General features: G+C 35.7%; 1 long non-coding RNA gene across 4 annotated transcripts; it reads right to left on the bottom strand.

The window, feature by feature from the left end:
- Positions 1-51777: 51777 nt before the first annotated feature.
- Positions 51778-261145, bottom strand: LOC117009754. Of its 4 annotated transcripts, none has more exons than XR_004420524.1 (6): positions 261016-261145; positions 164513-164616; positions 113218-113299; positions 92688-92841; positions 55796-55919; positions 51778-52155 (listed from the first exon to the last, which is right to left on the bottom strand). It is a non-coding gene; the product is annotated as an uncharacterized LOC117009754 (long non-coding RNA). The 4 variants fall into 4 exon arrangements; XR_004420523.1 differs by lacking the exon at positions 261016-261145 and adding an exon at positions 165596-165684; XR_004420521.1 differs by lacking the exon at positions 164513-164616.
- Positions 261146-288358: the final 27213 nt, after the last annotated feature.

The raw sequence follows: 288358 nt of genomic DNA, 5'->3' as shown, positions 1-288358 counted from the left end.
TGAATACATCCAGAACTGATGTGTGACAGATGTTTCTTTGTGTCTAGCAGTATCTTTTGGTCTAAGTTCCAGAGAAGCTCTGCTTTTAATGACTAGTATTTTCTATTAGGAAGGCAAATAGCATTAGCCACATTGGCCATAATTGCCTAAAACTCAGAAAACACTATAAAAACAGCCCAGTTCAAAACTGTCTAAATATGTAGGTGACTAAACTTATAAGCAAGTTATCATCCTGCAGGCACAGAAGTCACCATTATAAGCCTACAGGTACCCGTACTCTACCTTCATATTTACTGAAAGTGAAGTGTATGTGGTAATACACAGTAAGTGCTGAGGGGTGATGATGACCTTTTTGTATAAAGCCAGGTACCTTGGAAACAAAACTGTAAAGATGGAGATTTCCTGTCTCAGTGTCTGTTCTCTTTTTCCTTTCAGAAGAACTTGCTCTAATTCATCAAAGCTGCTGTTTACTTGACAAACAGTTTCTGAAGTAAGATCTGTAACACTGTGAACATTTGACTAATTGCATTGTGGCATTAAAAAAGACAGAAATATTACCAAAAATTCTTCCTGACTGTGTACAGTTGCTTTTTAACTCATCCAAAAAGCTTATAGGCATGTAATATTTTAGCTGAATTTCTCAGCTGTTTTTATGTGGGTGGACTAAAAGAAAAGAAGTGGCTTGTGTCTTTCCATAAATTGGAATTTTATCTGCATTTGTCTGAACTGGCTTCAGGATAAAAGCCTTTTTTTTTTTTTTTTTTTTGTGAAGAGGATAATTTTGCCAGCAGTGTATGATATCCTGCTTATATTGGCATTCAACTCCAGTTCAGATTTCTGTTCCCAATACCTTTAATGAATCTTTGGGCCTTTCTGTTAACAACTTGCTTCTCAGTGGGCTAGGAAATGCTTGTCTGTCACAGAAGTCTATCAAGTTCTTTGCCAAACCACATGCATACTGACAATTACCATTTACTGATGAGAGATGAATACTGATGCCATAGTTGCCATGGAATAAATACTAAACACAAAACAGTATGATTCTCATCACAACGGGCACAGTGAATAGTTCAGTGCTAATGTGAACATATTTCACAGGAAGCCCTTAATTTTTGTTGTCAGGTTCCTGTCATGACCTTCCAGATAGCATAGCTGCTATAAACCTTTCTTCTTTCTTTTGTAATCCTGGTCAGTCTTTGGACTACTGCCATGTCAGAAAGCTGTCCGCCAACGGAACAGATGGATCGCACAAGAAACAGGCTCTTCTTTACTGAGTTGGGTGGTAACTGTAAAAGGTGACAGGGCTAATCAATTTACCTCACATCCCAGGTTATACACAGCATAGGTAAACATTCAGCAGAATAATATCAATGTTTGTGCAACAAGGAGTCAAGCATAGGAATTCATGAAGTGCAAAGCATGCACTTTATGAAAGATGTAAGAGGAACATAGAACTCTAATAACTTGCATTTAGATAATTTGAGATGGCTAGACTTTCTAATGCCTCCCCTTATTAAAGTCCTCCTTTACTCCTGACATTTACTTTCCCCAGTATCAAATTCACAACTCTTTTGACACTTCTGATGTATTGGATTCGATTTCCCAAAACTCATTTCTACTGTCCCTGACAGAGCCGCCTTCTTCATCTTTCTGGCTGAATATGCCGCTTCTTCAACAAAAATTCTACACTGTGACAAGACGGGAAATTTCATAATACCACAGATTTAAGGTCAAAAGGAACCATTAGATCATCTGATCTCACCTCCTACACAGCAGAGGTTATTTCATGCCAGTGTAATCTTGCTTATTTCATGCCAGTCTACTGTCATTTTGAGGATATTGGCTTAGTTTTTTAATATTCAACCTTAATTCTACATACCTCCATAATACTTTTAAAAATAAATTTTCCCCTGTAAAATGTTCAAAATTGCTATTATTTTTCACTAATACCATGAATAAAACAATAAGAGTGGAATTGTGCTCTTTTTTCTGTAGAGATTTTACAGATTCTGATAATCTGCACTGCCCTATGATACCTAAAGGAGAAAATTCTAATCGATAGAATTTATCCTTGGGTGTTAGTCATAAAGGACATATTGAGAAATAAATAGAAAGATGTCAACAATTTAAAAGTCAGGAGAAGTAAAGCAGCTAATCACTTTTTTCTTTCAGTCCACCCACACAACATCTAAAGATGGCTTAGAAATTCAGCTGTAATATTAAATGCCTGTAAGCTTTTTAGATTAGTTTCAAAACAACTGTGCACAGTAAGGAAGTTTTTTGTATACTTCTATATTTTTTAATCCTACAATGCAATTAGTCAAATATGCACATAATTGAAGTCACTTGAATGCATACTTATGGAGGAAAATGTGATTTTGAAATTCTTCATTACTTGTTTACATATTAATTTCATTCCTCAAGAGAGAGAGCTCTCATTCTTCTGCAAATTAATATGTGGTCAGAAATTGTTTCTTATTAACATTCTAAGATATAGAATTCAGTTAAAATGATGTTGATACTTTATGAACTGGTAACCAGTAAACCCCAAATTTGACTTATTTCCAACTGTGAAAATATAACATATTGAAAACATTAGCCCATAAAATGTGTATGGATTTTCTAGAATTAAATCAATATGCATCTATACTGAAATCAATACACATGTATATTATATGCGCATGAATTGAAGTTCCAAAACAATTTCATATAACAAAGACTATGGGAATAAATCTTCCATAAACACTGTTATTCTTGAAACAGGAATGGCATCTATAGTATCAGGAAAACTGTTCAATAACCTTTTATGACATGGCAGCTTTCATGAACACTATACTTAGGTATAGTAGGTATACAAAGGCTGTTTTTTAACTCTTTAATTCTCAGCTTTCTGTCCTGGTCTGGACAAAAAAAGGAGCAGACCTGTTTTGTGTCCCAATTATAAATGTTTTGAAACTCTTAATATGTGAATGGTAAAATTATGCTTATGTATAATAATTACTGGAGTAGGTCATTATTTTCTCATTTATGCCCCAGCAGTCACCAAAATGAAAAATCACACATTCCCAAGAAAGAGATTCATGTCAGTATTTCGGTTTGACTTTAGTTTTCTGGAAGAACGGGTGTCAGGGAGCAAAAAGCTCCATTTCTTTGAAACTGCATGGTCAGATAACCATAAGTATAACCATATTTGTGAGATAAGCAAAAGTCTTTCCAAGGAAGTTTAATATATTGAACAGAAATACATACATTTGATACTTTGATGTCTCCCATTATTTTGTGATTAAGGGGATAAAAAAATATGCATCCAAATTGGTCCCCTAATTCAGAAAACAGCTTTTTTCAGACAAGACACATGACCATTTTAAAGATGACTGAAGGAAATTCTAAAAGATAAAGACAAAGAAAAGAATTAGGGGAAAAAAATAACATCAAGGCAGAACACAACAAATACATAGCATCTATTCAATTTTTAAAAATATTCACATAGTTTTAATTTTCAAAATATTTCGGTATTCATAAAAAGATACTGACATCTTTTAAAAATCAGCAGAAAACACTTTGTTAGGAGAAGGCTTGTTAAACTCAACTCATTTTTCACTAGACAGCTACTCAAAAGTATGCATGGAAGCAACAAAGGAAAACCACTGCCGCAAAAGTTCCAGAAAAATACAGCCACAACAGCTTAGGTCAAGGGTTACTGGGAGGTAAGTGAAAAACAAACCGCTGCATTGCATATAGAAGGGTCCTTAGCATTACAAAGATTAAGGCATCTGTGACATTGTGTGCCAATCCACTACTTGATCTCCCCAAGGGACTCTGTTGTTCAAGACACTGGCCAAAGACACTGTTCTCTCAGCACTAAGTTTTTTAAGCTGTTCTGTCATCCAGGGCAGTCTGCCCACCTTGCAGGCTACTTCAGCGTTCAGAGATCACTTTGGACGTAATGCACACCCTCTACTCTTTGTGCTGTTACCAGTATACCACGATATGGTTGATAGCCATGGAAAGACACTGTAGCAGTTATGAACAGTGTTAAGATAGGATGTAATGCTGAACATAATAGTCCAGAAGCTGACGGCAACCACCTGACAAAGATGCAATACAGTGGAAGATGTACTTAAGGGGAGCTATGTACTTTCTATATACTGTGTTAGATGCTGTGATGTGAATAATTTCAGCATGAAGGATGCCTTTAAATGCCGTTGTGCACCATTGCTGCAATTTACTCAGCAACTTCTGTGTCACTTGACAGAAATAAGAAAGTTTTATCCTTGAGTACATGATCCTGCGTAGTTCCCACTTATCCAGCAAAGTCTCATACATTTTGATCATAATTGCTAGTGAATTCTGTTTTTCTATACCTTCAATAAGGTATCTGAGTATTACCTTTCACCAATTTACTGTCATTCCCATACTTCATGTCTGGGGCATGTTAATTTACACTTTCATCTTCCTAAGTGGGCACTGCTCATATTGGGCCACTACCATTATTTAACACACTCATGAACTGTTCTACCAGGGTTCAAATGCACATAATTAGTATGCCACAGTCCTTGGAGCCACACAAGTCCTTGAGCCTGCCTCAGGTGCCACGCCCATGGGTGACTATGATATAACCACTGCCTTGACTGGCAGTTTCACACCCTTGATGCCTGTTGAACGGCCAGAACTCTCTGCCTAGTTTCCCATTGGATGGCTTGTTCTTTTCTGCCTAACTTCCCATTGAATGTCATATTGACTTCCTGATAAATTTTATTATGTAAAAGAATATATGTAAAGAATCCAGACATAGATTCAGTTACATATTGCCTTATTTACTAATCTTTTATTTCCCATCTTTTTCTCTTCCTGGAAGTGATGACTTCAGTCCATTCTGTATAAGGTTTCTTACATTTTTTGCTTCCCTGTGCATTTTCAATGCTTCGCTTGTATTGACCTCACAGGTTTTATCTATGTTAGGCAATTAAAGTGCCTTCAGCCATGCCCTTACATCTTGAGGTGAAGATATTGAATTTATCTTATTTTTGGCAATAGTACATTATTTATTCGCTGCTTTTCTGAGGATTTTCAATGGTAATAATGAATCGTTTTTGTACTTCACAGCATATGCTTGTTTTCTCAACTCAATTCCCTTTGGAATATCCTTCAAGTTCTGATCCTTAGTGAGGATACATACTGCAGTTGTTCAAAACTGAGAACATCTTGTAGAGGAGGAGAGGCCTTGTTACATGTCAGGAATATGAGGACTGGGCTGAGAAGTATGGCCTAGCTTCAGGGTTAAGGAGGAGAGAAGGAGGGAAGGAGAGAGGGAAAAAGAAGCAGAGGTGAATGAAAGTGACCTTTGACCTTCCACATCCTGTAATTAAAGGGAATCCTTTTTTTGCCAATATCACATATAGAAAATTATGTAGTTGCAGTGATATGTCAGGACTGACCGCAGAAGTGACAGACTGAGCCATGATAAAACCACCCTGCAGTTAATTTGGAGCAAACATATTTGGGTCAAAGAATGTAGATGCAGAAAAAGGTAGTTTTTAGGAGTTGTTTTATTTTTTTTTTCCCTAGAACTCCTTGAAAGGCCTCCTTTGTTTCTCTCCAGTGGGGAGAAATGCCTATAAGTACCAGAAAGTAGGGGGCAAAGGGGATAGTGCTAGGCCATTTTCAGTGGTGATGACAGGACAAGAGGCAATAAGTGCAAAACAAAGTATGGGACTCCCTCTGATCATTGGGCAATAACTTTTCTTCTGATCAGGATTACCAAGTACATGTTGCCCACAGACACTGTGGAGTTTCTATTCTTGGAAATGGTCAAAAACCTTCTGGGCATGGTCATCAGCAACTGCCTCTAAGTGACCCTACCTGAGCAGGAGGTTTGGATGAGATGACCTCTAGGAGTCCCTTCCAACCTCGATTATACTATTTATATAGTGAAATTTAGATCCCTGTGACATGACTGCTCAATTAGAAATATAAAGATGTTTACTTTCAAATTCAAACATTTTGCAGTACCATCAGCTAGTTTGAGCTAATTGCAGTCAGTTTCTAGTGAACAGCAAAAACCCCCCAAACCACCTTCAGTGCAGAGAAGCTTATGTAAATCATGTAATAGGTATCCTTAATTTGGTATTTCATTACTAAGTCTATCATTATTTGGCATTATGCTAGACTTAAGACAGTTTTCTGAAAGCTCAGAGTTGTTTTCTCCATCATAAAATGTTCCAGTCAGTAGCTTTTATGTTTGCTTAATATTTTTATAATTCATCATTGCACTCCTAATTACAAGTAATATTAAAGCAATCAAAACAAGTGTAGTAAAGGATGAACTATGCTAGATATTCTGTCGACTGATAGATCACATAACTTTCAGATAATGAAAGTGACAAGATTCATAACACAAAGCTGTCACATACATTTTATAAGTAAGAAAATATTTAGATTGGATTCAGTTTTTTACTACTGTACAAAATAAATCTAATTTACAAATACATCAAGTTTTCAGACTGCCTGGAAAGAAGACTTTTTTTGTTTTTTAAATTAGGGTTCTGTGGTAATCAAGATAGTTGTTCTTTGCTATTGCTTAAGGCTTTAATCAGAGGCTCTTAAAAACTCTGATTACTGTTGACTAATATTCTTTTCAGAAAGCGATCTCATTTTATAGAGGGAGGAACAAAGGTCCACAGTCCTTTAGATTTTTTAAGAGTCACACAGAAAATACATGACAATACTAGGAACAAGATTTGGATTGCCTCAGTGAAGTCAATAATTGTATGTAGTAGTAAAATGAAAAAAACCTGTAAAGTGTAATTTAGCCTAAAATGTCCACATACAACTGCTAAACTTGTACTTTCACCAGGTTAATTTTCTCTGTAGAGGATTCTTTGTACTTCTAAAAGACTGTACATGTACATCACAAATTAAATTCTTAAATGATTCCCAGTTTTTGAGAAGAAGCTTGACTGACACAAATTACAAACAAAAGTGAACTATTTCTGTTACACATCTTTAGCAAGTTGAAATTATGAGATTTCTGTTTGCAAAAATTTAGGCTTTTTTGAAGTATATAATAGTGATTGTGAAATTTTACATACAATCAAATAACCTCATTTCTGCGTTGTAAGAACTCTGCTTAAGAGCAGAATACAAGTTTTTTTAAGGCACAAAACCAGAAAGAGGTAGCACATTTCAGTTTTGCAACCATAATTTGAAGTTAAATGTTTGGTATTGGGATATTGATGAGTACAAGACTGTTAAAATACCATCATATTTTTGGGAAGAAAAGCAATGTTGATATTGTAAGAGTGCTAACAATAAAATTCATGTCAGGTAAAGAGCACAATTGTAATAAAATTTATTTAGAAATAGGGATGCAAAAATATTAGTGTATAATAATTTTAAAGACCCACTTTAGGCAGCATTCAACCACAGTAAATGTCCATTGCAAGACTCTAACCAGCAACCATTTTGTGTAGATAGGTACCTTCAGGTTTTTCAGAAAACAAATCTCTTTTGTGACTCTCCTGATGAATAAAGTTTACAAATGTGATTAAAAAATCATGTTTGTTAATTAATATTTTCCCAGGTTTCCACAGAAATCTCAAATAGAAATGTAAATCAATCAATCATTGACTCCATCCATCCATCCATCCATCCATCCATCCATCCATCCATCCATCCATCCATCCATCCATCCATCCATCCATCTATCCATCCATCCATCCCTCCATCCATCCAAAAACCCCAACAAAAAACGGATAAAATAAATAGATTCTGTAGGTGAATAAAGAAAGGAGGCTAGCTCTGCTGCTCATTTTTTCTGTTATAACTTTTAAATGATACAAGATTTGGGTTTTACAATGAGGCTGGTTATTTCTGCAATAAAATGTTGATGTTATTAAAAACTGCATTGATCATCTTCTTGATTGGCTCATTTCACTATGATCTGTAAATACCTTCACTGAAAGTTGAACACATTCAGCATTAAATTTTCACTTTTCATAATAAAATATAGATCAATAGTGGTTATTATTTGATACACATGAAATTATTGTCTAAAATATTTCCAGTAAAATATATTTTTACATTATTTAACATTTTATCCCTATAGATCTTTTTTTTCTTCTTATTAAAAGATAAAATCTTGATTCTTGATAAATTAAAAGAAGATACTTTAGGAAAACAAGCTTCTCAATCTCTGTAATCTTCAAAATAAATTACATTCTAATTAAAAAAAAGAATCTCTAAATTTCCTGAAATGCTAATATGTAATTCTATTATTATACTTAGTTATACTGTCAATTAAGAAAGGGTTTTATAATAAAAAAAGTTTACCCAAGCGTTCAAACTGAAACTCTTCAGATTTTCTAGTAATGTAATCCAGAAAGTGGCATTAAAACATCAGAATTCAGGACTCAATCCTAATTTTTTTGTCTTGGAACACAAGCTTTTATTTCCAACACTAGTGAAAATGCTTGTTCCTGGAATGAAAAATCTGAAGAAGGATCTATGCTCAGAAGTAGTCAAGAATTCCAAATGGAATAATAAAAAATATATTGAAAGGACTTGGAGAATATTTCTATGCCACTACCTGTACTTGTGGTAATCTGTATTCTAATTTCTGAGAGCAGATACAGCCCCTTTCCTCTCTTTCTATAGCTGAAAAATACACATATCTGGAAAAAGTGCATGGAAGACTAAGTATGACCAGGTATTTGTAGCAAAGGTTAAATAAAATTAATTAGTAATGGAATAAACAAAAATGGACATCTTTGAAACTGTGAATGGCATGAGGTGGTTTATTGTCTCTCAACATACAAATGAATGAAACTAGCAGATGGTAGATACAGAATAAACATAAGGAGGAATCTTTTTATAAAATGAAAACTTCAGTTGTATAACTTCTGGCATTCTGAAGTGTTTAAAATGTTTGATGGATATTCAAGAGATAATGGACAACTCTGAGCAAAGGCAAACCATTAAGAGACACTAAAATTTTAGAAAACTTTGTTGGCAAGTTTCTCAGATGCAGATTGTTGATAGTTAGTAAACTTTCTGAGAGGTATCACCAAGAGTTTACCTTATCCTAATATTCTGCTTCTATTATGATCCTATTTTTCATTGCTGCGGCCCGGGGAGGGGGGGGGAAGCCGGCGCCGCCCCTACCGCGGCCTGGGGAGGGGGGGGGAAGCTGGCGCCGCCATTGCTGCGGCCCGGGGAGGGGGGGGGGAAGCCGGCGCCGCCCCTACCGTGGCCCGGGGAGGGGGGGGGAAGCCGGCGCCGCCATTGCTGCGGCCCGGGGAGGGGGGGGGGAAGCCGGCGCCGCCCCTACCGTGGCCCGGGGAGGGGGGGGGAAGCCGGCGCCGCCATTGCTGCGGCCCGGGGAGGGGGTGGGAAGCACCCGCCGCCATTGCTGCGGCTCGGGGAGCCGACAGGAGCCCCGCGCAAGCCATTGCTGCGGCCCGGGGAGCCGACGGGAGCCCCGCGCAGTCATTGCCGCGGCTCGGGGAGCCGACGGGGTGCTTTGTCCCAGCCCGCCGCCGCCCCGGCAGGAGCGGGGAAACTCCGTCCCTGCCCGCCGCCGGCGCCACGGGCGCGGGAAAGCTCCGTCCCCGCCCGCCGCCGCTGCCGTAGGAGCAGGGGAAGCTCCGTCCCTGCCTGCCACCGCGGGGCAGCGCCGACCCGGGGTGACCGAGCCCAGTGGCAGCGCCGGCCGGCCCCGAGCTGCAGCACCGTGCTGGGCCACCTGGCCCCGTCAGCGGCCCCTAGCGGGCCGAGCCTTCACAGCCTTAGCTCAGCCAGTAAACCCCGCCCTCCCGCGGTTCTGTTACTAATTGCACGTGGGTCCTCGCTGCGAACGACAGAGCGGCTTATATTCGTGTGCGGCTTATCTATGGACAAAAACCAAAATATTTGCCAACACCCAGAGATGCGGCTTATAGTCAGTGCAGCTTGTATTCGTGAATTTACTGTATTACTTGATGATTCAAATTTCAGTTTTTAATAAATATCCTTTCAATTACTTCAAGACCTCAAAACACCATTACAAAAATACTATGTTTTTCAGAAATCATTAAATCTATCCTTCAAATTAGGAAAAAAGGACAGGGAAATTTTAAATTAAAAAATGGAAAAGTCTATTTTAATTAAAATAGACAAATAACTAAATAAATAAAACACTATTTAAAAAAAAATGAAACCAACCCAAAACTTTCCCTGAAAAGTCGAAATTAGAGATTATAGAAAAATGCAATTCCCTTTACAGTGCAAATCAGATTTAATGGTGACAATATTGTCACTATTTTAAAGTACTTTTGTAGCTGTGTGTGGGAAAAGTCTGGGTGTAAAATTACATTGTAATAAAGAGAGATTGCAGTCAGTATGGCTGACTTGCTACACAAAATCTAAGGGAGACAAAACTTAGATTGCAGCTTGTTAGAATATCACTTTGAATATGTTCCTCCAGTTGTGAGAGATTGAAATGTTAAAGGTTAATGACTCAATCAATCATCCTTTTACAGACGCCCCAGGGGCTTTTCTAGGGCCAGGTTTGCACCCCTAAACTGAGGGGGAAGAGGAGAGGTTTGGAGGTGTTTTGGCAAACCCTCTGGTCTGCACAAGGACAGCCCAGGTGCAGGGGGGGTGAGCAGCACTGCTGGAGGATGACCAGCACAATCTGACCCTCGTTTAGCAGCAAGCTGGGTGAGAGCCAGGTAAGGCAGGAGCCCCTTAAGAAGCAGATCCTCCAAGGAGAGATAAAGCTTTTTTATCATGACAATGTTCTCGCTCCAGATAAGGCTCAGGTGCAAAACTCCCAACCAGAGGGGAGGCCTCAGCATTCCCACCAGAACCTGAAGCTATCTTAACCCATTGAACTTCCCCTACCCATGGACCAAGACTTTGACCAATGGGCTATTGAGGGACGATTACTTTGACCATTAGGCTTCTACGCTGCAACACACAAGTCCTGTCTCTGGATGCACGGGTGGTGATATTTTTCCCTTCTGTTTTCTACTCTTACCCTTTCATTTTCTTCCTTTTTCTTCCTTTTTCTTTCTTTTGCCTAAAGATTTTCTTATGTGATATTTTTATATTTTTATTTTATTTTATTGTTATATTTCTACACATAAAACCAAAATGGCTACATTCCTCCTTTGTAACCAAATTTTTCCAAAATAAACTTGCCACACATACACATATATATAAATACTGATCATTCAGTGTTTTTTCACTAATCTGCCCTAAGGGATCTATTAATCAGAACCTCAGTTGCCTGCCTCAGGGACAGGTTGTAATACTAGTCAGATATTGTCACTGGCAGTCCTCAAACCTTTATCTGCCACAATTTTATTAACAAAGAGTGTGACTGTAATCTGTTACTGAGAGGCCTTCAAGGGTGCTGGCAGTTGCTGGCAGTGGGTAAGAGGTTAGGGTAAAGGTGTGGAGACGTGGGAGGGAGTCTCACTTGTGGTGTGTGCCCAGGAGCAAGGCCATCAAACAGCCCTCTGATGCAGCAGGACTGCTCAGTGAAGAATGCCCATAATGGGATGTTGACAGGCTGCAAGGGCACAAATGTCTTGGCATTCCTGGGGTGCTGACAGCCTAATCAAACACAAAGAGTTGAAGGAAATATTCCGTTTTCATATGACACTGTGAAATAGGGTTTTTTTTAATTCTTAGTACTGAAAAAAAATTAAGAAAAATATATTTTGCATGGCTTTTTTTGTTTGTTTGATTGTTTTTGTGGGAGAGGTTGTCTTGTTTATGTTGGGGGTTTTGAATTAGTGTGGGTTCATGACCCAGTATAAAAAAAATTGAGTAAATAATATGAAACAAATAATTTATACCATCAGGGTATAATTTGTCTTACCTGTCTTAGTCACCTATTTTAGAATGAGATTAATTTAATTTTAGATATAAATATATCAATAGAAAACTTATGTGAAAATTTAATAATCTGCACTAGTTTTGGCTGGGATAGAGCCAGTTTTCTTTATAGAGGCTAAACAGGGGGAATGTTTTGGATTTGTGCTGAAAACAGCATTGGTAACAAAGAGATGTTTTCATGATCGCAGAACAGTGCTTACGCCTTTTCTGCTCCTCACGTCACCCCATGAGTGAGGAGTCTGGGAGTGCACAAGAAGCTGGGAGCATACCTGGGTGGGACAGCCGACCCCAAATGACCACAGGGGTATCCTATACCTGGTGGTATCATGGTCAATGTACAAAGCTGGGGGAATAACAGGGAAGGAAGAGGGTGTTAAGAGTGACATTGTTTGTCTTCCCAAGTAACCATTACTTCTCCTGGAGATGGCTGAGCACCTGCTTGCTGATGGGAAGTGCTGAATGAATTCCTTATTTTGCTTTTCTGTGCACACAGCTTTTGCTTTCCCTACTAACCTGTCTTTATCTCAACCTACAAGTTTTCTCACTTTTACTGTTCTGACTCTTTCCACCATCCTACTGTGGAGGAGTAAGTGGCTGTGTGGATTTTAGCTGCTTACCAGGGTTAATCCACAAGTTAATGTATTTTAAAAAGAGAAGAATTTCACTTCCCGTACTATAAACAGTTTCTAGATAATAATCTCAAATAAATGTGTATAACTTTATACATTAATTTTTCTAAATTCTTTCCTTCTATAAGAATGGAATGAAACTCCAACCACATTTCTAGAGAGGTAAATTTAGGATTTACTAAACCACTTTCAAGTGGACTAAATGTGACTATACTTGTTGCAAATCTAAAAAATGAAAAATGTTACAGATTTTATGATTTAAAACAAAATGTCTTGTTTGTATATATTCTGATTACACCAAAGTTACCTTCTTCCTCTAATGGACTTGTTACAGAACTCAAAACTTCTCAACCAATGACACCCACTTCCTCTGCTTCAGAGATTTAATTCCTAATGCTTTCTGATACCTTTGAAATCTGTACAATACTGCAGTGATCCAAATTCATGTTGCTCATCTAAATTTTGTCCTGGAAATTGGTGCTGCTCTCTGTATTTTGCCACTCCATTTAGTATATTCTCCTTGTATCTTTTTTTAAAAGAAAGAGATCTCACATTTTTTGACATATTGTTATCAATATTTCAGGTATTTTCATTAAGAAAAGATAATATTTTTGGAAGGAAAGGGTTTAATGCAGAAGAATAATGAGGAGGGTGTAAATTCACCAGGTGACCTTGCAACTGGGAATGACAAGGCCTGGAGAATACCAGTGTAGAAAACTGTATATTATTCCTGCTACTCTTTATCCTGTCTCTATTTTGAGAAGTAGAATTTCTGTGTAGAGATACCAGGTGTTTACAGAGGCTTGGAAGCTCTCTCCTAGGCTGCTTGAGCTCCCTCTTGGGAGAGGCATCAAAGTAAAGATCTTAAAAAGCACAAGGCAGATCACAGCATGATGGTAAGCTATGCATGCACGAGCCTTTTATAAGTGGGTGCCAACAGCAGCCCTGCCACCTGCCAGGATTGAACTGAGCCTGACGGGGCCTGTGTCCTCATTTTGTGTGTCTCACAGTCTCCTAGTGCTGCTTCGGGATTCTCCAGCCAGCAAGGCAATTAAATCAATTTACTCTTTGCATTTCAGCTGTGGGTTTTTTTTCTTTTCACCATCAAGTCACATGCGTCTGTTGATTCACACAGGGATATTAAAACCAACTGAAAAAACAGCATTCTGCTATAGACACATGGAGTACAAAATTAATCTGTTTTAAATCTAAGATAGTTTTTTGATTCCCATTTTTAGCACAATAGGAAAAATGCTTTGCATGTACCTGCACCCACATTTAACTGCAGAAAAATTCTAGGAGATCAGATAGGTAACCTGAATGACCATCCTCTTATTTTAAAATGGATAAATTTAGGGAAGAAGCTCTCCTATTTTTCCCCACAAAAACTAAACTGGAACTTAAGTAAAAACTGTAATTTCCCAACTCACAATTTAATCTCATATTTTTGCTTTAATCATCCTTCTGAAATTTCTTAAATTGGGATACAATTCAGTATTTTCAGTGGAAATTGATTTTTCATATCATATATTATTTACGAAGCGAGTACTCTAAGTGAAGCTATAACTAATCTAAAGAAACTGTTCTCTTAAAAAGGATGTCTTTTAACCCATGATGTCTTTGTAAAATACGTCAAGAAAACAACAAGAAATCTGTAGAAAAAATTCACTATATTTATCTTTCACATTGTGGTACGGGCATCATATCTCAGAAGCAGGACACAATTTACAGTATAAGACATAAACACCCTTGCCATAACATTTTCTACTACTGTAATCAGTTTGCATTTCTGTAATATTATGTGTTAAAAGCAAAATATGCATTTAAATTTGAGAAATTCTCTACTTAAAGTGGAAGAAAAAAAAAATCCTGGAGAAAGAAAGAACACTGCATATTAATTATTTATTGTAAAGCTAAATGAAGCTAAAGGTACCTGTCCTTTCCCATCCAAATATCACAAAGTCTTGAACATGTTGCAGAGATGAGCAAAGGCAGGCTCAAGGGTGACTGAACTCCTCCGAGTTTTGAGAAGACAGAAGAGGATTGAAGCTTTCCAGTGGGAGTAAAGGTGAAGATAAAAAGTGCAGAGATCCTATTAAGAAGTCTAAGAAACTCTTCTAGATAAATAGAAAAAGATCTGTAAGATAGAGCAGAGATGACATTGAAGAAAAAGCAAGATGACACAGTAAAATAAGAAAAGAAAAAGATACAGAAATGTATTTGTACATGTGAAAGAAAAAAGGTATGTGAGCGGTTCCTCCAAGAGGTATATTTATTCAACATATGAGGTTCCTATTCTTTATGTTGAATGTTAGCACTTACGAAGAAAATCAAAAGCATGAAGGCTGAACACTGACAACAAAGGGTTCTTTCACTTGAAGCATAAATCATTAGCAACAGTAGACAACCAAACAAAATAAACTGATTTAGAGAAATGAAATTTTCTCAAAATTTTTGAAAAAAACACTGTTTTAATCAGTTTATAAAATTATAGAGAGATGAACGAATTTGGCAGACATAGAACATTGTGTTCATTGCTTCTTTTTGTTCTGTGTATTCATCATCAAAATTACTAGATAACCTAAGTCTAAGAAATGATTCAGCTTTCAGATGAAGATAAATTATTATATATGCAGTAGAGAAACAGAATTAATTAAAATGCAAATAAAAGTTCCATGATGAAATATGCTAAGTTGACTTCTAACTAATTTGCTTACTATTCAGCCTTCATTCTTTGTAAGGGTGGTTTATTATTTTCTGTCCTCAAAACCTGAAGTCATAACAATGTCCAGGCATTCTGAAAGCACTTTGTTTAAACAAACTACTGTTAATCTTCTGCTTCAGTGATAATTTCAAATTATTAAAATTTAACTGTCTTATCCTAAGAATCTTCTCAATAGAGAGAAGTTAACATTAGGGGTTTTTTCCTATAACTTTGAAATTTTGTACTCACCATTTTGTAAATAAAATTAAGAAGAAAATACAAATTACATTTTCCAGCAATTTCAGGAGTTTCAGGTATCACCCTTCCTGTCTCTTTTAGAGATGGAATCTTCATCAGTCATCTGGATAAAGGAATGGAATGCAACAGCTTCAATTTTGTTGGTGATACTAAATCAAGGGGAGATGATGGTGGGTTGAGGACCAGGCTGCCATTTATGCAGACTTCAACGAAGTGTAAGAATATGCCAACAGACACCTCATTCAGTTCTGCAGCAGAAGAAAATGCAACGTCCTTCCTGAGTCAAAATAAGCCTGTGTTTCAGCACAGGCTCAGAAGTGACTGGACAGAAACTGTTTTTTTATGGAAAAGAGCCTGGAAGTCCTCATGAAGAATAAGATGACCGTGAGCCAGCAGTGTACTCTGGCAGCAAAAAGACTAACTGGGCTGTTTCAGCAGGAATATAGCCAACAGGTCAAAGAAATTATTATTCTAGTCTACTTGACCCTTGTGAGATTGCCTGGAATAATGCATCCAGTTTTCGACTCCCAGGTGCAAGGAAAATTTCAGTAAATGGGAGAGACTCCAGCCAAGAGATACCAAGGTGCTCAGGGGTCTGAAGCACAAAATGTGTGAAGAGAGTCTGACAGAGCAGGACTTGCCCAACATGAGGAAGAGAAAGCTGGGGCAGGGAGCTCACATTATTCTACAGCAAGGTAAAGATGTGCTGTGCATCTGATGGAGTCAGACACCTGTCATACACGCACAGCAAAGGCACAAGAGGCAGAGAACCCTGTAGCTGCAAAAAAGGAAAAATCCTACTGAATACAGACACTCTTCCCAGTGAGAGGTTAAGCACTGGGACAGCTTGCAGAATTTTTGTCTTTGAAGATGTTCAAAACTCACCCAGATAAGGCCTGACCTAATATTGAAGTTGCTTCTCTTTGAGAAGGATGTGTGACTAGGTGACCTTTGGAGGCCTCTTTCAATCTCCTTTTTTATGTGCTTTTATGATTCTTTCCATTTTTAGTCTACTTCACTTTTTTCATTGAAGTAACCATTTGGAAAGTCTTATCTGCAGACTCTCTATGTTTGTGTGTGAACCTATGATTTTATGTATTCATGTACATTATATGCAGAGAGATAATGTGCAACCCACTAATTTTCCAGTAAGTTAAAGTAAATCATGTGAAGATAAAAAACAAAACACGTATAAGCTGAAATTGCGTTTTTTGTTAGAGAAAACATTTAGAGACTTGGACAAGCTGTAGTTCTAAACTAAATTAATCTTTCCTCTCATATTGAGGTATAAATTAGCTCTTTATCATTTAAAACCCACAAATAGCTTACAAACATCTGAAAAGAAGCAGAGGTAAGTATATCAATTTTAAGGTATTGAACTTCTTCCTAAGATATTTAAATGGTTCTTTAGGATCCAGTTCTGATGTCACAATTCCATGAAAGTAGAGCTGTAAAGTCAAGAAAACTATAAAGAGGGTGTGAGATTCTTGTCCCTTGAAAATGAGGATAGGTGGTATTATTATTTCAATATCTTTCTGCCTGATCATTACTGGGCATTCTTTTCTTATCAGTTTGCACTCTTGCTTTCTAAAAAGTACTGTACACATATAACTGGATGCTGAGAACCTATTTGCTCCAAAATAATACAAGATCTTTGAGATTATATATGAGCCAGTCACTTGCACTTGAGGAACTTAAAGATTTGAATTAGGCTTTACCTAATTTTTTAATATTAATTTAGATATAGTTTAGCTCCATATAGATGATAAAGCGAGAGTTCAGTTAATGCAAATATTTAATGTCATATTTTATTAGGTTCTTTTTATTAGACCTTTAATTAGGCTTCTTTTATTAGGTCAAAAACTAATTTTGAAAATTTCAAAGGCTAGTATATTTAATTGCTGTCATTCAAAGTTGAACCTGTGTTAAGTATTTATGTATTCTATTTGTATCTATATCCAGCATTTCTTGGTTATCTTGCTTGTCATGACTGCTAAACTATATTAACTTATGTTTGATAAGAAAAGAAACCAAAAGTATATGTATGAGTGATTATGGAATCAGATAATTTTCAGAGATATTCAAAATACTCATCCAACCATAAATTTATATAATTGAATTATTATATGATTTTGAAGTGTTTCTGAGTATGATGTGCATACTTTCAAGAGGTTGCAAAAAGCCCCCACTGTTATCCAACAATGAAAGAGAGCGCTATTTATTTTTTAAGAATTTTTTTTAAAGTATCAGATATCACTGTCTGTTTCTTCATTTTACCACAGAACCGAAGAAAACTTATTAATTTTAACTTTGCAATTTAACAAAAAAAAAAAGAAAACATGTATGTCAAATCTTTGGTTGAAGTATTGGATGCAATTCGAAATGGTCAAATTATCAATAACCCCTGAGAACAGCAGCTTCTACCAGAAATTAAGGAAGAACCGGAGCTATAGACTTGCTGATGTCATTCTAAAATAAGAGTGGATCTAGCTCTAAGAGTAATTCTAACTGACCTCAGCTACTTAGTGCCGAAGTTGCAAGGCCAACTTGTTCCTTGTAAAATCTTTCTGACTTCCAGTGAAAAAATAATTATTCTTTAACTATTTTAGTGACTTAGCTTTTTATAGGATCATATATTTTAAGTTTGTTCAAATTCCAATAACTCTCTTAGAAAGGGAGAGAGATTTTCTCGTCATGGGTCTCAAAGCAGTAATTTTTTTGACATTTTCACCTCAAAAAGAAGTAAACAAGATGAAAATTTTCTTTATGCCTTGGCTACCCTGCTACATGTCAGTTTGATAATGTTTGTACATCTGTTTCGAAAATATACGTAGATGGGTATTAAGGTATGGATACTAAGGTACATATTTTTGCAAGTCACGGAGACTGTAACAGTAATCTAGATGAAATTATCAAATATTTTTCATGCTATTTACCTTCAGTAAACACAAAGAAGAACCTTATACCTGAAAAGCTGATTCTAAGAAAAAATATCAACTTTACTTTTTTGCCTTTGATAAAATAAGGTGATCCTAGTATTTACCATGCTTTCTGTAGTTACTTAAAGGGTTAAGTCATGTACTGTATGTCCTCTAAAGGAAATACTGAATTTCAATGTGTAGTAGCACAAGTACATTGATTTTACATGGGTGAATTCTGCTGTACTTAATGTTGTATTTATGCTGCCAAAGTGATATATAAGCTCTTTAAAAACAAGTTTGTGTGACTAATGTTCCCTTAACATTTGCACTTACAAAGTGCCTGTATCAAAATGTAGGTATGTTTAAAACTACCCAAATGCTTTTGATAGACAAAAACCTTGCTAAAATTTACCCTGTGACTCCTCAATAGTGTTCCTGAACACAAGAGCATGTCCAAACATGGAATTAGAGACATATGTTAACATATTTGAATGCAAGCACAATTTCATACACTAGCATACACATTACAGGAGACAGTGTAACAGCATTTTCAGCTGTCATTTTCCATTTCAAGAATAAGAATTTATACAGAGACATAGATTCTAATATAAGGCAGATTGCTAAAAATCCACTGATATCAATGTTAGTTTGTGAAAGAATTCTTAGAAAATTCACCTCACATCTGCATCTGAGCATAGGTGAAACAGATGATTGCCTAGGGCAGTGGATGGATGGAAGCAGCAGAAGCATCATGCAGCTGTTAAGATCTTTGCCTATTCCAGTGCCTTGGAAACCCTGTTAAACCACTGTCTTTGCTTTTAGAAAAGGGAATGAGTATATGGGTTTTGTTAGAGATAATTTTCCCTCTATTTCCTTCATTTATTTTCATACTGATCCATCCCAGAACATTCTTTTCTGAATAGCAGCCTTAGCCTCAGTTTATGATTATTGGGGCAGCAAAATTTTGTTCTGTCTGTAACACTGGGGAAATATTAACAGTGTGTGAGTACTCTGTCCTTTTTCTGTGATGACAAAGCGGCTCAAAAAAAATCCACTTGGTGTGAATTATTTCCTACTCTTCTACTAAGAAAGGTGAGGAATATACCTATTCTTCTACTTAAAAAAATTTTGTCATGAAAGTCAGTTGCTTAAAGGACTGACTCCCTCGTATCCCAGCTATTAATACCTTGTCACTAATTTCTGGAATTATATTATTATATTGCCACAACACTCATTTCAATTATCAACTTAATTCCAATTTTTCTCCTTCACAGTTCTTTTATTTTTTTTCCCAGAAGCACTCAGTTTTCAGAGGCTTCTACTTTCCTACTTTCTTTCTGTTATTTCTTAAGACTGAATCTTCTTTAGATCATGGAATTACAAACTGTGTTCTTTTATTTACATAGACCCAAATCAAATGTGCATTTAAACACACAGATAACTTTAGACACTGGTATAGTCCCACACAAACCTAAGAGATCATTCACAATGACAGATGATTGCTATAATAACAATTGCACCTTTGAGCAAGATTGTTGAAAAAAATACAGTGAAGAGTTAAACCATCCTGAGGAACTTGCAAAAATGTTCAAGTTATTTAATATCTCAAAGCCCAAATCTGTGAAACATTTTGATTTAGACTGCATGCCCCCGAGGCTGATGCTCAGTAAGTGTCAGACTTTATGCTGTCAAGGTAATTATCCACTTGTTTTACAACACTGCTCGAGTATGATTATTGTTACCTATGGACTATTTTGTTTTGCAATGACTAAACACTGTTGTAGCAAAAAATGCCAAAGGCTCTGAAAGAAGCATCTTCTAAGGAAATGTGAGGGGGGAAAAATTACATTTTTTTCTTTTTAATCACATTTCTAGGACTTGTTAGTTCAAGCTTGTCTTTACATCCAAAGGTCAGTGGCTCCGCTTTCCTTGAGTCATTCAAGGATTTCACAATGCCCTAGATACATATGGTGCTAGTGTTTTCTGGTCACATGAAAAATACCAAAAATTAACTGAGCCCATGTAATTTCTCATGCAGGTGATTTATTAATTCTGGTTCACACTCAATTAGAGGCAACAGAGTTAACAACACAAAGTTTTGTGAAAAGATTCAAAGCTTAAAAAAACCCCTCAAATAATACAAAGTAAAATGCATAGAAGTACATTGACATGAACATCGATCACATGATGTTGATCACAACTACTGGGCAGCAAATACACACAAGAAAAAAAAGTCTTTGTCCCTCCAAACGTACATGAGTCAACATCTCTGTAGAAGCTATTTGATTTTCTCAGGGTTTATACCCATTTGTATAGGATTTAGTAGACTTTTCACTGAGCTGTTTAAGAAAAAGAGGACAATGGGGCTGGAGATGAGGGCCATGACTGGCCCAGACGGTAACAAAGTCCAGGTTTGTCCACATTATATGTGTCTCAGGATTTCCCAATCTAGTACAACCATTTGGCATCCCATTTACACCAATCCCTCCTGTTTCAATGGGAGCCACACAAGAAGGAAAGAAGCTGAAGATCTGCACATGGTACACAGTATTCATCGTGCAGATTTGTGATGGATGCATCCTGCAATAGACTTTCTCTTCACCTTCAATACATGCACTTGGAGTACAAGGTTTCCCTTCTGTACTAGGAGGAGGCAAAATAAGCTGTAAAGTGGCAATCTGAACAGATACAAATTGAGGTACATAAGTGATAATTTTTCAAGTCCCAGCTTGAGAATGCATTAGTGTATGGGAAATATTGTTAGAAAAAACAGTGTGGAATTGAATTCAAGCACGAAACAAATTTTTAAAACTACTGTTTTTTAATAAAATTGAATTAAACATCAGTCTCACCCATGAGGAAATGGCCTAAATGGTTGAATGGTTTACAGCACAGAACAATTTACTGTTGTACTCAGTATACAGCTACTGGCAGCTGAGATACATAGCCAGAGATCTTTGCTCACTACTCCTGAGCTAGGGGTGAGTATGGATAAATTTCAAATGACAGCAGGGGCCTTGACATGTAGAAAGATATTCTCCTTCTGTTGAGGAGTTTGCATAAGGGAGAAATGTGCTGTTGCTACATGATTAGAGCAAGGGCATATCCCAGCAATGGAAATCTTGAGACTGTAGATAACCCACCCACCAAGAGCTGGAGAACTACAGACTTATGAGCTGGGGAAAAACAAATTTGAGTATAACAAAAAACATGAAGAACAATAATCTAATGTAACATATACATAAGTATGAAATATAGACAAAAATTGAATGTAACATGGACTTGCAGACCAGTGAATGTGGAGACAGGTGTGGAGTCAGTTCCCAAGCAAGTAAAATAAAACTATGCATATCCTAGAATGAAAAAAAAAGAAACCATCAGTATCATGTACCTCTTGGTGAAGAGCTCAGGACTCACTGTAGTCACTCTTGGGACTGAAGCCAAAGGCAGCAGAAGGATCAGCATAATACCAGAAAAAGGATTTTATATTAAATTTTTAATTTTTTTAAACTTTCCTGCAATAAGTAGATACAGATTACTAATAAATCTTTGTTTAGCATGTTAATATTTCAAATTCACAAAGAAGAAATTCTTGGGTTTTTTTAATATTAAGTGTGTTTGCTTTTTGCCTATAGAAAAGTTTGGAGTGTAACATTAAGAGAGATTTGTTCCCTAATCTCTAAGAGCTCACTTTTTACTGCTTTGACTAAAAATTTTGTAGAGAAACACTATGCTGAATTAATGCATAAGTTTTTCAGAAAAAATCAAAGTATGCAGAGTACTTCTTGGGGCTACAGTCTGAGCTAAGCGTAATCTGCTCAGTTTCCTTTTCAGTAAAAATGAACCTTCAACCAGATGTCTTGGTGCCTCATTTTTAAATGTGGGCCTCATTTTTTTGATAACAGAAACTAGAGATGGTCTCTAGGTCACTTGCTGATGTTAGCGTTCTTAACAGAGGAAATTTAATATTTATTAGAATGATATTTGATATGAATTTAATATAAAGTATCAAAAAATGCAGAGAAAAAACTAAAATAAAAGAATAGTTTGAGGTACAGTTTTACAAGTTCTTTTGGTTGTGATATCTTCTGTGCAGAAAGAAAGAGTTAAGAAAATCAAGGACTGCCAAGTAAAAAATGAAATATTATAATGAATGTTGATGCTTCATTGTGGAGCAATGAAACATCTATCACTCACACTGACATTACAGAATGCCTATGCATGATAGTTTCATTCTCTGTACATTGTTTAACTCCAGTCCAGTCAAATTTGTTACTGTCCGACAGGCAGTCCTACCAAACATTTGGAAAAGTTTGGACTTTCTTTTAGAAGTAAAACTACATAAAAAGTCTAATTAGAAGTCTTTAAATAAGGAATTGCTGGTTAAAATCATTTTCAGGGAAAAAAAAAAAGAGAAAGAAAAAAATATTAATAAGGAAAATACCTCCTAGGATTGTTTACAAATATGGCAAAGATGCATTGATTTGGTCTTGTGGCTAAGTTCTAAATAAGTTATCTGTTACATTTCTTGGTTAATTATACTTCTTCTATGAAATGTCTCCAGGGAGGAATACCTGGAGTGTGAAATCATGTAAACGCAACCAATTATCCTGAGAGGTTCTCATATGCTGGGTTTCACTCATTGCTCCTATTAACTCTGTATTTATTCCCAAGGTAACGCAAGATACCTCTTAAGAAAGGAAGATCTATCACTTGATCTAGAGAGAACCAAAAGACTTGATAAATGCATTTTATCTACTGCTTCTGAAGATTTCAATTTTTATCTCCTATTCTTAGCTTTTCTTTATTCCCTATAAATGCAACTTGATAGAAATGTTTAAATCAGACTCAATATCGATTATATTTCCTTGAATATAGTATCATATTGCAAATCTCCACATTGGCCTGAAGTAGTTCTTCACCTGTACTTTGTTTAGGAATAAAAATTTAATCTTTCTCTTTTTTTGATCAGTCTTTTTTTTCTCTTACGGTAAACTTCAAAAAACAAATGCCATGTAGAATTCTGTTAATTATTTCATTTCTTCTCAGTGTTTGTGTTGAAAAGCTGAAAGTTCTTATTTTTTAAATTCAGACTTGTGATCCTGGATCTTGAACTGGATGTGGTTCAGAAAGTACTCAAGCCCAAGTCCCATAGCACAACTCTCTTATGTGACTAGCATTGTGATTTACTGAAACAGGCACATTTAGGCAAATCTAATAGAAGGAATTAACCTGCAGGGTCTAGGAAAGCCGATGTTATTGAGTGAATATCAGGTTTAGTTTTACATCCAATGTAACTCTCTGTAAATTGAAGTGCTGAAGCTTGTGGGACATTATCTATCTATCTATCTATCTATCTATCTATCTATCTACTCATCCATTCACCTGCCTGTCTGTCTAAATGGGAATGGATGTGGAACCACTCCCTCTGCAGTTGGATTAGCTGCATTAATTGTGGGCATCTCTCTTGATAATAGGTGGCCCTAGTAGAAAGAGAGTTGGAGCAGTTCCCAAGCCAGAAAGGAAGAGCATAACTGTGAAGTATGGAAGCTCAGGGGTTTGGTCATCATTTTCATTTCTCATCCTGTTTTTTTTGTGTAACAGTAAAAAAGTACAACACAGGAAGCCAGCCTTATCTATCACTCATCATCCAGACCCATAGCTCACCTTCTCTTCAGGTAATGATGTTCTGTAGGACTTGTCCTTTGGGGCTCTTTAATCTAAAAGTATATAGCATGTCTTATGCATAGGCCTTACTCACCCTTACTGACCCTTTTTTTCCTCTAAAAATACAAGTGACACCAGGTTAGTTATGATTTTACATGTGAATTTCATAAAAAAAGCAACATAAGGCTGAAGGCTGCAAGATAAAGTCACCTTCCACTTGTCCCCTTCAGTTCCGTTTCAAGCTTCCAGAACAATATCTGTATAGAAAAACATGGATTCTAAGTTGGTCCCTCCTGGAGTGCCATGGTCATGAATTCCAATGTCTAAAATTATTCCTAATTATTTTTGCCTTTATATTAAATATTGCACATGAAGAAAGACACACTTCTATTCAGAAAGGTCAGTTTCACTATAATGAAAAACACCAAAGGATAGTATAGGGACTTATGAATCCTATATTTTCAGAAAAAAGGGATGAGGATTTATCTTTTGGTGTTCTGCATTACTGTGATTTTATTTTTATCTCTCCATTTATACCTGTACGAGTAGCAGGGAAAAGAGGACTGAACCAAAAGTGTTCAAAGGAGCATAAAATGAAGAATCCACTCTCCTATCTGTAATCAATAGAATATGTATCTTCCAGTAAAAAAAAAAAAAAAAAACAAAAAAACCAACCAATAAAAGAAGTATGTTTAACTCATAGCTACACAAACATTTTTCATGGAATCACAACATATATTCTTGTAAATACAGCATTCTATAATATACTACGGAGGGATAACCAGTGGTGCTTATGGCAAGATAATACAGTTATCAATTGAAATGGCAAATGTTGATGTAACAAAGCTCTAAGAATGAAAACCAGCAACTGAGATGGAGATTTTTATGGTGTAGCGTGCAGGGCTGTAAAAATTAGCCATATGTTTATCTTAAAGCTGACTATTTCTGTTTTATTACAGTTTGGACAAATACATAAATTACTAGATCCCTTGGATATTTTAAAACAGAGTACCTCTTACAAGGCTCAGAATCACATCCTTGAGAGTTTTTAATATTTCTGTTGGAACCAAGAATAATTTAAGTGTTTTGGCAAAGTTTCACCTGCTTTTCAATTGCTCAGTCTCATAAATGAAAATAAAAAATAAAAAAAAAAATCCATCCATTATACCAAGTAGAATAACTGAAGAAATATTGCATCAATGCCTGTGAAACTGAATTCAATATTTTAAACTTCATGTTCTGACAAAGGTTAGTCTGTGGTTAGAGGCATGCATTCAGCTGTTCCTATTAGAGCTGTATAATTTAATTTTAATGTTATTCTGAAAAGTGACAGAAGTGACATAACAGTATTATCTACCTATCCGTACTCAGTAAATGTGTAAATATAACATATATTACAAGGTCAGCTTAGCTTTAGTTACAATAATTTGCCACTGAAAAAATTGAAATTATTAAATTTTAGGTGTACTGAAGGGATCACCATCCAGAAATATTCTCATTCTCATTGAAAACATTGCAGTTAGTATAGCAAATCATAAACTATGTATATGCAACATTTATTTTTCTACCCTCTTTTTAACTATTCCTGAATCCCATCATCAGAGCTATATTCATTAACTCAGACAGACCTTTAACACCAGTATCAAAATTGAAGTTCTATGCATGACTTTTTTCCCCACCATTAGTTATTGCAGGAATTAAATGATATTTCCATTTCTGGAATTGAGATAAATTGAAGCTGAATGTTTAATAATGTAAATAAGGTGGACTTATATTTTTTTTTCTTTAAACATATATCAGAATGTGGTTACACAAAGGATGTGAGAGAGTAGTACAGCTCCGTGATGTACTAAATGCATATTAGATTTTGTGTCTGTGGACTATTTTGTCTTATGATATTTTAGAAAGTGTGACTAAGAATTAAATCTTCATGTCCAGTTTTTTTGGAAAACCTTTAGCACTATGGCACTTAGCTGACATATCACTATGCCTGTGAAGATGAAATTACAAGTCCAACTTATACCCTGAAGGGCTTGTGCTGCTGCCTAACTCAGTTTAAAATTCCATGTGAATTCAAAATCAATCAATTCTAAACAATTTCTCTCATTTTTCCTAAAACTAGTTTGGCAATCAAGTTTGCCTCGTTCTTCTTGAAAAGTAAACCGTGTTCAGATATATTCAGGAAGAAAGGTGCAATGTAGAACTAAAGCATATGTTCCTAGGGATTTTAATCAGCTCAAAACAATTTCTGAAACTCTCAAAGAGCCAGAAGTAGCCTATGTAGACACCTAACTTATGAAGTCAGTTAAAAATTTTTCTTATGGAGTTTGAGTTAACTGATTTATAGAAATATGGAAAATAAGGTCAGGTTTTGATTGAGAATTCAGTTCTCCTGATGAATGATGGTAATAAAAGTATTTGGAGTACTGCTAGGAATATTCTAAATTATGGTCTCAGTATGAGGTGTTTTGCTTGTTTGGTTGTTCGACTTGTGGTTTATTTGTGGGTTTTTTTCCCACTAGAATCTAATACATCCAACTATGCTATAGGAGGAAAGTCAGTAGAATGTGGGCAATAAATACCAATTAAACAGAAGAGAATATTTTCAAAAAGTATAAACTGCTGAGCACTAGAGTTGGTTCTCCTGATACCAAAACCATTGGTGTTACCACCTTTTTTTTTTTTTTTTTTTTTTTTTTTGTTAGAGCATTTATTCACCTATATTCATAATACCAAGGTCATGGGCTTGATCCTGTATGGGCCTCAGAACTGGACTTGATGAGACTTGTGGGTCCCTTCAAATCAGAAGATTCTGTGATTCTGGGTTTCTATGATCTGAGAAGAGTTACTATAAAGAGAAACAAACAAACAAAATCCCCAAAAAACAAAATGAAAAAAACAAAACAAAACAAGAAACAAACAAAACAAAAGATAGCAACATACTTTACATCATGTCACAATAGAATAGACTCATGCGGAAAAAGGAAAAGTCTTTATTCAGTGAAAATGAAGTATCTTCAGAGAATGAAAATTTTAAAAATGAATGTCTACAGAATTATTTTAAGAATATACATGGTCTTCTAAGCTTCTCTCTATGTATTTCCATATTGATTGTTATTAGCTCTGTGTAGACTACGACGACTGTCAAATGTCACCAATCAGACTGTCTGATTGCCTTTTAAATGCTGCATTTTCTTTAGAATGATGGCTGATTATAATAGTTACAGTAACAGTTGACTAAAGATTAGGCCCTTCATAACTGATTAGTAAGTACTTTATATTCTGTTCTTTATCCAATTAAATATAGTATTTTCACCCAAGCAAGGGAGATGAGTGGAAGAGTGGAAAACTTAAAATATTGAGGGATAATATTTATGGCAAAACAGGGCTTTTAGGTTTCATAAGTTCTGTATTTCATAGGATTTTCGACTATTTCTTAACCAAGAAGCAAATGTTCAGAGATTCAAAATAACATTTAGAATACTAATTACTAATTGAAAAAAAAATCTAAAATATTTTAATTTCTCCTTGTAGTTCCAACGTTTTCAGGCTATCATTCATGGTCCTCTGTACTCTCATGGGAGAAACACAAGAGAATCCAGGGAATCTGAATAGTGGGATACCCAGTGTATTTAAATAAAAAATTGTAAGGCAAAACAAACAGTGTTGCTGCTCAGACTGTAATATATCAGGGTAACTCAAAGGGACTGTATATTTTTTGTTCAAATTACGTAGATGTTTAGAATGCTTAGCCAAGGTGAGGGGGGAAGAGAAACATTTTATATCTTAAAAAATTCCAAATCTGATTGATTTTGAAGGAAGAAAGTAAGTGCTGAAGATAAAAATTTGCATGTAATGAATCCTTAAAATTTCACCCTAATTCATTCACACTTCTTTCATTCCCTGATCACAATACATTATTTGAAGCACATAAAATATTCTCAACATGGACCGTTAAACCCAGTCCTCATTAGACATGGTGTATCTCCACACATCATTTGGATTTTGGTTTCTGCCCAACACGGAACCATAACAAAATATGTCTAAAACCACAAGGATCAGAGTTTCCTGAAAGAAAAAGCCTGAAAGAAAAAGTCAAAACTGTTGGAATTTTTTTTGCTAAATCTATTTTCTAAAAAACATCTTGCACAAATTCCTATTCGGAAATGTATAAAAATACAGAATCACAGTTTCTTATCCTGAATGGGCAGAAGAATGCAAAGAAAAAAGATAATACCCCCATACGCGAACAATATACCTGTTAACATGCCAGTACTTTTAGTGATTTCATTTAATTTTACTGTCTAGGAGAAAAAACTTACATCACTGTCAAGAAAAATGAATGCTGGCATAATCTTAAAAGTCAGACACAATCAGCTGTCAGCTACCAGTAAGAATTTTCTGTAGGGACTAATGCATTAATTTCCTGATATTATTCTGATAGTTTCTTTTTATATTGGCCAATTTCTTTTTAAAAACCAGCTAATAATCATCTTAAATATCAACATAATAAATAAGCTTATAAATAAGTTTCAGAAAATTCTAAATTAAAAGAATAAGGAAATATTTTTTCATGATCTTTGATGGTGTTCTATTTTATTTTGAGATGTAGAATAGAGCAAAGTCTTCTTTCCCTCTTGAAGCACAAGATCATAGTAAAACTTCAGAAAATAGGACTTACTTTCAATGCAGATTTAAAGAATTGGCAAGAAAATCAACTAAACATGGATTTAGGTGATTAATTCCTAATTATATTGATTTCATGCCATGCTTATGAAGTTTATTAAATGTTTACAATACATTAGGTTTAAGATGACCAGCATTGCATCCAATTCTCTGAATAAGTAGTTGAATATTGAAGAGTCTGGTACTACATGTAAATTTGCCTAGACTATTTTCTGTCAATATTCTTCAGCATTAGCAACATTTAACTAATTCAATATATACAGGAAAACTATTTCAATTTTCTAAAATCTATATATTTTTCACATTTTTATTATATATATATTAACCTTATTTTTGAGCATAGTGATCTAATGTTCACTTTGGCAGACAATAATTTTGATTTTTCTATTTTTCAGTTGTTTAATTTTCTTGCTATTTAGATCCTTCCCCATATTGGTTTTGGCTGGGATAGAGTTAATCTCAGTAACTGGTATGGTGCTGTGTTTTGGATTCAGTATGAGAAAACCATTGATGACACACTCATATTTTGGTTGTTGCTAAGTAGTGCTTACCTTAAATCAAAGAGCTTTTCAGTTTCTCATGATCTGCCAGTGAGAAGATGGACAAAAAACAGGGAGGAAGCATAGCTGGGACAAAAGACCTGAACTAGCCAAAGGTTTATTCCACACAATACGAAGTCATGTTCTATAGATAAAGCAGTGGAGAGGGTCACTCATGGTTTGGGGATAGGGTTTAGCATCAGTCAGTTCATGGTGAGCAATTGTGTTATACATCACTTGATCTGTTTTTTCACTCTATTTTCATAATTATTATTTACTGATATAATTATATTTTACTTTATTGCAATTATTAAACTGTTTTTGTCTCAACCTAAAAGCTTTGCTTTTGACTCTCTACCCTGTCTCACATGAAGGGGATAGAAGGGGTGGGTTGGAGTGTGAGCATGTAGGTCCACATTGCTTAGTTGCCAGCTGGGCTTAACCCATGGCAATCCTAAAAGTAAGGAAGTAATTAATTGTACTTACCAATTTTTTGCTGCCTCAGAGATAGCCATCTTAGTAAAAAGTATAGCCATCTTAGTAAAAATCTGGATTTCCTTTGAGAGATAATCAGAGAGAAACACCCCACAGTTCCACATGCCATCATAATATAGACGTCTAATATAACTACAAGGGTTCTTTCTTTCAGTGTTTTTTCTTTTTTTTTTTTCTTTTTAACTTGTTTTGGCATGATTTGGCTGTTTATCTGTTACTAATGATAAATAAGCCAATAAATAAGATAACTCATTTATTTTGCCTGGCTCCAAATTCTATCTTCATTATCTATAAATTTCTCTTTGCAACTTAGGTCTTGAGCTTGGTTCTAGTCTAAATCTTTTGATACTTTTTGCTTGGATCTGCATTGGACCTGCTAGCAAACTTCAGCCACCATTATGAAAGTGTGTTTCATGTAGGCTTATTCCAAAGCTTCAGTTAGCAAAGAGAAGACAGGAAAGAGTGACAATATTGGGATTTTTGATCCAAATGGGTAGACTGATTGCAGAAACTGGTGTAAACCAGGGAAATACTTCAGTAATGGAACAGAGAGCCACTCAAAAATCACTGAAGAGCTAGGCAAGATATGGACTAAGATGCTAGCTCAGTTCTTGACAGATCTGGATTATAAGTAGGGGTTGATATCATAGGGAAAGGTAGCAGCTAATACTGTTTTTGACTCCACAACAGATGGCTGGAAGAACTGTGGATGTGACCTAGAAAGAAGATTGCCTGAACCCCCTAAGTTTTCTAGTCTTATTCCACCTTCTCAGGAATCATAAATTAAAGCCTTAGTAGCCTTAAGCTGCCTTAGTGTGGGTACAAAAGCCAGTTTGTCCTGACCTTTGACACAGGCCACGTATTCAACCTTTGACAAATAACTTTGTTTTTCAAGTTGTGCTTCAAACTTTTGTGAAAGGTCTGATCACTGTTTCCTGCTATTTCCTTTGGTTTCGTGATTAATATTAGGCAATCAATGACATGCAGGTTCTCATGGAAATTCAAGATATCCCAGGAGAGTGCATAATCAGCTTTGCCTCAGGTGGAGTACTTCAAAGTAGTCTGTCTGAATAATCTTCCATCAAGGAAGTTTTCCTGGGGCAGGACTCTGTATTTCAGAGTATATCAAGCATCAGGAAGATACTTGCCGATAAATAGTGAACAACAGTAGTATAAAGATCTTCTCCTTGGAGATATATTTCTCTATGCAATTAATCTACTCTTAGGTTTTTTAATAAATTAAAAATATTCTTCCTAGGAGAAGTGTCTAAATACATTCACATGATTAAGGCGCACATGAGAAATAATAATTACTAAAATATAAATTTTCCAGCTTTCAGAATGTCTACACTTCACACTGAAGTGATGGAAAACCCAGAATAAGGCCCACTTGAGACTAATATGTCTGAATGTTCATGAACTTTGGAATATATTTTTATTGTTATTACTAAAACTATTTTAGATGAATATGTGAATGCACTTCTTTGTGAAAATCACTGGTAATTTACCAGACAGCTTCCTTTTTACTTCAGTCTGTTCCCATCTGTTGGTTGAGTACAATTTCTGCTCTCCACTTCTTTTGTAGAAGTAGTTTTTTTTGTGCCGATAATTTCTTCTTGAGTTGTTATCATCTGATTTGCTAGTCACCATCTTTCAGTTCTAAAACCAATCACAAAATATTGGTAAATAATTAGACAAGTGGTTATTGATCATACATATGTAAAAAGTTATAAATCAACCTATCCAAAATTTGGGGAGTGAGTAAAAATATGCCAATAACTTTGAATATGCAACATGTTAACTGCTCCTATAACAGCTTCTTTATATAAATTCTTCCTCAGAAGCAGGAGGAAGGATGAGAGAAAAAGAAGACATATGTAGAATTGGGTGAAGGAAGGGTTTCAGTTACCATGGAGATAATGAGAATATCCAGGCAAAATGTCACTGAAGGAGGTGCTGCCGAATGAGTGGTATTGTGCAATTCAGCAAAGTACAAATGTCTCTGCATTTATAGAAATGCACAACACAAAACACTTAGAACAGCTAGCACAAAGATTGAAAGTACTGAAGAAATGGTGAGAACTTTTTTCATACTTTAAAGCTTAGCTGAGCCCCATTCACTAACATCTGTGTACTCATGATGTCAAAAGGTGACAGCACCATCATTTTGAGTGACCTCTTTTTCTTTTGCTCCCTCACCTGAATTCAGTGCATTTTTCTGTTTAAGCAAGAATAAACTTAGAAAAGAGAAAGAAAAGTGCATGTCTTAACAGACTGGAATAAAGGTTAGAGGACAGGGAAATAGAATCATAGAATCACAAAATCACAACATAGTTTGGGTTGGATGGGACCTTTAAAAGGTCATCTAGTCTAATCCCCCTGCAATGAGCAGGACATCTTCAATTAGGTCAAGTTGTTCAGATTTCTGTCCAACCTGACCATGAACCTTTCTATTGATGTGGTATTTACCAGTTTTCTGGGCAAGCTGTTTTTATTATGATAATGATAAAAGAAGATTTTAATCAGAATTATTTATTTCACAATATGAATGCTGTAACAACTATTATAATATAATACACTACAAAACAATATTGAAGCAATTATATTAAAGCAATTATTAAACTTGGCAAAGCCAATTATTAAGTAGAGATTGATGTTATTCACCCATACCAAAGACCTTGGGTAAACCTCTTTTGCTTAACTTGGAGAAGTATCCCCACTCGAGGGAGGAATCTCTACACATGCAATAAAAGAAGGGATATGTTAGGAGACTAAAACATAGGAAGCTACTCCTCAACATGAGGGACAGCATCTTTACCCTGAATGTGGCAGAGCACTGGAACAGGCTGCCCAGGGAGGTCATGTAATCTTCCTATCTGGAGACATCCAAAACCCACCTGGATGCATTCCTGTATGGCCTGCTCTAGATGATGCTGCCTTGACAGGGAGGTTGGAATAAATGATCTCCAGAGATACCTTCCACAAAGACAAGAAAGACGAATGCTATCTGATGCCAGCAGACCTGGTGCCATGAAGAAAATTCTAGCACTGAATAACCCTTAATTGTGGTGATAACAACAGCCATGGAGTTGTATATTTATAGATTGGGTCTAATGCTCAAAATTAAAAGGTATACAAAAGTCGTGCTATAAAGCAAGTAAGAAGAGGACTAAGTTGCAAAATTTTAAGATGTATAGTGAAAATGAGATTTAAAAAAATGTACCAATTAGTATGAAGAAGTGATTAGACAAGAAATGTTGAATAAGGAAAGTATTATTGAAATAAAAAAGAAAGGGTTTAAGCCTGACAAAGAGGATAAAAAAATAACTTTGGAAGATGCTGAAGAGATTTAGAAAATAGTGGGTTGATTCAAAGGGTAGAGAAAACTGAAGATTAAGTTAGTTTTCTTGCTTATTTCTTGGTAGGGAGAAAAGAAAGATGGTAAAAGGTCAAAGATGTATCGGGGCAAAGCAGATAAAAACAGGGAACACCAAAAGGCACCAGTGCTGTCAGCAGATTGAATGGAAAGGCTGAGATATTGTAGAGACAAGTGGCAGGAATTTCTATTAGTGTAGATACTGGTGATGGAAGAGTTGAAAGAAAATAAAAGTTGTAAGTCTGTCAGGAAAAACCACAGCTATTGACAGGAGTGAATAGGGAACTGAGAAGATAGATTTGAAGCAAAAGCTGGAAAGCTATTTTTTGAGATTTTCGGTGTACAAGCTCCCATTTGCTTGTATAAACACAACATGTCTTGCTTTTTATGTTTTTCTGGAAGTAGTTAATCTATCTGGCATTATAAGGTAATGTTCACCAGTTAGGAAGAAGCAGTTATTTCATTTTAAGTGTTTTAAGTGTCTGGTTTATTAGTATATTCACTAGGTACACACATAGGTTTAGAGGTTTTTGGGTTATTTATCTGTTACCTCAAATTCAGGCCATGTATTATGTTATGTATATTTAATATTATTAAAGTAGAAATGTTTTAATGTATACCCATAAATAATGACTTTATTTTAGAAAAAATAATTACAATCTATGGGTAAGATTAATCAATTCCTTCTCTTCAAGTTTAGAGGCGATCCTAGCATTTTAATAGAATACTGATGTTGAACAGCAATTCTCTCCCCCCTTTAATTGGCTTATGAATAACAATTAGAACTGTGAACAGCTCATACATGCTACTTTCTAGTCCTTGTCCAATGCATGTCATAAAAGTATACTAATGTCTATTACGAAACACTTATTAAACAACTCAATATTGCTTCAATTCTTGCATGGATCTAGTCTTCTTAACAGTCTAGAGATTCCAAATCTTATTTCTTTTCAGACAGAACTGATAGGAAAAAAAGGGGAAAAAAAATGCAAAACCAGACTAAATAAGGAATAGGAAACATGAAAATAAGTATGTCCTTAAAATATTACTTTACTCCTGTGGATGTAAAAATGAATATGTATTTGTACCAAAAGTGACATTAAATTACAGTAATTTCACGAATACAAGCCGCACCGTTTTGACCAAAATTTTACTCCTGTACCGGGAATGCGACTAATATTCAGGTGCAGCCAATATGTGAATAATTTTCTGACATTTTCAACCCTGGGAGTGCAAACCATGTCAGTGCAAACTGCAAAGTCGAGCTCCTGCCAGTAAAACCCTGCATTTACGCGGTTGTTACAAATTGTTACTCTGTTGCGCGGCAGGTGGAGCTGCTCTGTGCAGGCAGCACAGGGGGTGGGGAAGGCGGGGCAGCTCTCTCCTACTTGTCCCTGCGGCTCGGGGGAAGGCGAGGCAGCTCTCTTCGCTTGGCCCCGCGGCTCGGGGGGCTCCCGTCCCCGCGTGCCACCGCCGCAGGAGCAGGCAGGCTACATCCCCGGCTCCCATGGCCGCCGCAGGTGCTGGCGGGCTCTGTGCCCCTCCTGCCGCCGCGGGGCAGCGCCGGGCCGGGGTGACCGAGCCCAGCGGTGGTGGCGGCCGGCCCCAAGCGGCCCCGCCGAGTGGCAGCGTCGAGCTGGGCCATCCAGCCCTGTCGGCAGCCCCGAGCCCTCATGGCCTGAGCTGAGCCAGTAAACCCCACCCTGCCGCGATTCTGTTACTAATTGGCAACTTTGTTGCACGCCGGTCCTTGCTGTGAACACAGAGCGGCTTATACTCAGGTGCAGCTTATTTATGGACAAAGAACGAAATGTTTGCCAACACCCAGTGATGTGGCTTATTCTCAGTGCGGTTTGTATTCGTGAATTTACTGTACGCAAAATAATTGTTCCATTTGAACATAAACAGATTAACAGTCAATGTTCTACTTCAATGCTTAGATATAGTAAACAAAATCAAAAAATTAAAAAAATTGGCAATTTTTAAGGTTAAAAATGGGCTTGTGCTTACCAAAATGAAGCAATGGGGACTTGGCAAAATAGATACTGAAGTTTTTATTATTTAAAACTATTTTTATTTTTAAATAAACATTTAATGTCATTACTTCTTAAAAAGTGTTCAGCTCATGTCATTTTTTCTAGGGCATCTGGGGCTCAATTCAGTTACCTGCAGGTAATGACAGATGCCAGCTAACATGGGGAGGTGAATGAAGCCTTAGGCACACAATATTTCTAATACACCATACGTAGTTACTAACCAGAAAGTTCTAGGCTAGGGATAATTGCTAGCACCTTATTATACAGTCAGTGAAATAACCATGTTTGGAACATCACTCATGCTCGGTATGGTGTAAAATGCTGAACAATATTCCAAATATTTGTACTCTTCTCATTCGTTCTATAAAGAAATACAGGTAATGATATTACAAAGGTGTTGTAGTTTAAGGGCAAATATCAGTGCACAGAATAGAGGGACTCAGACAGAAAAGTATTTCACATACATATATGAAATTTTATGAATTGTGTTGGTTTTCTATTCTTTGGGAAAGATGACACAGTCCAGGAAAGAAATCTTGTAATGGTTCCAAGTCTTATCCTATTGGGAAGGTTGTGCAGTCCTTAAGTCTTGCTTTTGCTTCTGACACACCTGATACAGCAAAACTCACTTGGATCTGCATCTGACAAGGGCCATGAAGATCAAAAAAGGTCTTCTATAGATAAATCAGCAGTAAAAGTAAGACCTAGAAAATGTGAGTTTGTTACTAAGTGATTCAGAGTGCATGGCAACAAAGGACATTGAAAAGGCTGGGATATTCAATGCTTTCTTTATCGTGTTATTTATTGTTAAGATTGGTTTTCAATGATCCCTGGTTCCTGAGACCTGTGTAAAAGTCTGAACTTGGAAAGTTTTACCATTTCAATAAACTGGACACACAGATAAATGGGATTTGGTAGCATGTACTCACAAGCACTGAAGGAGCTGACATCAGCCTACTGATATCATTATGAGGGCATGTGTGATTATCCATGAAAAATAATGGCAACATGATAACTTAATGAGCTGGTTTCAGACGACTAAAGAAAAACAAATGTCACCCCTGTCTTCCAGAGGATCAGGAAGGAAGATCCAGGGAACTAAGGTGGGTCAGCCACATTCCAGAAGATTATTATTATTATCATGATGTAACCTTTGAAACAAAGAGAGGAGGGGTGCAGTTTAATACAACCTAAACATCCACTTTTTAAGGAATGACATTCAGCTCCAAGATGTAGGGATCTTAATGTTGATGGCTGAACATTATTGTTTGTATATGAATTACATACCTAATCTTTCTTTATATTCAGTGGTGCTGTAGCCAACATAACCAATGAAGACTTAATATTAGTACCCATGTCATCCTTATATCTACAAAAATAATTTTAGGGATCTAAATTTTGCAACTAAATCTGACACAACATTATAAGAGAAAAAAATATTTCTAGACTTATGATTGTTTACAAAGAATTAAATGGATTTTTTTTTGGTTAAGTATGTGTTAGTTTATATCTCTGAAATCAGTGCAAAAATGCCATTTACTCTATTGGCATAGTTGAAAAATATAAACTCTGAAAGCTGTATAATAAATTTGTCATATATTATTAATAATTTTGGTGGATTTTTATATTACGTCTTCTTTGCCCTTGCCTCCTCTTACATTAAACATAACTTGACTTGTAACTCACGTTATGGGTACATGTGTTGTCTGGAAAACAAGCATATTCAAATAATTACTAGCTCCAAATCCTGCTACAAATATTTGACTGAACTGTAATTATTGGAATGAATATGCATGTGGGAAAAAAATACTAAAAGATGCAAGTATGTTCAAATTGAAATTGAATTACTTTTTCTTTAAATTTTTTAGGAAAACTCTGTGCTTTTAAAATGTCTGAGTGGTCCAACCATTCAGCTCTTTTAGTCCTGCCTGAGGTAATTGAAAATCAAAATTAGCTTCTATCTGTTAGCAGTACCCAGACTTCTTGTATCATTTCCAGCTGCTAAAGTGCATCTACAGAGCATGAAAAATTTACTATGAGTATGTTGACTATTATTCAGAGGATTAATTTACAAAATATCAATGATCATTTAAGATGTTTTTTGCACTGAGAGTCCCTATAGATTTTGATGATATGCCTTGAAATTTGCTTTCCAGTGTAATAGCTACAGTGCAATACCTAAAGGATTGAGGGATTGGCTTTTGAATATTAGAATAGGTCAAGCAGTGATTCACCAACAATGAATATTAAAAGACAGTAAGGAAAAAAAAAGAAAAAGGAAGTTCAAAAAGCTCATAAAAAGCAACATGTTTTTCCCATTTCCTCATTATAAACTAAGAAAACGTTTGCCAAACAACATAATAATGGTAGTTTAAAAATATTTATATGATGATTGATCTTCTTTTATAGGGAAGATTTAAAAAAATGGAGAATTAGTGCTACCTTTAGTGTATTTGCATAAATTTTGAGTTTGTTTCCTGGTTTTGTTTTTTTTTTCAGAAGACAAGAAAAAACTTTTGCAGTGAAGATACCACAAAATTAGTGCTAGAGAATAAATTATAAACTTTATCTCTTTTTTAAATCTCTAGTGTGAAACCCCCAAAGCAATTAAAAAAAATTCATTTGAATCTGTCAAATTACTTCAGATACAGGGAAAGAAAAAAGGTATTAATATGTCATTCATATTATTTTATTAGTAATGTTTCTTTAAAAAAAAATTCAAAATATTTTTATCAGATATTTCATTAGAACAAAACTGGGGCTGTAAGATCTAAGGAAGAATGGGGAAGTATTTGATGTCATTTCTGTTTACCTCAAAACTTCATGATCAGAGTGAGTCTCTAGGGTGTAGGAAGCCATTTGGTTTCAGGTTCATTTTCCATTCCAACTGAAATCACTGTTCTTATTGATCATTGCATATGGCACCAGTTAGCAGAATATTCTGAAGTGCAAGGCTTTCTATCATATTTTGAAAGATCTTCTTCTTTTGTAAAACTAGTCATTTACTGATTAAAGTAAGGACCAGAATCAAATGGCAAGGCTCCTCTCACACCTCTTCAATGTATGTCTCTACAGGTGAGCTAGTCTTTCTAAGCTCCTTCTTTGCTCAGTGAAGAGAAATAAGCACTTCTAGGGCGCGATTCATTTCATCCTAAAGTATGTGTCAGAAATAGGTCAGGTGGATTTCTCCCTAAATAGTGCCTCCTTTTCTCTATTGACTTTAAATAGAACCCAGGGTGACTAGCTCAGCTGTGCAGTAGACAACTAACACAAGATAAAATTCATGCTACCTGGGATGTGTCAGCAAGTAACATTACAAGAGTTCAGACATTTAGTAATGGATGACCTAGTTTATGGATACATTTAGGGACTAGGACTCTGTTTTCCTGCATTGCTACTATCCCGTTCTTTTCAAGAAGAAAGATAACTAGTTCTTGTCAAGACTCAAGCAACCTTCTATTAGTCTTGAATTATTCAGTATCTTAGATGAGTATCTCTTCATGGAAAATATATGCAGAACTGCTTTTCATATTACTTTCATTATTCTGTCATGATCTGTAACACAGTGAGAAAGAGAATTAAATGCCGATCAGAAGATATATATCTGATAATGTGAAAGGTTTGTATCTCAGAGCACATAAAAAATTCTTTTGAATACCAGAAAATATTAAAAGATTGGTATGGTTGAAGTATAGCAGCATTTCTAGAAATAAAAAATATTTCAATTAACATTCTGAAAATACTTGTAAAAATTACTTCTACATAAAACCTAGATAATAAATTTTCATCTGAAATATGAAGAACAACTTAAAGTTAGAGCTATACCAGACAATCTGCACATGCAGTAAGTCTAATGCTTGGGATTTTCTGAATATATACAAATCATGTCTGCCAACTTCAGAATTAGTCCAGAATCAGATCTTCTATGTTACCTGAACTATACATGTGCAGCAGGATCATTATGAAGCTGTGTATTAGGATTTCTGGTCAAGAGAATATGAAGTTGTCTTTGCTGAACAGGTTTAATCTAGATTGTGTTGGATAAACATATTGTAAACCTTCCAGTACTGGTTTGTCAGACTTAATTTCAGGCCAGCTGAATAAAAACACTGACTCCTATCTTGAAGTCAGGATTTTATGAGTTAAAGTTAAATCTAAAGTAAAAATATAGCTAGATTAAAATTTCAAGTATGTAAATCTCTTCTTAGTGAAGAAGATGAAGAAAGACAAAATGCTGTAATCCTGTGAGATCTGCACAAGCTTTAGGTTATGCGAACTAAATTATTTCTAAATCACCACAATAAAGTCATAACTTTTACATTGTAGCGCACCATTTCTTTAACAAACAGTCAGAAACTTAGCTCTCTTTCCAATCTAGGGAATTACGTTACTGTTCTTGTGCATCATTACCTCGGTGTTATTCAGTATTTTAATTATCAGCTGGTGATTCCCCCTTGGGCTTAACCACTCGAGATCCTTTTGCTTTTTTGGATCTCTGCCTATAGCATAAAATAACCCAAAACAAACAAACAAACAAACAAACAAAAATCTAAACAAAACAAAAAAAACCACTTTCTCTGCCTTGATGTCCATGCTTAGCTGTGAAATCATCTGGTAGAGATTTACTCACTTACCAACTATACAAGTGAGTTAAAGAGGAAGCATTAAAAATGTTCCATAACCTTCTGTCTGCCAGCAACCCTCTTCTTTCTGTAAATAAAAGGTAGAGACAGAGAAGAAAAAAATAGAAGTGTCCAATTTGATATTTTCCTTAAATAATATAGTGAGAGAAAATCTGTCTTCTGAAATTTTAGTTCCTCTGTAGCCTAGGATTTCTTTTGGCATAAATTTTAAAGTTTTGTGTTTTTTGTATCTACATATCTAACACAGGTTAGCTACAAGAATAAAATAACATATCTGTTTCCTAAATGCATAACATCATTGAAATGCAATGCTTTTATACAGTAGAGGCAGATTGGCAATGGGCAAATTACAGGAGGAAGAAAATAAAGTAACGTTTTCATTTTAGACAAAAATACATTGATCCTTACAGTAATGACCCATTAACCTCAAGATAACTGGCTGTTCATACTTGATTGGTTTGAGGGCCTTCCCTTTTTAGATCTATATTTTTTAAATCAAATTATGATTATCAAGGTAATGAATTGTAACTGTAGCTGCAAACTCAACAGAATGAGAGAAGAAATTATCAAGCTTTTGATACATGTTCCATTGCTGACACCATCCTCTTACACAGACCTAAACACAAATTATAAGAAATCAAAAACGTACAAAGGAGGATTTGAGAAGGAATTTTATTTTTTTTTTTGGTCAAAACATGCCTAATTACATCATCTACTGTTGAACATGAGTCTGCAGTGCCCTGCAGCCAGGAAGGCCAACCATGTCCAGAGGTGCTTCAGGCACAACATTGCAGCCAGGCAAGGGAAGGGATTGTCCCTTCTTGCTCTGCACTAGTGCAGAATCTTGTCAAATGCTGTGTGCAGTTTTGAGTCCAAAGGAGGGTAATAAAGATGGTGAAGGAACTTGAGGGGAAGCTGAGGTCACTTGGTCTGTGCAGCCTGGAGAAGAGGAGACTGAAGGGAGGCCTCATTGCAGTTACAACTTCCTCCTGAGGGAAGAGGAGAGGCAGACACTGATCTCTTCTTTGCGGTGACAGTGACAGGACCCAAGGGAATGGCCTGAAGTTCTGTCAGGGGAGATTTGTTTTGGGTATTAGAAAAAGGTTCTTCACCCAGGGGATGTTTGGACACTAGAACAGGCCCCCCAGGGAAGTGGTCACAGCACCAGCCTGGTAGAGGTGAAGAAGTGTTTGGACAATGCCCCTGGGGACATCATGTGAGGGGGTGGTACTGTGCAGGGCCAGGCACTGAACTTGATGCTTCTTGTGAGTCTCTTCCAAACCATCATATTCTGTCATTCTGTGATTGTGAAAAGGAAGAATGTAAAAGTAAATAAATGGATTATCCTATAACTTTATGAAAAAAAGGAAAGGAGCTTTTATTGTTAACATACTCATGATAGGATCTTCTACACAATACTTTTATATGAAACTTCTTAAATCTAAATGTTCTGAAACAAGTGAGAGGGCACAGATTTTACCCCAGTAAACGCTGATGTCAAGTTACTGTGAAGTAGACAGCATTCACATAATTAAATTTCTTTCTTCTGGAACATAAAGGATGAAAATAAAAGGTGTTCAAAATCAAAAGTTTTGAATGTTAAGTGGAACATCTGTGAATTTCTACTTATATTGGAGCCACAGCTTTGTTACATGGGCAGAAGGATTTTAAGAGTTATGCAGTTTTTAAAGTTATTCACTTAAACACAGTCAATCTGAAGTACAGAGAGAAATAAGGTACATATGTACTCATCTGTAGACACACTCCAGAAAGGCCAGTATACCCTTGAAAGAGTAATTCAATAGTACATTGATCCATTATATGCTCTAAGTGTACAAATGGGAACAAGACCAAACTACAAAACACAAGGAGTCACAGGGTACTTAAAAAATGTTTGACTTTTCAGGCTGTTTGAAGCATTTTGCAAAACTTTTACTATCTAAGTACAATTGGAGTACTGAGAAAATGATGAACTGTCAGGGAGAGACACTCTGGCTATATATGATTTCTCAGTCAAAAATAATATTTCAAACAAAATCCAGAAAGAAGGAAAATAGTGTAGTGTATACTGAGATGTCCTGTATTCACATTGTAACAAACTACTCATAGAGGCAGGCAGCAAATTAAATGTTTGCCATAAATTCTGATTTGATTTGAGATGTGTCTCTTTATGTTATCTAGACTAGTGCTTTGGCTTTCTGGTTTGCTTCAAATTCTTAGTCCCTGACCATATACATTTCATGAAAGATAATTCATACTAGGACTCTGTTCTTGAGCAAAGCCTGTGATTCCTTCAAAAAGGAAACTCATACATACTTTATAAAAAATTCTTCACTGGAAATATTGGAAAGCACTCTGTCAAGTCTAGCCCCATCTTTCCAACACAGAAAATAATAAAAAATTCTAGAGAGTCTGGATTCTTCAAATCAAATATCCCTACTTGTTCTTAGGTCATACCTTGTTATTCGGTATCTATTTTTAGGGTCGCTATTTCAGATGTCAGCACAATTAAGGGTAGACGAACATAGTGCATTTCTAACTGATTTTGAAATGGGAAAAACATCAATAGCTTTATTTTTAAAAGGAACATGTGAACAAGACTACATTAAAAAAACATACAACTTTCAAAAACGAATGGTATGTTTGGCCACAATTTCATAGCTCACAATCTGGTATTAGATGTGAGTCTAACAAATTTAAAATGCAACAAATACAAATTTTTCCTGGGATATGACACAAAATCTGTTGTTGGTTTTTTGTTTTTGTTTTTGTTTTTTTTTTTTTCTCTAGAACATAATTCTCTCCTACATAGACTGAATATTGACCTATTTTTTTTTTTTTTCTGGAAAGCAAAGTTGAATACTGAGTAAGCAATTTTAATTCATTTCATTGTCATAAGGAAATTGCAAGGACACATTTATTTGTGTCCTGTCAGATACTGAAGAGATGGTAAAGAAAATTGCCTTAGTAGTCCTCTATATGCTACAAAAATACATTAGTTAGCAAGGCTTTGGCAAGCTACTGCCTCAAGGTCAGGAAAGAATTTTTTTCATATTTCTAGTATTGTAAGGACAGGAAAAAAAGAGAAAAGTACTTATTCAGAAGGTGGATAATGAATACAGACATAGATTTCATTCTATCCACATATCCTGTCATCCATTTGATACATAGAAATTTGCATCATATGAACTGCAGCTCAGAAACTTCTTTACATTGGTGATAACCATGCTGGTCACATGTTCTTACTTATATTCACAAACAAATCAATCATATTTGTGTTATCTGAAATCTAGAAATTCCCTTGGAGTCATCTCTATGCTGCAAAGACCATGTACTAGTTTATAATATTCTTCTGGAGAAGGCAACCAAGTTTTACCGTATGGGAACAATAAATCATAGAGGAGGGAGAGGGTGTTTGACAAGACAACAGAGGAAGAGAAAATTCAGGACATCAATGAATCCAATTTACAAATTTTACATATTTTTTTATTAAACCAGAGATTAAAACCATTGCTTGTTGATTATTTTCATCATAGTGTTGATAAGTTGAAAATACATCTAATGGCAGTAAAATTTAAAATTAAGCTAAGGCATCATATGAGCTTCTTTTTAATTCATGCATCTTTAGAGAACATGATAAAGGACTTTCTGATTTCTGACAAGGGTGCACGAATTTCCAACAGTCCTTGTAATTGAGAAGATCTGTAGGATTTTTTAAAAGCCAATATATTTTACAGAGATATTAGTTGATATACAATATTTAACTTCCAAACTTTAGTTCCCACATTTTGATGCCATCAAAATACATATGGACAGTCCGTTAAAGAAAGACCAGAAATATGATTGTATTTACTTAAGAATGGAATTAATGTTTAACCAAGAATTATTTTGAGTCCAGAAGTCCACATGCTCAGGGTGTTCACAAACTGAAATAATGAAGTGATAGAAATTGCAATGCTGAATCATCAGAAAGATCTCCCTAGATGTGTTTCTATTCTATCATTCCCCCCTATTCGACCTGCAAACTCAAGAGAGAGTTTTGATTTCTTACATTTTAGTGTTTCTTGCAGTAAAAAATTATGTTTCTTGACCTTCCATTTTCTGACACAGTCAAAAAGTATTCAGTCCATTGTGCTTAAATTACTTTACTAGGCCTACTTGAGAGCTTTAATTTGAATCTAATTCTGTGTCCAGTAAGTCCTTGTATCAAATGATATGGTTTCTGATAATAATTCTATCACTAGCAATACGCAAGAGTATACCTTTGAGCTTTAGAATCAATATGTCACACAGTAATAAAGCAAAGAGACAAATCAGAAAGCAGTCTGGATATGTTATACACCGGTAGCACACACGGAAAGTATTTTGCTTTGAAAACATATGCTTCTAAAACTATTCTTTGGGAACATCTGAAAAGTGCATGAAGATATCTCTTTTGCCTGCATCTGATTTGAATTAATGCTGAAACTTTTTCTGAGTCAAATTCAGGCAAGAGCTGATGGAAGCCTAAGGAAGAAAAGAAAAATGGTAAAATATAATTTCATCATTTCAGGCATAGATATTGTTGATTAAAGACTGATGCCTTAAAGTTGGCATGGTGTAAAGTCTTACACAAGCTTTATAATTTCTCTTGTGTTTACTCACAGAATCATGGCGTTCTTGATACGATACAGTTATCCAGAGTAATTTGTACTTGAGATCCGGGAATATTTGAATTCAGTTCAGAAAAATCAATTAAAAAAAAAAAAAAGATCAAAGAGTCAAATGTCTTGGCAAGAAGATCTGTTTCTTTTTTCTACCTCTTGCTCCTTCTCAAAACAATTTAAGGATATATGGTTATATGAAAAGAGGATGGGAATGGGCAGAATTTTGAGCCTGGTAGATGGCTGACAAAAACAAAATTTGTTCTGGGTAGCAGCAGGACAAAAGACAGGATGTCCTGGTGCATGGTTGCTGGCTAGTGGACATCTATGTTTCAGTAACTGAATCAAATTACTTACTAAGTTTAGATGTTTAGTGATGTTATTAGTGAGATGTATTTCCTGACTGGATAAAAATGTTAAGACTGTTGCAAAAAAACTTTTGAACTTTATTAGATATTCTCTCTGTGTCCAGGTAATTTTGGGTTGCATGACAATGCTGATAAGGGTTGGTGGAAAATATTCTGGAGCACTGCAATATGCAGAGGAATTTATTTCTCACAGATGAAGACTCATGCTTATGAAAACTTTAAAATCTATATGAAATGTCAATCTTGTATCAATAGTGCATAATAGGAAAGAAACTTTTTTTTTTTTTTTTACATTGGTATGAAAAGTGTCAGATGGGGAAGGAAAATGAATTATGGAATGGTTTTGTGCTTTGTTGTCTCTGATCAGAGAGTCAGATATCAACTAGACACATTGCAGATGGTATAGTAAATAAAACAACCACTTGAATTTGCGATAGTGAAAGAATCACTTCCTGCAAGTTTTACTGTTAAAAACATTTGTGAGTCAGTTTATGATGATAGATCTGATCCAATGTTGAATGTGTTTAGATAAAAGAATTCAAAAGACCTTAAAAAGCTTTGAAACTTACCTTATACGTACTAGAAAATAGCATCTAAATCAAATGATGTCTCATAGATAGATTTACTGGAAGCAAAACACGAAAAAATGTATATGACCTCATACTTAAGCAGTACAAAGTGCACAGCAGATATAGACCTACCTAAATAGAAAAGGATGTCAAAGAGTCATTAATTGAAAAATTAATTTCAAAGATAATCTGTAAGCATATTAAAAGCTTAGATTTATGATAAGTCAAAGGTAAAGCTGACTAGATTTTAAAATCTTTGTCTTTGAATGAGTGTCTAGTTACTTGCTCAAGGACTTAAATTCTTATTAGCACTATAGTCACTACAAGGTTATACTGCCTTTCTGGTTTTACTGAACTGAATAATTGTTGTCTAATATCTTTGTGGTTCCCATAAATTTATGTATCCTACATCACCACAACTCTCTTGTCATTAAAATGTTGCAGCCATATTGCAGTGAGAAGTACCATAGAGCACCTTTCAGAACTACTTTGAAATGTCTACTGTGATTTTCAAGTGTAGCACTTCAGCTCACGTTCAGCTCACAAGACACTGTGTCTTCATTTGCATAGAGCGTCTTCCTGAATCTGAAACTTAACTTTGTATCAAAAATTGTACACATGTTAAGTTTTATAAATCTGGTGAGTGTTTCCTTGCTCTAAACATTTTTGAAAGTTATTTTAGTGTTGTCTTTAAATGCTAGAGATGGATATATTGTACATCACAGGAAGGAAAAATTACTGGGATAGTTATACAGGCGCTCATTTTAATTGATGAATATGGAAGATAAATTCAACTGTCGCATAGTGGGATGGCATTTTAGCTGTGATAAATACATGACTATTTCAGGTAGTCATTCAACTGAATCTTAGCAATGTTTCTTAATATAAGAAGTTTGGTCTATTTGTTATATGTTACTCATACCAAGATTCATACTGGTGTCAGTGAAACTTCTTAGTAAATATTAAATCACATGTAAGATTCTAAAGGACTGACTTTATTTAATTGCTGCATTGTGAGATCATTTGGAATAATTAATCCTGATTAGCATAAATGAAATCTGTTAGTTTAAACTCATGTGAATATCTGGGTACCATTTTTACTCAGGGATCCATGATTTGTTCCTTTGTTAGTGGGAGTTTTCTAGAATGACTTTAAAATTGGAAAATATTTAGTTTTATAAGTAATTTATATGTCTATGTTTTACTTACAAAAATTATGAGAAAATTAATTTTTATATATTTATAAACAGAGAAGAGAATGGATGTGTAAAAATGCTGTCTAATGTGTACATGTAACTGTTAAGATATGTATACATTTTTTATGTCTTTCTATGTCAGAAAGATGATGCGTGCATGGGAATCTACATATGCGAACATGTATACGCACATATATAGGTACACTTACATGTATATATGTCTATAATTGAGACAATATTTAAATGTTTTGCATATATTCCATACATACATGTAAGTGTACCTATATATGTGCGTATACATGTTCGCATATGTAGATTCCCATGCATGTTAATTGACACTGATTTTTGTAAGAGGGTAAACCTGAGACGTGAATAGAAGGGAGAAAACCCTTGCTTTTCAGAGATCTGAGATCAATCTTTATTTTTGTTAGACCGATTTTGTTAGACTCACTTATTTAATCTCTAAATGTTTCAATGTGCAACATTATCAGGTGTCCAGGTGAAAAAAAAAAAAAAAAACCCACAGCAGACTGAACAACTAAGAACAATTAAGTTTTTCTCATCTATCCAGATGTAAATGCAAGAAATATTTTTTGGCACCAGCTGGCAAATAATTATCCAAAAATATTAGCATGAAGGAAAACTTTCATGCTCTTGATCTAAGAAAAAAATGTTTTCAATGAATCAAAGTACCTTAGACAGCAGATGATGATGTGCACAGTACAGTAAATTCACGAATACAAGCCGCACTGAGTATAAGCGGCATCTCTGGGTGTTGGCAAACATTTCGGTTTTTGTCCATAGATAAGCAGCACCCGAATATAAGCCGCTTTGTCGTTCGCAGCAAGGACCCGCGTGCAATTAGTAACAGAACCGCGGGAGGGCGGGGTTTACTGGCTGAGCTAAGGCTGTGCAGGCTCGGCCCACTAGGGGCTGCTGACGGGGTCAGGTGGCCCAGCCTGGTGCTGCCGCTCGGGGCCGGCCGCCTCTGCCACTGGGCTCGGTCACCCCGGGTCGGCGCTGCCCCGCGGTGGCAGGCAGGGACGGAGCTTCCCCGCTCCTGCCGCGGCAGCGGCGGCGGGGACAAAGCACCCCGTCGGCTCCCCGAGCCGCGGCAATGGCTGCGCGGGGCTCCCGTCGGCTCCCCGGGCCACAGCAATGGCGGCGCGCGCTTCCCCCCCCCCTCCTTGGGCCGCAGCAATGGCAGCACGGGGCTCCCGTCGGCTCCCCGAGCCGCAGCAATGGCGGCGCGGGCTTCCCCCCCCCTCCCCGGGCCGTGGTAGGGGCGGCCCGGGTCCCCCCTCTCCTCCCCGGGCCGCGGTGGGGGCGGCCCGGGTCCCCCCTCTCCTCCCCGGGCCGCGGCAATGGCGGCGCCGGGCCCCCCCGTCTCTCCCCTGGGCTGTGGCAGAGGAGGAAAGAGAGCTCTCCCGCCTCTCTCCCCGCCCCCCGTGCTGCCTGCAGGGAGCCAGGCTCCACCCGCGGTGCAACAGAGTAGCGATTTGTAACAATCGCAAAATGCCGACTTTGCAGCTGCTCGGCTCAGCACTCTGGCAGGCACTTCTGAGGTTGTATTAGCCGCTCCTGATTATTAGCCGCATTTCCGGTTTAGGAGCAAAATCTTAGTCAAATTGGTGCGGCTTGTATTCGTGAAATTACTGTAGTTTTGAATAGTATTATTCTGGTTGTATTCCTGTTAGATTTATTTTTTTTTTCTTTTTTCTTTTCCCCATGAAAATTTTTCAACTTGCATTTTATTTTTTTACCCTGTGTTCTTCTACTGCATTGCCTTTCAAATCATCTAACTTGCATCCATTTGTCTTTTATATATTTGCTGTCTCTTGATTATAACACCTTCAGGTTAAACCAAGACTTTTGGCCTCCAACATCTCAGAGCAGCTGTAAGCTATCAGCAATGCTTGCCGGACATGTTTCGTAAGACAGAGAGGTATGTGTTTTCAGATGTATTTTCTAGTCCTTGGCTAGAAATTCAATGTCTACATTTTGGAGCATCCTGATAATTGTTTTGTATCACACAACAAGTAGTGGTCCTGAGCTTCTGATATGACAGGAAATTCTGCTGGAATGATGTAGCTAATGTTCTTTTAATAATCCCTCCATTATTTACAGAAGAATGATTTCTCCAAATCTTTGCTGAGCTATTGACACAGCTCCTTGAAAAGCTACTAATAGGCTGCAATAGTGAGAAGAATTCAATTTCAATGCAAAGGTGATTGACCATTCATCTGTAGCAAGAATTAAAGTAGTATATGTTTATACATAATACTTCAGAATAAAAAAAAAAAAAAAAGGAAATTCCTTTGTTTCAATACATTTCTAGTTCCTTAAAGTAAAAATGTTGTAGTATATAAGCCAGAGTTCTGTCTCAAACAGATTATCAAAATTCACCACTATCATTATCATGATAAGAATTTAGGGTCACATTTATGCAGACCATAAAAATAAAAATAGATAGCAATCTGTTACTGCATAATCTTCTAAACAGGAAAAAAAAAATAAACAACAACCAAACAACCAACAAAACCAACAAAAACAAACATTAAACAAAAACAAAACAAACAAAAAAGCCCTAAAATATAAATCCCAAAATTATGCGGTAAGCTAAAAAACAAAAACATAAACAAAAACCATAAACCAAAAAAGCTAGTCATCTGCAACTACACTTCAGCTCACTAGTTTTGTTTGGGCTGAACCTGGACAAAACTCTGAGTGAATATTTTAAAATTTGTACTTTAAAAGGATTCAAAAGGCTGAGACTTCCAGAAAGACCAGTAGAGTTTCCTAGCCATCTACACATCCCTAGTAAGATTTCTGAACTTATTTTGGGGCTTCACGGTCTTGTGACAATGGCACCCAACTCCTGTCTGTTGAAAGACTGATCCTTTAATCCTGTTTTGACTACCACAATTAATCAAATAATGTTCAATTCCTCTGCTAGTAAGGTAACAACAGGTAATTCAGTTTTTGTAGAACCCTATGGTGGTAAAGGAAGTTCTCCCCATAATGAGAGCTATAGTACTGGTGCCCTCTAACTTTTTCAGAGATTCTTGATTCTTTCCATTGATTACACATTCTATCCTTGCACCTAATTTAGATGGTATGTGTTGCCTCACTGGATTTTAGGAACTGGGGTATAAATGCTGCAGTTCTTATTTCTTAACCCTCAGTCCTCAGTCTATATCAGTCTAATATACTATTCAGTATATTTAGAAATGTCTGAGGAACTCAGAGAACACATGATACTCCCCACTGATGTTATTTTCTTGTTTGGTTCTTTCTGAGAATGGGCAATCTAGTTTCTTAATACTTTTTCAGTAATCATGATTTTCATACCCCTGATTATTCTCATTGTTTTTTGTTACTGTTATGCTCATTTTTCTTCCTTTGACACTTTTTTTTTGGAGGTATGGATAGAACAGCCAGTTGCACAGCATGACAGAGAGCTTTTACTTGGCCTATGCTTGAAGACACGTACTGAGCAGCATTGCATTAATAAACGGATGTTCCACTGCCAGTGTACCATGAGGGCTGAAGACTCCCTGCGGAGAATAATAGAATGGCAATATGGGAGAAAGGAAGCAGTATGTTGGCACAAGCTTTTAGCAAAATTATACTGCATATTTTGTTCCTTCTGGAGATAGAAAGTAACTGTGGCTTCATTACACTGCCTTGTAGAACTATTGCTTTTATTGATAAAACAAACAAACAATTTGTAATTTATAAGAATCTAAAACCTTGAGAGTTATCTGGTCCATAAAGTAAAAAAAAAAAAAAAATACCCCTACTGGCTCTATTTCATAGTTGAAATGGGCAACATCTTATTAGGCTCGCTTACTTTGTTTGCAAATTAAAGATGGAATTTTTATCCACTGAGATCTGCATTTCCTTCTGTTGATGTAAAATAACTATAATCTTCCATGTTTGTGTCAGGGCCTTTTCCAGCTGCAACTCCCCCTTGACTCTCAACAATTCTGCGTGATATACATGCCATTCAATTTAGGAAAAACAAGGCACTCAGCAGGCATGACACAATCAGTTATTATATTCCGCCTGCTCAAGACTAAGCAAGTTAATGTCCTCCAAATGTGGTCAGAATGTTAGCAACAGCTCCATTTAGACACACCAAAAAGAAAACACAGCCAGCTGTATTTTTCTTAAATCAGATTATAATTGGCAATTGCATTAACATGAGTAAAATTACATCTTGTTAGCTAAATTTGCATTTCAAGAAACACAAATGTATAGATTTAATTAATTTTATTGTCCATATGTATAGATATAATTATTAATCAAAAGTGACAGTTTAGAAATAGTTTGATTGATGGATTTGGGTTTCTTTCTTTTCTTAAGCACTCATGGATTAACAGAAAAACAGCTGTAACGTGATGAAAGATGTGATGTCCAAGACCATATTAAAGAAAAGACAACAGTAAATGTCTCTAAAAAGAGGAAAAATGAATTTTGAGTCAATCTCAGTCCATCAAAAAATTATTCAAAGATTAGTGTTTCTTTAACATCAGAATCAAAACCAAGCACAAGACAACAAAAATTACAGGTGGCAAAAAACTGGGAGTTACAATGTCAGAATGTCAGGAGGGCTCTGTTCAACAGGAATGGATCCAACTGCCATTGTGTGAGAAGCTGTTCAAAATGAAGTCCTGTGTATCTTTTTGGTGATACACATTCAAGGGAGATGAGCTCAAACTGATGTAAAGAATGAGTATCATATATAACCTGTTTTACTTCAGGATGCCATGTAGTTTATTCTACTTCAAAAAAATAGAGGAGAAGAAGAAGAAGAAGAAGAAGCAGGAGAAGAAAAAGAAGAAGAAGAAGAAGAAGAAGAAGAAGAAGAAGAAGAAGAAGGAGAAAAAGAAGAAGAAAAAAAAAAAGAAAAGAAGAAGAAGAAGAAGACGAAGAAGGAGAAGGAGAAGACAGTTGAAACCATATGTTTCTCAAATGCATCACAAAGGGGATGTCACAGAAAAGCAGGAGTAAACAAAGCTACTGAATACAAGATATTCAAAGTACAGATACAAGAATGAGTACAATTTCACCATAAATATGTTTTAAAACCTGTTTAAAGAAAGTTGATAAGTCTAAAAGAATAATTTTCAGAAGAAAAAAAGTAGAAGAAACCCGACAGTTTTCAAATGAGAGTGTGATAAATAAACAAAATAGATGCCATAAGATGGTTACGAAGTACTACATTCTGCATTTCTATCATCAAGACCAACCCCACAAAGAGTATTTCAATTTGGCAACAGTTAACACTATTAATATTAAGCAGGGAACCACTATTAATATGCTTTGAATCTGAGAAATGCTACTGAAATTCTGTGGCAGTAAAATTATATTGCTTTCATTGCTCTAAACTGGAGTTCAGCATACACATGAACCTGACACAGTCAAGTTCCCAGCCCTCTTTTTATTCTGGTGACTCAGTTTTATCATTTAGCTTCTTACACCATTAGACCAGCTTAAGAGTTTACAAGACTTCCGGCTGGATCAGAGCAGAAAATAGCTGCAAAATAAACAAAGAAAAAGAATAAATTACTCTTTTATGCTCAAGCCAAAACTTGGTTCACTGTACAGTCTACAAGAAGCTGTTCTAAACTAAGAGAAGGATGAAGGCAAGAACAGCACAGGCAAATGACGGAAAAGACTTCTTGTGCAATAATGTTTTGATCATAGAAATATAGAACAATAGAATAGTTTGGGCTGGAAGCATTACAAATTTTGTGGAATTTAAAAACAAAATAACCACTAGAGATTAAATAACCTTACTATGAGACAGAAAATAACTTAAAAGTTAATAAAAACACTTCTACAAATATTTTGCCTTATATTGCCTTTCCTTGCCTTTCTAAATCTTAAAAAGTCCTAGAATGGCTTAATCTGGTCAACAGAATGAGCACTGGGCTAGGAAGAGATTTCAGATCACCTTTTCCTCTAAAGCAAAAACCTTCTGGTTATATGACAGGGCTATGCCATTATGTCATGCATTTGTATTTTCCACAATACATTTGACATTGTCCCCATTTTATCTGGGACTTAGAGACTTTAAAAGTATCATTAAGTTTTGGTAACCAATTAAGAAAAGCATTTTGTTTTTAGATTTGAATGTCTTCATTAACTGCACAAGATTAATTAATGCTTCTTTGCATTTTTCATAAATATAAAACCACAAGAAATGCTGAGAATGAAAATTATTAAGGAGCAACTTCTATTTTGAATATTCTTTCATACATAGATGCTCTCTCCAGCTGTACATGACAATGGATACATGAAGTAGGACATATTAAATAAAATTCCAAGTCAGGAAAATAAAGGCGCTGACATGCAGTAAGTGCTGAGACTTTTGTTTGAAGAAATATTTTAGTCTATCAGATAACACTTGGATTTATATCAACTGAAATATATGTGAAGACAATATCTGAAACATAATGGCTAAATAAGAGCAATTCAAGAGTAGTGTTTTTAAAAAACTCAGTGTTTCAGTTGATGTGTGTCACTGAACATTACATATTCCATACTTTTTAAATGAAAAAACTCATCTCTTTTAATTGCTATGCAAAACGAAGAGCTGAAGAATTTATTAGATGATGACTCTTTACCTTTACCTTCTCTCAAAGAGAAGAAACAGTAACAACCATGAGAGGCTACTGGCAATAAAAAGAAGGAGTCTACCTTTTAAGCACTGAAAATCTTAATGTTTTAGCAGGAATGAAGGGAAAAAGGATTCGGAAAAAACGTCCCGTCCTAAACGTGCATATCTCTGATTAACTTCTTTTTCCTTTTTCTCAGGGAGACGTGACCTATAGTATTATCCATGATCCTGGTTCCAGTGATTGAGAGAAAAAAACCAAAAAGCCCCACCCCATCAGTGTACAAATATTTTTGTTAAGTTTGATAGAGTGTAAGAGTGAGAGCCCTGACTAACACTGCTTTACATAGTACTGGATATACTTTGACAGTCAAGTTATGAGAATGATCTACGCCTCCCATACAATGTGATTCCAATTAAATGGAAAAATGATGAACTATCTTTGAATAGTATTTTCAGTTCAGACACTGAAAAATGAAGTAACAAACATAAAAGTAATTAAGAATCACTGGAAAAGTATTTTTTATAACAAAATCATATAATCAGAGAATGGTTAGGGTTGGAAAGCACCTCTGAGATTATGTAACCCTAAACGTAAATGTGTGCCTCAGGGCACACAATGAACAATGCCATGATCTAAATAAAAATAGTCTGGAATTAAGACAACAGAATTTAAACCATGTATTTTTATTTTAATCAGGCAAATAATGTCAAATTTGAAATTAATATTGAATTTAAATATGAATGAGTAACCTTAATTTTAGGTTATTAATCCAATGCAGAAATTCAGAAATTATGCTAGTTAGAATGAATAATGTGCTACAGAATGGCAAGTAAAAATCATACTTTAGGTACACATGATTATACCATAGCATATTTCTACTTGTTCAGCATTAAAATATTCATAAATTCCATACTGATTTTTAGTCAGGAAATTGCCAGTTCAATATAATCCTCAAAAAAGTTGTGAGTCAAGAAAAAAAATTAACATTTTTTTCAAAATTATTGGCCTAGAAAAGCAAATTGAGGCCCTTTCCTGAACAATCTGGTGATTTTGAATCTTCATATACTTATGAAAAATATTTTACTCTATTGCAAAATGACTATATAGCCAAATATAGAAACACAACAAGGATAAGGAAAAATTAGTTTTAGTGAAAGTAGTAGAAGAGAGAACAAAAAAAGGACAGAAGAATTTTCAACATCGATAGCAGATGGTTACTGACTAAACCCCTAGGGCTGGAATGTGATTCACTGAGGAAAACCCAACAGAGGAAGAAGGTTGATATGGGCAAGGGTGTCAGTATGCCTGCTCATCTTACACAGCAGTGCTGTTACAGATAAACCACTACCAACAGCTGAGTGGATCATCTGGTTGGGTAAATGTTTCCCCGAGTCAGAGAGATTTAAAATAGGAGGAGACTCTGACATCAGACATCTGACATCAGACTCTGACACAGGTTCTGAGTAAATTCGTCAGGACTTGCCTTGTGTCCTTAAAAGAAACTGCAGTTCAGGAGAAACTTATCCTCTGAGATTATTTTGGAGCTTAGTGTAAAACAGGTAGAGTGAGAGAGGATATAATAAGGACAGTGTGTCCTAAAAGTGTCCCAACACAGATTTGAATCAGAGTATTGTCAGATGGCCATGCTTAGCATAATTTAAAATGCTCTTACTCCTTAGCTTGTATTACTATTGGAAATATAATCTAAAAGTAATTTCAGAGAGTTGTTGATGTGATGAGGCAACCATGAACATGATTTGATTTGACAGTATACAAAAAATGTTTTAAAAATATTAAAACAATAAAAATTACTCTAGAGAAAGAACAAAGTAATTTTGTAAATCTACCAAAAGGTACTAAACAACATATATGTAACTCCATTCTTTTAATAATGAAAATCTCTATAATTTGTTCTTTGAAGAGCAACCAAAAATGAAAACATGAAAAAAAAAAAAAAGTAAAGAAAACTAAAGCTTTTGTTAACACCTCTCTCCCTCCAAATAACCAGGGAATAATATATTCTGGACAGCTAATTTGATTGAATTAATTTGTAAATACAGGAAAAAATGTCTTTAGCACAGTTAAGGGACTTATATTTATACTTCAATGTGATGAAATAAAAAGAGAGTGCAGGTTTTTTGCAAATCTCCTTCGAAACAAGGCACCTTCATAGGACCTTAAAACTGACAAAGGTGAAACATTGAAATGTTGTAACAATGTACTTAAGGAAGGGCTAAATATGCAGTATAAATCATGTGAATATTTGTCCAGATTTGATTAAATATTTCTGATCTATCAACCTAAACAGATTAATATCAAGAGTAAATTTTTTAATTGTTAATCAAATTACAAAGTTTGAAATAACTCTCACGCTAAAAAGAGCAGCTTAAAAATATATTTTTAAAATAAATTTTAAAAACTGCAATTACGTGCAATTTTCTTCAAGACATCAATTTTTTACCGTTTTAGTTAGAAAGTATGAGACTGAAAATCATGTTTTTTCAGCCACACTCAGATGACAAGCAATAAAACTCACATGTTATGATAACAGACCTGCTCACTGCCTCTCTTATAATGCAGAACTTGCCAGCTTTCAGAAGTTGTCCTTTAGGGTTTGTTGTATACATAACTCAGTAGTCAGGTGTGACGGACAAGTTCGTCCTGGCTGGATCTCTTCCTAGGTTGAGAAGACATCAAAATTACAGCATCTAATAATACTTTGCAATTCTCTGATCTGAACGCATAGAATTTACCTTGACTCTTGAACTAATTGAGCCCTGGAGTTCCTCTCTTTTATAAGAAAGTAACTTTATAAGTTTTCTTATGCCCTTACGAGGTGAAATGCAGCGTGTTAAGACAATATTTGCTGCTGGCATGGCAAGAGTACAAATACACATAAATGTTGTGGTATGGTGCTGAAGAAATGGGAATTCAAAGAATGCTTTGTGTGGACTGTTTGAGGAGTCAGTTGCTAAAATATACCTTAGAGCCATCCTACGCAGATAAGACTAGATAAAACCTGAGTTCAAGTTCATGTTCTATTAGAATTTCTGAGGACATACCCCATGGTTTTTAATGCTAATTGATAAATTACATGGAAAGTGTATCCTTTCAGAATACATGGAGAATTTTGAGTGGAATACAGATTGTCAGTTCTCTTTGGAGTTGCTATGATAAGTAATCTCCCTGCCCTTATGTCAGCCCGGGGGCTTTATAAAGACATTTTCTCCCCTGCCCTGTGCGTCTGGTAGCTGGCCCAGATCAACCCACCACATTTCATAGGAGCAAAGTACATAAATATAATGAATATATCTATGTTGCTAAAAACAAACAGACAGACAGGAAACAAGATAAGTATTTGGATCTTTCTTTCCCCACCTAATTCAACAACTAATGTACTCCCAGTCAGTTGAGGTTGTCCCTAGGAAATATTCTATTTCATTCTAAAGACAGTTCTCTGAAAGGAGTACTCATAAAGGACAGCAAAACCATGAGACTGTCCAAAGCTTTGCTCCTTCTGCTCCACCTTGGTAAAAATCCAGACTGAATCTCTGCCTCTCAAAATAATGTAAAAACCCCACACTTTGGTCCTGTGCAGCACAGCCCTATCATTGTATCCCATTTATTGAGAAAAGAAAGATACGAGACAACCTTGCAGAGGCATCACAGGGCACCCAAATGATACAAATCGTGAATGCACTGTTTTCATCCTAATGCAACTGGTACTAAGCAACCTGGATGCAAGCCAGCCCACAGTCCTTGGTTTAATGTCCAGGGATTGATAAAGATTCTCTGTTATCAAGGGGAGTAGCTGAACTCCCTGCATTTGTTGCAAGGCTTCTTTCATATCTCCAGTGGTATCTGATTTTGGTCATTGCCAGATTTACATTAAAATTTGTAAGATCTATTTTCATTATGAACATCCTTATTCCTCCACTGTTTCTTTCTTATAATCTGCTATAACTTGTCCTTTTTTTCACTAGTAATCCATTTGGGGTATCTTAAAAACTGTAGAAAGACAAGGCTGCTCTGGAATTCTTAACAGCACCTGAACACAGACCAGAGACATTATTTTATTTTATTGAAATGTATCTGAGACAGATACAGAGAACAAAATCAGAACAAATCCAGAAGGGAAATAAATATAAATAATATAAATAAAATACTGCTATAGTTCCTGGTTCTCACAAGTTAAAACAATAGCATTATTGGCTTTTATTTTATTTTTCTTACTTTATGCTAAAAACCTTGCCACTGAAACACAATTCAAAGCTTCACACTCCTGATTTTAGATCTGTGATACCGTACCTTCAATGGTCTATATATCTTGTACAAAGAAGTCTTTTTTTATTTGTCTGTTTTGGTTCAGGGTTTGTTTGTTTGTGTTGCTTTGGGGTTTTTATTTTAATATCTGACATCATTCTTTCCCATTAAATATTTTCAGATCATCTTTTCCAGCATGTCTTTCAGTTATTTTCCTGGGCTATTCAAATGAAGACTGAATTCTTGCTTTCTGAAACACTGCATGCAAGACAACACACCTGAATTTCCCATTATGCTTTCACATAGCTACAAAAAATGAAGTAGGCACTAAAGGGTAGTGTACCACCACTACTAAATAAAGGTAAATGTGCTGCTTTATACAAAATTCTTTCCAGTCTGACAGTATCACAGTGCAGTAAAAACCACAACACCTGCTATTTGTTATCAAAGTCAAAGCTGAGAGCATAATTGATCAAAGAAATAATAAGGAAGTATATTACAGGACTGGCACTTCTTTGCAATAAAAGAAAGCAATTGAGAGAAATAGCGATTTAAGTCTGTCAAGCACATTACCTACATGCCTGATATTTATGATGTACATGGGAAATGAAATTTATAAATTCAGGTTGCGAACTCAGATTCTCTAGATACTGAGCGGAGAGAATCAGTTAGGCGTTTTTTTAAGCATTAATTAATATAACCATTGCCAAATAATTCAGTGCCTTAGTGAGCCAAGAGGAAATGCCAAATAATGAAAGTTCTTCTACAACTCTGCTCTTCTCATCTCTAAGGGTACTAAGAAGAGATTAATATTCACAGACTGCAGCAGCATTTGAAGGTGGATGCCTGCAGCTTTCCCTTAATTATGAAGGGTCACTTCACCTCAGAACCCAATGCCAAAAAGACGAATAGTGCAAATTCACCTTGACAGCACAACCTGTGTTTTCCCTGGACTTTGATCCACAGATCCCTCCTCTCAGCACACTGTTACAATGATTACTGCAACCTAATTTGGTTGTACACTTACATCTTCTGCTGAAGGTACACAAACGTGGGTAAACAATGCAAAATTTGTAAATGAAAATGGCAGTGTAAGGTGTGACATTATTGTCTCCATTTTGAGGCTTACTTTTGAACTTTGCATTTAAGTCTAACATGATGAGGTAGTGAGTTTTTGTGAGATATCTGGTCTTGACTAACTCCTTGAGAGTAATTGAAGTCAAATGGCAGATTTCTTTGTGCTTAGACAGAAAAAATGAAGTTTTTAATATCTTTAGAGTACACTTAGAGATCTCCTAATCTCTTTCTATGCAAATATCATCTCAATATTCAAATCAGTATTTTGTGTTCTAAGTAAGACATCAGCTAATTGGATTACATTGTCTTTCAGTAAGTTGGGATAAAGTTACTGCTGTGCCACATACAACTCCAGCTGATTTGGTGTTGAAGTACTGCCTGAAATGCCCATCTTAGCCTAAAAGAGGAAATTGCTGTCACGAAGAAGAGCAGAACTTTACTAGTTTAGGGCTAGCACAGCCCTAAGTATTCTGATAGCATGAGTGCAGTCTAAAGTCTGTTAGCCACATAAAGACTTGAATTCCCAAAAAAACTACAACAGTATTCTGGAGTAAAACTTATTTTTGGAGAACTTTTTGTGGAATCTCTTCATATTCCTTTGCCTTATTACCACGTAGGAAAAAAAGCAAGTATTTTTTCGTATGGTGGTCCCCAAATTTATGTAGTTCTAGGTATGATTTGTATGATTATTTCCAGCCATCTATTTTTGCCAAGAGAATAAATGGATTTATAACTGGGGAAAAAAAAAAAAGAAAACAGTCAAGAAGTGGACATCTAGAAGACAGTATATCAGATCAGCAGCCAATAATTATCAGTGTATTAAGTTCTATGCTAACACTAACAAACCATAATAATTTGAATTTTGAAACTAGAACACAATGGTGAGAATAAATGTCTCTTTTAATGAAACTTGACTTTAAGAAAATGTTCAGAAAACTCATCAAAGTTAACTTATGATTCATACAAACTATGATATACCAATACAACATGATGCAGAGAAACTCACTCTGATTATGGTTTATGTAATCCCTTCACCCTTGAATTTCATTTAAAACCTTAATCCATATAACAATATCCATTTCAGGAAACAAAGGGATAATCAAATGTGGTAGAAAGGTGGATTTTTTAAAATTTATTTTATTTTGCCAAAAAGAAAACATTTCCATAACAAAGAGAATTTAATCTCCCACTGTAATACTGTTCTGGATGTGCTATTCTAATAACAGAAATGTTACACCAATACTCCTGCTTTTTCATATCTGATGTTATTCCCTTAGAGAATAAAATTATAAAACTGAACTACATGAAAGAATAAATAATAAATAAATATAAATAAATATGAAACAAGAAACCCCAAACATCTTGGGATAAAAATGAAAAAAAACCCCATATACTGGAAGAAAAAAAAGATGCTTCCTGATCACTTGGGATTTCAGCATTGACACTAACCTCTATGTTCTCTGAATTTCAATATTGCGATGGATAACAATATAGACTTACAGAACAAAGACTATAAAAGATTAAATATCAGAGATTTGAAATGTGTGGATCACTCTCTCCTTTTCCTGAAAAAAAACCAAAATTAATTCTTAAGTTATGTTTCAGACACCAAAATCATGCTAAGAGATGAAAGAGACCCTGAATTTCAGTTTCTTTCATTAATAGACACATACAAGAATAAATGTCTGGTGCAGATAGTATACTAATTTTTCTCTTCTTCCAAAGTTGATTACAAAATAAAAACCTGAGAGAAGTATAAAAATGTAATAAATCACCAAAGGAACTATTAGATATAGTGAGATATGAGAGGGGAAGATGTTAAGACCCAGGAGAAACTCAGAACTTAAAATCATATTAAAACCCCATAGAAAAGCAAGAAACTAAAGAAGCCCGTACAAAAATAAGTCCTTCCATAATATATGCAAAATCAATGAGAATGACAATAATTAGGACATGAATAAAATTATTTAATATGTGGGAAAACATGCAATAGGAAATACCATGAATGCCACTTTCAGGGATTGCTATTTAAAGCATAAAAAATTGGAGGGTTTGAAGTAGTTAAGCATACCAGGTTCTTACAGTATGCTTGGCCTTACAGAAAATAGCTTTTCATGAAGTCTGAGAAACTAATTTGATATGGAGCTATAGTTAAGTGAGGATTATTATTTACAACAGGATGCCACCAGTGGCTTCATTCCATAGGATTCTGTGTTGATGCTTATATTGTGCCTCATGTTTTCAAACGACTTTGAAAATGAATTAGATTAAAACATTTCAAGATAACAATAAATAAATTTATCTAACCAGATATGGATACCTGTTTCACCCATGAAAGATGAAGCTGAGTGAGTAGATTTTATATGCAGCTTATTTTAAGCCAAAATATTAGCAACAATTGCATAATTGGAGACACTTTTCTATATCTGTATCACTACACCACAGGCCTTGTATTATCTGTGCTTGACAATGCAAGGACCAGCCATGCCTTTTGTTACCAGTTTGTTATGGGAATTGGCTGTGTGAACTTGGCAGCAAGGAGCTCATTACCCTGGGCAATTTTCTTATGGTCTTGCCAGTGTGAGCAGAGGCTGAAAGCAGTGAGTCTCTGGGAACCTAAACAACTCCATGCTGGTCAAATGTTTTCTCCTTTGGCTGAGCAGTGGCGCAGATTGTCCAGGGATGTTGTGCTGCATCAGTCTTGAAAGGTTTACAAGAACATTCTGGTGCAAACAGGGATCTGACCCTTCGTCTAGAAGGAGGTTGGACTAAAGACCTCTTGACATTTTGCATGTATGCTGTAGAGGTGGATAAGGGTTGGTTTTGCTTAAAAAAAAACTAACCAAGTAGTAAAGCACAGGTGGATACGAGAATAAGGGTATGGGGTGGTGGAAGCAGGTGGAGCACACACTGAGCTCAGTGAATACGAGCATCACAGTCTGAAGCCATTAGCAGTGACTGCACAGCATTATCTTCGTGATTTTGCATATTCACATCTGGTATAGGATAATTATTAAGGAAGAATTACTTTCAGTATGCAGTGATAATGATTAACAATGTGCAATAACTAATTATTATCAATGTGTGATGTTAATTAATGTCAGTCTAGTAAAGTGTTGTTTTAACAGTTTGAGACTGACCTGATTTTTCCATCTTCTAAGCACTCCAATCACAACTCTCTAGTTTCCTGGTACACACAGGCTGCAAGAGCTGGCTGTGAATTGTTGCAGAATGCCTTAAAAATTCTGAGTGTTCTTAACTGTTGATTAAAAATATGCTGAAAAACTAATAAATGGAATCTTAATAAAATTAAATGAGCAATTATTTCTTTAAAAAAAGGAATATTTTAATGAATAGCTAAAATAGATTACTTTCTTCTACTCTCTTCTTTTTGATTAATTTTTGCTGTAGAAATGCATGAAAGAGCTCCATCTCAAGTATAGTGTACAGTACATGTTCTGTCACCTGAAAGAGTTTTATAAAATCACAAATTGAAAAGAGAGTAAACATGGAATTTCTTTTAATGTTCCAGTGCACGAAGTCAGGGAAATGAAAAGACTATGAAAGCAGGTGAAATTATTATAATAAAAAAAGGAAACATATTATTTTACGATGAAACCTGGCTTTATGTGAAAGGTAAAAAAGTGTAAAGACCAGAAATCTTTGGTCATTAGAAGACATGATTATCCCAAAATACAAGAACACATATTCCACTTAGGAAAACGTGTGGCCTTAGCAAATCAGATGTCAGAAGAGTGTATCTGAACCATCTAAATATACACTTATCCCTAATCACCCCCTGTATAATGTCTTACGACTAAACAAGACTGAACATATTTGGAACCTAGAAAATAACAGTTATAACTGACAATTTTACTGCTGACACTCCATCCTGTGAATCTCTTTAGATACTGGTGAGAGTGAAGCTAATAAGTTCTTGAGGGGAGCGTTAACTTGGTCAGTAAGGGTGGTTCCACACTGTACATATCTAATTTATCTGTAATGTAAAATCTGCAGCTAAGGTAAACTTCCTAGTTTCCCTTTTCAGTTAGAGGAATAAAGAAAATGTGCTTCTAAGGAAAGATTTATCTGCTCTATTTTAATGTCCACATTGGTATGCATACGCAAATGCAAAATACTATCAGTAACCAGAGGATAAAAGGCTGCATTGGTTGGAGTTGCAAGGAATACATAAATTCAAATGGTGAATTTCAATGCATTTCAATGCAGGTGTTCAAGTATATAAATCCTCCCAGTACAGGATCCAGGGACCATCAAGTGAAACTAATAAGAATCAAATTCAAACAAATGATGTAATAATTGGCAAATAGCAGGTTGGAGGAGAGTTCCTGATTCTTCTGCTCTAACAGCTCAAGAAAGAAAGGAGTCTAAGAAAGGAGCCTAAGAAAGGAGCTACTGCTTGTTGTTCTAACCCTTGCAAAGTGTGAGTATCACAAAGGGGGAAGAATAGACAAAAATTCTATCTGGACCATTACTTTGTGAGACATACTGAATCTTTCAAGTATGTTCTGCCCTCAGCATGATAAGGATATGTTTTGATGTAAGCAGGTAATGTTTTGAAGATGTGATGTAAATAGATTTTTTTTTTATTTCCATGTTATCTACTGTGTATAAAGTAAGAAGGATGTTAGAAGATACCTCGGAGAAGACCAACAGATATTTTGTTGAATCAAGTCCTAGACCATTCTTCTCTTTACTGACCAAGCAGAGATATACTTTGTGTCCTAGAGATTATTTCCCAAGTGTTGCAGCAACTGTGAAAAGCAGATATGCAAAAGCACATAAGTAAAAACTCTTACAGAGTCATTCCCTGATCTGAGTTGCTCAGCCTGTTTTCCCAAACTATGGACATTTCTTTTCATGCTAGGTTTAAACAAAGTGTTTGAATTGAATGCTAGGAATAGTAGTTCGAAAAACATGCAATATAATATGCTTTAAAATATGAAAATGGCTTCATACAAACACTTTGAATAAGTGGTTTGAAGTTTTTAATCTTGCTTCACAAATTAGAGAAAAAAAAGAAAACTGCAGGGAGCTTTAATAGTTGTATTCTGTAGTTAGGCTATTACATTGCTAGCAATTGTACCAAGGAAATGGAGCAATCATTATTTTTAAGATACATTTCTTTAAAACTCAATCAACTTCAAACCAAATAAAAGGGTGATTTTACACCACATGTCCCAATTCAGTTAGCAGCAGACAGTAGTGGGCATAGAAAAGGCTGTAAGAACACCTTGAGCAAAACAGACTGGGAAAAATGGTGAAGACACAAAATCCTAAAAAAAAAAAAAAATTACAGTAAATTCACGAATACAAGCCGCACTGAGTATAAGCCGCATCTCTGGGTGTTGGCAAATATTTTGGTTTTTGTCCATAAATAAACCGCACCTGAATATTAAGCCGCTCTGTCATTCACAGCGAGGACTGCGTGCAACAAAGTTGCCAAATAGTAACAGAATGGCGGCAGGGCAGGGTTTACTGGTTCAGCTAAGGCTGTGCAGGCTCGGCCCGCTAGGGGCTGCTGACGGGGCCAGGAAGCCCAGCCCAGCGCTGCCGCTCGGCGGGGTCACTGGGGGCCAGCCGCCGCTGCCACTGGGCTCGATCACCACGGCCTGGCGCTGCCCTGTGGTGGTAGGCAGGGATGGAGCCCCCCCCGCTCCCGCGGCGGCGGGGAGGACGGAGCCCCCTGCCTCCTCCCAGAGCCGCTGCAGTGGCGGCCTGGGTCCCCCCCCTCCTCCCAGAGCCGCGGAAATGGCGGCGCGGGCCCCCCTGTCTCTCCCCCGGGCTGCGGCAGAGGAGGGAAGGAAAGAGCTCTCCCGCCTCTCTCCCCGCCCCCCGTGCTGCCTGCAGGCAGCCAGGCTCCACCCGCGGTGCAACAGAGGAGCAATTTCTAACAATCGCAAAATGCCGACTTTGCAGCAGCTTGGTTCGGCACTCTGGCTGGCACTTCTGAGGTTGTAAATGTCAGAAAATTATTCACATATTAGCCGCTCCTGAGTATTAGCCGCATTTCCGTTTTAGCAGCAAAATCTTAGTCAAATTGGTGCGGCTTGTATTCGTGAAATTACTGTACTCCTGCTAAAAGCAAGAACAGCAACAATTTCCATTTTAATTAAAGTTAAACTTGGTTGAAGTGAAAAATTGCAGCAATTCTAAGCAACTAAAATACAGCAAAATATAATAATCAGATTATATTTTTAATTGCAGTGAGCTGAAAAAAAAGACACTTAAATGTTCTGTGACTCTTCATGCCACTTAAACACAATTTCCCTGCTTACTCTAAGAAAAAGGACAGACAGAATATCATGAGAGTTTTCTATAACTTTGTTTAAGAGTACCAGTACATAACATAAAAAACCTGAATCAGTTCTTGTTTCTGGACAAAGGTAATAAGTTATTTTCAATCAAAAACAGAAGTAGCAGTTAAAAAATGTTATCCCCTTCTGAAAACCAAAGGTACTCTGTGCTACTCCCAAAGAATGAAATTCTGACAGAAACAAAACTCCTCTCTCCTGTTTATGCTCAAGGCTGTACAGCTTATCAGTTCAACTTATGCATGTTCAGTGTCTCTCATGGCCTCTGAGTTTCTGACGGAATCTCTCTGATTTTCCTGTGCAGAACAGCAGACTCATCTGTCTCTACTTCCATTGGAATGCTTGGTCAGGTTTTTAACTTAAGTGGGATCATTCTGAAGCCCTTTATTTCTCAGCTTTTGACAGGTGTACACAAAACACTGAGAAACACCTCTCAGTCTGCCAATCTGGGTTTTAGGGAACAGCCTAGGAGTTTGGTTTCTTGGAGGAGGACAGTCCTGAAAATACAAGTGCACTGTCTACCTTGACCGTATTTGTGATGAAAATATGTGAAGCACTTTGTTAACATAATGTGAAAAGGAACAGTTGAACAACTGAACAACTGACTGCTATTTAAACCCCAGGACCCAATTAGAGACTTTCCCTCCATGTGTTCAATAACTGATTTTTCCTGGTTTTTTTTTTGGTTTTTTTTGTTTTGTTTTTTTTTTTGCTGATAGCAACACATTTTTCTAAATTATTAGAAGTAGATTCCAGAATTATTAGCTACTAGAAAGCATGAATGCTGTTAATCTTGCTTTACAAGGACTGAAAATGTATATTTGTATTACTCCGGATTTTTTGGGGGTGAACAAGTTAGTCTTAGAAGTCAAACACAGCCAGAAATGGCAATGTTTCAGCTGAAATTATGTTGCTGATACTGTAACTCTTATTGGTGGCTTTAAATATAACCTACAGCAAAACAGAAGAAGTTTGACAAGTTGTTTGTATACCATAAATACTGTAAACCCAAAAGGCACTGTTATTGGCAATACTCCTTGAAAAGTCTGAAAAATCTCAAAAAAATTTTTTTGTCCTTCTTAGTGCCCAGAAGGACTTCATTTCAGTAATGGCAATAATTTTATCAAAAAATATTTGTCTAATTTATAAACTTTTGACCATACTGAGCCTGTCAGTCTGATTTGGCTGCTATCATATATCTTCAATGGAAAGTAGGCTAAGAGGTGAGCACTGCTCTATTTCTGTGATCTTTAGGGTTCATAGGCAAGAGAATCATGGTATTAAGATTGTGTAATCCTGTCTTACATGTAAATCCAATCTTTTACATACATCTCAGAAAACTTTTTACTAAGATATCTGGTGAAGCAATTTTCGTCTCAAATATGATGTATGGCTTAGTGACTTTCCAGAGGGATCTTTAGGTATAACATCTATATCTATTTCCTTTTCAATAATAGTTGAATGGTCAAATAATTCAGATATATTTCAGATGTTTGTATCACCTACATTTATTCCAGGGAAGAGTATTTGCAGATACAAAGGTTAAACTATGAGAAAAGCCCTTACTACTAAGGAAAAGCAGCAGAAATAGCAGAAACTCTTCAACTTTCACAAGTTCTTTGAGTACCTAGTTGCAAAGCTGTTGCATGCAATAAAGATTTTTCAGATTGTTTTTTGGAAGAATTACTAACTTCATAGGATAGAACATTACAGGTGGTAAAAGGAGAAAACAAATACAGTTTGATGAATCAATGATCTTAAGGGTCTTTTCCAGGGTAAATTATTCCACGATTCTGTGATTCTTTGCAATAATTATCACTGTTTCACACTGTCTGCCTCTATCTAGTGGAGAAACAGTGGGCAATTTGTGAAGTTCACACTCAGGTTAGGATTGGAGTTCCTTTAAGGAAACACTGTACTTCATAAGAAGGGAATAAAGCTGATTCTGGGGGGAACAGGTGTTATTTGGGGGATTTTTTTCAGTTCTGTTTAATAAACCTGAAGAGTTGTTACTCACTGATCTCACCAAGATAACACTGCAAATCAGATAATGTTGTAGTAGTCTCTATGGTTCATATTTACACTCTACAAATAACCTCATCAGGGGAAATTTCTTCCTATATATTACAGATTCATATCCTACTGAATGACTCAGCTGTTTTTTTAATTTCTATTTCATTTTTGCTTAGAATTTCAAGCTCCATGCACAATCCGCTTATGAAGCTAAGTCTTACTGAAGAGAAATCTACCTTCCTTTTGGATCTGGATAGGATTTTTTTTTAAATCATTTTGGCTAATGTTTATGCTGTATAATTCGGGAATTAAAAGTTAACTTTTAAATTTAAGCAGTTAAGGTATTCCATATAAGAAATTAATAAAGAGGCAAAAACTGAAAGGAAATCTTCTCATCATAAAATAGATACACCTAATTCTTTCCATTAGGTATAAAGTGAATCTGGGACTACTAGTTTGTATTTAATTAGCTTAAATTGCTGTGTGAGATAAGGCTGACCTTTCAATTAAGAGGGCATCTTTCTGGCTTTGAACTTTTTGGCTATTAGTCTAATTTTCATTAAGGCTTTGACAGATACGGGCTTACAAATCCAGTTGTTATAAATGAGCAAGTTACACTTTCTTCTCTTTTTCTGGCTAGCTGCTTCTGGTCTTCATCCCTCTCTCTGCTGGCAAATGCCTTCAACTGAGTGGGTTCAGTGCAACGTCTATCAGTTTTAATTACTCTAGCTAGATTTTGAAATATATTCCAAGAATTTTCACTAAAGTGGCTCATCTTTCCTCCTCTGTAATAAAGTTAGATGCTTCTTAGAATGAAACTAATGAAAAGATTGAGGAAGATAGAAAAGAGAAAAATAGTCGATGTTTATGTGCTATGGCTAGCTAGCTAATTCAAAACATGTTATAAATTACATACATTTGAATTCTCATCATAACCATTCTTGCATTATACTAAAACAACTATACTAGTGAATATAATATGTTTTTCATGATGTAGAGACAATATTAATTTTGTTAAGCTGACTAGGAAATAAGAGATTGCATGTGGAGTGCTTTAATTCATCAAAGTTTAAGACAAATGCTGAGTCTATAGGAAGAAATGAAGGTGTGTTTTCAGGGTAAAAGGTATCTCTTTGGGCAGAGCTGTTCTTAGAATTTTAGAGAGGTTCTGACTGTCTTATTCATGACAAGCAAAGCCATTTAATCACCTTTTTTTTTTTCCCAGTAAAAGGCATGGTAATGGTACCCACCAAAATTTATTTATGTCTTTTGCTTTTTCTGCAAGTATTCATTGTTTGTCTTTAACATGCATTTAAAATGGTGTCTAAGGTTTTTAGAAAGCAAGATGGCTGCATTTTAAGCCAAATTTATGAGACTTCTGTTTCCATTATACAGGTTGTTACACAATTGAAATTTTTATTTCCTTTTAAGCACAAAAATTAATTTAGCATTCCTTCAATTTTCATTTTGTGCACTTTGGGCACATTGATCCCCAGCAACACAACGAAGAATAGATGTTCTGCTGTTTGTCATTTCTAGGAGTATCATTGTGTAGTTTCATGATTTAATAATAGCAAAACACCGATAAGCCAAAATGTTTGGAAATCTTTGTTTAACGCCTTGCAATGAATATTTTCAAAGATATGACTTTAGTGTCTAAAAGCATTTGACATTTTTGACAGTTTTAAGCTGCATCTGCAAATATAGAGTCTATGTTTACATCTAGAGGCATTTGCATGTGTTATATCTAACATTTATATGAAGTAGCTTTAATATTTATAAATCTTATGTAAATCTCAAGGAAAGTGCTGCAACCTTGAAAAGTGTCATGTTTGCATCATGGGTTGCTTATCTCACCATATTTAATTAACTAAATATAACTGCATGAAAATTATCTTTCCTGAAAAAAGTACCACATGCAAAGAAAAATGGGTAGAGGTAAATATTTAAGAGAATATACAGTCTCCTAACAATCATAATGAGAGTGTCTTGGGAATGATCTGCTGCTTGGATTGTCTGAGGTCAGACTCAGAATAATTATTCTCTCCATTTGTTTCCTACTGCTCTTGTTTATAGTCCCAGTAAGTTCCAGAGATGCCAATACACTCACACACACACACACACTCACACACACACACACAAATGAACACAGGTAGCCACACAGTTTCTTGTCTCTCATCTATTTACTGTGAAAGGGTGAATCCTTGTTGACTTTTCCCACAAACCAGAGGTCTTTGCCACCTTACAGGTGACAATGTACCTTTTAATTCCACGTCATTCCAATTTCACATACTCTTCCAGCCCTATCTTGAAAAGAAGTGGATTCGATTTGTTCAGTACATAATACAATATCATGATTAAAACAGAGCCATGGACTAACTATATGATAATTCAATATGAAAAGAAAAAAAAATAACCAAGTTAACAAGTCATTTTCTTTCAGTTAGAAATGCGGCACAATCTTAATGGACTTAAGAGTAGAATGACAATAAACCATTACCATTATGCAGGCATAAAAAAACCCCAAAACTATTTTTAGAATATATGAGGTGAGCTATTTCTGGCATAGATGGTAATATATATAACTGTCCAACTTAGTTTCAATATATATATTACCTGATGGGATGACACTTAAATTGATATGGACAATTCAGGTCACCTATATTCTAAAAACAGAATATACAAGAAAAGAGACTTCAATCTTTCAGGAGAGACAATAAAATGCAAGTAGAATAGGAAAACTTAATACTACAGCACTGAGACTGATAATTCTGCTCATTTCTAAAAAAAGATATGTAAGCTAATGAGCAATATAAGCACTGAAGTAAATGAACACAAAGTGAACATTAGTAAGTCTGGTCTTTAACTACCACTCATAAAGCAGTTATTTTGCAACCTAACTTCCACATCAGAACAGCCAAACAAAAATCTAAACAATTTTTAAGAAGGTTGTTTAATGTTAGTCAGCGCTGGATTCCAAAACAGAAGAGAATAGTTTTAATCCTACATTTTCCCCATTACAAAATGACTGTAAACAATGATCTGGCTTTTAGAGAATGTAAATACATTCTTCTAAGAGAGCTTATTGGGGGAGGATAGAATGATCTGTGGATACCAAAGATGTTTTAAGCTGTGTATCTGCTGTAGGGGAGATTGATTCTGTGGTGTTCCTTGAGCTCCTGATCCCACTAAAGCTTGGATACAGGATCTAATGAGATGTGATTCTGCACTTCACTCAGAGTCCAGATGGAAAGAAAGGGAAAGTACATACATTAATTTAGGAAACAACCAGGACATCTATTGCAAAGTACTATGTGTTTTTATGAATCGATGCAGTTCTTTTTAAATTTAGTGATGAATTGGAGAAGAAGCAGTTTGTGTGTGTGCGTGCGTGTGTGTGCAGTACAGATTTAAGTTAGGGATGAAAAGTATTTGCTTGCACCTGCAGAAAATAAAAACAGATGTTTCAGATGGGGCTTTTAATGACTGAATTTTTGTCCTTCTTTGCTGAAAACTTCATCAGTAATATGGCCTGGATTTTCAGTTTCTCTATATCTTCAGAGCTATAGTTTCCTATACAGTTCTGATTTTAATTAGATAACGGCATAAAAGTTGCAAGACCTGCTGACTTTTTAGAAAATCTGATGCTGGCATGCTGGAAATAGAAGATAGGTGACTGAGAGAGCTTTTGTGTCTCTTTATTCCTCGCCTAATGAGGCAATAATGCTGCTGAGGTACAACCATTTCATTTCCAGAAAAACAAGGATATGACAAGGAAATTTTTTAAAAAAATTACTATAATGGCTATGCATTACGAATTTCATAATTAATTTGAAAGTCTAGGAATACCAAAGTAAACTTTGAAACCAGCCAGGTATTTACAACAGAGACTGTAAAGATCTGTAATTTCTTATTAAATACTTCCAACTGATACTTAACGTTTCTGATCTGAGTTGCAAACTGATTTCATTTTCTTCTGCTGCTTTCTTTTTAATGATACAAATCTGTGAAAATAATGGATTAGGGAGAACCTTACTAAAGCCATGGAATATATTTAAAGAAGAGGGTCATCAAGGCATAAAACATACTTCCTCAAAACCATCCTGAAAGAAACCAGAAACCTCACAGAAGAGACAACTACTCTGAGAAATAGGACAATCCATACCTAACATGGAGAATATTTTAGAGTAATGTGAAACGAAAAGCAAAAGGTACTGATTATAAGGGACTAGATGAATCAGACAAATAAAGCATTGTAATTCTAAACATCTCACAATGTAGCTTTTGCATGTGTAACTCCCAATGAAAATGCAGCTAATGTAGAGAGCCTGAGCTCCTAGTTTAATGCACTGAAGAATTAAATCACTTAGAATGACAGAATTTATAACAATGGTTCTCCATTTGCCTGAAACAGCTAGGAGGAAACTCTTAAAAAGAGCTGTGACTCCAGATCAGCCCTTTGCAAATGCCTAAAGAACTGGGCTGCAAGGAAAAGCTTTTAAGCACAGAACTTACAGTCTTACAGGTGCTTCCTCACTTAGGGAGTTTAAAGGAGAACAGCAAAGAATATTTTCTTCTTTTGTTCATAAGACAATAGAGAGTATTCTTTTGGAAAAAGGCTATAACAGACATCACACTTGTGATATATATACATGAGATTCTTGTTGCAACATTTTCGTAGAAAAATTTAAATTCTAGACTGTGAGGTTTCTCTCTGGTGCTTTTGACACACCCTTCGTGCCCAGGTTATTTTTAATTGATTAAAGCATCTAATAGTTGCTAAAAAGGTTATTTATTGTAAAAGAGCATTAGTTTTCAAAGCCACAGTCCCAGTATTAAAGATGCTGTTGTATTATGAACCATAAAATCTCTTTTCCTGTTGATGCTGCCTACATTTGCAAAATGTTACGTTACACCGAATTAAAAAAATAGATTGATAATAGAAGAGATTCTAGAATCATTTCCGACAATCTGATCCCATAAAAATAGTACTAATTTGAGAGAATATAGACTTATGTTTGATATATGCTTAAGTGGAATTTCTTTAATTTATTCAATGACTACCATGACATAAATCAAATCATAAACTACTGCAATTGGATATAACACCTACACTTTATTTTTCAGTCATGTCAGTTTCCCTAGAGACTTAGTATCAAAAAGTATATTTGAGTATGACTTCTTTCAGAGATACAGGTAGAAAGATGTAAACATGAAACAAAAGTTACTACTATTATTTTTTTTCTCCTTTCTATGAGAGTTAGCTTAAAGAAAAATGCAGAAAAACTGCAAACTCTTACCCCGTAAAAAAGTCTGCTCCATTCATGGGAGCAACAATAGAAGTGTCTGGGAGGAAAACTTCTGTATTTTATTGACCAGGATAACTTAATCTCATTTATCATCTTGAGGAAGGATGGAATTTACCACAGAGGAGAAAGGACTCACTCTTTACCAATTAACAAAGAAAGTTGTCAGGTAAGAATTCTAAAAATTTTCTTTTACTGATTTTCCACCTTTCTTTTTTCCTTAAGATATAATAAAGAAAAGGAAAAGAAACAAACAAACCAACCAAAAACAATCAAAAAGGGTATAAGGTATTATGAAACAGGAAACATATTTTAATTTTGTAATGAGCTGATAATTTTTTAAATTGTCAATTCGTATACTATTAAAATTCTGTCTTTAACATGCTGTCTTTAGCATTAAAATATTTTTGCACATATTTTATTTTTCTAAATGTCAATAGTAGAAACTAGTCTGCATTACAATGTAGTCATCCATTTTTGTTAGATATTTATTTTAAGAAACATATATATACTTATTTTAAGAAATGGTGAAAAGTTGAAAACAAGATGTATTTTGAAAATAATATGACATGCTGGCTTCTTTTTTCTTTTTGCATTTCAGTTTGACTGAAAAAAAGAGTGTGAAGCAAGGCCCTGTAGTATTTTCCTAGTAATTATTCGAAATTATTTGGAAAGTACAAAAACCAGTGATACAGTTCTTGCCTCAGAAACAGCTAAAGTATTCCCTCTATAGACAAAAATACCAGAACAACTCTCCTAGGCAAAACCTGAAATCCTATTAAACCAAAACCACGTCTGAAAATGTCTTCCTGTTCAGAATAGTTTGCTGTTATACTAAAGGTGGGCCTTTGGAATCTCAAAACAACAGCAATAACATTGCAGAGATGTTAATCTTCTATTGAGTCTATCCCATTCTGCCTCATTTCAGTTTCTATTTAATACTCTTAATGTGCTAGGAGGTCTTAGAGACTTAGTCTCAATGCATTAATAATTTAAATATAATCAACACTTCTTGGAACATCTGTCTTTCTTCTATCACTTGAGCTAACTTTAATTCCTCTGGCAGTTGAGTAGAACTGGGCTTTGAGTTTCACAGTACAACTAACTTGAAAGTTTGTGTGAAATGAAGCTGCAAAGTTCAACAAACTATCACAGAGGATTTATTCAAGTGTATGAATAGAGTCAACAGTACAGGAAACACTGAAGGAGAGAGGAGAAACACTCTTTTTTCTCTTTGAAGTCCTTAGCTCTTATCCTTAGACCATGAGATAATTAGATCATGAGCTAATTGAAACATACAAATTAATTGCACTGATTGCTATTTATATGAGATGATAGTCTTTTCCTGACCAATTTGCGTTGATGAGGCAAAGGAAGCACTTGACATTTTACCATTGAAAGTCAATTGCTCTCCTGCACCAATTAAAATGACACAGTATTTGAACTCAATTGCCCAATGTGCCATTCCAAACAAAAAAAAGAAGACAGTGCATAACCTACGGTGTCCACGCTCTTAAAGCACAGTGTATCAGTGTAACCAAAATTTTAATAAGCCTAGAAATACTTTAGTTGTCAGTGAGTTTTGGCAGACAGTTCTTAATTTATTAGGAAAATAAATTATGGTCTTTAAGGAAACTGATAGCTGGCTGTTGATTTCTATATGCTGGCAACAGCTTCAAAGGAAATTTTCTGTGACTCCCTAGACCTAGAGAAAGAAAAACAAGTAATACACATAACAAACACTAAACTTAAACAAGAGTCATGGAGTAAAATGAAAAGCGGAACAAATTAACTTTATTGTGACTATAAGATTTATGAACTTCTTTTGCTGTTCATCTTTCTTACAAAAGCAGGGGCTGCAGTATATTAAAATATATATATAAAAAAGTATATTATGATTCTGCATATGAATATAGATTATGGTGTTCTAATTTCCTTCCACATCAGTTCCGCCTATGGAATGAAAATAATAGCCCATCATTTTTTACTCTTCCACCACAGGAAGAACTTCTAGAGAAGTTACTTCCAGAGAAGAGGAAAACAAGCTCTCTTAGCCAAATTGTTCCTTCAAATTCAACAGTCAATGTAGAATTTAAACTAGGAAATATTCACTAGACAACAATAAGCACCATTTTGTCTAACAACTGTTTGTTATAAAATGTACAACCAACTGTGTAAGACATGTCTAGAATCCAAGTTTCTATCTTGTACTGTTAACAACTGATCTAGTCAGCTTTTCTTAGAAATTACTGTTCTTTCATTGTGCATTGTTTCATTATTAACACAGGAATTTAATCTCCTCCTTCTAGTTAAACTGCCTTCCACCTTCACCTTCCTTTCCATCCGTAGTTGGATGGTTACACTGTTTTTGAAACAGATGTCAGAGGACAGGATTTCTGGATGAGAATCATTGGTAGAACATGAATAAAAATGGAACAACTTAGGGTGCAAAGAAGGTTTCAGCTCTTCCTGCAGTCAGGGGCTAACACAATGTCAGCATTCCCAACCACAGAGCAGAGACTCCACCAGCAAGTCACTTCCCTCTTCCTATCATTACTGTGTACACATATTTCTTTGACTTGGTGGCCTGAAGCTGTAAACAGATTATGTCTTTCAGCTTCACAGAACATCACTGGGACTGCTTACTTGAATGTTTATGACACCTTTTTTTATCTTAGTTGACTGGGCTACTATTATAGGGTGAGAGTTTTTTCCAGTGTTTGAATCTCCTAATAAGGTTTTTGGGCAATTTAATGTTTTAAATAAATTTCTAATGCTTCCCAAATACAGGTCTAAAAATTACCTACAAGCAAATGCAAAACAGCAGTGTTACTATTTGTAATCTTTTGTCAATATGTTACTGTTTGTTTTGAAAGTCACTCATGTTGAGCATCTTGGATGACATCTTTTTATTTCAGAAATAAATGATAAAACTTCAGTGGAGTTCAGAAATATCATGGTTTCATACCTTCCCACCTTTTTACTTACACTCAGTCTTGCATATATCACATTAGTCAACCAATAAAACACATTTATTCTTAGTAGTATTACAGTACCCAATCATTAGGACTTTTAAAATAGCACTAGAACTCAAATTATTTTAAAATGACTTGTTTTCTCAGCAATTATCAAGTTAAAACTATTACAAAAAGATAAAGATCTAAAGATAAAATTAATTTATTTGAAAAATTGCTCTGATTTGTATTCTTTACAGTACACTTGATCTGTTTCTGCTGCAGTTGAAAAGTTACCAAAAAAATAATTCTAGACATGTTAAATCATGTATTGACATAGTCTTCATTAGTCAAGTCAATATATGTAGTAAAGCTCTCCTTCAAATAACATATTTGCTAATACAGCTAATACCTTGTAAAATAATAAAAGGAACTATGGAAATTCAGGATAAAGAGTTGCAAATATAAAATGTCTCTAGATTGCAAACTACTAAAGGATGTATTTTGACATTAGGCCTATTGAACGTTTTCATTTTTTTTAATTGCATGAGCTAGCCAACCCAGAAATGCTGAATCAGATTGTTTCCATTCAGCTACTCTAGAGAAGGATAAACTCTCAGTGGGTGAAACCAGAAATTGATTAAATAAAGCCCTGGCACCCTGTTCTTTTTTAATAAAGCTTTATAAAGTCAGGTCAGGAAAACAGATGACTCTTCAAAGCCTTTACTGAAAAAAAAAACAACCCAGTGCACCTGTAGAAACATCCATAGAACCGGGCAAAACAGCAAAAACACCTAAATTGGAACTATTCAACTCACCCCACTCTCTTACAGTAATGTGAAACTTACTGTAAAAGGAAATAAAATATCACTAAAAACCTGTAAGAGATAAAACTGTGATTTTCTTGGAGCTTTATAAAAGTGGGACTCTGAGATCTAGGACATGAACAAGAAACTGCTAGAAAAAACTTATTCCCCAATAGAAACCTGATGAAAAGGTGAAGCTAAAGAAAGCCATGACAACTGCTTCTACTCAGGCCACACATGTTGGGTAAAAAGATATTATAACAGAAGAGTGTCAAAGTGAGATTGCCATGATATAATTTTATCAAACTTTTACATTTCATTATCATAATTTTATTTTATCTTGATCTTATGCTCCACTTACAAGAGATGCCTCTTCCTGAGTTAAGGTACAAACCAGACTTTATAGTTGCCAAAGTTAATAGCATGGATTTTATGTAACACTAAATGTGAGGCAGAGAGATAGAAAGAAATAGGAAGGGAGAGGGAAGGGTGCAGGGCAGGGAACGGATGGGTAGAGAGGAGAGAGACAGAGAGAGCAAGCACCATGGGTCGCTGTGGCTGTGGCATCCTCTGGTCCTTCCTCAGTGGTGGGAGTCTGCACTTCTTCTGGAGGTACCATTTTTAACACTCAAGTCCCAGGTGTCCACAAGGTGCAGACTCTGTTCCCATAAGTTGAGATAGCATGAGTGTAGCACATTTCTTCCTTTCTCGTAGTTTTCCACCATATGGATTTTTGTATGGAGAGTTTAGCCAGATCTGCCTCACCAGTCATGGAATTATTAGCATCTTCTTGTTGTTGCCATCTGTACAGATTCTGGTGTCTTGTCACAGACATTAACCTTTCCATGTAAACCTATAACACAAATCTCCCAGAAAATTAATACTTTTAAATTGTTCATATGAAAGATTGAGATTTGGTAGTGTTTTTGGATTGTTTTGTGTTTTACAGGGTGGTTGAAAGAAACACATTTACAATCAGGAAAATTAAGAAAGAAAGAATGAAATTCCCTAGGATATACCATGTTGAAAAGGGTTAAATGCACAGCATTAGTGACCTTACTGTCTAGTGTCAGACCGTTATACGCTCTAAAAAATTACTGATTAATATAGTAATGAATGAATACTGAATGGTATTCGGATAAAGATGGATAATTGTACCTGCCTTTTTTTCCACTCAAATACTTTTCCAATTGAAAAAAGATAACATTTCATGTTAACTAGGATTTAACTGTATTAGAGAGAAAGAACCAAGCTGATTTTTCATTTCTCTATGGTTTTGCTGTATAGTCATGAAACCTCCTCTATTTTGATCAGTTCATTTTCAGTACAGTTTAGATGAACAGAGCGCTGCAAGAGAATTTTTAACTTCAGACACTGCTTGGAGCCACGAATCTCTTTTTACAGTGGAGCTTATTATGCCTGTAGAAGGAGGAGGATGCTCACTCTTCTTATCCCAGCTGTGGCTTTCAAATGGCTATCAGACTAAGCAGCACTTTATTAAGAACCTAAAAATATAGAATTTTGGTATAAGGAAATTATAAACAACAATTTAAGCACAAAGCACTGAGAGGAAGATCAGTTAATCTCTTTTTGTTGCTATTATTCTATAAACCTTTCCTCACTGTTTTTCTTCCTACCTTATTGTCACCATAAATGTACCCATATGTTCAGCATTTACATACTGAGTTCTACAGTTGCTAGATAACTATTTTTTTTCCCTAGGTAGATCCAGAAGTCATATTATGAGGCTGCACTGTACATGAGTGGTCCAGTAATGGTTCACATGAACAGCTCTCTGAAACATTCTGAGGCTCTTTTTACTAGGCTAAACAATTCCATCTCTTTCAGCCCTTACTCAAAGAGCAAAGCAATACCATTTAATCAGTTTAGTCACCCTTTGCTGAACTTTCTCCGGTGCCACTCATGTACTTAGGAGCCCATAACAGGACACAGGTGTGGTCTCTCCAGTGCTGAATAGAGGGGAATGTTAATTTCCCTTCATCTAGTGGAAATATTTTGGTTTGGCTAGCACAGCCCAGGACACCACCATCTTTCCGCTTGTGGAATTACATGAGATTCCTACCAGACTTCTTCTTTAGAGGTGTGATTAAAAAACAAATTAAATATTCAATCTTAGATATACTAACTCAAAATTTCAAGATTTCAAGCTGTCATATGTTTGTTAAGGTGAATGAGAAGAGCCTGATTCCTTTACAGAAAGATTTACCCAAATCACGCATCTCAGGATGAACAGCATATTCTAATAGTGGCTTTAGGAGATAACTATGAAAAGACCTTCGGGGAATTCTTTAGCCAAAGATTCCTGAATTCTCTTATGTAGAGCAGTAGAACTTCCACAGGTTGGGAAAATAAGGGACTATGGGCTAGATTTCTGTTGTGGTTAGACTCCTCTCCAGAATTATAAAATTGAAAGTTAATAAGGCAGGAAATGATCCCAGTTATTCTGTGTCACCATGTTCTAGCCTATATCAGGATGCGGATCACTACCACAACTCAGAAGATACTGATTTCTGTAATTATTATGTGGAGCATGATCCTAGAGATGTGCATGGAGTGCTTCAAGATCAGATACTTTGCTCCAAGTCTCCAAGATCTTAGTTGAGAAATGTCCCATTCCTTCATCCTAATCAAATTCCTGTCACAATTCAGTCCTTCACAGAAAGAAAGAAACATTCCTTTAGACTCCTTCAGATATCGCTCATAGAGAAGAAACAAAAAAAAAAAAGAAAAAGAAAAAGTGAGATGTTTATAGAGATTGGACATTTTGTGGGTTAAAATGGCACCTGACTTTACATCCCACATCTAATTTATACCAATATGATTCATAAGGCACTAAACTGCTGTCTGGGGCCTGGCTTTCATTACCCAACCAGATCCACTGCTATACTTTAGACTTTCCTGGAACTGTTTTTAAAATAAATCATTACTCACAGTCTTTATCTACACTGGTGACTGTATCACAGTATCCATCTTAGGAGAGATGTTACCCCCACTATGTGGTGTGGTGATTCTTGTATATTTAGCTCAGGACAAGCTATCTCCAGAGCAGATTGGTGGTATCTGCACTTCAGGTCAAGTAACCCTGCGCAACCAGGGTCACATGTAGCTCTTGAGAATCAAAATATATCTCTTTTCCTGTTAAAGTGTCTGACATACATGTGCATATTATGCTGTAGGAGAGTTATTTTAATGTTTTTCTTGATTTAGAATGTGGTATTAGGTAATATAATAATTACTTCATACCTGAAAGAGTTTAAGTGAATTCATTAATGCAGAAAGGACTAAGTCTGGTGCTGTTTCACCTATACTGGATTTGGAGAGCAGCACAGAAGTCAGCTTTTAAAACCATGCAAAAATATATTTTCAGGGAATATGTTGAGTCACATTCACAAAGATCCTGGGAAAAAATTGTAATTTACACAGTGTAGATGTGCAGAGAAGGAAACAAAATGATGAACTGAGCAGCCATAATTAGTAGCCTGATTAGGAGGAGAATGTTACTGAACAGAGGAAATGTCTGTTGAAAAATACTGACAGACAAACTGCCTGCCAGCCTGAGAGCCTGGGAACTAGGCCTTGGCAGCAGAAATACCCTTGAAAAGTGCAGCTGGCATCTTTGAAATACAGTTGCATACATAGAAAGAGGAGGCATCCTGAGATATCATCAATATGTGCAAAACCAAGAAACTACAACTTATCATCTCAAAAAATGGAAACATTCTGGGAAAATGAAATTGGTCTGAAAACACACAAAATTTCATCATGTATTGGCTCTTACAGGTGAAAAAGAGAGATTGACAACATCTCTTGGCTGTTCAGAATGCTGGTGATGTAGTCATGTTTCTAGGAAATATAAAGGACTTAATTTTTTCCTTTCCTAGACATGCTGAATTCTCCAAAAGAAATTTCTATGGGATCTTGGACCCAGGCTGAGGATGCTTGGATGGCTTTGGATTTTGTGGTGTAGGTTATCTTTGAAGAGAGGCTCAGTCTGTAACTTCATTGGTCCCACATTTGAGGTTAGTTTGGTTTGTCCTCTACAGCTGAGATTGGTTTGGTTCCTTTCTTATATCAATATGTCCTCCTCTTTCAGGTTGTTTCATCCCCTTTGAAATGACTTGATACTGGTATTACATATTCATGTAACTCCTATAACTACCCACTATTATATTGTTGGTAACTTTATTTCACTAATTAAAAGTTTCTGAAAAAAAAAAAAAAACCTGTGTTTCTGTTTTACAATTGATTGTTGTTATATGGCTGATTGCTGCTATGATTTATTACTACCATACTATTGATTGATGCTATATTATTAATTGCTGATAGTAATCTTCAATAGTTTGATATATATGCATATATATTCACCTTATTAATCATAACTTCACTTGCTAGTGGTGATTTTGTGGTATTATATGTGCTAGTGGTGATATGGGGGAAATATACGTGGTAATCCGCAATAAAGAGACTTTTCGAGGATAGTACCCTTGTGCATTATGGAATCCTAAGAACCCACAGTCACGATTTTTATACACCCACAGAACAGGTTATTTTTTTGCCTATGACAAATAGTGAGATAAGCTACTTGACAGATTTACCCATTTTAAATATGTCAAGAGTGTAGTACACTTTCACTGGGTCCTTTGAGATTGTGGAGGTTGTAGTATTTAATATCAGTTTTACTTATTCTAAATATATCTGATGTTGAAAAAGATTTCTGATTTATCAGAGTGACTCAAAATAAACTGTATAACACCACCAAATATAAGTCACAGTTAGCAAAACACAGCAAATGCAGTGGACAATTCAATCACAATATTATTGCATTTCCCATTCCCAGTGTCTGTGATATGCTCACTATCACCATCCTGGGTGTCATCAGTTGGCAGAAAATAACACATGGCTTGGAGCCAGCTCAAGCCTTTTGCTCTCTAAGAAATTATTTTACCAGTTCCTTTGTTTTTCTGTTTTGTGTTGGGCTGAGCAACATATTCATTCCCCTTCTTGTTGTTCTGGCTGACTCAGGGAGATATTTACACTTTGAAGGAACACAGGGAGAACCATTTATGCCACGAGTTATACAACTCAGCTGTTGGTAGTGGTTTATATGAAACAAAGACCACCTCTGTTCCCTTTTATGCTGAGATTAGGTCAGTTTCTTTGCATTACTCCCTGAGTTTCTTGGACACAACTTGATCCATGTCTACTAAGATTTCTGCCATTGCAGGAGTTTCTTGATCAGTCACAAAGTGGCGTATCAGGTCTCCCAATAGGATAAAAAATTAAAATTATAGGAAAGTCATTTGACTTTCATTAGTAATAAACTATGAGTTTACCTACTCTGTTAATGTTGTTTCCTAAATAGAAACTTTTCCACACTAAAATGAAGATTTATCCTACTTTAGATGATTAAGAATCATGAGACTTTCTGTAAAGTTAGCAGGGTGGTTGTGTGACTAGGCTTAACATGATTGATTTGGGATGATAGTGAGTGTACAATTATGTTGGTTGTACTGAGTAATCCCAGTCTTACGGTAATCTCTAAATGTTTTCTTCAACCTATTATGTCATGATACAGTTTATATTTAGTATGCTCTAGTAAATGGTTAGTTATTTATTGGAGCAACTTTACAAGTTTTATAGTTTTCTCATGCCACCAACAACCTCTGCTTCAGCTGTGGACAAATGTGCATTTTGCTGCATTAAACCATTTTCCTTCCCCCATCCTCTCTGGTAAGAGAGGGACAGAGACTATGGGTTGAGATAACAATTTACTGAACTTACTGAAAGCAAAGCATAATGGGAAAAGAAACATGCAACAATAGCAGCAATATTAATAACAAAAGTACAAAAAAAAAAAAAAAAAAAAAAAGAGAAGATACTTTAGATGCTTTACACATGGAAGATGTTTACCTTCTCAACTTTGTGCAGTGATTGGAAAAAAGACAGGATGGTGAATACTCCTCACAGTGCTCTACCTGTCCCCAAGCCTGAGATAATGGAAAACAGTGATGGACAAACCCCTGAAAGCTAGATCATCTACATTTGTTAGGCATCAAACAAATTTCTCAACTCAAATTTGTTCAATTCTGGTAATTACTAAATAATGTATAATTTCTAAATACCAAATTTCTGTTTATTTATCCAGTGTCTGATGGTGTTTGAATGCATGAAAATATAGATCTAGAGTATATGATCAAGTGACTGTTATCTTTTTTTTGAGTTATCAAAAAATTGTTCTTAGCTCTTAATATTTATTCATTGCACACAAATGTACTAAAAAATTCCCAAACATTTTGGATAAGCTTGCACATCCAATTAGTGATAAGCTTCCATTTCAGTTTTTGCAAAGATGGGAAACTGAACTTAAATATATCAAATCATAACACCACTTACAATGTATATTAACACAAAAATTTTAAAAATCACACATCATTTTCTCAAAGAGAATGCTCCATAGTAATAACCATAAGGTTGGTAGGAGTGAAAGGGGAGGCTGGTATAGTTGAGGTAATCTGCTAAATTTAAAATTATTTTCTTTTAGTCAGTAGAATTCATAGTAAATATAGACTTTTAACATGACATAAAAAATCATTATGAGGTAAGAAATATAGCCATAGAGAATGTTACAGGAAATTACCTTCATTATCATATAGAAACAAGTTATTTCAATGTCTGCAAGAGAAAACTATTGTCATTTAGACAATAGATGACCCAAAATTTCAGCTGCCAACGAATGGACTGCAGTTTAGCTGAATGCAAGTGCTACTAAAATCGATTATCCTAACCTTCAATAGAATGTTCATTTTTAGTCTTTATTCTATGCTATTCTACAAAATCCTTCCTGAAATGCAACTCTGAATATGCCTCTTTGGGAATGTTGCTGCCTATCCACAATTTTGCTGGAAGATCAGTCCAAAATATTCACCTTTTGTCTGAGTAAATCTAGATCCTGCTGGATGAGTAATTTGTACCATTATTTTTCATCTCCTTACATTTCCTTCAGAGCACCTTCTCTCTAAGGATTAGTTTCATCCCTGATTTACACAAACTTCTGCTGGCAGATAAACATGGGAGTGTGTCTTTTCTACAGTCTTATCTTAAGACTGGTAATGAATTATATGCTTATTTTGTTCTCATTTCCTTTGGATGGGAAAGGAAGCTAATACATGGACAAAAAAATCCAGCTAAGTTTTAACTCCATCAAAAGTCTACCCTGAAAACATTTTAAAAAATACATACAATTAATGATTGATGACTAAAATTCATGTCCCTGAATCTGTGTACCAAGCAAGGCACAGCAATGACACTTCCAGAAGAAGTGAAATCTTTCAATGCTTCCATGTGCATCTTGTCAATCCCATATCCTGGGGCTGAAAGGGAAAACTAGGCTACAGTAAAACTAGAGCAATGTATTAAACTTCTATTGCTCATTGTACTCATTGTGAAGGGGCACTCTCAGGATGCATCTGAATACAGATCACTTGCGTTTCTGGCCCAATGCATACTGTGAAGCGTGGACACTATGTCTAGAATCTAAAATTACAGCAGACAAGTGTCACACATTTTTAACTCGTTCATTGATAAAATGCCGAGGTAAGTTTGTTGTGAGCAAAGATGGGTTCCCAGCAAGGAAAAATGTACCAAAAAAAAAATAAATTAAGTTTCCAAACTGAAATTGAAAAAAGCAAACAAGCAGACAAACAACAAAAATTCTAGAGCAAGCACATAAATAAAGATTACTTTATTTATCATCCCATTCTTCTTCTGAAAGTGTACATTATTATGGAGAAGCAAAACATTCTCCAGTGGCTGTTCGTGTTCTTTCTCTTCCTTATGTCATGCTGGAAAGTACATTGATATACATTTTAAATGCTAGTACTGTTTTTAGAAGCCCTAACCCCAAAAATTTTGGAATGAGAGTGATATACTGTGGAACTCTTAACTGTATATTCTCAGCAGATTCTTACTTACTCTATGTAAATTTGTTCTTTTCTTGTCTCACTGTCCTTTATTCATTCCTTGAAGCCCCTCATGATTTCACTTAGAACTTCTTTTGACAGCATGATTTCTTTGATCTCCATTTTTTGTGAGTTTTAATGACCAGTGGGTATGTCTTACCAATGTTCACTGCCTGAAAAATTGTTTTATTTTTAATTAGATCCCTGAACCCCATAGAGTTAGCATTTAATTTAATTTACGCTAGAGTAAATCAGCAACAAATTACAAAAATAAACTGAAGGTAAATCTTAGTAAAACCGTACCAGAATTTTATTCTGGTGTGCATCAGTTATTGGTTTTGGGTTTTTGTTTCCCTTTTTTTTTTTTTTTTTTTTTTAAGTTAGGGAGAGACCTGAATTTCTATTCAAATTTTGCATTTTTTTTCTTGACAGCAAACAAAAGTAAAAAAACAACGCACTACATGAAACCACAAGAAGAGCTTAAATCTAAATTTCGTACTGTTATCATGCTGAGATATCGCCCACATCTCTGACTTCTGAAATCAGTAGTGTTTTCTGCATTTTATATAGATTTTAAATTAAACAGAAGCTGTCTCTGATCGCACAATCTAGATTGAATGAGAAATGGAGAAATGGGACAGAAAGAGCAAGTATTTTTTATGGCTTCAATCACATAATATCTTGAATAAGACTGAAAGAAATGATGGATGGAAAGATGGCACCTCTGTATCTGGTCATCTTTGAAGATATGTCTATTTTGATTCAGAAAAAATTAAAATATTTGTTAATATCTGTGCTACTTGCCAATTCATTAAAAAATCATTGCTACAAGGACTTCATATAAAGAAACATTTTTCCTCTGTTTCCATCAAACATGTCTGTCACAATGCATTTGCTGTCATGTTAAAAAAGTGATATTTTTGAAAAGTAGCACTTTTGGGAATTACATTACTCTTAACATGGTAACTGGTTGGTATAGGAAATACCTGAGGGCATTGCTTCCAGGCAGTTGTTTGAAATATTTAATGCCACATAAATCAGTTCTGGTATGGTTCTGCAAATGTTCATAGCATATTAATATTGCAATTCAAAAAGTAAAAATCAAACCCCTATTTTTCCTTACACTTGTGACTTGACACTGAAGAAGACAACACTTATTTATTTTAACACCTGAGAGTCTACAGTTTAAAATTAAAAAAAAAATAAATAAAATTGCTCATTGAGGAAAATGTCTTTCTTGAAAGAAATAATACTTTGCTCTTTTAATTTTACTCTCCTAAAGATATCTACATTCTTCAAGAGACAGTGAAGAATATTACCCTTCCTTTAAAATCTTCTTGGACCATGCCAAAATTTGTGGAGGCATAATAGTAATGTCTTAATTTTTTGTTATTGTCGAAGAAACATTGATTAAAGCCTATAGTGAAAAAAGGAATAAAATTTAAAATTTTAATCTTATTCAACAATATTAGACAGTGGTTTGAAAATTTTGTACATTATTTGAAGTTAACACTGCAGCACTAAATGAGGAAAGACACTTGGAAGCAACCAAAACATATTCATTATCCTTGTGCTCAGTAATGGGCAACGTAATTTCAGCTTTCTTAAGTGATGCTTCTACCAGCATACTGCTAGGAAAATACTGTAGAAACATGTCTAGATACATTCACAGATAATGAGTATTTTCTACAAACTATACTTCATTGTGAATAAAAATAGATATTGTAAAGAGATTTATTGTCTTAGCTGATGTATTAAACAGTGGAGAGGAATTAATATTAACCTTGCTATTGCATAATTTGCAATATTAAGTAGTATTTGTAATGAATTTTTTATGGTTTAATGATCTATTAATTAGCTTAAAAATTAGTTTTAAAACTATTAAAAATATTTCCTTGCATTATTTTCTCATGTAAAACCAAACAAAACTAACAAAAGAAAGATATCCTGTCATATCAATCATATGTTTATTGTGTTAGCCATCCCTTTTTTATGAAATCACAATACAAGTTTCAATCAATGTTTGATATACATATAGATATGGATGTCCCATAAGATCAGAAAAATTTTCTCCAGCTTCAGGAATGTTAACTTTCTGATCCTGTTCCTTCAAAAAATGGATATAAGTTTCTAGTGGACTACACCCTGTTCCTAATACTAAATCTTGCCAAGTGTTGAAAATCTGAAGTTGAAGAGAACATGAAAAGAAAAGGAAAGTCTTGTCCCTGAGCAGAAACCAGAACCCGCAATTCAAGGCTTTTAAGGAAACTTTTTTCTTACATAACTTCTTGTGCTTCTCTTTCTGTACTCTTTATATTTTTAAAATTGTTTTTTCACTCCTCAAGTTCTTCTCTGCATGGTTTATACCCAAACTGCTGGGCAGCTTTGCTCCTATCTTTAAAGCTAGGTCTAATTGCTTTATCATATACTCTGGTTACAGGTTGATGATATCTCAGTTTCTGTTTATGCTCCTTTGAAATAAACAAAAATTGTGTTCATACTGTATCAATGTGTACCCCTACACTTGATACGGTATGCCAAATCTGGATATGCCAGGTTTACTCATAGAACTGGAAATAAATCTCAGAAGACCTTGTAGAACATTTGTTATAACATTATGCTATATTCTGCATTAGAGTTACTCCAACCTGGTAGCCTGTTGCAAAAACTGAGTCATTCTGGACTATAAAATGACCCTTTCATTTCCATTATTTTCTGTTACTGTCATGGACTTTTAGAGAGGAATACTGTGGAGCACTGAAGTCAGCTCTTTTCTTCAAAATAACTGTAAGAAATGTGTTGGTCATTTATGCTGAAAAAGGAATGCTTCCTTTTTCCACACAAGGAAAGTTTGAAAAGAAAATTAGGATGACTAGTTTACACATAGCTTGAGATTAGACTTTGGGAGATTTTTATATATGCCTCTAGTACAAAAAATTCAATGTAAATTCTAGTCTTAGAGACCAAGGTCAGCACTCCATATCCATCATTCAAAGTCAGAGCAAATACTGGGATTCAAAGGCTGTGAGGAAATAGTTTCTGCAGGTTTTGATGTGATTCTCATGTTTCTTAGAGTGAAAGCATGGATCAATGGATAGGGCATACACCTTGATATGGAATAGCTACTATTGAGGTGTTTCTTAGCAGTTTAAGTAATTTAATGCCATTTCAAAATCAGTAGAAAATCTTATATCTCATATTGATAAGCATAGTAGCACACTAACTTTATTCTATATTTAATTTGAAATGGAGCAATCCCCATAAAATATTCTAGCAGTAAAAAATATTTTTTGGCGACCAGTTACCATGTTCAAGATAAAATTTTGATCATGAGACTTTATTCAGATCAGATTAATAACCAGAAACTGTATTATGTTGCATTTTTAAAAGATAAGGGAAGTGTCCCCAGTTATTATGATGGCAACCAAAGTGTGTGCTCTCAAGTCATTAATAAAAACATGTGGTTTTGTTAGTTCCTCTATTTTACTTTCATAGAAAAAAAAAATCGTGTTCATAGATTACTTCCAATATAGAAGAAATAGATCATGAATGTAATGTCTCAATTATGTAATTCATAAATTCAGGGTAGCAGATTGCTACATTATTCTTCACTGTTGCACTGTTCTGTCTAAAACATTTTCTCTCTTATAATTTCTGAAATAGGGAGAAAGTATAAAGATTGCTTTTTTAACAAAACTTCTTTAAGCATGTTTAATTTATGGGGTTTCAAGGCAGGAGTTCATCACTTGCCCATGAAAAGTATCCTTGAAATTGTCCACAATACTGTATTGCAAAAACAAAAGAAGTTTGCCAGGTTGCATCTTCAATGTTCCTATTTCTTCAAGGGAGAACCAGAAATTATTTCTATAATTAGAATATTATAGCAGGGCATGGAATAACTGAGTATGTTTACAGGCGATGTGGGAGATTTTGTATTTGTGCACAGATAATTTAAAAATTGCCTATTTAATTACAAAAGTGAAGCAAGTTTAATTTGGTGAATTTACCATACAGTTTTTTAACTCTGGGTGTTTTTTCTATTTTTTAATCGATTATTAAATTATTACTTACTGGGGAAATTATTAATAATAAAGAAGATAATTTTTTACTTGTAGGGTTTGATTTCCACCCAGCTCAGCAGGAATTAAAAGCTGTTCTTATCTAATTAATTTCAGTGGTTTATACATCAGACATTTTCAGTTTTAACTCCAGTGTTACAAACTCACCACCACACTTTCCCTAATTGCCCGGCTCAAACACCAAGAGCTTTAAAACCCCACTTAAACTGAACTCTCTACTATCTACCTCCTATACAAGGGTCAAACCTGGCTAAGAAGGCACACATGGTGAGCAATTTTTGTTATAGACCTGTGGGCACACAAAGAAATGAATTTTTTGAAGCTGTCAGGATGAAACCGCTCAGCTTCACTGACTCTGTGTCATACTTTGAAGTTAATAAAATAGGTAGAATATAAGTAGAATTTATAGAATATCAGGAGAATTTTACTAAGCACAAGAAAAATAGTCTGTCATTTAAAATTCAGCATTTCTATGTCCATTCCCAGCATGGAGGACAGCAAAAACCTTGATCCTCTGCACCCCTTGAAGCACTTCTTCTCTGGGTCTTTTTTCTTCATGTACCTTTACCACTCACAGAGTCACTCTCAAACAAGCAGCTTAATAATTATTTATTAACACTGTAATTATTTATTGGTGAGTAAATGAACTTAGGTAGCTAGGAGAAGTGTGGTGTTAAGCCCATATTATATTAATATGCTCAGCACTCTGAATGAGACAGGTCTCGTTCTTGCCTGGCATGTGCCAGTTGGGTGAGGTGTGTTTGCTCCCTTAAAACATATTGATCCTTGGTGCTGTTTTGTTGCTATTTTATTTTTCCTAGGTTGTATATCCTCTCATGTCAGCAACACTTCTCTTTCAACTTTGAAGCTATTATTTTTATCTACTTAAGAACATTCTGAGAAAACTTGAGGTTACAAAGCTAGACTGCACCAAACTGGTCTTCAGGTGCCAGGAGTACACCTTATCCATTCTCTCACACTCTTCTATTATCCTTAATGTATAGCTGAATTCTCAGTGGATAAGGTCTCCTGTCCACTAAAATCCTGAATTACTAATGGGGGGGGGAGTGTTTGGAAAAATTGTGGGTGGCCCAGACTCAGGTGATAGAAGTTTTAAATCAGTATGTAAATTAACAGAATAGCAAAATATTTTCAAAATCCTTCTATGGACAAAGAGGAAGAGCAACACCCATTTATGTTAGTAAAGCCAAGACTTAACTCATTAGTATAATAGAGATCATAATAGTCTAAATCAACATTAGTCTATATTAAATTATTTTAGAGAGGCAAAGAATTATAATGCTGATAGAATTGTTATATACCAAAAAGGTCTCAATAATAGCAATAACACCTTTAAAATGGCAATCTGTACTCCTACTTCCTACTTTTTCTGCTGTTGACCTTTAACTGCACCTCTGGGCCAATGATTTCACTATGGGTTTGGTGGTGATGGTCTGTTTTAGCCAGTTGTTAGCATCTGGAATCCTTTTCAGGAAGGAAGAGTACTGTGTTGATGGCTTATTCTTTCTTTTTCCCGTTTTCCAGTCTTCTTCTATTCCCTTTTCCTTCTCTATGCTGCATCCTGTCTACTTGTGTTAAGGCCTTTATCATACTAAACCTGCATTTCTCTACATTTTATCATTGTGTTAAGCTTGTAAATATTTCCTTACTTCCCAGATCAACTGCTTGTTACCATTACCTGTAAGAAACTACAGTTTTAACCTGCAAAGATTAACAAAAATAAATGCAAAAAAATAAAAATAGATATAGACACTTGATAATCAGAAAAAAATGCTGTCAAAACTAAACCAAGAAAAACAAAGTTGCAGAAAACTCAAAAAGCTCAGACCTCAACCCTTTAAAATCTCAGTCTTGAGATCTTTTAAGTTCAGTACAGTGTGCAACCAAATGAGAAAAAATAGGTAAGTTATTTTTGATACTTTTCAGATTATTTTGAAAGACCATTTATTGTTTCATCATTTCCTCTCTCTTTATTGTATGGAGATGCAGTAAAAGTTGAATAGCAGGAAGTAAGGAAAAGCATATATAATCTTGGTGGGTTTTTGATAATAGGTGTTTTTTCTGTTTTCCACACAAATTCTTTAAAATTACTGTTACCAGAATTGGATGAGGGGGTTCTATTACTTCCCCTAAGTTTAACCAAATACCTCTCTGTTCATTATCAATAATTCTCATTATGAGTTACCAAAGGGGCTGGGATTGTCATTAAAGCTGTAGGTTTAAGGACCAAATTCTATTCTTTGCTGCACATCAGAAAAGCAGACCAAGTATTTTCTTAAGGTAGTTACTCTAGTTTTACACTGAGCAAAATCTAGAAATAGTCTCATGAAAAAGTCAGGTCTCATCCAAAACAAACAGTACCATTATCTATGTTTATGCAGTATATATTTAATTATCATCAGTAATCATTTTGCTGAATCCAACTTATTATCTTTATTACAAATAAAACCTGCAGAATATTACAACTAGGTTTTTATGGTGCCAACAGGCATTATCTCCTGAGTAGTACCACACATTACTGTCATTTGATTCTAAACAAAGACTCAAAGCCTGAAAAACATAAAAAAGCCTTTTCAAAGCTTGGTGGATTCAGCCATGTCTTTGTCAGAAAAAGAAGAAGAGGAAAAAAAGTAAAAAAGGATAAAAGAGCAAAAATATTCCCAAAACTACAAGATTTTTATCAAGCAATTAAAACTGATTTTAGTCCCTTATTACTTCTAATGGAGAGGTCTTGTACATTTGACAGTCTGCCCTTGAAGGCTACAATTTTGCCATCTTGCATAACGTAATGATAACTTGCATGTACTCTCCTAGCCTGTGCTATGTTAATTTACTAGTGGAGTTTAATTAGCCTTTTGCCACCAAGTGATTAAGATTCACCTTGTTTGGTCCAAAGTCACATCTTGCTTTTAACACACTATCTGTGTTTATAAGTCTCTGTAAAACTGTCCTTTATAAACTAAAAAAATTCAGGACTGCTCAGCTGCTTAGAAAAAAAAAAAACAAAAAACAAAAAACCAAAACAACCAATCAACCCAGTTGTACTATAGCATATTTTATAGAGTAGCTTAACAGCTACGCCAAAAGAAAATGAAGTTGTACATCTGACAATGTATAAAGGCAGATCGTGAGCTATGGGACTGATGTAACTTTGTGTTTCACTTAAAGAGAGAGATGGAGAATATTTTCTCTCGCCTTTCTCAAAAACCAGATTATATCTGCATTAGTTCTACTTATGCACATGACAAAAATCCAATAAAAGACTAAGTATATTGATCATTGTGGTGCAAAGCACTATTTTATGATATTTTAGAGTGGCTGATCAGGCATAAAACCATTTATACCTCTCCAAATGAAAACTCAATTTTTTGTTTTCATTTTCAAGGCAGTAATTTACAATTACTGGTCTTTACTTGAAGCCATGCCTGTGAATTTCATATCCCAGAGTAAGTCAGCTCTTCAAGATAAGTGAAACATTGTTCTTCAGACCTTTAAGTGGAATAATCTTGAGGAATTCTTGTTTGATATACCATGTTTCTTATTGTTTAAAGCTGCTATCTTGATACAGCAATAATACATGTACACTGATAAGCAAACCAAACTTACATTACATTTTATACACTGCGGGAATCAGTGCTTCCATGTTGCACAATTACATCTTTCCAGTAAATGAGTAAAGCGCATTTTTATACTGAGAATGAGTGTGTAATTTTAGAACTAGAAATTATTAACTTTTGCTCCAAGTTTTTATCCATTTGAAATGGTGTAGCTGTTAGAATTCTTGAGCCTTATATTTTGTGATTAGCTCAGTTGGTTAGAGGATGATGCTGGTCATGACAAGGTCACAGGACTGCATATATGAACATTCACTTAAGATTTGTACTTGATAATTATTGTGGGTCCCTCCAAACTCAGAATAATCTGTGATCCTAATAGATTTATGTTCCATCCCTCTGTTATCTTTTTTGTAGTTGTTCTGATCTGCTGATATCAGAAATAAAGAGTAGTTACCCTGATGGATAACACTCACAAAATAATAAAATACAAATAATTGAGATTAATAAATAGATCTCTGATTATTTTATGAGGATGCTAATGCAGAAAATTTATTCCCTTGATTTTATGTTTTGCAAAGAGTTGCCATGCATTTATAGTCCAGAAACCACAAAAGAGGTACACAGGTACATGGCTAATAAAAGATGTGCAGGCCTTTTCCTAGTTCTCTCCACAAGGTGAAAATTAACTTAAATGAAGCAAACTTGAACTGTCTGTTTCTATGACAGTATGAATATTAGAAAAAAAAGGTCCAAACTTCTTCACCTGCAAAACAAGATGAAAAAATCTTTCAGCAGCTTGCTAACAAACCAGGAAAATGATTCACCCACATACATGTGTAGTCTTGTACACTGTAGTTTCCCAGATAAGCCAATCTCATGGTGATTCCATGAGGTCAACCTCCTTCATTTTTCCATGTCTTAGCAGAGAGTACACAAATACTACTGGAATTCATAATGTGGTTTTTAATGCCTTTCCTTTATAGAAAGAGTGAAACTTGCAGTAGGAATGACACTTACTCTATTTTCAATTGAACAGTCTTGGGTGATATACCCACATGCCAATGATTCTGGAACAATGAGTATCTGTCAAACATCCAAGGGAAGTAACAGTGATCCATGATGACTTGTAGAGAGAACAGAAGTACCTCAGTCAGTCAGCAGCTCCCAGATTTTCACATTGCTTTTTCTTCCATATGCCCCTCGGGAATTCTTTGGAAAGACTAGATGTAAAATCTATGTGGTAAACAGCTTCATTCAAACCCTGTACCTCATGCTGCAAAATACAGTATCTACTGCCATTTTAAAAACAGTTTATCTTCAGGAATCAGCGCTTCCATGTTTCACAATATCTCACAAGTATCACTTCTTAAAGCCACTGAATATCCACTTTGAACTATTGTCGGAGTCACAGGGAATTTAGTTCAACAAAATCCTGCCTTCAGAAGTGTGTTCTTCTGAAGTTAAAACTTCGAGGTGACTGGTAAGAGAAGTTCTTGAGACCAGTCCATTTAATTATGGAAAATCAACATACACCAAAAGATAAACCATATAATTTGCAGGAAGGCAACTCAATTGGCAGAAGAGATGGATGGAATTCAGCTGCTGTTCAAGACATTTTCTATCTGTTATGCTGAAGTAATCTGAAAAAAAGAACGAGTAGAACTTGATTCTGAAACCAAAAAACCTGTGATTCTCCTATCCTAGATGTCCGTCTTAACAATTACTTTCAAAAAACACCTTTATTCTTTCTATATCTCTATTTAGCAGACATTTTTGCTTGTATATTTGTTTTCACACAAAGAAGAAGCCTCCTTTAAAAGTACCTGACTATAGAATCGCTGTCTATATGATCTACAATTTACAGTTAGGTAATTCTCTTGAAGGTTTAATGGTACAATTTAAACTTGATTAGATAAATTAAAAAATCTGACATAGGTTTTCCATGATTTGGGTAAGAGTTTTTAAGATTTAATTATTTAATAAAAGGTAAGGTTATGATACTGTTTACTTATCCTTATGTGCTTTAAACAGAAATCAGAAAAGTTTATTCCTCTTTGAAGAAGAAATCTTGGCATTCAAAACATCAGAATAAGACATTTCTTCTAATAGTACTGAGTGAAATTACCAAATCCTTCATGACAGCCAATATTGGTTGTTTTCCCTCATTAAGTTGTCATTCTAGGTTCTGGATTTCAAGATAATCAGGGCCAATTAAACCAAACCAAACTTTGTGAGGAGAAAAATTTATGACTTCTCCTTATGCTTAATAATATAGGATTAAGTCACAAACCAGTCATTTAATCATTTTTCAGAATAAAAGGGAGCAGAAATTCAGTTATTCATACAACTTCATATGTAGATACACATTAAATAATTTTAAATGCGTATTGAGTCAACAAGACCTTTGAGGCAGATTTACCCATTTTTCTTTCAGGGACCTGCCTCATTAAAAAAAATCATTCAGATTATCTAAGAAATTGAGATGATTCAGAATATCTAATAAATGGAGAAAGCTTTAAGTAAGGAGGTAAGGTAGGAATTCAAGTTTAAAAAAAAATACAGGACGTTTTTCTTTTTTTTTGTGTTGGGACTTTGTAGAATGGGTCTCAGCTTTCAGGCCTATTTTTAATTAACTTGTATTTTATGAGCTGACATCCCTTAAGATTCTCACCAAGTCTCTTCTTCCAGTCTCTGCTTGAGCTGCTATTTTCTAGTTCCTTCCTATTATTGTCATATTTGCTGCTGCAGTCACACACTGTACACTGGAGTCTTCTTCCTTCTAGGTACACTTAGTAACTTTTCAAGGAAAGAGTAACCTTTTTTTCTTCCTGAGCATGAGACCTGTCTATGAGATAATTTAAAGGGAAATTAATGTGCCATCAAAAAACAAATGAAATGCTCTAATACTGAAAGGAAGCATAGCATCTACTTGAAGATGGGTTCCCCCTCACAGAAGGCAAAATATAGGTAAAATAATGCTAGGCAGTTTGCAGTTTCTTTTTTCTTAGGATTTGGCCCTTGCATTGGTTGTTTTTTGTTTTTAAATATTTATCTACAATTGTCTTTCAAAAAAGTAATACTATTAAACACTGGTACAAAATATATTTGATATCATACACACACACAAAAAAAAAAATTCCAGGAATTCAATATGTTCAGCAAATGAATTGCAGGAAATCTTGCTTGTCCATTTTTTTTTACTATCCATTTATTTTTACTGGAACTTATTGCAGTTGAATAAAAATTGTTTTTAAGAAGACTACTTCTACTACTAATGTTTCAGTGTATATTTGTAATTTAATGTTTAATTATATGTTAAATACCTTGAGAGCTGAAGCAGATTCTTACTAAAAAAAAGATATTTCACAGAAAAAAAAATTCAGAAATATTTTTTTTTCTAAAAATGTAACATATTTTTATGTGACAGTTGAGTAACCTCTATCTGCAGCTTTACATCAAAGTACCTAAGAGCAAAAATTTTTTTAAACTGAAGATTCCAATTTTATCCCTAACCATTTTTCTGAGCTCTTTCCTTAAGACACTGTAAGAGTATTCTGGGGTGAAGAGAAACCTGTTGTAGTTATGCTGACATAGACTATCACAAAAAGGGATTCTGTTGATAGATTTTGATTAGCTTGATATTTTCTAAAGGTAGATTTAATCAAGCCTCGACAAATACAAAAGTATTAGTAGCAGTAGTAGTAGGTTGATCTGCTCGATCTTTTGCTGCAGATAGAACATACTTTATACCATTACAGAGATTTGACTAGCCATGTTATAATTGTGTGGCTATGACGTGGAGCTTTTATATTCATTGACCCTTATACAGTAGAACTTTTGCAATAACTAAGATAGGTAATTATTGAGAATATTGAACGTGGAAAATGGCTTTAGAGGAAAGCCGATACAAATAAAGCTTATGTGCTTGTACAGCTCCTCCAGATACATTTTTCTTGCTATAAAATGTTACAACAAAACACGTAATTAAACTGCATAAAGACACAACAGAGCTCTTCTGCCATTTTTTTCCTGTACACGCTCCAGGTCTCTACTCTGTCATTTCAAATCTCCAAATGTTCTTACTACCCACAAGGGGTCCAAGACTCTCTGATAGTGACACATTTCTTATAGCTAAGGATAGCAGTGGAAAGCCAATTATAATAGCTTCCCTACTAGGTCCTATGGTGTTTGAATCTTTGTAACCCTTGAGGGTTAGTTTTCTCTGAACTGGACTGTTAAATTTCTAAGGAGACCGCCCTGAGACGCAGTCACCTTTTTCTGATTCAGAAGTGATGAACACCATGGAGGAGACATGCTGTGCTCTTTTGAGGAGTATTTTATTATACTTACTTATGCTTTGTTAAGCTTAAACTTTTAAAATGAAGTTGAGGTGAAGGCAGTTATTCTACACCATCACTTCTCATTGTCATGGACTTTATCAAAGAGAAGGTATTTTTAAAAGGTTGTATATGCACCTGAAGTCCATCCTTGCCTCTACCTTGCTACAAACTCAACTGTTAGAATACTGTACTCTCAAGCCCAAGCATTTAAGATTTTGCACTGGATGAAACATGGTATATGCCCTGTAAATAATTAATTATGAATCTTCTTGAAGTTTAATGACATGATTTAGGATAAAAGTCAATTAAATCAAATTTCTTCTGACTGGCAGAAAAATTATTATTTCTCACACACAGTTGGCTTCTACATCAAATGGGGAGCAGATTAAAAATTAAACACCAGCTAAATTTAATGAGAGTGACCTTGAAAGGACAAAACATGGTTTTGAAAGGAAAAGATAGTCATCTTAGGAAAGAAAAAAAATCACTTTAGCGGTTTATATTCTGTAATTTTCTTTATGATTTGCAAGTGTAAAATCAGATCACAAAGATCTGAAAGATTAAGTTTAGCGGAAGTATTCATTTTTAGTGACTGCAACTCTTTGTGAAATCAATTAATATTTTTCAACTGTCTCTCCATCTTGCTTCCGAGAGCTACAGGTAACAAAAAAATGAAACTTGGGAAAATTTAATTTCAGTATTTTCAGTATAAAATTTTCCATAAACCTCCACAAATTTACTTATTTTTCAATCCGTCTGTCACACCAAAAAATTCTTTTCTCCACCAAAATTTGAGCAGAAATACAGCAGATTACAAGCTTTTAAATTCAATACTATTTTAGAAAAATTTTGACCTTCTTTTCTCTCTGACAATATTAGAAAGAAACAGAAGAGCAATTAAAGTCTTTGCTCTTGTCTGGTTTGGAGAAAAGCAGACTGAGGGGTGACCTCATTGCATTCTAGATCTTCCTGACGAAGGGAAGTGCAGAGAGAGGAGCTTATCTCTTCTCCCACTATTCAGTAATATGATTCAGGGAAATGATTCAAAACTCTGGAGAGGTTCGCAGGCATGAGGAAGCATTTCTTTATCCAGTGGGTGGTCAAGCACTGAAACAGGCTTCCTACGGAGGTGGTTGCTACCCCAGTCCTCTCTGAGTTTAAGAGGCATTTACTGGGACAATGTCCTTAATAACATGTTTTAATTTTGGTCATCCCTGAAGTGTTCAGTCAGTTGGGCTAGATGATCACTGTAGGTCTCTTCCAACTGAAAAATAATCTATTCTATTCAGTCATGTACAGGAACATACTTTTCATCATCAAAATTCTTCCTTCATGCCAGATCCTTCTTTATTCTCCTGAGTCAATTTGAATCTTAGGTGCATATTTTTCTCTTTTACTTTAAGACTTTTTTCCCCCCATTTTTCTTTGGTCCACTTGGAAGACATATATTCAAAGTATTTGAAGTATACCTCTTTTATGATTTGATCCAGTTTAAGCTCATCACAAATCACACCTAATGTATCATTCTTCCTTCACAGAGTAATTGTCATTAATCTGAAAGGAATCAGTCCTAAACTATTAATGAAGAATGGAGTTGCCTAGGTGTACATGTATCCAGGGAAACACCTGACATAATTTTAAATGGTTGAAACAAAGTTGGAAAAACTGAGTTCATTAACTAACCCAGGATTGAATTCTTTCACATTTGAAATAGTTTAAGTAACCTAACAGTTTAAATACAACTAATATGACTTTAAGAAAGAAAAATTATTTTAAATTAAAATTTTGCGAAATGCTGTGGAATACTACCATCCTGCATTAATAATTACATCTTTCACAAATTCATTATTTCTGATCATTTAGTCCAATTCTTTGTTTAAAGAAATACCAAGTTCAAAATTAGATCAGATTGCTCTGTGGCCTCTACAATAGTTTTGAAATTCTCAGCCTCTCTATGGAACCTTCTGCAGTCCTTATTTTTTACTGGATGGTGCTGAATCCCAGCATTTATCTTATTTAATGCATTGAATGTGATTCATATTTAGGTATGTCTCTGGTCTCCAGACAGAACATAAATCACAAACCATCATGTTTTTAATTTTTTATCGAATTTCCATACATCTTATAATTTTACATGTTAGGATTTTGGTTTGGTTTTTTGTTTGGTTGGGGCAGAGGGTGTGTGTGTTTGTTTTTTTGATGGTTGGGGGTTTTTCCCAAAATATAACTGAAAATATAGCATATTTTCAGTTTTTGTAATACAGGCAAGATACACCAAAAAATCAGCAAACTTCCCACTACTGCAAACCTTTTATGATTGTAAATAAAGGAGCTGGGCAGCAAAAAGTTGCTACTTATTCTAGACTGACCTGAAATGGATATTTCCTAACTTACAGCTTTGTTTACCCAGTATTTATTTAGATTGTATTTTAACAATTTATTTTACTGAAGTAATAATTTATGAATGACCATCACAGTCACTGTTTTGTTTCTGAGTGTTTATAAAGAAAGAAAATCTGAAATTGCAGATTTCTGCATATGTGTCAGTCAAATATTTACATGAATATTGATTCTTCCAGGAGCATTTTCAAAGAGAGCAAATTAAAAATTGCAACATTTTTTCTGAAGGAATATATTCTTGTTGTACACTTACCTATTAATTTTTGAACATGAAGATCAAAGCAAATACATGCAATTTGCATGACTTTCTCCTGTCTCCAAATTTAATTATTCATTTGTATCAATTGAACCTCAGTAATTTATTTTTAAAATTAAATATTAAATGTTTAGTACAGATGCATTAGAAACAAACTCCTGCTTTTTAAGGAATTTTGGTAGTGTTTTTCCTTCCACCCCTAAACTGATCTGTATTCCCCTGCTCGAGCCATAACCATCAGTGGCAATTGATGGGTACATTTGGCACTGATGGCTGCAACCAGCTCAAAGTGGACTGGGGGGAGATAGACAGCAACACAACAGTCCAGGGTTAATTTAAGCAATGCATCCAACCTAATCACAGTGGTGGTAGATGTCCAGCTCAAGACAAATTTGGAAGAAACTAAAATCTCTAGTCAGTATGCAAATATGATGAGTCAATCATTTAATCCCAGGAAAACTGAGCAGCCCAAGAACCCTTTGAGCAATTCCTCATGGCACAAGATGTTATTCTGGGTACGGACATTTATGTCTGCCACAGCAATTCCTTACTCCTCAATACTGAGAAATTTCTTGCCTCAACAGATCCTCTGTAAGAGACGAATAGACTCTTCTGAGTAGAAGTTAAGAAAGCATGAGTGTCATCTCTGAACTTTGTGACCCAAAGGGAGGGCCTCCAATGCATCTGGACTACCCCGTCCTCTGTGTAGTAAATAATCAAGTGCACCTTGCCATGAAATATTGTTAAACCACTGTCTCATTTATTATAAAACTTTCTTAAATGGTGGTTTATAGCAATAAACATACTGCAACTTCTCTCTTACAAGTGAAATGCATTATTTCATCCACAACAGGAATGTCTGTGATACGTGAAATGCAATTGTGGGTATTATTTTTGAGATATTTGGCTGGCCCACAGAGGCATCCAGACATGACAAAACAAATGAGAAAGAATTGACCTTTACAATTGGTTATTGGTTATTACAATTGGCAATCAAAAGAAATAGAAAAAACAGAAGAGAAGTTTGTTGTTTGGTTTTTTGGGGTTTTTTTGTTTTTTTTTTTTCCAGAAGGGGCAAAATAATTTAAAGAAAGCATTGTGAATGGAGAGAAAAGTAATTCAAAAAACCATCATGTCATCAGTCTCAAAAAACGAAACCTCTAATTACACTCTACAGATTAGAATGTGAAAAGGGGAAAAAAAGAATATGGGAGCTCAACCAAGACAGAGGCAGAACTGTTTCTCTTAAGAGAAATGCTTGCCATTACATCTGTTGTTAACTGCCATTTTACATATTTATGCCTTACAGACCATATAGGCTTCTACTTTTATATTAAAATTACTTGCTGATAGTTGTGCAAAGTTTTAGAAATCTCACTGTGATACATCAATGAGATGATCAGAATTTTGGCTTTCATGCCAATTTTTATAAACAGGGTATTACCAAACCTAAAGGTTTAAGCCAATATCAGAACAATTGCTCCATGATATGTAGTAACATTTCTTTTGGAAAGCCATCTCATCAGAAACAGCAAGAAAGTTGCTTGTGTGGCAAGTATTTTCTTTGGTTATCACAAACCAAAATATGCTGACCTGTAAGAAGACAGTCTTCACAGAAACAGCGCTTACTCTGAATGAAATTCTCTTTCTAATGGATCTTTGATTTTACAAGTCTTCTAGTTCGACTTAAAGTGTGTAAACTCTCCTGCTGTACTTACTGACTTCTATATTGTTTCCCTTTGGTCTGCTTCAGCAACTTTCTCCATACTGATGCTTACATAGTAAATTCTGTCTACAAAGGAAATGTATTTGCCCATAATCTAATGTGAAGGTGGGCCTGTGCCAACACTTACATTTATCTTGAAATTATACTGTTGGGAGTGACAGTGTTTGTACTGCTGTAAAAGTTTAAAGAATGTGAAGCTATGAGTTTATAACTGGAATAATAATGTATATAATTGAAGTATTGAAAGGTTACAGAGGAGTTGTCTCATTTAATTTTACACAGCTAAAATATTAAAACCCCCCTACCTTTGACCTAGACACTTTAATGTCTTTTTCTGTTCAGGAAGTTAAGACACAACCAATGTATGTCAGATATGTGCTAAATGAGACCATCTACACTCTGAAAGTGGCTATTTTTCTACTTTGACACAAGCATACCTGATGGAAGGGAAGAAACATAGGGAACCAGGCTCTTTCCTGTGTTGTCCAGTGAAAGGACAAGAGTCAATATGTGCAAACTGAAATCCATGATATTTTGTCTTCACAAAAGCAAAAATAATTTGCTCTGGGGGGAAGCAAACAGAGGTGACCCAGAACAGATACCCCTGGAGATATTCAAAACTTGACTGGACAAAACCATAAACAAGATCTGCCTGACCCTGCTTGAACAAGAGTAGATGATCAAAAATGGTCCATTCCGATTTCAACAACTCTGTGATTCTGTGGTTTTATTGCTCTTGGTTATCAAAATATATATTATCTCAGCTGATTTCTAATGTCATGTTTGTAAATAACAGGTTCCTTTCTTATCATTCAGAGCCTCCTGGTTCTTGAGAACAGTAAAAGCCATTAATTATTCCTGCAAACTGAATCATCAAAAACAAATAAAAGACTTCAAACAGCTATTCAAGGTGTGATTTGAATAATCTGAGTTCAACAACAAAGTCATAAAAAATTAAAAATATAGCAAGTAAAGCAAATAGAGGTAGATGTGTAATTATGTTAACGTTATGTAAAAATCTACATGATATCTTCCAGGTCCAGAGGAAACCATTCAAATCCTAGCAATGCCAATAGACAATAAAGTAAACTGCAGCACAAGAAGTAAAGCCAGATGAACTTAATCATATTAATGTAAAGATTAAAAATGCCATAGAGCAACTAGTGCTGGGCCATTTCCAATTAAAATTCATTTTTGTTGATAACTCAAACAAACTAAATAAGAGAAATGACTGTATTCCTACCTTTGAAATAGTCCTTTGAAAATGTAACTGGGCAGTCTTAAATTATCATGTTCATGAAAATTATTACCAGAACATCCAAGCAAATGTATGAAGTAAAAATTGAGCTATTTTCTTTTCCCTAGATGCTTATAAGTGCTATCGCCCCCAAGGTGTCATTACACTAGTTCTACAAAGACTTAAATATTAATTTAGTACTGTGTATTCTATTAAATCATCTTCTCTTTTGGTCTCTTTTCAGGAGGATATAGGAAATTAATAACACACCTCTTTTTCATCTTCTTTCTTTTCTGGAATATTACCATACTACCAAAAATACCTTTTTTTTAAAAAAAGGGAATTTCTGTAGTATGTAATTAGCTATTAGTTTTAAAGATTTATAAAGCACAGCTTGCAGGATCCAAGTTTTCAAGAAACTGATTTGGCTACTAATATAATACTTTTATCTGCTGATACAGGGAAAAAATAATCATCCCTTTGAGTAAAATCCTCTCTCAAAATATGAAATAGAAGTATTTATTATACTTTTTATTAATTAAATTAGTTTTTCTTAATTAACAATTTTATCTTTGTCATTTATTAGTATTGCTGTGTAACCCACGGGATTTACTTGATTGATAATATGTTCAAATACCACAATTATTTATGTTAGGCTTTTGTTCCTCTCCTTCCAAGAAGACAGACTGTTTAATAATATTTATAATGTTGTTATTTAATTTTGATTTAAGTTGTAAAGAAATAAACATGATAATTATTTGATTTTAGTTCAATATGTATCTAACAGTTTAAGAACAAGAACTGTGGAAGATATGTACCTTTCTGAACTGATTGTTAGACATCAGGAAGGACACACTAAGTAAATGGGAAAAAAAAACCTCACCAGAAATTTATTTATGGGACACTAGATCTGAACTTAGCCTCTCCTAACTGTGAGAGAAGTTGAGATAATTGGCTCGAAACAGACCTCAATCTCCAAATGTAGGTTTCAGACTGAATCTCATCAAGTAACTGAAGACACTTAGAAATCTTATAAGCTAAATTCCCTGAGGAAGACTGATTTTTTCCCAGGGAAAAAAAAATTGACTAGATATTGGAATTATATGTTCTGAAAATGGTGATGTGAAATATATAATCTATTCTGAAATGAATAGTTATTAAAATCACATCAACACAGAATCATCAAGATGGGAAGGGACTCAGGGAAGAATCTTGGTGCATCTTCCTTACACACACACAGTTATTTATACACATTGGTAAGATCTTTCTGAACATTATTTTTTCCAGGCTCAGCACCTACAGCTCTCAGATTTTCCTCATATGACAAATGCTCCAATTCCTTAATCATCCCCATGGTCCTTTATTAAGCCTGTTGTTGGTATGTCTGCAAACTACTTGTAGTGGAGACTTTGGAACCTGGACCTGGAATTCCAGATGATGCCTCCTTTCTTACTCTTTCCCAGGTAAGAATTCTGGACATCTGCAAGAGATGTGTGGCAGGCAATGTATATATGTTTTTATGTATATAAGGTTTTATATATATTTGTCACATTTACATTCATTTTGCATGTTCATGCTGGTAATACATTTTCAGGCTCACCGCTGGCTGGACCTGGAGACATAAAGAAACAGCAGCCTCAGTTTTCATGGGTTGCTGAATCTGGCATGATATATCTTCCTCTAATAACTCTAAGCATAGAAATATCCTTGATTGAAATCCCTGAGTTATGAGTTTGACCAGTTTTAAAAGACTGTGACAAATATGTACTGAAAACTACTAAATCCTAAATATTAGAATATTAACTTCATAGTTGTCCTTTCTCTGTGATTTTTACTTTTTACTAGTACTTAAAGAAAAGCAAAAATCACTTTTACTATACTTATTCATAAGTGTATCTGCTTACAGAACCTGCTGCTATAACTTCTAATCCTACAATAGCCGATATTAGCCATTAATTTCTTTGTACCAATGATGCAAAACTTCATTTTGTATTCATTTACCTAGCAACTTCTAAAATTTTTAAGATCACAGTAATCTTGAAAACACACAATATTTTAAACAAAGGTTTAAAATTATTAATTTAATTACTACCTATGATGATGTGACATAGACAATCTTAGATATTCCGAAACTTTCTCTTACATATCTTCTGATTGAACCAAAAATATGTATTAGACTCACTAGAAAGTTCATATAATTTGAGCTATAAAGGACATCTATAGGTATAAACTTTTAGAGGCTGTAAATGGCAGTGGGAGGAATGATAAAGGTTGTATATTAAATTATTCTCCGAAGAGAAACTGTGAAGTTTCTTTAAAAATTATTCTTAGAAGATCTGCATTTCAAAGTGCAATGTCAATGGAAGCATAGATATATAAGAAAACTACACATTTCTCATGAAAGCAAGGGATATCTCCTCTAATATTAAAATATTTCATGTCTCTTACACCATTCATCCTGTTCTTTAGAGAAACATTGTGATCAATATCTTACTGAAGTTAGAATTTTTAGCTGATAAATTAGGTCTTTCTTTGGCTACTTTCCTCCTCTTTTCTCTCCAAGGGACATTAGAATAATGGGTATTCTAACCTTCATCACAGTCCATTCACCCTCTAGCTATAGCTAAATTACACAGTAAAATATAACTTTGATCATTCAAAATTTGTGTTAATATACTGTTCAGTGCAGAATGAAATAGATACTTAAAAAAAGTAAATTTAAAGGTCATCTTAAAAGGGAGAGAATAAGTGTTCCTCCTTTTAGACCTATTTAAACACTGAATCAAATTCAGAAGTGTTTTTATCTCTTGCCAACCCTAAGTACTTAAGGTCTCAGATGTACAGACTAGACTGCAAATAATAACAAAATGCACGGAACTATTAGAAAACAGTATCCTTTAAAGATTTATGAGTATTAGGTCCTAAATTTTGTCTTCCTTTAAGAATTTTCCAAATAATATATTCAGATACATAATCTGATTTCTTTTATATAGTTTAAGTAGAAAGTAAAATTCTCATTTCTTCTCTCTCTCTCAAAATATCATAAATCCTCTGCTATCTAGGACATGAAAAATCACCCTGCTTATAGTTACTTACCTCAGGTCACACAAAACGTAATGAATTTTACTGTTGTCTATTCCAACTCACAATACTTATTTTTCCAATAAAAAACATACTTTACTGGTTCCATTGCAGAGAACAAAAATTACACTGTAGAGATCAAAATAGATTTTAACTCAATTCCACATTATTGTGGGTTTTATCACAACTTTTAAAGACGACAACATTTTAAGTACACTATTATGCTTTTATTTTTCCTTTTTAAGCAGTTTTAGTCTTAAAGTCAAACTTAATTACTCTTTCAATGGATGCTGTTCTATATTAGTCAGTAGAAGTCATCACATATCATCATGCTGATTAGCAAGCAAGTTTTCTTTGGCTCTTTCAAAGTGATTTACATTTAGTCTCTGGTTTGATTAGCTAAAGCTAGATTTACACAGATCTACACAATGTAGCTTAAATTTACATGTTAGTTGTAAGAAGAATTTGACAACAGAATACAAGACAGACTCCAGTAAAAAATAAACCAAACAAATTTTCTTCTGTGGTTTAAACCTGCTCAGTAGCTGAGCACCACACACCTGCTCAGTCACTTCCTTCCCTGTTGCAGCAGTGAAGAGAATCAGAAGACTAAAACTGAGAAAACTCATAAGTTAAAGACATTTTAATAGGAAGAGCAATAGCTTTGAATACAAGCAAAGTAAAAGTAATTTATTCATATCTTCTTATGTGCAGATATTCAACCATCTCCAGGAGAGCCGGACTCCATCACATGTGATGGTTATTTGGGAAAACAAATGCCATCACTCTGAATGTTTTTCCTTTCCTTTTTCTTGCCACAGATTTATCTGCTGAGCATGACACTGTATGGTGTGGAACATCCCTTGGGTCAGTTGTGGTGAGCTGCCCTGGCTGTATCCCCTTCCCCTGCACCTCCAGCCTGCTATTGCTGGGATGGGTTCTGACAGAGAAAAGGCCTTGATTCTGTGCAAGCACTGCTCAGAAGTAACTAAATCATCCCTCTATTACCTTTTCAGCACCAATGCAGAACATGGACACATACAAGCTGCTATGAAAGAAATTAACTCTATCCCAGACAAAACCAATACACGTAAGAAAGCAAGCAAGCTAGTAAACAAACAAACAAAACAGACAAGCATTGTTAAGAATCTATTTTTCTTGTTTTCTTTCTTCATATTTGAAAATTGATAAAGCTATTATTACATTTTTTAAAATAAAAAGCATAAATTATACACATAAATACCCTGAAACTCAAAGCATTACTCAAAACTGAAATAGTGTTTTCTCAAGCAACCAGAATATACACAAAAACCCAGCATGAGTTTGGTAGAACAATAAGGTGAAAGTGAATACCATGGAGAATCATTTTCAGAGAGACTGCTTAAGCATATGATTATTTGTATTATGTTATGCACACTGTTTACTATGTGCTGACATTCTGAACACATTGTTTCGAACCAAATTACAAGATATTATATTGCACAAAAATACATTTTAAACTCAAAATATTTATGTTTCATCAATATTTAGTGAAGATAAATTTATTTATTTCAGGGAAGGTTAGATATACTTGTTCTTATCACAGACTTGTGGGAGAGCCAAAAGCCAGGATTTCCTACTCCAGATCTTTTTCCTTATGAGAAGAAATGCCATTTTTTCAGTAACACATGATCCATGTTGTGTCTTAGGTGTTTAAAATCAAGCTAAGATCAAGATAGCAATCTTATCTGTGTTTTTGCTATGGTTGGTTAACTTCACTGGCATTCAAAAATATATTTTTTCTTTATAGTCTGAGATTCCCTGTGCCTCTAATTCCACAAGACTTCTTAGGAACATCTGTTCTAGGACATCGGTATTGATCCACGTCAGGTAAAGTGGATAAAAGTGACCTTAAAGCCCTTTCAAATTTCCATGTAGCGTAGCTAATTTCAGAATTGTTTTTGAAGGTCCCTGGCTCTAACATTTAACCAGGAAATGGTAATTCCTTAGTCCCAAAGGAGATTAAACAAATTCATTTGTTGACAATATGACAACCACTAAAGTAAATAATATTTTAGAGATAGGTATTTGACTTTCCAGACTGGATCAAACTTGCAGTATGTAAAAATCCTTAGATATCTGATTTATACAGTGGTTGTATCTCTGCAGATCTTCAGATCCACTAAAATTTCTTATTGATACAATAGGGTAACCATACAAATTGCAATGATGCATATATTTGTGCCAAGTGTGTAATATTTTGATGAGGCAGCAATTAATTCACTTTTATTAATTCTAAGAGATATTATCTGAATTCCAAAAACTTACAGACTGGAAATAGAATGCTTATGTCCTTCCACTAAGGTGTAGTTAACTTACTGTCATTTTTATTTGAAAGAGAGTTACAACTTACAGAATCTTAGAGAGAGAAGACCAGACCGTATCATGTGATAATTTATGACATCTTGTTCACATCTTCACTTGGAAGACCTACTTATTGGCAAACTCTGCAGTTCAAAGTATAGCAGGTAGAAGTTACCTTTTCTTCACACTTGCTTGTTGGTATCTAAAAATCCAGAAAATGCAGCGCCACCTCTGTTGAATGTTGTCTGATTAAGACACCTTTCCAAATGAAAAGATCCCTATTGTAGACAGGCGAATACCTTCTGTTCTTATATCAACATACCAATCTTTTCTTTATGTATGATCACTTGAATTGCAATTACATTGCAAAGTGCGATAATAAGACAGCACACTATTGATATTGAGCTCTCGTATTCCAAGGACCTGTTAATTAGGCTTCAGCAGAAAAAGTGATACTACTAAATAAATGGACACATGTAGACTAGCTGCTTGGAAGATGCAAATGATATTTAACGTCTAAAACAACAAGTTCTGCTGTTTCATCTCTTTTCATCCCTAACAGTAACCAACAGGGGGTATAGCAGTTTGCTACTTAATGAGTTATAAATGATCTAATTAAGTGTCTGCTTGAAATTGTCTTTACACTTCTTTAGTGAGGTGGTTGTTTATTAAGCTTGAAATTTTATTGTTAGTCTAATAATTCTGTCAGTTTTAGTTAAATTTATTTTTTAATTGAATTTTAAAAGTTTTGATGGCTTTGTTTGAATGTGGTTATGACCAGCTAGTTAAATTTAATTTTTCAAACCATTTTTCTTCAATAATCAATATTATGTTTTTTTTTTCTTCATTGTATTGAACTATATATGGAGGATACATATTCAATATATGTTTTAGAGATTATTTTACCAATAAATCTTCTATTTCATCAAATTCCATTCTCCCTATAATGGTCAAATAAGAAGAAAATGGCATTTCTTATAAAATACTTGCATCACTTGGTGAATCAACTGACAAGGAAGTCTGCCATAGCCAGTATGCAAATGATAGGTTCAGTGGAATTTGGGTTGTTATATTGCAAAATTTTTGGTTCAAATTATTATTTTGTTTATATATTAGGACGACTATATTAAAAAAACAAAACAAAACAAAACAAAAAACCCAAAACTTAAAAAATAGGTTGTGAATAATCAAGTAAACAGCCATTGGAAACAACCACAAAGGGAAAGTATTAACAATGATTCCCAATTCCTGTATATGGGGAGATCAGTCAGGCAAAAAGTAGCATAGCAATTAAATTTTATATCTTCCAGTTCAAAGACTCGTTATTTACAGATTCTATTTCAAAGATTTCCTTTGATTTTTGGGTATCTGTTTTGTGATGTAGAACAAATGAATTTTGTGATGTTCAGCACACACTCCACTAAACCTAGACAAGACAAAGCCCACTTATAAACTTATCCTTGAATAGTTAGCATGCTGTTTTGCTGAATGTAAAGTCATTGCAAGGTTAGTTTACAGACTGCTGTTTGTCTGTAATGAAGGATAAAGATCACAGGCTTGTCTTCCTTTCACTGTTTTTTATGAAAACCGTAAAAAAATGAAACTCAAAAGTTGAGATTTTCTCCAAAATTGAATTGAAGGTTCAAAACTCAGTATTAAATCCAACTATAGGGATGTGCTTATTTTATTTTTGTAATATTTTTTCATGTTATTGTAAAATTGTCCTTTAATATGTTCATAGCCCATATACACAGTGTCCAAATAGACAATAATATTGAAAAGCTGCCATTTCAAGTTAAAAAATATACATAACAGACCATTGGAAACAATCTTCTTACATTAAACAGTAGAATTTGATGTGATGGGAAATAAAAAAATATATGCTTATCTAATATAGAAGTGTATTTAGGAAAAAGTGAAGTCAAATTGTGATATCTTTATGGTAAAGGCAAAAAGTTTTTCTAAAAGATTCACTAAGCCCAAAGTGAATTAGGGGCTAAGTAGTTATGTAACTCAAGCCAAAATTCAATATACACCTATATTTTGGATTTAGTTTTTTAAAATTATTATTATTTGGAAAACTAGATCTATATTTACTTTTTTCTCATGATCCTTTCTCCCCATGTGATTTTTGGAGAGTATGGTCAGTTACTACTGTTTTGTGCCATCTGAAGGCTATTATTTAACCAGGTCCCTATGATAAAAGAACTCAGCTGATAAAAGATTTATCCACAATCTGTCAATCAATATGGCACTGTGATAGAGTACAGGCAAGGATTAATCTAGTTTAAATTAATTCCTGAAAATGAAAAAAGAAATATCTACATTTAGACATAATTCAGTCACTCTGGGGGAATTAATCCTTGGTACATGTTTGCTTGTACTGTAATGGAAAAACTTCCATTGTGAGAAATCTCTATATTCTTTTAATCTCACCTGAAGATATAAACATATTTTCCTCCTTTCAAATTTTCTCTGTACCTGCATAAAGACTCATCTTTTAATAGAAGCACAGAAGCATGTAAGTTGAAAAGGACCTTAAAAAGTCACACAATCCAAGGTCCTGCACAAAGCAGGTTACTCAGAATCATGACCAGTTTTGTTTTTAGTATCTTCAGGAATATCACTGAGAAGATGTTTCCTGAGTTCAACCTCTCATACAGTAAAGGTCTTTTCCTTATATCAAGTCAGGATTTCCCATTTCAATTTTTTCCCACTGTGTTTTTTCAACATAATTTTTCATTCATTGTCTTCCTTGGAAAATTCTGGATCTGTTTTTGTTTGTTTTGCTTTAATCACCTCTTGTTGGAGCTTGTAAGAAGCAGTAAGATCCCCATGGTATTCTCCACCTTTCAAAGCTGAATAAAACAGGTCCTCTCATCTTCTCTTTGTATGTCATGTGGTCCAGCCCCTATACATTTTGATTGGTTTTTGCTATACTAACTCTTGATTGTTTCTTTTTGTGTCATGGAGCCCCAAATGGACACAATCCTACATATGTAGTCTTCAGGCATTAAAGAGAAGGAAATCACTTCCCTTTACCTGTTGGAAATGGATTAAAGGATTAAAGTACTGGTGCAATAACTTTCTTTAACTGTGCAGCATTTCTCCTTCAGACTGTGGATTAGCACCTCACTTTCCGTTTTCTGTCTTCTACTTCTGCAGTGAATGGGTTGTCTCTTGTCTGTCTTCTGAGATAACCTGAATGGCTAAATAAGGGCCACATAAATGAGAACCCCTTGCGGATACTCCAACTCTCCTTTCAGAAAAACCACCCTTACGGAATACATGCAGTCTACGTAATTGAAGAGTTTAAGGAAATTGGAGTTAAAAAGAATGGGAGAGGAGAGCGATTTTTTTCCCATTTCTTTCTGACTCTACCTTCCACAAAGTTGTCAGGTGAAACAAAGACATAGTCAACTGAAAATTACAGGTTGGTACTAAAACAATTAGCAATTAAAAACTACTATAGAATATAAGGAGAATCCTAATATTTCAGAGTCATCACACAATGAAATAAATCAGTGTAGAGAAGGTACAGGAAGAGACCTCTAGAGGGGTCACACAAGGACAGTCTGCCAACCTATTGCATATACAAATATTTGGGGACTGATGTAGTTCTAACAAATGATTGGCCTGAACAGACAGGGTATAGAGGCTCAAAATCAGGAATGGCAGAATATTCCAAACATTGTGAATAAAGATATTCCAAACATTGGCAACAGTATTGCCTCAACCTTCCAAAGTTTCTTCATACAGACACTCCTAACCAGAGGTCAGAATAACTGAGTAGGAAGAATAAAGGTCCTGAAGAAGTGTAATTTGAAGTTGATTTATCTCTTATGTTTGCCATGAGCAGAATGTCTAAACCATCCATCCCCAAATGGTACAAATACCAATAAATTTATCTACTTATTTAACTTTCAGATGGGAGAATCCAGTTTTGAAAAATTCAGATAAAAATATTACTAAATGTTGTTCAATACTAATACTAATAATACTAAAACTAACTATAGTGTGAAATGCACTGTTAACCAGAGGAGCTGTTGCATTGTAATTCCAGCTGGAACTAAACTTCACACAGACATTTGTTCACTTGCCATCTTGCAGTGGGGGAGAGACTTAGAAGAGTAAAAGTGAGAAAACTCATGAGTAGAGGTAATGACAACTTGATAGATAAAGCAAAATTTATACATACAAGCAAAGCAGAATAAGGAATTCGTTGACCACTTCCCATGGGCAGGCAGTGTTCAACCATCCCCAGGACAGCAGAGCTCCATCATTAGTTAGGGTGTCTTGGGAAGACAGATGTCAATATTCTGAACCCCTCCTTCCTTCTTCTTCCACCTGCTTTATATGCTGAGCATGTTATCATATGGTATGGAATATTCATTTGGTCATTTGGGGTCAGCTGAACAGGCTGTGTCTTCTCCCAGGTCTTTGTGCACCATGTGTCGACCGGCTAATGATGTGTGTGAGAGTCAGAAAAACTGTGGAAGCACTGCTTAGCAGTAACTAAAACATACTTGTGTTATCAACACCATTTTCAGCACAAATTTAAAACATGGCACCATATCAGCTATGAAGAAAATTGAGTCTATCCAAACCAAAACTAACAAAACCAATTATTTATCTCTAAATGTGAACAACTAAAAAACACATATATATCTGCAATGTGTTGGTTGCCTTGACAGTTGTTTGAGTAAGCACCATCTGATTTTTCTATTTACAGGTCTTTGTTTACAGTATTTGTGCCCCTCCAGCATTTCAAATGGTTATTCTCATTAGCAATTTCCTGAAACTAATATATAATAAGCAGAATTTTTATTATTTAATATTCTCATTAGTTCTTCCAAACAGTGATTTGGGTTTGAGTCTCTAAGCATTTATGATTTGTCAAACTACTCTTCATTATGAAGTGTCATAGTCTTCTCAGTGTTCTAAAACCTAATTTCTAATACCAAAAAGCAAGGTGTATCTGAGTTTATTTTTCAACACCATATTTCTGCATTTTGGTGTGGGCTTCTTTTTTTTTTAATTTTATTGCTACAGTACCTTCAAGGTCACATGGATTTGTCTATTCTTTTCAACCCTAGGTTATATTGCCAAAAAATTTCCACCATCCCTCAAATGGTCCTTGTGAACTGTTGTTCTCCAGATGTACAGCTTGCGTATTTTCCAAGACTAAATATAATTTTATTTCCACCCTGAGACAGGACAGGATATCCCATAATGCCAAAAGTGACACTAACAAACAATATTTAAAATTAAATCACTCCTTTATTTTCCCTCTTTAGTCAGTGGATTGCAATAAGCAGGAAGAAAAGGATCTTGGCTTATTTTTTTCTCTTTGACTAATGAAAATTTTTAATAGAGCTACTTGGTGTTTTGTAGAAGATGCCCAAAGGATACTTCTCGTGTGACACAATTGTTCTTCTGACCCGGGCACTGGAGAGAGGTTTCCATTTAGTTTTCTCTTTTCCTTTCTTTCTCTACTTTATGTTTGGTAACTTTAAATTCCTGCCCGCCATTAATCGCAGACCCTAAAATGGAAATTTTCTTCATTTAGGATTATTCAATCTTCGTACAAGAACTGTGCCATCACATACAAAAGCAACCATACAAATGAAAAAGGGAGACGAAGATGGTCTAAATTGGCTTGATACAAAACTGGGTTGTTGCTGATGCATGTCTCAAGATCAGTCATCAAGAAGGATTTCAGGTTTTTCAGTCTTCATTAATTTGTATTAGATTATCCATCTTTTGGAATGTAACTATTGAATAAAGCCAGACGGCAATAAAAAAACCTTTTATATTATTGAATCTGATAAAAAAAGAGATATAATTTCCTTCTTTGTTTCTTTTCCCCAGTTTTATATTTACAAAATTGCTTTTTTGTAAGCACATTCTTTTTTACCACAGCACATAGATGTTTAAAAATTCATCACAATAAAATGAAGTATCACAAATAAATCTCATAAATCACAAATCCCATAAAGATTTTACTTTTTAGATAACAAGTTCTCAGAGCTCCTGAGAATAAGCTAAATATGGTCCACAGCAATAGTCAAAGCTTTCCACTTGTTTGTTTTGCTTAGTTCTGTAGTGTTACTTACATTCCTGCATTATTTACGTGGTTTGGAACTGTTGGATAAACAAATATAAGTAAATCTCAATATATATCTCCAGAAAAGATGCTTACCAACAGACTTTGAGAAGATACTCGAAGACAAGACCTCACAAGTACGTGTTTTAAAGGTCTATTGCAATGTTCTCTTCATAGCCTGAAAGTGAAGTAGCATTTATAAAATTATAAGTCTTGAAAAAAAAAAAATTCCTGAGAAAGTATCTGAAGCCATTGATATCATTCCAGTTTCCAGGAAAGGGTTGAAGAGATAGCTAGCCAGTCAACAGCTTATTTAGTTTACTTTCAAATAAATTTTCTAACTTTTTACGTAGTTTCTTCTCAATAAAATCTATCTTCTTAAAATAATACTAAAAGTGTTGAAAATCATTTTTAAAATTATGCAGGCATAATTATATGCCCATTTTCTTTTCCCATCAGTGGAAAATGAATATACCTATTTAAAAAAATTCATGCCAATATAGAACAGAGAACTGCTCTTTCAGATAGTGTGCTGTAAGCTATGTAAAACCCTTGTACCAGACAATTCTTGTCATGGTGTGCGTTTTAAGTATGGGGTAAGAGCAAAAGACTTGAAAACCACTATCAACAGTTTAGTCGATCAGCTGTGATGCAAAGGTTTCCCTGAGGGTGTCTGACTAGTATAGGAGGAATAAACATATGGCCCAGCTCAACAGAAAGGAAAAAAAACCAGACAACTAGCAAAAGTATTTCAAATACACCAATGGTCTTGAGGTGGCATCAATCCATGTATTCATTTCTGGTGATCTAGGACATGAATAAAATGATGATGAGCATTTTTTAAATGCCAAGAAGGGGAATCCCATTGGAATTGTCACTGAATTGTGCATTGCACTTGCTGTATTTGCTAAGTGCCATTATAGTTGCAAACAAGTGCACACAACTTGCAATGTGTTTTCAGGAATTTTGTGTAACTTTTACACAAACATCGTATAACTGGAAAAATTAGTAATCTTGTGAAATATCAATTATCTTCAAATAAGTAAAATTTATATTAAATATTTCATCATCCATACATGGAGAGTCTCAGAGAACCTGGTCAAAAATTATCATATTTTGACGTATGGTAAAGTACTGAAATTATTCAGTCTCAGTTGTATCCTGTCTCAATGAGGAACTCTCTAGGCTGGTCAGCCCACCCTTGGTGGCTGACCATTAGTAACTGCAGCTATGCTATTGCACACTCACAGGTAGAGCAGGATATGATTCTTAGGAACAAGCTGCTTTGAAAATGCACTTATACACTGATAACATAATGACTGAAGACATGCAAGGACGACAATAAGCAGTGTGATGATAATATCAGTCAAATTTTATGAGACTAACCTTCTTTAGAACTCTTCTAAATAATCTATTCATATGTATGTCTAACTCCCTGATATTTTCATATATGTATAGATACTCATATGCAAGACGTGTTTCTAGAAAACATTGTTTCTTCACAGAAGGCTGAGGTTGGTCTTATACAAAATTTGATTAGAAGAATCACTCTCAATTGTTTCCGTCTGAAGCCTTTGAGGGTCAGAAGAGGAACACACCTGTATTCTGGCCCTGTTCCCTCCCTACTGTAACTCTTGTCCTCCTGGTGGAAGCAGGTGTTGACTTGGGGAGCACAGTTGGTTGTCTGAATGCAACAGCCTGAGAAGTCTTGGGCAGAAGTGGGAGCTTTAGACCTTTGTATAAGGAGGTAGGGCAGGAGCACTTGTCATTCTACCTTACATGGCCCAGGAGAGAGGTGTCAGGGAGGGAGGGAGAGTGAGAGAGGGAAATACATTCCTAGGGCTCTGAGTAGGGTCCTGTGACAAGAGGGAGCTACATTTACCATGAGTATCCTGCTCTTTCTGGCCTGAGGCCTGAAGCACTATGAACTATGGCCACATCTTGTAGCCCAGCAACTGTGAGAATGACTGACAAGAACAACCTTTATGCTTAGATGGAGAGTGGAAGGGTTATTTCAGTATGAGAATAACGGTGTAGATACTCAGAAGAGTGTGCTTGGGAAGTAGGTTTTCATGGGCTAAGAGCCATGCTCCCACCAAGCTGTTCACTCATCCCCTCTTCTTTAAGGGGAGAAAATAGAAAGCTCTTGGACTGAGATAAAAGCAGAGAGATTGCTTACCAATTACTGTCATGGGCAAAACAGACATGAGGAAAATTAATTTGCACCATTGCTAACTAAAATATATTGGGATAACGAGAAATAAAGTCAACTATGAAAACAAGACCAACCTTTCCCCATTTCCCAAAAGGTGGTGGAAGTGCAATCTCAGCATTAAAGTGGTAGATACTGATAACATACCAACATGTGGAAGTGTAACAGTTTCTTCTGTATTATTATTGTTACTTTTTGTTCCTCAGATAATATGAAATTGTAAAACATTAACTGATCTAGTGTTCAAAGTTTTAGCTTTCAACATATGGTGCGTTCCCTTTTGCCTGTAAAATGATTCCGAGTGTAACACTCAGATGCTCCTTCTGCAGTAATTGAACCATTGCCACAGAGCGTTAGCAAGGCTTGGTGGTAGACATCCTTCTTTAAAGCAAGTTCCTCTATGAAGAAAGCCAAATATGTGGATCTAACTCAAGCCCACACCCATGCCAACATTCAGTTATCTTGAACTAAAGGCAGTACAGATGAAGCCTCTCCCTTTCTGTCAGGAGCATTTGTTTATCTGGTGTAAGACAAGTAGTACATTGCTAGCCCTCTCTCTGACATTTCACTTAACAGGATGTTTTATTTAAGTGTAAGTAATAATTACAGTAATTTCACGAATATAAACCACACCTGACTATAAACCGGTGTCAGTAACTTTTCATTCTTTGTTCATATATAAGCGCACCTGATTATAAGCCACACATCCGGGTGTCAGCAACTGTCTTGGGTTACAATACAGAGTGTGATAAAAGGTATCTATTCTATCACCATCTGTTGAGGGTGGGGGCAGTGATCCTTATCTCCGCGGCAGATATTCTACCAATGGGCCATCCATTGAAACCAGGTGGGGCATTGTTCTTTATCTTTTCACAACCCATCCTTCCTCCAGCCAGTCATTTTCTGGTAATGGCCATTGAGTCCCACTGTGGGACTGATGAAATTACTTCATCCCATTGGAAGCTACTCCAGCCAGGGGGAAGAGCCCAACATTTCTTAGCAAGATAAAACAGAGATTTTGGGAAACTAAGGGAGCCCCTTTCTCCACTGGACTCCAGAGGAAAACCGAATTTCTCCACATCACCACTGGATCTTTAGAGGGAAACTGCACCTTCTACAGGAGCACTGGTTCAACTGAATCACATCTGTCACTGCAAGAGGACTGCAATCACCATTGAATGGGACTGCTACCAACACTCTGCCTGACGGAGTGTCAGGTTGTACTCTGATTTTGTCAGGGTTTGGAGTTTGTTTCTTTGTAGTACTGTATTCCTATTTTAATTTCCCTAGAAAAGAACTGTTATTCCTAATTCCCATATCTTTTCCTGAGAGCCCCTTGATTTCAAAATTCTAATAATTTGGAGGGAGGGGGTTTACATTCTCCATTTCAAAGAGAAGCTCCTGCCTTTCTCAGTAGACACCTGTTCTCCAAACTAAAACAACAACTTTTCATTCTTTGTCCATACATAAACCGCACCTGATTATAAACCGCACTTTGGGTTCGGACCAAAATTTTAGTCAAAATGGTGCGGCTTATAATTGTGAAATTACTGTACATTTGTTTATTGAAGTCATTTTCCCACTTCTTGTTTTGTCTCCTTCTTCAAAATTATTGCTTCTCACAATGAAAGATATCCCTGGCCATGGAAGCAGGGTTGGCCTAGGTATGTTTAATGATTTCTTTCTATCTAAACCTTTCTGTGACATTATGTTTCTAGGAATTTGTCAGCAAACAGAGTAAAGACAGTTGACTCCAAGCGACCAGTATCATATGCCAGAATGGTTGGTAAAAAAAGCTGGAGAAGGAAGGAGGAAAAGGTGGGGGGGAGTTACAATATTTGTCTTTCCAAGTAAGTTTTACACATGATGGAGTCCTGCTTTCCTGGAAGTGGCAAAGCTGGGCATGACCTATTTTTATTGCATTGCTTACATATGTTGCTTTTGCAATTAAGCCATCTTTATCACAACCCACATGTTTTTGTACTTTTACCTTGGGATTACCTCCCAGGTTCTGCTGCAGAGGAGTGAGTGAGTGAGTGAGTAGATGTGTGAGGTTTAGTTTCCTGCCAAGCCTAATCCACAAGAAGTGGAAGCTGTGGAGTATTGCATTTTGTCTCTTTTCTTATTAGACCTGAACATGCCTTTTCAAATTGTGATCTTAACTGTTTAACTGTAATATTGACTGGTGTTTGCTCCTGAACACTGGGCAGTCCACTTTTTATGATATAGTTAGACTAATATAAGCAACATCCTCCCAGAGGAATTCCAAACTAAACCAAGGCCGTCCTGCTATAAGAAAGTAGGAAAGACTACTGTATCTTTCTCCACATACTGGGATAACTGCAGATGAGTTATCCAGAAAATGGATCCAACTAATTTATCTTATCATCCCAAATTTGTATGTTTCTTTTTTTTAAAGGAAGCTGTTTAAAAATTTGATTTTACCAGTTTAACGTATTAAAAATAATGAATGAAAGAAACATATTTGATGGAGTCAACCCAGGAGTAATTCTTTTCTAAAGACCCAGATACGTCTTACCACATATACTACATTATTAAACAAGCTTCATGTCTGGTTCCCCATTTCTCCTGTGGTGAACACCATTACTCAAACATCTCTCATAGACAAACTATAACAATAATTTTTTGTAGTTGCTAATTTGAGCCTGCAACGTTTTGTAGATCTTGCTGGTAATTTATGTTTGACAACAGGAATTAAATGACAAAGTTAAAAATCTCATAGGCAAGTACACTGTAGTTATACATAGAATACTAATATTTAAACTATGAGACAAAACATAACAGTGAATATTTATCTTTCATGTTGCCTAAATTAATGAACTTCTATAAATGCTGTGAAAGGTCTAATTCAGGTACATGTTGCTTTTATTCATACTCTGTCCCTTTAACAAGAATCCAGAAATTTTGACACTGATTAAAGACTTTGTCAGTCAGGATTTTTGGTTCTGATTCTAATCTGCCCTATGTCCTTTGTCTTTGTTTTAGGGAAGTCACTTTCATCTCCTGTTATTGCATCTTACAATCCTTTGACAATATTTCTGTTTACTATAGAGAGAAAGAGAATCCCAGTGAGTTGGTTTGTCAGAAAATAATCTATTGGCATAAAAATGACATGAATTCTAGAATCCACCTTCAGGGTTATACTGTCTAGTTATCCTTCATATTATATTAATCCTATTTGAAAATAGTGGTTCAAGTATTATGATTTCTTATAGCATTATTGGGAAATAGAAATATATCAGTTTTGCATCTACTTGCAAGGTATCATTGGTAATTCAAACACAAACCCAGCAAACAAAACCAGAACATGTGAATATGTGGTATTAAATTCAGCATAAACTGAACTGTGTTTACCAAAATTTTTGGCATATTCTCTGGCACAGATTTGACCCATTTCAAGTAGCCCTTAAACTAGTATTTCCTGGACATAGTTTAGCTCTGAAGCTCTACTTGTCCAGTATGTAGTGCTTGGGAACCTAGGGCACTTTGTTAGTATAGAAACAGACTGGATCATGGAGTTGTCTTCAGCTCTCAGGAACAGTTCAGAGCACTTTTGGTGCCTACTTAGAACTACAAGGATGGATAAAGCTGTTATATCTTGCTTAAATGCTTCATATTTCTGAAGAACTTATAATTGAGATCAAAGAATCGTACTTAAAAATCAATATGTACACAAGATTAAGAAAAATAACTTTAAGTCCTGATAGCCTGCCAGATAATATTTACCCTTCATATCAATTAAAATCAATGTATTTATTCACAAGAACAGCATTTTCTTATGTCAAATATGGAAGGAAGGAAATGTCACTTGCTTATGTATCTGAATGATCAAGAGTCAGTCAATCAACTTCCTTTGCTGTGTTCACAAATTTTTCTACTCAAGCATATGAATTTTATTGTGTGTATTTCCACTTTAGATTTTAATCTCATCCTAATTTTTCCGTCTATTTTTTTCTGTTGTCAAGCAGAGAGAGATTTGGAATTAATTACTTTTCTCTAGAAGGTAGTCCAGGGTGAATATAAAAAACGGATGAATATTATCTGTGCCAAAAGCCTTGAACCTTTAGATCTCATACCTAGAAGTATCTTTTTTATGTCTACACACTTTCTATTTCTGCGTGTTCTTCATAAGTACAAACACTGGCTTTTTCCTTAAAACAGTCACCATACACCAACTTTGTGCAAAATATAAAGTATGTTTTGGTGAGATGATTAAATACAGGTTAAAGAAATCAAACAAACACATTTGAGTGACTTTCTTGAAGTCACCAAAGTAGTCAGTAGGAAGACTGGGTCTTCTGATCTAACTGAAAGAGTTTGTTCTCTCTGTAATGAGCAAAACAGAGTAATAGGTCTCTCTGCAGATAAACAGAAAGCAGAGATCACTTTCAAAACTTCAAAATCCTTTTTTTCCCTCTGAAATATGCCTGGAATAGCATTTCTCGTTTTATATACCACTGAGTTCTTTCAAATTTTCTTATTCAATGGAGCATAGCTTTCATCACTATTCCCCCTTTCATCACTATCATCAGCCTTTTCTCTGACTTTTAGATAACGCTTTTCAAAAAGAACTTGCAAAATGAATACTTATTTCATGATCTTTTGATGCTGAAAACTTAACTGTTCTTGGAAGCCCACTTATCTAACATTGTGTGTTGCCATTACTTGAAGTATCACATGAACAGGCACATAGAACTTGTGCCTATAAATTTACACCTACCTGAAGTATTGCAAGGAGATAGACAAGTATGAGTCTGTCATCTCTCTTTCTACTCTATTTTTAGGTTGTAATAGAGTCAGTTTGTGATTCAGTTTTTTAATCATATAATCAGTAATATGCTTCTTGCTTTGGGCTATGCAATAACCGACTAGCAATAATAACTTGTTGTGCAGACTGTGTATGTGCTTTTGTGCATGATTTGCATGTAGCTGTATGAATTTGGGCTTTGTAAAAGCATAATATAAATAATAAATATTTAAAACAGTGTCAGTAAGAGTCTTGGTCTGAGGGTTTTAATACTGGAGGAAACAAAGAATCCCACAATAACTTGTAAGTTATTTTTAAAATTTTAATAAAAGTGTACGTTCAGTGTCATACACTTTTTCATGGTCAAGAAAGGAAGAGATTTTCTCACTTTGCCCTGCACTGGTGCAGCCTCTTGTCAAGTGCTGTGTGCAGTTTTGGTCAACACAATATAAGAAAGATATTAAACTATTAGGGAGAATCCCAAGGACAGCAACAGAGATGGTGAAGGAGCTTGAAGGGAAGCTGTATGAGGAGCAACTGAGGACACCTGGTCTGTTCAGCCTGGAGAGGAGGAGACTGAGGAGAGACCTCATTGCAGTTACAGCTTCCTCATGAAGAGGAGGGAAAGACACTGATCTCTTCTCCCTGGTGACCAGTGACAGGACCCAAGAGAATGGCCTGAAGTTGTGTCAGGGGAAATTGAGGTTGAGTATTAGGAAAAAGTTCTTCACCCAGAGGGTTTGGACAGTAGAACAGGCTCCCCAGGAAAGTGGTCACACCACCAAGATGACAGAGACCAAGAAGTGTTTGGACAATGCTCTCAGGCAAATGGTGTGACTCTTGGGGACAATGTTATGCAGGGCAAAGAGCTGGACTCAATCCTTGGGGGTTCCTCCCAACTCAACATATTCTGTGATTATGTGATTCTGTGGTTCTGTGATTCTGTGAGATTAGAATCACATACAATTAGGATCCAATGAACAACTGGATAACTTAGCTTAGTAAGTTTTTAAAAACACTGTTGTCTGAATTGCTGCAGGAGTTGCCTATTATTCTCTTACAATCACTTTTTAAATATTAAGCAGTTAACATTTAACCATATTGGTAGCAGTTGTTAGTTACAAATGATTTTCAGTGGTTTTTTTCTTATTCTGGGACCATATTTTTTCAGTGTTGTTTTTTCCTACTAGAATTGTGTTTCATGGATATATCTGTTTGGATCTTGATGCACAATGAGCAGTGGGTCCTGAAAGTATTATGTAATTCTTTCTTTCAATTCTTTTCAAATGATTAGGGCCTATAATACAACAGTGTCATGAGATAAGAGCGCTAATAAATGTGAAATCTATAAATACAATTACCACACAGGCATGATTATGTTAATATTACTTGAATTTCTGTATTTAGAATATGTGCATGGAAATAACCTATAAATAAAGAAAATATAGGTGTCTAATATAGGTTTCTACCTTAAAAGTCATACCATCTCTTTAGTTTCAGTGGTGGTTCAGTGCGGGATTCATTTGTCTAAACACATGCACCTATTTTAAGATATTCTATGGAATCCAGGGAGCCTACTTAGGGTTGGAAAATATGTCTCAAGGTTTATAATAGTCACATACATTTCTGGGCATAAGACCTAATTTTATTGCTGTCCTTATGTGGGAGACTAGTGTCATGATATATTCCCCTGGGAATCTGACCTGGTCTTCAGTTGCTGCTCAAAAAAGACAGAGATCTCCCATTGGTGTTCAAGGGTAATAGATCAGTAGATCTATTACCAAAAGGTAGAGGCCCAAAAGATCTGTGCCCAGGTTGGTAGTTGGATATCCGGAGAAATACCAAATGGCACAAACCATCTAGTTGATGGCAGCTGCACTGACCCTGTTTGTTTAGACACCTAAATCTATATGCCTAGAATCTGGAGCTGAATGACAGTCCTGAAAGTGTGGATGCCACCAGTCAACTTTAGAGGGTCTGACCTGAAAAACATGAATCATTCTGGTGCAACTGACCAGGGAGTCAGAAGTTAGATTAAACAGCAGTGGAGGTGTCATATTCTTCATCATTAATATTCTCAAATATTATGCAAGAAATCTACAGGATTAACTCAACTGTATAAATGTGAATCACAGTTGTCCACATTTGACTAGATGAGTACAACTCAGAACAGTTTATATGGCACTATTCATTCCATTCAGATGACAGTCCTGAAACTTCTATTTATTCTTTCCAACATGTAATTTCCCTTGCAGCCTTGTAAGTTTAAACAATCTTTTGAAAGGTCAGATGTTGACTACTTTGATCCATTTTAACATTTATAAAAGGTGATGTTTAACATGGCTAGCTGATAAAACAAATCCCATCATTTTTATAAGAAATGCTTGCTGCATCAACCTCTAGAACACTAGCATTTCTGAATAGACATGACTTAGATAGGACAGTTTTAAACACACATATACCTATTCTTCCGTAAATTACATATTGTTGATGGAATGTATTCCATATACATAACTCAGTACTAAGGAAACAAGCATACTTCCAAAAATAAAGTGTGCTACTCAGAACAAATTCAGAAGCCACCTCTATTCTATAATAAAAAATCCTGACATAAAATACCAAGAAAATAGAAGTTGCAGGGACATTCCTATTAAAATGGAAAGAGTAATTTGGCAATCTGCACTTCAGAACTGGAGAAACAATCACAAAACAAGTTTAGAATGTTACATCCTGTTTTAAGATGTTGATTTTTATTCTTCAAACACAACTTATGAAATATTAGGCAAAAAATATAATAGAGGATTTTTACACATTCGTAGTTGTATTTTTAAGTTGCAGTTCTTACCTAAAGTAACTGTCTCAAATGACACTAAATAAGAAAATTAAAGAAGCAATATTTTATCAGAATGTATCTTTTGTTCCACATTTTAAGTTCCTTTTTATTGTCAGTTACTTTCTCTACATAATATTAAAAATGTTTTTTGTCTCTCAAATTTAATTACAGTAATTTCACGATTACAAGCAGCACCTGATTATAAGTTGCATTTCCGGGGTGTCAGCAACGTTTAGGTCCTCATCCATATATAAGCTGCACTGGAAAATTCGCCACATTTTTGTTTGCAGCGAGGATCGGTGTGCAACTTTCACAAAGTTGCCATTAGAATCATGGGATTGCGGGGTTTACTGGCTCGGCTTGGGGCCGGGCAGTCTTGACCCACTCAGGGCTGCCGACGGGGCCGGGTGGCCTGGCTCGTCCCTGACATTTGGCGGGGCTGCTCAGGGCCGGTCAGGCAATGCTGCCACTGCCGCCGGGTTCACTTGCCCCCGCCCACCGCCTACACTGCCGCCGCAGCATTTGCTCACCCTGGCCCAGCTCTGCCTGCCCTCAAGACACCGGGCTCTCCCGCGCTGCTGACCCTGGTTCTGCCAGGTTCCCCCCCATTGCTGGGCTTCCCCGCACTGCTGATCCCCGCACCGCTGGGCTTGCCCTGCGCCACTGGCCCTGCCTCTGTTGGGCTTCCCCGCCTCTGCCAGGGTCGGTCAGGCTCCAGCTCGGCTTGGGGCTGCTGCGGGCTCTCACTTCCGGATTGGTAACTTTTAGAACATTGTTCATATATAAGCCACTCCGGATTTCGAGATGCACTTGCAGGTACGGATGAAAACTTTAGTCAAAATGGTGCGGCTTATAATCGTGAAATTACTGTACATATATTTCTGATTTCTGTGAAATGTGAAAGACATGAAAGAATCAGTACTTTCATGAAACCCATTTCTGCTTCCTTATTGACACTGTTCCTCCTTTAGCAGATTCCCAGGTACGGCAGATTTATTCACCAGAAGGACGGTATCTATATTGTGTGGTAGTTCTGGGTGTAGGTGCCCAGGTGTTGCTCGCAGAGAGCCTTCAGCAGTGGCCTCTGTGAGGACTGGCTGAGGCTGCCCTGTGCCAGACACAGAGGGTTCCAGCTGACGCCAACCAATCCACCTCAGGACATGACTGTGCCAAGTCAGCATGGTGGCACTGCCAGGAAAACATAATTAAGAACAAGCAAAATGCTGCACAGGCAGTGAGGAATGAGTGAGAAAAAAGCAAAAGTATGAGGAACAAGACTGCAGAAACTAAAGTGAAAGCATGGGCAGAGGTGCTGTAGGTGTTGAACCATAGGTTCTTCTTCAGCCCTTGGAGAAGACAACACCAGAGCACATGCCTACAGTGCAACCGTGTCAGACCCTGTCATGTAGGAGGTAGATACTCTTCTGGGGTAATGGCAAGCCATGGTATAGCCATGCTGGTATAGGAAAAATGTTTGAAGAGAAAGAAATGTCAGTGAGAAGTTGTTATGGATTGAAAATACAGTAGTTTCACAAATACAAGCCGTACGGAGTATAAGCCGCACTTCCGGTGCCTCGACAATGTTGCTGTCTTTGTCAATAGATAAACCGCACCCCGAATATTAGCCACACTTTCGTTCCTAGCGAGAATCCGTGCGCAGCTTTCACAAATTGGCCAATTAGTAACAGGATCGCAGCATAGCGGGGTTTACTGGCTCGGGGCAGGGCCAGGAAGGCTCGGTCCGCTCATGGTTGCCGACGGGGTCGGCCGGGTGGTGCTGCAGCCGCCGCTGGGCTCACTGGCCCCCCTCTCCCGTCAGCAACACCTCGCTGCTGCGTTTGCTCGCCCTGCTGGCGGGCCAGCAGCCGCTGCCGCTGCCAGGCACGCCGGCCGCCCCGCTGCTGTGTTTACTCGCCCTGCCGGCGGGCCAGCCGCTACCACCCGGCCGGCCCCATCGGCAACCATGAGCGGGCAGGTACGCCGGCCGCCCCGCGCCATGTTAGCTCACCCGGTCGGCAGAGTTGCCGCCGCCGCCAGGCTCGCCGGCCGCCCCCTCCCATCTGCACCGCCGCCGCGTTTGCTCACCCTGGCCGGCACTGCAGGCCCCCGCACCGCCGGGCTCCCCCACGCTGCTGGCCCCGATTCTGCTGGGCTTCCCCCGCTGCCAGGCAGCCCCACCCGCCGGGCTTCCTGCTTCTGCCATGCTCCCCTGCACTGCTAGCCCCAGTTCTCCCAGGCTTCCCCGCCCTGCTGGCCCGGGCTCTGCCGCCCCCCCTGCCCCGCCCTGCTGGCTCAGGCTCTGCCGCCTGTCCCCCACACTGCTGGCCCCACCTCTGCCAGGCTTTCCCACCTCAGCCGGGGCCGGCCGGGCTCCAGCTTGGCTTGGGGCTGCCGCGGGCTCTCACTTCCGTGTTGGCAGTTTTTAGAATATTGTTCATGTATTAGCCGCCCTCGAATATTAGCCGCACTTCCAGGTTTACACCAAACTTTTGGTCAAATTGGTGCGGCTTGTATTCGTGAAATTACTGTAATCCCCACTGTTCATCTGTTTCTGCGTACATAGTTACAACCACAATAAACACCTAATTTTTAAATTAAGAACATTGTGTTTGCAAAGGACAGTGGTAAGAAATGCATCTACACATCATAGGAATTCTACAGAAATCTCAGTAGATAAGAGAATACAGAACTTGGAGAAATTTTTAACTGTTTGTATGTGCAACTCTAGTTCTAGTTCTAGGTAATAATACAAAAAACACAGAAAATAAATACTTCAGGAATAAATGATGATGAGCCTTTTTAATCCAAATAAATGTGATATTCTGGATATTCACTTGAAGACAAATGTTTGTTTCATTAACGCATCTGATAACAGAAGATAAAGATTCAACATCTTCCTAACTTTATATTTCAAACTGTAATTCTCTATAGAATTTCTCAGTGTTTTTACTAAAAGAGTTTTCATTTAAACAGAGATATCACTAAACACCGGACGACATCTTTGTAACTTTCGCAGAAATTTGTTCAATCTTCAGCTATATGAATGCATTGTTTCATGTTTCTGCTGATACCTTCTGTAAGATTTCTACAATCAAACAGAATTCACTTTTGCAAATCACATATTTGTTCGGGGTTTTTAACTGGGACAAGTGATAGTATGAAAAAAGTGAATGCGAGAAAGGTTTAAGAAAGTATTATTTTATTAATTTTTTCTTTTTTTTTGCTGTACTGATAAGTACTTGGAACAGGCTTTTGTTTAAAAAAACAAACAAAATATGTAAATACTGCCATTATTTTTTGGACAAAAACCTTTTGGTAAGCATCATGTTACACTGGGATCAGAAATAAGCCTCAAAATATGCTCAAAACCCCCTATTTCTACTAATGTTTTATATCTTGAAAGTTATTCTTCACATATGATCATTATAAAATCGCAATGTATTATCAGATAAAAACCCTAGCAATTACTTCCAGGATGTGATTGGTTGTGGGAGATGAGTAGGATTTCTACTCTCACTTTCTCCAAATTTGTTAACCTCTGAGAGGGTACACAACAACAAAGTGAAGGTTGCTCTGAATGATTAAATTTCTGCCCGCTTCTGAATCAGAAAAATGAGGGGGAAAAATGAAGGCTGTTTCATTCAGATTTGAAGTAGAAATTTAATATGCAATGATAAATATAATTCTGCAATAATTTAAAATAATAAATAATGGAGAGTTTGCCTTTTGGCAATGTCTGGACAAATTCCACAACAATTTGGTATAAGAACTGTGTAGACCATTATTTGGCTATGCATTTAGCTAAAGGTTTCCTCAGAATCAATGATTCTACCATGGGGCCAAGTATGGCGATTACCCATTGTATAGTGAGTAAGTTGGTATCTACAAAAGCAAAGCAAAGCAAACCAAACAAAAAAATACTGCTACACAAGGACCAGACTCCCTCCTTCCAGCATTCATTTGCCATACTAACAAAGTGTTAACATAAAGCTGCCTATTGCTGCTTATAATTGCCTTACTTACTACAGCTGGTGTTTGTAGTGATTGCAAAGATCCAACCCTGCAAGCAACCATCTTAGAGGAGCTAAACGATTTCAAATAATAGTATGTTTATTCTTTGGTAGGAATAGTTTTAAACCTCTATGAAGAAAGAGGGGAAAAATGAAGTTATATTGTTAATCTTGCCAAAGAAACATTAGAAACCGTGACAACACAAATGAAAATCCATTTTAGACGGTTGAAGCAGCATAGCTCTAAGTGCTATCAGTACCCAGTCTCTTTTCTTGTTGAAATTACAAAGTGAATGAATACGACTCAGAAAGAAATGGCTGAGGCACATGGATGTCAGCTCTGAATGTTCAATTATTTCCTTGACTCCTCTGTAGATTTTTAATGTGGTGCTGAACAAATTATTTCAATATAACTCTTCACAGGTGATCATTAACTGTGCATTTCTCATTCTCTGGTGCTTAAACTGAAAATCAGGGTTCCCACAAGCAAAACCACTAAGCATTTGAAATGCACTTTGAATGAGAAGTGTAATTGGAAAATATTGCAGTGTTAGAATGCTGAGGTTCAGAAACAAACAAACAGAAAAACGTTGAACAAAAAACTCCATAGTAAATCAGGGGCTAGGCGATCAAGTTTTTTCTTCATCATTCTATTTCAATATTTTCTCTATAGCATGAAGATTTCTCTAGGTATAGTTTTGGTGGTTTGACTACTAGGTGCCCCCAAAGGCTTTCTGTAATTTCTCTTCTTCAGCAGGATAGGGGGTAGAAAATAAAAAGCTTGTGGGTCAAGATAAGGACAAAGAGATTGCTTACAAGTTACTGACACGGGCAACACAGACTCAACCAGGGGAAATTAACTAATTATTTCACCATCAGATCAAACTAGGATATTAAGAAATAAGAAAAAACCTAAAAAGCTGCACACTCCCTCCTCCCTGTTTTTCATGAATTCAACTTCTGTAGTAAACTGTCATATTTTCTATAAAGGGGCGTTAAGTTGGCGAATAATTTGAAGAATTGGTGAAAGCTGGTTGAAAAGAGCATGAGTTGGTCCCCTGGCTTGAGAAAGGTTCTAACAATTGAAGAGTGTCTGGTGGGAAGTGGAGGCTCAAAGAAAAGCACCCATGTATCTCTACCAGCCTTTGGCCTTATTCTTCTTTCACCCTGAAAAGCAAGCCTTGTCATAAATCTGGTCACTTAAGGTATTAAAGGTGCATGGAAAGACTGTCTGAAAAAGGTCAGACAGCTTTTCTCTTAGTGGGTTATTCCACCATTTCAATCAGCTATAAATTCTGACTGAAAGTAACTGACACCCTCATTAAGTCCTATTTGAATATTAACTTTTATGTCTCTCAGAATGTAAATGAAAAGACAACACACCTTATATGTATGACTACAATCCCCAAAACTCCATCTATAACATAGGATTATTTTGACCATTTGGGAAGGGATGAAGGAAGTACATCTGATTGCTCAGATCAGTCAACAGACTTTTTCTTTCCTCCTCCCCAGAAGGGTCACTTTTTGGTGAGCTTTGTGCTTCCAACTGCATTGGAGAAGAATTGGTAAACTAACTATCTATCTATCTATCTATCTATCTATCTATCTATCTATCTATCTATCTATCTATCTATCTATCTATCTCTCTATCTAATCTATCTAATCTATCTCTATCACCTCATTATTACTATACCTCAGTATTACTATACATTCTGTCAAGACACACATTAACACTCGGTATTTAGTGCGTTTATCACCAGCAATCCTGAACCTGCTTTCCTATTGCTCCCATAAACTCTCCTAACTGTGAATATGGATCATGTAAGTTCATATTGAAAATGTCCAGACCTGTAGTATAGAGCTGGTAAACTGCACTATTTCTGATCTGTGCAAAAAATTGAGCTCAATCAGGCTGACAGTGGTAAATTGTCTATAATCAGAAATCAGGGCACCCAGCCCCTCTGATCTCTGAGGACCAGCTGTAATGCGGAGGGCTTTATTCTCTCACAAATTTCTATACTGTTAATGCAACAACTTGACTCCCAAAATCTCTAGCTCTTCCCATCACAGGGGCATAGGAAATGGGTGTTGCAAGCACTTTGCCAAAGCCTCTGTCAGTCTTCTCCTCATGTGCTTTCTCTGCTTCAGCATGGGATCCTAGCCATGGTAGATAGTAGTTCATTATTTCTCCAATATGGGTCCTTCCATCAGGCCATAGTTCTTCACAAATGGCTTCAGCTTGTGTCTTTTCTTATCCTTCAGCTGATCCGGCATGGGTCACCTGTGGATGCACAGCTCCTGCCAGACAACCTCCTCCAGCACTGCTTCCTTCATGGGCCAGCGTGTCTGTCATAAGCCTTATTCAGCAGAGGCTCTCCCTGCTGTCACATCTTCTTTAAGGACACATCCAGAAAGACACCATCTGATACTCCATAATCTGCAGGTGGATCTCTCTTTCCCTGTGGACCTCCATGGGCTGCAGGGGCACAGCTGCCTCATGATCTTCATCACTGTATGCAGGAGAATCTCAGCTCCAGCACCCGGAGCGCCTCCTCCCTCTCCTTATTCACTGACTTTGTGTCTGCAGAATTGTTCCTCTCACATATTCTCACTCTTGTGTCCCAGCTGCTGCTGCGCAGCTCTTTTGCCCCTTCTTAAAAACATCATCAAAAAGGTACTATGAATGAGTTTAATTCTCTCTAATAGATATATTCTAAAAACAAATTCCTTTATATTTGTCAGGAACTTCACTCTAAGAAGCACAACAGAAAATCTTATACTCTTTCTTAAATATATATATATTGAAGTAATCTTTATATATTAAAAAAATAAAATTGTCACATGTAGAAAAAGGTGTTGGAGTGTGGAATTGTTTCTATATGAGGTGATAACATTAAATACTTTCCCATTTATATATGCATAAACAAAATGAACTATTTGTGGATTAATTTTCTTTGTTTTCTGTGTATTTGATGCATATTTAAATACATGCTCTAACTCTTTCTAAGAAAGCTCAGCCTTATTCCTTTCATCTGATGAAATTTTACTGCACCTATTCTTACCTGCAAGAAAATGCTCTAAGTTTAGAAGTCCCATTAATTTTTTTTTTTAAATTTTACTTACAAGACCACTGTACTGTACCACATCTCAAATGGAAGGTCAAATGATGTACTTTGTTTGCTCCCTTTGTTCTTCTAATTAAAGCCCCAGTTAAGGAAGGCCAGCAGTCAGTTTGGCATTAGTTTCAGTTCAGTAGTTTGTGCTTAAACTAAAGCTCCAATTCTTGTTCTCTTACTCATGTTGCTTTTATTCTATGGTGCCTTTCAAACAACAGATTTCTTTATGGATTAAAATTGCATACAACATGAAAAATAAAGAATGATTCAGTCAGTGAATTACTCACACTCTGTGCCACTAAGCAAGTGGCAACACTAAATTATGTTTTATGTTCAAAGTTGGAAACAGAAAATTGTTAAATTGCTCCAGAAGCAGAACTGAAAGGAGTAGAATCACAGATTCAGAGAACCGTAGAATATTTTGGGATGGAAGGGATCATTAAAGGTTGTCTATTTCAAACACCCTGCTGTGACGAGGCACATTTTTGATTATATCAGGTTGCTCAGAACTCCATTCAGCCTAACTTTGCATGCCCCATCTATCATCACTCCAGCAAAACTGTCCCAGTGTTTCAACATCCTCCCAGTGAAGAATGTCTTCCCTACATCTTAATCTAATGTTTTTCAAATGAATTCCATGCCTTCTTGTCCTATCACTAGATACACTTGCAACAAATCCCTCTCAGCTCTTGTAGGTCCCTTTTAAGTGCCGGAAGAGCAAAATGAGATCTCCCTGAAGCCTTTTCTTAGGGCAAAATATCTCCAACTCTCACAGCTTATTTTCACAGGAGAGGCGTTTCAGCCTTCTGATCATCTTCATGACCCTCCTCTGGATTCACTCCAACAGGTCCATGTCTGTTTCCTGCTGGGTAGCCCAGATCTGGACACATCACTCTAGGTGGGGGGATTTCATCAGAGCCATGCTGCTCTAGATGCAAGCGCACATTGTTGGCTTATGTCCAACCTCTCATCCACCAGAATCCCTAAGTCCTTCTCAGCACGACCCCTTTCAATCTGTTAATCTTCCAGCCTTTATTAATACCAAGGGACATAACTTTTCACTTGGATATGTCTGTCTCAAACCACAGCTGCAGTGATTTCCCACTCATAATTCAGGGTATGAAATATGTATCAGTAGCATTGGAAAGTCCATTCTATGTATTGTTTCTTTACACTTAGCAGTCCAACAACACGTTGGAGGGGTAATGTGTCCCTCATTCTATAATCTGAATTCCACAGAATGAAAATTCCACACTACATCTAGCTTGTGACTTCAGATTGCCTTATCTGGATAATTTAAAGTCATCCAACATATCACTGAACTGCTGACTCATCTTGACTACACATGGTAACTAAGTAAGAAAATAATTGCTATCCATTGCACTGGTTCATTGGCAATCAATTTCTAAGCCTATCCACTTTGTTGTGATTGTGGGAAAGAAAACGTGGCTCAGCTACAGAATTCAGTTTTTAGTGTTTCCTTGCTAGCTGGTTTAGCCCTGACCAATACATTTCTGTATTTTTAGAGTATGTAGGTCTATCTCTTCGAAGATCCTGCTGCTTATATGAATACAAAGTAAGAGGGGAGGGGAAGTTTTTGTGAGTTTTTTCCCCTAGGAGAGTGTTAATAAATGCATTTTGGATCAGGTCAAAACAGCCAAGAAAAAATAGAACATGTCAACAGAAAAAAAACCATCTGAAGTCCAAGTGCTGACTGAAGTCAATATTGGTATTAGATAAAAGATATTCAATTTAACAGTGTTTGGTTGCAACTACCTCCCTGAATTTTCTTCCTAAAATTATGGAATACCTATACAGGTTTAAAATACTTGGTGAAATGTCAGCACATAAAGAAAAGTTGATTCATATTTAGTAAGTCCTTCATGCTATTGCAGCAACCTTACTTTTCATATAAACTATTTTACTCCTAGTGTTTATTGTTGTAACCCTGTACCCTGATGCTTTTAGAATGGTATGTCCCTTTAACCCTGTAACCCCTGCAATATCTATGGACTGACCCCTGCAAAGGGATTGGCAAGAAGCCAAGAAATATCCCCTCCCCTTTCCCTGACCCATAGAAAAACCCTCAGACCTTGAAGCTCTTTCTCTTTTTCTCCTGCTCTACCCTCATGGAAGCCTAAGAATTAAACTCCTGAGATTAAGAGCCTCTAAGATCTCATCTGTTCTACATGATAGCACCCCAAGCCAGCTCTGCAGAGTATTTGAGGAGCGGGGCAAGGCCAGGGTATTGTATCAGTTTTTGACATGCATACTACATTTTATTTTTTAAAAAAAATTCTGCTCCTTTTAAACACACTTGGGAACTGAATGGATACCAGGAGGTACATTTTAAATTTCAAAAAATCCCCCCCAAAAATGAAATTAGAGTGTGAAATATTGCTTTATCTCTGAAGTAAAACCTCCAGAATATAAAGAATGTCATACTTAATTGAGAAAGTGATCCATCTATTCTAGTATCCAGTCACCGACTTTAGTAGTAGTAGTTGCAATATGAATTTATACATTAATTTGCAACTGGAATGTTTTCATATAACTCCACTAGGTGGATATTTACCATGGGCATATTTAAACGAAATAATAACATTTATAATTTCTATTAAATTCTCAGGAGTCTAGATGCACTCCCCTAACAAAATGACTGTAAGCTGATGGGGTGGAGGAATTCTATCCCAAAACAACTGAAGAAAGGACCCATGCCAAAGGGGCTGTACTTACAGGCACGCCACTCAACTCCTCGTAGAAGGTACTGGTAAGGTATGATCACATCCCCAAATCCTGAAACCTCGCAGATGACTGACACTGTCAGCCTTCAGGTGCAAAGTCAGAGTAGAAGGGTGATTTCAGCACTGGAGCAAGATGTACACATTCATAATTGCTGATGGAGGAGGCTGTATAATTTTTATCTGTATTACTACAAAATATTTTTCTATATTCATTACATAATTTGGATAGGTAACACATTAATTGGAATAACATTTGAGTGATATAGTTTGTTCATTTTGCGAGTAATGAGATTTTGAGAGATTCATCAATTTCTGTTTGTGATGTTCAGATTTTAATCCCACTAAGTGGACATCCTTCTTGCGGAGAGAATAGAAACTTTTTTTTCTTTTTCTTTCATTCCTACATGATTTTATAGAAGCAGTCTTTATACATTTGCTGCTGACTTATTCACTGTCTGACCTTCCTATTTAATTTTTTTTTTTTGTAGTTGTATTAAACTGAAAAGAATGACCTATTTAATACTGGACTATATCAGGGACAGATTAGAAGGAAATCTCAGAGGACATTTCATTCTGTCAATCTGTTCCATGTTAAATAATATGAAAAACTGTAAAAATATGCAATTTTTCTCTGCACTTGAATCGTACCTGTTACCATCTAAGGATTTTTACCCTCAACAAACTGTACCACCAGACTGCGAGAATGTTTTCTATTCACTCACCATTGGTTCCTTCAGAATACTGGCAAGAGACCCACTGCAGTAAGGAAACAGCTTTTCCAGCATTTCATTCCTCACATTGAATGCACTGACTCAGCAAGAAGCACAGAGGGACATGTCTCATCACCTCAGTATAACTCTATGACTATTAACATTAAGCTATGTTATGCTTAGTCATAACATAAAGAAACTGTGGATTATATTTTCCACATTCCCACAGGGTGTCTGAAATCTAATATTCCTTCTTGGGTTGTGGTTCTGTTCCTGGTTGCAGATAGGCTAGGACCACTTAGCCTATTGCTTTCTGCTATGATAGCACTCACTCTTTGCCAGCTCTTTTAAAGTTCTGCTAGAGGCTGTACACAGTTTAGGATTTTTTTCTAATCACAGACCTTGTCGGATCCACCACAGACCATCAGTGACAGATCATTCCCAAACTAATGCCTTCAACTGCATGCAAGCCAATGTAAAAGAAAAGAGTGACATGGATGCAGTGGCCCAAGCAGTGCTAAGTTATCCTGTGATTTATGAGGACATTATCCCACATATCTATATGTAGAAAGACCTGACAAAATATAAAAATTAAAAATCTCCTGTGACTTCATTATTTATCATTTTCACATGTAGCTAATTCTGCTTCATTTTCTCAGTACCTGATACATGCAAAACCAGCTGAGTTTGAATGTTACACTCAATTATTCTGAACACTTCATAAAAGTACAGTGCCTGCCCTCCTGGAGTTTCTGGGGTGATGAATGTACTTTGCTGGCCCTTTGAAACTGCTATAGAAAATTCTGTTTAAGCATGGCCTTTCACATTTATCTTTGTCTGGAAATCTTCCCCTTACTTATGGTCAGTGCTGCAGACCACATTATTCAGTTTTCCTGCATTTCTTATTTGGGGGAGAAATAAATTATGCTCTTCCCCTGAATCAAGGGAATCGTCAAAAAAGGTTACCTTGCTACATTTTTGTTTCTGGTATATGAACGGAGAGAAAAATAGATTTCGAGATACATAAGCAGTAGATTATTAGAAGAACCTTATCAGTTATTTCTCATATAAAAATGTTCATATATATACAGTTTGCAAAACCAAACAGTACACATCTGCATTGTACTAGCTCTGCTTCTGCTTGCAAGAGGTTTGCTATGTTGTTTTTTTTTTATACTGTCTAGTTATTATAGGATTTCACAGAATCACAGAACTGTTGAGACTGGAAGGTACCTCTGGAGCTCACTTTTTCTAATGCCATTGCAAGAAATAGGGCATAAGACCAGTAGGCTGATCAGTGTCTTCTCCAAACAAGTTTTGAATATATCCAAGGATGGAAAATACATAGTCTTTTTGGGCAACCTGTGTCAGTGTTTGGTTACTAGCATGGTAAAAATATTTTCTGATAATTTATGCTACTTCAGTTTATGCCCATTGTGTCTTGTCCTTTCACAGGGCAGCACTGAGAAAACAGCAGCAACCCTGGCTCTGGGTAGGTAACAGATACCATTCAAATTTAGTCTGGACAAACAGCTGCTGAAACATTTGGACTGTTTTCCCACTGAGACCATTAACTGAGTAATAATTAATATGTAAAGTTAGAGAGGAATTTTTTTTTTCAAATATTTTAATTGAATTTCACTCCCCACTCTAAACACAAGATTTTTGCATTTTCTCCAGTGAGCCACAATGAGATAAATAGACAGCAAATAAACCTTCAGATTAAATATAGATATAGATAACTGCTTTTACTTGCTAAAAGGTCAAACAAACTTACACTGTTATGATACAGATAAAAAAGATAAAAATTAAAATATATGATCTGCGTAGTGGCATATGATCACAATGAAATTCATTAATCTCTGATGTACTTCAGTATTTAAACAGGGATTTATCTAAATGGGATGGAGAATTATATAATAAAACTTTTCTTTTTTTTTAATGTATCTACTCCTATATTAGCAATTAGGGCTGTAATTGATTTTTTAAAATATATATTATTGTTTCTTCATGAAAAAGAAAACAAGGTGATACTAGGTGTGATAGTCTTGATATTTTCCGTCTGAACAAAAAAACTGCATTTACACTTAAATCAGACTTGAGTTTGACTTCGTGTTAGTGAGCAATGTCAACCGCATAATTCCATATCCTCTTCACCAACAGGGCTGCATGGTCTTCTGTTAATATTCTATAGAACCTGGTATCTATTTATGAGATCTTAAAAAAAAAAAAAAATTGCATTTATGAATGTGTTTGTGGATTTGGAGAGAAGAGAGTGATGATCTGTACAGAAGTTTCTCAGTTAGTCCATTACACATTATTTACCCCTTATTTTTTAAAGCAATGAACACCAGCATGCTGCAGCATCCTTCATCCTGACATCAAAGAGATTTTGGATTGTTGTGTTCATTACATGGTTGCCTCCAGCTGGTGAAAATCACCAGGGAAAAATGGTGCTCTATGCAACTACAGATCCTTTGAGAAAATTTGACTGCCAAGTGCTTCAAAGAAATCCAGTCTGGTCCAGAGAAGATATTGGTAATTTTGACAGTTGAATTTTTCACTTCAGATGCCAGCACTGAAGACTGGCCTTGGAAGTCATGGTCATAGTTTAATTAGTTTGAAAAAAAAAAAAGGTCAACAAAAAGAACACTGAAAATTTAAAAAGTGAGTTCTGAGCTTTATTTAGTTATATGAAGACATACACACTAGTAAGTACCATTGCAGACATGCAATGGCACCAGGATTCAGGTCCATGAAATAATAGTCAAAATTTATCTACAGCAGTAGTGATCATTCCAACAACCTTAATGCACAGGACAAGAAATGAGCCACACCCAGCTGTCTAGTATATTTATGCAGAGGCAAAAGTCTAAATTAAAATACACATTTAATCATTCTGATAGAGAGTTGGGATTTATCTTCCCTTAACACAAGCAGTTTATAACTGAAGTGAGTGAAAAATATCCAGTTATTAAAAATGTGCTCTTTGCTGCTTCTGTTTAAGGTCTAATAGTTCCAACCCTGTCATAGGAGAATGAACAGAAAGACAATATTTGTCACTGATATTTTTCACCATTAACTTTACAGTAAGAAGACTTCATGAACAAGTAACAATGCCTAATTAATATATCTTATTGGGCAGGGTCTTCCAGTCTCCCTAGTTTTGGGATATTTGTTTAAAATGCATCACAAGCAGAAACAAAGCATTTACCTGTAGCACAACTGGATGATTTTCTACTGCTCTCCTCCACATTTTCTGCTGTTAAACACAGGTGCAAAGCTTTTGTCATAATTTTAAATGCGGTAAGACGCATATCCAAGCATCTTAGGACATAAGTGGATCATTATTGTGCAAGATATTGACATTGAAGAGTGACCTTGGTACCCTCATTTTTTTGTATGTGTATTATTCCAGTTGGATTAAGTCCATAAATTGCTCTCTGAGGTGTGCTGTAACTCAACTCTGTGAAAAGCGAACAAAGAAACAAACAAAAAACCCAAACCAATCAAACAACAACAACAACAACAAAAACAAACAAACAAAAAACCAAAAACAAAACCATGGGTAACAAGCCTGGAAAACATAATTTTACCTTAAATTTGTTGAGAAATAAGGATAACTTGAAAAGATGCATGGGCTTATTCATAATACAACTTTGAAAGAGCTGGCTAGGCTTTCATTGCTTAAGGATGCAGACACCTTTCACCTGAGAATATTCTACTGACATCACAAAGCATCTTAAAGATCTGTGTTTAGGACTACCCTTTGACACACAGTAAGATTCATAAGTCTGTAGTATAAACAGCTTAGAAGTAGTTCTTTCTTAAATTTTCCCTTACTACTCCATTATTTTCTCAAGATCTTCCATCTTTGAGACTTCTTTTTCAACAGGAATGCAGCTTACTGTAATTACTGAATTTCACCCGGGGAGTAGACAGGGCACGACATTATAAAAAAGGAGTCCTAAACTTCAGTAAACTAGAGATCTATGCTTTCTTACTTAGTGCCCTTTTTTAAAGAGCTCTGTTTCAGAACTACTTTTTCCTTTAATGCACCTGAATCTTTTCATTGCTTACACTGCTTTAAACGTCATAGAAAAAATTTCTCTAGATACATGCCTCAGTTCAGTAAAATTTCTCCCACTTCACTGATGCTTTATTGGAATGGTCAATAATAACTTTTAAATTATTTGAGCTTAAATGTTGTTCCAAGCCTTATGTGTGTAGGTGAAGGCCCCAGGAGAAGCTGGTCAAGTTCACCAGGACTCAATAACACAATCAGAGACTTGGCAACACCTATGTTTATTTCAACAGGTATGTTTATTTCCAGTCGTTAGAATAATATCATCATTGCCCAGCAGAAAAGGACTTGGGGGTCCAAGCTGGTAGTCCCATGGATATCATCCTACAGTGACTCCATGCGGCTAAGAAGGCTGGTGGCATCCTGGCCCATATCAGCAATAGTGTGGCCAGCAGCAATTGTTCCCCTGAACTCGCACTGGTGAGGCTACACCTTGAGTTTGTGTTCAGTTTGGGGACCTTCACTACAGGAAGGACTCTGAGATGCTGGACCATGTCCAGATAAAGGCAATGAAGTTAGTGAACCTTTTAAGTCACAAATTGGATAATGTGAGTATGAGTGATCACAGTCTGTCTGAGGCAGATTGATAGCAATTCCTGGGACAATGAAATATCCCAGCTGGATGTAGCATGTAGTTAAATGAAAGATTTCACATGAGTTAAGCAGTTGGAAATTCGGAAATACTGCCCTAGCATCATTTGCATGTAAAAATAGGTAGGTAGGTAGGTAGGTAGGTAGATACATACATACGTACATACATACATATGTACATACATACATACGTACATACACACATGCATACATACTTACACACATACATACATAAAGAGGATTTGAGACCTGATTCATATACTCTCTGTTCCATCCTCGGAAAAAATGTATTTGACAGTAACCATGGCAGCAAAACTGATAGGTGTATTTGAAAGACCAAACTACATAACAGAATTTTTATTTAGGGTTTCAATGCAGGAAACTTAATATTGTAAACAAGTATATTCAGTTCTATTCTAAAATGTTTTGGTGGATAAAATGGCTGAAATAGTCACATTTTAAAAAGTAGCAGAATATTGCATTTTTTCATGCAGTCTTAAGAAATTAAAGTCAACATTGTGTGGCTGAACTCATGAAAGTAACCTTCAGAAGTGGTCATAATTTTTTTTTCAGATCTGTCTTATGGCCTTGACATCCTTGACATCTTTCCAAGCACTTTCTGCTTCTGCTGAGTTGTTTCTCAGAGCATGTGTTATTTCAAGAGAGATGCAAAGCAGTTATTATGTTACTATTGTTACTTGATGTACTGCTGTAAACCACTCAAAATGAAGGAATAGCACACCCTGGGAATCTATAGATGAAGAATTTTTGGAATCCCTCTTTGCCTACCTGAAGCAAAGTGTTTTCTTTACAATGGTAGTAATCTTCATTCTGATCTCCATAAGGAAGATATTTAGTGGCTATTGCAGTGCAGAAGATATTATTAGAGTGATTTAAATACATGGAAATTTATCTCATACTTTTGCCCTCTGTCTTTATAAAACAGATAGGATAATTTATTTCTCCATATGACTTTGCAGTACTGCATGAACATTCCTGGAAGTAGGAACTGAAACATCTACTATTCCCTTCTAAAATGAACCTTGCTACATTTAGAATATAATTTTCACCTGTTTCTTCCTGCTTTTTTTGTGAGTAATCATCATATTTAATAAAGTAATCATTGTATATGTGTGTTTCAACTTTACTACTTCTATTAGGTATGAGCCCAAAGCTGAGAAGTAAGCATCAATATCTCAGTTCCTGGACTATTTAATTCACCTAACAGGTCAGATTCTGGGAGTGTTTAAAATAGCAAAGAAAAGCAGTCATCCATATCCAAATATATGAGTTGGGTAGGTTGAGTTGTAAGAAGGGATTTCCAGAAACTCCTCATTTGACATAAGCTGTGCTTATTTAAAGAAGCACAGAAAGAATTCCTACGCTCTATTTCAGCTAACCAGACACAAGCCAGCAGAGAGAAAACAGACGCTCTTTCATTTTACCTAAAACAACATTATTCTTGGCAGCAGGACATACTGAAATTATACTACTGACATGGGTGAACCTCACCCTCTGATTGAATTTCAGCCAAACTTTGGTCTGCAATTTTGCTTGTAAATATATCCTTGGGTATCTAGGGCAATCTCATTCTTTCTACTTTTGTCTGATTTAACTAAAGACAGTTTGTCTCAATTTAATTGCCCACACATAGTTATGCTGTACCATTTGAATGTTAAATTGTTCCTCAAAGCATTCACCTATTACTTCAGCACAAAATAAAAATTCAGGTTTCCAAACTACCAAGTATATTCTACTTGTTTAGGATGTTTCTAATCCATGATTTCTGGAATCTGAGTGTCTATGTGGTTTCATGGTGTGCTCTGACATGTTGTTGTTTACAATTGGTGAGGGTCTTAATATCGTATCAAGCTTCCCTGGGCACTTCAGGAATTACTATATTTGAAAATTTTGCATGCTTAGCAGATGTAATATATCAGCACTACAGAAAAAAAGAAAAAAAATTAAGAAAACGCATCTCAGAAATGCAATAATGTTAGAAAAATGTTACATCTGTTCTATTAAAGCCTATCTACTAAAAAAATTAAACAGAACTCCAAAATAGCTTTTGTAGTAATTTCACAGTTTTTATAGTTATTAATGAAACAGAAAAGATGTGTTACATATATTTACAAATATCTTAAATACAAGGAATACTGTAAACTCATTTTTGATCAAGTGAAGCTGAAATAGATACAGGTCTAAAATAAAATAAATAGTTTATGCTTTTTTTTTTTTTTAGGTTAATCTATTATTAGAAAATTGTCTTTATGAACTTTTTTTGAGAAAGGAGCTTTGAAATGCATGACAACAAAAGGAGAAAAAACTGAAATTATCAATTACTATATAATCAGTATACTTTTACATGTATAATCCACTACTTGATGAACACACGCTATATAAAGGAAAAAATATTTGAAAATACATTCTCATATAATGAATACTCTCAGATGACTCAAGCAAATTCAGAGCGAGTGGTAAAAGTGGATCAAAAGCAGAGATGTAACTCAGAGAAGTAAAATTGTTTATGATGTACTGATACTTATTTATATGAATCTCAAGCATGTGTGGATTTAACTATTGCTGAATTATGAAGATGAGGAATCATTAGGGTTTATGCTCATGCAATCACATTAAAAATGTACTGTTTTTAACAACAATAACTATTTATTCTTACAATGTGGAGTTATAAGCTTTGGAGACAGTCATAAAGATATTTAAAAGGAGAAACTGAACAGTAGCCAAATTACATAACGCTTTAACACATTTATTAACTGACACCAACATTTTACCTAGCACAGACTAATCCTGCTTCCACAGCTGAAGAGGTCCTTGTAAAAACTGAGCTCTTCAAAGCTGTATGTTGAGTCATCTCTTGACTGTTCAAGTAAAATTGATTATTAAGGGCTTTCTCCACTTACAGAAATTAAAAGTCTTATTATATTAGAGAGGTACAAGCCACTCTTTAACCCTCTGCAGAGACAACAGTCTCTGAAGCACAGATGTTTCACTGCCAGAAACAAAAGAAATTTAAGGAACTTGAAAGTGTAAAATAAAATATTACTAAAGTGGATTTGGATCCATGATAAAATAAAGGTATTACATTTTTCATAGGAAACATGCTCAAACCACACACTTTTAATGCATCTGTCCATCAAAGTTCTGAAAAAAAATTCCTTAACAAGTATTTGAACATGCAATAAAAATAATTAGAAGAAAGACAGCAAATATTTTATTAAAAAACCAGCTAATTAAAGAAAATTCTTTACAAATGCACAAAAAGTAGTCAAAAACTAACTTATAATAGACTGTTGCTGTTTAAATCTGTTAGGCAGTTAAAACCAAAGCAGGCACTCTTTGAATGTCTTCCAGTACAATGAGGGAAAGAATTGGAAGACCAAAAATGGGAAAACTCATGGATAAAGACATAGACAGTTTAAAAGGTAAAGCAAAATCTGAACTTTGAAGCAAATGAAAATAGGAATTCATTCACTATTTCCCAAACACAGGCAGATGACCAGGATTCTCCAAAAAAAATTTTCCATCCCATGGTCACTTGTGAAGACAAATGCCATTGTGACCTTCCCCTTCCCCCAGATTTTTATTACTGAGCATGATTCCATATGATGTGGAATAAATACTCTTTTTGTCAGTTAGGGTCAACTGCCTTGGCTGTGTTCCTTCCTTCATTCCTGTGCACTCCCAGTCTTCTCATTGGTAGCATGGTATGAGGAGTGGAAAACACCCTGACTCTGTCTAAGCAATGCTTAGTAACAGCTAAACATCTCTCTGTCATAAACGTTTGCAGCAGTTACTGTTTGTAATTGCTACAAATCACTATATTTTTATTATATATATTCGAGAAGCCCTATACATATTCCCCAAAATGTGTTAGTAAACCTGGTCTATATCAAATTCCTTGACTGGTCTCTAGAAAAAAGAGAAGGTGATGTATATCTTAGTCTCTATCATGAAGTACATGTGAACTTGTGCTCTGGAGAAAATAATACAGTCTGTCATGTGAACATTTAGTTTTTAATAAGTGGCCAAAAAATAGTTAAATTTATTGTTCTCAAATGACCATAAAATAAAGAGGTATCAAAACTACAGTAATTTCACAATTATAAGCCGCACCATTTTGACTAAAATTTTGGTCCGAACCCAAAGTACGACTTATAATCAGGTGCGGTTTATATACAGACAAAAAACAAAAAGTTGCTGTTTTAGTTTGGAGGACAGGTGTCTGCTGAGAAAGGCAGGAACTTCTCTTTGAAATGGAGAATGTAAAATCCCTCCCTCCAAATTATTATAATTTTGAAATCAACGGACTTTCTGGCAAAAATATGGGAATTAGGAATAACAGTTCTTTACTAGGGAAATTAAAATAGAAATACAGTACTACAAAGAAACAAACTCCAATCCCTGACACAATCAAGTACAACCTGACATCCTGTCAGGCAGGGTGTTGGTAGCAGTCCCATTAAATCGTGTCTGCAGTCCCCTTGCAGTGACAGATGTGATTCAGTTGAAGCAGTGCTCCTGTAGAAGGTGCAGTTTCCCTCCGGAGATCCAGTGGTGATGTGGAGAAATCCGGTTTTCCTGTGGACTCCAGTGGAGAAAGGGGCTACCTTAGTGTCCCAAAACCTCTGTTTTTATCTTGGGAAGAAATGTTGGGCTCTTCCCCCTGGCTGGAGCAACTTCCAATGGGATGAAGTAATTTTATCAGTCACACAGTGGGACTCAATGGGCCATTAGAAGAAAATGACTCACTGGAGGAAGGATGGGGTGTGAAAAGATGAAGAACAATGGCCTGCCTGGTTTCAATGGATGGCCCATTAGCAGAATATCTGCCGTCGAGATAAGGATCACTGCCTCCACCCTCAACAGATGGTGATAGAACAGATACCTTTTATCACACTCTGTATTGTAACGTGCGTCTTATAATCAGGTGCGCTTATATATGGACAAAGAATGAAAAGTTGCTCGTACCCGAAAGTGTGGCTTATACTCAGTGCGGCTTATAATTGTGAAATTACTGTAATTTATTTCCTTGGAAGAATTTGCAGAATAGTCCTTACCAGCATTTTTTTTAATATATATTGTACTATTTGATGCTTTAATGAAAATGGAAAAGAGGGAAAAATCTATTTTCCCTTAATTTTAAGTGCTGTTCTTAACAAATCCATGTGTGTTATTAAAGTAAAAATGCATATAATAGAGAGATAAGATAACCAAATACAATTTGTCATGTATGGTAGATTTGCAAATGCTTTCAAATATTTTCTCATGGGTTTGAGAGCAATGAATATTCTAATAGCTTAAGAATAAAAGAGAGATGTATTAAGATGCATAAAGGGTACAGAAAAGAGGTGCGTAATAGATTTATTCCATCATGTAACCCCCCAGTTCCACAAAACAATAAACAAAAACAACACCTATATCTACAACAAAGTAAATGTACCAAAAATTTTGACTCCTTATCCTATTAAACATTAATTTTCCTGCACTTCCCTGGGGAAATCTCTTAAATGCAACCGAAAGATACTGATTTTTGCATCAAAATATCTTCTTGCTTCCACTCTTTCCCTTTGGAAAAGATAAGTATGGAAAGATAAGTAATTTTGGATTGCAACACTGGTAACGACGTGTATTAATTAAATATTCCCTATCTCTGTTTCAGCATTAGAACAACATGAAGCAGGTTGAAAGATGATGACACAGATGCGAGTAGCAGTTCTTTTTCCTCAGAGAATCTTTCCAGAATGATGAAAAACAACTTCCTGGAAATCCCAACAAAAGGGTTGGATCAATTCCAAAGTTACCCTTGGAAATTTTAACATGAGTTTCAATCTGATTGCTCTTTCATGCTGAGGATGAACTAAGGATATCACAGATAAAGTGTTTGTTGGTGATTTTGGGGGTTTTATGGGGGATTGGGGGTTTTGCGGAATGTGTGTATGTAGGATAGAATGGATCTCATAACCACATAGTTAAAATCAATGTGCAAAGTAACTTTTTCGTCCTATCCCATGATTTTATCACAAGTATGGCTATAAAGCAATCTTGAATACCTGAATAGTCAAAAAGTGATGTCTGCCACTTCCCACACACATCCTAAGTTTGGCCATGGGTACAAGATCCTCTTAAGCAAGAGATTACATTGTGGCTCTTAAGGTCGTTAATCACTGACCTTAGAATTACAGGGACATCCTCTCACCTCACATAAGGTTCTTATCTAAATAAAATTCTAACACTACATTCTCTGGAGCTTTAGTGCATGTTATAGAATATAAAATGAAATTGTAGGAATATTATCTTTTTCCTCCTCACATCTTTAACAGAAATATGTAAATAAGTTTGTTGTACTAATAGCGAACAAATAGTCCTTAAACTGAACACAAAATTTTAGTAGACTTATTTCACCAATTCTTGATACAAAAAAGAAAAAGAAAAAAATATATTAGTGTAAACTTAGAAATTCTGGAAATATATTTTATTTGGAGGAAAATAGAAGTTCTTATGTGAAAACTCCAGGATTTTTCATGTCGTTTACCTATTCACAACAGTCCAGATAGGAAGATTTCATATTCATTTATTAACATTTGTAATTTTAAACTACCTAAGAAATTGCATTAATAAGTTATCACAGAAGGTAAAGTAAATCTACATCAGAAAGAGATGGCAAATAGTTTTCCCTGCTGAAGTTTCTTTTATAGTGGCACATAGTTTGTAATGATGTATGTCCTGCGTAAGTCTCTGTACATCTACCTTTTACTCTCTGGCTCACCAATGAGTGGCAGCTCCATCTCTCTGGCTTGCCCTTAGGCTATTAACAACTCTGCAGCTCACTGGTCAAACTCGGGAATTAGGCATCTGTGTGCAATGCTCTATCATGACAGATATCCCTTATCCAGAGACAGCCCAGAGACACCTTCTGCCATGGCCTCAGCTTCCAGATCCTAATGCTCATCCATCCCCATGTTAACCTGACTAATACAATGATATCCCACTTCTGATATCAACATTCTTTCTCGTGGATTAGTGCTAAATTGACTGTGCAGGGAGTAAATGGACTTGAACACCGGCTCACATTCCCTTATAGATGTTTAATGCTAACAAGTGATATATGACCTCCTTTTCCCATAGGGAAAAAATGCAGTCTCAGAGAAAGCTCATGTTGGCCAGTGCAGAAGTCCTGTCTGTGCTGTGTGCGATACTGGTTTCTTTCAGGTCTCTCCTGAGTTACTCCAGATCCTGACTATTAAAGGGTTGGGTAGAGAATATCTATATCTGATCAGCCCATTCAGATTTTTGAAGCACCTGAGCAGGTTGTCACAATTGCAGGTACTCTCAGGCAGCTATTCTTAAAGATTCTCTGCATCTCTCACAGAGACTGGTGTTTCTCTTGTCCTTAAATTACAATCTCACTCCTGTCTCAACAGTTATTATTGAATTTCAGCCACTCCCAGCCTATGCCATTTGTCACAGGGCCCCATGAAATATGGGAAGAGGTTGAGACAACTGGGTTTGTTCAGTCTGAAGAAGAAAATTTTACAGGGGGCTTAACTGCTGTCTACACTGCCAAATGAGAGTGCGTGGAGAAAATGGAGCCAAAACTCCTCCCTGTGTGGAGAGCAGGGAGTAGAGGAAAGAATGACAGAGATGGATTCTCTAGGTAACAAACAGGAAGTGGAAAAGAAAGAACACATATGAAATGTAAAGAGAAAAAATGAAGAAAACAACAGAATTTAGAAGCAATCAAAATCGTAGTATTTTTTTTTTTTTTGCACCTTGTGTTTGCAAATCCAGTCTCTAAGGGATGTTTGCATTTTCTTTTAGAGGGGTGAAGTTACATGTCTACATTTAATGACTTGCAGTGGAGTACAGTGTTTTCACTTTTAAGACGATTTCTCTTTCTTATGATCTTCAAGTTGTGCATTAACTGAAATGTATGCTTTTGAAAGGAGTGACAAAATTGTTCACAAGTGCCAAACATTTATGTGGTACAAAAACAAGTTTATAAAGATGACGGTTTAAGGATCTGGCTCAGTTTTTTTGTGATAATAGTCTCAAGCAACAAGTGCAATGGGTTGGATCATTTTAAATAAACATAAGTTGCAAATTTATGTTTTTGATAATTATAACACATTAAATATGGTAACAAGTCTATTTAAGAAAATAAAGGAATGTATAACCCTATTGATAAACTCTGAGTTTGGTTTTGAAAAACAAGAAAAGAGGTAGCAGTATGTCTCACTTTTTACCATTGTTAATAAATTAATAAATTTCTGGATTAAAGTTTTGATTAAACCTAATTACAAGGAGTGAAAAAGCAATGGTATAAAATTATATTTTAATTTAAATTAATAAAATTTAATTTAATTAAAATGAAGGTTTGAGATATAACTCCGTATCCACAGAGTTATATGAATCAGACTCCTACTAGGTGATATATTTTGCTCGCCAGGAAAATACAAAATGGGAATATTGGAAATAATAAGGTGTTTTGGAAAGGCTCAAAGAATTAATTTAAAATAATAGAAATAAGATAAAGTTCTTGAAAATACTGCAGCTTTTGAGGGAGTTATTCTGTGTTTCTTTTTTTGTTTGTTTCTCATTGAAGTTCAACTTTTTTATATTGATCTATGGTTTTGAATGTAGAATGTTCAGGTCTAGTAGGATGCTACTTAGAACTGAAGCTCCTAACATACTTTGTGGTTCCTGGGGACTAATAGTGTCTTTCTCAGGGGGCATGTAAGATTTGTCTCAGAGAAATGTGTTTGGATCTGTGGGGCTAAACATGAACTTGAGTTGTCCCTCACATGAAGTTACCTTGGACCCTCAATACAACTGTCAGGAATGTGTGTATATAGGTAGTATAAGACCTAAATAGGTGTTAATATATGGCTAAAAACAACACTTCAGAATAATCTGGAGACTAGGAGGATGGGATGATGTGAACTTCAAGTCTTGTTAAATTGCACGGTCACTTATGAGCAGGAATTTCTGGATCTGTGTAGGTGTTTGCTGACAGCATGCCAATACTGTATTTTCTTTGTTCTCATCTGATTTTGTTCAGGTTTTGAAAGATTTATGTTGAATTTCTTTGTAGTAAATCACAGGAGCAGCCTTATTAGCAGTTCTTGGTGGGTGTTTTATCTCCTGACTTTTATGGATCTGCAGACTGAGAACAAACAGCAAAAGAATACAGACTATCTTGTCCTTTTCCAGTGAGATACATGCTCTGGGGAATTTATTGATAGAGAAGAAAATAATCATTACATGATTTGTGATGACTTATTGTAAGAATGTTTTAAATTAAATATCTGCTATGTACATAGTACTTCTCACTTTTGAGGAACAGCTACTTCATGTAGACTTGTGAATGGCCCATTAAATTGTGGAAATTTCTGTGCAAAAAGGTGTTGTGAACATAAAGAATATAATCAGTTTTAAGAATTGTCAGACAATTTAATGATTTCCATAGTTATTAATTATCTTCTGTGATAGGAAGTTCCTAAATTACTAGCTGAAGAAAAACAAAAAGGAATAGGCAATGAAGAATGGGTTTTAAGCCTCCTTGTTAACTACTGGCAGAAACTTTCAGTGAAGACAGATTTGATTTTGGTCCACGCTTAAGATCAGTGGTCTTGTCCTCTGTTTAGTCATAAGCAACTACCTGAAGAAGATTTCTGTGCAATTCACCTGCTGAGAGCAATGATTTTCACCTCTCCAACTGCTATTAGTAATATGTTAAGGGTCTCACACCTATCACTTCTCTCCATATTGGTGTCATAGTCAAGATTTACTATGAAAAGGCTGGAAATAGCTTCTGATCTTTAGGGGAAAATTTTACAGCAGCATTAATCTCCACTTTAACCTTTACACTTTTATTAGTTTAGCTTATAGGTCAAAGGACTGAAAATCTTTCAAACAATTGAGATTTATTTTTTCTATTGTTCTTTTTCTTTTTTCTTGCATTAGGAACTCTCTAACGCTATGAGTAGGGTCACCAGCTTGTTGTACATTACTAGACCATTTCACCTTTTCCAGGTTTAAACTATATCCTTCTGTTGCCCTGAAATATCCTTCTTCATATTTTTAATTATCATGATCCATCAAAAAAGAATTATGGAAAATATTCACAGGTAAATTACAATCCTCGTGTGGATTTTTTTTTTTTTAAATCATTACTGGGAAAGTAAAGAATAAACACAACATGTTTCTATAAATAAATTCTAGGAAAATCCACATCTGCCTTCCAGCATCTAAGAATATTTTTCCTGTCAACATATTCATATAACTTCATGTAAATTAAGCATATTTTATTGTGTTTTGTATATATCCCACTGTGACTCTATCTGTTTAAAATACAATTTTCATTTCAATGCCTGTACAGTAAGATATAAAGCAAGGACGAGGGGATAACTTTGTTTCTTCTTCTATATGGATACTTTATTAACTATAATTGAATGTGCGAACTAATTAAATAACTACTTGCGCATTCACTTTAAATTCTGCTACAATTACAGATCTATACTTTGTTCAAAAACCTATGAACATCTGTATTTGAAAGTCTGTATATAGTTTCCTAAAATTGGTAAATGCACAACTTCTTAGTGCTCCCCATTGTTTGAACAATATCTTGCCAGAGGTTTAAGATTACAATCATAATTATAACAGAAGGTCGGACAACCGTCAGGTGGGACTAATTTGCATAACTCATTTGAACCCTATGGAGTTGTGCTGATTTATGTTGACCAAGGATCTGGTTTCACATTTGTGATTCTATGTCTAATATTAATTTAACAAAAATTAGGCTTTTCTGAACCAAAAATAAAGATTGATTCTGATGTTACTGTGTATTGGGTTTTCATGACCAGGTTTTGTTAGTAAGGAAGATTGTGGTGGTTTGCCAGAGTGGCTTCTGTAAAAGAAGTTTTCACCATATCTTGACTGCCAATACCAACTGCTTTAAGACAGACCCAAATCTTGCCAAGGCCAAGCCCATCAACGATGGTAGTAATGCCTCTTTGTTAAAATATTTAGGAAAGGGAAAATAAAAGATTATGGCACAGAAATTACAGAGGTCAGAGAAGAGAAGAATGAGAATATATTAGAACATAGAGACAGCAAGGCCAGGGAGCAAGGGAGGGAAAGGGGGGCTCCCTCCAGGTGCTAGATTCCCCTGCAACCTGTGGAAAAGATCATGATGAGGCATCTCTCCCCATGCAGCTGATGGAGAACCATGGTAGATAACTGAAAGAAAGCTGTGATCCTGTGGGAAGCTCACATTTCAGTAGGTTCTTGTCAAGACACAGTGACCTGTGAAAAAAGAAGCCCCCACTGGAGCAGGTGTCCTGGTATGATTTGTGACTCAATGGGGGACCAACGCTGGGGCAGTTCATGAAGACCTGCAGCCTGTGGAAAGGATTCACACTGGAGAAGTTAATGAAGGACTGGACACCACACTGGAACGGGGACTCCTCCCCTTGAGAAGGAAGCAGCGAAAGAAACATGATCTAACTACAACGCCCATTCCCCATCTCCTGTGCCTCTCAGGAGGGTGGGTGGCCAGTGGAGCCTGTGAAGGAGGGAGAGGTGGGGGACGATATTTTTAAGATCTGTTTTACTTCTCATTACTTTACTCTCATTTGATTATTAATTAAATTAATTTCCAAAAGTTGAGTCTGTTTTACCATGACAGTAATGAGTGAATGATCTCTCCCTGTCCTTATCTCAACTGTCAGGCCTTTCATTACAATTTTTTCTCCCCTGTTCAGCTGCAGAGGGGAATGATTGTGCAGGTTTGATAGGCATGTGGCACACAGCCAGGGTCAACCCACCACACTCTATTGATCTAAAACAAGAATAATGTGAATTACTTCAGCCCTTATGTAACTGAACAAAATCTACCCATATGCATTGAACAGAATAACAAGACACACATGAAGTCATCCTCGGGAAATGAATATTAGTATAATTTCTTTTTGTTTGTTTAAATAAAAGCTACTGACATGATTATATGTTCTGCAGTGTGGGTTTATTCAGCTTTTAGCAAGCCAGCTGCATGGAGTCAAGAGCTCCTTCTGAGAACCCAAAGGGAAGAAAAAAGCAGCAACCTCTCAGTGAACATGAGTGCCCATCGGCTAAAATGTATATAAATTCTATTATCCGATGTATTTCCTTTTTTAAAAACCAAATTGAACATGGAAATAAAACAAATGTGAATTTATACATCTGGTATCTGGGAAAGTTTTCTAAACATCTAAGTCTCCATATTTAGTTCATGATAGAAGAAGCATGCACTGCCCTTTTTGATGATAATGCCACAGGAAACAAAACCAAGCTGAGAACCAATATAAATGCACTGTTGGAGTCTTGTTCAATGTTATGTGTTATTTTCTTAGCTCTGAGAGTTGGAGGGTATGGAAATTGAAGCTTTCAGCAGAACAGCCCATATGGTGAATTCATAATGTGTGATCAGGACAAAACAATTACTGTGACTAGTCCATGAGTGTACATTTCAGTGATTTTAATTAGAGATAAGAATATTTTCATACTCTCAGATGCCTGTCATGATTTTTGTCTTGTTGTCCCAAAATCTCCCTTTCTATTTCTATCTAAGGGCAGTTACAGAATCAGTGAATCACAGTCATGAAGAAAAATGGGCTAGTAAGGAGAGTAAAGAACTGCATGCTTTACATGTTCTTTCAATCACACTGCCAGAGTTATTCCTCTTTTGATGAGAAACTCATCAAGTGACACAAGTACAGTCACAGGCTTCTATTATTATATTAAATAACTCCTGAAAAAGTCAGAAATAATTCCTTTAATGTTTTTATCTTCATCAGTTTTCTGATGCCCTTGAACTTATTTTCTACAGACATGTTGCAAAACAACCCAGGGATCTTGACCATTAATTGAGTAGATTAGGATGCCTTTTGGAGCCTGAGTGCTTATTTTTAAGGAAACAAGGATGCATGGTAGTTTACATTCAGTTCTAGCCTAGCTGTGGAGATAGAAAATTGATGAGGTTGGATTCAGAAGTGGCAAAAAACACCCACATTCTGGAAATGAAGTTTAGACAGAAGACAGAATCTGCAGTATGGATAATATTGTTGAAGGAGGGTTGTTCAGGTCATCCCATCATGAAAGTAATGAGATACAGATTGCTGAGACAGGCAGTTGCTACTTATTGCCAGTGATAGAGAGAATCAGTCATGTATCAAGTAAAATCCTGCAAGCTATGTGTGATGCTATAAAAGTTCTAAGTCTGTCCAGTATGCAAACTCAGGGGTTTCTAACACTGCAAAATTCATTAAGCAGCTTGTGAAGAACTGTAGCAACAGAGATGCTTAGAAGAACATCATTAGCAGGAAGCCACCTTGTAAAGCCTCCCAAAAGCCCCCAAACCCTAAGAACCAAAAAATCCCCAACTTGTTTTCCTTGGTATGCTGCTGCACTGACCAGATTTAAAGTAATATATGGTCTGTGACTTTTAATAAAGTCATCGTCAGTTATAAATGTGCAACAATTTTTCAATGAGCTCTTGATCATTTGTCGCAGATGATGCATTTTTAAAGGTACTTAGTGTGGGTAGAAAGCATTTTAAATGTACTCTTCACAATATAAATCTTGACTTACTACACAACAGCAGTAAGAACTCAAGATGTTTGTACAAGATAGATGCTAATAGAGTGTTCCCAGTGCATATACTTAGCCCTGAAATAAAACTACAAGAATTCACATCTACTGATTGTTAGGGCTTCGCCTTCTATTTTTATGCTTCTTATTTTGCTCCATCCCTTATTTTTTTTAAAACCTTTTCTTCTCTGATGACTCTTGGTATCACAAATTCCATATGTATATGATCTCATAATCTCTTTCTGCTTCTCAGAAAACTACAGTCCCCATCCCACACAAGAAATGCATTTGCAAAGAAAACAAACAAATCAGGCATTGCCTTGTTTCTACTGTTCCTACTGTTTATTTTTTTATACATGGCTCCCCATACCAATTGTTTTGGAATGAGTGTGTTAGTAAGACCTGCAGAAAAATGGGGAAAAAGTTGTTTGCAGGGAAGCCCATGGGTTTTTTCAGCTTAACTTCCTACTTGATATGTGTCTAACTTCAGAGCTAGATGAGATTGCTCTAGGTCTTGTACAGTTGTGTCCTGAACAACCTGAGGAACAAAGATTCCATGGACATTTAATTCCACAATCATTTTGTGAGATGCTATCCGGTCTGGGCCGATATAATTATAATTTCTGTGTAAGTTATTTGTTGGAATTATTTCTTAACAAGTTGCATGGTGTTACAACCTGCACCTGAAGGCAAGGGTAACTGAAGTTGATAATAACTGATCACTTGGGGGAAAATAGAGTGAAACAACACTGACACACCTATGTTTTTATATATGCATATGTGGCAATTTGATTGAAATGGAAAGCAGATATGTAACTGTTATAGTTATTATCTATAGAAATATAGCAACACAAAAGCCTAAAAATATTGTTTAAGAAAATATGTAAGAAAAATAAAGAAAGTATAAAAGTAGATATCAGAGAGGATATAACTATCCATGCATGCAGTGATGAGATTAAAATGTGGCAATTTTGATGTCTATTAGTTGAAATGATGAGCGCAGTCTTTATCCATTGGGGGTGGGGGAAGCCCACAAAACACTAAGTCCAATGGTTTGACCTACATTCAGATTTGGGTGGGAATGCCCAGGTAACCTCCCATAACAGATAAACTTTTACACTGCCTTTTACAACACTGTGAATTGGGCAAAGCTCTATGGTGGAAGAACCCAGAAATGAGCCTGGCAGTGTTTCAGGGTTTTCTGAGGGTTTAGGGCCCTTTTTAATTACATGACTGCTGTTTGGCCCGGCTTCTCTCACTTCATTTGATCCAGTGGTGCCTATCAAAGGAGAAATGGCATGATAGAAGCATCACACCACCTCTGCAGGATCTGCATCTTATTAGTCTTTCTCCTTGTGTGGCCAGAAAACATCTTGTTTAAGACATTAGTCGCAGGTTATCACTACACAGTATTTCCAGGGTTCAATCATTTTATGTATAAAAAGTGAGTTCATCAGGCTAATCCTCTGGTGGTGGATGCTTACATCCTTTGTTTCAGAAATGTTCACCACCACATAGCCAAACCTCTCCTCCTCCCCTTCAATTTGGGGGTGCGAACTTGACCGCAGCAAAATACCTGCTGCTTTTGCAAACAACCAATTGTTTGAATCATTGACCTTTAACATTTCAGCCTTTCATATACAGTACATAGTCATGGTTTTTGATCTAACATAACTGTATCTCACACTTAAAATTTTTCACTCATCTTGATTGTATACGTTAGTTTCAATTGTAATTTCTTCATACTAGAAACAGTTTTTGAACACTGCAGAGATTTAACCTTTGCAATTTTGAAGATTTACTTCATTTGTCTCCATGCCTACTTACTCTTTGCTCAGTAATAACCTTGAAAACAAAGAGGATAAAGATAGGAGTTGTTTGTTTGGGTTTTTTGGGGGGGTTTTTTGGGTTTTTTTTTGCATTTCATGACAAATTGTATACAGTATACTCTAATTATTCTTTCAGCATGCCACCTACAAGGGGGTCAACACTCTGTAAAAGATATTGAGGCCCTCCCACTCCTTAATGTCTCCAAAGACCTCCTTTTTATTACTTCTGCTAGAGCATGCAAGATCTGGAATGCTCTTCCGCTCTTACTACAGGAAGAATTCTGCCACTTACAGAATTAATAGACTGGGAAAATAATTTGGGTGCACTCTCTAGTTAGTTTCTTCAGAAACCGGTCAAAGGGATCCTACAGTAGCAACAAATAGGTGTTCTGACTTACCATAACACAAACAAATCACAGATATAGTGGGACAACTTGTCACCTGTGGGGTAACTTTATAAAGTACAGTGTATCAGCTTAGCTCCACATCTATTACAAAGATATCACTTTATGGTTAAGAAACTGTTGATCACATCTTCCTCATCCCCATAAAGAAAGCTGAGGTCCAATATATCTTCCTGGATCATGGTGCTCTTCTTAGAGGATGTTAGGCCAGGACTGCAGAGCTTGTTATTTTTTTCTCTAAATTCTCCTTCCACAGCAGTCATTCTTTGTGCAAAACTGGTTACTTTTTAAAACCACAGATGTCTGGTTGTCCAGTACAGATTGCAGCCATCCCTTGCTTCACATTCCTTTTCACTTCTGATAACTTTCATAACTTCTAAATCTAGTTTAAGTTATTGTTAAACTGGGTTAGAGATAAACAGTGCATTTGTGGGTGAGGGATCAACTATTCATCATTTCCTGCCTTTTAATTTTAACTGGCCAGATGGCTTTACAAGACCCTCAATACTACTTGAGTTACAATACCTCCCACTGCTTCTGTGAAGTGTTTGTAATTCATTATATGTTGCAAAATATGTTTGGGTCTCTTCCTGTACAATCGATGCCCTAGATACTAAGGAACCAGGCTCAAAAGTGAATTGAGAAATCTAAAAAAAAAAGTTTTACGTGGACCTTCAACCTAAATACATGTTCAGAATTAACCAAATTTCACACAGCCCTAAATTTATATTTTAAAATAATTGAGTTTGATATTAATTTTTCCATTTCCTCTGCAAATGATCAACTAACATTTTGTGGGTTTTTCTCTTCTCTTCATTCTTGACTCTAGCTGAAACAGTGTCTATTTTCAAAAATCTACCAAGCTTCAAAAAATGCTGATGCTATTAAAAATCCAGCCTAGAAAATACGCCTTGTGCAAACATAAACCATAAAAGAAATAATAAATGCATTCTTAACTGTTTGCCTTTATTCTGGAACTAATGCTGCCTTTTGTATTATAGCCTCCGTACTCTACAAAAAAGTATAGGATGGCAGCTCTTTGTTCTTTGGTTGGATTTTTTTTGCTTTTGTTGGTTTTTGGGTTTGTATTTTTTTAAATCTGGCCATAAATTAAACTCTATACATCATGCTTTCAGAGTGTTTCTTATTTAGAATAGGACATTTCTATTTGCTGCACTATTTTCATTTGAAATTGATACTACAATACTTAATACATGATCACGATGATTATCCAAACAATAGAGAATAATTTTTTTCAGAATTAAATCTGAACTACATATTATGGTCCTTTAATTATTTTATTTAGTACTTTGCATTAAGCATGTCATCCCCCAAAATAAAATTTATTACTAATTGAAACACCAAAAATATATCTCTCAAATTCCTTGCTATAACTTCCTACATTTCTGTAGCATATAAATTTATATAGTAAAAAGCTGTAAAAAGTTGGTCAACTTCTTAATATTTGGAGCAGGATTTGCTACAAGATAAAATTTTATCACTGGAGCAGTTGCATCCTTTAACATTTTCAGGAAGATGAAGTGTATTTGCAGAAAGAGATTAGTGACAGCACAAGTAGAATCAGGAAACTAGAAATGACTGAAGAGTGTCAAGATTCCACAAGCAGAAGATACCAAAGGTAGTAAGAGAGAGGTAAATTGTAGATGACAAGAAAATGAGAATGGGAACATTTATCAAATTTCTAACCTGCTTGAGACTGCAGTTAATAAATTAATATAAGGAAAAGTAAAGATGGGGGAAATGCAGAATAACAGCAAACAAGCAAACACAGGTTGTACTCTTCTTCTTTCAGCGTCCCTGCACCACTAGACCACAGAAATACATAGAAATACAGCAATACTTGTTATTGCAAAAGACAATAAAAGCCCTTCTGGTATATAGCAGCTATATTGGTGCTGATGAGATGGGTCCATAGAATTTAGAATTACATAATTCTTTGCCTTTCGGTATCTCCTAGATGAGAACATATGGTACTTTGAAGGAAAAGAGAGAAACTCGCAAAAACACAGCTTGTCCTTTCAAGTTTCTTTCTGATATTCTCATTGGTACTATGGTCTCATTCTAATGTTGTCTCTTGTTCTCACAGTGGTAACTGTATTCATAATGAGGAATAGCAGGGAAAATACTGTAGTTTTTTAAAGAAACTACAAACACAAATAACAGCTTTCCTTCCATCTCATTTTGTGAATAATATAGATATCTGGTATAAATTTTTGTTTTTCAATACATGCTGTAGTACCGAGGTTTTGAACACCATCAGAGAAATTTGGTTTAATTCCTTTCTGTTTAGGATCATGCATTACTATTTTTTAAAGGATCAACAGAAAAAATCTAGATTATACTTGGAAAATTTGGGTATCCAATAGGTAGATATGTGCATATTAAATAGGTGATTTAAGTGTGGACTTATTTCTCCATACTGATTAAAGTTTGCCTCTATCATAGCTACTTCATATGAATCATTTTTCACAATTACAATTTGAAATTGCAGGTGGTTTACAAGAATGAACAGTATATGAAGGCATAAATACCTTAGGCATAGAATTCACTATGAAAGGACTTCAAAAGTTAATAAGTACATGCTATATATTTTCTGATAGAAAATAATTGAAAAAAGAATAACCAAGAATTATAAGAACAAAAGATAACCTGAAAACAACACTCTCATGAACTGTTATTCTTGGTTTTTAAATGCTACAATAAAATATATAAAATGTAAATATATCTCACCTAAAATAAAATACAGGTCTCTCAAGATGGGGTTTGTCATGAGGTTCAGATACTCGATTTAATTGTGTCTACAATATAGCTGTTAATAACATTTTGTGAACTCTGCACTTTTGTTTTTTGGATTACAAATTGAACTTTTATTTAATCTTACTTTTAAATGGGATTGGTCATGACCTTCAAAATGTCAATTGGTGTTTGCACTGCAGACGTAACAAAAGTCATTTGAGGACTAAGTTGAGGACATCTATCATTACTCCAGGTGGTAATGGAAGTGAATTGCACTGAGTACAAACACACAGAAATCACTTCAGAATTGGAAAATATAAAGGGAAAAGAAAAAAATGTATTTGACCAAAGATATATTTTGATGTAGGAGTTGTCTATACATGATCAACCAGTCATGATCCTACAGATCATGGTCTTACATACAGATTCTGAGTCAGCGTGTTTTTCAGACGTGTTTACACTACCCTGCTCCCTCACAACTACCCAACTGAATCTTATTTTAAGGACCATAGTTCAAAACAAAACATAAACGTAAACGTAAACATAAATATAAATATAAATATAAATATAAATATAAATAATATAATGACCTTGAAGCCATGCTTTTCGGGGCCGTATTACATTTCAGGATGATTTTCACAGAAAAAATGCAATAATTTATCAGATATGGAGTATCCTGGTACAGATCAAGAGAATGCTGAAACACTTTGTTTCAGCTGAGATCCTCATATGTGTTTGATAATTTTACACAGGTCTAAGGCTGCATTAGTTAGCATAAATTAACATAAATTAGCATAAAAACTTAAGTTAGATTTAGAAGTAATGGTATAAGGAAACACGTGAAAAGGAAATAATCATGAGAACTCTTAAGAGGTACTGACTGTTCCACAGCTGACATTTAGATGTAGTTAAACAGAGAATGATGAAATTTGACTAGTTAGCACTAGTTTGACTTCAGATTATCATAATGAAGAGCATCTTCTTGTAATATTTGTATTCAGATAGCTTCATATTAGTGATTTTACAATAAAAATGTGTTTGTTTATATATTGTTTATATGCAATTTCACCAAATTCTTTTTTTTCAGCGAACGGGTATATTAAACATACTTAAAATAGTTAACTTTTTTTTAAAAAAAATTGTTACTCAGCTCACAAACTGATTTTATTTTGCATTCCAGTTCCTTGAAAAAAGTCCAGCTGTTATTATTCAAACTTCTGGCTGTCTTCCCACCTCTTCATGACCAAATTCCTTCCTTTTCCTTCTCTCAACTTCATCTCTTTTAGCACTCAATTTTTGGTTGTCAGATTTGTTGTTGTTATTATCCTCTGAGATTTAACAGGGAATTTAATGCCTCCAGTAGTGCATCTGTTGCATCTGTTTTTCTAATAAAATCATCAGAATTTATATATTCTAATTTTCTTCTACATGGTTGATGACTTGAACCTATGGTAGAATAACATTATGCTTGACACTACTAAGCAGACACCAAAAGATAACATGGCCTAAAAATTCAGTGACAGAAGAACTTGAGTGGGAAGATGCAAGTAGAAATATTGTGAGTATTGTGTCTGAAATGAGCTGTAGACAAGATGTCTAATCAAAAGAGAAACTGGCTAAACTGTGAAAAAAAAGAAAACAGAGCACTAACCTGAATTCAGAGTTCTTACTACAAAAATGGTCTTTACACCCATGACTGCTTAAAAGCCTTTACAACTGTATGGTCTTGTTCCTGTTCTGGAAAATCTAACTTATTTATGTCAGTTCTCATTAATATCTCCCTCAAATATCTTTTAGGTCAGACCTGACAACAGGAAAAAATGAGACTTACTTAGATACTAGCTAAAAATCCAAACTTCACCTGAACCGCATTTAAGTTTAGAGCTGCTGCATTTTAAAAAATATTTTTCCTCAGCAATTTTAAGAAAATAGTGAGTAATAAAAGGACACAGTGAAGTTTTCATGACAATTTTGCATAGGAAGAGCCAGAAGAAGATCTGAGGTTGACTTCTGGCAGCTGGTAAATTTGGTGAATTTCAAATTTGTATCATGTAGCCCTGAGAGAGAGTGCAATAAATGATTACAGTAATTTCACAATTATAAGCCACACTGGATTATAAATTGCACTTTCATTCACAGTGAGGATCCACGTGCAACTTTCACAAAGTTGCCAATTAGTAACAGAATTGCAGGATCGTGGGATTTACTGGCTCAGCTTGGGGCCATGCAAGCTCGGCTCGCCGCTGCCCCGCCGCCAGGACCGGGCAGGCTTTGGCTTGGCTTGGGGCTGCTGCAGGCTCACACTTCCGGGTTGGCAAATTTCTGAACTTCATCCATATATTGGCCGTGCCTGATTATAAGCTGCACTTCTGGGTTCGGACCAAAATTTTAGTCAAAATGGTGCAGTTTATAATCGTGAAATTACACACTTGGTTCTGTGTGTGATGGGAGAGAATTAAAAGTTATTTTTATGTGGGAGGACAATTTGTAAGGATAGTGCTTAAGGCAATCTCCCCAAATGAATTACAGCACTACTAATAACCAAAGAGTGGAAACAGCCTTGCCTGTCCGATGAGGATGGGTGTTATAAAAGCGTGGGTTAGGTGGGTTTAGGTCAGACAGCTGGAGTCTGCTGGTTGTGCTGAGAGGAGGAAGGATTATGTGAGGGACACACAGGGTTAGGTGAGTGTGTAAGGGACAGGAAGGTGTTAGTTGGTCATTCAGGAGGAAGATGGAAACTCATAGAGGGAAGGAATGTGGAACTACCTGTGGGAAACTCACAGAGAAAAGGCATAAATAGTTTATAAAGGTAGTAAGGGACTGACACTGGTGTCAGTCATGCCTCTACTGTAATTTTTATTTTATTAAGACTTTTTTAAAGTTAATGTTAAAGTTATCTGATGAAGTGCAGATTTGATAAGTAGGTAGTGAGAGGATTGAAAACTTAACTGACCCATCTTGGGTTAGGACTATATAGTTTCCAGAGGACTCCTGATTTCAGCAATTCTCTCATCCATAATGAGCAAGCTTCTGAGGGCATTATGGTGTTTTCTGTTCACACAAGGCAATACAGAGTGAGGTAACCTCAAGAAGAAATCTAGGCTACTCTGTGACATAAAAACTAAGGTGTGAGTGAGATGGGTATAGTAGGCTGGTGATGATTTCTCTGTCTCACCGGCATCTACGTGATCAGTAGGTAACGTGTAACAGTAAAAATGTCAGCACCAGGGTCTTGGAAAATCAGATCATTTGCTCCAGCTTGTTGATTTCTCCAAATACTGAGAGATGTGCAGTTTGAATGTTGTCTTGGCCCTTTGGCATGATGATGGTTTTTCATGGAGGCATATATTTTAACGATTCATCGCTTCTCAAGTTTAATAGTTGACATGAGCTGCCAGTGATGACTCAGAAAATCTAAGAAAATTTAACTTTTAATTTTTTTTTCTAGTTTATACTCATGTGAGGTCTAAATATAATCAAAGACTAGGGCATGGTTCACATCAACTGCTACCTTAGGGAAGTATCTGCCTTTATTTCATTTCCAATGAGCTTGACAGGCACTTGTCTAATGGTTATGTCCAAATGTGTAATTCACACATATTACAAAAGCACTTCTGAGACAGTAACTTCAATAGAATTACTTTGAATATGTTTGAAGTTCAGTATGATTAGGCAGGAAAATTACAGCATCATCAGTCTTGGGACTGTGGAATTACTGTTGTTAATATAATAATTCATTTTAGGACTTAAAAAGGTCATTTCAGACTTTGTGGAGCAGCATCCACAGGACCAAATGCATTAGCAGAAATTGGAAAAAAACCTGCCAAAACAAACAAAACCCTTCATTAAAAGGATTAATTTTGTATTTATTTGTATTTCTTTGATGCATCTAGGAGTCTGGAAATGGATTATAGCTCTCTATTGTGGCACAATTAGGCAGATATTATACAGTACTTGTAGTCATTTGTGTTACTTGTTGTTTGTTACATGATGGCAGAAATGGCGCAATATTTTTAACCATATATTTTTCCCCAAACAACGAAAACATTCTTTGACCATTTATGCTGAGCTTTTGAAATAGGCAGAGGCACAGAGGGACAACCCGTCTCTTCTAAAACCTCTAGAAAAATTAAAGGAGAAAGCAACAGGGTTCTTGTCTTAGTGTCTCTGATATGAAAACAAACATTCAAGTAATGATTGTGAGCTTATGATCAGGGTCAAAGGAAAGAGAAAATACTGACTATAATAAATCACAGATAGTATGACTTGATAATAAAAGTAAACATTTTTGTCTTAAAAATAAATTCTGGATTTCTTACATGTATTTATTTTGTTTTACATCTGAGATCAACAAAACATGATGAATGCAGAGGAGACATACTGCAAAATATCCTTTTATTGCAGTAATTTAGGTTTTTTATGTTGAATTTTTACTTGGTTATCAAATATAGATATCCTATCTTTTTCTCTCTCCTTTTAAGCCTTTTCCTGATGAGAATTAGCTTTGCAAAACATCTCAAACTGATCTATGAAACTTGTAAGTTTTTAAGTCTGACTGTCAGAGCTTTGGGAATGGTCAGAATGGGAAGTTTCCTTAACACTTGAGAAAACTAAGGGGTTTTCTACCTTTAGAAGATAAAGGGTTGTTTTGGGTTTTTTTGTTTTTTTTCCTTTTTTGCAGCTACCTAATGGAAGATCATAGTGATGACAGGTAGACAGGCAGTGAAAACAAATCAAAAAGTCCTGGGAAATACCGACTTACTGACTTTATAGAAAGTCTGTCTTATCGTGGAAGTGATCAAGAATTCGAGTAAGTTTTTAAAGAAAGCATGAAATTTGTCATTAGAGATTATTAAAAGTCAAGTAGAAGGCCTCAGTGCTATTAGAGAATATTAAGGAAGGCCTTGATGCTATTGCAAGTATGAAGCGATATTTAATGACTATTGCATCATTGTGAAAGCAGTCCATGAATAAACACATGAATAAAGTTATAGAATTTTCTTTTTATTTTCCTCCTGGTTGGTTTTTTGTTAATATTATTTTTTTATTTTTACCTCAGGTAATTATCTGGGTAACTGGCATTGCATATTACCCAAAAAAAAAAAAAAAAAAAAAAAAAAAAAAAACCAGATTGCTCCTTTAAAAAGCATCTTGTTTTAGTATTTCATCAAATACCACAAACCACACTGAATTTTCAAAAACAGATTTCAGACAGAGAGAGGAGATTTTTCAGCTGAAACTACCTATCCTTAAATTGACAGATTACATAATTACTTATAAAAAAAATTACTTGGAATTTATACTTAAAATACCAGAGAACAAAAAAAAAAAAAAAAACAAGGGGTAAAACCATTTTAATGGTATGTAAGATGATGGAGATTATAGGAAAGAAAAACTGGGTTTTTTTCCCACATGAGAGTTTAGGTGGTCATGACAACAAGAATATAAAACAAAAAAACCCAGAAGAATAAAAGATTTTTGTAGCTAGTGAAGCTGAAATACATCCAGGATTTAATTTTAAGTGTATGTAAAAATTAGTCCACATTCACTGGAAAATCTGAAAATTAATTTCCTGTTATAAAAACCCTTGTAACTCACTCATGAGTGAACAAATTGCATCAAGATTTCAAGGACTGGAATGATTGTCAATACTTAAACTCAACAGCAATTGAACCTGACCTTAGTTTGGTCAGTTATTGGTAATGATAATACAAAATTTTGTGGGAGCAGTTACCTGCTACAGCAGCAGTAGATCTTAACATAATACTAGAATAAATATGTTATCCCACTAACTGACATCTATCTTCTGATTATAAATGTGAGGTGAAATATATTTAAGAATATAGAAGAAGGAAAAATCTTTGCTATTTTTACTACAAATGCGAAGTCTTACTAAGTTTCATCGACTGTATCAATTAATTACTAATAACTGATAAGGAACAGACTGTTTCCACATCTTAATGCTTAAACTTGTCCTGTACATCTCAGACTATGTTTTCATATTTTAATGTTTAAACTTCACCTGGTCAGCTCACAATAAGAATTCAAGAAACAAAACTATTTTTGGGTTCATATTTGGTTGCATCTGTTGGTCTGACTGACTATACACACAGGATATGAAAAAGTCACCCAAATTTTATCAAGAAATTGAAGATTGTATGAATCCACAGTAGAAAATGTGTTATTAGATGAATAAAATATTTTTAAATTCAGAATTTAATCATGTACTGAAATAAAAAAATCTGTGTGGAATATCTGACACTGATGAAAGCCTATATTAAACATCCCCTGCTTCAAAAATGTGTTTACAACCTTTAAGTAAATGTTAATCATTTAAATAACATGGTATATGTCACCCACATTCTCTACCCTTAAGAAATATGTAAAGTAGAGATATGAAGGCAGAAAGAGGGTTTTCATTTCAAGAAACTGCACCTGTGTTATGCAAAACACATTATGTGTAATATTCCAGGATATGTTCTCATTTCTGTCCAGTTTGTGTAGCATGCTGAAACATACATGAATGAATATGCACACACACAGAGAAAGATTCTTCAGGAAAAATCTAGAAGTGTTTTTCAAACCCATTCCCTGCCATTACATTGTAACTCAGGTTAATACAAACTGTCAGAAAGAAGATGTTAGACTGTCATAACCATGGAATCATCAAACTAGTATGTGGCTGGTGCTCTGCTCCATGGTATTTCAGTTGATGTGTTGTTTGACATTTCTCAAAAAGCATTCTTACTGAGAACTTTAGTTGCTCTGTAGGTGTTTATCTAAAACAGAGAATCCATCTGTTACAAGACTTTCAAACGTTTGTTGAAGGGAGACTAGTGTTTAATTCATTAATATGTGCTTATTAACCTATCAGTATTAATTTATCTTGCAAATAGGTTTTATTCTACAGAACTTGCAGGCAGGTAATTCCCATGCTAACTACTGGTTAGGAAGTAGCTCTCAGGGAGACTTAGGAAGTTTGCTAAGATTTTTCCTGGTAGATTTTAGATTGGTTTTGTGTGTGTGATTTTTGGGGTTTGATTGTGCTTTTTTTTGTTTGTATTTTTCTTTTCTGAATTTCTCAATGTAGAGAAAAAGTCCCTTTTACAAGCTATTTACAAGAGACTTGGAAAACAATTTATCCCTGTCACATTCACAGCAGCCTTTCATCAACTTGAATATTATTATCATAACTACTTTTCTGTTATAGAACAAGCAGAAAAAAATGCTCAAATATTCCTTCATATTGCTTTAGTTTACTATTACCTAATTTTAGTATGCTATTATTACACACTTTCTGAAAAAGATAGTACTCCTTTCCAGTTATTCAATACACCAGGTTCTGTAAATTTCAGGAAATTCTGTGACCTCCTTTTAGCACCCTAATTATTTGTTTCCTTCTTCTATACATGCCACTTCAATTTCAGTTATTCCTATTGCTGCCAATCTTTATAGTCAAAATTAGTAAAATACAAATTAAGTGAATAAAGAGGAGGGAAGACTGCTGCTTGGCAGTTCAATATTCAGACTGGCAGAGCTCTTCATTACTTCTTTACTGTTTATTTTGGCTTATAAATTCTGCACTTCAAACAAAATCTGCACAATACTTGACAGTATACAGCAGTGCAGCAGTCACAGAGCTGTCTCAGATTTGTGTGACAGAAACAGTGTAAAGTTACTCACAGAGTGGTAGACCTTGTTTTTCATGGCATAACATAGGCTATACTTAGCTGAAAACAGTTGCATCAGTTCCTGTGAGACTCTTCTATGTGTAGGGAAATATTCAGCTGTAGGAAAGGTGACAAAGATCAATGCATTATGTTTAAAGCTTTAAGAGGAAGAGTATTTTTATTCCTCCAATTCATGTCAAGCACTGAAAAAAAAAACCCTTCAAAAAAGAAAAATATTCTGAAATTAAAATGTTTTTCAAATGCATTTTTAAGACAGTTGTGCTTCAATTACTTCACTGGTAATTCAATTACTTCACTGGTATTTATGGATATTTCATAGACAATATGAAGATGTGAAAGTCATTCTGCAGTTATGTTTTATCACATGTAATTACAAATGTCTTAAAAACACTATGAAAAGTATCTATAGGTAAAAACATGTATGAAATAAACCACTAAATGGGCATGAGAGCTTGTGTTTTTGCTGTCTGCTGAAAGATATGTAAATGGTCTGATATGTGGTTTGTGTTTTTCTGTGGGTATTAAGGACCGTCCTATTTTCAAGGGAAGGAGATACCCTGAGTGATGGAAATGGAGTGCTGAGAGGAAACTAACACACTTTACTTCCTTTTTCTACCAAGTCCTCATTTTAACCTGCCAACTTCCATTTTCTTTTAACTCTCAGGATATATGCAGTACATGCAATTCAATTGCAGTAGTAATGCAATTGTAATAGCAATGCAAGAGTAGCAGTAAATTGCTTTACCCACAGGAAACTGCGGTAAATGCATGGTATACTCACCACATGTATGTCCAAACTGAGAGCTGTGTGCCAGATATGAATTTATTACAATTTTTCTTTTTTTTTAACCATTAAATATCTACGTAACTGACAATTGATTACTAGACCCACTAGTCCTGTCTCCAGGTTCCAGACAGAAACCCAGAGGCTGCCCCCTGCTTTTTCACAACCATTCATTCATTCTTGTTATGACACTGCCACTTTTGACTATATGTTGGGTTCATGTGTCAAGTCCTGTGTGTTGGGGGCTGCAGGGGTAACCTTTGGGAGAAGGAGACAGGGACTGGTGCCAACCTGCTTTGTAAAGGAGCCACAAGAGTGAGGAGGAGAGAGATGCAGAAAAGGTCCTCTTATGGATTGACCACAGCCACCCATTCTCTGCTGGAGGTAAGGGCTGTTGAGACAGAAGAGTCAGAGGCAAGGAATGAAGTTGAGATGGTGAAGAAAAGAGGATGTTTTTATATTTTACTTTGTTTATCACTATCCAACTTTAATTTTAACTGACAATAAATTAAGCTAATTTTCTTCAGTTTTATCTATTTTGCCTGTGATGGTAAGTTTGAATTATGAATTATTTTGACCCACAAGCTTTTGCATCTTATTCCCCACCACCCTTGAAGAAGGGGACTAGAAAAGCAGTGGGGTTGGGGTCTGTCAACCAGTCAAGTTAAACTCACCACACTGTACTAGTCAATTTTTAAAATAATAAATCTATAAAATAAATTTAGTATGTATGGTTTTATGAATAGCATTATTCTTTTCAATTATTTTAGTATGCCGTTGTGGAATTATAATTATGTTAAATAATGCACCTCTGTTCTGGAAAATTCTTACTGGATTTTCTTATTCCTTTCCATAGTCACATTCTCCTCTGGCTTCTGGTTTATTATTTATTTATAAAACCTTCGTGTTTTTCTGTCTGTATATGCTGAAGGCCTCTATGTTGGAGGAAAGAAGTGTCATTTATATTTTATAGTCTCTTTCCATTTGCTTCACAGGAAGTATAGATTTTTTGCTTGTATGTTTTCACTATTTATTTTTACACTAAAGTTAGCAATTGCAGATATTGATTAGCTTGGAAATGTCTTAAATATTTACCAATTGTTGTCATACATTTCTGCTAGTATCTTTTTCATCTAAACTTGCATAGTTTTCAAATTCATAAAGTTCATTTTTGTAAAGCTTTTCTTTTCACCAAAAAACTTTGTGAGATCTACCACAGTGCACTCCCATATTGAATAAAGGTCTTTCAAAGGAAAACAATTTTTACACTGCTACTGGTAAATTCTGTAGATATTTTATATTTGAAGTTTGAGCATCATAGTATATCACAGATGATTTGAACACTGCAAGTTTTATTTTTCAGACGAAAATTAGTGAAGTACTGCTTCATGCACTGGTTAGCCTCCTCTCTAACGTGTTTTGGGAGCTTACTGCTATACATTTTGGTAATGGAGTCCAAACAATGAAATCTTCCTTGAAAAAACACACTCTCACTCCATTTCCCTATTCAGTTTTAACTGCAAATACTATATATAATATTCCTGATTTTGATATTTCAGTCATGAGAATGGATTTAGATACTAAAATAGGATTTCCATTTATTTTGGTTTAGTATTCTTGATTTTGTAAAGGCACTCAAATATTTGTTGGAACACAAGATCAAGATCATAAAAGTGTGTCTCTTTTTAATAATGAGGAAAAAAATTATATCAAAATAATTTTTTTAATACTATCCATAATAAAATTAAAAACTGAATTAGAGAATGGAAGGAATTTTTTCATCTGCTCAATCTAAAGCCTCCCTTTTAGCCATTCTTTTCACCATTCTAAGAATTGTTTGACAAGAGTCAAGAATTGGCTGCATCTTTCCTCAGTGGTCAGAGGTGATGAGCATTCTCGTGATTGTAACATTTTAGTGAGTGCAAACTGAGATGTTCTTCAGCTTAAAAATGTGCCACAGCCATAACCAAGAACAATAATAGAACCTTTTGTACCAACTGTGATCACAGGATTCGACCTCTGCAATCTGTATCTGTGTCTTCTGAATTCCCTGAGGCAGTTATTTTGTGTGCTTCTAACTGGTGCTCATATTAATGTGCTAGTTGAATGTATACCAACAACAATTTTAAGCTAATCAATCAAAACTATGCAATACCAGATTTCAAAGCATGATGTAGACATGTGCGACACGAATGTTTTACAAACATAGCTATTAGTTGAGTCTGATTAAATGGTAAAATTCAGGGAAATACTGGGTAAATCCTCCAAAGATTTTTGCAATACGTATTTGTTATGTTCTTTGACATCTTTTGACAAGAATTATTTAATGAAGATTTTCATGTCTGAAAATTAGATTTTTCAGTTTAAACCAAGCTTTCATGGTAAAATGAAGAGTAGTGGTATATGCTTCAGAGGAAAGTGAACCAAACTTCCTTAGTTAGCTGTTGCACACATTTTCATGTGGTCCGATGAATCCCACAGAGCATAACTAAACAAAGTTCAGTCAATTTGACCAAAGAATTCAAGTTATACAGACTGAATGCATGTTTTTCTTTAGCAGCTGTTATTTCAATTGTGTTGCATCAATATTTATGTATCCTAAGAGAGTAGGGACAGAATTAATTTCATTTAACTTTGGAGAGGAATTTCCAAAACAACCTAAGATGCATATGTAGAATATGGAATTATTAGGCATCTAAAATGGTCACAGACTTTATGGAGACCTACCTTGGATTAGGTGCTGAAGTCTTAGTGGGCTAAATTTAGGAAGAGATTTCCCATGTTTATTAATCACTATCCAGTTTTAAAAAAGTGAACATAATTGAATTTTTTAAAAAAAACATGAATACAGATAAGTATTTAATTCCTTCCTCTCCTCTTCCTTGCAACTGCTGTTCATTTGGGGAATTAAAAAATATAATTTCAATTAATATTTACAAAATATTTGTCAAATAAAAAATTATTAATCTGAAAATTATGAAAAATGAAGAAAATTATGACATTGTCTTTCACGTTCTTTCATATTAGCCATTCTTCAGTGACTTTCTCAAAGTCTGTTTGTGGCAAAATTTGGAAATAATAAAATGTTAATAAAAACGTTGTTGTTGTTATTACTGTCAAATATTAGGAGACATTATTACATTTCATATGAAATGTTCAGTTAAATGTATTGTGATTAACAAGTATTAACTGCAACATTGCTGCAGTTGCTGAAAAAATTAGTGTCATTTCAAGAGAGATTTTGATGTTAATTTTCTATTACTTTACTTATGTTTGTAAAAGTTCTTATCATCATATTTTCAAATTAATACATTTTATGAATTTAAATTATCATATATAATTTATTGAGACAACTGTCAAGATTAACCCATTGTCCCTTTGAGGGTGCTGATGGTTTTGGCTTAACATAACTGTTTTGACAGAAAGGAAAACCTGCTAGGAGCTTCCAAGTCATCTTTTTTTTATTTTATCTGATTTTGTCTTGTAGTTTTTAGTTTTATTTTGATGCCTGGAAAAAAAAAAAAAAAAAAAAAGACTCAGGAAAATCCATAAGTAGGATTTTCGGAAGTGAATAAAACCATCATGTAGTGCTTTTATTTCGAGACATCTTATTTGATGAACACTGTAGAGTTTTGTGGGTTTTTTAAGTGGGACTCCTTGAATTTTGAAAATTAGTAAATCAGTGAAGTGTCTCGAGGAGATACTGCATGTTAAGGTAAACAAAATAGCAAGATTTTTGAATGTGTTAGGAGCCTTTTTGGTCCTCAAGGTCTTCAAACAATTCTTACAAGTGTGCACAGGCAATGAATTCAGAATGCAAACATCAGAGACCTAAAATTGTACAACTGCCACAAATCCAATCTTTCTAAAACAATACTAACCTTAAAACCACATTTACTCGAACATTTTTATCCTCCAAACTATGTAATACTGCTTTCCAAAAGAAAATGTTTAGATCGTATTAGTAGTGACACAACTCAAAATTTTCTTCAGAATTGCTAGTTAAAAACTTTTTGAGCTAGTTACTTAACATATCTCATAGTAAAAAAAGGTAAGGAAAATACAAAAAGCTTGAATAAAATAATTTTAAATAAGAAATTAAGCTTGTGGAGAACAGGAAAAAATTAATGAAGAAAAAAATATAAGAAATGGAAAGTAATTTTGAAGAATTTAAATTTTGGACTTAGTGTAGATACACATCTGTATATATGTAATGTTATAATAACTCTACAGATACATAGAAGTTTTACATTTATTTTACAGATGAAAGTAATTGCTTCAGGAAGTGTTTTGAAATATGTCAATTTATATTTTTTCTACTTTATGTTTCTATGAGTTCACATAAATATTAAAAAATAGAATTTAATGATTACTGGATAAATGCGAAGAAAGTAACATCAGCATTTTACTGGAATAATAAATACTCTACCATTTTTTGACATGAAAAATCAAAATCTGAAAATTAATAAAGAATTTTTATGATTTGGTTTTAAAAATAGTACTTTTCCTTTCTTTTTGACATAATTGAATCAAATGTTTCTAGGAAATATATATTTATATATAGGTACAAACCATTATATGTATATATATGAACCACAAATATATATTCCCCATGTATTTACTAATGATGATGATAATAATAATAATAATAATAATAATAATAATAATAATAATAATAATAATAATAATAATAAATCAGATATAAAAGATAATTTATAATGTATTATGCATAATGTATAATATATAATATAATATATATTCCCTATGTATTTTATATGTACATCGTTTTGGGGGGCGGGGAGTTGTTGGGATTTCTTTTTGTGATTTACAGTCTGGTTTTGCATAATAAAAAATATATTACAAGGTATTTTAATAACAGCAATAATAATAATAATAATGAAGGGCAAGACACTGTAATGTTTTCCTTCCACTGTCCTTATGATGTTAATGAATTAAACCAATAAATAAAATAAGTTGGGTATGTTTCCACTATGCTAGGTGCCAATCCGTATTCTGAGATAAATAAACGAAGAGTGGCTTTCCTAAATATGCAAAACCTGGTTTCTAAACTTTAACAGTAGTTAATTTTACAAATGACATGCTAAATCAACTGATGTGTATTGTCAGATTTAACTCTACAGAGATTTATGTTTTTTTGTTCTGAAAAGAAATCTCTCCTTATCTACTCTAACAATGAAATCAGATGACAAATCTGGAATGTATTTCCCCTCAATGTCATGTGGTTTTACAATTTCCTGGCTGACCTCTGTCATGGTCTTGTAAGTGATTCCACTTTCAGACATGGATATTGAAACAAGTGTAATGCTAGTTGAAGATCAATGTTAAGGACTGGAATTTTACACATTCCCATTTAAATTGTTGTTGGCTTCAGGGACAATAATTTGTGCATCACAGATCCTAGAACTCTGCATATGACCTTAAAGACATTTTAAAGGAAATCCACTTTCAAATGCCAGCATTCTACTGCGTGTAGAAATAAAGCACATCTCATAAATGTTAGGTATTGCTCTGAAATTTTCCATATGTAAATGGTTGTAAATAGAATCTATGCATAAAAATGGTGTGATGTTTTAGGTAGAAGTGGTCCCTTATGCTTCATACAACTTCTCTGTGCTATTATCACAGAAACAGATGTCTCAATGGGTTCCATATAAATGTACATAAATAAAGATCAGGATTAGTTTGTTTAGCTTTACATATTATCATTGGCAAAATACCTGCCTGCTATTTTTATAAGTTATTCTTGTTTAGAAAAGGGCTTTGTTGTTGTTTTAGGGGTTTCTTTGGTTGTTTTTATTTGGTTTCACTTTTTTCCAGTGAAAGTTCTTAACATTCAGTACAAGAAAACTACACATAGAATAAATATCATTTTTTCATACAAATGCTTCTGATTTTTTTTTTAAACTCGGTAAATATTGGATTTCTCAAGTCATCAGTGAGAAAAAAATCAATTTGAAAAAGAAAAAGTTCAGGGGAAGAAGAAAAAAGTCATATCTGGCTTAAAAATAAGCAAAAAGCACTGTATACTTGACCATCAAAGATCTCAGATCTGAGATTCCTTCTTTCTTCATTGAAAGAAAAGGGAAAACATTAAATTTCATAATTTAAAGTGTTTTGGGAAATGCAGACCAAAGAGTCATTGATAGGAAGCTAAAAAGCAGGAACTTTAACTTGCCTTATGTATATTATAAATAAATCAAATAAACATTGCATGACTTCAGAACTTTCAAAATCTATCCTTGGTCTTTGCAACTGTCTAATAAATCCTAACACGCTACAAGAAACCTCATGCTCTGAAATATAAAAATAAACAAAAAATGCAGAAATTAGTTTTTTATTTCTTCTTTCTTTAAGCTTTAGGGAAAATGCTAATTCATTAGATCCTAAGTATCCACAGTCTACCTCACTAAAAGAATTCTGAAATTTACGGAGAAAGGAAACCAAGAAAATTTAAAGCTATGCATAGTATAATGCTATAAAAGAATATTTTTGCCTATGTGTCATTCCCATTCTTTTCAAATTGTACTCATATGGTACTTCTACACCTTTCCAAATAAAGTTCCTCTGTAGATTAAACAGTCAAAACATACAAACATAAAACTTGGCAAATAAACTGGAAGAAGACATTCTTTAATCTGATCATCAACAGGAGAATTACATGAGATAATTTCTATATATATTCTCAGACCACAGGGTTCATGTACATTCTCCTGGTTTATCTGAGTGAAAATTAAGTTCTAGGCTACCATAAAATTATGCATTTCCTTTCTTGCCAAGTATATTTTTACAGGTTGGTTTTTTTTTAAATTTAATTCTACCATTACTCCCTTTATCATTTCAATTTTCTGCTCCATGAAAAGTCTCTCTGCCCTTTTAATATCTCATGCTCTTCATAGGTAAATTTAGAAGTATTTTAGTATTTTCTGCCTCATATTCACAATCTTTTCAACATTCTCCTTGATCCTGTAGCCTTGGCAAGTTTCTCTTTCCTCCAATGAGCCACATATAAATTATTGCTTTTTCACCATGTTCTCTCTTACCATAAGGCACTTGACCATGCTTAGTAATCAAACCAATTGAAAACACCACAATGTTATATTTTTTTAAATAAATGTAATGTGACATGTAACTGCTCTCATTGGGTTAATACTGTTATGGGGTTTTTTCTGGAGAATTCCAGGATTATTAAAAAGAGTGATTTTCAGCAGTTTGCTTCCCATAAACTCCAAACCCCATAATTTTAACTGAAAAGTAGAGAAGTCTTTAATAGTTTTCACATTAAAAGCAAAACCAAACCATAATTGATTTCTTTTTCTCATAAAACTCTTTCAAGTTAAAGAATTCAGTTGTGGATTATATAAATAATCTTTTTTAAAATTTTAAATTACTCTAATTAAATTTTTATTAACAATAATGTAAATTAAAATCTGAATGAATGCCTACCTGCATTTTTACATTAATCAGTTAAGGAAAAGTTCAAAATTTATTTGCGTTGCACCCTGAGAGCAACATTTATTTAATTAATACACTGAAAGCATTATTTCTGTATAAGCAAATTCATTCAATCAAAGATTACTTAATTTCTTCAAAATGACTGTTGCAGAAATAATCTTTTACTTTGTCAATAGAAATTTTAAATGTTAATAGATTCTGACTTGACTGCCTTATCTTGGGAACCAGAAGTTATTAAGAGGATTTTTAAAGGATAAGACTATCCCCGGGACAATCCTTTCTCAGTGGGAAAACTATCACAATACCACATTTGCATTCTTAGAGTAAGGTAAAATGGAGAGTCAGTATTTTTTATTAGGTTAACTCTTATATTTGGGTAAAAAGGTTTAAAAAAAAGTCTTATGAGCATTTTTTTTTTTCATTTGTACCATACATTTCACTGTATAATAACTGCTGACCTTACATTTTATGACTATATGTACTCTAGAATCTCCAAGAAGAAATTGGGCTAGTTTAAATGTGTTGCTCAGTGTCTGCAAATCTTCAAGTACACCCACTATTGTCCCTCGACCACATATGGAATTTATGCACGTTTTCAGAGGATTGCTTCAACATATGCTGAAGATACAGAAGCAATTTTGATGGCTAAGCTAATTCTTAAAACAATTCCAATATCAGAGTTTTAAGTTTTATGTACATTAAAGCACAATTTCTACAGCAATTTTAGGCTGACAGTGATTTTAAAACTTAGGAAAATATAAAATTTAATCATGGCTGTGTGATTAAAATAATGTGACACTTGGGATCATGATTGCTGAGGAATTAGGTTTGGGCTATATCTGAAGTCAACCAAAGGAATGTGAACAGCTACATAGAGGGTGTTGTGCAGAGCCTTTTGGTGAGCAGAATTCAGTTGAAAAATAAATATGTTTGAAGATTATTTTGTCTAAGTGCTATAAAATACGTCCATGATTTTTGTGCCTCTTGCACACCTTGGAAAAACAAACATATAAGCCTGTGTATTTTTTTTTGTAATATAAAATTTCATTGGAAACTTAAGGTAGCTGGCAGCAGAAAAATAAGCATGCATCGTTTCATGGAAGCTGTAAATGAGTTAGAGTTTCAAAATAGGAATAATTTTCACATTACCTCAGAAGGAATAAAGAGATGACATTCATAACAGGTTTTCTTTTTTTCTCCAGAAGAACAGAACACTCACTGAAAGAGTCCAGTAGGATTATTGCTTTCGCACATTTGCAGATACTACTTTTGCTTTTTCTCAGGTAAGAAAAGGGTGGAAGAGAGTAAGTAGGTTTTACTGAAGGTCAGGAAAGTCATAATATCATCTGTGGAACAGAACATTTAATTGGTCTTCTACTCGCACGGTGTCAATCCTGAACCTATTAAGTTAAAGTGTTTCCAAAACCTAGGAAGTCACACAACATTCATTTGAACAGAACTCCAAAGGTCTCATAATTTTTTTATTTAAAAAATCTGAAAAAATACAGAAATCAAATTTATTTTTATTTCCAAGTAACACAGCTAAACAGCTCTTAAAGTTAACTGAAAGGTTTAATGCACTAAAAGAAGAAAGTACCACTAACTCATACAAGAAAAGTGGACAAGGAGGCACATAATTTTTGAGTGCTGCCACATTTGGGCAACACTTACTTCTCATTACTGATGACATTTAAAAGATTTCTTTTTCTGCAAGTCTTCCTCACAACATGCTAACAAATACATGAGTATTGAAAGGCTGTTTTATACATTTAACGCAAATATCTGGAATACTGACTTTGGAAGGTAAATGAGACAAGAAAAAGCCGTCAGTGTGGAGCCCTCTTTTTACTACACAGTATTTTAACACAAAAATCTCACAACTTCTAAATAGTTGTGGTGCTTTTGCGTGGGGGAGAATTAATTTTCTTTACAGTGGTTGGTAAGGGACTGTGTTTAGGATTTTGTGCTGAACATATGCTTTATATCATAGAGATGTTTTTGTTATTGTTCATCAGGGCTTACACAGAGCCAAGGCCTTTTCTGCTTTTTGTACTGTCACACTGGCAAGGGGGCTAGGGGTGCATGGGAGATTGGGAGGAGTCACAACCAGGACAGATGATCCCAAAAGACCAAAGGGACATTCCATATGGTATCATGCTCAGTATATGAAGTGGGGGAATAAGGAGGAAGAGAGGGACTTCTGGAGTGATAGTGTTTGTCTTCCCAAGTCACCATTATGTGTGATGGGGCTCAGCTTTCCTAGAGATTGCTGAACACCTGCCTGCCAATGGAAGTAGTGAATTTATTGTTTTTCTTGCTTTGTTTGTCTTCTTTCCCTATTAAACGGCCTTTATCTCACTCATTTTCTAGCTTGTATCCTTTCAATTATCTCCCTGATCCGCTAGTGGGAGAGTGAGAGAGCAACTGTCTGGGACTTGGCTACTGGCTACAGTTAAAACACGACAATAGCAGGTTTTTATAACTTTGTGCCTTTCATTAATGAATTAGATAGACAAAACTTTTCCTAGTGAAACACTACACACTCTATTCAAAGATTTTTATCCTAAAATACAGGAGAGGTTTATTTAGTTAGAGCATTAAAATATAAATATCTTTGCTATAAATTGAACATCACAAGATAGAGAACATAGCATTTCTTAAGAAATTGAATGTGCACAGTTCATTACATTTAATTTATTGTTAGAATAATTTTTATTCATGCAGAAACTAAATTACTGTTAATGGGGCAGACTTATAGTCCACTTTTTCCTAGATTAATTACAGTAATTTCACGATTATAAGCCGCACCATTTTGACTAAAATTTTGCTCCCACCCTGGAAATGTGGCTTACACTCAGGAGCAGCTAATATGTGAAAAATTTTCTGAAACTTCCAACTCCCGAAGTGCCAGCTGGGGTGCCGAGCTGAGCACCTGCCAGTAAAACCCACAATTTCGTGAATGTTACAAATTGGTTACTGTGTTGCGCGGTGAGTGGGGGCAGCTCAGTGCCGGCAGAACAGTGGGGGAGGGAGGCAGGGGCTCCCTCCTTCAGGCAACGCAGCCCAGAGGAGAGGTGGGGGGCTCCGTGCTGCCATCCCTGCGGCCTGTGGGGGAAGCAGGGGGCTCCCGCCCCCGCCTGCCGCCACAAGAGCAGGTAGGCTCCACCCCCAACTGCCACCGCGGGAACAGGAGGTGGGGGGCTTCTTCCCCTCCTGCTACCACCGCCGCGTGTGCCAGCGGGCTCCGACCCACCTGCCGCAGGATGAGCGATCCCAGCGGTAGCGTCGGCCAGCCCTGAGCGGGCCGAGCCTGCACAGCCCGAGCCAAGCCGGTAAACCCCGCGATCCCACGATTCTGTTACTATTTGGCAACTTTGTTGCACGCGGGTCCTCGCTGCGAACAACAGAGCGGCTTATACTCAGGTGCGGCTTGTGTATAGACAAAGAACGAAATGTTGCCAACACCCGGAGATGCGGCTTATAGTCAGTGTGGCTTGTAATCGTGAAATTACTGTATGTATAGCATGCTTTGCCTTTGTTTTCTTTCTGGTGGTATCTGAAAAACTATACAAGAATGAAAGCGTTTTCATCACAAAATTGTTAAAAATTGTCCCCTTGTCTGATCATAATTTCTTTTTATATTATTTTTAGCTGCAAATTTATATCTGCCAGGACTTCTCTGTCAATTAGCACAGTGGAAAGTCCAATATTTGGTCAGATAAAGCAGTGTGTATTTAAATAATAAGACAAGTTGATAGGTTTAATGAAATGATGTGTGACATCTTCCATGTAAGATTCTGAGATTCAAAGTTTTCGTCTGTTATGTCTAAAGGAATTAATTCTTTGTTTGTCCTTCTTACAATTTTGCATATAAAACCAATGAAAAATATAGATCTAAATATGACAATTTGAATATAAAAGTTTCTGGATTTACACTGACTATTCAGAAATAAAGTTTGGACCTTTGTCTTCCATTTCTCATGTAAATTGTCTAGATTCTAGAGTCCTATCTGATGTCTATTAATACATGAATCAAATTTACCTGTTTCACAGTGACACCATCCTATTCCTCTATAATACAGATATGAAATGACAGATATTTTAAAATAAAAATAGAGTTTTTCCATAACAGTTAAGCTCTGTTCTTTCTGGTTCAAGCATTAATAGTGGTGATAAAATCTTCACATTTGGAACTGTAATAAATGTGTTGATACATGAACTAAAGAAGAGAATCTGCTCTCATTCACTCACAGGAAGTAATAAATTGATTCAAATTCAGTGAGTGGAGTAGTATTGACAGAATTTATTTTATAAGTTCTCCTTCTGCCCTGAACTGGTCTTTAAAATATATCCAGAGGGAAATTCCATTACCTATTTAAAACTAAGAGCAGAAGTATGAATTTCAAGGTCATACAATCTTCCAAAAATTAAATTCTCAGTAAAGCTTTCATAGATTTTCTAATAAAAAATTGTAATACTACAGCTGACATGGACTTCATTCTGTTGGCAGTATACCACATAAAGCAATATGAATGCTATTTTAAGAGCCATCACTTTGCAAGGATCACAATCTGTTGAATTTTTATGAACTAATTTAATTTTAACATACATGGAAACCAGCAATAACAAATTGCTTTTCTAGTTCTGTATTTCATTTACTGTTGGATGTAAACTTCATGATTCTGATTGTATGTTCTAATTCATTATGATACACATTAACTAGGAAATAATTAGTTTCAGTCAGAAGCATCAATATGTGTTCTCTCTCAAGCGCTGGAAGTTTTGACTTGTCCTTCAACTGCTTCATAACTACCTATTCTTTTTCAGAGAAGTTTCTTCTTTCTAGGTGGAAGCACAACTAACATTTTGGAGACAAGGACATTCTTATTGACCATCAGTGCATCCTTTATACTATTTTATTTTTAATGAAAAAAAAAGTACAGTAAATTCACGAATACAAGCCGCACTGAATATAAGCCGCATCTCCGGGTGTTGGCAAATATTTCGTTTTTTGTCCATAAATAAGCCACACCCGAGTATAAGCCGCTCTGTTGTTCGCAGCGAGGACCCGCGTGCAACAAAGTTTCCAAATAGTAACAGAACGGCGGTAGGGCAGGGTTTACTGGCTCGGCTCGGGCTGTGCAGGCTCGGCCCGCTCGGGGCTGCCGACGGGGCCAGGTAGACCAGCCTGGCACTGCCGCTCGGTGGGGCCACTGGGGCCCAGCCGCCACTGCCACTGGGCTCGGTCACCACTGCCCAGAGCTGCCCCATGGTGGCAGGCAAGGACGGAGTCCCCGGTCGCCTCCCAGAACCGCGGAAGTGGTGGCCCGGGCCCCCTTCCTCCTCCCCGAGCCGTGGCAATGGCGGCACGGGGCCCCCCCGTCTCTCCCCCGGGCTGTGGTAGAGGAGGGAAGGAGAGCTCTCCCTCCTCTCTCCCTGCCCCCCGTGCTGCCTGCAGGCAGCCAGGCTCCACCCATGGTGCAACAGAGTAACAATTTGTAACAATCGCGAAATGCTGACTTTGCAGCTGCTTGGCTCGGCACTCTGGCTGGCACTTCTGAGGTTGTAAATGTCAGAAAATTATTCACATATTAGCCGCTCCTGAGTATTAGCCGCATTTCCAGTTTAGGAGCAAAATCTTGGTCAAATTGATGCGGCTTGTATTCGTGAAATTACTGTAACTATCCTATTTCCATTTCATTTATGATTATTTACTGTTAATGGTAAAACATGAACTTAAAACTCCAGGAAATATTTAAAATGTAATGAAGGAAGAAGTCACATGAAAAAGTAAGAGACACCCTAAAGAAGGTTTATGCAGCATATCTAAATGGGTCAAATAATAAAACAAAAAAAGCTGCTGACAGAAAAGACTGATTTTCTCATATTATCCTTTCCTCTAGAAGGCTCACAGTTAGGAATTTTCAATTTAGTCTTTTACTTACTTCATCTCCAAACAGAATATTTCTGATAAACTGAGTGAAACCATTTTGTTTTACATTGGCTAAATATTAAGGTGAGTTTCTCTGGGTTGATACTGTGACTGAAAGAAATTATTCTGCAGAATACACAAGCCTCTGTTGTATTTCAGGGAATGGACTCTGTACCCAGGCATCACATATAAGTCATATGTATGTATTAAGTACTTGTATCTTTGGGGTTTATTTTGAAAAAAAATAACCAATGCATAATGAGAAGAGTAGTCAATTCTTTACCCTTAAACTCAATGAATTCAGTAGAAAAACTACAGGACACATGTAATACTAGAGCAACCATAGTATGCAGATTTATAGAAGAAAGGTTAAAAAAATTAATTCTGACTTGCCTTGATAAATCAAACTAATTACTTTGATACTCTATGAAGGACTAGGATTTTTTATTGTTATTCTGACAACTTTTAGCCTTCATTAGTACGGGGTTTTTTTTCTTTCACGTGTGTTTTTCATGTTTCATTTACCTGTTATTGCTTCATAAGTTGTTTGTCTCCTCTGTTCTATTTCCAGCTAACATTTTGGAAAAAATTGTGGTTTATCTAGATTGTAAAAGCTATTAAGATGCAGTTTCAGATTGTCACTGTAGAACACATCTATCAACAGTTTAGGGGGAAAAAAACTGTTAAGAGTTAGATGGAAAGTAATATTATCTTTTTCTAAATCTTTCTCTATGAAGTACAAGTAAATATTCCATTTTATTTAAATGTATTATTAGAAATAAGGTATACTTTTCTTTCATATTGATATTTCCTAAGAAGTTGTGTGCTAGCACTTTTGCATCTATACTAAAATGACCTTTAAACATTAAGGTTTTAAAGACAGTTATTAAGAGGATGGGAAAGCCTACCTGTGATAAAAAATAACATAAGACACTGAGAAATTCCTGATGTTAATTTATGACTTTTGTGTAGCTTATTTTATATGCTAATCTAGTTTGGGAGTTTTACAATTTATAGATGTCAGTTCCTTAATTACCTCTAAGTGTTCCATTAATGAAAAGAAAGGAAATTTAGTCTCATTTAGAAGATCCTTTGTCAACTTTCTATTCTCCTTTAAATATTCTTCAGTACATTTGAGCTTTCAAAGGAAACTAATCACTATAGTTTCTACAGAGGGGAACTGTATCAGTCTGGGAGAATTCCTAGGAACTTTGAAGAAAAAAACCTAAGCAGGGGTGTAAGAGTCCACATTATTTTAGTAGACTTTCAAAAAACCATGTCACAAGGTGCCGCACAAGATAGTACTACAAAAAATGAATAATCATAGATAAAGATTAAACATTTAATAATCCCTCTAAAGCACATAGAATACCTAAAGAAAAAATAGGTTATCATTATTATATTCCAGGATAACAAAATATTAATAATAAGGGATTTTGAGGTTATATGCTAGTTTCATGTAGTTTAGTATTTCCATTAACGATTCAAAAATTAAGGCAATGGTGAGGAAAATATTCCAGAAAACAGATTTTTTAATTGATCAGTTCTAGACAGGATGAAAGGAGTAAGAATGTTTCTACGCAATAGAAGTCAAAATCAGTAAAACAGAGAAGATGTATTAAATCTACAACAGTTGAACTTCTACTTCAAAAGTAAATGCTTCCAATATTTGAATTCACGCATTTGTAGGTGTAGTCCTGAGCCTAAGGATTTGCCTACTGCGGTTGTGGTGTCGATGGTACTTCCTGATATTTGGAAAGTAAAATATTGAGAAGAAGTATTAACTAGAAGATATGAAAGTAAATTTTATCATCATCAGTTAAACAGCAAATACTGACCTCTCAGACCAAGTTCGAGATGCCTTCTGATTAAAGCTCTAATCACAGCAACATTTTTGCTAATGTAACATACAATCACAGTTTAGAATAAATTTAGATAAATTCACTTCAATGTGCAGGATTTCCTTCCATACAATTCACAAAAAAATGCTGCTAAAATTTTCATAAAATTCTATATTTCTACTCAGCAAAAAAGCCATGCAGAAATTAAGTCAATGATCCTGTATTTCCAAAATCAAAGCAACTTCTGTCTGTATAGACTCAGAATAGAATAGGAAGGATCAGTTGTGACTTGTGTCCCCCTGCAGCAAAAAGGGATAGCAAGATATAATAGTTCTGTCTCAGGAAATCTCAAGTAAGCATTCTTATTGATATCCTAGCCTACTTTGCCCTATCATTTAACACATGATTTTCCAAGTCTACACTTGGTTACAATGTTTGAACATTTAATTCTGAGAGATTTTTCAAGGATTTTTTTCATCCTTATGTTAATCATTTATGAATTTTCCATCATTATTTTAATAAACAACCTTACAAGCGATTTGTCAAAATGTCTGGCAACGAAACATGTCTAATGTGCTGTACTATATAGCAAATATAACATTCCTTAATTGTCAGATGAATAGATAGAGCAAGTTCATCTGATTTTGATAATTCAGGGAGGCAGATTCTACCTGTCCAACATCTTTGGAATAACCTGCTTACTTTGTATTCCTTATACTAAGAATTTAAGTATCCTCTGTTTCTTGATGTGCTGTTTCAGCTAGTCTACATCTATGCCAGCAAATCAGACATTCCCTGAAAATGTTCTAATACAATGGATCTTATTCCTCTGAAATATTAAGCTATTTAAATGATCTGCAGGCATGACTCTGGACCATTCCAACCAGTATTTAATCAAAAAGTTCCTGGATTTGATTTGGGAGCTGGTATGTGTTAGGTACCATTTACAACATACTGTTTTCAAGTAGTACCTTGGTTTGGAGAGTAATGGTGCTTAATAATACAGAAGTTTTTCATGCCAGTCACATAACAGTTCCCATCATATTTATTTTACCAGTATAAATGTTCCATTAAATACTTCAGTAGGTGGATAAAGGTGTTAGTACATAACTGGGTCATTGCCTGGTGTCTAGATCTCTATCCACAGTTCAAGATCTTCTGAGACATCATCATGTAGACATTTATATCATATTTTGTACTTTACAAAGACTTAAAAAATAGCATCATCATTGGATCACATGGTTCACCAAGTCTGCACAGAATAGAGCTCTACAGAAATAAAGAGATGACATTGATTATAGAAATTGCTATTTTTTTTTTTTTAGTTGAACTGGTTTGCAAATTTAGGTATTATGAAGTGACGTGTCAAAGAATTTTCCCATGGCTATATTTCCTTAGGTTAGGAAGTCCTGATTTTAAGACCAAACGGACAGAAGTACCCTGACTGACACAAGTCAACTAGTAGTCTTTACTATGATCTGAGTGCTAATACTTGTTTAATACAGCTGACCCATATATGTCAACTTGAATGTTATCTCACTTCTTTGGATTTAAAAATTGTTAATAATTAATCCCATTTTATTCAATAGTATCAATATTGTGGAAAAAATATTTAGAGAAATTCATATTGTTAGTTTCATAGCTAAACAGAAAATTTTACATGATCTAAAAACATAGATAAGGAGTAAAATTAAAAAACCAAGTTACACTATGGTGAGAAGTTCAGTATGATGAAATCTGTCTCCAAAAAAATATATTCCTCTGAATTTAAAAATGTATCTTTCACTTGTGCTTAATAATTTTAATGGTTTAAAGACCAATAATGTTTTTACCCTATTTGCAATTCACAGTTCTATAAAAATGGAAATGGTTGTTATTTTTTATTGCTGTAAATGTTTTTATTTCAAATTTATTGGCATTAACGTTTTGAGATTATTATCTCAGATATGAGTTTAAAATTAATTTAGAATATTTAGGTGTCTGATGGCAAAATGCTGTGGATGTATGGAGGAAATATTTTGTGCAGATCTGAAGGAAGCAAATGAACATAAAATGTAAATTAAACTCATATTGGAGAAAATAAAAATACTCTGTGCCATAAAAATAGGGAGAAATACTATCTAGTCTGACCTTCAGATAGGTATTCCATAAATGCTAGTCATTTATTCTGAAAGGGTCAAAAAGGAGCACTTCTTACAATTCTTTCTAGAAGCTAGTTTGTATGGATAATTTTCACAGTGTAGAATGCCTTGATCAAAAAGGACAGAGTATTAATATTTGACATATTATATGAAGTGCTATAAATCAAATTTCCACTGTTACTTTGAAGTAAACTCTCAAAAAATGATGCTTCCTCCACCTCTACTAAAACAGATCTCAGTTTGTTAGATACTTTTCTGCCATAATTTTTCCTATCTTTTAAACTACAAGGATTTCATCTTAAAACAATTTAAACAGAAATGGGAAGGCTGGATCTGCAGTTACTTAAACATTGGAAAACCTCTAAACGTTCTAACTTGAAATGTACTGGTGAGCCAAAAAAAGACATTCCTGGTCATGCACAGTTTATGCCTTTATAGCAGAAAATAAGAATAGAGATTGCAGGCACAGACCCTTTGAAACAAGTCTTCTCCTGAACCTTGGAAAATAGAGTCAAATTTAAGTTTGATATAGAGAAGTTTAAAAAGCAATGTTTCTAGCAATATACTAATGACTCATAATGCTTTTATGGTTTTTTTTTGTCTGTACTATGATTTCTGCAAAATTAGGAACAGTGCTTTGGATTTTCCTTTTTTATTTCTCATGTTCTTTTATATCACAATATTATGATACTTTTGTTGCGTTGACAGATACAGTAGTAAGCAATTAAGAACATTTTATAGCTGGTGAATGAAACTAGATGTTTGTGAAAATATGATAACTATTGAAAAGAAATATTTTAGGGTCTTTAAAATACTTGGTAGGTACTATTGGAAAATAGAATTGGCAATTTATGTTTACATACTTAAAAAGCGATATACTAAGTTTGAACAGTTTTCTAGTAAAGAACCTGAATTTGACCAAAAATTACAGTCTCTAACTCTATGGAGCCAGAGACCTCCAAAAGTAAAATAGGTGAGATTCCCCTGTACTTGTGCTCATTGACCTGCCTCGGAGTATCACCCCATTTCTGATACACAGAGAAGGATCCAGTGCCAGAGCTATTCAAAATTGTTTGAATGTCACTGCTCTGTGCTTAATGAAAACTTCCTGCCCTTGTGCTTTTGCAGCTAATATAGGAAGTCATCCGTACTACAGGCAGTACAGAAAAGCTCTTTTTCAGAGAGTTTAACACACACAGTATTTATGAAATACTGAAATGTAATAGCGTATCATCAAGACACGTTTGCAACAGCTGAAGAAACCTTCAGGGAATATTGCTGGTTATAAAACCTTTAAAATGGCAACTTCTAAATTAAACTTGTCCTACAGGAGATATCTTCAGCACAGTATTCTGGCATTCTCACTTTGCTTCCTGACTGCATGGTCATTGACATTCTAGGGATTTTGAGGGAGCGTTGTGAGTTTTTGTTATTTGGCTTTTTCTAAACTGTGCACACACAACTATACTGGGGTTTTTTTTTTTGTCAAAATAGGTCATAGCCACATGAATGAAAAGGAGATTTTTTTTTAAGAATTAACTACTTCAGGAAAAGAAATGCCTATAATGCAGTTTAACATTAATATATTATTATTTCTAAATACTACTCTAAAGAAAATGACACATTCGAGAAGCAAAATACTGTATCACCCCTAACACAGTATTATCTCTAAAGAGATACAAGGTCCTATACAAGCATACACATTGCTGGTCTTGAAAAATGCTGATTTATTTAATCAGGTAGGATAAGAATAGAGTCACAGTACCAATTAAGTCACAGAACCTAAAATCAATAACAAAGAAATTCATTCCCAGCTCATTTTAGTAGAAATGTGATTTGCACCAGAATGTTATATTAAATTCAGAAGTGTGCTGATGCAAACAAATTTTTTCTTTTTCTAATTTAGTTCAATGAAACTAGGACTCATAGAAATTGTTCATGTATCTTTTTTTTCAGAATAATTAAATGAAATCTATTGGTCAGCATAGTTAGAACAATTTAAAAAAACCACCCTAGTTCTAAGTTCAATTTTTAGGCCTTTTTCACCCAGTTTGTCCTCTTTATGGTGATTTTTTTTCCTCTATGGTGATGAACAGGTAGAACTGGGAGCATTCTCTGTCTCCTGCTTGTAGTTTTTTGTCTCTTGAAGCATATTTTGCTGACATAGCTCAAATATTTGTAGCTGCATCTGTTTATGCACGTTGCATAGAAGTTCAGAATTTTTTCCAATTCATTCTTTTCACTCACATGGAAGTATAATTAGCTCCTTTATAGTGACTTAGGGTATTAAGAAGTATCCTGCAGTAAGTGAGTTCTTTCAGTGTATTGACCTTTTATGAACCTGTCATTTGGTTCCAGGGAAGCAATAACCTTTACTCTCCATGAAACAACGTCTTGTTCTTAGCGTTTTTCAAGCTGTGTTTAAGACACTCCTAATACTGGATAAAAGGGACTTATGCTTTGGGACTCTCTCATAAATACATTATTTTTTTAGTGGTGAACATTTCAAAATGCATGAGAATCTCTTATCTCTTTATCTCTTTCCTGGAAGAGAGAAGCCTCATTTTTCATTTAAATCTGTGACTTTTCTCAGAATATTCATCTTCCTTCCTGCAATCAAAACATAAATAAAATTGGGGATTTGGTACTCATTAGTGAACAGTCCCCCCATCTTATTATAAAACCAGGATTATTCGAATGCTGCTGTTTCAAACTGATTTCTTTCAATTTCTCACTAAGTTATAGAGGATGATTTGGGGTAAACAATGAATGAGAAATACATCATCTTACTAATATAAGTTTGAAGTTAATGTATGGATAAGATGTTGAAAACTAAATAAAGAACCACAAAATATTGCTAATCAAAATAAAAAACTTTCTTAACACAAATACATTATTCCAGTAATTAGGACATAAATTGAAAGGCATGGAAAGACAAGTGAAACTCCCTCTTTGTAAAATGCTTATTAAAGTTAATCCACAGAATTAACTACCATCATGACTCTGGTTCATCAACATATTCTGTTAATACTGTGGTCTTTTAGCCACACTAAAAGTTTACATGAGAATATAGTAAAGTCAGTAAATTCTCAAAAATTAATGCAGTACTTTGGAGAACGGTAGTTAATATATCATCTTTAATTTTTAGCTCAAATAGCAATAATGAAGAAGCTCGAAACAAAATGCCCACTTTGTAGAAACATGGGTTTGTACCTGTCAGTCACATATTGTTCAGTCTCATCTCCTCAAAATCTCATCATTCTTTGAGATATCACAGATTTTGTTCTGTTTGACTCAGGCAAACACTGGAAAGAGTAATTTAATGCTGAAGTGAAATATAATAAAGCATTCAATTCACAACTAGATGCTTTTACCCACATGCTTCAGTCATCACAATTCTGTAGACCAGTCTTCCAGTGACAATACTGTTATGTTTGTTTCTTTTTCTTTTTTTTTCATTGAACACTGATTTCAAAAAATTATATTTCTTTTAAACAATCGGACTTCATAATATGCATTGAAATCCAGTTGCCTTTGATAGCTAACCTAAAGACTTTAATTTCCAAGTTTATTTAGTGGGCTTTACTGAAACTGTAGAAACAGCTGAAAAAGTATAATACAGATATTATATATGTTCTGTTTTTGTGACCTGCCACTTGATTATTCTTGTTTTTTTCAACATTTGTTTATTTTTCTGGTTTTCATCTGCTATACTTATTATGAGGAACTTTCAGTTTATATTTTCTCTGGTACAAGCCAGCCATAAAGAAATATTCTAAAAGTAGATAGATCTAGTGGCTTGCAGAAAGACACTCAACTCTTTGCAATATAAAAATATTTGGGCATTTCCTGTTAGAATTTAAAAGTAATATTATTTCCTATAAAGAGATGGAAAAATAAATATTAAATTTGAAAAAAACCCTTAAAACCGACATATTTTACAGAAGAATAGGGATGGAAAAGTACTAAGAGTGAGATTTACATTTATTTAACTTCAACATAAGAAAGTATCTAGGCATAACTCACATTTTGATAGTTGTCAACCATCAGTGTAGCTATACCCTGGGGGTAATTAACATTGTTTGTCTACTTTAAAACTAAATTAATCACTAGCTGGAAATGTCTTTCATTAACTTGAAAAAGAACTTTGATATGATTCCTAGACTATGCACCTTGGATTCTAAGTGTCTCTGAATCTTCATTTTGACTTATCAGATCTGTGAAAAAAAATATAAATCAGGACTTCAATTTTCATGTTGCAGTTGTATGAAACACAACATAGTTTCTGATTTCAGATTAAGTAGACTTTAATTGCACTTTATATTTACCTGTTTATTTGTTTATTCTCAGAGAAGCTTGGACTATGGAAAGGAAAAAGAAAAAAAAAATCTGCTTGGATTTACTGTTTTTTTATTCACCTTTTTTACCTTACATGATTTATAATTTTTTATGTGAGCATGAGTCTAATGAGAATTTTCTACAATAGGTCTATGCTCCATGACAGCAAGGCACAGATTCCAAACCATTATCCCCCAGTCTACCTCTAGTATACACACTTCGTGGCACAGCCTGTAACACTGTCAGATTAGTTATGCACATTTAACCTACAAGGATGTTAAACTGCTTTTAACTGCACCCCAGGCAGATTTTTAACCTTGTCCAGTACACAGCTGTATCCTTTATTCTTTAGTTCCCTTTAAGAACTTCTGTAGTTCTTTCAAGCTAAAGGAAAAAAAGGAAATGGAAGAAGACAGAGATAGAAATAACTCTTCTTTCCTATAGAATTCCTGTCTGTTGAAGATACAAGGTTCCTTGGATAGATCAGACTCTTATTTAATTTTCAGCTCCTACACAATGTATGTGATTGAATTATGGATGCTTTCTTAATGCATACTTAGTGTAGAAGAGCTTAGAAAATATACAGCGCCATTTGATAAACGCATTAGCTAGAGTCAGTTAAATCTCTATTTAAAGGCAAGAAAATCTTCAAAACTGTTGATTTAATGTAAGACAACTAAAGAAGTAAAGAGTGCAAAGCACATGAAAAAGAATTCTATAAATGTGAATTTATTGTATTGAAATATCAATTTTTATTTTATACTTTATTTGATCCATTGTAAGCCTAACTTCATATACCCTGAGAAAGTAATAACTGTAACAAATAAAAAAAACCCCTGACGTAGCTGTGTTATAAGATATATTAGCTCTCATAATCTAGAGTTTTATTACCCATTGACACAAATAAATATCATAAAACTTATTGAAACAATATTTGTGTTCACTCAGACTATAGTTTCTCTCCTTAATCAATACTTTTTCAGAAGACTTAACAAATTTTAAATGGCTTTTTCATACACTGCAAATTCTGACAAGCAAGCTAGATTTTTTTTTTTGCCATCACAAAATATAGGAATATAAATTCATGTTTGGCTTCATTTTTTCATCCAGTAAATAACTTCACTGTTTCCACTGAGCAAATGGGGTGCCATTCAGAAAAAGTGACTCATTTAATGGAATCTGAGCTTACACATACATAGTGCAGTACCTAAAATGTTGCTGTATACTCCAACCAGTTTAGTACCTAGCATTTAAAGTGGCAACATTTTATTGAAGTACTGTAATAGCAACTTTGTTAACTACCCACAACTGTCACAAATATTTTCAATCAACATTTCACTTCATGAAGCCAAGCTGTGTAAAACTTTCATTACAGAAAGCAAGCCCATGCAAAACAAGATTGTGTCGTGTTTCATTTGTGAATGCAAAACTCATCTCAGTTTTCTGGCAATATCTGGAGCACAGGAAAGATTTTGGTAATGCATAACTGTCCCTTCTAGTGAATTTATTTCTTTTATTCCATATTCTTGAAGATAAAACCATAGTGCCCATAAAAACTGATGGTATTTTTCAGCTTATCATATGCTCTTTGAAAATATATTTTACTTTATTGTATGATTAACTTTCCAAAGCTTTCTGTCATAAGGAAGGAATGCATCTAAATAAAGGTGAAAGGAGTACACACAACTGCCAAAAATATCTAGTCATCTAGGATAAATATGTCCAGTCTTTTCCATTTTTGAAAGTTTGCTTTCTGACTGCATTATCTGCTTGTTCTTAACTGTTTTTTCTCAGTTGTTCTTTTGGAGACAAAAGATTAAAAAAGTAAAGGCTGCAAATTTCCTGCCAGTAAAAGAAATCCTTATACAAACCCCACTAGCATTTGGAAGTGACTTTTTCTAGTTTGTTTCATTAGAGAGGGACCAGCAACAATCTCTGGAGATTCTCTTCATGAAATACAATAAGGAAAAATGGTCAGTAGGTGCCCAAAGAAACAATGCATTGCCATTAATTTCAGCAAAGGCAGGAATCTTTCCTAGGTAAATAATTGATGACACATGCTCTCTTTTAAGGGGTGGAATAAGTAAGGATGATTAAGAAAAGCTTGTCAGTTTTTGGATTTCAGAAGGTTTTTTTCATTTCTGATTTGCACAGGACTCTATGGTTATATTCCACAGAGTCTAATATTTACATTTATCAAAGTGTGTATATTTTTACTGTTTTTTGTGTGCGTAAGTGATGCAAAGTGAGGGATTTGGCACAATTTTCACTGTCCATTCTTCATTTTTAATCTAATAGTTTGAAAATGAAAGTAACTTTGTTTCATTTTCTTTCAGTGTGTTTCTTTGTAGTTGAACAAAATTCCCATGAATTAAAAATAGATATGATGATGTTACTAGAATGATGGTGTTAAACAAGAAAACTCAGTAATAATCATAATTAGAATGTGAAAAACTAAGAAAAGATAGGATATGCAAAGAGAAATTCTTTGTAAAAAAAACCTTACTTAATGGTAGAATTTATCAACAAGAAAATATTTGGTCTACATTAAAGTTTGAGGAGTAGGGAAAAGTACCTTATAAATGGTCCTTAAAAAATACTTTTAGATCCTTATTGAACTTAGACAGTACTAAAGCCCTCTGTAGGAACAATTACAGAGATGCAAGTAAACCTTATCTACACCTTTATTTTTCCTTTAATCCTTCTGGTTGTTGTTCCTAATTCAAACACTCCTGAGAGAAACTAGAAATTTATTTGCCGTAACAATAAAACAAGTTAGAAAAAATAGTATATGTCATTTGTCTATTCTTACTTAACATTGTTTGGGTTTTTTTATAAAATAACTGAAAATTCTTTCAAAAAATCAGCATATTCTTAAAACTACTTTTGTGTGACACTGGGTTTTGCATTTGGGTTTGGTTTGGTCTGGAGTTTTATTCCACTCTGAGGTAGGTTTCAAAATGTTCACAAATATCCATAGTAAAATAATATTTTGAATTATTTTGATTTTCAGTTTCTTCTAAAAATATATACATACTATATGGTGTTTATTCTTCTACTGAATTTTTTAGGACCTAGGAGAATAAGCAGAAACAATATCCATCTGGAAACTATGAAAACAAAAGTTACATAGAAAAGATCTGCTAGTAAATTGTAATGGTTTTTATTTCTTATTTCTCACAGAATAAATCGTTTCTTTGTTTTGTTTTGTTTTTTAAACCAGCAACAAACAATGAGATCTGCGTGTGTAGATGGATGCAAACAGTATCACAGTAAAATTTTAATGAAGGAAAAATTAATTTGGAGGGGGGCAGGGATATTCGTGAATTCAATAGGGTTTTAATAACAATAGAGTTTTATGCTTCCCATTTCCTTCAAGTTTTTCTGAAATATGACTATATGAAAGGGACTTCTTTTAATCTCATTTTTGGAAGAGGAAAATTATATTTCGTTGTCAAAAAAATTACCAGGAATATTTGATTTGTGTAACAGTAATACTTAATTTCTGTATAACAGAAATATTGAAATTTCCAGTGCACTAGCATTATAATACATATGTAAAATCCACAGAAATATCCCCTGTAGTCTTTCTATATTTACTAATTTCCTCTGGATAATTTATTTCTTTTGATTAGTCCTAATTATGTGACAGACTGACAATGGATATTAGGACACCGGTAGGTACTACTCCATGTAGTCTTGTGGTTCAATCAAGAATGCACAACTGTTAGTCCAAAAATGCAAGTGTGCTGTAAATATTATCAAACTTGGAGACAAACTCAAGACAAGCAGAAGAGTTATCCTCAGCTTTTGCTTAGTCCTCATAAATATATTAAATTCCAGGAATATATTATCTTGATTTATTTTGTAACAAAATCGACAGCAATGCTGTAGATTTCCTTTAATTGTGGAGCTTTGTGCCTTAAATGAATTTGTTATGTATTCTGAAAAACCAAGGATTCTCTGTTATCCCTATAATTATCTCCAATTCCTTCAAAGCTAAAAGGTAGAGCTTTAAAACATGAAGAAAATAGAGCTAAATTGTTGATGCATATGCTGGACCAAAATATATATTAAATATGGTATAAAATTCCAATACACTTGGTGGGAAAAGAACATCATTGCAAAATTTATGGAGGAAAAACAAAATCAAATCATCCCTTAGCTATTGGATCAGGGGTCCATAGATATCTAAATAGTAAAACTTTAAACAGTTCTGGAAGTTAGAACTATGTGGGATACTCATCTTCATTTAAGGGTAAGGTATCATAGTAACTGTAGAATTTCCTTAATTTGCATAAGGTGAGCCATCTGAAAATGAGATCACAATGTTACCCATTCCTAAAACATAACTCAGGATTGACAGTACAAGAAGAGGTGTCTCATGGGTAGTTTTCATTCACAGGGATTGTCCTGGCCTGCCTTTCTCCCGGTATTGCAGTAGCACATCTGGTCACACATTGAGCTAGTATATGGGGCAAAGTCACCAGGGGAATGGGAATGCATGTCTGGATGCGAGGGGAAGAGGAGCTGAGCCACATCTTCCAATCATACAGCCAGACTTTTACACAGAGCTGAAGTGGGCGATGCAACTTACATCCCCCTACGCTTAGTAAAAGTTTTAAAGATAAGACCTGGGTGGGGTTTTTTTTTGTTTTGTGGGTTTTGTTGTTGCTTTTTTGGGGGGGAGGTTGTTTTTGTATTATCACTTCCCATGGGAGCACCTAATATGCAGTAAAGGCAATGAATCAAAACATACAAGAGGAGAAGGATCCTTCTTTCTGCAGAAAAGTCAGTCATTTTGTTATTCCCCTGCAAATACCTGACTGCAGTTCAAGTTCACTTCTCTGTTTGATCCCCAGATCTGTACAGATCTAAGCTCCAACCCATAAAGTAACGTACATACGCCCTTCTGAGCGCATACATAGGAGTCTACTCCTGTGGAGAGGACGGGTGTGATAAACTGGGAGCATGAAAGAGAAAGAAAAATATCCAAGCCTATAAATAGAAAAGTGGGACACTGAGTAGCAGTACAACAGCCAGCAGCCTACAAGAATAGCAGGTAGATAAGATGATTTTTCCTTAAGGTAGTAATTAGAAGTGGAAGAGCCAGCTGTGAGAGAGAGCAACTCATGGCAATAAGACTTTTTTAGAGCACTGTCCGTCAAGCCTTTCAGTACCTTATCTCTTCTCTTTATAAAATTATTTATGAATACTTTCTTATATACATACACATAAAAGTTGGTAGATTTTCATAACAAAGGATTTAATCCTAAAATAATTTGTGCATAAATAACACCAAAAGTGTCAATTTCTATATTTTTCCCACAAGTTATCAGGTAAGTTAGCAAGCAAAAAAGCCAGTTGTGCAGGAAGTTGTTGTGATAATTTTCTATCATGTTCTGTCAAATTACCTTGTTCTTCACTGTAAAAGTCTTATTTATGTATGCAAGGTCTTACACAAATAAAATGACATTTCTGCAGTTTTACAGTGGATTTTAGTGAAAGACTGGTATTCTGAAGAAATTACAGTCAGTCAAAAAACCTTGGGTTGTTTGAATATTTTCAAACGGATTTGGTTCCAAAACTCACAAAGGCCAAAACTAATAATTTTATTTTTATTTAAATTAAATAAAAAGTAAATATATATATATAAATAGATACATAGATATAGATATAAATAGATATATAGATATAGATATATAGATATATATATAGATATATAGATACATAGATACATAGATACATAGATACATAGATATATAGATGTAGATGTATATAGACAGATAGATGTAGGTAGATATAGAAATTGATAAAGGCATATAGAGATAGAGATATGTAGATAGGTATAGATATAGATACATAGATATAGATATAGATATATAGAGATAGATGAGATAGAGATAGAGATAGATATAGATATAGAGATAGATAGAGATAGAGATAGAGATAGAGATAGAGATAGAGATAGAGATAGAGATAGATAAAATAACTGTATCTACTTCATAAATTGGAAGATTCAAATACAAATACAAATACAAATACAAATGTCCCTAAAACAATATTTTTTTATAAAATTAGAAAAAGTCAGACATGCTGACGTTAATTTTGCATGAAAAAATTAAAAAACCCATAATATTTAAGGATGATGAATACCACTGTCTAGTAGAATCATTCATGTTTGATAACACATCTACTGGTGATATTAGTTTATCACTCAACAATATTTTCAGAAGACAATATTATATAATCATTGTTTTGGAGATTGCATCTCTTTCCATTGATCAAAGTATCCAATCTTCAACAGAAATTAATGACAACTACTCAAATTTACATCATCTGGAAAAAAAGAATTCTTAAATCTTAGTTTTTCTCTTTTCTTATTAACTATCAGGTTTTTCCATGCTTACTTGTGACTGAAGTACAAGCTCTTTCCTTAATTTTGTAACTTGTGCATAGGTAACCAACAGTGGGTCATGCATAAAATTTGCTCATTCGTGCAGTCTTCAGGTTGCGAGAGATTGTTTTTTTTCTTACTACAGTAATTTCACTACTTTAAGGCGCACCCTTTGGAGTAAAATTTTCCCCCGAACCCGTAAGTGTGCCTTATAGTCTGGTGCGCCTTATATAATGGACAAAGTTGCGAAATTTGCCAAACCGGAAGTGTGAACCTCAATGAAGGGGTGGTGCCGCTGGAACGCCGAGTCGTGAGGTGGGGCGGGAGCGGGTGGCCATGGCCAACAGAAGCCGCACAGGGAGGGAGGGAGCTGCTGCCGGCCCCGGCCCGGGCGCAGGTAGAACAAGAAGCTGGGCAGTGCTGCCCCGGCACGGACACAGGGGGAACGAGAAGTGTGAGCCCGCAACAACCCCGAGCCAAGAACAGCCTGCCTGGTGGCGGCATCAGAGCAGCGGCGGCGCAGCCCAGGTGGCTGCGAGAAAGTGCCACAGCGGCAGTGGTGCAGCCCGGTTGGCTGGGCAAAAGTGCCGCCACAGCAGCGGCACAGCCCAGGTGGCGGGGGAAAGTCACCGGCATCGGGGCAGCGGCGGCGCGGGGGAAAAGCCTGGGGGGGCGCGGGCCTCCCAGAGTGGCACAAGGCTCCCGGAGCGCCAGGGGAGCGTGGGACTCCCGGGACTGCCGGAGAGCCGGGGCGGCACGGGGAGGGAGGAAGCGGTCTGCTGCAGAAGCCGCGAGCCGCAGCAGCCCCAAGCCCCGCCTCGCCAGCCGGCACTGGGGGTGGGCAGGAGTGCCGGGCCCTGCACACGGGGAGGGCACTTGGGACTACATTTAAAGGTTACGCCAATCTGTGAAAAATGTTTGCAAATTGAGCACTAGCCAGTAAACTCCATGATCGCGGGATTCTGTTACTAATTCGTTACTTTGTTGCGCGCGGCACGGATCTTCGCAGCAAAAAAAAAAAAAGTGCTCCTTATAGTTCAGTGCGCCTTATATGATCTACAAAGTTGCGAAATTTGCCGACTCCCGGGGGGTGTGCCTTATAGTCCAGTGCGCCTTATGGTCGTGAAATTACTGTAATCAAGCCTCTCTCTCTATGTCTCCAAAGCAGAAGTTTCAAAATGAAATAGACAGTCTTCCTGAAGCAGAGTTCCTGCTTTTCTGCGAAATCGATTCTTGTTTCTATTGTCATTGGTTTTCCTTCAAGAACTTCATCAGGGTTTGCTGATTACATAAAAAAATTAAAACCATATCAATACCATATTAAGCATACTCACTATTGTAATGTTTAGATAATGTAGATATTAGTTTCTCTTTCCTCTTGCTCAGGAATTTTTTAAAATAGGTATTAAATTTAAATTTGAAAGTTAAAAATGCTCATTTTTAAAATCTTATTTTTTAATTTTTAGAATAATCTCTGCAAGGGTTGAGTATCTATTAGTGAGAGTTCACAGACCTGAAATAGGTCACAGAGAATTTTATCGTAAGTTGACCAATTAAAACAGGAAGTTTTTCTTGGGGATTCATTTCTCTGTGCTTTATTATTTTTCTGTGCTTATTTGCTCATAACTGATTGATGTTTCTGTGAGAAAAATATAATGGGGATCTCTTGAAGGCACTTTTATTACATAGGCAACACTGTGACAATGATTATACAGTCATAAAAAAAAAAATCAAAATATCTTCCCCATGTCAAAGGACACTTTCTGCAAGTGCCAGTAAGAAGGACCTGTCATGACTTCAAGATCTGTTTCTTCAGTTGACAGGGAGACAGTACAATACATCATAATGTGACAGTCTCCCTGGGGGGGCAAAATGTGTTAAGGGATTTTACTCCCTAGGATAGCAAAACAGGCTGTTTTAATTGCTATTAAGGCCATAACTCTGACACAAGATTTTATCTGCCTCAACCAGAATTCTTGAGTGGAGCAGTCCAATTCAATCTATTGAAAAGGTCAGTTCAAGGAAATAAAAATTAAAAATATTTGACAGACATTTTAGGTTGTGGCACCCAATCCTGAAGACAGTTGGAGTCAAATGGCTTCTTAATTATCAAGTATCACTTGGTGCACTGTAAATTCTAAAAAAAAAAAAGGAATTAAACTTTTAGTAACTAAGAAGGTCATGAGGAAAGATTTGCCTTAAAATGTCATCTCAGAATTCCTAATAGCATGATGTCAGTAAAATTCAGGTATATATATTCCATCAAGTTCATAACACTTCCTGAAAATAGCTTGGGAAACCTCATTATAACTTTAACTTCTCCAGGTGATAAAGGTCATGTTGTACAGCTTTTTGAAACCAGCAAAATGTCTTGAGGAGAAAAACTGTATTAAAACTGCTGATCTATCTTTCCTGTAAGATCATCAAGGACTTCAACACAGAGATACACAGAGATACACAGAATAAATTGAATAAAAGGGGAAAATAGTCTAAAGTGCAACAATATTGAAGAAATTGTATTAAAACACAGTTCTAAAAGAAAAATTTAATAAAAACACTGTACTTGGATGAAGTGCCCAAATGAATTAGTGTGTTTAGTTTAAATATGTGTTCTGTCTGTGGCGTTGCAAGATTCTCACCTGAAATAGGACCTTAAATTTAAATAGCATGTTTTATTTCCTGATGAACTGGTTATTAATTTATAGTACTTTTTCTGCAGATTACTCTGGAGAAACAATTATCTGGAATCATTATTTCCATATGTTACATTCTTTTTTTGATTTATATTTCTTTTTTTGCTATATCTCATGATGGTTATAATGGACTTCCAGTCTAAGAAATCGGAGTTTTGAGTGTTAATAACACATTGCTTTTACCATTTTGATATCTTTTTCAATGTAACCAATGGCTATACAGAATTTTTCTTTTTCTACACAGCGAGCCCAAAGTCATCTCCTGGCTTGAGGGGGCCTCAGGCACCACACTTCTGTGTCTGTGGGGTACTGGTGTAACTCCACCATGAGTCCATACGATTTTATTTTGCTTGACCCCAGGAGCTTTTTCCCTCTGGACCCAGAGAAACATTGGATGACTGTAACATCAAAGGAAAGTGTTAGGGATTGAAAGGATTTTGTTTGTTAGTGAGTCTTCCTTCTGTTACTAAGGACCGTTTTTTTGGCATTGTTTGTTGAAGTCTGTTAAGAGTGAGGCCTCCCTTTGTATACTCTTGCATTCTTGTAACTGACTTAGCAACAACTGCTTCTCGTATCTTCACTACACTTCTGAGATTCTAAGAAGGCAATGTATGCACTTTTTTCCTCAAAAAACCCTTTTGACTGACATTTGGATCTGCATATATGTATTAAAATCAGTGGTAAGAGCAGACTTTAAATTTAACAGGCAGTGTGGGGTGAGGTCAGGTACAGAAGCAGACACCTGCACTTGCCCATTTAATTTACCTGGAATTAAGATTGAACATAAATTCTCAGTGGCATTTGAGATGCCTTAACATATATATGTTGTTTGAACTTCATCTGACCATACAGAAAACATGATATTTTCCAGCACCTTGTGTCATATGTTACAGATATAGATATATATTTCCCACTCTTTGGGCAACTGAACCAAATTCAACGCTTTCATTGGCTGTAACAGGAGCTTAGATATGAAATGTATATGTAGACATCTACATGTAGATGTGCATGGACTGCATAATTTCAGTAACTTCTAAGACTTAACATGACAGTAATGTTGGCCTTATTTTAAAATTGCATCAGCTGTGAATGATACAAATTCACATATTAAACCTTCATAGTTTTCGCTCATGATTTTACTTCCTTCACCCAGGTTTATTTTGGGTGAATTTTTTTACCCGAACACATCTTTGAACACAATGGGTCCCATGTTATCTCATAGATATTTAAATGTGACTGTTTGTAATTAGCTCTAAACCTTGCCAGAACCAGGAGTCTGAAAAATGTGTGATTGCTGTAGGATTCTGATGGATCCCTAGAAGCAGCAGGTAAGGTGTAGGTAGTTTACAAGATCTGCTGTCCCCTAAGGTCTAATTTTTCAAACGGAGGGAAAGAAAGTACATCAGCTGCTGTCACAAGTTTTAAAATGCATATTGAGCAAGTAACCTTTGGGAAAGTCAAATCATCAAATTTGTAGACCCAGACCTCACATATAGTCTTTGGCTAACTTATAAGTTTAATGGTACATAGCACAAGTAGATTTAGATAAACTTGAACATCTTGCTCTAAAAATCCTGAAAGACTGTCATGGAACTTAGCACAAATTCCTAAAATATATTTTATCTAACATGTTTAAGTTTTGAATAAGATGAAGCTTTTAAGACAAAATGTTTGTAATGTTAGTCTATATGTAGCAATGAGAATTACAACCAAAAGGTGGCAGTACTGTATGCATTAAACATTGGGTCTGTAAGATTATTGCAGAATCACAGAATATACTGAGTTGGAAGGGACCCATGAGGATCATCAAGGATCACTCCTGGCCCTGCACAGGGCCATCCCCAGGATGTGCCCAAGGACATTGTCCAAATGCTTCTTGACCTCTGTCAGCTTAGTGTTGTGACCACTTCACTGGGGAGCCTGTTCCAGTGTCCAACAACCCTCTGGGTAAAAAACCTTTTTCTAAAATTCAACCTAAACCTCTCCTGATGCAATTTCAGGCCATTCCCTTGAGATCTGTCGCTGATTAGCACAGAGAAGTATCTGTCCCTCCTCTTCCCTTCATGAGGAAGTCGTAGCTGTGATGAAGTCTTCTCTCAAGTCTCCTCTTCTCCAGGCTGAAGAAGTCAAGTGACCTCAGCTGCTCTTTGCAAGGCTTCCCCCCCCAGACCCTTCTGCATCTTTGCCCTCTGTCGGACACTCTCTAATAATTTGGTAGTTTTCTTATGTTGTGGCACCAGAACTGCTCCCCAGTACTTGAGACAAGGCTGCCCCGGTTCAGAGCAGAGCAGGACAATCCTTGCCCGGCTGTGACGCTGTGCTTGATGCACCCCAGGACAGGTTTGGCCCTCCTGGCTACCAGGGCACAATGACTCATGTTCAACTTGCCAGGGACCAGGACCCTGAGGTCACTTATTGTGGCAATGCCCTCCAGCCTCTCATTTCTTGGTCTATACACACAACCAGGGCTGCCTCAACCCAGGTACAGAATTCCCAGTTCTCTAATTTGTCAATGTCTCTCTGCAGGGCCTCCCTACCATTGAGGGAGTCAACAGTTCCTTCCACTCTTGTATCTCTGCCAACTTGCTTAGAACCCCCATCCAGTCCTGTGTTCCAAGTCATTTATGAAGATGTAGAGGAACACGGGACTGAGGATGGGGCCCCATGGAACCCTGTCAGGAACAGGTCACCATTCTGATGTCTCCCGTTCACTGTAACCCTTTGTGCCCAGTTTCTCACTCATCACATGATGTGTTTATCCAGCTGAATGCTATATATGTATATTGTCCAGAAGGATCCTGTGAGAGAGTATCAAATGCTTTGCTGAAATCCAATTACTGTTGTGAAGGCTTATATGCACATTGCTACGTGTGCCATGATTTAAATATGCTTATGTGTGTTTATACTGTCTTAGTGGTTATTGATTATGAATGAACAAGAAGCAGAAATTTTATTTTTCAGTGTTACTTTAATGACTTTATATTTCTAAAGTCACAGGTCAAGCCAAAAATACGATATATACATCTATATATTATGAGAAGGTGAAATAAATGGGTAAAAGTTAAATAAAAATTTTCTTCACAGAAGTGCAGTGAAATTTAGTGGTTGAAATCCTTTGTGTCTCAGAAGATTTATTAATTTTGAATGGTAAACGTTGTCCTAAGAAAGTTGTTTAGAGGCATAGCCGCTCCATGTTCTCCTGTATGTTTACAAAACATACATTTATTCTTTTGCAATAAAAAGAAAGTATTAGTCTCTGACTAGACTTATTACCAAAAAATAAATTAATAAAATTAACTACAGTTAATGCATATAACCATTCTGGGTCAAAATCAAAGATTTGTGTTACATTGCCTTTTATTATGAAGAAACAAATTATTTATTTAAAACTTCTAATTTCAAGATATAGAAGTGTCATCATAATTTGTAAAACATGTACTTAAAATGAGCAACAAGTACTAAAAATGGACAGGCTGAACCGCAGAACTTTCTAACATTCCAGAACAAAATTCTCATGACATACCTCTGGGATCAGAATTAAATATGTTTGTCTTATACAAATGTCGTTAAAAAAATAAATAGCTCTTAAAGTTTTTCTGTCTAATGTGAGATAAGTTACATGAAATTAAATTAAGAATTTGAAGGAATACTATTTAACATTTAGTTTTGTGTAATTTATTTTAAATTTTCCTTTGTTATTGAAACCTATCAGAAGTAAAGATATCTTGCTCTCTTTGTATTTTTATCTTTCTTACTGTATACTGCAAGTGTTTTTCCTCTTTCTCAGCAGGTATTCCACACTGCTAATTAATAGCTCCCTAGTTCATCTCTGGGTCTTGGTAGCCTCACCATTTATGCTGCATAAATGAAAGTTTACTGCTTTGAAGTCAGTCAGCATTGTCCCTCTGAAGTAAGTGCTTGGTTCTGTGAATGACCTACACGAGGGCAGGTCCCATTGTGAAATTTAGATGAGTCATAGCTGGGACTTGACCCTAACCAACCTTCTGAGCTGTTGTTCACAGTTGCAGCAGGCTTTGAACCCCTAAACTCCCTCAAGTGTTGTCATACTGCTCTTTTGAAGTTAAAGAAACACTACTCTTACAGTCATCACTATGGTGACTCAATCATATTATTTTAGAAGGTGTGAAATAGAAAATCAATCACATTTTTGGAGCCACAGAGGACTCAAGGAGACTCTAGACCGAGTGCTGTAGGTATAGCCCAGCTGCTCAAGTAGGGGTTAGGCTTGAGTAGTCTGACCCCACCAGTCTGCACAGGTTGGCCTCCAGGTCAATGATCAGGTCCAAGTGAAATACAAACTTAGAAAAATGCTCAAAAATACAATTGTGTTTTTAATTCCCCTTTTCTGCCCCTGCACAAAGGTAGAATATTTTTCCATGACATTTCTGAAATCAGGCAAGTTGTGATGGATGCACTCTACATCATATTAAAAGCGCTTTTGCTAATACCTCTGATACTGATTCTTTAAGCCAACCAAATCATTCATTTGTGACACAAGTGAAAATATATGGGAAAAAATGAGCAATGCCAAGGACTCTGTACAGAACTCCAGAGGACAATTAGTAAAGGTTAATGATTTAGGAGACCCAGAAGCAAAGGAGAGAGGTTCAAACCAAGTTACCTGCTAAGAATACAATTATGTCTAAGCTAGAAATCTGATATTTCTCACCACATCAGTAAAAACAAGCCTGACAGACACTGACCTTCTCTGTTCTCAAAGAAAGATTGATTATTTTTAAGGGGGAAAAAAACCCATATATTCCTTCTTCTGGTTATAAGATATTAGAGGAGCAGAAAGTAATTTCAGTTGTCCCACATGTCTTCAAGTAGAAACAGAAAGAGGAAAGCTGTTTGAAGTAGTTTTTTTGCTTTCTTTGATCTAAAGTTTTGAGTAGTATAGGAAGATACTGAAAGTTTCTGATGGCTTTTAAAGAACAGGTGGAATTTAACCTGACCTACTGTAAAAGAGAACCCCCAGGAAAAGGGAACTGAGAGAAAACAGGAACCACAGGTGAAGCCAAGAGAGCAGACATGAAAGAAGGATTCACAAGAGCTGATTTTATCCTATACAAGACAACTTATAGAACTGTCTCCTTAGGATTTGCCAAGAGTCAGATGTAATAAAAAAAAACCCTAAAATTATTCTCTTGTTCTGAATTACCTAGTGGACTTTCCTTTCTTTTGCAAATGACTGTACAGTGATATGATGGAAATCAGTGCTTTTGCCCTGAGGTTCACAATTTGAGTCAAATGAAGTTTGCTAATCAGAAGAGAAAGAAAAAAAATAGTGCTTAAAAGTCAGTAATTAAACCTGAAATAAAAAGATTTTCTTGTTCTTAAAAGAAAAAAAACAACAAAAAAAAAATTGCCAACAAAACAAACCAATAAAAAACCAGAAAATAAATTTCTAGAATTTTAAAGACACGGAGATTAGTGAGAATTCCTGAGCATATTATTTGTTCAGAATATGTTCTTCTTCTTACTTAAAAATATAAAAATTAAGAAATAGTAGTAAATGGGGTAATGATTAAAAAAATTCGAATACATTTATTCTATATTCCTTGTGACATTTATGCCTTCTACCACTGTAGAAATCATATCAACATTTCTCTGAAACTTCATAACTCTTATGCTAACACTATGAGTTTTCTTCTAAGAGGAACATACTTTTTCAAAAACAGATACAGAATGCATACAGAAATGGAGTTTATAGAGTAAATCTATACCTTGTCCTGATATCAGGTTCATTACAGGTCACATAAAGTTCTCAGAGCCTCCTGAGTTATCCAGTTATGAGACGTGCATCGGGAAAGCAGCACTTTCCAGTACTTTCTAATTGATTGACACCTGTCAAACAAGCTCAGGCAGCAGAGAAACAGGTTTATTTAATCTATGAATCTGTCTCTGTGCAATCACAAGTGTGGCTATGTATATGGATTTTTATAAATGTATTTACACATACATACATATTTATTGTTCTGCTTTGATGAATTTCATTCAGTCTACCCCTTAGTATTTGTAGGCACTATTCATTTTAAAATACAGTATAGGAGGAACACACAGGGACTCTCTGTTTTTCATTCTCCCTAAATCCACCCACATAAATGAACAAACAACTCTTCCCACTGAACATTCCCTCCTAGCACCTGGGAATGTTAAGAAACCGCTACCTTCCTTCTGCTTTTGTTTGCGGAGAGCTTAAAAAACAGATCCCCACATTTCAGTGTTGACATTTTTGGCAGAGGAAATAATTGTTACAAAATGAAAAAGTAAACAAAAATCAAGCAAATAATGGATGGAAATTTACATAATAGTTTTGATTGAAAATTCTCTATCAACCCTACTGAATGTTTAAATGAACTCATTAATGCATTTGTATTTTATACCTGCTAAAGTAGTAGTAATTTTTGTAGTTACTATTCACTGCTGAAGAAAGCCTTAAAGTAGCAAGGTGTTAGAAAAATTTAAAAAAACAGAAAAGGCAAGAAATAAATACCAATCCTCTCACAGAATTGCAAACCTGTGAAAATTCTGAATGCTTCTTTTCATCCTTTTAAAATAAGGTTTCTATTTTATTAAAATTGAGGTTTAAAACAATTCTCTAAAGAAAAAAAATAAATTTGAAATGCTATGTACAGAATTCAAAGTAAAAACCTGTAATCCATAAACTTACAAAAATATCAATCTGAACATTTCATCTTAATTAAAATCCATCAAAATCTAGGTGAAACTATTTGAGATAAATTGTGATCCTGCTACAAGTTACAGCTAATTTTGACCCTTCCCTGTTTATGGTAGTGTAATTCAAATTCTCTCCTTGTGGCACTCTCTTTTGCTAATTTTCGCTTTGTTCATTTGAGTAGATTGTCTGCCATTAGCCTCTGTTTTTGTTTTTTTTTTTTTTTCCTGAGTTTAGGTATATCAGTGTTTGTCATTCTGGTTATTCTAATTCCCTGAGGATTTTAATTCCCTTTCATTTTATTCATATGCCCTGATTTCAAGAATATGCACATACCCAGAGCACAGATACTTTTGCAGTAGTGCACCCTGGCCTTCGCTTCATAGTCCTAACTGTAATACAGAAACACAGAAACAGAAAACGCCTGTCATGAAAAAGAACCCCATTGTAGTGAGAGACAACAACTAATAATGGAATCAAGTTCACTGAATTTTATTTTAAATTGAGAGTCTACAGAGAGTAGACATAAATCCCAGAGCAAGAAGTATTTGCCAAAAAGTGAAGAATGAAATACGCAACCTCAAGTAAGGAGGCAAGCAGAAAGAATGAATCACAACATTCACAAGATTTAGATTTTCTTCTTTTTTTTTTTTTTTTTTAAATTTGTCTATTTATTAAAGGATTATTTTTTGTCTTTATGCGGCATCGGCTTTAATCAGCTAATCTGTAATTCACAAGTAAAAAGAATTGCAATCTAGGGTTGACAAGCCAATATACCAGATATGGCATTGAACTTCAACTACCATTCCAAGCAGCAAAATGAACAGTTGGACTGTATGTATTTAACTAATGTCCTGGGTCATTAGTGATGTAGAAACAAATGGATAACAAATGGTTTTATCATATTTTTCATTTTTTTCAGTTTGGAGACTGCAAAATTGTACCCACCAAGATATGACAAGATCAGTCCAACATAAAACTGGTATCAGAGGCAACTCAGGGAAAGCAAAAGGAAGAGAAAATTTGATGCATCCTATGCCCTTGCTCTTGCAGTCTGAACGAAAGGTTTTTTAACAGCTGTTGCCTTGCAAGTATGGGCCCATTCAGTGATACAGTGATACTTTTGGCTACAGCAGTCATGTAAGACTTTGCCAGCACCACTCCTTTCAAAATTACTTTTTAAAACTGACAATCTGTTTCCGTTAGTGGTTTGCGAAAGTCTAGGAAAAAAAAAAAGTATATTTCCTGACTTATTTCCTGTTTCAAATAGATCTAATTTTAATCACTTGGAAAGCGGAATCTTCTGGTGTAAATTGTCAGTTACTTAGTGTCCAACTACAAATTTCAAGGACTTTGATAACATCTGTTTTTTTATACAGTATCAGATTTAAAACAATGTCATTTTTCTCAGTGTTTTGTCTCAGGGTATTATGAGTGCAAAAGGAATATGTTCACTATTAAGGATTATCAATATGCACTGTATCACAGAGGGGAAGATGTGAGGAGCAACTGGAGACAGATTAAATAGAATCAGACAAAAATCCAAACTACATATTCACAGGGTCCTACTGTGATAATAATGAAAGAGAACGAGTTTCATCCAAACACCCTGAAAATTGCAAGACATAAAACAGATAAAAAGATAATATATATTGAAAGGTCATTTATGTTTTTTTACTTTTAACATTTTTTAAAATTCAAAACTTGTAGATGTATCAAAGTGAATTAGATGAGGAAAGAAGCATAGAAAGAACAATATCTTTACAAATAATGGTCAGAAAATAATGAAAAATGGACAAAAGTAGGAATGGAGGGAAGATATTTGGGATTCAGCATCTTTAGAATGAACTGTATTTATAAGAGCAATTGTTTTCAAGATGTTAACGTGATTGCAAATGCGTTTGTGACGGGGGCAATAATTCCATCTAGGAAACCTAGAAAAATTCTAAGTAGAACTAATAATAATAACACTGCCTGAAACATTTACATTTTTTTGTAAAGAGAGGAAAACACTTATTTTAAGAACTTGAGAATTCTTTCGTATTCCTCCCCTTATACTTCATAGATGCCTTTTGTTCCTGATAAGATTACCATGAAGTTGGCTAAGCAGAATCTTCAGTTTCAATTATGCACACAACCTTGAAGACGTTAGAAGAAATTTTATCACTGGCAAAGATGGGCATCAATTATGTATGTGTGAGCCAGATTTCTAGGAAGTTAGAATGAGAGAATGTGATGGAAAATACTGTGAATATTTTCTCATCCTCTCCCACTGAGAATTTTCTAACTAATAAAAGTAGATCATTGGTTTTGATCACTGATTTATCTGTGGCACTGGCAAAAATAAATGGCAAGTGTGTGTGTCAGGGAAAAATATTTTAAGCATCTGAATCTATTGCTTATATTCTAACAAAAATGAATCAATATTATTATTTCACTTAGATTTCACAGTAGTGTAACAGAGTTAATGGAATTACTTGTGTGTAGCAGGAGAAAAGGACAGGGAAAAGCAGGTCCTTTTTCAAAACCTTTTCCCCCTCAGAAAGCTGCTATTTATCAAAAGGAAAATCAACACAGTCTACTAGTGTGATAAGATTTAACTCACAAATTTGAGCGAAAACAGTTTGCTGAGAGTATCAAAATACTAAGTGGTCTGAGCTAGATTTTTCAAAAGCAAGATGAAATAATTTTTTAATTAACAGATTGGAGTACTTTGTTTCTATGTTAGGTCTCTCTCTCGTTGTTTTTAAGAGAAATTTCATCAGCCCTAGAATGTGAGACTTCCTTTAGAAGTACACTAACATTACATGTTTAAGACCAATGAAGATTTAGTGGGTGAACTATTATTTGAAACATGCAGTGTTGGTTAGCCAGAAGTGCTCCTGAATCTCGATTGTACTCAAGAGAGAGGAAAGAAAAAGTTGGCAGAAATGATGGATTAAAAGGAAAAAGTAAGTAGCCTTTTAATTTTCATGTAAAAAAAATCATTAGAGAATTAGGCAAATTAATAAAATACTTATTTCTCTAATTCTGGATAGTTTTGTTATGTGTTTAAATGTTCCCCCATGATCTAGTATCACTAGGGGTCTAAGGTATTGAGTTCCATCATGTAAAATTGCTTCACCAAATAAATGCATATTTCAGATTTTCATTTTCAATCAGGATGAAAAAAAAAATTTAAATACTGGGCCTTGTCATAAAAGATTGTAGAAGAAAAGGTTAGATACATAACCAGCTATTTGTTATAGAAACCTAAAGGCAAATCTCATATTAATTAATAAATTTGGAAGATGAAGCATTGGTTTCAAATGGAAAAAATTAAGAAAGAAAAACGAAAATATGTTCTTTGGACATCATTTGAACACTCATTGCAGTGAAAGTACCTTAAACTGCTTCTGTATTAATGACTCATTTTGACATGATGAGAATTAAACCTTTCACCTTATTAGCCAATATGTGTTCTTTGAAAAAAGGAGAAGACATTTTCAAGTAGCTGAAGCTGGTGAAGGAAATTATTCAACAGGGCAGATATCATCTTTTGGCAGACAGCTTAGCAAAACACAGCTGAAGTTTCTAACAACTCATGTTCCTTAGTTCATTCCCTTTCTTCTCTCTTTGATCATTGCTTTGGCAGCATCTATTATATTACTGAAAAGCCCATTTTCATTAAATGGCTGTGTTGATTTGGAGTGACAGTGATTTTCACTCACTTTAGCAAACGAGCATTTCTCCTCAGCAATCTTCTGAGAAGTGTCAAGAAGAGACAGTACTTTCAAAAAACTCTGAAATTACATTGCTGGAGTTGTGAGATAACTGCAGTACTACAACTGATGCCTTTTCTCTGTTGGTCAAAATAAATCCTTAATAATAACAAAAAACAGTGACAGCAGACACCTGTTTTAACCCTAGAAAATACTGGGAGTCGGGGGGATGGGGAAGGAGAGGAATACTAAGAACATTTTGTGTCATTTTAATGACCATTAAAGTTGAGAAGAGGAGATTAAATCTTTTTCACCGTGTAATTATGTCAAAGGAGAGGTGAAGTTCTGTATTTGGTGCATATATTACTTTTTCTATCCTTAAATAAACATTTGACTATTTGACTGCAAGATACCAGAAATACCAAAGAAATAATAAAAAGAAATTCTCTAGAGGCATTATGCTCAGAATTATTCTTCACAGATTTTTCTATGAAGAGGAGTGATGGTGGATGAGGGATGAAGTTCCTGATAGTATTTATTTAAGTCAATTGCTACACTTTGGGTACTAACTTCTCTTTAGGCAAGTAAATTTCACTGTGCTGAAATGAATAAAAATAATTTGTAGTCCCTAAATTGTAATCAGTGTCAGACACAAGGCATTTCATTGTCTGCAGAAAATCACAGTATGCTGGTCCATTGTACATACTTGTGTATTAAGTCCATGTGAGTTTATGTCATTCCTGTTGTGGTATTCTGGATAACTGATGGGAATAGGTAATTTAAAGTCAGGAGTGGTTCCTATTCAGGAATTTCACAAAAGTCTTCTCCTTAAGTAGCAATTAGAAGTTAATAATTTCTCAGCTGCTTGGTATGGAGTGAGACAGAAAGAAGAAAAGTGTTTCATTTTTTTTACTAATCCTTCCCAAAAGCCACAACTGCTACCAGCTCAATTTTAAAAGGATAAATTATTCTAAAAACTCAGAGAAAGCCTTAGTTATGAAGACTTTGAATAAACTAATAGAGGTCTTACACCTTTCCAGTTTAGTATTTGTATACCAGGATATGTTTGCCAAAATATTTATAAGAAGAAAGAGAATATAAAATAAAAAGGTTGTGATTTGGAGACCAATACAGATAGCAGAAGGTATGGGATGAGCTCCTGAGCTAATAAGCCTTTATTTAGTCAAGCAAATTTATTATAGAAAATTAAAAAAAAAAAAAAAGAATTTAGAACTGTCATTCTGCTTGGTTATCTCCCTCACTTTCCCACAATATTAAGTTTATAGACTCATAGAATCATTTAGGTTGAAAAAGACTTTAGAGATCATAAACTAGTTCACTAGATGTTGGCTTCCCTTCCCTGCAGGAACATCTTTGCTGCTCTGTGAAGGTCAGGCATAAAGTTCTGTTGTTCCTGCTATGCAGCTGCTGGTATTTACCAGTCCTGGACATCACTAGGTCAGGCATTTGCCTCCATGCTTCTCTCCTATCTCCAGGACCTTCTCCAATTTTGGGAGCTTTCCTACAGCTAGGATCTTCCCCTTATTCTTTCTGAACTTCTTTCTTAAACCTCCTCTTTGTTTCAGAATTTCTTATTTTTTGTAGCACTTTCTTTCTGGAAAATCAAGTCCCTGGTTTTCACAATCAAAACGGTTAATGTGCACAAATGTTCTCAGTTTTGTAATTTTACTGTGTTTGTCTACCGTCTCTATTGAATGGAGGATTCACTTCTGTTTAATCTAAGTCATTTCTAAATTTGCAGCAAATTCATACCTGGGACAGTTATCAACTATCAGGCTCCCCTTTGAAAGTTCAAGAACTCAGTTTTGCACACTTACTCCAAAACACACAGAAATCCGATTAAATTCCATGAGTTCACATTCAAAATTAAAGTATTTTTCTTTTTTTTTTTTTTTCCTTCCACATACAACACATGGGAAAGTGTCTTTCCCCAACAAGCAGCTTACCTCAATAAATAGACTTGCTTTTGAAATGTGAAATGGTGATCCACATGTTGTCAAGATGATCCCTTGATAATTTTGTTTTCTGCCTATGCAAAGTCTACTAGTTCTACAGACAAGCTCCTGCTAAAATAGAGGTATTAGGGAATTCGACCAAAATTTCATTTTCACCTGTAATACATATTAAGCTATTGATTAATTCCCTACATGATGAAACGTGGATTTTTCATCTGGCTTCCTCAAGTCCAGAAGAGGCAACCTGAAGGTTGTTTCCTGTGTAGACTCTCAAAGTATATATAATTTCCAATTCTAACCAGTACAAAATTTATCTGTAGAGAGTACTGGTCTGAGAATAAACTTGAGTTCAGCTTGGGTCACAAGTTGCCATGAATTTCTAGAAAACGTATAGAAACAATTTCTGAGTAGGAGTGTTTCAGGTTTAGAAAGAGCTGAGCAAGGTTTTGAAAAGTTCATCACTGTATTATTATTTTATTAAGTTGCCTAAATTCATACAGATGCTCAGGCTTTAATCTAAACAGACAAATGAAAAATCTTTCCTCTTACTAATTTTTTTAAATAAATTGCTTCACTACTGAATAGATTCACAATTGTATTGGCTCAGAGACCTAAATAAAGTTCTCATGGAACATCTTTCTTTGCAGCTGCATCAATTGAATGGCAGGAAACATTTCAGACAACACTGTAGCTGTTACAAAGAACACAATACTCTAGTGCAAGATACTACAATCCATCAGATCTTATATATAATTCCAGCAAGTGTATCAAATCTCTTAAATATAACAGGAAAAATTAGGGTGCTTAATACTTTGTTTATGGACAGACAGATGGAATTCACCTTACCATCTACACATTTTTTAGGCTTAAAGTATCTTTCTTATCATAATTATGGAGGATTTTCCACCATAGTAAACTAATTAATGGCCTAATTAGGTTTCACATAAATTCAAATCTTCAAAAATAAAGTATAAATATTTAGATAGTTTAAATACCTTTAGTTTACCACAGATTTTACTAGGAAGGTTCTTAAAGACTTTGAGGGGAGGATATTACTGTGTCTAATTTAATGAAAAATGTCATTCATATTCCTACACATAGTCTGATAAGAATTTCTTAACTGAAGTGTGTGATGCAACTGTTTAATTTCTTTGGTGTTTACTGCATGTCCTTTTTATTTGTGTTCTGTTCAAAGCATATGGCAGAATACCAAAAAAGGTAACCAGCTATTTACCTTATTGTTGGATAATACTTTCTGAATTAAATGAAACTGCAGAGAAGGAAAAAGGGATTGCTGTTTTTCTATAGCCAAATTATCACAGGTAGTTTGGAGAAATCCAGAAAGTTAGATGAGATGAAGGTAATGTGGAATCACACAAAGAAAGGTAGAGAAAAAAGACCTAGGAAATAAACGAAAAGCAAATAACAACAAAAAGATAAAAGAAATCTTCCTGGGTATTGACTTTCCTGCGAGTCTCTGAACTCAGACCTAAGCAAAAAGCAAAACTTTACCCAAGAAGGGCAAAGAAAGAAAAATGTCAGATTTGTTACCAATTCATTTTATTTCAAGCTTTTCAATAAATACAATTTTATTCTGTTTCAAACAATGCTCTATCTCAATGTGTTTGGTAATAATATATCCAGGTAGGCCTTTTAAGGATGACAACATGTGAAAGGAAAAATGTTACAAGAATCTTGTGAAAGGCATATTTTACTTCAACTAGATATGCCATTGATAGTTGCTCTGGCTCAGGCCAGACAGGCAGACAGGACACATGGTATGGAGCATTCCCTATATTTTATCTACCTGGTTGAATGTGTTGACTCAAGCAGTTGGGGGCAATGGTGATAAATTCCTGAATGGCACAGTAGACACATCACTGAACAGTGCCATGACTTCAAAGGTACAGAGCAAGTGAAACTGAACAATAACAATCATAGAAAAGAAAAGAATTGGTGCGTGATGTGATGGCTAAAGGCCATTCTGGGCATAGAAATAATGAAAACATAGTTTTCAAATTATGGGGACGTAAGGGTCTGTGTTTGGCTTTGGGTACCTCATTAGAAGGAAAACATTGAGGTGCTGGAGTGTGTCTAAAAAACGGCAACAAAACTGTTGAAGGGTCTGGAGAACAAGTCTTACGAGGGCCAGATGAGAGGTTGTTTAACCAGAGAAAAGGAGGCTCAGGGGAAATCTTTATGCATTCTACAACAACTGGGAAGGAGGTGCAGAATCACAGAATTCAGAGCCACAGAATATTCTGAATTGGAAGGGACCTACAAGAATCATCAAGTCCAACTCTTATGTGAATGGCCCACAAAGGTATTGAAACTATATCCTTGGCATTATTAGCATCAATCACTGACCAACGTGGTGATAGAGGGGTTGGTCTCTTCTCCCAAGTTGTGCCAGGGGATATTTAGTTTAGATATAAGGAAAAATTTGTACCCAAAAAGGGCTACCAGATTTTGGAACAGGCTTCCCAGGGAAGTGGTTGAGTCCCCATTCCTGCAGATATTTAAAAGACCTGCAGCTGTGGTGCTAAGTAACACTGTTTAGTGTGGACTTGGCAGTGCCGGGTTAATGGTTTGGCTTGATAATCTTCAAGGTCTTTTCCAACCTTAGCAGTTCTATGGATCTATGAATAATAAAAACTTATCTACATGATGGAAAAGTATTAATTGCATTTTTAAAAGAAAGCTAATGGTATCTGAGTTCCTGTCTTGATTTCAGTATTTTTGCTCTCATTGGAAATTGCTTTGCATTTCTCAAAATACTGAGATGATGTCAAATACTCCTATTAATATGGGCAAAAGGAAGCATATTTAACAGAGATGATGGGTAAACATTTAATGAGGACACTGAATAATTCCAAGCTGTCTATAAATAGTTGACAAAACTGATTATAAATTTGGGCATCGTGCCTGGTGTATGAAGTGAGAAAAAAGCAATCTGAATAGCTTTAAAGCTTGTCTTTGAAGTGCTAGGGGTGGTACCCATTAGGTCACTTCGGTTTTGGTTGAGGGGGTTGTCAGTTGGAGGGTTTTGTTTGGTTTTTTACTGCTTTAATGTCAATGCTTTAATGGACTTAATGGACTTGTCAATAAGGTATTTTTTAGGGAATTCTGAAAATCCTTTACTTACTATAATTTTATAATATGTGTCTGTTTTCCTTATTATTCAATTACATGATGGTAATTTAAATACTCCAAACTAGAGTATGGTAATGAGCTCTGCAGGGAATTAAACTTAAATCAGTCTGGTAACTGAAACTGGTAAAGAGCACAGCAGCTTGCACATCTGCTGACATGTTGTTTTGACATCCTATTGTACCTTTATGCTCCCTAGTTCTCCTGGTGGAGCTGTTGGTATTGCTGATTTTGCCTAAAGAGCTGAAGGCCCAGAGTTTTCAATCCACCCAGAGCTGTTACCTATGTGCTGGGATAAATTAGACATTATCAGAGGATTGATGAATATAGTAGAGGACCTGTAGAATACTCCTACTCTTGGTGGAAGCAGTTATCTACCAGGATCACCTTTAACATGTTGAATGGGAGAGTACCTCTTTCTGCACTTTCTTCATGGTTATGTTTTAGTTTTGGTTTTGCTACTCTGTGATTCTTAGGACATGTAAATCTTTTATTTCCCTCAAGTCATGGACACCAAATTTCAACAAAACACTGGCTTTCACGAGCCAGAGCTACCTTTTAGTACATAGAAATACCTTCCTTTTTCCAGAATTCAATTGTATTACCCTATTTTTCACTAACAATGTTCTAAAGTTCTGTCACATTGCCAATACCTCTCAGTTTTGTAGCATTTGCAACTTCTGCAAGCACAGTCTGCATGACTGGTCCTTCTGGTATGCCTTTTCTCCTGCTATGTTTCTTTTTTCCTATATTATCTCTTTTGGCCAGTCCTAACATATATTGTGCTTGTGTGTGCTTAGCCTTGCTTTGCTTTCTGAGGCTCATATACATAGGTTATATTTATGCCTATTTAACCTCAGGATTTGCTGTATTTATTTCACAGCATAGTTTGCTACCAATGTTAGCTCTGAATGTCTGCAAAGCAAACGGTAATAAATCTGAAGAACAGATGATAAAATGTCACAGATTGTGAAACCAGTTGTTTTCAGGCACATTTCACATAAAATAGTCATTGTGGGAGCTTTAAAGACCGTCTCAAAAACATTAGGTATAACCATGTTTTCTGCCTTCTGGGCAAAACTATTCAACTACTCTAAGCAGTTGAGTCCCAGCACTGATTTAACAGCCTTTCCCCCTCCCCCCCCAAATACTTTTCAACTGCCGCTGTCACTGATACTGTAAAAAACTATCAGGATCACTCAGTGGCTGGTGATCTAGTGCTTCCAGAACTTTGACTTTTTGCCAAGAAATCTTGTGTCTTTTTCCCAGGAACTTTTAACCATGTTCAGCAGCCTCTTCTTGAGCTACTTATACTTAATTCCTCATAGCTGAGGCACAGTCAGGAACAGAACTCAAATGGATGATCAATTGCTGAAATACATTTTATGACAAGATTAATTTTTTCTAGGAGTACCAATTCCTTAAAGTTAATCTGAATGTTTAACCTGGATAAAAAAATTGACATTATAGATATTTGGAACAAGAATGTTCCAAGACCTTTTGAAAACCCTTGAGGCTGAAGTATACCAGGCACAGTTGACATTCTGTCTTTGTAGCCAGGAAATTGGTAAGAATGTCAACTGTGCTGCACATCTCCAGCATCTACACAACAGATGACATTTCAGGAAAATTGTGTATTTTTAAACCTTTAAATTATTTTGGATTTTCACATTTTCTGGGGGGGTGGGAGAGGAAGATGAAAGCATGTTTGCATTTAATTTAGACAAGATTCAAACTTTAAATAATAGTATTTTTGCATTAAAATCTTGAATTTTATTAAATTTCTATAATATCAATTTTCAGAGTTTCTCATTTCAAGTATAAATAATAGCATTATCTTGAAAAAAAATTAAAAACAAATTTTCTCAAACCTATAATAGGTAAGCTTTAGGGTTTTTTTCAAAAGAAATAGTGTAGGTATGTTTTACCATACTGTTCCAAGAGTGCATGCCAGACAGCTTTTCTAGACTAAAAATATTAAATAAATAAATATTTTTTATTTTTCTTTCCATATGAAACAGAGAAGAAAGATTCATATATATATATATATATACTTCTCTACTGTCCATTTGAGGCAAAGAAGACCATTTCAATGATTTAATTTTATTTGTGTCACTGTGACAGCAAAGTCACATAGCCTTAAATTAATGCATAAGACAGAGGAAGATTCTATTTCAGTTTGTGCAAAAATTCTGTAAGAAAGACTCAACGGGCAGTTAGAAACCCTGGGCATTACCACTGCTTTATCTCTATTTCATCAAACTGACAACACAGTCACAGTCCTTTTAGGTACAGCTTACACTGCATTTGTTTTGAAAGTTCTTGAGTGTTTTGGCAAACTGAAAATGCTCAGCATGAATTTCATCTAAGTAAAAAAAATCACAGTGCGACTTGGCATTAGGTACTGAGGCCTTTTGAAAAAAAAAAGGGTACTAATATTCTCAGTTCTTCAAAGAATACAACCAAAATACATTTTCATTTTGCTGCTTTCTACACAAAAGCAAACTCTATAATAAAGTACATAAGAACTAAAACAAGTCCAGACATTATCAGTTTCTAGAGAGATTGCTATCCATCTCATCAATCTCATTTCATCCATTTGAACAATGTACGAAGGCTTAGATAGAGAAGCTGCTGAAATCAATACAAATTACTACTTCTTGTGGTAAAAAGTGATTTTTCTGCACAGTATCATAGAATTGTTCAGATGAGAAAGAACCTCTGGAATTCTGCTAGTTCAGTATTCCCTTTAAGAGGAGGATCAATTACAGTAGGCTACTTAGGACTATGTCCAAGTTGAATTATCAATGTCTCCAAAAAGGGTGTATCCACAACCTGTCTGGGAGACTTGGTTCAAGGTTTGACCATTTTACAGTAAAAAAAGCTTCTCCTTGTGCTTACACATGATTTCTTGTATGTAAATTTGTGTCTTGTCCATTCACTGAATATCACTGACAGATGGTTTTCTTCTCCATGCTCTCATCAAGGTGTACCCCATCAAGTATTTAGACACATTGGTAAGATTTCCCCAAGCCTTTTCTTTTCTTTTGTCCTAGTTTGGAGGACAGGTGTCTGCTAAGAAAGGCAGGAGCCTCTCTTTGAAATGGAGAATGTAAACCTCCCTCCCTCCAAATTATTACAATTTTAAAATCAAGAGGCTTTCAGGCAAAGATATGGGAATTTAGAGTAACAGTCCTTACTAGGGAAATTAAAATAGAGACACAGTACTACAAAGAAACAAACTCCAAACCCTGACACCCCATCAGGCAGGGTGTTGGTAGCAGTCCCATTAAATGGTGGCTGCAGTCCTCCTGCAGTGACAGATGTGATTCAGTTGAAGCAGTGCTCCTGCAGAAGGTGCAGTTTCCCTCCAGAGATCCAGTGGAGAAAGGGGCTACCTTAGTGTCCCAAAACCTCTGTTTTTATTTTGGTAAGAAATGTTGGGCTCTTCCCCCTGGCTGGAGCAACTTCCAATGGGATGAAGTAATTTTATCAGTCACATAGTGGGACTCAATGGGCCATTAGCAGAAAATACCTCCCTGGAAGAAGGATGGGTCGTGAAAAGATAAAGAACAATGCCCCACCTGGTTTCAATGGATGGTCTATTAGCAGAACATTCCCACGGAGATAAGGATCACTGCCCCCACCCTCAACAGATGGTGATAGAATAGATATCTTTTATCACACTTTGTATTGTAACCCAAGACATCTTATCTTTTCTTTTATTTTCTTTTCTTTTCTTTTCTTTTCTTTTCTTTTCTTTTCTTTTCTTTTCTTTTCTTTTCTTTTCTTTTCTTTTCTTTTCTTTTCTTTTCTTTTCTTTTCTTTTCTTTTCTTTTCTTTTCTTTTTTCTTTTCTTTTTCTCTTCTCTTCTCTTCTCTTCTCTTCTCTTCTCTTCTCTTCTCTTCTCTTCTCTTCTCTTCTCTTCTCTTCTCTTCTCTTCTCTTCTCTTCTCTTCTCTTCTCTTCTCTTCTCTTCTCTTCTCTTCTCTTCTCTTCTCTTCTCTTCTCTTCTCTTCTCTTCTCTTCTCTCCTCTCCTCTCCTCTCCTCTCCTCTCCTCTCCTCTCCTCTCCTCTCCTCTCCTCTCCTCTCCTCTCCTCTCCTCTCCTCTCCTCTCCTCTCCTCTCCTCTCCTCTCCTCTCCTCTCCTCTCCTCTCCTCTCCTCTCCTCTCCTCTCCTCTCCTCTCCTCTCCTCTCCTCTCCTCTCCTCTCCTCTCCTCTCCTCTCCTCTCCTCTCCTCTCCTCTCCTCTCCTCTCCTCTCCTCTCCTCTCCTCTCCTCTCCTCTCCTCTCCTCTCCTCTCCTCTCCTCTCCTCTCCTCTCCTCTCCTCTCCTCTCTTCTCTTCTCTTCTCTTCTCTTCTCTTCTCTTCTCTTCTCACCTCTCACATATCTGACAGTTGAAAAATCCTTAATGATTTTTGGGATCCTTCGCAAGATTTCCTCTACTATGTCCATGTCTTCTTCCTGCCGAGGAGCTCAGACCTGGGCACAGCACTCCAGAGGTGGCCTCTCCAGTGCTAAGTTAAGAAGAATAATTAACTCTCACACATTCCTGACGATGTTCTTCCTAATGGAGCCTAGGAAGTTGCTGGCCTCTTTTTCTACAATAAAAAATTTTGGGCTAATTTTTAGTTTTCTGATAGTCAAGCTCTTCTCCAGCTTTTTTGCTGTACTTTTGTGCTCATGTATGGACTTATTTCTTTCCAGGTACTTTGAATTTCCTTTTGCTGAAATATTTGACATTATTATTGGCCCATTTCTCCATCCCATCCAAGCAGTTCTTGCTTAAATATTTTCATGTTTGTTGTCTTTTTTTTTTCTTATTTCATAATTTCTTTGGCTGCATCTAATGTAAAAACCATATAGTGCTGTCCACAATAAATTTAGAAAATACACTTTAAGTTTCAATTAAAAAATCTTAAGTACTCTTTCTAAGGACTTTCTCTTTATGAGAAATGCTAATAGACCTACAGTAAACTATTATCTGGTCTTTAAATGTGCATTGGCTCCTCCAGACAAAAAATGGATACTTTCAGTAGCATTAGCCATAACAGGGCAAGAAAATTCAGTGATCAAGTTGTTAAGATCCTTTTACCAAGAAACACCTCTGTCTGAATTAAGGTGCAAACAAGGCCATATGACAAAGTCATACGGATATTATTTAAAAAAACAATGCGAGGTAGAGAGATAGAAAAGTTTGGGAGTGAGAGAGACGGATTAAGCAGAAAATAGTCACCATCCATGGATCTAGCGCTGTCCCATTGGTTTTTCTTTACCCTGTGCTTCTCAGCGGTGGGGCTTCAAAATTTTCCACTATTGATACATTTTAGGTAACAGAGGAATTAATACTTATTGCCTACACGGTTCTCTTACTATTCTCATTCTTTTTGTCCCTTATTAGTGAAACATTCTTCTCCCCCAGGTTTGTTAACCACAACTTTAGTCTGAGGTAATGTTTGGACAATTTTATCATGTTCATCTTATCTCAATTTTTGTCAAAGTGGCTTAATTTACAGTCCAAGTTCCAGATATCCATATTTGGGGCAGGAGGGGAACAGATGACGTCTGTCCCATAACTTGGGGTGGTCCTTGTTTGACCAGTGATGTGCATGTGAGCAGTTGCTTCTTTACAAATTTTGCCATGGTGGGAATGTTTGTCTGGCTGCAGTACCCAGGTTACACTAACCAGATCTCACCTCTGCCAGGTCTGAAATCACCATCATCCCATCACTACCTTCATGCTTATCTCATGGCAATTTCCTTCTGTGGCCTTCACAATATTTGAGACATTCAACTGTTCTCTTTCAGTCCTTACACAAGTATTTTTTTCCCTTCTGTCAAATTTATTTCCATGAGAAATTTTGTAGTTGGCTTCTGTGTGCTAATATATTTGAGAGATACATATGTCATACATATAAAGGTAAGTACTTACATATGCATATACACACATACATATATTCATAAATATGTTTAAGATTAAATTTATTTAAATGTGAATTATCAGAAATAAAGGACATATATAATAAATTTATTGGAGTTAATATAATAAATGTGTTTAATATATTTATTGAATATTTAATATGTTTTCAACAGCTCTTTCTCTGCTTAACAGCAAAATGGGCAAGGTATGTATCTGACTTTACCCCCTTTATTTTATATTAAAAATGGTTTTAATATTAACTTCATTAATTCTCAATGTAAGTTACTGATGATTGTAATAAATCTTCATCAATGAAGCTGAGAAGCAACAAATCTGTCTCCACTCTGTCATATAGTAAGTAGTTACAATTACTGTATATTAATATTCGTATAATATAATGGCTTCTTTTCTTTTTGGAATAGCACATGACTAATATTAAGAGGTCAGCCAATACAAAGAGTTTGTTGACAGAATTCTGAAATCTTTTTTGCTATGCAAAAGTTTTTCATAAAATATCTGCTATATGAACGAGCTCCTATTTTTCAAGGATGTCACTGAAAATAGGCATCCTAATTCAAATTTTATGACAGGTTTATTTTTGAGCTATGTTGTCATAGTCATCATTTTAAGAATATATTTTGCAAGTTTTATCTATGTATTTTTAGACTTCATAACTAGGTAAACAAACTATAAAAATAATACATTGTAGGTTTTCTTTTCTGTTAGTATATAAAACCTCTTACAAAAAGTACATTACATTACATTACATTACAGTCTTTTTTCTACAACTCTTTCTAAATAGCAGAAAATTATTATTTTCTGTCTCTGGTTCATTGTTGTCTTCAGACATTTCCTACTAAAATTAACCAGAGCGGGCTCCGTTTTCTATCTATTCAATTGCTTTTATTAGATTATACCATGCCTGTTCCCTCAAATTGCTCAAGGATTCATCACACAATGCAGAAGAAAACCCCCAGAGCCAAAAGTTATGCTACTGTAAGAACGGCATCTTCTATCAGCACTGTCTTGCTTACCTCTACAATTTTGCTGTTCTGGCATCAGAACAGGAGCTATTATTTTCTTCGTGTGGCCATGCTGAAGGCCACTGTGAAGTCCCTGCAGTATCTAACTTCCATGTGTAAAGTTAATGTCAGCAAAACAATTTTTAAGGCCTCTTCCTGAAAACTTATATTGCTATGGAACTGTGATTTAACTGAAGTCTAATGAGAATCACTGACTTAGCTCAATTCCTTTGTTATACTTTCCTCTGGAGTTACCAGTTATTTTGAGTCTGACAAAATATGATTGTTTTCCTTAGTTAATTAAAATATTGGATATCTTTAAGCTTCATAGAATTGCTGGATTTAATTTGGCCCTTCTATCTAGTTACTTTCAACCAGACTGGCTTATGCTCAAATGCCTGTCATTTTCCAATAGTCCTTGTTGAAACAGAGTCGTTTATTCTATTACACATATTCCCACTCTGTCATTTACATCTAACAGAAATATAATCAAGAGCCAGCTCATGAATGTATACACAATTTATTACAAACAGGAATTTAAATGTAGAGGGGTTAGTAGGGGGTGGGAAGGATAATCATATACTTTGAGGAACAAATGAAAACATTTTAAAGGAAGATAATTTTCATGTATAAAATAAGTGGGAAATAATTCCCATTGACAAAAAATTAAAACTATCATGATATAATAGGGGCATGTCATAATACATGAGCCTGTTGTATTGTGCTTGAAGTTTTAAGCTGAAAGTAAACTTCATCTGCAAAGATCTCACTCCTGAACTGAGATGAATGAGCCTAATACCTCAGCAGAGACAGAGAAAACCTATGACATCTAGCCAAGGCATTTGTAAACATACATCTTAAATGATCTCGAAAACAAGGATGGGAGAAGCATTGTTACCCCAAAGCCTTCTCATTTCCAGGCTGAACAATCCCAAGTCTCTTAACCTTCCACTGTAGGAAAGCCTCATGGGAATGCCACGAGGTTTGACAAGGCCAAGTGCAAGGTCCTGCACCTGGGTCAGGGTAACCTGAGTATTGGGATAATCTGGGGGACAGAGGGATTGATAGCAGTCTTGCAGGACTGCAGGATTTGGGGACGTTGGTGCATGAAAAGCTAGATATGAGCTGTCAGCATGTGCTTGTAGCATAGGAAGTCAGTTGTATCCTGGGCTGCATCCAAAGCAGTGTGGGCAGCAGAGTAAGGGAAGGGATTCTACCCCTCTGCTCTGCTCTGGTGAGAACCTACTTGGAACACTGCATCCAGCTCTGGGGTCCCCAATACAGGAAAGACAACAGAGTGAGTGTGTACTGAGGAGGGCCACAAATATTAACAGATGGCTAGAATTCTCTTGTATGAGAAAAGTCTGAGAGAGTTGATATTGTTCACCCTGGAGAACAGAAGATGGGGAGATAATATTGTTGCCTTTCAGTATTTAAGGGGTCTTACAAGAAAGATGGGGACACGTTTTTTAATAGGCGTTTTGCCATAGGACAAGGGGTAACCGTTTTGAATGAAAAGAAGATAGATTTAAATATATGTAATAACTTTGTTTGAAGAGGGTTTTGAAACACTGGAACAGGTGGCCCAGAGAGGTGGTAGATTCCACATCCCTAGAAAGATCAGGTTGGACAGGCCTCTGAGCAACCTGATGTAGGTAAAGATGTCTTGTTCATCGCAGGAGCATTGGACTATATAATCTTTAAAGATCCCTTCCAAACAATATGATTCTATGAACATTCTTAGCAATACAGGTGTTACACAGATTTCTGTTGTGCTGATAAATTCTAAGGTAAACCAGAAAGGCAAAGCTTGGTCATGATTTTCTGAGAATGAGAATTCATACCACCTTTTTCAGCCCTACCAAAGAAGATTCGTTTTACCACAGATCATAAAAATGGAAGGCAGGAGGGAGACCATTCTGTAAGTTATCTCCATCTGTTTCCCAGCCAGTCACTCAAGCTGCATGCCAAAATTAGCATGTCACCTCCCAGCAAGTCATAGGAGTATTACTAATTAAAATATTATCAACATGTCAGATTTGATTTTAATCAAGCAATTACTAGTGCTATGCCCTAAAGTAGATCTGAAAAACACTGGAAAGTGCATTTTAATCCCTTTTCTTCATTTTTTTAATACACAGCATAAAATTGTTCCAAGTGAATCAACTCTGACAGCTAATTCAATTTTCTTTCCGCTATATGAAGACCTCACTAAGCACTATATCTACCAGTTTAAGAAAGTGGGTAATGATCTAGGAAGTACATGGAATAAGAGCCTAAACCATTCCCATTTTAATACTTTATTTTTGAGATTCATAAAAATTTACCCATTGCTTTGAAAGTACCTCCCCTCTGGATGTCATCCAAAACAAATCTTACATAAAAATCCAAACTTATTAATTAATGAAAATCCTGCAAGTCTTGCTTTTCTTAGTGTTTTTTTTTTAAATCATTTAACTGCTTTAAAATACAAAGAATAAACCAAATTTTTAAATGAGAAATGCAAAAAGTAAACATTATGTCTGTTAGGTAGTCTAGATGGGTTGGTTCCAACAGTAAAATTTATCACAGAAAATTTTAGCTGATTAAAATTCATGCATCCAGTCTTAGCATGCCTAAGATCTGGCTAAAGAATTAAACCTTGAGGTGGGCTCACCACCAGGTTTTAGATCTAAATTTAGCATTCAAATTGGCTAGGCATGAGTCCAATGACATGATTCAGTTTCTAGAGCACAGGCATATACCATTAGGTGGAAAGCTCTCGAGAAGGTAAGATGATAATACTGACAACAGAAATTTATACTTTCCTGGAGCAGTATCTGGAAAGTAAATGAGATACTGCAGAACCCACCAAATAAAAGTAAATTTTCTTTTTTGTATTACTGAAAACCACTACTAAGTTATTTCTACTACAGCAGTAAGTTAGACACTTTGACATGGGCTTCACTGATGGAACTTATGGTTAGTGACACAGAGGCATTTGAGACAGCACTTCCTCCTGTCTCACAGGTGTAACCCTGAAACTAGAGGCCTTAGTCCTTCTAGAACAGCAGTGGCAGGCAGCTGCATTCCTTTCTTAGTTCACACATACATACTTGCACCTAAATACCTAGATAAAGGGGTTCAATAGTATTTAAAAAGCCTTAGGTAGATCATCTCCATGAATGTATCATACATGTCACAACATACATAATTAGCTAAACAACATCTGGGAGTCACACTTCAAGTCATCTAAAGCAGCGTCAGACTGCTCTGTTTAGGATGCTGAACCAATTTCCAAGTACAGAATACAGCTGCTGTATTAGGCATCTAATTTTACATGCAAATTCGCCTCTCTTCAAGCTGAAGTCCATCTTGATATTTAATAACTCCTGCCATATTGCCAATTAAAACCTCATTTCTTATTTCTCTAATTTTTCTATATTTTCTAAATAAGCTGAGGCATTTCTTTCCCCCCTATGTAGGTCCTCTATAAGAGCAATTTCTCTGCAACTCCTTAGGTACCTCTTTGCTTACTTTGATTTTACATTAGTGTAAGTTAGTTGGCTTCAGTTTTATTATACTGTCTCTGAAAGTAGAACAATATAATTTCCTTTGGATAAAAATCTAGTTCATAGCAGTAGTCTCCTGTGAAAACCCAGTTTTTGGAAGAAGCCATTTTGTTGCAGATAAATTATATGAGTATAAAGTGACCTTGCTCCCCAGTCAATTTAGCCCCTAAAACAGGATGTCAATTTTCATGTATCCTGTTCTGTCCTGAACAGATGAGACTAACGTGATACATGAATGAAAACACGTCTTTGCAGAAATCTGTAATTAAACTACACTTCAGTCCTTGATGAGAAGACTATTTAAAGGAGTTTATCAAAATATTAAAGAATCACTATCAGACAAGGTGAAATGTTCAAAGTACAGTTTTCTCTGGCCATGTTGAAAACAGATGAGACTTTTAAACTAGCAACATACAGAGTAAGACAAAAGGGAATGAAAATAAATGAATTTCAAAATAATTCAATTTAAATATAAGCACTTTATAAGTTTTATGGTGCTGTCCAATAATATATTTTAAAAGTTGTTGTTCAAACTAAAATTCATATAGATAAGTCTTCCAAAATTACCAAGCTAAAGAACTACTACATTCACTAGTATTGTTTAAAAGTTGATGATAAGTTTTTCTGATCCTTTCTTGATTTTTCATGCTGGAGATACTCAGGCATCTTCTGACTAAACTTTCATAGAAGACATTTAAATACTGCTGAAGAAAAATAATGGATTTAATTTAAATTTATCTGTCTATAAATGGGAACAAAGTCACACTCATATATTAAATTAATTCCTGGTATATGTTCCTGAGGTCTTCAGGTTAATGAGTATTAATGAACAGAAAATCTTTACAGTGAGGTACTATAACAGGTTTCCCCAAGAAACTTCAAATGCTCCAGCCCTGGAAGCATTCAAGTCCAGGTTGGATGGGACTTGGAACAACCTTGTCTAGTGGAAGGTGTCCCTGTGGCAAGTGGCAAGTTGATTTGAAGTAAATCAACATTAAGACATCTTCCAATCCAAAGTATTCTATAATTCTATAACATGTACAAAATCAGTATTCTTACCAGTGAGATACTGAGTGATCTGGGTTGAGCAGTGATTCAACACAGAGATTATTCAAAGGTTGGTTTTTTTGTGGGTTTTTTTTTTGTTTTGTTTTCGGGTTTTTGTGGTCTTTGTTTGTTTGTTCTGTTGGTGGTTTTTTTTGTTTTGTTTTTGTGGCTTTTTGTGGTTTTGGTTGGTTGGTTGGTTGGGTTTTTTTTTTTTTTTTTTTGGTTGACTGGTTGGCTGGTTGGTTGGTTGGTTTTTTTTATAAATTAAGTCCTAAAAAAGTGGTGCATTGCCATGAGGAAGGAGGGGGGGAAGTAATTGAGGAACCCAAACTTATTTCTCTTTCGCTGAACTAAGTTAGAACATATGTGACTGAAACTAGACCCATATTACTATCTTGAATCATACAGAAAATAAATCCTGAGTAACAATGGGAGGTTGTGCCCTGGGATTAAGAAGTGAGATTTGTGAGCCAGATGAAGTAACATCTTGACTAGAAACAATCCTTTTGAGGTATTCTAACCATTCTTTATTGACTAAAGTACCTAGAAGAAACCTTAGAAGAAAGTCAATATTTTTAAAAGAACAAAGCTGAAAATCATATCATACCTATGACTGAATTTAAGAAAAAAAGTCAAGAATCTGGAAAAGTTTTCATGTAATATTTTTCAAAACTAAAGACAATTATGACCTTCTACCTTGGATTTGAAGGTGGGCATTTGCAAGCAAAGCAACTGCTATCCTGTAACAATTAGCTGACGTCTTTTACATAGATTTTTAAAACAAATGTTTAAAAGTGCTGCCTGGGACATGTCAGTGAATCACATTTTAATGCCTTCAGGGAAATAATAGATAGAAAAATAACACTTGACAGTGGATTTCCCACTACCCTTTAACAAATTAGCAAAATGAATCTTAAAATCACATTTACAAAATCACATTATGACCCACACTTTTTGCTTTTCTTCATTCCATGAAACTATTTTGAAAGACAAGGTTATTTTCTTTACTTCCATTTTTTTCAAACTGTTCATCTTCATTTATAGTTTATTTACTGTCTTTTACTTCCAGTACCCATGGAAATATATTTATAATGTCTCACAGAAATAGACTCAAGTGTGTTCTACCAGTCCAAACTGGCTCAACATTGCAGCGTTTTGATTCAAAGCCTCCTATGCTGCCAGCATAATGATACACTTGAGAAACTGGGATGATTATCTCAATCCCTCTGAAATCCAATGTAACAACACAGTTTTTGGACTGAAGCTGGACTGTACCATGTCATTTTGGAACATGAGCACTTGTGTCTGGATGGTCTGTATAAGTATGTATGTCTGTGTGTATGCATACAGGCATAACAAAATAAAGATATCACTCTCCAGTGTCCTTTGATCTTTGAAGAGAGGATGACAGAACCTGACCACATACTTCCAGAAAAGATTCATAGCATTTTTCATGTCTTTCATGCTTTTAATGGTATTCCCAAAACATCTTCTCTCTTTTTTACAACAGCACAATTTTCAGTGTCTTGAAATGCTTGAGAAACCTTCAGATTACTTTCTGAAAGTTTACTCTATAAATGCATGTGTAATTAGTTTTCAAGTTAAATACTTTTACTTTTTTATTGTTTCTTAAATTTTCACAAAATTCATTAACTTATGTTTCTCATTCTCCTTTATCTAAGGGAATTGAATAATTAATTCATATCTAATTTTCTGCAGGCTGGATGCCTCATCTCCCACGTGTAGCTATTTTGCTTTAAGAATCAATACCACCTCTCTTAGGCTCCTCCTGAAATGTATATACCTACATTTATACCCATATCCTTGGTCCTTTGGGCATTCTATTACTAAAGTATAGCCTGGAAGTCAATATGATAAAGAAATATGTTTTTTTTTTTCCCCCAAGCAAAAGTTTTTAAATTTATACATCAATATTATGGACCAGAAATTAATTTCATTCACTTAGAAAATTCTGAACTGCAGTCTAACCATTCAGTGTTTAATTTTTTTTTCTTCATAAAGAAAATTATAAATCAGTAAAAAACACTGGAAATAAAAAAAAAAACTCTTGAGGTACAACAGACAATAATCTTCCAGTTTGGGAGCATATTACTAATAACTATTGGAAGGATGTTTTTTCCAACAAATTATGCATTTCTCCTGCATAGATTTTCTCTTCATCATATATCATTTAATTTAGATGTCAAACAGAGTGAGAAATTAATATTTTAGTTTGACAGATATCATGATCAACAAATTTGAACAGATGGGGTTTTTTTACAAGATCCTCAATAGAGAAACAACACTTTAGTTCTCAGTGAAATGACATCTCCCCAGTACTTGGCATTTATTTGGGTCCCCTGCAGCAACAGCAACTGTGCCTTTTAAAAAAAATTTGATTCAGTTCAAGCAGAAATTATTTTTCCTGTCTCTTTTAAATGGGATTAAAATATCAGCACTTCACAACATTGGAATTGTATTCCATGCAAAATATTTTTTAGAATATAAAAAATGCTTCTGTTCAATATTTAAAACAAAAATAATATCTTAATGAAAGTTTAAAAACATAATTTTCTGCTTCTGAAATGAAAAATGTCATCAAAGTTTTTGTTTTAACAATGCATATACATTGGAGAGAGGGATAGATATGTTAGTTAATTTCAACACTAATAAATGATTTTCAGACACCATATTAATTGTAATTGCCATTAACTTAGAAAAGCCTAATTCTGAAAATTACAATAGGATGAGTGAATGCATCAAAGGGTTTAATAAAACCAATATAGATAACACTGGCTGGCTATCAAAGAGAAGAGTCATTATTATTTTGATAGAGTTTATGAACAACTACCAGCATTTCAGAAATAAATAAACACTCCAAAAAATCTTGAAGGTATATTTCAGCAGAGCCTGTGAATTTGCATGTGTAACCCAGTCATTTGTTCTTTAATAGATGTTTTTCTTGCTTTAGCTTGGGAGTTAACATCAATCTTACTACAATACTATTACTATCAGGTATAACCCGCAGAAAAGGCATAGATTCAGCATTCAAGTGCTTTCCACAGTAGTGAAGGTCTTACGTTTCTCTGTTTTCTGCATGTTAGTCTGTCAGTTTTTGTATGTAGATACATTGTGATATTTCCTACCTGCTTAGAAAAAACCTTCATTCATGTTTGGCCAAATTAATTAATTTATTTAGGTCATAATAGAGAAACTTTAGTCCTTACTGTACTTCATTCTTTATTATATACAAATTCTTACTGTTTTCTTTTTTTGGAGTTCATATTCTCTCTTTTAAAAATATATTTGTGTCTGCTCTCCATTGCTTTACTTTCCAGACATCTTATGTCAGAAGGTTTTGTGCGTGTGTGCATGTGTGTGTGAGTGTGCGTGCGCATTTTTGCTGAACCAATATTTAGAAACTTGAGTTATGTATTGAGTTTTTTGACTCCAACTGTGTCCTAGAAAGTAATTTAAAGTGGTTGTAGTCAATTTTATTTCTGATCCAGTAATGAAAATATCAATGCTTTTCATGAAGTTAAGACACAACATATTTACTACTATATCTTCTGGGTAAATGCAGTCCGTATAGAATTATAATATCACTTCTTTCTGAGAGAGAAGGGAGATAAATATTTGGTCTTGGATCTAAATTCTTTCTACTTCATCTAGAACTTGTAGTCTCTTTGATATTTTTTTGCTTGGTATTTCAGCACCAAGATTTGTAGTAACAGCCCCCTCAAGACTCATGTATATACTAATGCAAAATTTTATCTGATACTCTTAAACATCAGATTCTTCCTCACTGTGACCCATATTACTGTCACTCTACCCATATTGCTGTCATTCTAGTAGCATTTGAAATATGTGGGGGATTCGTTAACCTTTTATTTTCCCTACCAAAGTACTTGACAGATTTTGTTGTTTTTTGTTTATGTGGTTTTGGTTTGTTGTTTTTTGGGGAGTTTTTTTTTTTTTTATTTGTTTGTTTTTGGGGGGTTTTTTTTGTTTTTAAACTGGTTTGAAAGGTTTACATTTTAAAATATTGGCTCTTTAGAACTACTCCTGTGGTATTATTTTGTTCTTTGCCAGAAGTTCTCCAACAAATAAATCATTCTTTTTGAAGTAACAGTGCATAATAAAAATCAAGTTACATGATTATAAGTTTCTGAATCGGTTAGCAATTTCCTGTTTTCTGGTGTTAGCAGGTGGATTTGATTCAATACCATATTATAGTGGTCCAATATAAAATAATAACAAAAATACATCATTCTATGTCCCATTTTATAGATCCCAAAGAGAAAAAATTACCTTACTAAATTATTTAAAAAAAATCCAGCCATAAGCTAACAAAAAAATGATCAATAAGACTGCAGATTAACCACAGGCAATTTCCACACTAAGTTTGTATTTTACTTTCCATGATGCAAAATTGTAAACCACTATTTATGGGGACAAAACAAGGAAGCAAGAAATAAAAAGAGAACTATCATAGAACAGTAGAACTACTGGAAGAATTAATGATTTAGTGTTTTGAAATAATAATTGTGTGCCAAATAGCAAAATTGCAAATTACAGTAATTTCACGAATACAAGCCGCACCATTTTGACTAAAATTTTGCTCCCACACCAGAAATGCGGCTTATACTCAGGAGCGGCCAATATGTGAATAATTTTCTGACATTTACAACCCCAGAAGTGCCAGCCAGGGTGCCAAGCTGAGCACCTGCCAGTAAAACCCAGGATTTCGTGATTGTGACAAATTGGTTACTGTGTTGCACGGTGGGTGGGGCCAGCTCAGCGCCGGCAGCGCGGGGGGAGGGAGGGAGGTAGGGGAGCTCCCTCCTTCAGGTGGGAGAGAGGCAGGGGGGCTCTGTGCTGACATCCCCACGGCCTGTGGGGTAAGCGGGGGGCTCCTGCCCCTGCCTGCAGCGGCAGGAGCAGGCAGGCTTCGCCCCCGCCCTCCGCCGCCGCGGCGGAAGCGGGCAGTGCTCCGTCCCTGCCTGCCACCGCAGGGGGCCACCTGGCCCTGTCAGCAGCCCCGAGTGGCCAGAGCCTGCACAGCCTTAGCTGAGCCAGTAAACCCCCCGCCCTGCTGTGGTTCTGTTACTATTTGGCAACTTTGTTGCACACAGGTCTTCACTGTGAATGACAGAGTGGCTTATATTCAGGTGCGGCTTATTTATGGACAAAGAATGAAATGTTTGCCAACACCCAGAGATGCGGCTTATACTCAGTGCAGCTTGTATTCATGAAATTACTGTAATTGCAAAATATTGTACTGGGTCTGGCTATGATAGAGTTAAATTCTTCAAAACATCTCATGTTGCTGTTTTAGATTTTTTATCCACGAGAATACTGATAACAAATTAACATTCTAGTTTTTGCTGAAAAGTGGGTACAGCATCAAGACCTACTTTGTTCCTCTCCTTATTCCCCCATGAACAGATGAGGAGGTGTGGAATAGCCAGGTGAAAGGCATGATGCAGATAACTTGAACAAATCTGAGATATTCTGGTCCATGTAACATCCAGGTGGGAATACCAGGAGACAAGGGGAGGCAGGCTTGACACTGTCCCTTGCAACAGACTGCATCTGTTCATCTCTTTGCATCATGTGCAGTGCTCTGGTGTAAGGCCTCAGGAATGAGTCTGGGGGAACTTTAGGGGTGTGTGATGGATTATAAAACACCCTCAGCTGCCCCTCACATTAATGTCCTGTGGGTGTGACTTCCCTGGAGTGGGAGGTTTTACCACTGAGCCAGTTTGGGTAAGGGAGGATGGGTGTTCACTCCCTCTGACCAGAGGTTATATCACACCTCCAAAACTATCCTTCTCCTCCCGTGGTTGTGGGGGAACCTGTGCAAACCTGGCCTCAGCAGATGGGCCTGTGGGCTATGGCATCCCTCCAAACCAAGCCAGGGATGATTTTCAGGACAGCTACTGGGATTGATTTTCTTGTGGATAAATTCTTTTCCCTCAGCTTTGTTTATTTCTGCCTAGACCTGAGATAAATGGACCATAGTGTCACCTTTGTCTTATCTCAGGTTCCCTTAGGCAACTTAACTCACAGTCTGGATTTCCAGTTCAGGAGGTGTATTCAGGGAAGGGTGAGCTTAGGTGGTTGCAGCTTCTTTATACAGTTTTGCTATAGTGGGCAAAAAGTCCTTCATAAAAATGTTTAAACCATTGACTGCAATATTTTAGTCTCTCACACCTTTAAAGATCATGCAGTTCCAACTCCCCTTCCTAGTATATTTTTGCTAGATCAGGTTGCTCAAAACCCAAGGTCCAATTTGGCCTTGAACTTTTCTCAATGATGGGGTATCCACAGCTTTTTTGAGAAACTTATTCCAGTGTTTCATCACTGTCAATGTAAAAAATTTCTTCCTTATCCAATTTAAATCTAACACCTCTCAGTTGAAAATCATTATTCCTCATCCTGTCACTACAGACCCTGGCAAAAAAGTATCTTTTCATCTTTCCTATAGTCCACTTTATATATTTAAAAATCAGGTCTTCCCAGAGCATTCTCTTCTGCAGGCTGAGAAGTCCCAACTCTCCCAATCTTTTCTCACAGGAGAGGTTCTCCATTCATCTAATAATTTTTGTGGCCCACCTCTGGACTTGCTCTAAAAGGTCTATGTCCTTTTTCTCCAGACCTGAGCATAGGGCTTCAGACCTGGATGCAGTACTCCAGGCAGGGTTCTTACAAAAGCAGAGCAGAAGGGGAATCTAAGTTCCCTTAACCTGCTGGCACCACGCTTTATATACAGCCCAGAATACATTTGGCTTTCTGGGCTGTGAGTTCACATTGCTCCTTCACCTTCATGAGTTTCACGTGGGCTGCCTCCTCAAGCCTGTCAAGGTCCCTCGGGGCAGCGTCCTGTCCCTCAAGAGAATCAGCCGAGCCACTCAGCTTGATGTGCTCTGCAAACTTGTTGCGGATGCACTCAATCTCACTCCCTATGTCATCAACAATACTAGTTGACTATAGAGCTTTGAGGACATCACTTCTTAGCATTCTCCTTTTGGACCCAGAGTCATTGACTAGAATTTGTTGGATATGGCTGCCCAGTCAATTTTTTCAACCATGAGATATTCCACTCATCAAATCCACATCTGCTTAATATATATACAAAGATATTGGGTGGTGATGTCTAAGCTACTCTGCTTCGCCTTAGTTATGTTGGGATGTGATAGATATCTAATTCCCACAGTATTGTGTGAAGACTTCGACAGTACGATCAGTGAAGCTTGGGAAAATTTTCAGCTGATCAAACACAAGAATATTTTTACAGTAAGCTGGATAGACTTCTAGATTTCATTAACTACAGTGAGAATTTTGGACACCCAGGTGGTAGGCACACACCCACCTTCAGAAACCGAATTGCACATATGTGTGATCTAGTGTTGAAGTGTAAGTCTGACTCTTAGGTTGTGTATCTTTGTGTAATGAAGTTTGCTTTACTTACAGAATGTTTTCAGTTAATCCTAATCATATTTTCTCCCCAAAGGGTTTTTACAGGTTTAAAATTAATACAACTAAGGTAGAACCTGTAAAAAAAAATCACTTAAATTGACTATATAACTTTGCTAGTTAACCATTTTTTAAATTGTTAGATTTTTTTTTTTTCTCAAGATATCCATTTTGCATTAAATGAGGTACGCAAACATCTATTTAGAAGTTTTTGGTATAAAACTTTAATTTTTAAATTATTTTCTATCCCTAGCAGAGGGAGATTTACATTATTAACATGCATGGCTAAAAATATCTTTGAGCCAAATGTTGCAATTTTTCAGGACAGAACAGCAGGTATTCCGCTCCCCACCCCCAAACTCAACCCATGTTTCTGAGGTAAACCATGACTGGACTGAAAAAATCTTTACACTTCTTATGTCTTTATATAAAGACAGATCCTTCCTCCCATGCTCTCCTCTTCTGTCTCTGTCTTTCCTCTCTTCTTTTTGTTTTTTCTTTCATCCAAAAGACAGAAATCTCACTTGTGTTGAGCAACTGTAAATTTTAAAGAAATAAATCAAAAGCTGGGGATGAACTACACTTGTCTGTTGCATTCTACAGTTATGATGAATTGAAATGTGCCAGCTGTACAGCTTGTCCACAGCTGTTGTCTCTCCAATCTTTTTATAATATCCATTTTCTCTCCAACACTTAAAAAGTTTATAACTGCAATGAGAGTTGAGCAAAATTATTCTAGTATGGAACACTACTAGAGTAACAGCTCTTAGTTTTAAGCTATGCATGAGGGAATCTGTGCCAGAAATAATTCTTCATATAATGCTTAAGACAGCACAGATGTCTGTGTTTGATCTAAGAAGGCATAATTAAGGACAAAATGCTGACAAAAATAGGGTATACAAACCACCAAGTATATCAGAGGGGAAAAAAACTTGCAGAGAAAGCTGAAATGCTAGTATTTGGGGAGGTTAATGTGTAGTTTGACTGTAAACTGAAAGACCAATATGGAGGATGGAAAACAAACAAATGAAACCAGACATTAACTAAAAATATCCCACCACCACCAAAAAACCCCATTTGAATACCATTTGCTGATGAAAACTAAGACTTCTCAGATAATTATTTTGGTGTGTGAATACTTTGTCTACCAGTTTACAGAAACTGCAAGAAGAAAGCTTGTTCAGAAGGCAAGTTAAATACGAATCTGTGCATGTTTAAATGTGTATACATGTATCAGAATTTGAACTTCAGTGCTGAAACCATAACACTGTGAAATTTTGGACACATGGAGAAAACAAATGCTCTCACCTGTACAAAGAGCATCTGTTTCCTTGCTTACTTAAATCTTTTGCATATCCCATGAGACCTATTGCAGAGTCACAGCTGATTTGGCAGTTGCTGAATAGTTGACTTTTGTGCCAAAAAGGTATGTAGTCTGACGTGCTCCTGAAGTCTGGGGGAGCCAAACAGCTTGCCTTTGTCTATTATGATAACTAAATTAAAAAAATAAAACTTGTCCCTGACTCTGAAATCTACGGTGGTGTATATTCACTTTGTTTCCATTATTTTAGGTTAGCCTTAGTGGCATATTTATACTAGAGATGCAATTGGATTGACTCAAAATCGAGGTGGGAAGTATAGAGATAGGAAATACGCAGTGCTCAAACGGTGTTCAAACTTTTACTTTGTCTACCTTTTTTTCAGAAGCATGGATACATATACCCTTTGAGACTTCTGTTGCCTCACTGAAAACAAATAGCTCTTGAGAGGAATGAGTTAAAAGCAGAACACTGGCAAGGAGTATTGTAAAGGCCCTTGAATCTTGAAATAACCCTCAATAAACCCATGTTAACATGAGGTCGATGATCCTCCAGCATAGAACAAGTTTCACAGTGCCTGGGTCTCTGCTTGTGTACCACCAGCCAGGTGTTCCTTCAGGGATTCCCCTGCGAGCAAGGAGACAGATACTCTTTGTAAGCCAGGCAATGGAAGTATGTTTAGTCAGTGTTTTAGCTGTGTGCTGGTGGTCTTAGCAGCTGGCCTGTGTTGACTCATACATCAGCTTTTAAAGATGTTACAACACACAAAAATAGTAGCACCTGGAATAAATTTGTTGATTACAGGGAATAATGTCTAGTTTCTATACAGAATACTAGGATGATCTGGGTTGTGAGGGACCTTAAAGATCATCTGTTTCCAATCTCTCCTGCAATATATACCAGTATACACATATATTTCAATATGCATTTAATAAAACTATATAAACACATACATAGATATACAGGTGAAGAGAGACTCATGCAATTATATAAACCTACCGCTGTTTTCTTAAAGAGCCATGGCTATTCAAAGATCATGCAGGGTCTAGTTTTTGCTTTCTGGTGAAATCTGCCTTGTGGGGGAGGTGAGGAATGGGAATTTCTCTACTTGAAAGAAATTAACTCGGACTGGGCAGCTAAGGAACCTTTTTGTAAAAGAGGATTCAATAATAAAAATAAATTTAATAGAATAAATAAAATAAAATAGAGTGTAGGGATGTCATAACATAAAGGGTCCTAAGGGGAAATTCAGCTCCTGAATTTCAGACAGCATTCTTTGGCTTTCCAGAGTTACAGGATTCTTCCTTCCTAAGGTCTCTGTGGATCAGATGAGATTTATCAAGATGACTCAAATGAATCTTTATATCCAGCAGGCGTGACCAAGCATCTGTAGCATCTATAGTTATTACCTTAAAAGGACTGCACAGCCTCTGTGAACCACCATTACTATTTGTAAACATCTGTTTTCTTTGACCAGTTATGAATCTTCAGAAACAGTTTATGCTCATTAGTTACAGGTATTATCAATACAGAGTTTGGTCAATTCTGCAGCAGAAACTATGCGGGGTATATTTTGAGATGATCAGATTTTCCACGGTAATAAAGAGTTTCAAGTTGTTTTTAAACATCAGTTCTCTTATGAGGCTTTCTAAGGCACAGTATGAAATATGACTTGTGTCAATATAGACCACTACAATTTCAAAAACTAATTATTAATCAAATGTATGAATTACTATCTGCAATTATCACAATAAATCGAATTTTAAAATTATATTACTTTTTTGTGTACAGAGAACAGCAATATTTAAAATTTGCAATAAAAATTTAAAAATATATACACTCTTCAGGAAAAAGAAAGAAAACAAAAAGCGTAGAAGCAGTCCTCACAACTGAACTCTATTCATTTGAAAATCAAAGATATATACCTATGGCCCAGTGATGAGTTTGGTTTAGCTTTTTAATGACATGAAGGAGCAAGTCAGAGAAAAAAGTATTTTTTTAATGATGGACAAAGAACAATTTGATCTATGGCAGACCAAAGATTCATGTGCATCTGACAAAATCCTCCGTACAAAAATCAAAACCAATCAGACAATAATAGAAGATCAGATTTATAGAGGTTAGTCTTCTGAGCATTCTGGTTGTGAACTGATTTTATCAAACAAGTTGAGGTCGACTTCCCCATTTCTGGTGGCCTATTGGAACTCCATTACTGAACAGGTGAAACAGTTGAGATGCTTTATGTGTTTTATCTAGTGGATGTGTATGATCAATTGAAGAAAAAAAACATTAAGCTGTGACATAAGGTCTATTTATATAAATTGAGATAAAAAGTGACAGAACTTTGGCTTGTTCACCTGCATTGCTTCACTGTTTTGGATTTCACAACAACATGGAAACTCGGAATAAAGCTAATTACCTAGCTGAATTATAAATGGCTTTTGATAGATTTATTTTGTGAATCTTGGTGCATGACAAGTTGAATATGAGCTGGCAGTGTGCCTTTGTGGCCAAAAGGGTCAACGGTATCCTGGTGTTCATTGGGAAGATTGTGTCCAGCAGGTCAGGGGAGGAGACCCTGACCTTCTGCTCAGACCTGGTGCTCTGTGTTCAGTTCTCATCTCCACAGTTCAATAAAGAAAAGGAGCTACTGGAGACAGCCAGCGAGGCCACAAAGATGATGATGGGTCTGGAGCATCTCTCTTATGAGGAGCAGCTGAGGAAGAGAGAGGATCTCATCAACTCATAAATACCTAAAAGGAGGTGTCACAAGGATGATGCCACACTCTTTTCAGTGGTGCCCAGCAACAGGACAAGGAATGATGGTCATAAACAAAAACACAAGAAATTCTGCCTCAACATTGCTACAAAACTGCATCTTCAAAATATTTTTACTACAAGGTATAAGCAATGTCTAACATTAGATTTATCACAAAGTTGTTCTGTATCTTTACCTTCAGCTGATACTTGAAAGAAGTTGTCAGCTTTGGGAAAATAGCTATTATTATTAAAATAAAGTTATTATGTGTTGAAAAAAAATTATAACTTAGATCTTCTATACATTGAAAAATAATGGAGACAAAAATGTGTATTCAAGCAAGACATGTAGAGATCAACAGTGCTTATCTGATGAACTACAAATTAATGTTTCGTATTTAGGAGATAAAAAAATGCTTAGAATAACAAGTGACAAAATTAAATACAGTAGTTTCACGAATACAAGCCGCACAGATTATAAGCCGCACTTCCGGTGCCTCGACAATGTTGCTGTCTTTGTCAATAGATAAGCCGCACCCCGAATATTAGCCGTACTTTCCTTCGTCGCGAGAATCCGTGCGCAGCTTTCACAAATTGGCCAATTAGTAACAGGATCGCGGCATAGTGGGCTTTACTGGCTCGGGGCGGGGCCAGGAAGGCTCGGCCCGCTCATGGTTGCCGACGGGACCGGGTAGCCCAGCTCAGCGCCACGGCTCGGCGGGGCTGGCCGGGTGGTCCTGCCGCCGCCGCCGGGCTCGCTGGCCCCCCTCTCCCGTCAGCACCGCCCCGCTGCCGCGTTCCCTAGCCCTGCCGGCGGGCTGCCGCCGCCCGGCTCGCCGGCCGTGCTGCGCCGCGTTCCCTAGCCCTGCCGGCGGGCTGCCGCCGCCGCCGCCCGGCTCGCTGGCCGCGCCGCGTTCCCTAGCCCTGCCGGCGGGCTGCCGCCGCCCAGCTCGCTGGCCGCGCCGTGTTCCCTAGCCCTGCCGGCGGGCTGCCGCCGCCTGGCTCGGCGGCCGCGCCGCGTTCCCTAGCCCTGCCAGTGGCCTGCCGCCGCCACCGCCCGGCTCGGCGGCTGCGCCACGCCGCGTTCCCTAGCCCTGCCGGCGGCCTGCCGCCGCCGCCGCCCGGCTCGCTGGCCGCGCCGCGTTCCCTAGCCCTGCCGGCGGGCTGCCGCCGCCCGGTTCACCGGCCGCGCCGCGCCGCGTTCCCTAGCCCTGCTGGCGGCCTGCCGCCGCCGCCGCCCGGCTCGCTGGCCGCGCCGCGTTCCCTAGCCCTGACGGCGGGCTGCCGCCGCCCAGCTCGCCGGCCGCGCCGCGCCGCGTTCCCTAGCCCTGCCGGCGGGCCAGCCACTGCCGCCGCTGGCAGGCATGCCGGCCGCCTCGCCGCTGCGTTCACGTACTCGCCCTGCCGGCGGGCCAGCCACTGCCGCCGCTGGCAGGCATGCCGGCCGCCTCGCCGCTGCGTTCACGTACTCGCCCTGCCGGCGGGCCAGCCACTGCCGCCGCTGGCAGGCATGCCGGCCGCCTCGCCGCTGCGTTCACGTACTCACCCTGCCGGCGGGCCAGCCACTGCCGCCGCTGGCAGGCATGCCGGCCGCCTCGCCGCTGCGTTCACGTACTCGCCCTGCCGGCGGGCCAGCCACTGCCGCCGCTGGCAGGCATGCCGGCCGCCTCGCCGCTGCGTTCACGTACTCGCCCTGCCGGCGGGCCAGCCACTGCCGCCGCTGGCAGGCATGCCGGCCGCCTCGCCGCTGCGTTCACGTACTCGCCCTGCCGGCGAGCCAGCCACTGCCGCCGCTGCCAGGCTCGCCGGCCGCCCCCTCCCGTCTGCACCGCCGCCGCGTTTCCTCGCCCTGGCCGGCACTGCAGGCCCCCGCACCGCCGGGCTCCCCCACGCTGCTGGCCCCGATTCTGCTGGGCTTCCCCCGCTGCCAGGCAGCCCCACCCGTCGGCCTTCCTGCTTCTGCCATGCTCCCCTGCACTGCTAGCCCCAGTTCTCCCGGGCTCCCCCGCCCTGCTGGCCCGGGCTCTGCCGCCCCCCCTGCCCCGCCCTGCTGGCTCAGGCTCTGCCGCCCGCCCCCACACTGCTGGCCCCGCCTCTGCCAGGCTTTCCCACCTCAGCCGGGGCCGGCCGGGCTCCAGCTTGGCTTGGGGCTGCCGCGGGCTCTCACTTCCGTGTTGGCAGCTTTTAGAATTTTGTTAATGTATTAGCCGCCCCGGAATATTGGCCGCACTTCCGGGTTTCCACCAAAATTTTGGTCAAATTGGTGCGGCTTGTATTCGTGAAATTACTGTATTTCAACTTGTTTCTGTAACTTTTGAATATAGTGACTACAGCATTTGCTTACAATAGTCTAACAACACTTATATTTCATTTATTTCAATGAGAAAATCATATGCATTCAGTTTTTGTGACAGGATTTAGTTATACTCATATGATCTGTAAGATTTAAAATATCATTACCTAAAATGGAACTTATCCTTAAGTCTTTTCTATCTCATAAAATTTATGTTTCTCTGGAAAAAGGAAAATTTCAGTGAAGTTTATATAGTTTCGTGAAACAAGAGGAATCCTCCCATTTGAATCTGCAAAGACTTCTTAAGCACTATACCAATCCACTTTATCCAAAAGTTTCAGTAATGTTCTAACTGCTTCAAGATATGATTTTAATGAGTCTTACAATGACTTTTTTTAATCTGAGAATAGTCAAATTATATAGTCTTCAAAACGGCAGACTGAAAAATGCAACAATTAAATTGTTGGTTGAATATTGAGCTGTATAAGCTTGTCTGCCAGGTCCAAGTTTCCTGTAAAGAAAAGTAGGAACAGCATGTGCTCAGTCTACTGTCACTTATCCAGGGTTTTGCTTGCAATGACTGGCCATCCATAGAGTCTTCTGCACTCTTAGGTCCTGTCTAAGTATAAAGGATGATTTTTCGTATCTGCAGAATTTTTTATTTATGAGACAATGATTTGTGTTGTTCTTTTCTAAAAGTCACAGAATTTCAAGGAGGGTTGAGTCTATGTAAAATGCCTATCTCCAAGACTCTTTGGAATTAGTAAAAAACATCACAGGAGTAGTGACCAGGGAAGAAAAAAGGCAAAAGCAAATTTTATGTAAGTTAGCTTTAATGGAGAAAAAGAAACAAATGAAAGAAAAAACTCATTCCTATTCTTTGTAAATTGATAAGCACATAGTTGATTATTAAGAATTGTAGAGAAATAGTATTTCTTCTAATTAGCTCTTTTTGGTAAACAAAGTTAAAAAGACCAAAAAAATTTAAAGCTTCTTTCTATCATTATAATTATACAATGAGCAAATAAGCATTACATGAACTTTTAAATTTTAACCTTAAAATTTGTCATTCTGTGAACACCAGAACTTAAACTAGGCTTTATAAAAATATCTCTTAAATACTTCCTGCAGTATTCAACTCTAACTTGTTTTGCCTTGACTGCTTGAGAGACCCTCGTGAAACTTGGCTGAAATCACACAGGTTCAGAAGTTATTCACAGGAGGAAGAGGAGGGGATGTGTAGAAGAGTAGCATATAGTTACAAGCACCCTCACAAAGTTATAGCTCATTCCTAATTGTCATTTAATTGAATAAATATGTGAAAGGAAAAAAAAAAATCAAATTTTTAAAAAAACCCCACAACCCACAACAGATTACAGTGACTTATCTTGTACTTATTATCTTAGAACACCATGCTAAGGTACTAAGCTATCCTGCTGCACACAGAGTGTTAATAACAGCAACTATTTAAAAAGGAACATCAGAATGAAGAAAAACAATTTCTTTTTCCTCATTGAATTATTGATCCATTATTTCTAATCCTAGTCGTTTAATCTTGTCAGAGGTGAAGAAAAAGTAGAAATCTGTCTAATAGTACACAGAAGAAAGAGGAAACATCTATGGCTTTGTGCTTTTGTACAGAAACATGCTCTGAATTAGGTATGTGCCTTGAGTTCTTCTCCAGCCCCAAGAGAGCTTGAATTAATTCACAAATGAAAAGTTGACAGAGTGTACAGGTGGAGAGGATTAGCTGAGTGAACTGAACTTCCACTCTTCATGCAGCAGTTGGTAATGGAGTCTGTTAGAACTGATGAGGAATGTTTCAGTAAGCATCCATGTGCTGAAATATGCATAATATTGATCACAGTGACCACATCAGCTGAATTTTCTCAGATCTAGGGTGAAAGAGCTCATGAAAAAGAAAGGTTACCATTGTATAATCAACTGTTAGGGTACTCATTAGTCAGGAGATCTTCTGTCCAAGTCTCAGACTGATAATTTAGAACAGAGTTTGAGCTTGGAATAATAAATATGTAAGCCTGTGCTAGTCAGCAAATATTTCCTTCATAACAAATAAAGATAAATTTGTAACTAGAAAAGTACTCTATGTTAATATGAAACAGATACCTAAAAGCTTTAGATAAATAATACTCTGGAAATGTGTTTCCATTAGCCATGGAGTTTGAGAGACATATTAAAAAAACAAAAAAACCCCAAACAAACGAAAACAAACAAACAAACAAACAAAAAAACCCAGGTTGAATTTATGTTTCTAATCAATTCTTCAATGTGATTTATCTTTTCTTCTGATCAGCCCTTTTCAAATATACCTATTTTGAAGGCCATGTAAGCGCTCACTATCCAAAAGTTAGACTAAAAAGTGATAGTAGTTACCTGACAAGTTTCACAAGCTCAGTTTTGAAGGAGCACCTGAAATTAAACCAGACAATTTAAAGTCCAACTCCTCACAGAAGAGCTCCAGAGAAAACTGGCAATTGTATATTTATGCAGCTCAATGATTTTTAAATAGCAGTATGATTTTTATTTATTTTTATTAAGCATGTAAAAGTATTTTTAATGCTGTATTTAATTCTTTCAGAAATGTTGTACCTAAGAAGTAGTCTTATATGTGCTCAGGAAAGCTGTGTTTTTAGTAATTGAAGTGAAAATTCATATTGTAGTAGTTTTGCAGTAATTTGTGACCAAGGACTGATACGGCATGAAGATAAAGAAGGCCCAACAATGGAAGGATAAGAGATAAAAATATATATAAATATATTTATATATCTTCATTCCATGTAAGAGAGTGAAGTTTGTTGATGAGGTAAGAAATTCTTAAGTACTTTCTTGTGAGAATCATGGAATAAAGTGCTCAAGGCCTCCTTCTGGTAAACAGAATTGGTGCTGGGGAACAAAATCAGCAACAATCTGATGATGTTGCCCACAAGGTCTGTCTTGCTGAAAGGGTTTATAAGTAATAGGCTCATTGCAATTGGCTATATATCTTCACTGACTCCTTGAAGGGTCATTTATGGAGGTAGGAGTCTGCCCAAAGCCTATGTAAAGTTCAAGAAAGCAAGTACAACATCCTCCACCTGAGTCAGAGTGCTGTAACACCTATGAAGAAAGGCCAAGGGTTTTTCAGCCTGGTGAAAAGAAGGTTCTGGGAAAACCTTATGGTGGCCTCCTGATGCTTAAAGAGGGCTCATGAGAAAGATGAGGGCAGGATTTTAAATAGGGCCTGTTGAAATAGAATAGTGGTAGTGGTTTTAAATTGAAAGTGTTGGTGGGGGAGGGGTGGTAGACTTACACTGGAAATAAGGAATAATTTTTTTTTGTTTTTTTTACAGTGAGGGTGGTGAAACACTCTAACACCAGGTTGTCCAGAGAAGTTGTGGATTCCCCATATTGCAAGAGTTCAGGGCATTAAGCTACCTGATCTAGTGAAGTGTGTCACTGCATATGGCAAGAGGTTTATGAATGAATATTGAAGGTCCTTCCCAACCCAAGCCATTCTATGATTGCTCATTAAATCTCTTCATATTTAAGCACAAATATGCATTTAATTTGCCTCAAGGAGTAAAATAAAAAATTCACCACCCAGTCAGTCTGGGTATACACTGAAACACTGACATGCTTCCAAGAACATAACTGGATAGGATCAAACGCAATCAAAGATTTGCCCATTCTATACTCAGCTAAGACCTTCTTGTACTAGAATTTATATTCCATTTTCCAGATTGTTATTCCTATATTCCATGCTTCTCAACATATATGAGTAAAATGTTTGTGCTCCAATGACGTAAAATATATATTTACTATGTCTGTAATTTTGCTTTTGATCCTTCTAATAGATCAAAATACAGAAATAGAAATAGAGAAAATACAGAAATGGAAATAAACTCGTAATATTTCTCTGCAGTGTGATGTAGAAGGAGAATTTTTATTAGACATGCTGTGTGCTGACAATGCAGAGTAACTCTAGAAACTAAAGAAAGCATAGTCCTGATCATCTGATAATCTTTGAAAAGAACCAAATTACTCAAGCTTTCATTATGGAAACTTTTTAATGCTTTTGCACCATTAATACATAGGATAACAGAAGCCTAAACGTGCCCTCTACACAATCTTTTTTTTTTTTTTTTTTTTCAAATTAGGCATACCTAGTAGGAAAGAGTCAATGTTTGGCCAGCATGTCATCTCCTGGAAGACTAACAATCTTGCAATATATTTAAATTCTTAGATAAATACTCTTTATTAACAGAAAATATCCTTAACGATGTACATCTTTCAAAGGCACATTTCCAAATTAATCGTGGTTAAAAGGAGTTAAGGAGATGTTGGTACATTATATTAATTCATGAGTTAAAATGTTAAACCCACCTCTAATTATTTTATTTTCTACAAATTAGTTTAAATTAGTATTTCTGAATTTAATTTTTAAAGGTGCAGGGTTTGTTGTTCCATAAATATGTGTAACTTGAAGGTCAAAGTAAATGGAATTCATTTTAAGCCCTGTCATAGACTTAACTTTTCCATTAAGTAAAACTAGTTCTGACTTTAGTGTCTCACAAATAAGCAGGTTCATTGCCCAGAACATTTAAACAGAAAATTATTTAAATGTGATTTTTTTTTCAATTGAAGTATGATTATTATAATGCATCCTCATAGAATGTGTTTGATTCAAAATTAATTAAAAACCCGAGAGAGGAGAAAAGACTGGCTCTCAGGCTTAAAATTAATTTAAATTTTGTTTAATGAAATTAAAATTTTACCTCTATAATAATGCTACTTCCTTTTAAAAATTCTGGTAATGACTGGAATTAATTTGATATTAAATTAAAGAAATTAATTTCAAGCTATGAATTCAGTATTTTCAGTTTAACAAGGTTTTGTATATGCAACATCTTTTAAGAGACATGTTACCCCATTCATTCTCAGGAGCTGATTGTAAGAAATACTGGGTGATTTTATAGGTTATTTTTGTCTTTTATGAGGATTTATAATCTGTTGTGGCTTCTCTATAATGAAAGGAAATTAAAAAGAAGAGTTATGTTATTCAAAATCAAAATTGTATAAGTCTCAAATCAGGTCTGTTTGATGAATTTCTAGTATAAAAGACATATTTACTTGATTACAAACAGCTGAAATGGCCATATGGTTGAACCATCAGCCAGGGAACAAAGTAATTGTTCCATGGATAACAATAATGTGAACACTCTCTTGAAATATCCAGCATCATTTCCAAGTTTGAGGCGTTTTGTCATGTGGTGATTTCTCAGTGGATTTTTCCTGGATTCTACCTTATTAGTGAACATCACTGTGTTATCCTTTTCTGTAAAGTTTCTTCTATCACATGTATTCAAATTAAAAATAAAGGGCAATATAAGAAAACATTCTTAGTATTGCGTATTGTAGTTTAGTCTTATTAGTATTTGCAGGATTGTTCTTATGCTTCTATGCATTCCACATGTATTTGAAATAAATAATTACCTCTACTTAGTATTAAAAGAAATAAAATAAATGAAAAGGGAAAACTATTCCCAGTATTCTTGGTAAAATAATATTGAACACTCCTGTCAATATATGCAGTAAATACATTCAACGCACACTTCAATTATTTTCCTTTAAAAAAAAAAAAGTTGATAATTTGCTTGCTTTTCTATTGCCATATAGCTACAGAAAATGGGATTTTTAGAAAATATCTAAGCCCCTTTATTTTCTTTCCTTCTCTATTCTCTGGATAAAATATGGTTCTCTGTAATTACAGCGTAATTGTGCTTAAATAGGTTGACACACCTCATATCTAGCTCTCAATTTGAATTAAAGTAATATTTGATGGCAAAAAGAATGTGACCTAAAGAAACAATACAAAATTTAGGTATTAACTTGGGCGAATTAAAAATTTGGAAAGAAGCCATAGTTCTGGTAGGTGTTGATGGGACAGTAGGTATCAAAATAAATATGAGTTGATATGCCTTTGAATCAGAAAAGAGGCCTGTAGATTTTGGAATATATATTCAACTGTATCAAGAAAAGCAATGTCTAAAATAGCTACAATATATAAGTTCCAAATAAGCCATTACAATTATAATTATAGATATTAGAAAAATAAAATTATTATTGTTAATAATTTGAGAAAAATAACAAATATTAAACCCTTATTAACACGCTAATCTTCAGAGCTTCCAGTAAGGGCAATAAAAAGAATCTTATGAATGACTGAAAGTAGCGCTAAACCAATACTTGCTTGGCATTTGTAGAGGAAAAAAATGGTGTAACTGTGTGGAGAAGTCTTTTTTTTTTCTTTTTTTCTGCTTTTTGTAGAAAAAAAGTTTATAAGTACAGTAGATTTCTAATCAGTTATTTGTTTAAGAAAGAAAAAGCAACAAAACAATTTGTCTCTATTTCCTGTTAATATACATATAAAAGCAAGAAGACATTCCACGTTCCAGTACTGATACTAGCTTTAAAGAATACTAAAGTAGACACTATATATTTAACTATGACCTTTACCTACTTGTTTAAGATTACACTGGCTGTAGACTTGGCAGGACATTCTGAATAAAGCTTAACATGTGATGTTTGAAGACCATGTAAAACTAGAGATGCAAGTAGGCCCAAACAGCAATGTATTCATTCTCCACAGTCTTTACTTTCAGGGTCTTCCTAGGTGCTTTCTTTTCTGACTGTATGAAAGCTTATTTGCTGCCATTTTACTCAGCCAGTGTGCAGTTATTAAAAGTTACTCTCCGTTTGCAAGACGGAGCACTGTGACCATAACCTTTCCTTTCATGGAAACCTTTTAATTCTCATTCAGTTCTCTTCTTTTAACTGAAGTTGGACCTACATCAAGAAAGAATAGTATCTTCATGCCCTTAAACATAACCTCTTCATTTTTTCCTACCGCCTGTAGCATTCTATCCTTGTCCCAGGTGTACAAGGTCAAAATCATGGTCCCTCCTACACTGTTAGTCACAGATGGCCTCGATGTGGGATTCCTATGGCATTTCTGATCCAGATTAGATAGTCTTTCAAGTTGTGTGACTGAACTACATATGAAATTTTCCATGAAAAAGATGGTGTCAGGACTTCATGTCCCCTCTGAAACTCTAAGAAGCTTAATGTCCCTTCTTTGTTGTGAGTTGTCTGAAATTTCAAGTCATTTTTTTTGTGTCAATGTGATTTTGCTTAAGTATTTATTATACCTTGGCAGTGTTTGTTTCTCATTTCTGGAAAGGCTTGAATTTGAACTCAATATTAACTTAAATGAGACTTTTGCCTTGGGATCTTTACCTCAAAATCAAAATAGGTATGTCACTCTAGTTATATTTTTATGTTAGTATGTTTTCATTCTTGGCATATTTATTAACTATGCCATACATGACTAAAACACAAGCCTCTGTTTTGAAGCGCAATTCATAAATATCAAACTGGAAGACTTAGTCTGTAGCTGGATTTCACTATTGAAAATTCAATATATTAATGGGTAGTGGACTAAATTGATTTTTTAAATTAAAGATAAGAAAACCAGATGGTTCATCACAGATGAATTAATATTTGAAGGGACTGTATGACCCACAGTTATGAATCCAAAGTTTTTCTCGTTCAATCACTCTTCATTAATCTTTTTCCATTTTTGTTATAGAGCATTTTCAGATTAAAATAAAAACATTCAAATAAGATGAAAATATTTTGAATTATCTATACAGACTAAAATTTAGTATTTTTGAGTGAAGCCACACTTCAGTCTATTTTTCCACTGCACTTCTTAAACCCTAGCAGAGAACATAATTCAATACATATAAAAAAAGCCATTAGATTTAGGCTATTCCAGATAAACATATAGAAACATAATAGAAAGATGAAGTGCTTCCAAAGGAGTTGCCGCTATGATTTCTTTCTTTCCAATAATGGAAATTACTCATGCGAACATATATTTATATATCTGGAGTTCAGTTAAAAATGATGGATCAAAAGAGGATATTTGTGTCATTTAAAAAGTCATGAACAAAGCAGTCATATATGTGGTAACTCTGTCATAAAACTTAGTGTAAAAAGAAGCAACCAAGCTACTTCCATTTGTAGATATTCAATTCCAATGTCATGTCCATTCATTTTGTTTGGATGAACTATTTTAATATTAAGCTTTAAAAACACTTGTGTGGCTCAGATAGACTGAGAAAAACCAACATCCCAGATATTTCTCCTCAACTGTACCTAGTGCTAAGTAAAGAAAACAGAATAATGTTATTAGTTACTGGAAAATAAGAATAGATAAAAAAAGGTTCCTTAATTTCTCTTATCCTGAGAAAAGGATTTTAAAATAATGAAATAATAGAATAAAGTTTAAAATTGAATGAATTCAAGTAAAACAACTTTGCTGTCCTTAGAGTTTATCATCTATGCAAGACAGAAAACCAGAAATCCTTACTTGAAGCATTGAAGCAGATTTTAGAGATGTCTTGTCCATTATCATTCTCAAAACAGGATTATCATCAAGACAAAGCCAGTTCAGTCAGATTTGAGGCATGAAAAATCCACAGACATGGTTTTTAATGCATCCCCTCTGGACAATATTTTACAGTGATGAACTTTCTGCCAACTGGAAAGGTTTTTCCTGATGCTTAATCTCCCCCTCAAAACAACCCTGCTACACCATCTGCAATAACAAGTAAGCATTTGAATCTGCTTTCTCTGAAACTCCCCTCCAAATAATTATAATGGCAGATCATCAGGAGCCTCTCTACCAGACTAAATGAATCCAGTTCTTTCAGTTTGACCTCCTTGGTAGGTCATGTTCAAGTTCTCTCACCATCTTGGTAGTTGTCCATGAGGCCCTGCTCAATTGCTCAACATTTATTTTTGAGGAATTTTTGCCATGGGGCCAAGTAAAATAGAACTGGGCCCAGTAATTCAAATGTAACCTCCCCAGGGCCAAGATGAGATAATAATAAAAATGGGATTATAATTTAACTCAACTTATTGGTTCTCCTCCTCCTGATGTAGCTCACTATACACTGAACCTGTAATGAAAGGCAGACTTTGGGTTTACAATAATGGTGCCTGCAGTAAAACTGAACTTTTCAGCTAAACTATTTTTCAGCCATTTTATTCTTATGCTGTTCTCAGGCAGATGGTCACTGTCTCCAAGGTGCAGAATTTTGTACTTCTCTATTATGAGGATGAACATGCAAATTTCATCGCTAATAATGTGAAAAATGTCATAGGCACATCCTTCTGTAACAAGACTTTGAAAATATTTCATCATATTGAATCTTCATCTATTGTGTGATTTAAGTGTGTAGATATTGCATATTTTCCTACACGTATGTGCACAAGCTAGAACCTACTAAGCTAATGGGGTTTTAGGTGAGCACTAAGTTTCACAACTAGGTCAGTCCCAAAGCAATATTTACAGGAGCAAAATGTATGAACCCAGTTGACTATTTCTGTACCCAAAATGTTACAGTCCCACGTTGTGTACAGGATACGTCTGTAAATTTCTCGTTCTAGACCATAAACAAAACGTAATATATTTTATGTCTCATTGTACAGTATAAGTACACCCAAATATTCATGAAAATAAGATTACTGATCATGTTTGATATCAGTTTTGTGGAATCATTTCATAGTTCTCCAATGCAAGGTTCACTGTGCCCTTCTGTGTTGCTTGTGCTGGTTTTGCTAAGTTGCACTTTCATCATCACTTTGCTATAGGTCTTAGAATTGTTAGAAATCTTAGTGGTTTCTGCCCTTCACTGCACATCTTATTTTCTTAGTTCCACCTACAGTCAGTAGTGATGTGGCAGTAATATCTTCAGAGCTCTGGATTCCTCAGTTCTACAAACCAGAAGTAGCACTAAGGCCTGACAAGCAATAGGACAGTAGTAAATGATCACAAAATTTTGATGGTAAAGTCTTTCATAATGACTAAATGAAAGCAAAATGTATGTTTCCATTTTTTTATGACGAGAAGATAAGGAGACTAATCAAATATATTACAGCTACAAGCAGATTCAAACTACCAATATTTCAATGTAGCATTTTTTATGGATGTGGAGAAATCCACTCTAACAATATGTAGGTAAAATATTGACATATACAATATAGCAATCAAATACGTATTTCTGATGCAAGTTCGAAGAGCCTGGAGAAAATCTGATTAATTAGTCATGGCAGTTTGCTGTGTTTCACTGAGAAGTTATACACTGCAAAATTTTAACTGAATTCAGAAATATTCTTTAGCTGTTTGTCCTATTAACTTCTGAGATTGTTTACAGCTCCCCTCTAGCAATACAAAATGGTTTTCTATGGCATTGACCTTTAAGACAAAGAAGTCTTTCTAAAGTACTAGAAAGAAAACAGCTGACATAAGCTGTATGAACTTCAAGGGAGCTAATAAGAAAATATTTTAGTGCAGATGTGAAGACACACAGACTTCTCTCATCATTGTGTTGTAATCATTATTATTAAAGGTAGACTAATGTAGGCCTCCTCAGTGTTGCAAGGCTTAAAAGACCTAGCATGTAAGTTCTACCTTCAGAGCTCATGTAGAGTCCTGGGGGAGGCAGGACTCTTCTTTCTCAACCTTAGACATTCAAATACTCATTGTTAGGATCATTTTTGTCCACAATTGTCCACGGCTAATTTTACAGGCAATAGGTAGATTGATAATCACCCAAAGAAATACATATGGTGTTAGATCAGAACACAAATTTCTATTACAGTAAATTCACGAATACAAGCCACACTGAGTATAAGCCGCATCTCTGGGTGTTGGCAAACATTTTGTTTTTTGTCCATAAATAAGCCGCACCTGAGTATAAGCCGCTCTGTCGTTCGCAGCGAGGACCCGCGTGCAACAAAGTTGCCAAATAGTAACAGAACCGCCGCAGGGCGGGGTTTACTGGCTCGGCTCAGGCCATGAGGGCTCGGGGCTGCCAACAGGGCTGGGTGGCCCAGCTTGGCGCTACCGCTCGGCAGGGCCGCTCGGGGCCGGCCACCGCCACTGCTGGGCTCGGTCACCCTGGCCCGGCGCTGCCCCACGGCGGCAGGGGGGGCACAGAGCCCGCTGGTACCTGTGGCAGCGATGGGAGGCGGGGATGGAGCCTACCTGCTCCTGCGACGGTGGTAGGCGGGGACAGGAGCCCCCCGAGCCACGGGGCCAAGCAGGAGAGAGCCCCTGCTTCCCCCGAGCTGCAGGGCTAAGCAGGAGAGAGCTGCCCCTGCTTCCCCCGAGCTGCAGGGTTAAACAGGAGAGAGCCCCTGCCTCCCCCAAGCCGCGGGGCCAGCAGGAGAGAGCTGCCCCGCCTTCCCCACCCCCCGCGCTGCCTGCACCACCCGCCGTGCAACAGAGTAACCAATTTGTAACAACTGCGTAAATGCAGGGTTTTACTGGCAGGAGCTCGACTTTGCAGTTTGCACTGACTTGGTTTGCACTCCCGGGGTTGAAAATGTCAGAAAATTATTCACATATTGGTCGCTCCTGAGTATTAGCCGCACTTCCGGTATGGGAGCAAAATTTTGGTCAAAACGGTGCGGCTTGTATTTGTGAAATTACTGTAATTGCCCTAGAGTCTTTATTTCTCCTGTTGACTCTAAGAGGAGTCTAGGATGATTAGCAGAAAAGCAGAACTCAGAACACCTTTCTTCTGTCCACACCTAAATTCTGTTTGAGTTGAGGTGCTGTAGGGTGTTTGATATATTCTTGTGGGCATAAGAATGAAAAGAACATAGACAATTCATGTTTGGGTTTTTTTCTGAGAGGACAGATGGATCTCATGAGCAAACTCAAATGTATAGAGGTGCCTCTGTGCGGGCAATTGAATTAAAACCCTCACATTCTAAGACAGTAGAAGTCACGGCAAGCATCCACCATCAAACTTTAAGGATATTTATCCTCAGGTTCTTAAAGCAATTTTCTATAAAAATACCCATGCTGTTTATGACATCTGTTAATTGAACCTGTTTCTGACACTTAGAGAGTGCTGGTAATGTGCTAGACCTGAAGGTATCCTCAAGTTATATTGTAGTTTTTATAACATTACTCCATTTATTTAAATGAGTATAACCTAAGCCTGTAGCGGAATAGCTAGGGCTGTCAAAGTCAAACACATTTGATCAGCCACATCCATACTATAGCATGTTGAGTGAGACTTTCAGAACATTTGTTAAATTACTGGTATTTCAATGATATTTAGTAAATTGGAAAGGGAATTAGATTTAATTCAAAATTAGTAGTAAATCACAAATATGTCATTGCATTCAAGACTGAATTCCTTTTATATCATGTTTGTATATGGCGAAGTAATTTTATTCTGGTTTTATGGCAATTAACCACTGTTAGAAGTATTCAAATTGCTTCACTGCATTTTTTGTATGTTTGTTTTTTTATTTTATCTTGTTTGTCAAAGCTGTTATCCCTTCATAGACAATAAAAATATTTCATCAAAAATTATTTTCCATGGTTTCTCTTCTTAATGAGCTGTCATGATACACAGCTTAGTAAAGGATGCAATTGTGTGTCTGTAGAGAATAAATAAAAAATAGATTCTATACCAGCCACACAGTTTTGTTTTATCATTAATATCCTTTATTTTAGTACTCTGAGTTTCTGAGTACCCTGGGATGTTTTCCAGCAGAATACATTAATGCATTATGTTACTCATAGAACAATGGATTGCTTCTGACTTGCATTTGATGTATGAAGTATTTTCTTGGATGGGAGAAAGATTGTTCATCATGAAGTATAATTAATTTAGCAAAATGAACATTTCATACTTAATGTCTCCATCTCCTTATATTTTGCTCTACTAATGCTTAGTTTTACGTTACAGTTTCTATACAGAGGCACTTATATAAATAATATTAATAATTAAGTTATTCTACTTATTTTTTATTTCACCAAAAGTTTATCTAGTATTTTAATAAAAACATATATGTTAGATTGTGTTGCCTATTCCATATTTTCTTTAACATGTACTATTATAATTAATTAAATCACTTCCCTAATTGATCAAGGTCTTACTCTACAGTCAAACCAATTTTCTTCCGCTCCAGGCTGCAACGTCCAGTTCTGCAATTCAAAACCAGTGTATGACCAAGTCTTCCATAATGTCTATACTACAAAGAGGAAACATTAGCAATGCACTTGGATTTACTGCAAGTATATAACGGTAAGTTTGACGACTTTCTTGATAAGAAAGTTTAGAGAAAATGGGAACACAGAAAAGTTGCTGACCTGGATTTATGAAATCATTTTATGTAGTAAAACACAGGATATCACATTAGCTATCTGGGAGAAGTCGAGAATGGGAGTAAGAATTATGTGATACCAAGTAGTTTTTGAGATGGAGAGTATGCTTCAGACTCAGGCTATTAGAGGTGTTCAGAATATTAGAGTTGACATTAATATTAGAAGTAAGATAAGCTCCAAGACTGATTCTGTTTAATAATTTCATAAATAGTGGGGGAAAGAATGTGTGAAGGAAATTTACTTGTCATGGTTTGATGTTGGTCCAAAGCCAGGCACCCATGAAAGCCACTTTCTCATGCTCCCCTCCCACAGCTGGGTGGAGAAAAAAAAAAACCATTAATGAAGGGTTCATGAGTTGAGATAAGGACCAGGAGAAAAAAAAAACACTTCAAGGGCAAAAGAGGCCCAGCTTAAAGTTTCAAAGCGAAATTATTACTGAGTCAGAGGAAGATAATGAGAAGCAAAATAAGCCCTTAAAACACCTTTTCTTTCCCCAACCCCTACCTCCTTTCCATCGACAGCACAGGGAAAGAGAGCATGGTGGTTTGGTGAGTTCATCACCTGAGGATTTTCTTCTGCTGCTTTGGGAGAGGAGTCCTTCCCCTGTGAGACCGTGGGGTCCCTCCCATGGGAAACAGTTGTCCATGAACTTCTCCAGCATGGTTCCTATCTCACGAGCAGGAGTACTCCCAAAACTGCTGCAATGTGAGTTCCCTCCCACAGACATACAGTCCTCCCAAAACTGCTGTGGTGTGGGTCACTCTTCCATGGGGTGCAGTTTTCCAAGGACAGGTTGCTCCAGCCTGGAAGCAGAGCCCGCTCTCTCCATGGGTCTCCCACTGGATCACAGCCTCCTCCAGGCATCCACCTGCTTCAGCACGGACAACTTCTCCATGGGCTGTGGGTGGATCTCTGCATCCCCATGGATCCCCATGGGCTGTGGGTGGATATCTGTGGATCCCCATTGCCTGCAGGGGCACAGCAGCCTCACCATGGTCTCACCACAGCCTGCAGAGGAATATCAGCTCCAGTGCCTGGAGCATCTCCTGCCCTTCCCTCTGCACTGACCTTGGTTTCTCATGTTGTTTCCTTCACATGTTTTCACCTCCTCTTCCTCTCTAACTAGGAAAAATTTGTGCATGCCCCACTTTGTTTTGATTTTCTTCTTAAATATGTTATCACAGAGATGCTGCCAAACTCTTTCATTGGCCCAGCATTGGCCAGCAGCATGTCCATCCTCAGAGCCACCAAGGACTGTCTCCAGCTGCTTCCAGTAGTTTCTCACCGGAGCCACCTCTGTGGCCCCCCTCCATTACCAAAAGCTCGGCTGTGCCAAATTAACACACTTACAGAAATTTGAAGAAAATCTAATGTACTGATGAAAATCAGATGACTGGCTAGAAGGTGTGAATTCACCTTGAAGAGCAGGATAATGAACTTGAAGTAAAAATAAATGCAAAATGTGAGGAAGAGTAATTGGAGCTTTATGACAAACAAACAAAACATTCTGTTGTAACATAAATAGGAAATTCTGCTATATGAGACCTCTTTATGGGAAGTGTCTCTCTGTAAAACAGTGTTCAAAAGTCCCAGAGGCACATTTGCATATTTCCATTTCAAGTCTGACAATAAGTTTTCTCAATAATCATGCATTTCATGACAAAAAGACATAAAAATTCATAAAATAGACTGTAAATGTGCATCAGGTGTTTTGGGGGTTTGCTGAGTTCAGTAGACCAGTGGAGGCAAGGCTAGTGTAGCTCCATGTCACCAGTCTGGTTTTTTCCCTGTTTTTTTTTCTTATGTTTTAAATTTCCTGCTACTTTGTTCAGACCAGTTTTCTACAGAATTTATCTTAGCCTTAATTATATTACAGTAATTTCATGATTATAAGGCCCACCATTTTGATTAAAATTTTGTTCCGAACCCGGAAGTGTGGCTCATACTCTGGAGTGGCCAATATATGAACGAAGTTCAGAAATTTGCCAACCCAGAAGTGTGCACCCACAGCAGCCCTGAGCCGAGCCAGAGCCCGCCCAGCCCCAGTAGTGCTGGGGCAGCCCCGAGCTGTGCCTCCATGGCCCCAGCGGTGAGGCAGCGCTGAGTCGAGCCCGCCCAGCCCTGAGCCGAGCCAGTAAATCCCACGATCCCACGATTCTGTTACTAATTGGCAACTTTGTGAAAGTTGCACACGGATCCTCGCTGCAAATTAAAGTGGGGCTTATAATCAGGTGCGGCTTATAATTGTGAAATTACTGTGCTTATCAATATCACTTTTGCATTTCGGAAGTGGGGGTACTCTTCTAGTATCTCAACCTATAAACTAATTTAAAGCATTCCCTTGGTTTTTTTTGTTCTGGTTAGGAAAACTTCTCATTTGGTATTGTACTTTATTTTTCATCATATTTCAAATCCCAGATGTCTTTATAAAATTCTAGGACTTCAAAAAACCCCCACACTTCATTATATTTCATCTTAATGAGCATTAGCTTACTCATCTTCATAAATAAAGTACTCTGCATTGCTGGTAAAGCAGTATTTCCACATGAAAGATAGTTTTATTCATTACACTGAATGTACCTTTCCCTAAAGAATAAAAGGGAAGAAAGATTCCTATGGTTCTTTCTTCTCTATTTTCTTTCTTGCTTGTGTTTACTTTAATCATTTAGAAGCTAAGAAACTCAAGATTAATTCCCTTAGAAACAGAGATTAAATGATGGACAAAGCATGCAGGAAAGTTCTAAATAAACTGCATTCAAGTGAACAGACCAGAACGGTTGCCTGAAGATTGCTCCTTAATATGATTTCAGCATAATCAAAAAGCAAGGTCACATGCAAACAATTACTGTCAGCAGTGGTGGGACTGGCTCTCAGCAAGATGGGTTCAAATAGATGTTAAATTTTGTTTGTACTTTATGAAAAAATTGTAGCCAAAGTGTATCAAAGGCTAATGGAAGATTCTAAAATTGGTGACATTGGGTTCAGCCCAGATCCAATCACACACACATATGCTCAGCTGAAGCATACACACCTGAACACCTAGGCATGCTATGCGAGTATATAAGCATTGACACATATGCATAAAGCTTCCACTAAAAAGGAAAAACAAAACCAACTGTTGACCAAAGAAATAATGAAAACGCGGAACACAGTGTACACTAATTATAGTGGGAAGGGAGATGCCAGTTTCCATCTATGTATATTGAAACAAACTTTTCCCAAATACTATTTTGGTCCTTTTGTTGAAATGGGGAAGTTTTAAAAGCTAAAATTGTCTAAACTAGAGAAGCAAAATAGCTCTGTTTTTAGAATAATCAATTTTCATGACTTGTTTTTCGTAGAATTGTTGAAAGACTTTATTTCTAAAGTTGAGCTCAGACAATGTCTTTCTGCATGCTCTGGGCAACTTATTCATTTTGAAAATGTGGATCATGATATGCTATGACATAGCTTAATATTTCCCAATAAGGAAGCTTTACTCTGCAGCTATTATTGCTGTCTCAATTGGACAATGGAAAATGAAAATTTTTGAGGGTTTTGTCTTGCTTTAACCTTTTAGTAGAAAAACTCTACCCTACAGGTGCTTGGTATGGATAATTTACACCAACCCCTTCAGTACAAGGAACTGCATTGTTACCCATTAATGTGACATCAAAGATAAAATATAAGTGCACAATTGTAAAAGCTATGTTAAATTTAAGCCACGGTTACCTGGTTTGTAGAAGGGAAATACTGGAGCCACAGGAATGTCAGTGGAAATATTCAAAGCCTAAGATGTATTTTCATAATGGGAAAATATAATAGAAAATTAAATTCTGAAGTGCAGTTTTTCCAGGGAAAATTGCATTAATTTTACACAAATGTCTTTATTTATCTTGAATAATGAGTAAATCATCCTTTCCAGGAAGAACATGAATACTGACACATATTTTTATTGTGACTACAATGTCATAAAACTGATTTACTCAACAAAGAGACATAAAAAACAAAATAGAAAAACAACAACAAAAGTATTGTGTTTCTGAGAGGCAAAAAAGGAAACCAAGAAGCAGTTTTCTCCAATAAGAAAGATAGCAATTCTGGGTTAGGGATTTGTATTCTGAGACAAATAATTTAAAGCTTTTGAAATCTTCTTTTTTTTTGTTGATTCTTTGCTGATTTGTATGGGTTTTTTTGCAATCCAAAGTATTTATTTTATTTTCTCTGAATAAACTAATAGTGTTGATTTTAATTACTACTGAAATTTTCAATGATTTAGTATTAATTGTTGATGCTATATAAAACATGGTTATCTACTAATGAAAAGGTTATGTAGAAAAGTAATAAAAATGCAAAACACTTTAAGAGTATTTAAATAAACCTTGTATAAACCGTTTAAAAGTGTTTAAATAAAGTGTGTATAAACAGCAGCTACTGTTTCATTTCAATTTCTATAAATGTTGATGTCTGCAGTAAAAGAGTAATACTACAGGTGTTCACTTAAGTATTCAGGAAAACAAAAAGAGGAGTTGAGCCTAACTACTCATGACTGGTGCCTTATTCAAATTAACTTATCTTGAGCACAACTGAAACTAAGTACACATCTTAGTTTACCATCCTAACATAATTTGAAGAGGGAGTGGAGAATGGCTTTAATGTTGTTTATATAATGAATGTTTCTGCTGTACAACCATTTCCTTCACTTCTATTGCTGCTGTAAAAGGTCTGCACCTTAAAGACAAGGTCAGACAGAGTCCTATGACTAGAGAGGAAAAAGGGGCACAGGGAACTGCTAAAGAAGGTGCTTAGCTGTCACCAGTAGTGTTTGTGTGATAAGGTCAACTAGACTGGGGTTAATGGTGAAGAATGTATTATTGTTAGTCTTGCTTTGGACAAAGACTGGCAAGAGCTGGTCAAGAACTTGCACATCCAACACACATTAATGCACATATTAAATGAGATAGCATGAGTCTTCAGGATTACTTTGAAAGGAACAAGCACTGTTAGATGAAAAGTGTTCAGAGCAGACAATTCAGATGAAGTCCAGTACTGAGGTTCTGCTGGTACTACAGAACACACTGAAATGCCCACGAACTCTTATATTGGCCTGTCAGCCTATCCCAATCCCCATGGCTGCTGGCCATGCTGGGACTGTGTCCCCTGGGATCTGCCATCCTGTGCTGCAATTGAGGCAAGACTAACTTTTCAGGTTGAACCAAAAGTTTCTAACTCTTTAACTCTTCCCCATCGATCTGAATTCATCTCCCTTCAACTTTCAGACACCATGCAACCAACATCCAAACATGCATGGCATGTGAGTCTACATGGGTTTAAAAATAAGACACCATGTAATATTTTTTATTGCATTTTAAGAATGCAGTTGCAAAATAACCCAAGCCTTCCATTTTGCTCATACTTTACTACATAGAGCGTACCTTATTGCATAAGGAAATAATAAACTTTATAATTTCCTGCTCTATGTGTGTGCTTGTTTACTTGTACTATATCTAGATTCAAAACTCACGGAAGGAGCAAAGAAGTTTCATGCAGCTTGAATTTTTGTCTGATGTGAATGCTTGTCAGATAGGTGAGCAGTGAAATCAAAACAGATTCACCAAGCTGCACTCGTGTCAACATCTGAATACACAGAATATATACATATACACACTATGCTGTAAATACAGTACAATAATGATTTTCTGTTTTGTACTTGGTAATGATACACAGCATTTGATCCTGAAAATATTCTAAAAAGCAAGTATTCTTTCTTTTCTTTTCTTTTTTTTTCACATCTGCAATCATTCACAGTTCTTTTACAGAGTTAAGAACCAAAAAGGGCCTGTATGCACATAATATAATAAAAAGCATGCTGCTCTGTTATAACTGGAACTTAGAGAGTGATAATGGAGGTAGCTGCTGAATCATTAATATAATGAAAGCAGAGAATAAGGCAATGCTTTTAAAATTAATTTCAGGAGCAGCACATTCTCTTAGATGCTATTGATATGCTTTAAATTATTCTCTGTGTTTCAATGTCAAAAAAGAATGATGAAGCAAGTGTTACATGGGAGTGTTAAAGAGGAAAAGGGAAAATTTACTTTCAAAATATGTGTTTAGCCTGAAGTACTAGTAAAGCTACTGTGTACCCTCAAAATCACACTAAATTGGTTAAATTATAATTAGTGCATCCTCTTCAATGACCACTCAGTTATCACTGTATTATCATTCAAACACTAATAACCTGGCATACTGTCTTCAATGGTTAACTGTGGATAATTTTAAATTTGTTAGAAAAGTGTTAAAACTTTATTTTTTAAAATACATTTTTAAGGGAAAAAGTATCTTTATACTATTCTTCCAGTGTGTGTTCTAAGTTTTGCCATATTTAAAATCAGACTTATCAGACTTATTTGAAATCAGAGTATCTTCCCTACTAGAGGTCTAAAGACTACAGTTCTAATATTCTTTTTACAATTTAGTTTATTGACACAGTATGGCAATCTAATATTTGAATTCACAGCTATAATTTTATCTTAAAATTTACTTCATTATTATGGTCTAATCAGCACATTATCTGATCAAATAAGAAAGCAGCTCCAGATTAAAACTTCTAAATGAAGATGGAATCTTGTGAAAGAGGAATTTATCCGACTATTACTCAGTGGAGAATTAGGTAACACCCTCAAGGGAGCCTATGGCCATCTTTCTACAAAGCACCTTCAGTTACCTTCTTGTTCGCCAAAACTTCACATACCTGGAATTATTTTTCTTGCTGAAAGGTCTGGTTTCCATTAGCCAGGTCAAAATAGTGCAGGTCTCCATTCAGTATTATTCCTGGATATCCTAGGGAATGCATGGAAATGGATGCCCACCTCTGGGTAACTGAAAGCCTCATTTGATTTGAATAATTCCTTTGACAACACTGAACACACTGATCTGGGGTGAAATTTTAGATAATTGCATGATTGTGTTTTACTGACATGGCAGAAGCAAGCATGAGGCTGTTGAGTACTACATTGGGCAGAAAGGAGATATGTGCTATTCCAAGGTAACCACTGGAGATAGGCTAGGATAACCTGGGACATTTCAGACACTGTTAATCAGTTCCATTTAGGCAACAGAATTAAATCCTGGTTCTCTGTTAGATAAAACAGCAGCTTCCACATCTAAAGAGCTCTTCAGTCTGTTATAGAGAGGTACCTAGTTTTATTTAAGAAGACATAAAAATAGCTGCTGGAAGTTAATACAAAGGACTTACGGACAACCTATATTTTTCTGGAGCAACAGCTGGAAGCCAGGCAGGTTACTATAAGCTTTAGTAGCTCTAAGATTCAATACTTATTTTTGCATAAGTAAATTTGGCCCCTGCCTCACACACTGATTTTAAGACGTGTATATATTGAAGTTCAAATCGTTTGGAATCATCTAAGAGTTCCTAAGGCATAATAAACATCTTCATAGGACAATAGAGGGGACACATAGAGAGCCAGATCTTTCAAGAAGACTCTTGTTACATCCATGAAGAATAGCTCAAGACATCTCAAAGAACACTAGGTGTTTAAGGGCTGGTAAGGCAATCAAGTAATAGATATTTATATCTGAAATATTATTATTCACTTATTCTAAGCACATGTAGCCATCTAAAGGAAATCTAAAATAAATTAATTGAATTATGCCTTTGTAAGCCTCACTCTCTCTTTTTACTTAAAGGAAACCAAACTTCATTATCTCACATATGCACATGTAAAGAAGGGTGAGATTAATCTTGTTTTCAGTGCGAATAAGACATGATTTGTAGAAATTATTCCAGGTTACGTTTCCACTCCTGTAGTTATTAGCTGCACTAGAAACCTCCATGTAAGTAAATGCTGAGATAAATTAACCATAAATAAAACACTTCAGTTAACTATGTTCTTGCTATGCTCTTGCAAGAAATGTGATTTAATTTTTCATCGGAGTTGTATCAAGACAGTTTAACTAATTTTACTATTTACAATTTTACTAATGAAAAGACAGACCTTGAAGAGTTAAAGGAAACAATGAAATGCATGTCTTTCTCAGAAAGGCAAAAGGAACTGACATATTTGTGAGAAAAAAGGGAGCAGTAACCACAGGAAAAAAAATCATGCTGACTGCTAATTTTGAGAGCGGAGAGGGAAGTTATAAGATAAAAAAATGCACAGGAATACAGGAGAATCGGTGACAAGGTGCAAGGACTGGATAATATCATGTCTGAGATAAATTTTGTCGAGTTGTATTTGAGAAGAGCAGCTCATGTAAGAGGAAACATTGAAGATTTAGTAGCAGGAATAAATGTTAATGAACTGTATGGACGGTTTATATTTTTTCTTCATCTTTTCCTTTGTTATAAAACCTTCATAAAAATTATTTATGAAATAGGCTTTCCAGTCTTGAATGATCTTCTGAAGCAATAAATAATTTCAGTTCTCATTTTATACTGTTTTTTATAAATTTAGTTCTACTGGTGAATTTGCCTGAGATGAACATTCTAAATAACCTTTAATATCATTTCTGTAAAAGTTCTTATACAAAATATTGACTAAGTTAAATGATTAGTTGTCTTCAATTTCTTCAACTGCACTTATGCTTTCATTAGAAAATTTATTAGATACTGTTACAAAGTGGCACTTGAATTTCTTTTCAGATGTAATTTTTAATTTAAATAAATTATGTTTCTTTCAAATCTTTTTGAGAGGATGTCTTGTTCTTTTTTCTGAAATTCATCATGATATATTGTGGGAAAAAAATTAAATATTTGAGAATGTTATGAAGTAAAAAATTGTTTTAAGTAGCACATTTCAACAAAAGTGGAGGTTTGACTAGTCCTTAGAGTATTACAATGGGAGAATCATTGGAAATCAAAATACAGATGGTTTTAAATCATCAAGGATCCAGGACTGAGAGAAAGAAAATCTTAGTTCTTTTCACAATTTCTGGTCCTTTATCTTTGTTTTGCTCTTCTGTTGAATTCATGTACAAAATAAAGTGACTCATGAATGAATAGATATGCTTCCTGTATATAAACTAATCCACTTAGAAAACTAAAGTGTATAGGAAGACAACAGTCTGAAAATATGTGTATATCATTTAAAGACATCTTTTTTTTGTCTTTCCGTTCTAAAACCATGCACTGTTACCAAAGTGATTCTATGAGAATTTTAGGCAAAACTTAAAAAATATTATTTTCATGCTTTCCACTTCAATTTGCCTCCAGTCACGTCAAGTTATTGCATGAATGAGGCACTGAGCTCATGATGGGCACACTGCTACTGCAATGCAGTGCCATGCTATGCAGCACAAGATCTTGGAGAAGTTTGGAGCACCATTCCCTTAGCTTTGACATAGCATCAGATTTATATAATGTCCTGACTTCCACTTTGGTGACAATTCGGTTAGCAAAGGTAGAGACCACATCTGTCTGAAGACACATCCTAACACACAGCTTAGTAATACTTTCCAAACATCAGTCAAAGCCCATTTCTATCTAAGCAAGGATATCTAAAAAATAAATTTCTTCTTCAGCTATAATGACCAAAATTTACTTCAAATATCACACCAGAAGCAAAATTCACTGAAAATCTCTTATTCATTTTACTGTCAGGGTTCTTAGAAATCCTAACCATACTGTATTGTAAGTTATAAATATGCACATGCTTCTGTCGTACTTGTGTATATCTCTTCATCCGGACGATGGAATAGGGAGAGGGCACTCTCCATATTTTCATCAGAAACAGGTTGCACATTGGCTCCTATCCCGGTAGAGGCTACAGCAGAATCAGCCTAACGATACCAAACTCATCTATTGCCTGTGATTTTTTGTCTTCTTAGTATTGTTGTTTTGTTTCAAATTATTTACTGAGTAGCCCAAAGGGGATTAGCAATTGGGCACTAGGTATATATTTTCCTGGGTTTCTAGTGACTGAAGAGCTCTATCTTTTTGATGGCACAGTAAATTCCATAAAGATATTTTAATAATAGGTGCCTGTAATGTAAGATAAACAAAATTCTTCCTCACCACATATTTAAAATGTTTCCTTATATCAGATTTTATCTATAAATAAATAACTTAATAAATGAAAGTTCTGATACATTTGTCACTCAGTGAGTAACTGATAAACACCCTTAGGGATCAAAAGCATTGAAGTGGCTGTCTAGTTTCAGTCATTTGGTGAGAGGGGAAAAGAAAAAGCCTCAAAAAGACTGGTTTTTTTCAAGGATTTGCTTTCTTCTATTGATTCTCAGAAGGTATTTTTGCTCAATACCAGCTTCTTTTTGGAGAGTTTCAGGAATTAATTACTTAAAAGATTTTTCAATTTATTTTATATTACTATTATCTGGTGTGACTATAGATCTATCTTTCTTTACTGCAGTGAGAGAGAAATGAAAGCTCTATAAGCCATTTTGAGTTTGTTTTCAAGCCATATAGTAACAGGACATTTTGCAGTCTACCGGGAGACAAACAATCTGCTCATATTCCCAATAAATGAACAGAGTAATCTTTAGGAACTCCTGGGTTTCCATGGATACCATGTAGTCTAAGTCACATTGTTTCTGAATTAAAAAACAGTTTTCAGAATTGTTAAACACAACAGAAGCATAGATTTTTGTCTTTTGATTTGTTATATTTTTCTCTCTTTTTTTTTTTTCCTTTTTTTTTCTTTTTTTTTTTTTTTGCCATAAAAGGCATAGTGACACTAAAGGAAGGAAAAAAATTGCTACTCACCGGTAGTCATTTACAACTTGGTATCTTCATCAGCTGAACTGTCTTCTTTAGTTGCTGAGTGATAATGATTTCATTTTATGCAATTTTATTTTGAACTACTGAAGGTTACTATGGAAACCTCAACTCTTTTTCCCTCTTCACATTCTTTGAACAGGTAGTAAGTCTCGCTATGTAGGGGAAGTGGTACCGAAACATTACTTGAAAATCAGCTTCAAATTGCTTTTGCCATTCATGAGTCAATGTGAAACTGAGATTTTTCAGACAGTCTGGAAGAAGAAAAAAATATTTTTAAAACCAAAAAAGTTTGAATCTTTAATATCTGCTAAACTTCTGTTTTTTTGACTCACTGAAATTTCATCTTTATTTGATGATACCGGTGAATATAAATCATTCCAGCATTTTTCAACATAATAAAATGGTGCAGGATTTATTCTCACATGGTTGGTTGCCCCTGTTTTCAGGGGTTTTTTTTTAATTTTTCAACCCTGGAACTGAAAAAGCCTTTTTATTTTCTTTTGAGTCTTCTGTGTAAATCATGTTAAATTAATTGTTAAAACACTAACAATTGATACAGTTAGCTAGTCTCACCTCCAATTTACTTCTAACATTGTTGTTAGTTTTTGATCCAGAATTCACAGTGTCTAATTAGAACATCTAAGTGGATTTCTAGTTTGTCTCAACCTAAAACTCAGTTCATAATTTACAATATTGAAGCATTTACTTTCAGGTTAGTCTATAATTTGGCCATCAAATAATTTAATTCTTTATATATTACAATCTAGTTCTGTGCCCCATCTCTAAGCAAGCAAGCTAGCCAATGATCTTGGACTCTTATTTGTTTATATTTCTTTTTAGTCATGTAGGAAAAAAAAAATCTCTAATGTTGCTTCTTGTCCTGAGTCTTCTGGGTTTTGTTCTTGGGTTTATCTGTTTTTACTGAAGAACCTCCAATATTAAACTTAAACAACACGGAAATAAAGCCAGCAAGAAATCTTTGACAGTCATTTCTATAAGAATTTTGACTGCCAGAATTGAATTTAGTATTTTTAAAGTATTTTAATTAGGCATTAATAAAGACTTTACTTGACTTTTTAATTTTGCATTTAAAATTGAATTGGAGGGCAGAAGAAAGCAGAGCCTTCTTTGCCAAGAGCAGATGACACATTGTTCACCTCCCAAATTTGCTTGAGCATTATCCAATTATAAATCATTTTGTTCTGCCACATCAAAAACTTATCCTTCTTCACCAACTTCAACAAATACTACATTTAAATATATGTATATTATGTTTTCTGTTTATGTCTAGTAAGCCTGGACAATTGTATAATTTTTGTTAATATTTGAATGACGTTTTTTTTTTGCATGGATACATGGATATTCAGATTTGTAGAAGTTTTTATGAGACATGAAAATTCCAGACACATTTATCTCCACTTCTTTTTCCAATTTCATTGAAAGCAAAATTTCAAAATCGATAGAAACTGTTATCTTCTACATTTAAGTAATTTATATTTTTCCATTTTTGACCTGACAGAAAACCAAATCCTGACATGTATCAAGGCTAAAACGCTCTTTCTCTAATGTTCATTCAATTTCCTCTTTCATTAATTCTTAACCTTTTTTATGGTTTGCTTTTTAAAAGATAACTAAATACCATAATTTAAAACTTTGTAACCAAAACCAGAGTAATGGTCGCATTTTTTGTGTGTTTTTTTCTATATCCCCAAATGAATTCTGGTATAGCATCTACTCTTAGAAGTGAAAAAAAAGTTCATACATAGTAGTTCAGGTTCTTTAAAATTTTTAATGTTTTGATAAGCACACCGCATCACATCAACACGATTCACATGACACATCAACAGCCTTGTATGAACACTGTGCTACAACAAATTTCCTGGCCTTTGATTATTAGCTATAAAATGTTATTAACTAATTTATTTAAAGGAAGTTCTAAGCCTTTTGTTGTGTTTTTAGAACAGGTAAAAGCACATTCAGTCACGAATTTAAGAAGCACCATTATATGAAGAATAATATAAGTATTGCATATTATTTTATATAATTATAGTAACACTGAAGGCAATGAAAATTGGTGGACTTGGCAGCAGAAACATTATGGTTACAGTTGTACTTGATCTTACAGGACCTTTCCAACTGAAATGATCTACAATTCTATAAAAAAACCAATTTTTTTTTACTGGATTTTGTATATTATCAAGTGTCCCATCAGACCCCTGCCCCTCACACTTGTATGTTTACCTAGTCATGCACAAATCAATTTAATTTCAAAAAAATAGCTCTAAGAAATCTGAGGAGATAAAAGAATTTGATAGGTTTGAATTTTGGTCTAAAAAGATTAGTTATTTACATTTAGCCTTTGTCACACTTCAAAACAATTAAGTTCCATTTCTTAGAATGCTATGTGAAAGTATAGAATATTAACCTATATTAATTCACTTAGAATTGAAGATGAGGAAGGTGATAACTGTGAGATGTGGAGAGAATTATAATACGATCAGATCTTCATTAAACTCAGAATTTACATGACCGATTCCTCAGACATAAGTTTTTGTGATCAATAACTTTCTGCCTGTTTTTAATTTAATAATAGTGAAGTAATTTAGCTGATACCATCTGTATTCAATAGATTCTAGTCAATACCAATAGGCACAGCAACAGGTAGTCAATTTTGTCTATAATATTTTCTCCCTGTAGGCCTGAATATTGGTAGTAACCTTGAATACCAGGAAATAGGAATTTAGGATGCAACTCTTGTCTATATTTTGTGTATCAGTTTTCTAGTTAAGTCATTCACTGGTACTGGCCCATGCTGAGTAGGAAAACTATCACCAACAAGTGTTGGGCTCTGGTGGGAGAAATTCCACAGCTCCTTCTGCTACTGGCGCAAGGAATGAAGACTTCTAGAGAGGGAAAGAAAGATGAAGAATGCTATGGATTGAGCATACATTTAGCATCTACTATAACATCTCACAATTGGGAATGTCAGACCTGGAGGTCCTACTTTGCCTTTGTATTTCAAATTATAATGAAACTACCAGTAGGGTATCAAGATCACATCACTTACTGCCAAAGTGTGGATAAACATTCAATGACTGAGCATTTTGGGTAGTTTTGAACATCTTTGTTTACAGACATTCTTAATTTAAAGTAGCTGGGCTGAACATGTGAAGATTCCAAAAAAGATGCTTCTTTTGGTCCTAGAGAATAAGTGAGAAAAAAAAAAAAAAAGGTCAAAAAGGAAATTCAGGTGTTCCACTACATGAAGCACTTTTGCTAACGCTAAGGTGATTCTTTCCCCCTATATTAGGTTTCCACATTTGAATTTTACTGTGGGGTTATCTGATTACGGATAATTATGAAAGGAAAAGTGTAGATTTACCTGAAAAAGCCCACGTGATCTTTAGTTGCCATTTTAAAAATGCATCCCATTGTGTAGGTCAGATACAGATATTTTTATTCCTTTAACAAGTCTTTCATTTTTTGTCATTAGTATGCCTTTTGCTATAAGGATATTGATCGTAAAAAAACACCTCCATACTCCCTTCACTGTTATTTTACTACACATTCTGTTTGAGGTCACTAACCTTAAATAAAACAATGACTGTCCTCACTCAATACCACTGTGATCAAAAAAAAAAAAATTATTTTTAAAATAATAGTCTGGCCCAGCAAGTTAATCTTTAGTTGGGTGTAAAGCCTGTAATTGTGGGTGTAAATTCTCAATGTCTACCTTAAAAAGTCTGTAAGAGGCTTTACAGATGTCATTACAGTGATGGCTGGTGTGGAAATTCATGGGATAGATGACATTATGGATGGCAATTTGTAGAGTATATTAGTCTTTAATCAGAATTTGATTAAGGAACACACTGAACTCTTGCTGCAAGTTCTTTCGGAACTGTTTACCTCCTGTGGCAATGTTTCAGTAAAGAGGGCAAGCTGATGGCAGATCTCTTGCAGTTCAGTGGTAATCAATACAGGGAGAAAACAGCTCAAGAGACATTTGAAAGAACTGACAGAGGGATCTGAAATCAGAGAAACAGATGGAAGAGGGTGAGAGCATAATGGATCGAAAAGCCTTTTAAATTCTAATTACAAAGAAATGAAAGATCGCTATGATTATAGACAAATATTAGTCAGTTGCTTTTGTTCAGTCTGACTTGACACATTATGAATGACATTTATTCAACCCTCTGCTGTCTTTTCAACCACAAAATTCATATAGATTTTTGGTGCATTTATTGATATTCTTTCTCTTTCAATATTGTAATTACAGCCATTAACTTACTCCTGGGAAATGGTGAAATACTTCTTCAAAAATATGTGCAAGTGGAGATCTGATTTGCAGTTGAACTACAGACTATCCAGGATGTATGGGTACTTTGCTTTGTTTGTCATACATGTGTGTAGATCTTCCCCTTAAGAATTTTGTATGACTCTGTTCTATAACCTCACCCCGTTAGAAAGACTTAACCTTAGAAACAATATTTTACATTTGTCAAGTGGGTTTTTTTACCTTTTCACATTGTTCCTAGCTAAAATTTTGCAAAAAATATTCATTGTTTCTGTCTATTATTTCTCATGTGAACACTAAGACCTGCAAATTATCTCAGACTGATAAACTGCTGAAAGTACAGAATTCACAGTATCTTTGATAGGCAGTTATTTTGTGATCTTAAAATATTAATGTAGCTAAACCATTTTATATAAACTAGATGAAAAAATGAAAAGAATATTGTCATTGCTAAGCGTAGTTTTATGTAGAAACCCAAAATTTATCCCAATCCTTTTCTAATAATATTGAAAATAATTATACAATATCTGGTTTTCCTGGGAAAAGAAAAACATAATTTATAAAAATTGCAGAAATTGTACTGATAATGGTTTTCTGACAATGCCAACATTTATTTCTTCTTTTCTTCTTTCTTTGAATTTAATATTCTATTCCTTTCTTGTCTTCTACCTTTCCTTTCACCTGAGCCAAGTTCTGCTGTTCAGAAGTATTTCTTAGTAAACCGTCAGAAGGTAGCTCTAAATATTTTAAGGGTTTTGGTGTGTTTCTAAATTACATATATATTACATATCAAATTATAACCACAAAGATATTTTATATTTCCCTTATATTATTTAGACACATACAATATTAAGGCTATTTTGGTCTGCTAACTCAGTGATGCTGAAGTTGAAAAAGAAATCAATACCTTCTAGCATTTAAAAAAAATCCTAAAATAAGTAACTATATTTTGTAATTGTCTTCTCCAAGATTCTCTCTTCAGGAATTCTCTGACAATTGATATATAAAATAGTAAGTGAAGCTCAGCAGTCTTTCCCCATAGCCTCTACTATAGTATTTTGTGGCTCTTAGAAATTGGACTATTTCTGTTGTAAGGATCTGAAATCTTACACTAATATGGTGCAGCTGTGTAATCGTGGCTCAGATTGCCAATAAAATTGGTAAGCAGTAAGAACAAGCTGTAAAAATATCTGTACAGGCATAAGAAACATGAAAGTTCAGATGAATGTATAACTTAGGAGGAAATGTGCATCAAACACAGCATCACCAACCAGTCAAAATTATCAATGTATTCAACATCGCTATGACCTCATTTGGAGTACTGCATGCAGTTCTGGGCCTCAATTTCAGAAAATTTAGGAGGTCTTTGCACGCATCCAGAGGAGAGGGAGACAAAGCTGGTGAAAGAGCGGGAAGATTTTTCTTGTGAGGAGTCGCTGAGGAGTCTGGGTTTGTCTATTTTGAAGAAAAGGAGGCTGAGGGTTGACCTTACTGTTTTCTACAGCTTCCTGAGGAGGGGAAGGGAAGAGAGATATGCTAACCTCTTCTCCCTGAAATCCAGTGACAAGATGCACAAGAAAAGCTTCTTTCAAGGCTATGTCAGGGGAAGTTCAGACTGAAGATAAGGAAGCGTGAGGAAAAGGTGGTCAAACATCAGAGACTTCCTTGAGGAATTGGTCAATGCCCAAAGCCACTGTTCAAGAGGCATTTGTATAATACCATTAACAGCATTAACTTTTGGTCAGCCCTGAATAGTTCAGGTAGTTGGACTAGATGCATTGTAGGCTTCTTCAAATTAAATTAGTCAATTTTATTTCCTTCTATGCAGAAGCTTAAGGAGTCAAGAGGGAAAAGATCAGTTTGAAAAGGTATGAAATCTTGGAAGGAAAAACACAGTTATCATTCCATTGTTAGCAAAACACTGGGTGGTCAGTAATCAGTTGATGTATATAAATACATATTAATATATAAACCTGCTGTATATAAAGCCATTTGAGATTAAACCTGGTCAAAAGTCTCCTAACTACAGATTTACTATGCCATTCTTCATGTTTTCAATGTATAATTAAGATTATTGAAGGAAAAATGCACATAATAATGAAGTTGATTTTAAATCAGGCAAATTGAATTGGCATTATGCCAACTTAGCACTTCATTGCTTCTGAGTTCTATTTACTGTACTTTAAATAAGATTAGCTTGCTAGTGGTTGGATAGATATTGCATATAAAAATCATTTGTGGGAGGGCAAGCAGCAAGCATTATTTTGTGGTACATAAAGTAGGGCAATTTGTAAGAACATAAGTCAGATAAAAGCATTGGCAAAACTACAGTGACTTAAGTCTGATTTCCTAGGCTTGCCATTTTCATTTCTTCCTCTATCCTATATATTGTGAATTCCAGTTTCAAACATACCTTACAGTGGATGTTCCGATTTTACTAATTTCAAATTATTAAAGTATACAGTGATTATATATATATATTTGAAATTCAGCAGTGACCATTTCTAGAGGTCAAAAAACTGCTGTGGAAATTGTAGAACTGTGAAAACAAAATAAGAATAAAAATCTAATGAAAAAAGTTTGTTGTCTTAATTAATTTAAAATTTGGTGGGCTTTCAAATGCTACTAAATGTCCTTTCCTTTATCTTTATCTTTAAAGATTTGGGGGGATTTTTTGGTGTTTTGACCTTTAAGGGACCTAAAAATCTCCATGTAGCCCCACATGGGGACTTGCCAAGCAATTTACAGATGTTCTTTTTTTGTGTGCTGTGGCTTAGATGAGCTCTTATCAATTAGAATTTTTTTTATAATCTGAGAGTTATACTTATAGGGACATTCTTAGAATATAGTGTGTGTGTGTGTCACAAAAGAGCTCTCTGATAAATATTGGAGCTGCAAAGATGCAATTTTTTATAAAAAGGAGTCTAAATCCCTGTTATAGCACCTGCAGTCTAGTTTTACAGAGAATCTTTGCTTTAAAAGCCAAACAAAACAATGTTTTAAGGACCCATAGTTCCATGGTAACTTACCCAACTAGTATGATATCAAACAAGTTTTTCTGAATTTTCAACTTCACTTTTGTGACTTTTCTTTTTAAAGTATTAGTAGGTTTTTTTTCCACCACATGAAAAAGAATGGGTCTAAAGCCTGACTTCAGTTTTGAGAAGGCAATTTAGCAAACAATTTTCATCTTTTCGAACAAATACTAAGAGCTATCAAAAGCTTTTGTTCCTGAGAACAAAAATCACCCATGTGAGAGACTTGCAGATATTTTTGGAGAGTTTTCAACTTTAACTGCTTCAGTGTAAATGACTGAAGTAACTGAGCCTTTAGGTCTCTCTTTTTTTTTTTTTTTTTAAATATATTGACCTTAATAGACTCTGTCTAGACTCACTCCTTTGTAAGCATGAAAAGCAAATAATTAACATAAAGGGAATTTTAAATGACAGTATTAGCTGGCTATCTGCAGAAATTCTTAGAAGAAAATTATTTACAAGGAATTAATGTATAAAGTGAAAGTAATCAAATTAAACAGATGGAGAAAAAAAGCAAGGATGGTGCAAGAGTTACAAAAACACCTCTTAAATATAAGCATCTGATTTTAAGAAGCTTCATCTAAAAATCTGGAAGCATATAATGAAAAAAAAATAGTAATAAACAAAAAAACCACCAAAAAGGTCATCTTAACCCACTGAAGAGTACTCTCATTATTCTTGATTGTGATAGTCTAGCATGCAAAAATACAAATTCCCATTTCTTCTTAGCATTCTTGTATTAAGTAAATAGTGGTAGAGAGGAAATAAGTATCAAAGCATCTGTTACATGCTATTATTTGAAATCTATTTGTCACTTCTGCGTGTACTTTAACTTTGCTCTAATGTTCTTTTCTCTACAACTGCCTCAAGTCTAGACAATGTGCTTGATATAATCTATTATACAGGAAGAATTTTTTCACCTTTCACATAGACATCCAGAGCATGGTTTAATATTTCATACAAAAAAAAAAATCTAAAATATTTGCAAAGGAAAGCACTTGAAAGAAGAGAAAAATAATAATTCCAAATGTTTCTGGAATGTGCTAAAGGTTATCTGGGTTTTTTTTGCACATAGATCCATGAAAGCAAATCTGAATTCCCATCACAGTCTTGTATTCTGTTTCTACCTTCCTCACATTGCCTTTTACTCCCACAGCTGAATTTTGCTTAGTGGGAGCCTTTAAAAAAAATGCTTTTCCCCTTCAAGATCACACCTACTGCTCTAGAGAAAAAAACAGAAACTCAGATTTAATAATGATATTTAGAGTAAGGAAATTTCACTTTCCTTCTCCTTAGCCTCCCTTTGTCAGTCCCTTGGGAGTTTATAAGTTTTGTTAGATAGAGTTACAAAAAAAGTTTACAAAATCAAATGCTTTAGTAAGTTTTTGTCTGTATTCTACTGTAGCTTTACAAATATAATGCAGGAGATCCCTTTTCTATCCTTCAAAAATGAGCCCCAAAGGCAACTTATTGGATCTATTCCTTATTTTCTGAAAAGTTTGATGTAATTTTCCAAATAATTCTAAACCTTGCCATTAAACCACTCTACTCTTCAAGATATTTTTGCTTCATATGGGTGAAATAGGATGTCACATAAATAAATACTTTATGTTACTTCATTTCTTGGCATTAAGGTGTCACGTCAATAACAAGAACCCTCATGGGGAAGTCATTTTTGTTTTGGAAAGGACTGTTGCATACGACCTTCCTCTGCTATATCCAACCCTAGCACATAAAGTTTTCATAGCATATGAAACCTAATCCTCTGAAAATCTTAAAAAAAAAAAAAAAAGTTAAGACAAAACTAAACTTGCAATAGATTATTGAATTTAAAAAAAAAGAAAAAGAAAAAAAAAGAAGCTGGAGCAGAGGAAACTAAGATATTTGTCTTATTAAATTGCTGTCTTTTTAATATAAAATAAATATCCTGCTTCAGTAAAGACTCGTCTCTTTGATCCTACTCATTTACATGACTCCATTCTTTTTTGTACTGATTATGTGAATAGCTTCTGTTAAAAGTTTAGGGTTTATTCCATCAGTCTAGTTAAACTAGTAAAATATGAGGGCATATTTTCAGTCTAAGAGGTGTCTCCAAAACAAAATTATCTGTCACAGCCGTCTATGATTTACGGATATCACATCTGACAAAAAGTTTATATTCATCTACTCCAAAAAAGCTGAATACATTAACTATTGCATATTTCTCAGCAGCTATGTCCTTACAGCCAACTGGCTCTTACCACTGGGTACACAGAACAAAATCTTCTTCATTTTGCATTCCTCATTGCAGGATCATATCCCAAATTACTCAGCTAGTCTTTTGGCCTGCAGTAATCTTAATAATGTCACAGAATACCAGCTGGAAATGGGATTTAGGATTAAACTCTCAGAATTTCCTACCTGGCACTACTTTCAAGCTGCTATAGCAACAAATAGCAGCACTGCCCGGTAGGCTGCTGTTGTTGCAAATAAGCAGCAGCTTGTATTCAGCAGCTTGCTGCCAGCCAGCTCCAGCTGACTGAATAGCTTGTGCAGCTGTTTTCACAACAGCATCAGCAGTTATCCCACCCCAGCTGCACCCAGGAGGAAATGACAGCAACTTAAATCAGCTGTTGCTGAAGGGTCGTGGATGTGCTTTACTTGTTAAAGCACCATTGATAGGTTCATAAAATAATTATCAACATGTCATCAGCAGTCTTGTCTAGCTAGGACTAAAAGAAGGAAAATTGTACCTACTAAATGTAGTTATTGGATCCTATTAATGTATTTATTGGGAGTAACTTGGCCTGTTTGGAAGACTTGCAGTGATAACTTGCACAGGTTGCTAGCAGTAGTGGTTTTGTCTGGAATAGCATTAAGTGTTTTCATTGTTGCATTTGTGGTATTTGCTTTGAATTGGTGATAAGAGCAGTGTTGGTCATATAGAGATGTTTGTTATTACTGTGCAGTGCTCACACAGAGTCAAGGCCTTGTCTAGTTCTCGCCATCCTTTGTCAGCAAGTAGGCTGAGGGTCACAAGAAGCCTGGAGGCAGCACAGATGGGACAGCTGACTCCAACTTTACTTATTAAATTGTCTTTATTTCAACCCAACATTTTCCTCCTTTTTAGTCTTCTGATTCTCTTCCTCATCCTGCTGTAAAAGGGACTAAGTGAAAACTCTGTGGGGCTGAGCTGATGGCCAGTGTGGTTAAACAATAGCACCAGCCCTTTAGCCAAGAGGGATGATTGTAGTAGCTTATTAATCAAAGATCAAGATCAATCTTTAGATTATTTTTATTATTTTAATTTTTTTTCCTTTTTGCTAAAGTATTACTTTTTGAGAATTAATATAGCTTAAATAATAACAAAGTAGTGGCAACAAGACAAGATGTTCCAATGGAGGTTTAAGTGAACTTGTAAAAATATTTTTTTATTTTTTTTTTTTTTTAGTGATAAGAGATAAAGACACGGAGATACATAATGCATATATTGTGGAAAATAAATAATGAAAAAAACATATAAAAATATTTGTGGATCTTGTTCCTGAAAACCTTCTTCCAGAGACTTCTGGCATCCTATTCCTATAGGGAATGCTAAAAAATTGTTAAGAATCTTGAACTAGTTCCATCCTTTTGCATTGTTTTATTTCTTACTGGAAGAAACTTTTCTATGTGTTAAATAATAAAAGTCTAATTCACTTCCCAGACAGTTTCTATATCTATAAAATATTTATGATTTATGTCAGCATTTTTACTATCAGAGACATTGATGCAGAAAACAATCAATCAAGCTCTTGCATTATCTTTTTCTAGGAACTGTCTGTTCTACTCTTATGCCCTTTTAGAAATTGCTCCTATGTCATCTGTGCTGAACAACAGTGCTGAATTCATCACTGCAGGGCCAAAGAAAACACATTTATTTCTTAAATGTCTGTCTTCCTATAATCTCTATGAACTTCTTGGGAAGTATATAGCAGTATGTAATTAACATTCCTTATTAATTGGGGAAGAGAAATGTCTCCACTACTCCCTGTTTTTGATTAAAACCTGTTCAGAAAACCCTTATATTTTCATTGTTCTTCCATAATCCACAACAAAAGCAATTTTCAAATTTTGCCCATAAACCTAGGAAATTTTAACAGCTGGGACTTCAAGACATTGATAAATCTTCAGTACCTTATTCTGGCTATCTATCTATCTATCTATCTATCTATCTATCTATCTATCTATCTATCTATCTGTCTATCTCTGTATCTATATCTCATTCTGATAAAACACATTAAAATCTTGTGCTATCTGCTTGTGGCACACTGAAAATATCATGAAATATATTCATTGAACATTGGAAAAGCAAAAAGCCCCTTTATTTTTGAAGAATGAGATTTAATTTTTTTATTCTATTCCAGTTCAATTTAATACTCAGGATTTTCATCCATCATTAGACTAGTGTTGCATACCACAGGGAATTTTTGGAAAATTAATACTGTAGGTGTAGAGGCCCCCTTCCCTCAAGCAGTGGTTGGAATGCATACCTCAATGCAATGATTAAGGTCTCACTTTAAGAATTAAAGGTAAAATTTTTTGATCACTAAGTTATTTATATTTGCTAAGAATTCTTTTAACGTACCTATATGGCTATTATAATAATGATTCCCATAATGTAGTTTCTTACAGTAGTGCTCTAAATACAAGGCATTTGTATATGAGCAGTTTGCAAAGCCTGAAGGAGCACCCTGCCTGAGCTACATCAATGATGTGAACAAAGGAGTTGAGAGCAGACAAAGTTTGACAATAAAGACTAAATTCCCACAAAGGTAGAGAAAACTGGTAAGGTACAGTCCTGCAGAGAGAGATCTGGGGGTGTTGATGGGTGGTAAGCTCAGTACAAGTCAATAGTGTTCCCCGGTAGCCAACAGCCTGGTAGCTAGCCCTACCCTGGGGTGCATTATGCACAGTGTACATAATTGATCTAAAGAAGAAATCATCCCACTGCTCAACACTGGTGTGGCCTCGCCTTGGAAACCGTGGACAGTTTTGGGTGCCACAATGTTAAAAGGATATAAAAATATTAGAATGTGTCCAAAGGTGGGCAAGACAGATAGTGAGAAGACCAGAGGGCAGGGCTTGTGAGGAGCAGGACTTTTTTAGTGTAGAAGAGTCTGAGGTGTCCTTATTGCCTCCTCAGGATAGGGAGTGAACAGGCAGCTGTTGATGTATTTACTCTGGTGTCCAGTCAAAGAACACGAGGGAATGGCTTAAAGCTGCATCAGAGGAGGTTCAGATTGGATACAAGGAAAAAGTTATTCATTGATGGAGTGTTTGACCTCTGGAACAAGCTCTCCAAGGAAGTGGTCATGGACCCAAGCCTGTTGGTTGGCATTCAAGAAGCATTTGGATATTTATATGGTTCAACTCTTAGGTTGTCCTGTAGAGAGTTAGGAGCTGGACTCAATAATCTTTGTGGGTCCCTTTCAACTCAGGATATTCTACGGTTAATATTAATCTGAATCTCTTTTTAGATTTTGTTCCATCTGAATTTGAAAGACTCTCATTTGATGGATTGAGGAAGCCTCTGTTATTAGTGTTCAGTTCTCCATGAAGGCACTTAAAATTTATCCGCTGTCTTTTATCCAGTAATCAAGTCTTTGAACTCTTCCCTCTATTCAGTTTATGCTTTAAATATATAGGTCACATAAGGGACTGGGAAGTCAAGAATGACCTGTTGGCTTTTCTCACAACAAATGATCATGACAGGAATCTCTTTGGTGTATTTAATTCAAAATGTTCTCACGAAAGAGTTCTCTTTTTGCTTTTCCCTGTCCTTAGGTAGAAAATAGAAGTCAGCAGTGAAGAATTTTGACAAAAAGACAATATAAGTAAGAGGGGAAAGTGAGACAAGTTTTCCTCACCTTAGCAACTTGTTTTGTTTTGTTGTCTTCTCTCTCAATATTCCAAAAGGGGAAACACACAGTGAAAAGAAAATACATTGGTTTCGATATCTCATTTCATAATAAATAGAAATTGTAAATGCCTGTATCCTGATCTCTCTCCACAAACAGAATATTTTGGAACTTACTTTTCAACTGTCTGAGCAAATGTGGAGCACACCTTTGGGAACTCAAAATCAGCACTACTCTGCAAACCCTGTACTGACCTTGCTGGAGATCACTAGTACTTCTGTAGACAAAAGCAGGTAAAGCTCATCTTGAATAAACCTGCTTCCTTCTCAGCAGACCATGTATTCTCAGCACACTAGCTCCAAGATTTGTCAAGAGTAAAAAGCAAAAAATTACTTATAGGAAAAGGAAACATATATAGATTATCCAAGAGAGATAACAGTCTGTGATTTCAAATTACCATATATTTAGTATCAGTAGAAAGAGTCATTATTAACAACAGTTCTATACCACATTAATGAATTCTAGATTAACTTTGTTATTGTGTATTTTGATTTTTGATGTCCTTCTGAACTATTCTATTAAAAGATTATGGATATGAATCCACACGAATCAAAGGCATGAAATTTGAAGTCCTCTTTAACTCATCATTTCTGAGTGACCATATCAATGAACTAATTCATCTAGAAATGTAAGAATGCAAGATCATGGGACAAATTGTTAAACACATCTAATTTATCTCAACTAGTTTTACTCAGTTCCATGATTGGCAGTGGGAAGTTTAGTGCTACATAATTTTTTCCTTGTATTTGTGCATATAAAGTACACATAAGAAATAATTGTCCAGGTGCACACTGATGAACAGGAACGCTTTAAAAGTCTGACTTATTTAATGGTAGAGGGCAACAGTGTATTACTGCTGATTTCTTGCCCAGACACTTCAAGGTCAAGGAGTGAGAGTGGTAGATAAAGGAGTCTCCCTGACTCTGATTTTATTTACTCTCTTTTCCTGACAGCAAGAATACAGGCTATCCATTGTTTTCCTGATAAAAGATGTCCTTAAAAGCTGAAAGTAGATATGTTGTGATATTGATGACCTGATGACTTCAATGTCAACATCACATGACAGTTTATCTTCCTCATTCTGCTAAGCTTTCGGTTGCCCCACATCCATATAGTCTGCCATTTTCTGCTTATATATTTTTTATTATTTCTATTGCGTATGTTTGCAATCTACATTGTGAGATAATTAAGTTTACTGGCAGTTGTGATGGCCTCCTGGCTGTGAGAACAATGTAGTTGAATTCTTAGGTTACATTAAAACTTACGCAAGACCAGACATGGAGTTAAATTAAACATTTGTGAACTCTTCAATAGTATTACCCATTTGTTTGATTTTTCACACATGCCAGTCAATTCAAAGACAAACCCTGAGTATTGTCCAGAGAAAAACACGGCCTGTAGGCTTTCCCAAAAATTAGGTGGCCAGCCTGTTCTTCAGGAGCATCTCCATGGTTGCCAGGTGAATTGTGTTTTCATGTCTGAAGAACACCTTTTGCTCATATCTGTGTACAAACTTGATGCAACCCTCGATAAATATGAGGACTTGTACAACACTGACAGTGGAACTCAATACATTTCCAGTTACTTTTGTTTTGTCCTACACATCTGCTTAGGAATAATCCATGACAAACAAACCTGGGACTTTGATAACCTGCTTAAGTATAATAGAGAAGTTCCACTGAACTGATGTTGGGGTGATCATGCATTGTTAAAGGAACTGCTTAGTATTTAAATCTTTGTTTAATTATTTTAAATTAAAGACATTTGACAGTAGATACTGAATGTTGAAAAGAGAAACAATGCTGACCCACTATTATTATAGCTAGCTCTTTGTGCTTAGTGAGAAACTCTTCATATAGTGAACAGAAACACTTGTGAAAAAATTTTGACAAAGGTCTTGGAGATGTCATCCATGTCATGGTATTGACAGTAAAAAGTTCACAAAACTTCTATTTGTGTTCAAAGTCACTGCAGTAGCCCTTATCAGAGGTAGTTCATTGACAAAAATTATAGCAACCTAAGAGTTGACTTTTCAAAGGATGTGTAAAAGCCTTTTACATATATATCAGGTGTTGGTATTTTAAAAAAATAAAATAGTTGGTGATCATAAAACTTTGAATTTGTTTTGATTAACTTTTCTTCACAGATGCTACGGGAAAACCTTCAGCAGGACTTTGAACGTTCTGTGAAAGACAGCGTGAAACAGCAATAGAAGAGAAATATTAAGAACCATTAAAAATACCCTTTTTCTATCTCTCTACCCCCCCTCTACTTAATATCAAAATTTGGAACCTGAATACAGAGGAGCTTTTGTGGCAAAAGATAGCATGACAGGGAATTGTGTAGTAAAGTGTTCAGACATGTCAAAAGACTGTCTTTTTGATGGCTAAACACAGTCATATTGCTTCTAATACACTTTGTAGTACTGAAAAGAAATCAGCATTACTGATTATTTTGAGTTAGAAATAGCTGTTAGTCAAGGTTTTATATAGAATTTTCCATACATGCTGTTTCTTTTATTTTCTTGCTTTATATAGCATTTTAAAATTTTCCTTTATAAATCATGTACTGACACTTGAGACATGCTGTCATGTAAGAAAACATATTGTACTACATCACTTTTAGTTACACATTTTTCAAAAACGTGAGATCCTATCTTTCAGATGATATAAATCATTCTAGTTCTACCAGCTGGCAAAGCCAACCCAGGGTGTGAATATTTAATTTTTTTGTGTTAGAAATGCTGTCCTGTCAAGCAAATAAAAAGATGTTAGAAAAAATTTTTAACACTGTAAATAAAATTGATTATATTATTTTAGATACATTTTTCTAAAATCCTTTGGACAACCAGAGGATAGCATCTACTTCTTAGCATCGACTTTTTGGAAATTTATTATTTAGATATTTATTTTTCATTGTAACATTTCACAAAATGTCTATCATTTGGGTATAGATTAGGTGGCCAAAACTTCACTATAGAGAATAAAAAAATCTCACCTGCAAGATTTGGAATAATATCATCCTGGAGCTCCTGGAAAAAGATACTGCAAATTGTATCCTAAATAATACATATATGCTATAAATAATTTGAAGCATATATTCTTCAAATTTCTTTTAATAAAAGAAACTAAGGAGAAAAGATGGTTCTATTACAATGACAAATTCTGGTATATATATATTTAGAGAGAGAGAGAGATATGTATATTCCCTTGGGGAATATCCCTTGGGGATAGGGTAAGGAGGCATAGGAGTTGGGTTTGGAGGGATGAAATTGAGCCTAGAAAAATGATGGAGATGCAAGAAAGGAGATTTTAGTACTGCCTTTGTCTCTCGTTATCAAAAAATTTAAATTTCAGGGGGGAAATTAATTTTCCTTGCTTCAACTGTACTTTGTTCATGGTGACAACCAGTATGTGACTCCTTGTCATTATCTTGACCCACAGACTGTTTCCTCTTATTTTCTTCTCCTGTCATGTTGGGGAGAGAGAGTGACCCAGTGGCTGGGTGAATATCTGCCAGTCAGACTCTATAAGACCCAACAAGAAATAGTTATGTAGAGTAAACTATAAATATATTGTATTTTAAAGTACATTATATGAGGAGTAAAGAAATTTATGCTCTAATATGTACAAAATTATTCACCATATTTGAATTGAAGGAAAATTCAATTGATTTTCAAAGATGAATAATGCATATATTTAAAATAAACTTGATTATAATAATCCAATTGAAAATACTTTCTAATAAACGGAAGGTAAAACTTTCTTATTTGATTGCAAATGTTCTTTTTCCTTTTTCACTTCTCTTTCTCTCGTCTTCAATACATTATTTATGCTTTCATGGCAGTCATTCGAAAGAGAATTAATGTAATTTTAATGTAATTCTACTTCAGCACTCCTTTCCTTTTAATGTTAATTTGGATTTAAGTGATCCTTTAAAAAATAAATGAAATCCTTTAAAGATCTATTTATCTTCAGTATACTTGAAGAGTTCTCATTAATGTTGACAGTGGGAGTAACAATGAAATGCACTACATTTAAATATCCAGAAGCTAACATCTTCAAGTTTTTATACATGAAACTGTTAAGTGCATTGTCCAAGGACTAATCTTGCATCTCTGTTTTGCTGGCTTAGCTATTTTAATTGCTGTAGTTCATCTATATTTTCATTTTTAAACCCACTATGACCAGAGATCATTAATTTGTGTTTTTCTATTTCATATGCACCATGTCTTTTGGTTCAAACTTCGTATTTCCCATATGCAAATTCATTAATTTCAGCAGGACACATTGGAATGGAAGTTACCATCAGTTATGGAATATACTAGACATGGGTTAGGACAGCCATATCCCCAATATCAGTACAGACAGGAGGATGAATGGATTGAGAGGAGCCCTAAAGAGAATGAAGTGGGAATACTAGTTGATTTTGAAAAGGGACAATTTTTCTGGCAATGTGTGCTTGCAAACCAAAAATCTGATTACATCTCTGGTTGCATAAAGAACCATCGTGGACAATGGATCTAGGGAGATGATTCTGACCTTCTATCCTGTGGTGACAATCCACCTGAAGTACTGCATCCAGCTCTGGGGTTCAGAGCATAAGAAAGAAATGGGCATGATAGAGTAGCAGAGCACAGAATCACAGAGCCCCAGGATGGGTCAGGCTGAGAGTGACCACTATGAGTCATCTGGCCCAACGTCCCTGCCCAGGCACAGTAAACCTAAAGCACATGGCAGAGAACTGCATCCTGATGGTTCTGGCGTATCTCCAGTGAAGCTGACTGCCACCTCTCTGGATAATCTGTTACAGTGTGCTGTCACCCACAAAGAAAAGAAGGTGGAACTTCCTGTGCATCCGTTTCTGTCCATTTCTTCTTGTCTTATTGCTTGGCACTGAGAACAGCCTGGCTCCATCTTCTTGGCACCCTTGCTTCAGACACTGAGAGTCAATGAGGAGGTCCCCTCTCAGTCATCTCTCCTCAGGCTGAACAGCCCAGCTTCCTCAGCCTTTCCTTGTAAGAGAGATGCTCCAGCCCCTCAATTGCATTTGTTGCCCTCCACTTAATCTGTTCCAAGAGCTCAATGTCTCTTTTACATTAGGGAGTACAGAACTGGACTCAAAACTCCAGATATGGCCTTTCCAGGCCTGAGCAAAGGGGCAGGATCACCTTCCTCAACCTGCTGGCAATGCGTTTCCTGATGCAACATTTGTGACCAAAAAGCTGGAATATCTCTCCTAGGAAGAAAGGCTGAGGGAGTTGGGATTGTTCAGTCAGGAGAAGGTTCTGGGATGATCTTATTGGGTTTATTCAATACTCTACTGAGGCTTATAAGAAAGAAAGGATAGGTTTTTTAATAGGGCTTGTACTGACAAGACTGGAATAATTTAAAGTGAAAAAGGGAGGATTTGGATTGAAAATAAAGAAGAAACTTTTTTTATGCTCAAGTTGGTGAGACACCAGAGCATGTTTCTCAGAGGTGGATGCCCTAGTGCTGGAAAGTTCCAATATCAGGCTGAGTGGGGCTTTGAGCAACCTGATCTAGTGAAAGTTGTCCTTACCCATGACAGCTGGACAAATGATCTTTAAAACTCCCTTTCACCCCAAACCATTCTGTGGATTCTATGGTTGTAATTTCAAGAAAAATCTCAAAACAAGTCTTAATTTATCTTATGTATCAAAACTATTTGGAGTTTATTTCAAATAATTTCAATTTTATGGAATAAATTTCAAAATTCAAATAATTAGGTAGTGAATGTGAGTATATTTTTATATATATTTCTGGTTGTTTGGAAACAGTCTTCCTAAATGAGGGATCTGAAATTCTGATGTCCAACAAAAGGAATAGAAAAACTCCAGGAAGGCTGTGCCCTGACCTTGGTAGGTCACTCCAAATCACAGCTGAAACAATTACTGTGGGCTTTTGGCATCTGTAGATGGATAAGCAGTTACAGATTCTTTAGTATAGCTAATTCATTAAAAATACTGCAAGGCAATCATTTTTCCCTGAATGTATAGTGAATAGCTGAATAGTATCTGATAATTTACTAAAAGATCTTTTAATAAAATACCCTCCATGCATAATTTAATTTTCAAAAATGAGCCTGATTTTTTTTTTTTCTGGGTAAGAATAAGTTTTAAAAAAAAATCCCTCTTGCTGTTTTTAATGAACTCTAACTCAGTTACCTTTTTTTTTTTTTTGTTTTTTATTAGGACTGCATAGTAAAATAACAGGCTAAGATGCTTGCCATTTGTACGTGTCATCAGCCATGAAATTAAACTGTAAGAGAGTAGAGGGAGAGTAGAGTGCCTGCTGGGAAGGAAGAGCTGTGGACTTTTACAGTGAATAACCAAAAGCCTTTCTTTCTCAAGTGAAAGACATCTCCAGTGAAGATATTTCTGTGACTTCTGGTGAGAGCTGCTAATATTTAATATCTTTAGTTAGGCAATGACCACATAAGAGAAAATTAAAACAATGTTTTTACATGTAGTGTATAAGAACACTGCACTTTAACCTTATGTTTTACCATCTTACTGGATTAAGAAAAAGAGGTCAGGTTTGGCTGCTGTGGTGTTCAGGAGCTGATTACTTATGCTGACACAACACTGAAGTTTTTCTGCTTTACAAGAGAAAAATTCTCTAGCACAGTTATTTAATTGGTGGCAAAATGTTACGCAACAGCAGAAGATGCATTGAAGAAATACTGTAATAACATATGGCATAAATAAAAACAAGACCTTTAAAGACTGAAATCAACAAGTGAAAAATGTTTTTATCTCTAAATAAAAATTGCATAGAATTATATTGTAAACAAATAACTTGAGGTCACCCCTCATCCTCCTCTTCTCCAAACTAGACAAATCCTGTGTCCTCAGTCACAGGACATGCCTTCCAGCCCTTTTAGCAGCTTTGTTATCTTCAGTTGTGTTCATTCAAGGACCTTCAGGTCATTCTTATGTGGGGCCCAGAACTGCACACAGTACTCAGGGTGATGCTTTACCAATGCAGAATACAGTGAAATAATTGCCACTTTTTATTGGTTGGAGATGTTCTGTTTGATGCAGCCCAGAAAGGGGTTTGCCTTCCTGGTTGCAAGGGAACACTGCTGGCTCCCATTGAGCCTGTTGTCAATAATACTTGATTATTATAATAATTATATAGTCATAATTATTATCATAATAATCCCTGATTAATCCTATCATCCCGCAAGGGAATCAATGGAACCTCCCAGTTTGGTACTGTCAGAAAATTTTCTAAAGGTGCATTCACGTCCTGCGTCCATGCAATTCAAAAATCTATTGAACAGGACTGGCCATAGGACTGAGCCCTGCGAAAGACTTTTGGTGATTGGTTGCTCATTCTCCTCAAGAACCTCAGTCCAGAATTTGCCAGTGTTAATCAAACCCCAAAAGAAACATGCCATAAATATTAACGTAATAATTATTATACATTTCTTAAGATCTGCTAGAAGAGTCTTTTCATCCTATTAATTTTTTAATTGAGGTTTTAATTAGGTGATTGTTCATAGGTGTTGATTTCTTGGTCAATTATGTACCATTTCTTTTTCCCCACATAACTAGTGAGGATTTTGGGGTGCTTCTTTGATTGTGGGTTTTTTGGTTTTTTGGTCTTTTTGTTTGTTTGTTTGTTTGTTTGTTTGTTTTTTGTTTCGTTTCGTAGTTGCTATTTCTTGTTTGGTTTTTTGGTTTGGGTTTTTTTTTGGGGGGGGTTGGTTGGTTGGGTGTGTTTTTGATTTTTTTTTTGTTTTCTATTTTGGCTTTGGTTTCGTGGGTTTGTTTTTGTTTTTTCCAAACCTAATGAAATGTAAATGAATGAGTTGAGCATCCTTTGTCTAGGTTAGACCTTATACATGTCAGTGAGCTCAAAGTGCCTCACTCTTATTCATGTTTATAGTATTCCTTAGTTTCTGCAGTGAGTCTGCTTTAAAGTCAGCCTTTCTTTTTATCTTTTCTAAGCTTGAAGTAGTTAGTATCTTCAAGGACCTTATCTTCATTCTCTGCTCATACTGTCTCCTGTTCAGGTCAATTACTTTTTCTTGGTTTCTTTTTCTATCTCTCTTCTCTCCTATTTTTTTTTAAGTCTGTGTCCCTTAGAGACCAGGAGAGCTGAATTTTTGAACTTTGCTTCTTCTAAATTTAGTAAATTTTATCTGTAAGCTTCAAGGATTTCTTTGTATTTGAAACTGATTGTATAGATTTAGACTCCACCAGAGTCCATTCCATGCAGCTTGTGTCTGTCTAAGAGGCATGGGGAGATAAAGGCAGCGATACCCACCTTTGTACTCTACCCACCAATCAGCAGGTGAGCAGTGTCAGCCAGGAGTCTGTAAGTCAGCAATGATTCTTGTCTGTTTCTCTCTCCTTCATCCATTAGTGTTCATTTTCTTTTCCTTAATACTCAATATGTTATTATCCCTTTCCTAGAAGCCAGCCAGTGTGAAACATCCATTTAAGAAATCTTTATCAAGTGTTTTTTTTCTGAGCAATTGGAGACTACATCCAGGACCAGGTGCCCCAGCATTAAAACTTCTGTGCAGTCATGCTACTTTCTGTCTTGGGGTGAGAAAGAGGAAGCTGGTGACCAGGGCAGGGGAGTACAGGGATGAGGTCAGCAATTCCATGTGGGTTGAACTGTGTTTATGTGCCTCATATAGGCTTTTACTGCACCCTTAGGAGACTCCACAGAAAGACTTTTTAGAAACCATTATCTACAGCTCTTGGGCTAGAAATGTGTAGAGACTAAGGAAACATAACTGTCATAATCAAAGTACTGAAATAGCAGGACTGAAGGTACTGAAAATTAAAATTTTGGATTTGGGGTCAAAATAGAATGTGATGCTGTATATTACTGCCTAAAGATTGTCACCAGATGTGCTGATCCAGAGGGCCTTCTCAGGTGTGTGAGCATTCAGGCTCCTCAGGGTGCTGTATCGGTATCTGTGCTGTAATCAATGCTTAAAGGTGCAGCTGAATTACCAGACTTGCTGATTAAAATACAGTGCTATTTTTCAGTAGACAACCTATTGGCCTTGAATCTTTATTGCTGTAATTAAATTTCTCAGTACAGGACTTCTTTTTTTCCAATTCCACTTTCCCTTCTAGGTTCAGGCTTATTCCTAGGATAGAGCAATACTTTGCTCCCATTTCAATGTCAGAAATTAACAAATCTCTATTTTACAGTTCCACAAATATGTGTTAGCAAAGGAGTAAGAAGCAAAGTTGCATTTTTCTTAGACATTTGATCTGTCCTCAGCCAAAAGTAGTACATAACAGTAAACAATATGATGTGTGTATTTCCCTGTTGAACTTTCTTACAAGTTTCTGTGCCTTGTTTAGTACTAATATCCTCTGAGACCTATCCAGTGCACTGCAGGTCTTAGACAGAGCTAGTATGACTAAATTTGAATGAGCACATTAAAAAAAAAGAAGCACCAAAATTATTGTAATCCAGGACCTGGGGGTTGTATAACTAGGACACCGAACCATAGAGTCCTATTTCTAAGCAGGAAAAATCAATTCAGGTACAAAAGTGTACTGAGAGTTTGTCTAAATTGGAAGAACTTCTTATCTGTAAGTGCTATCTGGATAAATATATTTTTAAATCTTCAGTGTAAGAACCACCATTAAACTTAACTACTCACACTTATATCAAAAATATGTGGGCAGGGGTATGGACTCTAATGGATCAGATGAAGTGTGCCATAAAGTGCCTGTACTATTAAATGATAATAGGACCCAGGCTGACTGTCTCAAAGACAGCTATTAAGACATTCAGGTTATCAAGCAAGCAAGGGGAAGCTCATCAACAGAGCAGTTTAAAAAAAAATTATTCTCCATTCTATATGGATTTTAAATACAAATTTGGCAAAACTATTTTTAAATGTCTAAAAATAATTGGTATTTTCTTGGTGAAAATATTTGCCTTAGTAACAAATTAGAAAGTAAATAAATGGTAAACAAATTTGTATGTAGATTCATCCCTGTTATGTGGATGTGTGTATTTACATCCTAGTTTTTAGGTCAATGAAGAGAAATGGAACAGTTGGTTTTCAGCTCTTATATTTTGGTAATAAAGTTAAATAAAAACATTGCTTGGGGAAAACTGTACTTCATTAGGTTAACTGGTAATGTAAGACTTTTATAAGATGCAACAAAATTTATTTATATTTTATTTCTTTCCAGATTGCAATTAAGAATTATATCTCTGCCCACAATGACTGATGAACTCTTAAAATAATCATCTAAATTATGTCTCCTCTCAAAAACAGGAACCCACTTTGCAGAAGTATTAATAAATTAAACATAACTGTAGTGTAGCTTTGATATGATTTAGGTGATCTTTCCAGTTGTTTGTTTGGGTTTTTTTTATTTACAGAGTGGACAGTAACCCAAAGATGTAATTAGTAATGTGTAATAAAGGGAATCAAAACCTTACCCACATAGTAATTCCTATTTTGATAATTTAGATTGGTAAGGATTAGTCTCATCTCTACAGTAAAATGATCGCCATATGGGTTTCAACATTCAGCTTGGGTCCAGAATCTGGTTTATGTGTTTGTTAAATTGTGAACACTGAAAATCTCCATGTTTCTCATGTGGACACATCTCCTAGAGCGGACTATTTTCACCACAGCATTTTATCCTGGGTCCCACCCACACTGATCTTTCTGTGTCTTAATTGCTACTTTTGTGGATTGTTCTTTTGAGAGTATTTAAATATTATGAAGCTGTCATAGTCCAACTGAGTGATGTTTTCATGAAATTGAGGGTGTGTCTTGAACACGCAATGAGGGCAGGAGGGTGCAAAATTTGATGAAATAGTGTTGGAGGACTGTGAAAAGAAGATGGAAGCAGTGCTTTCTGGGAACTGTTCCTGCAATAAAGTATCCCCAGAATCATACAAACTGCATATCGTCCTGGAGACAACAAACTAGAATGGGTCAAAACTGGAAGATGGAGAAATCTAAAAATTAAGTAGTGTGTATATTCAAGGAATTAAATTTTCAAAACTCCTCACCTGTGCTACCTTATCAAGCAATGTCTTCAAAGTCTTCAAGTCACTACTAACTGCTATGTACAGAAAACTAATTAGTATTCTTAGAATTCTAAAATTGCTTCTGTGAAATTCCTATTTCCTAATAACTAGCTTTTTGTCTTTCTTATCAACATTACTCCTTTTCAAGGAAAACAAATGAAGTAATATAGCAGTTTTTAAATTTATTACTATTTTAAAGGTTTTCTATAAATCAAAGGTTTGGGGACTGGGGTAAGGGAGACTTAAATTCTGCTGAGCAAGCAACATATTCATCAAAGACGGTAGATCAACAACATAAGTTGTTTGAGATATTTTTTCTGAGCATTAGTGAGAAGGCTGGAGAAAACTATGATTAATGAGCTCATAAGCATACTCAGACTTAAAGATAACAAAGAAACTCAGGAATAAACGGAGAAAGAATGTTCTGAATGGAGAGCTAGGAGTGTTATTTATTTGTTTGATTTTTCACCTGAAGGCAGATTCTTTGTATAGAACTTTGACTGGTCTTAACATACTGTGATAGGTTGGCAGGAAAATTTACATTTTAACCATATACAGTGCTTCAAAAGGTCATATTGTGTACAATTATTATAAAATAAGTATGTAGCTTTCAGAGATGAAAGGTTAAATACTAGAATAACATACCATACGCATGTTGAGAAATATTGTAGATTATGAATAATTTGTGTCATTTATTAAAATTAAATATATCATTCAAAATTTGTTTTACTTTCATTTGCCCTAACCAGTTACACGATTTGAGGATCACTAGTTTTATAAGGGTTGTTTAAATCAGTGGGAAGAGGCAGTGACTGAAGACTTTTTATATGAATGTACCTACACACCTTACTAAAAAATTTATAATCGCAGAAAGTGGTAATTGAGTAATCACTATGCTGAGGCCTTTATTTGTCCATAAGTCATACAAAAACTCATATGGTCAGGAAAACTTTTTCTTACCATCTTACTTTTAAACTTTTGAGCCATAAGCACATTTCCAGGAAGTATAACAGAACACACAATTATGGGTACTTTTTACCACACAATTAATCTGTTAAATGGTGCCATTCTTTAGATAAATTCTGCATTTCTAAATTCATATAAGTCTTTCCAAGTGGGAGCTTGCAGTGTAATTTACATATTACTGGAGATAGTTTTTTGATGATAAATACAAAGAGTCACAAGAGCTTTAAATAGATGTTTCACTTGTAATTAAGAGTTGTAATAATGAAATGCCATGCTTGACAAGGTTTATTTAAATAATGAAAATCTTCAGGGTGAAGTCAGTATTATAAGAAATTGAATTGTTTGTACAAATGTCTGAATTCCTCTCACAACCATTGCTATTTTTTCAGTTGTATTTTGATCAGTGGGCAAGCACCTTTGGGTATTTATCAGGCCATATCCCTTTCAAAGTCACAATTATATGACTAGTACTGACAACTGTGCCTGAAGTTCTTCATGCAATAATGAAAAGTTAGAAAAGAAATTTGAGTGTCTTAATTTCTCTTTGTCTTACCAAATTATTGCGTTAAAAATGGATGGTCAGGAATGAAATTAAGTCAAACGAGACAAACATTGTACCGTTTATTGGTAATGAAAAAAAACCAAAATAGAAAGGAGTTACCCTACTAAAGAGGGCTAGAAGAGACAGAGAAGAAGGAAGGAAAATGGAACAGGAATGGGAGAGAGCGGAGAGTGAGAGAGAGGGCATTACTACTGGAGGTCAGGGAGTGCCATTGATGTCCAGGAGGCGGGGGCTGAGCACAATGCCCTGTCCATGGACAGCACCTGCGGCTACTGGGCACAGTGTGAAGGGGATTGGGCAGGTGGGTCAGAGCTCTGGGAGGGGTGAAGGTGGGGATCACAGTAGTGGGCAGGCTGGACTCAGGGGGCTCAGGCAGCTAGGCAGAGACAGAGCAGGCAGGGCTCTGGTCAGGGACACAGGCAAGAAGGACAGACACAAAGATGAGCAACAGCCAGTGAGGGCAGGAGAGCCAAAAGGCAGGCTGGGGCCAGGGCAAAAGGGGAAGAAACCAGGCCATGGCCAGGGCAAGAAGCAGACCTCAAAAGCCCTGACTCGAAAGCAAGTCTCAAAAAAGTCCCAAAAAGCAATAAGACCCAAAATCCCCAAGACAAAAGGCCTCCAAAAGCAAAAGCATAGTCTCCAAAGCCCCCAAAATACAAAAGCGTAAGCTCCAAAAGCCAGTAAGTTTTGAAAAGCCCCAGGGTTTGTGATACAGTTGCTTTTCATGCCCCTGGCTCCCCTCAGAGTTTGTCTGCTGGCAGGAGACCTTTGGTCCAGTCCAATCTTCTGCTCAGAGTCATTCACATCTCTGGTTTTATCCTAACTTGTCATTATAAAATCATTCTCTCACCCATAGTAGTTCTTTAAGATTCATGAGCTTCATGAAGGTTTGGAATCTAGTTTTAGCTTTTCCTGGCTATGTCCCTAACATTTTGGTTACTATGGAAAGAGCAGCAACTGCTATCTTCTCTTTCTTCATGTCTTCTCTTTTCTTGGTATATTTAGAAGCAGTTCTGCTTGAGCAAGTAATTAGAACTCAGAGGCTGAAAGGTCCTCTCAAGCAAGAGATGAGACTTGATCTTGCACTTAGCAATTTTCACTCATCTGATGTACAGGTTTAAGTGGAGAGTCTCTGAATAACTGACCTTTTTATCTTTAGAGAGTCCTTGACTAGAGGCCTATTGAAGGTCATTTCTATAAACCTGGTAGAGCTTTAAATGCAAACTTCATATTAAGTCACAAAATCAAAATGGGTTTAGTGGATAAATCTCACTTGATTATGTGTGCATAATGTAAAGACATGTATCTGATACTTCAAACTCCTTTTCAATTTAACAGAGATATGTAAGCACTTTGGGAGAAGCCAATTAATAAATCTCTATTTAAAAAATAAATGAATCACACCCCAGAAGAACATTCAATTGCAATAAATTATATAGATATCTGTGTTGGGGTGATATGGACGTCTAGATTAT

Source organism: Catharus ustulatus, chromosome 2 (genome assembly GCF_009819885.2).
Source record: "Catharus ustulatus isolate bCatUst1 chromosome 2, bCatUst1.pri.v2, whole genome shotgun sequence".
Taxonomy (NCBI): domain Eukaryota; kingdom Metazoa; phylum Chordata; class Aves; order Passeriformes; family Turdidae; genus Catharus; species Catharus ustulatus.
This window is presented reverse-complemented; position numbering and strand designations above follow the sequence as displayed.